The sequence below is a fragment of the Ceratotherium simum genome, chromosome 20 (genome assembly GCF_057802395.1).
Source record: "Ceratotherium simum simum isolate JZ-2026a chromosome 20, ASM5780239v1, whole genome shotgun sequence".
NCBI lineage: Eukaryota > Metazoa > Chordata > Mammalia > Perissodactyla > Rhinocerotidae > Ceratotherium > Ceratotherium simum.
Window position 1 is genome coordinate 51,996,317 of NC_141919.1, and position 288,358 is coordinate 52,284,674.

At 41.8% G+C, this 288,358-nt stretch overlaps 2 protein-coding genes and 1 long non-coding RNA gene across 9 annotated transcripts; 2 read left to right on the forward strand and 1 right to left on the reverse strand.

Moving 5' to 3' along the window:
• The first annotated feature begins 5,819 nt into the window (after positions 1 to 5,819).
• NFIL3 (nuclear factor, interleukin 3 regulated) lies at positions 5,820 to 18,945 on the forward strand. Of its 2 annotated transcripts, XM_087444766.1 has the most exons (3): positions 5,820 to 6,004; positions 13,002 to 13,149; positions 17,077 to 18,945. In XM_087444766.1, exon 3 carries the CDS (start codon positions 17,253 to 17,255, stop codon positions 18,642 to 18,644), a length of 1,392 nt encoding a protein of 463 aa, XP_087300892.1. In that variant the 5' UTR covers positions 5,820 to 6,004; positions 13,002 to 13,149; positions 17,077 to 17,252; the 3' UTR covers positions 18,645 to 18,945. The 2 variants fall into 2 exon arrangements, with proteins under 2 accessions (XP_087300892.1, XP_087300891.1); XM_087444765.1 differs by lacking the exon at positions 13,002 to 13,149.
• On the reverse strand, positions 13,332 to 66,016 carry LOC147914464 (uncharacterized). Its single transcript, XR_015555479.1, has 4 exons — positions 65,718 to 66,016; positions 54,321 to 54,392; positions 24,867 to 24,932; positions 13,332 to 14,787 (listed from the first exon to the last, which is right to left on the reverse strand). It is a non-coding gene; the product is annotated as an uncharacterized LOC147914464 (long non-coding RNA).
• Positions 65,275 to 229,847, forward strand: AUH (AU RNA binding methylglutaconyl-CoA hydratase). Of its 6 annotated transcripts, XR_015555478.1 has the most exons (11): positions 65,275 to 65,544; positions 78,260 to 78,327; positions 78,438 to 78,525; positions 109,322 to 109,408; positions 134,281 to 134,373; positions 136,043 to 136,099; positions 219,486 to 219,673; positions 223,334 to 223,384; positions 224,805 to 224,852; positions 228,420 to 228,514; positions 229,234 to 229,314. XR_015555478.1 is itself a non-coding variant. In XM_004428318.2 (10 exons), the coding sequence occupies exons 1-10, from the start codon at positions 65,289 to 65,291 to the stop codon at positions 229,309 to 229,311; spliced, it is 1,014 nt and encodes a 337-aa protein (XP_004428375.2). In that variant the 5' UTR covers positions 65,275 to 65,288; the 3' UTR covers positions 229,312 to 229,847. The 6 variants fall into 6 exon arrangements, 5 of the variants coding, with proteins under 5 accessions (XP_004428375.2, XP_087300893.1, XP_087300894.1 ...); XM_004428318.2 differs by lacking the exon at positions 228,420 to 228,514 and having other exon boundaries at positions 229,234 to 229,847; XM_087444767.1 differs by lacking the exons at positions 109,322 to 109,408; positions 228,420 to 228,514 and having other exon boundaries at positions 229,234 to 229,847.
• Positions 229,848 to 288,358: the final 58,511 nt, after the last annotated feature.

The window sequence follows — 288,358 nt, forward strand, 5'->3', positions numbered from 1 at the left end:
TCGACAGGACGCCAACACAGCAAAAGCCCCCACAGACGCGGGCGCCGTGCTTGAGATCATCACACAGCAGGAGCCGAACTAAAATCTTAAGCACTTCTGCTGAGTTGCTCAGAGACTATTAAACTGGAAGTTTCTCAGAAGACCAGAAATGTGGTCAAGCACCCAATTTCTGGTCTTAGTGCATTTACCAAACTGATAGCATTCCTTTTAATCTCTGGCTGAAACAAACCACACCTACAGAAGGCAACTTTGGTCTCTAAATCCCTCAGTGTGCATTTCACAGGGTAATTTCCTCTTGTGCATGTCACAGTTAGGCAGAGTGAAGAGTGTGGGTGAGCCAGCACTAACCCGGAGCTGCTTCTCTGAAAATGCCAAAGTGCAGCTTTCCCTCTCTGCACTGCGCCTTCCCAACTCGTGCTGCAGAGTCAGTGCATCGCAATGCCAGAAGGGATGCTGCAAAGTATCTGGTTCAACTCCGTCAGGTCTCAGATGAAGGGACGACATTCAGAGAGACAAAATGACTCCCTTGGTGAGTCTGGGGTAAGGAATGCACTAGAACCCCAGCCTCTTGAGTTGCAGCCATGGCTCTTTCCAGTGGACTACCCTGTGCATGACTGCGCAGAAAAGTTGAGATAAGGTTTGCCCCAGGGACTGGAGCCGCATTGCAATGTGGACGTGTCATCTCTTATTCTTAGTAAAATGACTTTTGTTAGAACACATTTCACAATTTTTTATTTCACACACTTGTAACCCTGCTAGCTGCGTCCCAGTCCCCAGCTAACCGCTCCCACAATGCTTGCTCCATCACTCAAGGTTTTGCAACAAACACAATTAGCTGCTTCCTAAGTCTTGCCCATTTTTAGTGTATTGCCCTGCTTCTCACCCACTTTTTTTGATAGTTTCCCTTATTTTGGCACCTTTACTCACATATATCATTTAATCTGAATGAACAAAAATGCTAACTGAGATACACGCCATCTGTGGTGGCTGAATTTAAAGACGTGTTTCAGCTTTTGTAATGGCGGACTTGCCACATTTTCTCTTCTTTTGCAAAATCACCTCTTTCTGGTCTTTTCCTGAATCTTTTGGAAATGCTTTGAAATGTAGTCAGACCATCAGCTGCTTTTGTCTGGGGAAATCATGTAGTCGGTGTACAGATCTAATTTCTTTCTTAGCTGGAGCAAAAGCAGTTTAATAGGAAACATTTTGACTTCCTACTCTTTAAAGCCCGTGCTTCTAAGGGGAGTGTTATTTGACCATCTTCTATTGCCCAATTTCTCACAAAAACTAGTTTTTGAAGAACAAGGCCAAACACGCTAATGGAACTCCTGCTCACGCATCCACGCGGCAGAAGCTGGGGAACTGAGTGGCTGAGGCTGGAAGACAGAGCAGAAATTTTACACCCTTGCATGTCTGGGTTGTGGCTGGGACAGGTAGGGGGCAAGAGAGAAGAGGAGGTGGAACCTGGGAGATGAAAGAATCCAAAGGAATGACGAGGATTTGATGACTGAGGAAAGGGTAAAGGAAAACAATAAGAAGGAATCAGATAAATCGAGAGAAAAAATACAAAAGAAGAATAAAGGCCAACAAAAGTGGGAGAAGGAAGAGAAGGCGCAGGGGAAGGAGCGGGGTGAGCCTGGTGATTCCAAATAGGATCAAGTGTGGACATAAAACAAAGTACACGAGTGAAAGAAAGAAATACCATTCCAGGAAGTTTCTGCCCAAATATTCAATGACTCATTAGGTAGAAGCCAAAATACCAGCATAAATCGCATACTAATGGGTGTGGGCAGGCCTCCCGTGGGAGACCAGCCTCGGCAATCACTGCCACATTAGCTCACACTTTACAGCCTCAACCTAAAAAAAAAACACCACCACCATAACCTATGGATTCCTAGAAACTGTCTTAACTTCTGTTCATAAAGTTTAAAAAAAGGATATGAGATCCTCGATAGGCACAGTGGCGTGGGAGGAGAATGGTCCTGGACACAGGAGCCCTGATGCTGCCTGTGGGGCACCAGTGGCTGCCAAAGGGTTTTTAGCTGTGGAAAGTTTTCTGCAAAGAAATCCAGAAGCCGCTCTCTAGAAAGGTAAGGTGGAGCTATCCAGTCTGGGTCGCCAGAGGGGGAGCCTGCCTTTCCCGGGGGGCATCTCTGCAGAACTCCCCTGTCAGAGGGCACAGGCTGCCCAGTCTCCAGCTCAGTAAGCCATGAGGTCTTTCTTTTTTTAACAAATTGCTTGCCAAACTGAAAAATCAAGATATTTTACCTAAAATGTCAACTTTCTTCTGAAAAACTGGAGCCTTGGGCCCCTGTAACTATGACCCGCAGTGCAACAATCCATGAGAGCTGAGGAGCATTTTCTCTCTCTGCCACAGTCCATGTGCAGCTAACCCGAATTCTCATTATGTATCCAAGTTTGCTACCTAAAGAGGCCCAGCGTGAAGACCTCTGGCTATGTGTGTCCTCTTAGGTATCTTCTAGCTACGAACATCCTGCAGCTGTAGGGTGATTCCACCTCAGGAAGGAGAGGCCACATTCTCAGTCTTTCTGCTCTCAAATTATATTTGCTTAATCAGAAAGCATGTCGGTAGTGTAACAAGATGAGACCGAATATGGTGGGCTGTCTTCTGCCAGTGGTTCTCCTCACGTCCCCGCCTCCTTCTCACTCACCCTCTCCCCCTTACCCCCCGCCCCCAGCACTGAGAGGGACTGAGAGTAAAGAAATTTTGACTTGGTTCTTCAACCAGAACCCCTCTTCCTCCTCCTACTCCCAGGCACCTGGTCAGGCTTGCACTGACGTCTTCCTGGAAGCCTCCCCACTCTCAATAATTAGCTTCCAATGTCTTTGGTTTTATGCTCCATTTACTCATGTTGATCTGAAAGTGCTTGCCTATTCTGTGAATGTTCTAGGATGTAATATTGGACACATCACCTCTTGGGTGATGGGGACAGATACTCTGGGTATTGTTCGATGGTTTTCTAATCACCAGGAGGAGCCCAAGAGTTATTTTCTGAGCTGGTATCACAGATATCTTTTATACATCATCTGATTTCCAAGTAAGATGGTAATAAAAAATGACACACAGGTATGCTCCAGGCACAATTTAGGATACCCCAAATAATTAGAGAAGCATCAGGTTTCAAAATTCAGCATAAAGAACAACTTTCCAGGTTCAGAGAATTCCTCCACTATCCTGGAGGGGGTGATTCCCAGCATGCTATCTACCTTTCCTAAATTTCACGTTATCGTTCTATAAAACCACTTACTACCCATTCTACAACAGCGTTGGAATTCTATGAAATTATTCAAAAAGCAGAACAATGTGGAGAACATGTTGTGGGGGGGCGACTATGCAGGGCGGCTCTGGATTTCTAGGAACTAGCTGCATTTCTAACCCTGAAAAGGTAACTGATATATAGATATGGTTTTAATTTTATCTGAGAGGTTTTTAAACTTATAATAAGCATTGTGAGGGTTTGGAGAAAAGGAAACGTATTAGTAAAAACGAGGAAAGCGGATATTGTAAACCAAAATCAGGATTCATTTTCATCAAGGTAGTCAACTCTTTGGAATAAATGTCTTGTGAAAACTAATAAAGGGAAATCTCATTAAAGTGGAGTCGGGAGACCAGAAGGGGGAGCTCTAGGGCAGTACCACTCCATGTCAATTAGAGGAAGAATTGTCAATTACAGACCCCAATAGAAGAATTGTCTACAGAAAAGAATCACCAATTACACGCACCAACAGAAAAAGATGTACACTGCATCTCCTACAAGAAATAGACTACCCCAGCAACACAGCCAATGAGAACCTTGCTCTCTCACTTTCCACCAATGAACTTTCCTTCAAAACAACCCCTCCCAACTTCCTCCTTTTTCTCTATAAAATAACGTTCCTCTGCTTCGCTTGCTGGACTTGCCTATAGCTTTTGCTGTAGCTTGCTTGTCCGGAATCACAAGTTTTCTGCTATTCCCGAGTAAACCCATCTTACTGGTAAAATAACTGTCTGTTTTTAAGGTTGACACGTCTAACGAAGGAGGCTGACTCAAAAGCCATACACAGATGTGCCTCTTGAATTGGTGAGCACCTGAGAAGGTTGGTTTGGGGAAGAAGTTAAAACCCGAATTGTCAGGGCCTTGTTGGTAATCTACACTCTACCAGATGCATTGTGAACAAGCGTGTGTTATGAACCACAACATTGTCTTTGGAGAAGAGTTTGAAATGTGATGCTTTCCAAAAACCCAACTGATATGTGATAAACATTTTTTAAACATTACTCCTCAGGTTCTTATAACTGTGTAATATGAGAATCGGGAAGGTAGAAAAGAGACAAACTTAGCAAGCAGATTTTCTATGGATGATGGATGCCGGTGATGGGAGCCGGGGGTTCACTCTTCACTTTGGTATCTGCCTCAAATTTTTCTTTTTAAAAACGTATTTTTATGATAGGAAAAAGAAGTGGAAAGCCATGGAAGGCATTCAGCCCAGCTCCTGCATACTCCAAAACAGAGCAGGAGGGCCTTTCCCACCTGCCACATTCCCTATTTGGGCAAGTCTGTGCGTCCCTATCAGGAACATGGCTCCTTCGCTAAAGCAAGCACTGCCCCTCTATCTATCATCTGTAAACGTGCCGGGGGTGTGTGCCACGTGCCTTTACAGCCTTGAGCGCGATGACTTAGGAACTCACTGCGAGATGCCCTTTCTCCCATTTCCTTACGTCTCTTACGTAACCCGGGAATTTGGGGCAGAAAACCGCATCCAATTAGGGGCAGAAATGACACTAACAAGCTTCTGGCTCCAAGATCACCGGAAGAGACCCCGCGCCGCCCTCTCAAGCCCCAGCAGCAAACGCCAGTGGCCGTACCAGCCGGGCGCACCCCGCCCGCCGACCCGCACCCGCAGTGGCCACTCTCTGCGTGGCCGGGGCGAGATGGACGTCGGCGAACCTCGTTTCCCGGTCGTGTTACGCAACAACTTTGCAGCCGTCATCTTCGCCCTAATTGTGCAGGGGGCGGTGTTTGTGCGTTGCGCTTTCTCTCTCCGCTCCGGGCCCTCGAGCGCTCCGGGGAGACGCGCGGGGGCATTGTGATCGCTGCCTACGCAGCACCGCGGGGCTCGGACCCATCGCCCGTCCCCCTCCCCACGGCTGCCCGCCCCCAGTGCTGGCAGCTCGCCAGCGCCCCCCCCCCCCGGGCCTCCCCTCTCGCCCACCCCAAGGAGGAGGGGTCCTCCCGGGAGTGTGCGGGGAGGGGGAGGCGGAGGTCCCTGCCACGCCCGGGTCGCCACAGCCCGCGGCCTTCGGTCGGCAACAGGTAGCCCCGGCCGGCTGCGCGCTCGGGGAGACAAAAAGCTCCTCCGCGAGGGAGCGAGGGTCGCGGGGCTCACAGCCGCACCACGGCGACCTGGAGGGCGAAGGCAGTGGTGGGTAGAGCGGGACGGCGAGAGTGGGGGTCTCGGGCCCGTCCCCAGACTCGCCCGGTCGAGGCGGCAGCGCCGGCCGTTGCGCAACCCTCGAGCCGGGCGCGGGGCGCAGGTCCTCCCGGCGCTCGGGCGGCGGCGTTGGCCGCGGCCGGGGAGGGACGCGGGCTGCTGGTGGCGCCGCCGCGGAGGGGAGCGGGCGGGGGGCGGGGCAGGGCGGGGCCGCGGAGAGCCCGCCCCCGCCGGCCACGGCCATTGGCGGCGGGCAGGGGGCGGGTGCCGGCGCGGCGATTGGGGCCACGGCCGCCCGTCACCGCGGGGCTGGCGGGCGGCGACGTAGCACGGCGCTCGGAACTGACCTACTAACACACATCTCCCGGCGCGGCCACGGCGCCCGCGGACCCGGCGCGCCGCCCGCCTCCCGCGCCGCGCCCTCGCCGCCGTCCGCCGTCCGCCGCCGCCTGCCGCCCCGAGGCCCGGCCGGAGCCGCAGCGCCCAGCGCCGAGCGCCCCGGGGCCCCACTCCCGGCGCCCCGCTCTTTCTCCCCGCCGCTCCGGCTCGCCAGCCCGAGAGCAGGAACACGGTAAGCGCTCCGCCCACCGCCGGCCCGGGCCCGGCGCCCCGTTCTCCGCCCGCTCCCGGGGCGCGCGGCCGGCGGGCGCGGGGCGCGGGGCGCGGGCCGGGCTGCGCGCGGGGCCGGCCGGCGGCGGCGAGTGTGTGCGGGGCATTCATTACATAAACTTTTGCTGCCTTGTCAGGAGGGGACTCGCCACCTTAAGGTGGCTGCTTTGATTGCAGCGCCCTCGCGCCGGCACGTAGTCCGGGCTGGTTTGCGCTCCCCCCGCTGCTGTTGCATAATGTCTCCTGATTTCAGGAAAATTGGTGTTTGGGGGAGGCTGAGCCATCTCGAGCGGGAAGGGCCACGCTCCTTTCTTTCTCGTCCCCTCTGCGGGGCTGGCGGCGGGGAGAGGAGGGGCTGAGTAGTGGGGAATCGTCTCGATTTTCTCGTTGAGAAAGAGCGTTGGTAGCGTGAACGGTGACGGCATTCGGAGAATGCCTGCGCCGCATTTGTTTGTGTCCGGGGCTGTGTCTGCACAGACGTTTTCCACCCTGTTTGTCGTCAGCGTGTTTTACTAGCGCTCGGGAAGGTTGTGGGATTCGTCCTTGCACACATTGCATGATATGCCCGCGGTGAAATATTGGCGAGGATTACGGGCTGATGTGGGAATGTGCGCGTACGTGTGCAATGATTTGGTAATTTTAGCGCAGCGTTGGATATTAGATCGTTATTTACATCTCTGCTACGTCCCAAATAAAAAGATATATTTTTAAACACTCCTACAAAAAATGAAAGGAAGAATTTCTCGGGTTGAATTCTGATCTTGGATACTACGAGGTTCGCCTCCTACGTGTTCTGAGCTCTTATTTTTAAATCTGGGACGAACCATTGTGACGTTTACCTCCCCACCTTCCTGATTTTAATGCATTCCATTCGATCAGCCCTGTTTCTCACCTTATTGTCATTTTTCAGACACGACAAGACAGATCACATAATAGTTTCCTGGAAATGTTGCATTATGTAACTGCCGAATATGCTGGCAGTGAGCATAGGAAGAGGGAGCTAATTACGTGATTTTATAATCTTGCTACAAAGAAAGTAGGGCAGTCTCAGCCTTTCAAATGTCACTGTAACAGTTTTTTTAAAAGGATATTTTAAACAGGAAAGTAGAAAACCGGGTAAGCGTTGAGTTTGCTCATGCTGCCGAATGTGTGTCTTTTGCCCTAAATGAAGTGTGCGTTCTTCTAAATTTAGCCCTAACTATCACATTTTAACAATTGTGGCCTCGCAGAGCTATTTCTGGTGTTTTCTCCAGGGCTGTGTGCAAATACAAGTTCAAGGCCATTTGCTGTAGTTTTAACTCCACGCCTTCGGAGACCTTTGATAAGATTGTATTTTTAGGAAGGCATTTCGCAGAGCCCGATGATTTGCTGGATGCTGACTGCCATTTATCTTTTTAAAGGACACTTTAGGAAAGTGCTTTTCTCTGAGAACAGCAGAAGATGGCCAAGCATCATCTTCTGGTCTTGGTTTTTGTAAATAACAACAGCGAGTGAGGTCACAAGTATTTATTTCACATCATGTTTTTTTGCTCCAGACCAGATATGATTTATGGGAAACAGATATAGGTTAGTAGATTGTATTTTTGTCTGGATACCCTAGTTTTATTCAAGTGAGGATATATGAATATATAATATACCCAGATTTTAAATTTTTCCCTGGACTCTTGTGTAATTATGTGTGGATATATGTATGTGATGGTGTGTATATGTCAGATTTTTTTTTTCGTAACGTAATATTTAAATAACGTGCTGAGTTGTGGGTTTTTTTCTTGGGGGGGCGTATTATAGAGATTCACCTCTGGAACAAATTATATTACCCCAAATAATTGCAGTCGCTTTCCAAGAAGCTAGTATTGCTCCAGGGCCCCCAGTGTCAGACCCCGACCTACTTTGGAGCTGGGGCTGGCAGCCCCGGGCCCGCAGGGGGCCGCGTTGCGCCACCTTCGGATCGCTACCTCCAGTGGCGCGCCGGTGCCGCCCGGCGCGCCCCTCCCTCCTGCGGCCCGTGAGGTCTGGGGGGCGTGGGGGTGGCGGGCGGGGGCCTCGGGTCGGCACCGGAGCGCCCTGGGCGGCGCTAGGACGGGGGCTGCGCGGTGGCCAGCGCTCCTCCTCGCCCCCTCCCCACATTCCTTTGTTCTGGCGCTGGGGGTCCTGGCGGCGCCGAGGCCCCGCTGCGCCGCCCACCCGGCGGGGGGCGGGTCCCGGGGAGGCGCGGCGCTGGGGGTACGGAGGGACCGCCTGGGGCCGGGGCGTCCGGGTGCGCTCTGGGTTCGCCGGGCGGAGGGAGGGAAGGGGAGTTGGAGGGGCGGGGGAATCTAGGGAGGAGCGGAAGGGAGCCGAGGAGGAGGGGACGGGAGCCAGGAGGAGCGGAGGGGAGCCGGGGAGGAGGGAAGGGACCAGGGCGAGGCCGCGCGGAGAGGGCAGCGCGGCGCCCTGAGCGTTCGCGTCGAGGCGGCCCGCCCTCCGACGGGCGGCTCGGGGGCCTGCCTCCTGGCTCCTGCCTCCTGCGCGGCGAGCTTCTGAGCACCGCGGACACCTTTGTTCCAGGAGGCTGCAGTGTATTTTGGAGGCAAGCGCTTCTTGGTTCTCGAAGTGAAAAAGACATAAGAAAATCTCCAGATGTCAACAGACCGCAGAAATTGGAGGTGGGGGCGCTCCAGCATTAACGGCGATGGAAAGGGGGCCCCAGCTTGACTGTGGCTAGTCGAGTCGACGTTTTTTTCCTGCTTTGAACCTTTAGTTGTGCGGTCACAGGCTAGAGTAGAGAGAACTCGATCCCCGGAGTTCAAAATAAAACAAAAATCAAAGCGCCCACGTAGCCGCCGCTGTCCTGTAAGACTACAGTGTTGTCTTCCTGGCGCAAGACTTCTGAGGTGGTGCTCCTGCAGCAATTCGCAGAGAATTCAGGGCGACATCTCAGATGTTTTCTGAAAGCGTATCGGCACAATGTGCTTTGTTGAAAAGTTGGCTTCTCTGGGGTTGTATCCTGCAGCCCCCTCCCTAATCAGTTTCTCTCCTGAGTGTCAGGCGCTGTCAGCAGTTAGAGGACATGCTTAGGGGACAGGCTCCAGGCTCGGAGGAGCTGGTCCAGGCCCCAGCCTGTGAGCTCGGCGCTGCCCTGATTGACCTGGGTCTGCAGGGTAAACTGAGGGAATCAAACCAGTCCCGCTGGGCAGTTTGAGGAGCCCAGCAAATGCTTCCTGTATCATTGACCAGGAACCAGATTTTTTTTCATACCAAGGTATTCCCCTTCATTTATCTCTAAGTCTCTGTGCAGTCATAGTAAAGATTGAAGTTTGAATTAAGCCTACAATTAAAGATCCTTCTTGAAATCTGTTTTGTTCTAATAATGGTTAATATTTTTTCGAAACTATTTGCCATTATGTTCAATGATAATTTAAGTTTGGAGAGAATTCTTGACAGGATTGCAGAATCTCACACTTCCCAAGTCATTGGGTTAATGTTTTGGAAAACTGTTTGAAGGAACAGAGAGGGGTGTGACGGTGGCAGGAATGATGTAAAAAGTGGCAAACAGCACGGCTTTTCCAAGTTCCCTTGACCTCTCTGTGACGATGTTCCTGCCTGGATACTCTGCACTGCACTTCTGTGGTCTGAGATCATCCAGGCTGGTCAGACCTCACAGATGAGTCCTCTGGGAGGGAGCATGTGCAGCAGCCTATGCTGCTGAAAACTAAGGACGGGGAAACGCTGATGGTCGGCCCTTTTGACTAATAGAGAAAATGTCTTTGGGTTACCCTTGCAATAGGGCAGTGCTTCACTAAGAATTTCAAGAGGCTAAAATGGCCTAGAACCATCATCATCCTCATTGCTGGGAACTGCTCATTCTTCAGAAGTGAGATTAAGAGCTAATATTTACTAAACACTTACCCTGCGTGTGCCAGGCACTGTGTTGAGTGTCGAGTTATCATCTCTGTTTTATAGATAAGGGAGTGGAGGTGGAGAGAAACTGATTAGCAGCCCAGACCAGGAGCCTGAAAAGGGGATGGGGGCCGTGCTGGGAACACCCCCCTCTGTCCCTCTCCCTTCCCTGTGTGTGAGTGCAGGCTCACTGTAGTTTTTGAAACAATTTCCTTTTCTGTGTTAAAGGCTTATCTTTGCAATTATAACATCACTGTGATGCAACAGCCTGAAAATTAAAACCCTTTGTGAGAGCCCTGTCCCATGTTGAGCAATGGGCCTGACTCACTCACCAAGTGGATATTTCTAGTTGACCTTGCCTTGGTCCGTGGAGTCAGTTCCGAGACGTGGATGTGATTGCAGCGGGGAATGGAAAAGGTGCAGTCATAGGGCCCCGGCTTTATTTTTACCCGAGCTAAACTCACACATACTTCATTATTTCCATTGTAATCCAGATGGCATTGGTGCTGTGAAAAGTTGTTTATTTTTAATACGTATTGAGGAATGAGGGCCCACTTGGGATTCAGTTCAAAATATGACAGAAACAATGTAATTGAAGTTTCCTTTAATATTCATTTCTTGTTTTGGTAAGGTATGCCTGTATTTCACAGAGTTAACACATTGTTTGATATCCTGTTATTTTTCTAAATTATGTTTGAGTTGATTTTTATCCAGATCGGACTCGTAGGAGAATGTCGAAAGAGTCTGACCTTTGATCACAGACATTACATAAGAGTTTTTCAGTTTCAAAATGAGTTTCTATTACTAACACCCCCAATTATCTCTCAAATTTCTTTGCAAATAACTTTCCTCTAGTGAAAAAAAAATACTGTTTCTCATCTGGTTTTAATTAGAGAGCACAGGCTTGTTTTCATGATAAAGTTCAGTGGGATTTACTAGATGCAGTTTGTAATCATCGGTGCTTTGAAGCCTCAGTTTCATTGGAATCAGAATGATGCTTGTAAACCTTTTAGTTATCAGAACATGGTGTCTTTTATTAATTAACTTTCCAGGGATCTTAAACTGCAATTAAGTAGTCTTCAAATAAACACTAAAACTAAACATTGAAAAAATCTGTCCTATTCATAAGGCACGTAGTAAAGTAAATGACATTTGTAATCATCCGCTCACAGGGAAAGAAAGTGAAATTAGAATGATTCTTCAGTATAATTAGGAACATTCAAGAACTTTTCCTACCAGACCCTCTCCCCCAGCCCCTGCACACGCAGCATTTTTGCCATCATTGTTCCCTGTTGTGTGGGTTCTGATATTACTTACCATGGCAAGATTTCCTATAACTGGGTTACTTGGTGATCATTGGTGTTCCTTAAGATTTCAGATGAGTTGCTAGACTGACAAATTCTCTTTTTGAAAGTTTCGAGAAAACTAATGGTCCCCATTTTGAAGTGACTGCCGATTTTTAAAAATGCATTTCCCCCCCAAATTCTCTCCCTCTTTAGTGAGGGCAGTTTTATCCTTTTGTATTTCTCAAGCCCACGATGGTTTGTATGCGTTAGCGTCTGTGCGCTTACTCTGCGCAGGGTTCAGGATATTTTCATTGTGCACCAGGTTGCAAACGCTGACCTCCTTAAAGAAAGCATGTTAAGTTATACTCTTTCACATTTCAGTTCCTTAAAGTGTATCAATGTGATAATAAAATGCAACATTGTCATATTTATTAAGTTTAAATCTAATTTTCAAGTAGTCCTTTGTTGAGGATGACAGAGCAAGAAACTTGAAATATTCTCGTTCGTCATAAACCCGATCAGGTTTTGACACATTTACTGATGCACCCAAGTAGAAAAAGTAGGTCAGTTTGTTGCTGTGATAGGATAGATTTTGGCAAAGTGTGAGAGTCTGTGTGTGTGTTGACATCTCGATCAAGTACACATTTCTCTCTGACTGTAAAGTCTGTGTTCCTAGAGACAGAATTATATTATTAGTGGGAGGCACTTAATTGGCACTTAGAGAGGTTTAACATAGTTTTCTTAATTTAAAAAACCTTCTGTTTTTCAGCCTGATTGGAAAATCCTTGTACAACTTCAGCGTTTCCTGAGTTTCTTCATCCCCACTCCCCTCTTGATTACACATGTGTATTTTCCTATTTTATCTCTGCTTTCAAGTACTGGATTTTATTTTTATCCATGAATAGAAGTAAAGCATTTTATTGAAACAATCATGTCATGGATTTTACCCACAGGAAGAAAATGTAGGTTAGCATTTTGCTAGTATTAATAGTTTAAAGAGCTGTGAATTGAGTAACTTTATTTTTTTTCACTAAAATGGCTCTTCTCTCAAAAACAAGCAAATGCCTTAGTGGAGGAAGAGGGTTTACAGTTTAACATAAAAGAATTTTTTCTCTTTAATGGTATCTATACTATACCTCTGAGGGAGTAAGAGCACATTCAGAGAATAGAGGAAAAATTAGATGGTTCTGTAAAAATGTTTCCAAATCATTGGCACATCAAACAGTATTTCATCTTGTATTGAGAGAATTTTAAAATCAAAATAGATAATAGAAACAATCTGCAGTAAAGCTTCCCCTTTAAAGAGAGAATTCACAACAGAATATTCTCATAGTAGATTCTAATGTCTAAACTATTAGTAAGACTTTAGACGCTTGAAACAAAATGTTTCTTCTTTTCTTGTTTTGTAAAGAGTTTGAATTGTCACCATTATTTCTCTGAGAGATGCGTTGGAGGCCAGAGAAGGTACAGATCTATCATTGTAAACATCAGTAATGAGGTTACTCCTCGAGGAGAAATTGGGTCTAGAATTTATGTTGTAAAGTTTTATTCTTTTAGAGAATTTTCTAAACCAAATTTTAACCTTAATTAAAAACAATATTTAGGTCATCTGACTTAAATAGACTTTAAAATTCCTGGCTTATGAAACATGACTCCTGCCTGTAGAAATAGTGCAATGTGCTATGAAAAAGCAATAATTAGCAGTGGCGCGTCCACATTAGGTATGGGAAAATATGTCGATTGGAATGTGATGACTCCTGCTCTTAAATTTCTCTTTCTATTTGTGTTTTTAAGAAGCAGCCATATTACCTAACGGGTGTAATGGAGCCACACTGAAGACGCCAACATCATAGAATCGGCATTTAGCGTCAGTTACCCACCCAAAATGGAACAAGCAGTGACTGACGTGGCGTTAGTGGTGATCTGAAAACATGAGGCAGAGGTGAAGGGACTGTCGAATTAATCATAGCAAAAACATTGGAGTTTGAAATAAACTCATTAGTTGAGCATGAATGCTGATGTTTTAGAAGGCATTGTAAACCATCTTTGCCATCTGCTTTAAGTTCATTGATGAGGAACATAAACAGATTCTAGGGCCCATCTCTGCCCTCAACTGCTGTGTGATCTTGGGAAATTCACTCAGTCTTTCTGTGTTTTAGTTGCCCCTGCCACCCTGTTGAAAATGGATACATTTTTGGTTTTGTTAAAAAAAAAAATCACAGTTGACAATGTCCGTAGCTGTAATTTTTCTTTTCCTCGATTTATTTTTGCATAAATAGGGCCAGGAGATTAAAATTTTAGCAGAGACATGAAAATTTAGAATGTTTTCTCAATTCATTAAATACTCTCAGGATATAAAATAATTCTGAGGAAGCTGGAGAAAACTTCCAGGTGGTATCTTTGTTGTCTGTTCTGGCAGCATCCAGTAGTGCTTTCCTGTCCCCAAAGTAACTGAGCAAGTGGGTTTATATTACTCAGAAGTGCGAAGAAATTCCACAGAAAAAGAATGTATGTGAATGAGATGTGTTCCACCGATACACACCAGAATGACCCTCTGCAAGTACAGGAGAGGGACTGAGAGGAGCTGGACTTCAGTCAAAGTTGGGCTGGAGTCTTAGCTCTGCCACTTATCCAGCTGTGTGACACTGGGCAAGTTGCCTAACTTCTCTGAGCCTTCGTTTTCTCATCTGAAAATGGTTATCATGAGGGTAATGAAATAATGGCAGGCCAAGGTCACAGTGCCTGTTGCGTAGTAAGTGTTCAGTAAATGGCACCTTTTATGACTGTTTTTGTTAACATCATGCCAAGAAAAAAGCAGTTCCGCTAGAAAGGACGTAGTATGTGTACCAGGGCCCCCGTTGGCATCACTCCTCACACAGCCCTCGCCTTCCACTGCCTTCGTGAGTCTGTCTCCCACCAAAGACTAGGCTAAGACCCTCGACTCTTGGGAGTTTGGTTTTTCCCTCCTTTATGTGCCCCCAGTCTGGCTAGTGCCCAGTACACAGTAGGTGCTCCATATATGTTGAATAAATCAATTAATAAGAGAAGCTCTCTGTTAATAAGTAAAATATCTTTTTTTTATAATTTACGTAATATTAAATTAGTATCAGAAAAGTTTTTTGGTTACCACTCTTATGGGAGGCCAATGAGCAACCATCAATCAGATGTCGAGCACTAGTCTGTTCACTTTGTTGCTGGGATACAAATGTCTCCCTCTGCGTCCTGAAGGGGTCTGCAGTATAGTTGGGCACACAGAACAAACAAGTGGGGAGATACACAGTGTGCAAAATCAGCACCTCCCTCTACAGTGGCTCACACTGCTGAAAAACCTTTTCAACACTGCAAGATTGTTTGATAAGTAAGATGAGAGAAAATATCCTAAGACAGTAGGTGCTGACTTGCTGATGGAGTCGTAGAGACAATTAACCCGTGCAGATGAGAGGGGAATCCCAGATTCTGGTACACGTAGTAAAATTCAAATAGGAAGAAGATTACCAAAAGGAAATGAGATTTTCTGCAGGTTTTGAATGTCCCAACAAAGTTGTAGAGATGATCAAGTGGACGTACAATCCTTACACACCTAGGAGAAAGAGGTTAAAGAGATTTTAAGACAAGTGGGATATTTTCATTAAGTGAACGTGGGATTGTTTTCTCAACGCGGTGTGGCGAGGGCTGCCTTCCCTACTCAAGCCAGACTCATGGTGCATGCAGCGTTTGGGCCATGAGGTTGAAAAAAGTCCCAGCTCACTCCATGTAGAAATGATGAAAATGGATACAAAATGATGAAATAATGAAAAGTTTAGGAAGAATAAGTAAAATAGCCAGAATGGTGGGGCATTTCAAAGCCTAACTGTAAGAACTCATAGGTGAGGCAAAATGTAAAAGAAATACAATTTCTTTTTAAAGGAAGGGACAAATTAAAAAATGCATGGAAGACAAAGATTCTCCAGTGGAGAAAATACCCAGAGTAATAGTGTGCACGGAACTGTAAGATGTTTAAAGCAACAGTCGTCCCTGAGGATGTAGTGAGGGTGTGAAAGGCACCTTGGAAGAGATCAGTGTAATTGCCCTCCTGCAGCTGGAATTTTTATTCTTTGCTTCAACACTCCTTTGACTTTAGGGGGGAGGACTTAACTGAATTAGGGAATACAAATCCTTAACAAGAGGAAAGAATCCATTCACGATGTGGAGGAAAAATGGGTTTTCACGTCAGAAGACAAACCCTAGAGAGAATATAGGAAGTGGTGTTGTTTTCCTAAGTGGTGACTGGAAAGATTCCCTTTCTGCACCATCCCTGCCTGCTGTGGCAGACTCTCTGCCTTCGTTTCCTATTGAAGTTGCGTTATCAAAAACAAACAGAAACTGGGTATTAATAATCACGAGTTTCACTAAGTTGCAACTCACTGTTTCCACATTGGCTCAGTTTGATGGACAAAAACATGGCATTAAACCTTACTCTTACTCAGGATCATAAATCCTGAAATCATTACATCATTCCTTCTGTTCCTTCTGGAAAAGACACAAGCTGGCAGGCTTTTCCAGCTGATAAAATTAAACTTCCTTTCATTAGTCATTATAAAACTATGCACGAGAAAGAGTGACGTGAAACAAGAACTTTAAGTGTCTTTAATGTGGCGGAGTAGAGCGCCGTGTGCACAGAGTGCTGAGTGAACGGTTGTCTTACCACACGCGTCTTTATGAAAGTATCACCTATTGGAAAATTGGGCAGAGAAGCCCTCTCTAGAAACACAGATCCAGAACCACCACGAAGAGATTGTTATTGAAACCTAATATGGATTTATTATCTCTTGTCAAGCCAGATTCAGATTTATAAATATTTCATCAGTGGAAAAGGAAGCTGGTTGATGGTTCTATTTTTGAGTTCTAAATTTTGTTTGAAACTAATTAGTAAAATGGAAAGAAATTCTTTCCATAATTACATTCTCTCGGTTTAAAATAACTTTGTTTCAAGAATGCACTGTACTTAAAAAAAAAAGTCCCTTTGAATAGTAACTTTATTTTAGTCCTAAGCTATTATATAAATGAAATCTATTATGACAATTTTCAGGACCAAAGAAGGCACTTTGGATGCTTTAGTCTTAAGTGAATGTTTGATGAATCAATTTGAACGTTTCTAACCTCGTAGCACAGATGCATCAAGAGGGATGGCTTTAGTGAGAAGAGCCCTCTGTGTTCAGTGGGCTGAGTCCCCTGGTGGGATGAGCTGGACATATGCCCACAGGCAGTCAGCGCTGTGATGGACAGGTTTGTGTCCGCGTAAGAGTCAGATGAAAACAACTACCACCTGGTTGTTTGTGTGGCATTTAGTTTTTGTGGAAATAAAAATTTAGCTCCATTTATATTCTCTTTCACGTAATTGCAGAATTTGTTTACTGGCATTAAAGGAGTTTGCTTGGAAAAGTTCCCCTTATGAGGTGCACTTGTCTGCTTTGCAGGGATATAAATGTTAACTCAAATTCTTCAGAAGCACCACAATGTGCAAGTACTATTTAAGAACTTACCAACCAGAGGCGATCTGTCATTTCCTTCCTGTAATGCCTCATCCCCATGTGCCCCGCCCCACCATTTCTTCTCCTGAAACACAGCCTCACTGTTTCTCCCCAGGCAGATGTGCTTTTTTCTCTCACTCCCCTGGGCCACAAGTGACTCTGCTGATAGGTCTCACCTCTCCAACTTCACATATAGGTATTTGGGTACTTATTTCCTTTTCAAGACTGCAAACTCTTTGAAGGAAAGAACTATGTCATGTTCAGACCTGTATATCCTAAATACTTAGTGTAGTTCTTGGTACATAATTGGTAATAAGTACTTAACCAAATGGATAACTGCTTCTTTTCACTTATTGCAGGTAACTGAGAAGACCCCCACTCCATTTAGGAAGGGCAGCCAGAGAGATTTGTCCCGGACAGTAGAACAAAAGGAAGAATCTTGATGGATTTTAACCCACAGTTTATCAAGCGTTTGAGAATCTTGGGAAAGTAATTTGTTCTCCTGCACTGCATATATAGGTTAAGGTTGTTTCTGATGCAGCTGAGAAAAATGCAGACCATCAAGAAGGAGCAGGCATCTCTTGAGACTGGTAGCAGTGTGGACAAGATGATGGTGCTTAATTCTGCTTTAAGTGAAGTCTCCGAAGACTTGACAACGGGAGAAGAGTTACTTCTAAATGAAGGCAGCATGGGGAAAAACAAGTCTGCATCGTGTCGGAGGAAACGGGAATTCATTCCCGACGAAAAGAAAGATGCCATGTATTGGGAAAAACGGCGAAAAAATAACGAAGCTGCCAAGAGGTCTCGTGAGAAGCGTCGGCTGAATGACCTGGTTTTAGAGAACAAACTAATTGCGCTGGGAGAAGAAAACGCCACTTTAAAAGCTGAACTGCTTTCCCTAAAATTGAAGTTTGGTTTAATTAGCTCTACAGCATATGCCCAAGAGATTCAGAAACTCAGTAATTCCACAGCTGTGTACTTCCAAGACTACCAGACTTCCAAAGCCGCCAGCATGAGCTCCTTTGTGGACGAGCATGAGCCCTCGATGGTGGCCAGCAGCTGCATCTCAGTCATTAAGCACTCTCCGCAGAGCTCCCTGTCTGATGTCTCGGAAGTGTCCTCGCTGGAACATTCGCAGGAGGGCCCTGCGCAGAGTGGCTGCAGAAGTCCTGACAGCAAGTTCCAGGTCATCAAGCAAGAGCCGATGGAACTGGAGAACTACGCGAGGGAGCCGAGAGATGACCGAGGCGCCTACCGAGCGTCCGTGTATCAGAACTACATGGGGAATCCTTTCCCTGGCTATTCACACTCTCCCCCTCTCCTGCAGGTCAACCGGTCCTCCAGTAACTCTCCGAGAACGTCGGAAACCGATGACGGGGTGGTAGGAAAGTCATCCGATGGGGAGGACGAGCAGCAGGTTCCCAAGGGCCCGATCCACTCTCCTGTGGAACTTCAACGCGTGCACGCCACCGTGGTTAAAGTTCCAGAGGTGAACTCCTCTGCCTTGCCACACAAGCTTCGGATTAAAGCCAGAGCCATGCAGATAAAAGTGGAAGCATTGGACAGCGAGTTCGATGCCACGCAAAAACTTTCCTCGCCGATTGACATGACATCGAAGAGACATTTCGAACTCGAGAAGCACAGTGCCCCAAATATGGTACATTCTTCCCTTACCCCTTTTTCAGTGCAAGTGACTAACATTCAAGATTGGTCTCTCAAATCGGAACACTGGCATCAAAAAGAACTTAATGGCAAAACTCAGAATAGTTTCAAAACTGGAGTGGTTGACATGAAAGACAATGGCTACAAAGTTTCTGACCCAGAGAATTTGTTTTTGAAGCAGGGGATAGCAAACTTATCTGCAGAGGTGGTTTCACTGAAGAGACTCATAGCCACGCACCAAATCTCTGCCTCGGACTCTGGGTGACGTACTACTGACCAGCTCTGGGCATCGAGGAAGATGTCATTTGCAATAGATGAGTACGTTTTGTATTAGGCTGAATTTTCACTGGACCTGTGATGTCATTTCACTGTAATGTTCACATGTCGTCTGTTGAGTGTCTTTTTGTGCACCAATTATGATGAAGATTACATAGTGTTATCACTCTGCCTTGTGTATAGTCCAATAGTCCATGCAAAAGCTGTATATATTGAACATTATTTTTGTTGTTCTATTATAAAGTGTGTAAGTTACCAGTTTCAATAAAGGATTGGTGACAAACACAGAACTTCTGCTGCATTGCACTTGATTTTATGGAAAAGAACAACCAATTTAAGTTACAAAAATAGATATTAAGATATTCTGCATTTTACTTATTTGGGGGAGTTTCCTCCCCTGAATAAGAGAGAACTGAAGTATAAGTTCAGCATATAATTTGTTTTTCTTCTCGTTTGGCCCAGGCTATAGTATGTTTGAAAACCTTCCAAAGAGAGGAAAAAAATAATTAATTTTCTTGCATTTGAGACCAATTTACTATATTACTCCTCATTATCTTTTTCTTTAAGGTTAGGTTTTCTCCATAATTTTTTTAAGTAGAAAAATCCAAGTTGTTTGTCATCAGCCTCTCTTCGATCATCTCTCTTTTTAGATATGACACATGGATGTGGATAGTTGAGTCATTGACCCACTTTATTAATTATCAGTACTTTTAAAAGCGTGGATAAAGACTGAGGATGAAATCATTTTTATGTTATTGTAAATCTTAACAGTTCTAGAGTATAACCGTCTAGAGAATTAAGCTAGTGAAATTGTTTTTATTTAGTTTCCATAATTTCAGAGAACACATCAGTTATCATATTCCAACATGTATAGTCTGAGTCTTTTTAATGACTTGTTTTTTTACCATTTGTTAATGATAGATATAAATAGTTCTAGTTTGGAAACTCTGTGTAATAGAGACGTCCGGAAGAAAGCAGCATTCTAAGGAAATTGATGCTGAGACCATTACTGATGATTGTCTGGGGTCCTCAGCTGCCCCGTAGAAGTAAGTGTCATCAGACACAGACCAGTGTCTTCTGTGGCAAGGTGGGCCTGGCAGCTGGGTGGGGTGCGAGGGGGCGGGTGGCTGTTGTCAAGCTCAGCTTTCTCCATCGCTGCTCTCCTCACCCAGACCCTCTCCAGAACCTCTCTTTCCACACTGACCTCTTGTCTATTCTAGAAGGGGGTGGAGGGACTCGAGGCGTCGTAGAACACATGCAGAGTGACTTGACCCTCACTCCGTTGCCAGTATCTCCTGGTGGCACCTAGGAAGAGCCTGACTGTAACATCCCATTTTAGGGATCTGCAGTCTTGGTGACTGCCTCATTTGAATAAAAGCCTGAATTTTGGTATCTTAAACTTCTTGCACTTTTATATTCCTAAAAGTAGTCTTTTGAATTAGTAATGCACACACATGCCATTTGCTTGGTCCTTTGGCCACAGTGACTCGTTTTCTCTCTGAAATCACCTGGTTCTTAGAGAAACGTGTTGTCGTCTCAGCCCGTGGCCTTCTCCCATCAGTATTTTATTGGTGACTGGTGAGGCCCAGAGGCAGACCCATCTCATTTTTGGATGTTACAAAGCAGAGGAGGGCTATTGGATGGCAGTCAGGATCCAAAAGCATCTGACAGCCTAGAATGGATGGAGTGACTCTAACCACATGAATTATGATAGGGCTACAATGTCAAGTCAGGTTCCTGTGTTAAACAAAAAATTTTTTTAAGAGGCTAAGTTCACAATTGGGAGAAAAACAATAAAATAACTATATATGGGGAAGAAAAGCTTTAGTTTCCTCTGCTCACTATGAGTCAGCTCCCAGTGGAGTGTTGGGTTGTGTCAACGCCAAGTGTGCAGACACGAGACAGCTGTCCTGCTGCACCAGTGCGTGTGCAGAGAGGTGCAGGAGTGCGCTTTCCTAAGGAGCCCAGCGGGGGTGGGAGGTCTCGTGGCCGTGAAAGAGGAGAAAATATTAAGAAAACAGTTGATAAATTGCCCCAAGAAGGGATGCACCTTATACTGAGTGGTACCGTAAGGGAGAATAAGAACACGTGGATAATAGCCAGAAAGGTTAATCTCCAGCTGTCCTGTGCACCTCTGGGAGCAGTGCAGAAGCAAAGGGCCCACCTGAATCACTGCACCTGCCAGGTTAACCACTAATATGAGCTGTCATGGTGAATACATCACATTTGGATGCCCTCTGCCTTAGTCATTTTGCTTGATAATTTCAAGGATCTAAAATGTGGTTGGGATGATGTTTAAAATGTTACTGCTTAAAAGGACGGCATAAACAAGCAGTTCCAGACTCACTAGGAACTAAAGAGATCAAGTCCAATTGCACTGTGACACTTCTGTTTCATGATGTGAACTGACGAAATGCCACTGCCTCTCCTTCCCACTCACAAAGATCCAGAAAATGATATCAAACCCGTTTAAAACCAAATCTATACCTGTACTCAAAAAGTAAGAAACAGAAGCCTCAGAGCACCAAAATTCTTAAGAATTCCTAGAAAGATGGCCATCAGGTAGGCCTCCATGGGGAGGAACCTCTAGCCAGGAAATCAGAGAGGCCCCACCCCGGCCACTGGACACGAGGAGAGGGAGGGGAGCCGAGTGGTCAGCAGTGGGGCGAATGGGGATGCAGCAGCAGGAACAGCCGCTCCTCCCTCCACCTGCCAGAATGGGGAGAGCACGAGCAGGAGTGCGGTGGGGCAGGTTCAGAAAGGCAGCGCATCGCCCGGGGCCAACAGTTCCCCGTAGAACATGTGTAGAACGCACGTCGCATGTGTGTCCCCCACGTAGCCTGCCCAGCAGCACATCCCTCCTTTGTCCTCACTATTATTATTATTGTTTTATTACCGTGTCCATTTTATAAAGGAGAATACTGAGACTATGAGAGGTGGACTTGCAGAAGCTCTCACAGCAGCCAGAACCCAGGCAGGGACCGGGAAGAGGCCGGCCAGCAAGGAATCATCCGGCACTTTAGTGCCTCCCCTGACATAACGGAGGGAAATGAGACTGGAGGGTCTTTTATCTGCCGGAGAAAAGGGGAGTCTGAGGTGGTGTCCAGGTTGTCAGTGCCTTTTCTCTGTAAATTAGTAAAACTGCTGTTTGAGCCTCTGCTTTTCGGCTGCACAACAGTTGTGTAATAACTATTTTTTTTGTATCTTCAAGGAGCAAATATTCCCAAATAAAAACAGGTAACATCTGTGTCAGTCTTCCATTCACGTGTAGCCATTTTTTTTTTTAAATCAAATTTCTTTTTTTTTTTTTTGTGCAGGAGATCAGCCCTGAGCTAACATCCGTGCTAATCCTCCTCTTTTTGCTGAGGAAGACCGGCTCTGAGCTCACATCTATTGCCAATCCTCCTCCTTTTTTTCTTCCCCAAAGCCCCAGTAGGTAGTTGTGTGTCATAGCTGCACATCCTTCTAGTTGCTGTACGTGGGATGTAGTCTCAGCATGGCTGGAGAAGCGGTGCGTCGGTGCACGCCCGAGATCCAAACCCGGGCCACCAGTAGCAGAGCGCACGCACTTAACCGCTAAGCCACCGGGCCGGCCCAAAACTGGTAGCTTTTAAACTCATTTTGAAAAATAGAAATTATCCCTCAAAAATGAGACTCGTTGGCCACACCCACTTGGTTTGGTTTGTGTGTGTGTTTTGTGGGGCGGGGGTTGGGGTTGTTAAGAAGAAGTACAGCTGTTAGCACGGTTTGTACAGTGTCTCACTACTAGTTGCACCAAAAAAATTTAAATAAGAAAAACCTATCAAGGATTTGAAATTACAGGATACTCAAGATACCAGTGAGGACAGAGAAATAAGAGAAAACTCAGATTATGAACTATAGTTTAATTAGAAGCTGGTGAACTAGAATGTCTTATGGAAAGGTCAGATAAAGTACGGCTGGTTTAAAGGCTTTGGCAGTAGTCAGTAGCTTATACCGATTCTAAAGGACATAAGGAAAAAAGTAGTGCAAGAACTAATGGAAATGAGATGTAGCAGTCCTGGCAATGGAAAACAGGTGACCTTAGAAGGTGACAAAGAGCACTACTGAAAAAGTCAGGAGGGCGTGCAGCTGTCACCACTGCGTCATCAGGCCAGGGACTGCCAAGGTGTTGAGCATTGACAAGTGGAAGGACTTTATAAGGGAAACCAAATAAGCGAGTCACCCAGACAGGTGTAACCGCCGTTTTCAACATCTCTGTCAATCTCGTCCACTTGAGAAGGAAAAGTCACTTGAATGAAGTGCTTGAATGAAGTCCAGGGTTCTGGAGGTAAGAATATGGCCCTTTTGAAAGCGCCTGTGGAAGAAATCATGAAGACAGGAAAGGAGAGGAAAGGAAGTCATTCAGCAACAATATACATGATTTAACAAAAGGGAGAGGAGGGACGAGAGAAACCTCAGGATGAACCACCTTGACATAAGCAGATATTTCAGTGTAATGAGGCTTGAAAAAAAAAGTGACTCTAGGGCTGGCCTGGTGGCCTAGTGGTTAAGTTCCTGAGCTCCGCTTCGGTGGCCCAGGGGGCGCCGGTTCGGATCCTGGGCATGGACCTACGCACCACTCATCAAGCCATGCTGTGGCGGCATCCCATATACAAAACAGAGGCAGATTGGCACAGATGTTAGCTCAGGGACAATCTTCCTCACCAAAAAAAAAAAAGTTATTCTAACAGCTGTGCTAGATTTCCCATGAAAGAGGGAACTTTCTTTTTGAAAAGATAACTGATGTGCTTCTGGGGTCCCAGGAAAACCCTAAAACCAATGATGTCATCAGGTAGGCTGCTTTGCAGAGAACGTGAGAGGAGATGGGGTGGTGGTGGTCTGTGCCTCTCAGGGCGTGGGGAGACTGGGGGCTACTTTTCACGGGAAGAGGGAAGGGAGAGAAGAGAAGGTAGGGAAGGGGACAGGAGGCCCAGGCAGGCCACTGCCGAGCATGTGCAAAAGCGTTCTTCCATGTCCTCCTCAATCGTCAGTAGTGCTCCTAGGCTCTCAGATGCTTTGTGTGCGTGGATTTCTGCTGGTTGCTGGGCTTTCTATCCGGATCAGCTTTCTGCAGAGCAAGGCAGCTCCCCTGGGAGCAGGCACCGAAGGCTGGGTGATGGTGAAGGCTGAGGCCTCGAGGAACCCGCAGAGCCGGAGGGGACTGGACCTTGACAACCCATGCAACTGAGGCTCCAGACCACCTTATCTGGATCTCAGGGCTTAGGGAGGCCCTGCTAATGATCAATAAATACAAATTGCCTGTGGATATGCAGTTTCGTGCTACGTGCTGTGGAGGAAACATAGCGAAAAGGCAGTATCTCCTTTTGAAGAGTTTTGAATTTGCTTGTGAAAGAAAGACCACAATACTGAAAGTGGTAGCAGCCAGCAGACATTACCGAGAGGTAGAATGTGTGGAGAGTATGCTGTGAGAGAAGCTCAGAGTCTGGGCTGCAGTCATGGCACGGACCTGAGGGACAGCTCAGCAAGAAAAGAACCGGGCTGGAGGGGGAATTAGAAGTCAGACCCGGGATGAGCGGAGAGCGGAGATCTTACCGCCATCCGGGGCAGCGGTGCAGGTATTCTGCATCCCTGGAGAAGTGAATTTATTTAGAGGATTGGTAAGGTATAAAATTCAAAAGTAAATGTACAACCAGTTGCCAAAGGATTTGGAATTCCAGGCTTAAGAGATTGCCCCTGAGTCACTTAGGAATGGCTGTAGGAAACAGTCTTGAAACCGCCTGCTGGAAGACGCAGATGGCAGTCAAGAGTGAGGTCAGGAGAGCAGAGGGCGAGGGTGAAGAGAAAGCTGGGGAAGGCCCGGGAAGAATGTGGGAGAAGGATTCCTGGCCAGGCTGTGATGGGTGAGAAGAAAAGAATGCTGTGGCTGGACACACAGCAGAGGTCTCAGAAGCTCTCGGGTGGGAGCCGGGCTGAAGCCATGCAGCGCTTGGGGTATGGGCTTGTCCCAATCGCTACACCACGAGGTCCCCCGGCCAGCTGTGAACGGACAGTGTGAGCCCTCCGTGTCCCAGGAAGAATGGCCAAGGTCATTGATCTCAGCTGCCGCTCTGAGCCGCCCTTGTGCCCCCGCAGGAAGAGGGGTTCAAAGTTACAGACCGCCTTTATGCATCCACGTCACAAGGTTAGAAATGTCCCAAAGTGCGCAGCAGAGCCACCAACTTCCACTCACCCCCGTCTGGACTCACAGCTTCTCCACTCCGTCCCCCTCGTCCTGTCCACGTGCGTGCTGATTTCTCTGGAGAAAAAGGATGGGGAAGAGTTAGGAAACCAGACAGGGCTGGGCGGGAGAAAGAGGAGTGGTGTAGGCGGGAAGACAGAGACGGGAGGAGCAGCGAGGCAGAGCGGAGGTTTCTCTGCCAGGCGGCAGTCAGGACCTGCCGAGAAGAGGTGCAATGGGGGGGCTCCTGGAGGGAGAAGGGGGCAGCCGTCCTGGGGGGACGAGGTGGCGGCCGTCATGCGGGACACAAGGCAGGCTCCGAGGTGCAGTCGGCGAGGGAGTCAGGCCAGGGACTGCGGTGGTTCTCCTCTTCTCAGAACTTACCTAGAACGCCTAAGCTCCACAGGACCAGCCTTTTCCTCCAAGCAGTTTCTGTCTCGACAGCTCTAAGATGACCCTGTTCTTGGGCCACATGTCAGGCCAAAGAGCTGAGCAGAAGTGAGCACGCACCCTCGCCTGCCCTCTGCGGCACACCCTCCGCTGCTTCTTCAATTGTCAGCAACGCGGGTCAAGCCATTCCGGACTTAGGACCACCACCAGCCGGCAGTCGCCAGATTGCTTCTTTTCCCGCCTGAAACCTTAAAACCACATGACTGTGTGGTTTGACAAATAGAAGTCTTTAAAATGTAGCTGAAAAGCTCTCACTTGCCCACGAACATCAGCATTTTCTGAACGCTTCACCAATAATGCATCGGCCAAGCCAGGATTACTGACGAGGGTGGGTTGCAATGAACCTAGCCGTGGTCTTCTACAAAGTACAAGTATAAAAATAACTTATTTTTTGCTTCTTTCATTTGTAGTTGCTTTTGTATTGTATGCCAAAGATCATATTTAAGATCATATCTACATCACTGCCCAATGAAATTATGATAATTATTTAGATAATTCAAGTGAAAGAATTCTGAATTTTTTGATATTGTAAATGACTGTCTTTTTAGAAACTCAAGATAATTGTATTCTCCACTTCTCTTGCTGTCAATATGCAAATTAGGCCTCAAGCTTGCAAAACACATGGAAACTCATTTTCCCCAGGTAGAAGGAATCAACCCAGCACCTCCTTGGAGTCACGTGATAAAGCAGAACTGAGGAAGGTGTCACTCTTCATGCTCATTGAGTTTGAAAGTCAATTAACCTCAGGCCAGAATGTTCTGTGATGGAGAAAAGTGTAATATAATAAATGATGAAAGCAATAAACACTGCTCAGCAGAAGAAAATACAAGAAATTACTAAAACCTACTGCTTTTTGTTTCTCACTGCCTAACGTTTTTGCCAAGGTCTCTGATGCCTAAATGCCATGAATAGAGTACCAAAATTGAACTCTGCCTTAAAAATACAGTAATATGTATTTACAATGGAAACATAATAAAGAATACCAGCAACAGTTCATCTTTTTCTGAGTATGCCTTTCTCAGAACTCAAGGGGTACTTCAAACATAGAAAATTATGGTGAGCGCCAGCCGAGAGCACCAGCAGCATTTCCTCTGCACCCTCCTTCCCCTCCCTTCTCTCCCACAACCAGGACTGGAGGACTAGGTGACAGGGAGACCAGGATGCAGTGACAGCAGATTCGGAAGCTGCATTCAGAGGAATTGCCTGCCTATACTGAGAGGAGTTGTTTTGCCTCAGGGAATGTGGCAGGCCACGGTTGAACTTTCCAATGAGCACACATGCATGAGGCTATGCAGTGCTCTGGGCTTCTGTATGGTGCCACAAACATTATCTTTACTTTGGGGAGCTCTGGCTGTGTCCATCATGGAAATGTGAAGTTACCCTGATGCGTTAGTCAGGGTTCTCCAGAGAAACAGAACCAATATTCTCCAGAGAAACAGAACCAATAGGATATAAGGATGTCTCTATCTCTGTCTGTCTATCTATCTGCCTATCTATCTATCAATCATCTATCTATCTATCTATCTATCTATCTATCTATCTATCTATCAGCTGTCTATCTATCATTTATCTATCTATCTATCTATCATATATCAATCAATCATCTATCTATCCATCTATAGATTGAGAGAGAGAGAAAGAGAGAGAGATTGAGATTTATTATGAGGAATTGGCTCATACTTGTATGAGGGCTGAGAAGTCCCACCATCTGCTGTCTGCAAGATGGAGACCCAGGAGAGCCAGTCCAGTTGTGTAACTCAGGCTGAAGGCCTGGGAGCCAATGGTGTAAATCCCAGTCCGAGGGCAGGAGAAGGTGAGAGGAGATGACCCAGCTCAAGCAATAAGGTGGAGAGAGGGAATTCCCCTTCTTCCATCTTTTTGTTCTATTCAGGCCCTCACCAGATTGGATGAGGCCCACCCACCTTGAGGAGGACAATCTGCTTTACTCAGTCCACCAACTCAGATGCTAACCTCATCCAGAAGCACCCTCACAGACACTCCCCAGTCATGTTTAATCTGGGCACCCGATGGCCAGTCAAATTGACCCATAAAATTAACCATCACACCTGCCCAAGCTCACAGAACTGGCAGATGGGGGAACCAGGATATGATTTAGGAGCCATTCCCCTAACCATGTGCACACTGCCTTATCCCTGAACTACTAGTGCTTTTAAAGGCAGAAATCAGAAAGAAAAAGAAGCACGATAATTATTGTACCCTCCTAGTTTAGGCCTAATCGCCTCATGTCTGTGGGCTACTGCAACATCTCTTCACTTCCAGCTTGTCTTTACCATGTACATCATCACGCCCACTGCTGCACATAGATCTCCCCCTGCCTTTTCAAAACCTCAGTAGGCCCTCTTGTGAATAAATAATAAAAGCCAAACTCCCTTATCTGGAATTTAAAGTCCTCAACATTTTGGCCAATCCTAATTTTTCCAGGCTTATCTCCTATTACCTGTGAATTCCAAACTGTGGGTTGCAATCATAATGGATTGTACCATTAATTTAAGAGAAACTAGCCAACTCTTCAAAGGAAGGAATAGATAACATAACAATGCATTATATGTGTAAGTGTAACTTGTGGTTTTGTGAAACACGTATTCTTATATGTTTCCGTGTCCGATATAAAATAGATCTCATTACAGGTCACAGTCAAAGCAGTGTGAAGCCACGACTTCATACCACTGATGTCAGCCGTTCTCCCTGGAGCCCTGGGACCCCATGAAGAGGCTTCAGGGGCCCATGGGAGGCAAGGGAAGTGGAGCAAGGCAGCAGCAGGCCCCTTTAATTAGCGCACTGCTTCTCTTTATCTTGGTATTGGGCTTCAGCTGATAAAAGGTTCTGCTCCTCCCTCCTCTGTGAAGATATTCTTCATCCCGCAAATCCTGCATGCTCTTCCTATGTCAGATTTCCATAGCACTTACCTGCCCTGGTGTCATTCTATGATGTCTTGTACTATTTATCTTTTCTCTAGCTGAAACAGGTGGCCACCATTCAAGTAGCATTATCCAAAATAAATTTGGATACAAGAAAATTAGAACCAAGTTTTCAAGATAATCATTTGATAGATTAGATAATATTGATTACGTACTACCAGTGTTACTGCCCTTTCCATCTAATAATTAGTTTTCATGTTGTACGTCTAAAACTAATACAACGTTCTGTGTCAATTATATCTCAATTAAAAAAATAAATTCTATTAAAAAAACATAAAAATTAGTTCTCTGAAATTGTACCCCTTAAGGACCACTTGAATAAATTATGCAACCTGACCAGGCTCTAAAAATGCAAAACAAATGTGTCCTAGTATTTTAGACCAGAGATTTCCAACTTTTACTTGTATATACCACAGTCCTAACTGTAAAAAAATATTGAGTACATCTATCTATCCATCCATCCATCCATCCATCCATCCATCCATCCAGAGAGACAGAGAGAAAATGCGTGTACTCCAAGTCAGTTAAAACATGAAATATTAGTAAGCTTAATGTATCTTATTTTTAGACAAATAAATATAAAAAGAAATTCCAGTATTCTCCTTGCATCACAGAGGATAATCTTGTAACCGTCCTGGGTGCCATGACCTCACATGCAGACCACTGCTCTGTGTGAGGGGCTCAGAGGAAGAGGGGGAATAGCTCTTCATATACTCGATGAACTAATTTGGGAGTTTCTTTTTAATTTTTTTTTAAAACTATGTTTTAGGACCTCAGTTCAAAGCTCTTAGATGTTTCTGAATTTTGAAGATATACACACATCCCTATTTATTCTTCCTGTTTCTTCTCACCAGCCTGGATTTTAGTAGGTAAGATAGTCTTATTGATATTTTCCAGTTCTGAACTATTTTTGACACATCGCCTGTATCTTGGGCTTGAGTCTGGGTTTGTTTCCTAAGGTGCCTGAGACTTGTCTGCCACTACAAGTTAGCAGGCAAGTCGTGGGCCTGCCGGAGTTCTTTCCAGTGGCCAGGGGAAAGGTGGCCCCACCGGGAGAAGCTGAATGAGGCAGTGGGAACTACATCAAGGTGGGCTTTGAATCCATCAGGAGTTGTGTTTATTCAAGGTTATGATACCCACTTATGGAACAGAAGGCCAAAGAATATAAACCCCCTTTAAAAGCTGTAAGTCCTGTGAGGGCTGGTGTTCAAATAGGCTTTGGGGGAAAGTAATCACCTATTAAAGTTTTTGTGGGGAACATCTCTGGATTAATCTTTTAAAGAAAACCATCTGGTCTCTGAACTTGGAGCTTCTTTAAAATTACAACTGACCCTGAAGTCATTCTATTTTGCTATTTTCTGCCTTGGGTTCCAGCAGCCTTCCCAATATTTGTAAGATATTTGTAAGATCCACCATCTGCTACTGCTTACTATGACTTAGGCTTCCGATGTAATAAAAATATTAATTATTTTAAATAGTACATTTTAAACTTCTTATCCCCTTTTAGGAATGTTTAATAATGAATCCTTATTAAGCCATTAAGGTAAGTATGCTAATTTATTATTACATATTAGTTTTTCTATAAAACGAGAACAGCTTGTCTATAATGGTAACAGAAGCTTCAAGAACATCTGCTTTGGAGTTAACTTCTAATAGGCCTCACATGGAACAATCTGTTCTCCATGTACGGGACTCAATCATTGCTCGAGTCTCCGAGAAAAGATGGCACCAAATCAACTACTGCTGGTTTGATTTACACGATTTTTAAGTCATTTTATTTTTGGCTGTAGATATTCTGTTCTTGGAACATACAACGTACTTATAAGAATTCCACAAAAATTCCATTTCTATATTAAGACTAAAGTATTAAATCAGGAGAAGACACATAGAGTAAATTCAAAAAATGCATTTATTGTGAATCTTTGAGGTATTCTTGCCATTTGAAGAATTCCTGCAATGAGTCAGAGGACCAGAGAGCTAAGTAAAAGTAATCTTTCACAACCCACAGGATGTATTTCTGCAGAACTCTTGTTGTACGATTAACTGCAGTAGAAATTTACTTACAACCAATTTTGCACGTGGCTGTCTGGTTAACTTCTCAAAACACAAATTCGATCAAGCCAATCTTCTGGTTTCTTACCATGTAAACTCAGCTTTGCTACTCAAAGTGTAGTGAGAACCTGACATAGAAGATTCTAGAACTACAGAATCTCAGGCCCCACCCAGAATTAGAATCTGCATTCTAATAAGATCTTCAGGTGATTCAAATATCCTCATTAAAGTTTGAGATGTAAGACCTACAAGAGCGGCCTCCAAATCTCTGTCTTGTTGAAATTAGTGAAAAATGGAGAATATAGTGATTTTTTCATAAAGCTAAATGTATTCAACTTTTTTTTAGGAGAAAATTATAACTCTCCTACATTCTTGGTGGTGTTCCTTGTATAAAATGGTGCTGAATTACAATGATAGTACTTTGGATTTTTACTTAGTAAAATAAAAATTCAACAATTTTATGTTAGCTTTCTATTAATTTTTTTTACCTGATAAAAGAAATGCAAAAGTCTGGGAGCCTCTGACCTATGGGGCAAAGGCCAAGCTCCCTCAAGTGCATGGACGGCTCTTTAGAATTGTCACCCCCCCCCCCCCCACATTGTCCTCCAGTCTGTTCTCCAGCCACCGTGTCCTGGTCCTCACCTTGCACAACTCTGGGCTCCACGTGTGAAGTTCCTTCCACTGGGAATCCCAATGTCTGACAATCTCCTTCACTTTCTTCAAGCCCAGTTCAAATTCTACCACTCCGGCGAAGTCCTTCTCAATGGTGTTTCTACGAAGCTTTACCCACACGATGATTATAGTGCTTTTTACATTGTATAAAATACTGCTTGTTTAGGTGTCTGTCAACACATCGAGACAGCTGCTCCTCAAAAGCAGACACCAGGTTCTCTCCATCACTGTCTCCTCAACTTCTAAGAAAGACTGACACACACACATGCTCAATATGTATTTGCTGAATGGATCTGACATATTTGGAAATAAGCACTGTCTAAGACAGTTGTCATTAAATACTCCATTTGATAGGATGAAATGGCCAATGGAAAGGCTACTGGTCTAGGAGACCAAGTCTCCAAATCTGGTCTTGGTTTGCCCCTCACTTGCTATGTGACTTTGGTCGAGTCACTGAATCCCTTTGTGCCTCAGTTTCCATATTTGTAAGGCAAGAATACCTGATTTACCTCACTTCACTGAATTATCCTGATGGTGAAAAGGAAAGAATTATGGAAGACCTTTTGAAAGTTAAAAGCTGAAACATTAAACAAATGGTTAGATATAAATATGAAGCAGTAATCTTTTTTTTTTAAACATCCCATTAGAATGCAGACATTCCAAAGTTGAACTCATAGAAACAGAGTAGAGTGGTGGTTGCCAGGGCTGGGGGTAGGGGAAATGGGGACAGGTTGGTAAAAGGAAACAAACTTTCAGTTATAAAATGAATAAGGTCTGAGGATCTAATGTATAACATGATGACTATAGTTGATAACACTGTATTGTATAATTGAAATTTGCTAAGGGAATAGAACTTAAGTATTCTCACACACACACAAAAAAGGTAAATATGTGAGTTGATGGATATGTTAAGTCAATGGTGGTAATCCTTTTACGATGTATACATATATCAAATCACACTGTACACTTTAAATGTATTACAATTTTGTCAATTATACCTCATTAAAGCTGGAGGGAAAAAAAGAATGAAGATATATCATATGAGAGTATTAGGTGACTGTATTAGTGTGCTAAGGATGCCATAAGAAAGTACCACTGACTGAATGGCTTAAACAACAGACATTTATTGTCTCACAGTTCTGCAGGCTGGACGTCTAAGATCAAGGTGTGGACAGGGTTGTTTTCTTCTGAGGTCTCTCTGCTTGGCTTGTAGACAGCTGTCTTCTCCCTGTGTCCTCACATGGTCCACTGTCTGTACGTGTCTGTGTCCTAATTTCTTTTTCATATAAGGACACCAATCATATTGGATTAGGGTCCACCCTAATGACCTCATTTTAACTTTATTATCTCTGTAAAGGCCCTGTCTCCGACATATTCTGAGATACTGAGGGTTAGGACTTCAACCTGTGAATTTTGAGGGGACACAATTCAGCCCATAAGTGACTTATTTAACTTTGCATAGTAAGTATCTGGGGGAATTTTAATAAAGCTAAGGTACCTCCTACATGTTTTATCCACTCCACAAATCCAGCCAATTGTTAGGGTTTCCAATTTTTTTCCAACAGTAGGTCATTTCAGAAATGCAGGCACCATTAAATTAACGACAGTGAACCAACGCAGTTCATCCCTGATAAGTGGGATTTGACTCCAACATGACTCAAATAGATAAAGAGATTTTTATAATATTCTTCAAGTTATAAAAATATGAAAGAAACATAGTATAGAAATATAGAAAGAAAATTTTAAGACTTCTCCTTCTCCAATCTGATCCTCCTAAGATGACCAGTGTTAAGTGGTTCAGTGTGTATTTTTCCATATTAAAAGTGCTTATATATGAAAACTTACACTAAAACATATGCACATATGGGGACTCCATATGGAAGCATTTTCACACCCATTTCACTTTTATCAGTAACCCATCATAATATCTCAGTCTCATGATGTAATTTCAGTGGAATTATACTTAACAGCTCAACACATAAAATCAACACATTTCAATGCGGGAGGGGCAAATCATGTGCCTCCCGCCTGCTGATAACAGCAGGACGCCCTGGTGCTCCAGTCCTCTCTCGTGCAGACTTTGCCAGTTGGTCACCTAACAACTATTTCCAGTACTCTCCCTCTTGCCATCCTCACAAGACAGAGGCAGGAACAAAGAGATGTTCACTTTCCTAGACTCCCTTGCAGCTTGGGGTGAGAGATGACCCGATTTGTCAGTGAAATGTAGGGGAAGTCAGCTGTGACTTCTGAGGAAGATGTGTTTCTCCTCCTAACAAAAGAAAGGTGCCTAAAAACACTCTTCTCTGTCATTAGATAAAGTCGTGTGAGGCCACCAGACCAGAGGGAGGGGACTGCAGGGGGGCTCTGACATCCAGAAGAAGAAGAATTCCCCAGGAATTGGGCTACATTGAAATTAAGAACTTCTGTTCATCAAAATACACTATTAGGAGAATGAATTATCAATCCATAGATGAGAGAAGATCTCTATCAGTGTATAGAGTGAACAAGAGAGTCATAGTGAGAATATATTAAAAATTCCTACAAATCCATAAGAAAAAGGACAGACTTCACAAAAGAGGATATCCAATTGGCTAATACGCATATGAAAAAGTGCCCAACATTCTTAGTTATCAGAGAAATGCAGATGAGACCAACCATAAAACCACCACAATGAGACTCACTAACTATGCATTCACCAGAATGGTTGAAATTAAAAAGCTGAAAATGCCAAGTGTGGACAAAGATATGGAGCAAGTGGAACTTTCCTATGTTGTTGGGAGAAATGTCAATCGGTACAATCACTTCAAAAACCATTTGTCAGTATCTCCTAAAGATGGACATAGGGATTCCTTATAACCCAGCAATTTTGCTTCTAGGTGCATCCCGCATAGAAATGAAGACATATGATGAAGACATAACGTCTCACAAAAACAGCTACATGAATGTTCATAGCAACATTATTCACAATAGCTAAAAACTGGAAATAACTCAAATATCCATTAACTGTGGAATACATCAATTCATCCTGGTCTATTCACACAGCGAAGTATGTACAACAATACATGAGCAGTGTGAAGAGATATGAACAACCTGGGTGAATCTTACAAACCTCATATTGCACAAAAGAAGCCAGACATAAAAGAATACATACTGTATAATTCCATTTACGTAAAGTTTTTTTAAAAGGGCAAAACTATTCCATGGTGTTAGAAGTTAGGAGAGTGGTGACCTTTGGGGAGGAGGGAGAGGGAGCACCTGAGAGAAAGGATGAGGAGGACTTCTGGGGTGCTGCAAGGCTCCATTGCCTGGCCTGGGCGGGTTCACTTTGTGAAGACTGATGGAGCCGTGCACTTACGATTCTGCACTTTTCTGTACGTGTGTTATACCTCAACTAACAAAGTTTATTGATAAAGAAACTACACTTAAGAACAGAGGAGGGGAAGTTTGTGCCCCAAGCAAAATATTTGAGCTTTCTCTGTACGAAGTGAGCTGGTGAAGATTTTTAGGCAGGAGAGTGATGGGATCCAGCTATAAGACCCCATGGAATTAACTGCAGCAGCAGTGAAGGGGAGGAGATTGGTAGGAAGTGCAGTTCGGAGGCTGTGGCAGCAGCAGAGCAGGAAAGAGGAAAAGAGGTGACAAGGTGGATGTGAAAATGGAGGGCAGAGAAGAGTTGAGCATGGAACTACGCTGTCCAAATAGATCAAGACACAGAGGATGGAGTTCACAAGGAAGACAAGTTGATTTGAGGCCTATTCCCACTACTCCAATCACTGTCACCCCAAACAGGTACTGTGGAGGTGACGGTGCTGTGGGCAGGAGCAGCAGCCCCCACATCGTCACCCCCCTTCCTCACCTCCACTGCCCCCCCATCATTTTCTCAGTGCTCCCCAGCCTGGCAGGAGGTGGCAAACAAGCTTCCGGGTGAGGAGACCTGGCCAGAGCCGCAGCCTCATGGCGAAGCTGGATTTGCTGCATCTCTGTCCCCTGATGGGACCCACTCTCTTGTTCTCTCTACATCCCAGTGTTTAACAACTAGAAATGTCTGTGTTTCTATCAAAGGAACGCCAATCTAGCAGCAACAAGAAAAAAGCAAATATAAAACTCTTGTAATCAAGTGATCAAACAGCAACACTCAGAGTGGGGCAGACTGAAATTACAAGCCTCCTCCTCACAGGAAGCGGGAGCAACACCCAGCTGACAGCGCCTGTGCAGTATTCTCCCGTAAATACGCACCCGCAGCCTGAGCCCGACCAGGAGGAAATAACGAGGAAACCTGGAATCCAAACTTTCTACAGGACAGCTGCCCTCTGGACTGTTTTTAAAAAGTCAATGTTAGGGCCCGGCCAGGTGGCATAGCAGTTGGGTTTGCACACTCTGCTTTGGCAGCTCGGGGTTCACAGGTTCGGATCCCGGGCACAGACTTACGCACTGCTCATCAGGCCATGCTGTGGCAGGCATCCCACATATAAAGTAGAGGAAGATGGGCACAGATGTTAGCCCAGGGCCAATCTTCCTCAGCAAAAAAGAGGAGGATTGGCAACAGATGTTAGCTCAGGGCTAATCTTTCTCACCAAAAAAAAGCAAAGTCAACGTTCTAGATTAGATGAGACTAAAGAGGCATGACCAAGTGCAATGTGTGAATTTTAAATAGAAATAACAAGGGATGGAGGGATGCATTTATATGGTGACTGATAAACAATAATGTACAACAAAAATTTCACAATAAAAAAAATCAGTTGGAAAAAAATTTTAAAAATAAAAAAATAAATAGAAATAGCTATGAATCAGCTAAGGAATAACTATGAATGAATGCTGGGAAATTCTAAATATAGATGGTGCTATGGAATTCAGGTGTGATAATGGATACAGGAGAATTTCCTCATTCTTAAGAACACTTGTTCAAACGTTTAGGGGTGAAGCATCACAATGTCGGCAGCTCATTTAGAACAACAGACGTGGACGACAGGTGAAAGTCACTTTTCCAGTTAACATACTGGCAAAAGGCGTACAGGTGTTTTCTGTACTCTTTTTTCAGCTTGCCTCTAAACTTAAAATTTTTTTAAAGAAAATTAGGAAGAAGAATATCTAAGTACCGTATAATTACAAATAAAGCTTAGTTTTAAAAATAAATTTGATTTAAAAACCATAGGGGCCATAACACCCTAGCCTAGAAATATTTCACGTGGCAAACTATCCGGCTTAGTTCTACGTTCTGATCAGTTAATGAAGAGAAACGTCAAGAAGTGGGTTACAAAGCTGCCAAGACCAGAGCAAGAAAGCCGTGGGAAGTAGATAGATGGAGACACAGGAGAGAGGATGAGAACAGTCCCAAATGCATGTAGAGATGCAGAGACCCTCAAGCTCCATGAGGAGACAGCACGGCCCTCTGGAAAACTGCAGCTAATGATGTTTCATAATTGGAAGCAGACTCCATCAGGAGCTCACACCCCAGCTCTGGCCCTCCCTAGCTATAGGACCTTGGGCAAGGTTTTCCCTTTTAATTTCCTCGGTTTCCATGTCTCAATCAAAAATGAGGATTAAAATACAAATATTCACAGGTTGCAGAGAGAGGGATGTTAAACCCTTAGCAGAGTATCTGGCACCATAAGTGCCTAAAGGTCATTGCTATTAGGATCGCAGACATATTTTACAAAGTTAAGCAGAAATGGGCATTCTGGAGTAATTCCTCCATCCAAGCTACATCAATGAGGGGGCAGCCCACCTGATGGGAGAGGCAGCCTGGGGAATCAGAATCGGGAGCAGGTAGTCGTGTGAAGCACGGCCTTGGTATCAAACTGACCTGGGATATAATCCGAGCCCCATAGCTTCTTATTTGTGTGTTCCTGGCTAATTTATTTCACCTTTCCAAGTCTCAGTTTTCTGGTAGGGTGCTGAAGAAGTCAAATTAACAAATGCACTGAGTAAATGGTAGCAATGTTTATTAAAATCTGAATGGATATATGTAAAACATTGTTCATGAAGTCATCTTGTTTAAAAAAAAGATTTACTAAACTGATTACATGAGAATTTTGCCTTCACATAGAAATAGCAAAGATGTTTTCTTTGTGGGGAAAAGGCATAGACAAGGTAGATGACCTCTGTCTCAAATTTTTATGTAAAATAAAAACTACCCAGCTCTTCACTAGATTTCAGATAGGAGAGATACTGAGAGGATGAAAATGCATCAGCGTGTTACTACATCCCTTTGACATCCTGATCACCTTTCTCTTCAGTTGGTTTTCTTTTCTTTTAGCCTTTTTCTCTTCAGTTCCATTGTATTTTAGATGAGGTGTGTGGTCGTTCAGGTGTGACTGTTCCATGGCATGATTATGTTTTGTTTCATGCCTAGTACCATCTTTTTCCAAAGAAGGAACTTAGCAGGTCAACGAGGGCACCCAGACAAAACACAGTAGAGACAGCCAGTGCAGAGACGAGCACACTGCTCCAGACACACTGCAGCCAACCTCAACGCTTTCCTCTGCCAGAGCTTCTGGAGGTCTCTCCCCGTACCGGGAAGCCATGTTAGGAGATGGTAACCCAAGAGGCTGAGAAGAGCTATTCAAATTATTGGATCAGGCTAAGTTTAACACAGAGTAGATATCTGGTCAGTTTTTTTCCTGCTAATAATCAGAAGGAAGCTTGAGAGAAACACTTGAGTGGTTATATCCAATTTAAGCGGGCTATGCTTGAATCTGAGCTGCAGAGTGAATTAGGTTTTGCAATGATACTACAGCATTTTCAACATGTTGAGGGTTGAGAGGCCAACGTATGAGCCCAGTGGTCGGGGATACTGAATGTGGTGGTTAATTTTACGTGGCAGCTTGACTGGGTCACAGGGAGCCTAGGTATTTGGCTAAACATTCTTTCTGGGTGTGTCTGCGAGGGTGTTTCCAGAGGAGATTAGCGTTTGGCTTGGTGGACCAAGTAGAGTGGATTGCCCTGCCCGTCGCGAGCGGGCCTCATTCCATCCGCTGACGGCCTAAATGGAACAAAAAGGCAGAGGAGGGAAAATTTGCTCTCTGCCTGTTTGAGCAGAGACTCCTATCCTCAGACTGAGACTTACACCATCAGCAACCCTGATTCTCAGACCTGTGGACTCAGACTAGAATTACACTGGCTCTCCAGCTTATAGACAGCAGATCGTGTGACTTCTCAGCCTCCATACTCTCTCTATATATATACATATATATAATGTATGTATATACATATGTATAGAGTACATATGTATATACATATATACATATATACATGTATGTATATGCATATACATACATGTATATCCTACTGGTTCTGTTTCTGTTTCTCCAGAGAACGCTAATACACCGTGACTTGTGACTCACCAGCGTATGGACTGCAGTTGAAGCCACAGATGTGGACACTGTCTTCCCAAGAGGGTACGTCAGGAGCAAAGATGATAGCACCTAGGACAGCACCCTGAAGTCCCCACTCAGGGTCAGGGAGATGGCTGTGTACAAGGCCCAGAAGGAGAAGTCGGAGGGGGAGGAGCAGAACCGAGAGGCCGTGGGTCACAAAAGCCAGAGCACAACCACACAGGAAAACTGGAAGGAGAGATATTTTAAATAGAATTTGGACTTTTCCCCTTGCTAAGACATGCAAACAGCCAATTTTCTGCATTGACTTGCTTAATTTTCACGGCTTCTCTATAGTTATTTGAAATGTCACTGCCTGGGAGAGTTGCAAATAGAAATGAATATTGCTTCTTAAAATGTTTTTCTTTGAGGCTTAGTGGGGAGGTGACATGGTGCCAAAATATCACTGCGCAGATTGCTTGTTGTTGGGAAGGGGAAACCCAGCCTCGGTGGAAGGACTTGGTGTGATGGGCATGAGCGTCCCAGAGAGGGGACAGTCAGACAGCGGCTCCTCGTGTGGAACAGTATGGACTCTGTGCTGTCACTTAGGAAGGGTCCTTGTCCAAAACAGCTACCTGACTGGAATGAAGGCTTTCTACCTGCCTTCCAGCTTGTGGATAAAAAGAGGGTAAAGGAACAAGTGAAGTAGATCCACAAGGAAACAAACGGATAAAAGCAGGAGGCAGGATATTCCACAGTCCAACTGTTTTCAGCATACAGTACAACTGTCCCTTCAAAAAGCCACGGTCATATGAAGAGGGGTTGGGGGCACAGGACAGGACTGTTTTACTAAGAGAGATTATACTGGACATAATAATGCAATGTATAGCCCTTAACTGGATCCTGGTGTGTACATAGAAAGGCAGGTTTTGAGATAATTGGAAAACTTAACTATGAACTGATATTGGAGATACTGGGGAATTGTTAATTTTATTAGGAATTAGAATGATCATGTGATTATAAAGCAAAAGTTTCTTTTTTTTAAAAAAAAAGAAATGCATACTGATGTATTTAGAGGTGAATTGTCATAATGCCTATAACTCAAATTGCAAATACTGCAGAAAAATGGGGGAATGTCCTTATTTTATAGAGATAACACAACAAAATATTTAGGGGTAAATGTCAAGTATATAGCTTATATTAAAATATTTCACTCCTCCCGCAAATTAACGAAGCAAATAGAGCAGAATTAGACATTACTAATGTTCACTGGCATCTGGTTCCCCCTACTTTCTGATGCCTGGAGAGTTACACTCCCTCACGTTCTTGAAGTTAGTACAGTAGTGGCCAGGTTATCAGATCTGGCCAATGGAATGTGGGCAGAAGTAATGAGGTCCCACAGGGGCAAGCATTTAATCACCTGTATTGACTCTCCAGACTGCTCTTAGCCTGAGCCACAGCAAACCCAGAAGCCTCTTGTTTTGATGTTGGCCTCATAACATTATGGCGCCTCTGTCAACCTGGGTCCCCAAGCAATGCTGAAATGAAGTACAGCCCCTCACCTTCCCACCAACCTATGGTGGACATATAGCAGTAAATTTTGTTGCTCTAAAGGCCACTGGAGTTGTTTATTACTGAAGTATAACATAGCCTTTCCCGACTGATACATTTAACAAGTACTAAAACTAGGTGATGGGTTGATTTTATTATTCTCTCTACTTTTCTGAAATTTTTTACAATAAAAAGTCTAAATGATGATTTTCTTTGAAGATGGGCGTCTATGTTGCTGACATTAGTTCAATGAGATTTTTGCTTATTAACACATTTTGTGATGCTGGAGACACTCAGTATTGTCAGAGTAAATATTTTAGTATAGTGGAACAAGTCAGGACCTAGTACTGCTTCTAAAATGTATTCTGATTGACAAAAACCAGATTCTTTGGATTAAAGTTTCCTTCTCTATAAAATGAAGAGTTTTGACAAGACAGCCTCTAAGGTGCTTTCTTTTTTTTTTTTTAAAGATTTTATTTATTCAGTTTTTCCCCCCAAAGCCCCAGTAGATAGTTGTACGTCATAGGTTCACATCCTTCTAGTTGCTGTACGTGGGACTCGGCCTTGCGTTGGACGGAGAAGTGGTGCCTCGGGGCGCTCCCGGGATCCGAACCCGGGCCGCCAGCATCAGAGCGCGCGCACTTAACCGCTAAGCCACGGGGCCGGCCCTAAGGTGCTTTCCATTTACAAAACGTAATGGTTAAATAATTTAGGTACTTAATACCAGTTATTTTTATTTATTTATTTACTTATTTTTGTGAGGAGGACCAGCCCTGAGCTAACATCCAATGCCAATCCTCTTCTTTTTTGCTGAGGAAGACTGGCCCTGGGCTAACATCCATGCCCATCTTCCTCTACTTTATATGGGACACCACCACAGCATGGCTTAACAAGCGGTGTGTTGGTGTGCGCCCGGGATCTGAACAAGTGAACCCCGGGCCGCTGCAGCTGAGCGTGCACACCTAATGGCTTGCGCCACCGGGCCGGCCCCAATACCAGTTATTTTTAAATGGATATAAACATATATACATGTATTATAAGCAGTTGATTTTAAATCTATTTCTTTTTTCTTTGCACTTATATTTTTTTCTTGATCATACTAACTTTGCTTCTTGTGTAGATACACCACTTAAGGAAAAAATTTTTAAGAAACTTTGGAGGTGGAAAGCAAGTAAATTCTGCTTTACCATCTCAGAGCATTAGCCAGAAATAACAGACCTTGAGGAACAAGTGCACACAGAGCACCATGCGAGGCAGCGCCCAAAGCAGGGGACCCAGCATGTGGACGGACACGTGTATCGAGACAAGGCGGTTTAACCTCCTACTCTTTAGAAGCAAGCTGGAGCTATTTTACATGTCAAAAATAAGGGTTTGGATGCTATTTGGAGGCAATAAATGCAACACTTAAACAGAAATAGCAATCCACAAAATGCCTCACTGGAATAATATACTTGAATAAGACTCCATGGTGACTAAGAGCAAGCGGTTGGAAGCAAACATTCCCGTCACCATCCTCTGGCCTCCACGTGGAGGGAGCTCACTGCAGGGACATTCCTGGCCTGCCCCCACCGGCTCTTTCTTTCCCCAGGGAAGAGAAGGGACTCCTGACTGGTCTTTGGGGAGAAGGAACTAAGGCTCTGTAGCATCACCCCTTCCTCTTCTTTCTCTCTTTGGGATGAACCTGTCTGCAGAGGCCTGCTTTGTCTGTTCCTCTTGTGCCTTGAGTCTTAGGGGACCAGGTCCCCCCAAAGATGGGGAGGCAAATAGTTATAACAGCTATAGTGGTTGTCCAGTTCTGCCAGTGACCAAGTAGGTCTGGTTCTGGAGCCAGTACTAGCAAGCCCATCTGGCTGCAGGTGGAAAGCCACATTTGCTGAGAGCCCTAACAGTGATCAGAGCAACAGAGGGAAACCCAAGACAACACAAATACGTATGTTGATGCCCCCCTCCCCCAGCCCCACTCCTCAGCAGGTTGGGGTGGGGGTAGTGTAATGTAACATGCATTTCTGTATTGTTTGTTAATATGCCACGATGCTATAGAAGATGAGAAAACAAATGGAAAGGAGGAAAGATGGAAGTACAGATAAATAGTTAGGAAGCATGTAGAGTGGAAGGCATTGGCAAAATTCCTAAGATATGTACATAAAGACGAGCAGTTCACAAGCAGAGCATGTGTGTGTCAAACACAGATCCAGAGGGAATGGAAAGACTACGACATCGCTAAAACGCATGGCTCTAAAGATACAGGAGGCACCGAGGCACTAAACATTCATGAGGTTTTCATTCATCCACGCTTTCTGACCCTAGTGTCCTCAGTCTGAGAAATGCAAATAAAACCCCTAGCTGCTCAGCAGGCTAGCTGGCCATCTGTAACGGGGCCAGATATCCTTGTCCCATCGGCCGTGGGCAACTTCTCTGCTCAAACCGCCATTCTGGTCCTCATAACATCACGACCAGGACGCTGATGCGGCAGAGACAGACAGGCAGGCAGGCGACGTGAACACCGCGTAAGCAGGATTCAGGCAGCGTGGCCCTCCCACCCTGCTTGCACCCTACCCTGAGTCCGTTGACTAACCCCATTCCTCTCCCTTTGCTTCTACCCGTGCGTTTTAAATTGACTTAATTTACTAAGTGTTTGGAGCAGTTACATTTGGCTGGTGAGACCTGTGTTGGGAGCCCTGGGACCGCTTGGCTGGTGGTGTCCAATGGCGATGAATATGGGACAAATCCCAACTACGTTAACAGGAAAACCAGGTCACACTGCAGAGATGCTCTCTGAAATTAAAGCAATATTTAAGAGGAAAACCTCCAACCTAGGAGGACTACAAACAACTGACTCATGGCCTCATGTAGAAGAGGCATTAAACAAGAGATTAAGAGATAAACCCAGGTCAAAACTCAGTGGAGGCCTGATCAAATCTACAGGAAAAAAAACCCTCAAATCCCAAAGCCAAAGGAGGTGACTTGGGTGTTAGTGGGAGCTGTGACTAGTGTGGATAAGCAGACGTGTATGGCAGAATCAAACTGAAGCAGCAACTGCCTGCCTCTGGGAGCTGCCCTGCAGAGCTCTTTGACATCAGACCTCCCAACTCTGCCTGGGGCGCATAAAGAGGAACATTATGACCCAGCAGAATAGCTTCTGCAAAACCCGAAAATACAGCTCATGGTCCTGTCAGCCATCACAAAAATGAGGAACTTATACCAGATCAGACCAATGAATAAAGAATTTCATCAAGGGCCAGCCCCAGTGGCCTAGTGGTTAAGTTCGGCGCATTCCACTTTGGCAGCCTGGGTTCAGTTCCCCTGCGCAGACCTACACCACTTGTCAGTAGCCATGGTATGGTGGCATCCCACATACAAAATAAAGATGGGTACAGATGTTAGGAAACATAATGAATTAGTGAGTGAAAGAAAAAAATTCTGCTCCAAGCCACTCCATCACTATAGTTTTGTCTTTTCGAGAATGTCTTATAAATGGAATCCCAACATATTTGACCTCTTGAACCTGGCTTCTTTCACTCAGCATAATGCCTTTACATTGAGCTCAGCTGCTGTGTGTATCCACCATGTGTTCCTTCTCATTGCTGAGCAGAATTCAGTGGTGTGGTTATACCACAGTCCATTTATCCGTTCATGCTTTGAAGGACAGTTCAGTTGTTTTGAGGTTTTGGCTATTTCAGGTAAAGTTTGTGTAAGTTTTTATGTGAAAAGACCTTTTTCTTTTTCTAGAGTAAAAACCTGTGAGTGGGATTGCTGGGTCATATGGGAAGTGTATGTTTAACTCTATGAGAAACTCTCAAGCCTTTTTCCCTGGCGGCTGCACCATTCCACATCCCCAGCAAAGTAAAAGGGTTCCAGTCGCTCTGTATCCTCCTCAGCACTTGCACTTGATGTTGTCAGTATTTTTTATTTAAATCATCCCAAGAGGTGTGTAGTGGTTCCTTCTTATTCTTTTTCCTCTCTCTGTCTTGGGAAACTCTGGGGATTAATTGATCATTAAAAAAAAACTCTGTCACTTATTACATACCTGGAAGAAAAAGAATGGAAAGTGCCTGAGGGGAAAAAAATCTAAACAACCAAAACAGCAATAAAATTTTCAGACATCATCAAAAGGGGTTTGGTACCAGATGTTATAATGGAAAAATAAAAATAATGGCTCTTCCTCTCTAACAAGAAGACCACACAAAGCCCATGGTACCTTCAAGTACTGGGGATATATATTTTAACCTCTGGCAACCCTCCTGTGAGGTTATGGGAAGATCCAGAACCTTGAATGAGGACCCTTACAGCAGCAAATGGCCTCTGAGCGCCCTAAGCAAGCCCTTCACTCTCACCTCCACTAGTCCCTTCCCTTCAGCTGGAAGTCGCTATTTTTGATAACCATGCTTTCTTGTCTCTATTTCACATTTAGCAAGTAGGCTTTGGGGCTGAAAATCTGTCCCCGTCTGAATTTAAATAGACACCAATTTCACACACACACACACACGTGGTCTGACAGTATATTGGGCATTACAACAAACTGAGATGATAACTGGAAACCAGCCAGAAACACTGACAACTACTAGTGCAATGGGGTAGATGTACCCCAGTCCAGACTTGGGGGGACACAGGCTCTCCACTTACATAAAATGAAGAGGTACATCACAGAGCAGGCCACACCAGAAGCTGGGGCACGCTGTTCCTGTGTGAAGCTGTGACCTCCCTGAAAGGGGGCTTGCTGGCGTCTGACAGAGCTTGGAGGGGGAGTGGGGAGGACCCTTGAGGGGAGGCCACTGGGCATCTGGGCCCTCCCTGGCCTGGCTTACTGACGGAAGTGCTGGTTGACACCCCACGGGGTTGCCTGGAAGGGCCCCTGATCTTCACCCACTGCCATAAGACTGCAATCAACCAAAGGTTGGGGAAATGTGTCAAGTTTGCTCAGTTACGAGCAAGAGTGGAAGACATAATTGACCATATATTTTACACTGATTCCTGAACAATGCCAAGTGCTATAACTATTTGGTCTGCAAATCACAGACGGCACACTGAGAAGTCGATGGCAATAGGATAGAGAAATACAACTGAAAATCACAACATTTCCAGGCGAGGGCAGGATGTGGCCCAATTCACATCAGGCTCACATCTGGAGCCATATAACAGGATGTAATGGGCGAAGTAACTCCGACAGTAAATACAGGAATCAGACAAGAACACAGTATCTCACAGAAAATACAAATTGGGTTCTCGGAGGCTGAGGACACTCAGGAACAAATTCTTTGATAACAAGGGCCGAACAAAGACACATTCCTTTAAACCAAGAAGCTGTTTTAACAGCTACCCAGTGCAGTAGGCCTTGCACCCGTAAAGGGAGAATTATCAGAGGAGGTAAACTGAGCCAGAGGTGGGAGAGGGTCACGGGCAGGTATTATACAGAGGGAGGAGGTACTGGCTCACCGCCACGGATACAAATTCTGGTGAGGAGTTGCTGTCCCACCAGCGCTGCAACGCCAGGGCCCCTCCTGCAGGTGCCCAGCCACCTCTCTCCAGCAACGGCAGCTGCTCACGCACAGAAAGTGACACACACACACCAGACAGCTAGGCTATCAAGTGCAGGAGGGGCAGGCGACTGGCTCGTGCACCTGCGGCGGCTTCTGCCTCCGCTCCTCTCTAAGCAGGAGGCACACAAAGTCCCTTTGGCTCGCTTGACCTATAGAGATTTAAGAAGCACCAATTAAAAATAGGTCAGAGCACAAAAACAAAAACTAGGGTGCGTAACTAAATAGACTTCTGGTTTTAAGAGTGCTGGTCTTTCAGGCCAGCCCTGTGGCGCACGCGGTTAAGTACTGGAGCTCCGCTGCGGTGGCCTGGGGTTCGCCGGTTCGGATCCCGGCACACAGCGACGCACCGCTTGGCAAGCCAGGCTGTGGCGGCGTCCCATATAAAATAGAGGAAGATGGGCACGGATGTTAGCCCAGGGCCAGTCTTCCTCAGCAAAAAGAGGAGAATTGGCAGATGTTAGCTCAGGGCTGATCTCCTCACACACACACACAAAAAAAGAGTGCTGGTCTTTCAAGATAAGCCTTTCTCTTACAAAAGTGGCCAAGAGTGCCTGCAACAAGGATTAAATTGCTCCATAACTGGATAAAGCAAAATGCAGTAAAAGTACTTTAAAAAGTCAATACTGAAGCTAAATAAACTCTCAAATTTGGCTAGTAAATGCAGAGGTTTATAAATTGTATTAAAACGTCATGAGTAATATTCCTATTTTACATGAATCGTTGGACAAATGATGTTAGTTTGGCAATTCTGGGTTCTAAAATAGATTTACATCTTCTCTCTAATCTCATTATTTTAAACTTTCTAAATTTCCTCTGTTGGTTTTATGGGTCAGATAAATTATTCTTTACACAAAATATGTTAAGGCATTAAAATATAAACATATGTATTAACTAAAGAATAACTGCTGTTTTATAAAAGAATTTGTTCTTGTAAACTCCAACTAATAGTACAAACCATTTAAACCTGGTTGTTTCACTTCTGCTATCTGCATGTGAGTTTTAAACATTATCTCTTTGATTTTTAAAATCAAGAATGATTGTATTACACTTTAAATATACTTTTTGAGATCTTTAACTGACTTTAAGACCTGTGACTAATATTAAGTTAATGAATAACATTGTCACCTGAAATCTTTGGTGATTAAAATGCATAAATAAAGACATTACAAAAATGATCGATTACTCTATACTATATATTTGCTTTTTGTAAAGCCCCAATTAAAATGATAAATTTATTTGAGATAATATTGCCTTTTACACTACAATGATAAGGTTAATTTATTTTAAAAAGCTGAAGTTAAAACTTTAAATTTTTATCTAACTACATATATGTATTTGTGTGTATTTAAACAAAAAGGCATATAAAACGTGTTAAACTGAAAAAGCTTATAAAGAATAAAGAGGAGAGTGAATAGTTCAGATAAAAATTATTTTGATCTTTGAATATACAGTCTGCTCTTTAAAGAAAAAGGAGACAGTTTTGTTCTTTTTCTCCACTGGAGAACAGAACCCCACAGTTAATTCTTGTCTCCTGAAGCGCGAACCTTCCAAGAGGTTGTCTATTTGTTGCTTTGCACTGATTTCTTGAATCATTTTAAACAAGCCTCTCATTTCTAAAAAGCTAAATTTACTTACTACTATACTTAATTTAAACCTCGTCTTTCTGGCTTTAATAATTTCTTGTCTTTAGAAAACTACAGCATATGTTCATATCCTCATGTGATTAAATGTTTGACAACTCTCTCCTGATATTTCCTTTCCCTAATCTAGGTCCACAGTTAAAACTGGCAGATCAAATAGAGAAACTAGATTAATTATGTAGCGATAAAATGTAATCAAGGTAAGCGTTTCAATAATTGTTAACTTTTTAGGTTGAACAGAACATACTTGGGTTCATATATAATGACTGAGGCAAATTGTGCAAGAATCGATGTTTGTTCTTAGAAAAACCCTTGTAATCTGGTGGCAACTAAAATACATATTTTATGAAAGAAGTCAAAGGCCCTGGACATTCTTCACTATCCTCACTGATCATAAGGTCCTCTCTCTGGATCATCATTGGCTAAATACACCGAAATAGGGGATTCCACCCTCTTGCATTCTGATTAAATACAGTTTAATCAGAGCTATTCAGTCTTACCACTCATAGGTGGTTTCCTAAACTATAGATCAGAAACTGAGTTTTCTAGAAGTGGCAAAAAAAGAGACCCTCAATAAAAAATGGTACCAGATACCAAACAGACATCCCAAGACAAATTAGGATTTCCAGGACCCTTTCTATGTAGAAGGAAATGACTCATTGACATGTCTCATGCTTTTTTTTTTCAAGCTTCCTAGGTAACTCTAACGTCCATCCAGGGCTGAGAACCACTGACATAAGGTATGAATTGCCCATCAGTTTTGCAAACTCACCCAATTCCTGAAAGAGGAAAACCATCCTTCATATTAATGATATAAGTGGCCTCTGATCTGCTTGGAGCTCCTGAATGTGGGGCCCATTGGTCCGGAGCCCTGTTCTCTCCTTACATACATAATGTTGAGACGATTCATTGTTGCGTATTAAAGCAACAAAGTTTTAGCAGAAATTTCTGAGCAACTCAATCTTATTATGAACAATTACATTATTAAATTAACACTAAATTACTTTCAGAAGAACATGATCATAATATTTAAGTTTGTCAGACATATTTATAGGTACAAAAATCTGTGACAATAAAACTAAAAAATTACATTAAAATAATCTTTTAACTGAAAAATACCTTAACATGGGAAGTTTGCCCACGCTTGCCTGCTCGAAATGGTGGTTTTCAGTTTATGAGACTCAGAGGAGTCCTTTAACTTTAAATATTGTCATTTAATTCATGGACTCCATTGAAGAATGAAATGTTAAAAATATATAACTAAAGTAAGGACTAATTAATTATTTATTCTATGAGGATAGAATGAACAGATGAATACTACCTACTCTACAATTCTAATTTAAAAGCCACATGCTGAATATTGAGAGACTTCTAAAATTAAGTAGTAATTTTTGGGAGGTTTGGTTCTGGCTCTGAGGGGCTTAATGGGAAGCCACAGACCTTATTTTTATTTTTCCAACAAGAAGAACAAATATTTTCAAGCATCTAATTTGTATCAGGCATTGTAGTGGACCTTGGGGTACCATGGCCAGGAAGATGTACAAGTGGCTGTTCTCCTGGATCTAACAATTTAGCAGTAATTAGGTGTGGACCCTGAGAATATACATAACAGCCACAGACATTCTTCAACATAATTCAGAAATCAATCCTGGCCTACCAACTTGAAAAAGAGCACTCAGCCCCATATATCAAAATTTGACATGTGGCTCTGGATTACATCTTCCCTAATTAAACTTCTGCACCAGTAGCACCTCAGTGATGTGCTTGTTAAAAACACATGTTATTACCCTCACATTTAATAGGAAATGACGTCTGCTTTCTCTCTGGGGCTGAAAATGCCTTTTGACTCCAAAGACCAGAAGATTCCAAGGCATTTGCTGGGTTATGATAGATTCACTGTCGAGGGGCTGACATCAACCACGAGGAGTTCCAGACTGTGCTCCCCTCCCTTGGGCTGTACATCCTAAAAGAGCTAATACTTGAAGGGGACATCTCAAGTGTTTAAAAAACAGTTTGTTTTATTTGTATGAAACTCTTGGGTTTTCGCCTTCTCTCTCTCCTCTCTTTCAATATGATTAATTTATTTCCCCAAAATTTTGATATCATCTCCCTTTTCTCCTGAACTAGGACCACTGTCTTTTTCTTAGAAACAAGTCAGAGGCTCCACTGTGGTGGGCACTCCGTGTCAACCTCCTGAGTGGTAGCCACTCCCAAATGTCACACATGACAAATATGTGGGGAAACCCAGAAGGGCCTGCACTGTTGCTGGGTACCAGGAATTGGAGGTCAAGAGTTCTTCCTTCCATGTTTCCCAAACCCCAATTTAACTTAACTAAGTTTTCTAATTTGGAGATACATAATTATCAAGTAACTTCAGATGAGATGACATAGTTTTTCTACAGTACACACCTATAGTAACGTTGCTGATGAAAATAAGGTCTGTCTCATTCCCTGAATTATTGATAAATTCAGTTCTTAATATAAACCAAGCATCCCACGCAACACACTGCTCTTGGGCTGCTGATTTGACAAAGGAGCCTTCATTGAGCACTGGGGTGTGGATAAATGCAGCATACTGGTTTTTTTGGCCCTAGTCCAAAATGGGAATATTCTTATCCTTCACTATAGGTTGGCAAACTTTGAATAATTGATGATTTGAAAATGTTTTGCGGCCGGCATGAAAGAAACTTTGTTTTGAGAATGAAAACACTATAAAAATATGCTTCTGGATCTTGATCAAATCTCTGAGCCAAGTCTCCAATTTTTTAAAAATCACATATACCATCAGGAATAGGATAAAAAAATTTTAAACATATAATTCTGTGTATGTATATATATATATACACACACATATATATGTGTATGCATGCATGTAAACAAGCACAAATAAAAGCTATAGGAAGAGGTAAAAATATAAGCAGAAGTCTTAATATCTTTTTTCCTACCCCAATGTACAGTGTCTTGGACATCATTGCCCAATGCTAAAGTTATTGCATCTTAAAAGTAATAATAATAGTAGCTAACATTTATGGGATGTTTATAATATGCTGTACTGTATTGAGAGCTTTACATATATTATCTCATTTAACCCTCAAACAACTGTAAAGATCAAATAATACTATTTTGCCCATTTTACAGATGACAGTCCATTGCTCAAGGACACACTGCTAGAAGGAGGCACCGCTGAGACTGAGATTTACATGGTTTGAATCCAGAGGCCATGCTCTTAATCATCATGCAGTCACTTGCAAAAGCAACCTTAGTTTCTGCAATATATTTTTAACTTCACTTCCTTTACATTTTAAAATTATCAAATAATAAATGAATATGGTTTAAAAATCCAAAGGGTAAAAAAATGTAAAAAAGGAACAGAAAAAGTCTCCCTTCCCTCCTAACTCTATTTTCTAAGTGACTTGCCAAAAGATCCTAGGCATTGTAATATCAAACACAGGAAGCACTTTTTTCTCAGAAGTACAACTCAGTTATTTTTTGGCCTCTTATTTGGAGTTCTGCTTCTGGTAATGGCAGAGCAGCTCATATTGGACCAAACCTCCTGCAGATAACAACTGTAATCTCAATTACAATTGAGATAACAATTTTTGTAATAATAATTTAAAAATCTATTTGAAGGCACTGGAGAGGGGAGAACAGGAAGAAACTAAAGAGTGGTTGACACTCAGAAGACAGTATGGTACTGGGTTATTCTACTTTTATGGCTTTTGCCTCAGTTGGTGCTATTCGTGGTGGGTAAAACTCAGAAACCTGCACATGTACTGGTTGAAGAAGTGGAGGAGAAACTTTGGGGCAACCACAAAAAGCTGGAAAATGAGGGGAGAAATCTCAGACAGGAGGTAGCTGCAGAGCAAGTCCCCAAATTATGTGCGTAAATGCTGCCCAAATCTCTGGCTGTTCCCTGGAAGATGTTTGAGCACAGCAGACTCCAAGCAGGACAGCTAAGGCTAAAAGAACTGAGGAGATCTCAGCCACTGCCCATGCGCGAGAGGCAGAGTGTGTGCTCAGATAAGCGAACCACCTGCTAAAACAAAACAATCAGTGCTATTCAGAGAAACAGAATCCATAGTCCCTACAAGCTATCTCACAATGCCCAGAATATAATCCTAAACTATTAGACATATGAAGAAACAGGAAAATGTAACCCATACTGAAAAGGGTGCTTCTCAAAATTTTTGGTCTGAAGATCTCTTTATACTTTTAAAAATTATCAAGGACCCCAAAAGGATTTTATTATGCATATTATATCTATTGATTATTATTAGAAATTAAAGTTGACAAAAGTTTACAATATTTATTCATTCTTTTAAAATAACAATAATAAACCCAGTACATGTCAACATAAATAACACATTTTCATGAAAAATAACTATATTTTCCCAAACAAAAGCAATTAATGAGAAGAGTAGCATTGTTTATATTTTTTCAAATCTCTTTGATGTCTGCCTGAATAGAAAGATAGCAAGAGTCTCATATGTGCTTCTGTGTTCAATCTATTGCAATATTTTGGTTTGGTTTAAATTATGAAGATAATCTGGCCTCACATAGTTGGAAAGATATGAATATTTTAATAGCCTTTAAAGATAATTGCAGATATTCTTCTTTAATACTATAGTAGAATTTGACAAATGGTAATTTCTTAAAGGTTTGTCTGGAATCTGAAACTATATCATAGCCTGTTACATTTCATATTCTATTACATTAAAATCCATTGTTCTATATTGTACCTTCAATGGATCTTTTATCCATGCATAATTTTATAACATTATATAAAATTTATAAAATACTAGTTATAGTATACTATATACCTTATCCTGTATAAAATACTCGTCCATTGAGTTATGAAGATCTTTCAACTGTTGACACATTTCATTGTTCAATATTAAAATTCACAGTCATTGATATCACTACTGATCTCATCAGGCAAGTCTCGAAAAACAGGAAACTCTTGTGCTCATGATGGTGGATACAAATTTTTCAAAATTCCAATTTTCACTTGAATATTAGAATTTTGTCCAAATTGTCCAAATATTGTCATTTTCTTTGAGTGACAAATTCATTTTTTAGAAAATATCTGCCAAATACTGAATTCTGAATAACCTGTGTGTCTACCTATTGTTCTTTCAATTTTTCAGTTTCATGAAAGAATCAGCTAGTTCTGCTCACAGCTTGACCAACCACACAGTACTTTTTCTATCTGCTCTATTATGCAGCAAAAGTGATTTATGCACTATTCGTCTTATTACATAGAATATTAAAAAGACGTATATTTAAAGGTTGAGATTAAAAGAAAGCAATAGTTATCTGGCATTATCAAGGAAATTCTTAGAAAGCTGGCCACTAGTACAGCTTAGTACAGCTGCCTTGATTCATGCTAAAATGCCAGCAGTTTTACTAACAACTGCTCTTTTACCATCATTGCAAATGTCAACATGAAACAGGCAAATAACATCTTAGGATTAATATGAAAATAGTTTTGACCTTTCAGACCCTGAGAAAGCATCTTGGGGAACCTCAGAAAGTACCTTGGGGAACCTCAGGAATCTGCAAACCACCCTGTAAAGAACTGTTGCCCAAAAGAAAATGTAAACAATGGAGACTGACCTCAAGATGACCTGGATGTTTTAATTAGCAGATGAGGAGTTTAAAGCAGCTATTATAAGTATGCTCAAAATTTTAAATGGAAATATTTTCAAAATGAATGACCAAATAAAAAATTCCAGCAATAGAAATTACTCAAAAGGACCAAATGGAAAATTATGGAACTGAAAGATACAATTCTGAAATTTAAAAAATTCACTGCATGGTCGTAACAGCAGATTGGAAAATAAATAAGAAAAAGTCAATAACTGGAACATAAATTCTTGGAAACTATCAAATCTAAAACATAGATAAAAAAGATGGGGAAAAAAAATGAACAGAGCCACAAGACTCTGGAACTAGGAGACAATACCAAAAGGTTTAACATAACTAGAATCAAAGAAAAAGAGAATGAGAAGGGGGCAGAGACATGTATTTGAAGAAAAAATAGCCCAAAGTCCAAAGATTAGGGACAGACAGAAATCTATAGATTCAAGTTGCTCAGAGAACTCCAAGTATAAATACAAAGAAAGCCACACCTAGGCATATGACAGTCAAACTGCTAAAGGCTAAAGAGAAAGAGAAAATCTTAAAAGCAGTGAGACAAATGACATACCATATACAGGGAACAATAAGAAATGATGATGAGTTTCTTATCTGAAACAATGGAGACTGGAAGATAGAGGAACCACATTTTTAATATGCTGAAGGGAAAAAAAAAATCTCAACTCAGAATTCTACATCCAGTGAAAATGTCCTTGAACAATGAAGGTGAAATAAAGACATTTTTGGATAAAGGAAAACAAAATATTTATTACCAGGAAATGTACAGTTTAAGAAATGCTAAAGTAAGTTCTTTAGGCCAAATGGAAATGATACCAGGTGAAAATTCTGATTTGCAGGAAGGAATGAAGAGTACCAGAAATAATAAGTATGTGGGAAAATATAAAAAACTATTTTCTTCCTGATTTCTTTAAAATACATATTACTGTATAAAGCAAAAATTATAACAATGTATTGTGGGTTTGTTTTGTATATATATGTAATATGTACGACAACTATAGCATAAAAGATGAATGAGAGTATACAGAAACTATATAGTTGTAAGTTTTTTACATTTTTTGTGAAGCAGTACAGCATTAACTCTAAATAGACTGCGTGCAGATTCATATGTATACGGTAATCTGTAGATCAGCCATTCAGGGGGGAAAAGAGATAATTAGGGAAACAGAGAAATTAAAATGGAATTCTAAAAAAATGCAATTAGCCAAAAGGAGGCAGGAAAGGAAGACCAGAGGAACAAAATTTAGATGCAACAAATGGAAAACAAATAGGAAAATGGGAGCCCTAAATTAAACTATATCAGTAATGACAATAAATGTAAATGGAGCAAACATTCTACTTGATGTCAGAGATTGCTACTGTAGATTAAAAAAAGCAAAACTCAACTATTTGCTGTCTACAAGAGACACATTTTAAGTATCTGTGTTTTGTCCATAACACTCGAAGATATAATTCACTTTCTAACAAGGGTAGGAAAATAATAACTCACTGGAGATTCCTTGTTCTGCAGCGAAATTCTGACAAACAGCAGGACTGGCTATAGTTAAAAATGAAGACCAAAGTGTGGTTTGCTTGCGGCATCTGTCCACCTCTATGTGAGTGCTCCCTTGACCCCCACCCCAACCAAAAGCCCACTTCCCATGTTTTGCCTTCTTACTTAACGCAGCCTATGTTCCATGCTGTGCTTCTGCCAGGCGTAGCTTTGTTCCATTCCAGTGCCTCCTGGTATCTGTGAATGACATAATTCGACAAAACAATTTAATCTAAAGTGTTCTTCATGAACAATACATTACGATTCCATGATGTGGCTGTAATAAGGACCTTAATCATAGTAACACATTTATTGAGCACTTAAAGAAGGACCATGCTTGGTGTTAAGCACTTCACCTATGCCATCCCATGTAGTCCTCCTCAAGAACTTTATGAGGCAGATGTGGTAATTATGAGCATTTCCCAATCAAGGAAACTTGGGAGGTGGGGGTCCCCCCCACAGTTACATGTTTACAGCTAAAGTGTTAAAGACAGGATTTAAACTCAGCGTATCTGATTCTAATATCAATCCCTTAAATCCAAGGAATAGTTCTGACCTAAACACAGGCATGAGAGAAGAGACAAAGGGACAAAGTAGCTTTTTTGTCCTTCAAAACTATTTAAGTAGCCCCCTCCCCTATCTACATACTGACCAGGTAACAAACATCTTTGTGGGGAGATAAAAGGCTCTGTGGAACGCCTGTAACACAAGTCCTTTACATACGCGATCTCATCTATTCTTGTCAACTCTGAAAGGCGGGCTCTTCTTATCCCCATATCACAAATGAGAAAATATGAATGTGTTAAAAGTTATAAAATGAGACATAATGATCCTTTCTTTCAATAAACTTATATAGTTTCATGAAAAGAGAAGGTAAAAACAAAAACAACAACACATATATCCGGTATGACTTTACTACTACAAACTTCTATTTGATTTGTCACTTCTCACAACAAGCTTGTATTCAGATATTACTAGCATAACGAAAATAACAAGAACAAATGTGATTCAAGAACATTTTCTGAGAGTAGAAAAATCTGCTTCTAACATACTGGAGACTTGGCCTCTGAAGAGCCTGACGGGTCCCCTGACCAATGGGACGCGCCAGAGTCACCACACAGTGTTCTGAACAGTGCTTGCCTTACAGCCTCTTTCTCTGTGACCCTGACACAACAGTATAAAAAGAATAGCACCACAAAGTCTTGAGAAGTAGAATCTGTTTTGCTGCTTTTAAAAAAATCTTGATTTCTGGATATTCACTAATCAGAGAGAGAGACGAACTGCACTGTCGTCTGCTGTCTTCCTCTGAGGCTGTGACAGCACTGATGACCGTGGCCTATACAATGCCTATTCTTTGAAAAGTGTTCAGCTATCAGTGCCTCCACTATCAGTGCCACCTGCCTAATTATGACGAAGACCTTAATGAGGACAACTAGGTGTCCTGGGGTAAAAAGAGAACTTGAATAGGGAGGTAGGAGATTATGACAAAATACTTTGTGCTGATTTGCACAGGATTCTGCAGCTTACTGGTTTTATGACCTTTGGCAAATGGCCTTATGAGCCAGTGTGCTTGTCTGAGAGTGTCAGGGTCTTCCTCTGAGCCTGCTCTGAGGAAGAGAGTAGGCATGGGTTGTTGGTACCCTAAGGGAGGAAAAACATCCCCCCTTTCTCTTACTTCAGTGACTGGGCGCCTGCAAATTAAACTGACAAAAGACAGATTAACAGAAGAAAAAAAGGTTTAAAGCAGCTAGCTTCCTAAATGGTTCAAGTTAGAGGCTTATAGACCTAACTTAATAGGGAAAGGGAGGAAGCTGAAAGGGCTTCCATGGGAAGAACAAATAGGTTTCTTTAGGAAGGACAAACAAGTTTTAAGGAAAGCAAACTGGAGATAAGACAGTTTGTGATGATGTTTGTTTAAGCAGGTGTGAGTGGTCTTGCCTTCCTCATGGCTGTGAAACTCCCCAAGGAGGGGATTTATAGCAGGTTTATCTTGGTCTCTCTCCAGGGAGTAGGCTTGCCCCAAAGAGGGGATTTATGACAGCCTCGTTTCTCAGAAGTTGCTGCTTTTAGTCAGATAAGGGAAGCTCTTTCCCCACAGCACTGTAATCACACAGGGAGGCTGGTGCGGATCTGGGGTTGGGGTGGTGTCAGTCAGCAGAGCTGGTTACAAGGAATGGAGGAAGAAGAATCCCTGTTATGGACTCAATTGTGTCTCCCCAAATTCATATGTTGAAGCCCTAACCCCTAATGGGACTGTATTTGGATATAGGGCCTTTAAAGGGGTAGTTAAAGTTAGCGACATCATAAAGGTGGGGCCCTAATCCAACAGGACTGGTGTCCTTAGAAGAAGAGACAGAGACACCAAGTGCACACAGAGGAGAGGCCGTGTAAGGATACAGCTAGAAGGCGGCTGTCTGCAAGCCAAGGAGAGAGGCCTCAGGAGAGACCAAACCCACCGACACCTCGACCTTGGCCCAGTCCGAGGTATTTGTTATGGCAGCCTGAGCTGATTAATACACCCTCTTTAGACTCCATTACTGATTTAGAGGAGAGAATGAAATTCCCACCCACTGGAAAAGTGTATAAGGGACAAGGTACAAGAACCCCAAGACCCATGGACAGGAGGGGCGAGAAGCACAGCTTTCCAGCTACACTATGACAGTAGGTCTGAAGGTAGGAGGCAGACACTAAAACTTTGAGGGCTAAGAGAGCAATGAGGTTGGCCTCCAAATCTTAGAAATTTATGGTTAGTTTTCATCCTAGACCTGCTCACAGCCAAGAAGAGACTTAGGGCCTGGGGGGAAGGCACCATTCAAGCTTTCTCTGGGTCTGCCTGGGGGACTTGATGCAGGAAGGGAACGTCAGAGAATCCGAGGGGCAGGGTAGGGTAAACCAGCGGCCCAGAGGAGGAGGCTGGGTGAGAGGCATGGGGGTCTTCCAGAAGGGTCAACGACAGCAGTTGACCAGGGCAAGCTTCCAGCTCAGTCCAGGGCAGCATCACTGCTATTAGCACAGCACCGACTCATGGGCTTGGAATTAGGGTCCAGGTGGACTGTTGCATGTATCTTTCGTTTCAATAATTTTTTTATTTTAGAACAGTTTTAGACTTACAGACAAATTGAGAAGATCGTATAGAGGGTTCCCATATACCTCACCACCAGTTTCTCCTATTAATATCCTACATTAGTATGGTACATCTGTTATAATTAATGAACCTATACTGACACATTATTATTAGCTAAAGTCCATACTTTATCTGAATTCCCTCAATTTATACCTAATGTCCATTTTCTGTTGCAGGATCCCACATTACACTTAGTTGTCATATCTCCTTAGGCTCTTCTTGGCTGTGACAGTTTCTCAGACTTGTTTTCGATGACCTTGACAGTTTTAAGAGGTACTAGTCAGGTATTTTGTAGGATGTCCTTCAATTGGGATTTGTCTGATTTTTTTTTTTTTTTATCATGATTAGACTGTGGGTATGGATTTTTGGGAGGAAGAGCACAGAGGGAAAGTGCTATTCTCATCACATCACATCAAGGGTGCCTACTATCAACATGGCTTATTGCTGTTGATGTTGACCTTGATCACTTGGCTGGGGTGGTGTTTGTCAGGCTTCTACACTGTAAAATTAGTCTTTCTATCCCCCTTTCCATGCTGTATCTTTGGAAGGAAGTCACTGCATGCAACCCACACTTAAAGTAGTGGAGAGTTATGTTCCCTGTCCTTGAAGGCAGAGTGCCTACATACATTATTTGGAATTCTTCTGCTTGGGAGACTTGTCTCTTCTCTTTCCTTTATTTATTCAATCATTTGTTTATATCAGTGTGGATTCGTGGATATTTATTTTATGCTTTGCATTATAATTCTACACCACTTTATTTATTTTTGTTCAACTTGTTCCAGATTTGGCCATTGGAAGCTCATTCATTTGGTTTCCCTGTCTCTTTGACATACTCTCATCATTGTGGGGTTGTTTTGAAAACTTTCTTACTTTCTGGCACTACAACACCCTTCAGGCTCATCTTGTATATTTCCTAGATTGCCCCAGTCCTGGAATCAGCCTTTCTCCAAGGAACACCTTTACTGAAGAGTGGTATTAGAAACCAAGATCTGGGCACTGTGTGCTCATTGCTACTGGAGTGTCACTGCTTCTAGGTCCTCTCAGCTGAGAAAGCAAGGAAATATATGTGTGCATACTAACCCATGTAGATAAACTTATCTAAATATTTCTATATGTCACCATCTGTATCTATACTAAGAAAAACATGAGTTTATACTGTCTCCAACTCTATTCTCTTATCACATGAATCATTCTAGCACTTCCCTTGGCTTATCCGTATTTTCCCACTCCAGCAGTGAGAAACTGGCTCCCACCATCTGCCATTCATTTACTTAATTGTTCATTGACTTAAAAAAATTCTCAATGTTAGTATCCATTACTGGCATTATTCCTTTTGAGGCTTCATTGGTCCTGGATTTGGCCAGTGGGATCCTTTTCAAGCTGTGCCCTTTCATATCTCCTCCAGTATTTGAGTACCCTATTGTTTTCTGGCACAAGAAGGTATTCTGGACTCACTTTGTATTTTCTCTGTAACTCTTGGATATAGAATCAGCCATATTGTCAGGGAGCCCTTATCCACTCCCTCCTTTTTTGAGATATAATTCACATACCATACAATTCACCCATTTAAAATGTACAATTCAATGGTTTTTAGTATATTCTCAGAGTTGTGCAACCATCACCACAGTCAACTTTAGAACACCTTCATCATCCCCCGAAGAAGCTACATATCCTTTAGCTATCATCCCCCAAGGTCTCCATTGCTCCCATCCCTAGACAATGAAGGCACGTATCTTCAGAGCCTGGTGGGTGTGTGCATGTGTGTTTGTGTGTATGAGTACATATGCAATTGGCAACTACGGGGTTGGCAGGGGGAAGAGGCAGTATCTGGGGAATCATGACCACACGGGATCTAATGCAGAGGATGAGGTTTCCAAACGAGAGGATAAGAGGGGACTGGTCAAATTCCCCACAGCTGGGAGTGGGGTGGGGGCTGGGTAGGGCAAAGCCCTGATGATCATTTGGGACAAGCAGAGAATACAAGGTAATAATTAAGAACTCAGAGTCTGGAGTTGAGTGTTTGAGTCTGAGCTCTGTAACATATAGCTAGGTAACTCTCAGTAATTTAAAGCCTCGGTTTCCTTGTTTGGGCAGCACCTTCTCTCTGCCTCATAGGTCACAGGAACTCACAGGCACACGTGGTTGTGGTCGGTGCCTATAAATGGGACCTACATAATTTTGGTGGAGGGTGGAGTGTCTGGTCAAGGAGGCCTCTTCAGAGCAGAGGGAAAGAGGATGTCCTCTCCCATACTTTTTCTGTGGGGACAATGTCCTCAGGTGAGGCTTATCAGAACTCTCCAAGACTCTGGGGATGGGGTTTTCTGGGTTTGCCATTGAATCCCTCCCTCTTGGAAACGAGTACTCAGATTAGGTGGGAAAGGGAGAACTTATGGAGAGCGTCCACTATGGATCCTTAGAGAATACCTGACAAAGAAGACATTTAAAAGCTTTAAAAAGAGATCCAAGGAAATTCAGGGGGGTTGTTGTTTTAATTTTTATTTTGGGACTAAAGCATGAGTAAAACTTTGCATCCCTCTTGAAATGTACTGTGGCCATTCTTTGTATCTTAAACTTAAGCTACAAATATTTAAAATGCCTCTTTAATACTTAAAGAGCCTTACAGAAAATTACACAAACTATCTCACCTTGAATACAATTATATATATATTCTTTTCTATCATCTTCTGATCATTGTCTATGTACATGCCTGGTTTTGAAATAGTTTCTCATAGTTTTATATCATAGAACATGTAGATTACAAGTGTTGCTATGTGTCACGTATATATAGATTCTCATAGATCTAATGTAGGTGTAATTGTATACACAATTTCATATACTTATTTTTTATATTATCCTTGAATTCTAAAGATATAATTAGCAATGACTCCCAGATAGCTCATGTAGAAAGACTTTGTAGTTCTTCACTTTGTAGTTCTAGATATTTCTTGTAAAATCTATCATACTTTAGGGCTATGAACCTTTATCATAGGATTAATGAAAGTTTTGTTTTAAAAGTAAAAAATCAAAAGATTCTGTGGCATATTGTGTTCTGGAGTATCTGTAATCCCCTTTGTACATAGTAACAGAATTGTAGCTGGGTATGTGGTTGCCCAGCACAAGGTTACAATTTTAGGCCCTCTTGCTGCCGGATGTGGCCTGTGGGAAGTAGTGGAAGGGACATGTGCCATTTCTAGGTCTTCCCCTTGATAGAACTGGGTACTCCCTTCATCTTTTATGTCTTGCTGGTAGCAGGGAGCAGCCACTTTAGACCCAGAGATGGAAGCCCCATGTTGAGGATGGCAGAGCCACGTTACCACGCCTGGACTGTTAACATTCTCTCTTGTTCAAGCCATCACACTCATGGGTGTCTCTGATACAGCGGCCCAATCTTTACACTAACACAGGAGTCCTCCCTTATCTGTTATTTCAGTTACACACGGTCAACCATGGTCCGAAAATATTAAATGGGTGAGAGACAGAGACCACATTCACATAACTTTTATTACAGTATAATGTTATAATTGTTCTATTACTAGTTACTGTCGCTAATCTCTTAATGTGCCTAATTTATAAATTAAACTTTATAATTTATATATTATATATAACACATAACGTATATATATACAGGAAATCATAGGTATGTATATACAGGAAAAAACATAGTATATATAGAGTTTAGTACAATGCACCGTTTCAGGCATCCATTGGGGGTCTTGGAATGTATCCCCTCTGTGGATAAGGGGGGACCACTGCATGCTACTTCCTCTTTGTTTCAGGCAAGACAGTTTTAAAATATACTCCCATTTTCAAAAAGTCCAGAGTTCTGCTTCATTTTTCACACCTTGTTTGCTAAGCTATTTTTGTTTTTCCACTTGTGGTTGGTAACATGTTGGTATTTCATTTTACCAGTGACACCTATGCCATCCTACATGTTCTGTGCAACAGAGCTGCATTCTAGGAGGGATGGCTTCTGCCATTCAGGGCTGGCTGTATTCCAGGAGCTCAGTGTTGGCCATCCTGTATTGCACACATTTAATATTACACAGAAGGAAGCATTAGAAAAACCTCAAGGGTGTAGCAGATCAAAAAAACTGTTAGCTGAGGGCTGGTTGGAGGCAAGGGCTGGCATTTCTGCAAAATGGAAACAGTAACACCAACTTCAAAGTTTTCTGAACACTAAATAACATATCTAAATGTCTGGAACAGACTAAGAAGGAAGTTGATAAATGGTAGCTAATGTCATCTAATTTGTTTCCATTTCCTGGTACCAAGTGCTTCACACATTTATCTCATCAACCTGATGAAATGGGCATAATCCTTCCTGTCTTATAGAAGAGATTGAAGTTCAAGAATTCGTGAGGTGAAATAGATATCATACTAGCTATTTTGCAAATGAAGAAACGGAAGCAGGGAATATTTAAATAGCTCATGGTTGTCTCAAAGTGAAGCAGTTATGGAGATGGGATCTAAAGCCATGTGTGTCCAACCTGGTATTTGGCAGTTCTCCATTAGTTGTCATGCCTGAGAGGTTGTAATGGTCATGGTGATGTTTATTATTTGCACTAACTTTTTTTTTGTTGTAGTTGAGGAAAATTCGCGCTGAGCTAACATCCTTGCCAATCTTCCTCTGTTTTGTATGTGGGTTGCCGCCACAGTATGGCTTGACGAGTGGTGTAGGTCTGCACCCGATATCCGAACCCGGAACCCTGTGCTGCCGAAGTGGAGTGTGAGAACTCAACCACTATGCCACCAGGCCAGCCTTTGCATTAACTTTCAAGAATCAACTTTCTTATTGGTCTTGTACCTTGCTTGCAACCTGGTACCTGACAGATAAGTAAGGAAGGTCACTCATCTGGTAGGTGCCTGGAACCTCAATATTTTGGGGAACCTCAAAAAAGAGAGGAATTCACCCAAATCTGCAGGTATTGCAGGCAAAGTCTGATGACAAAATCCTTGGCTTGGCTTTCCTGGCCTCAACATGCCTTTGAAGTTCAATCTGAGATTCCTTATAAAAAAGTTCCAGCACAGCAGATTTAAAAGAGCCTATATGATCAATTGCTATTCTTGATGTACTTATGTAAATAATTGGGCCAAATTTATTGAAACTAGACTTATTTTACAAATTAGTTTTAACTTGGCTATCTTTGATAAAAATGAGGGTGATTTTAGAAAGAAAAATTATTTCAGTGGAAACTATTTGTAGATAATAGATCCTAGTTTTATTAATTGTCTTTGAGGCTTTTGTTTTACATCTGTTGACTGGACTGGATCCTGAATTCTTCTAGTCTCCTGAAATATCTGGCTGCGAACCTCCAAACTAACGTTTTTGATTCTTTTCCCGTCATTTTCATTTGGAATCACTGAGAACTGAACCTGCCCTTTTTCCTGAAGCCTTACAAACTGAAGGACTTGATATAAACTTACAAGAGATTCATGCCTGTTGCTGTGTAAGCCACTCAAAAGGAAGCTGCAAAAGATGCGTTGAGACTGACATCTAGAAACCTTCTTAACTGGCTGTCCTCTGAACTCAGAAACTGGTTTATAATTTGCTCCAACCATTAACCTTGTTGTTCTTTTGTTTCCATAGAAATGCTTCTTATTAAATACCTGATTGCTTGCAGGTATTTAATATAGGCCTAACTTTGGGAGCCCACCCGCATCACAGCCTTCTAAAATGAACTTAACTGGACTGATCTATTATTAGGACTAAGAAATGTGTTCAATGAAATGGAACAATCCACCAACTCAGCTTCTGGACTGTGAAACTTCTTTAAGTTTCAAAAGGACTGTGAAACTTCTTAGTTTCAAAGGCAGGACTATGGGAGATCAAAATTGGCCATCTCAAAATATGTCTCTTTACCTTGATTATTTTCTCTGAAGGACATTTGACCTTCCCCTCCCAAACTGCCTAAAGAATTTAACATAGAAGGCCTGTTCCAGGAAGCAGCCACTACCATATGATAGCTATAGTATAATGTAAAATAGGTGTGATAAGAAAGGCACCAACAAGCCCATCTTATCAACAATTCTGTCTCTCCAGTCACATTCTGTATAGGTGGCCCTGTAAAGAGTTGTCTGACAAACATTTGCATTTCCATCTCCATGTGAACTGTCTTCTCCTCTGAAATCCCAAACCACTACCCCATGATCCTCCTTTGTCTATCTGAATATGCTATTTAAGGTGAAAACCTCTTCCATTTGTCGAGAAACTCAGTTTTCCTGGTTTCTCCCATGTACACATGTTATAAAGCTTTGATTTTCTCCTGGGGGGGGCGGGAAAGAAAGAATCAACTTTCTTAACAGACCGGGGTATCCTCGGGACTGCTTTCAATAAGGACCAGAGTCACCACTGTTAGGGAAGAGGCTGGTGTCTCTAGGTTGCATTTTCCCATCAGGCTCTATGCCCATCAAAACCACAGGCCGTCCTTCCTACTCTGATTTCTAGTATAACCCAAACAATCTGTGATTACCTTTCTGCAGTTGTCCTAATCAATCACAAGTATTTTCTGAGGCTATATTACCTTAAATAGCACTGTCAGGTGTTCTGTAACTCCTTTACTTGAATGTACAATCTATTGATGCACCAACATAAAGATATGAAAAAAATTAGCAACTAATACAAGTGAACGGTAATTAAATAGTTTCAATAATTGCAATAGTTGAGCTGTAAATAAATTCCTGAGTTTCCTAGCAAAGTGAACATGAGTATCAGAAAAAGAGAAAGATACAAGAGGAAGCAAAATTTTACCTTGTCCTAACCTTCATGAGAAATTGCACAAGTGACCCTTTACAGAAGATAGGATAAAAGGTGCCCTCAACCACATTCCCACAGCAGACACAGTGATGGAACACAATTGGCTTTTTTGTTTCCACTTTGGATAAAGCTGAGGGTATAACATTGAAGGAAGTTTTGCTTAGAACTCAAAAATGTAGTCAAGGTACAATAGCAGAAATTTGTGTGGCAGTGGGAGTATGCTCATAGCAGCATATTTTTCAAATAATATTCCCAAACACATCTTTTCTGGGTTAAGATCTGATAAAAACTGGTAGGAGAAAATTGTAGACAACGTGCTTTGATGAGCACCTACCACTAAGTCCACATTCTGCATTTCTTGTTGAGCGAAGAGCCACATGCTCTAAACCCACCTCAGCATATGGTTTGGCTGAGCCCCTTTTGTTAGGATGACAGCGCCTTACTGGGACTCTTGCCTCGGGAAGGGCCACCCCACCTGCTCGAGTTGGGCCGAGGACCCCTGTTATTGGCTGTTCTCACCCCTCCTGAACTCCATATAGTAAGCATCGCTGTAGGCACGTCTGACCGATAACCCGCGGCTCTTGCATACAAGAGTAACCGGAGCCCCATGCAGAGCTGCCACACCGGCAGCCCAACGTGAGACCAAACATTTTAGTCACCTTTGCAGTTAACACAGGACCCCAGGGCATAGCTCCAGGAGAGCGGGGAGGCGACTCCCTCTGGGGAGTTGTTACAGAACACGTTCCCTAAACTACTGCAAAGCCTCGGGGAACCACTTTCTCCCTGCTTTGCTGGACAAGCCCCTACAGCCGGTGCCCGGCCAGGGAGGCCCAGCACACAACCTGGAACGCTCAGTCACCCGGCCTGGGCGGGGCCTGGCGACGAGGGGCGGGGCGCACGCAAAGCCATGGGGGCGGGGCCCGGGCGGGGCGAAGCGGCGAGGGGCGGGGCCTTGCGCGAGAGCGAGGCTCCTGGGGCGGGGCCTGGCGCGAGAGCGAGGCTCCAGGGGCGGGGCCTGGCGCGAGAGCGAGGCTCCGGGGGCGGGGCCTGGCGCGAGAGCGAGGCTCCGGGGGCGGGGCCTGGCGCGAGAGCGAGGCTCCGGGGGCGGGGCCTGGCGCGAGAGCGAGGCTCCGGGGGCGGGGCCTGGGAGTGCGCGGCGGCGTGGTCGCGGCGGGGGCGGGGCAGCAGCCGCAGGCCCACGCTGTAAACAGACAACATGGCGGCGGCGGCGGCGCCTGGAGCGCTGGGCGCCTTGCAGGCCGGCCGCGCGGGCCTGGTGGCCGCCTGCTGTGCGCGGCTCGGCCCGGGGTCGAGGCGGCCCGACTCCCTGACGGGGCCGCGGGTCGGCCCGGCGACCTGGGCCCGGGGCTGGGCGCCCGCGGCCGGGGGGGCGGCCCCGTGGAGGGGCTACAGTTCTGAGGTGAAGACGGAGGACGAGCTGCGGGTGCGGTATCTGGAGGAGGAGAACCGAGGTGAGGGGCGCGGCGCGGCGGCCGCCGGTCCTAGGAAGGGGGCGCAAGGTCGACTGGCCGGGCTGACGTCAGTGTCCGCGGAGCGGGCGGTCCAGGCCCCTTCCCTCCCCCACCCCAGCATCGCGCGTCTTTAGTGCTTTCAGTGCCCAAAGGTGGGCTGCCGGGCGGCTTACCTGTCAAGGTGGCCCCTCTCGGCGCCGAAGACAGAATGCAGATCACGCCCTCGTCTCTAGACGAGCCAAGGTCAATAAACCCCGGATCGTGCTTCCAGGTTTCGTTCTTGCTCTGTAATTGCTTTCTGTCAACTCAGGTATCGGGGAGAGTTTTAGAACCTGCAGTGAGAATGCACTTGGTTATTCTGAAGAATCTTAAAGCTGTTCAGCTGGGGCAATTTTTCCTTTTGTCCATTTTATCTTAGAAAGTCAGTTTTGGGGGACTATTCTACTTCAGTTGAACAGTTTTGATCATTTTTTGGTCTTCCAGTTAACCAGGCTAATTTCTGGGGACGCAATTGTGCATGATATTGATCTTGCCCTTGAGTTACCTACAGTGGGAGGAGTCAGATGCGTTAGCAATACAGTACAGTGGGAGGAAGGGCTGTGAGAGGATAGTGCCCTGCGGAGGGATTCCTGAGGAAGCGATTTCTTTCACTGCTGTGTTGGGACAAGCCAAGGGGGTCATGAACGGTGGAATAGCAGTTTGCCAGAAGACCAGTCATTTAATTTTGACGTGCAGTTATTGAGCCCCTGTAATCTGTTACTCAGAATTGCAAATCGAGTTAAGTCCTGATTGCTGTCTTTAAGCTGCTCTTAGTGTAGTGAGGAAGATACTGGCGATTAAAAAGGCTATATTAATTTTAAAGGCTTGGTGAGAGCAAAGGACTATAATACCCGCAAGGGGCATATGATCAGTTATGTTTGGGGAGATTAGAACACCTGAGAGGGGAGAATCTGAGGGTCAAGTTACGGTTTTGCCAGATGAAACGAGTTTCAAGGCATTCCTTACTAGGCAATGGAATTTGACATTAGTGAGGGTTCTTAGGCAAACTTCTCTGTGCCTTAACTTTCTCGTGTGTAAAATAGGAAAAATAATATCAACTTTGTATGGCTGCTGTGAAGATTAGATGAGAACGTTAATATAAATCGCCCATTAAGTATCTAGCTCGTAGAGGGTGCTCTGGAGTGTGATGAGTTATTTCATTTGTTATTTGTTTATTATTTCCAGACAGAGACAAGAGCATGGTCAAAGGCATGGAATGTGAACATGTGTGGTGTTTTGGGGAAATGGCATAAGGCGAGTATGGCTGTAGTGTGGCATGACAGGCAGAATATTGAGAAATTCAGCTGGAAAGTAGATGGGCACTGCAGTGATTAGAGCCGTGAATGCCACCGTCTTTTGGGTAAGCTTAGTCTCGCTGGGGTTTCACTTAGGTTAGGTGTACCAGCAGTACATTAGATACAAAGGGATTGCAAGTACAGCTAGTAATATGCACCGTAGTCTCTGTTTTTTTGTCTTTATGACTTGAATGCAAATTGAAAGTAAATTTTCTTAAAATGTCTGGGAAGTCCTTAAATTAGGATCCATATGGATCAAAGGGAAGAAATGAGAGCATACAAAACAATTTAATAAATTCAGATGTTTTCAGTTACCTGAACTGTAAAAATCAGCTATCAGGAAATTATGGTTTCTTAAGAAAATTGACCCAGCGTCCTTTGAGGATCAGCAAGAATAACAACTTAGAGTTGGCTAATATATATGCTTTGCTTTGCCTTCCTGGTGAACCAGCAATAAGCAGTGCAAAGAAAAACATGAGATCAGGGATACTGCAGGTGAAGGCATCTTCTTGATGTCTTGGCTTCTCGTAGAGTGGAGTCCAAAATTTGGTGCTCTGAGCAGCCTGCAGGGAATATGAGAACTCTCTTGGGTCAGAGGAGCCCCAGACTGCTGTCTGCCCTGTCGGCCCCTTTAGGCTGGTGGAGGGGGGCGAGTGCACAATACATCAGCCCTCAGCTGCTGTCTGGGTTCCACATTTGTAATTGGTTGTGAGGCACAGTTTGTGGTGTGCCATTCTTAGTGGTTGTTTTCTTGCATTGTTGTCCAGCCTACTCAGAGTTTTAGAGCAGCAGTCTTGGTCATGGTTTACAAAGGTTTCTCCTGGTCTCCTGCAGTGGCCTCCTTTATACGTCAACGGGTCTCCAGTTATTCTCCTTCCCAGTTTATTCTTCACACCGGTGCTGGGGTTACCTTTTTTTTAAGGCCAAGCATCACTTCTCTGCTCAGTTAAAATCTTCTAGTGGCTGCCTGTTGCCTGCCCATCCTCACAGCTGGCAGCCTTCACAGTCCATGCATCTCCCTTCAGCTGTACCTAAGCTTTGCCTTTTCCTGCTCTTTTATGTGTCTGTGCTTCTGCACGGATCTCCTGGAATGAATGACCTCTCTGTCCCTCTTACCAGCCTTCTCCCGGTCTGGCAAGCTTCTACTCATAATTGTGACCCATTTCAAAGATCATCTTTGTGAACCATGTCAGAACAACTTCTGGCAGAAATAGAGCAAACAAGCAAATGGGTAATGCGAGGCATCCTTGATACCTTTACCTTCCTCATCGTTCACGACTCGGTTATCCTCCAGCCTTCCCCCAGTGGCCTTGAAATCTTCCTGCTTTTCTCCATGCTCTTCTTTACCAGCACCGCTCTTGTCCAGGGCAGCGCAATCTCTCAAGTGGACTGTTGCAGACGTCTGCCAGCTGGTCTGCCTACATCTGCTTGCTTTGCTGTTTTAACAGGTTGATTCCTTTCATATGTTTTTCTGATGTTTTAAGAAATGTATTTTTGTATATTTTATGGCATGTGAGTTACAGCTCGATAAAGATATATATTGAGATAGATGTATAGTTTTTAAAATCTTTATTGCGATATAATTCACATACCATAAATTTCAAAATGTACAATTGTTTTTAGTATATTTACAGAGTAGTGTGACCATTAGCACAATCCAGTTTCAGAACATTTTCATCAATCCAAAAAGAAACCCTGTTCTCTTTAGCGGTGACCCCCTGTTCTCATATTCCACCTTCCTCCCAGATAAGACCCGTTTATCAACTTTCTGTCTTAATAGATTTGTCTGCTCTGGACGTTTCATATTAAAAAATCATATAATATATGGTCTTTTGTGGCTTCTTTCACTTAGCATTATGTTTTCAAGGTTCATCCATGTTGTAGCATGTATCAGTACTTCATTTCTTCTTCTTTTTTTTTTTTTGGTGAGGAAGATTAGCCCTGAGCTAATATCTGTTGCCAATCCTCCTCTTTTTGCTGAGGAAGATTGGCCCTGGGCCAACATCCATGCCCATCTTCCTCTACTTTATATGTGGGATGCCGCCACAGCATGGCTTGATAAGTGGTGCGTAGGTCTGTGCCGAGGATGCAAACCTGCGAACCCCGGGCCGCCAAAGTGGAGGGCAAGAACTTAACCACTACGCCACCAGGCCGGCGCCTGGTACTTCATTTCTTTTTGTGGCTGAATAATATTCCATTGTATGGATAGACCACAGTTTGTTTATTCATCATCGATGTACACTTGGGTCATTTCCACTTTTTGGATATTGTGAACAATGCTGCTTAGAACATTCATGTATAAATTTTTGCAGACCCCTGTTGTCATTTCCACTTAGAAGTGGAATTGCAGGGTTGCTGGGTCATATTAACATTTTGGGGAACTACCAAATGTGTCCAGAGTGGCTACAGCACTTTACATTCCCACCAGCAACATATGAGGGCTCCCGTTTCTTCACATCCTGACCAATACTTGTTATTGTTTGTGTTTTTGATTGTAGCCTTCCTGGTGCATGTGAAGTGATATCATTGTGGGTTTGATGTGGGTTTCCCTAATGATTAGTGATGTTAAGTATCTTTTCCTGTGCATATTGGCCATGTGTATATCTTCTTTAGAGAAATGTTTTCTCAAATCCTTCACCCTTATTTTAATTTGGTTGTTTGTCTTTTTATTTAATTGTAAGAATTCTTTATATATTCTGTATATAAGTCCTTTATCAGATACATGACTTGCAAATATTTTCTCCTATTCTGTGGATTGTCTTTTCACTTTATGAATGGTGTATTTTGAAGTACCTAGGTTTTTAATTTTGGTGTATTCCAATTTGTTTGTTTCTTTTGTTGCTCTGCTTCTGGATCATATCTAAGAAACTGTTGCCTACCCCAAGCTCACAGAGATTTATACCTGTTTTCTTCTAAGAGTTTTATGGTTTTAGCTCTTATATTTGTGTCTATGATCCATTTTGAGTTAGTTTTTATATATGATTTGAGGTAAGAAGTTAACTTCCTTCTTTTACATGTGGATATTCAGTGTCCCAGCACTATTTGTTGGAAAGACTATTCTTTCACCACTGAATTGTGTTGGCACTATTGTTGAAAATTAATTGACCGTAAACATAAGAGTTTATTTCTGGACTTCTGTTCTATTCTGTTTGTCTACATGTCTATCTTTATGCCAGTACCATATTGTTTGAGTACTGTAGCTTTGTAGTAAAATTTTATTTGGGTGGCATGAGTCCTCCAGCTTCTGTTCTTTTTTAAGAGTGTTTTGTCCATTCTGGACTCTTGCATTACCACATGAATTTTAGAATCAGCTTGTGAATTTCTGCAAGAAAGTCAACTGAGATTTTTATAGGGATTACATTGAATAGGTAGATCAATTTGGGGAATATTGCCATCTTAACAATGTTAAGTTTTCCAAACTATAAACATGGAATATTTTTCCATTCAACAATGTTTTGTAGTTTTCAGTGTACAAGTCTTGCACTTCTGTTAAGTTTATTCCTATTGTCTTGACATGAGTACAGCCATGTTTGGCCGCTCCATTGACCTACAGCCACCAGCACAAAAAAGAAATACAAAGCTGCTTTCTGTGTGGTGGGAACTGGCCTTTTCCCGGGAACTGGCCTTTCTCCCACAGAGAGAGTTGCAAGTTGTAACATTTCAAGGCTCTTGGAGCGTCCTGGCCCGGAATGGACTGGCCATCTGTGCCGGGCTAAGACGATAACCAAAGAGAACAATGCACGTGCGCAACTACTGGGCTGGGTCGTTAGCCAGGGGGCTCAGTGCACGTATGCCACTGATAACCATTTTGTGCATGGAAACACTAAATGCTTGCTCTGCAAACTCTGTAATTGCTTACTCTGAAAGTTACTGATGGTATAAAAACTGCTGGAAACTGAGACCCGGGGAGAGTTCCACCTGTGGAAGGGACACCTTGCCCAGGACGTGTGATCCTTGCCCAGCCGCGTCGATTGACAGGGCTCTCCCGGCAGTGGGGCGTGGATGTTGTGAGTAACTGATTTGATGTGAAGTAATTGATTTGATATGAAGTAATTGATTTGATGTGTTCTCTTTTCGGTCAACCTGGTGTTTCTCTTTCCGGTTGATTTGTGTCATTTCTCTTCAGCTGATGTGGGTGTTTTCCCTTTCCAGTCGGGCTGATGTTTTTTTTCCCTCTTAATATTTGACCTATTTGGATCTGTTTGCAGACTGTTGCCTTTACTATCCTCTATATAATAAAATATACCTTCGGTCCATTTGTTTGGAGTGGAAAGTGTCTTTTACGTCTCCGATCGAATCCCCGAACCTCTTATAACACCTATATCATTCTTTTTGGATGCTATAGTAAATGGAATTATTTTCTTAATTTCATTTTCAGATTGTTCATTGCTCATGTATAGTAATACAATTGTTTTTGTATATTGATCTTGTATCACGCAACTTTGCTGAACTTGCTTATTCTTATAGTTTTTTAGTGGATTTCTTAATATTATCTATGTATAAGATCGTGTCGTCTGCAAATAGGGATGATTTTACTTCTTCTTTTCCAATCTGGATGCCTTTTATTTCTTTCTCTTGCCTAATCTCCCAGGTTGGAGCCTCCATTACACTATTGCATAAAAGTATCAAAAGCAGGCATCCTTGTCTTGTTCCTGATCTTGGAGGGGGAAGCATTCAGTCTTTTACTATTAAGTATGATGTTAGCTATGGGTTTTTTTTTGTATGTAGATACCCTTTATCAGGTTGGAGAGGCTTCCATCTATTCATAGTTTAAGTGTTTTTATCATGTTGAATTTTTTCAGATGCTTTTTCTGCATCTGTTGAGGTGATCAAATGATCTACCTTGTTTAGTCTGTTGATGTGGTGGATTACATTAACTGATTTTCAAATATTGAACCAGTCTTGCATACCTGGAATAAAGCCCACATGGTTGTGGTGTATAGTTCTTTTATACATTGCTGCGTTTGATTTGCTAATATTTTGTTGAAGATTTTTGCATCTATGTTGATGAGAGATAGTGGTGTTTAGTTTTTTGTTCTTGTGGTGTCTTTGTCTGGTTTTGGTATGTGGGTAATGCTGGCTTCATAGAAAGAGCTAGAAAGCGCTCCCTCTGCTTCTATTGTCTAGAAGAGATTGTAGAGAAATTATATCATTTTTTCTTTGAATGTTTTGATAGAATTCACCTGTGAAACCATCTGCATCTGATGCTTTCTGTTTTGGAAGCTTATTAATTATTGATTCAATTTTTTTAATAGGTGTAGGCCTAATCAGTTGATCTATTTCTTGTGTGAGTTCTGGTAGATTGTGTCTTTCAAGGAAGTGGTCCATTTCATCTAAGTTATCAAATTTGTGGGCATAGAGTTGTTTATAATACTCCTTTATTATGCTTGTGATATCACTGGGATTCAGTAGTGATGACCTTCTTTCATTTCTGATATTAGTAATTTGTTTTCTCTCTCTTTTTTTCATGGTTACTCTAGCTAGAGGCTAGGCTATAATTTGATACTGTATTGTCAGGCACATAGACATTATGGAGAAATGACCCTTTTAGCATTATGAAATGCCCCTTTTTTATCCCTGAGACTATTTCTTGTTCTGAAATATGCTTTCTCTGAAATTGTTATAGCTACTCCAGGTTTTCTTTTATTAAACGTTAGCATGGTTTTCTTTCTCCATCTCTTCACTTTTAGTCAGTCTGTGTCTTTATATTTAAAGTGGATTTCTCATACACAACATGTGGTTGGGTCTTGTTTTTTTATCCACTTTGACAGTCTCTGTCTTTTAATTAGTATATTTAGACCATTTATACTTAAAGTGATTATTGAAATAGTTGGATTATTATGTACCATATTTGTAAGTGTTTTCTATTCATTGCCCTTGTTCTTTGTTTATTTTTATATTCCGCTCTTTTTCTGCCTAATTTCTTCCCTCTCTTAATACATCAATTATAATTCTTAAAAAATTTTATTTTCTTATTTTATTTTTATATTTTTGCTGAGGAAGATTTGCTTTGAGCTAACATCTGTTGTCAATCTTTCTCTTTTTGCTTGAGGAAGATTCACCCTGAGAGAACAGCTGTACCAATCTTCCTCTATTTTGTATGTGGGTTGCTGTGTCAGCATGGCTGCCAATGAGTGGTGTAGGTCCACACCTGGGAACTGAACTCGGGCCGCTGAAGCAGAGCACGCTGAACTTAACCACTAGGCCACGGGGCTGGACCCCGAAAATTGTATTTTTTTTCTTTTTTTTTTTTTAATTTTTTGTTTATTGCAGTAACATTGGTTTATAACATTGTAAAAATTTCAGGCGTACATCATTATACTTCTATTTCTGCATAGATTACATCATGTTCACCACCAAAATACTAGTTACAACCCATCACCACACACATGTACCGAATTATCCCTTTCACCCTCCTCCCTCCCCACTTCCCCTCTGGTAACCACCAATCCAATCTCTGTCCCTATGTGTTTGTTTATTGTTGTTATTATCTACTACTTAATGAAGGAAATCATACGGTATTTGTCCTTCTCCCTCTGACTTATTTCACTTTACATTATACCCTCAATGTCCATCCATGTTGTCACAAATGGCTGGATTTCATCGTTATCTTATGGCTGAGTAGTATTCCATTGTGTATATATACCACAGCTTCTTTATCCATTCGTCCCTTGATGGGCACTTAGTTGCTTCCAAGTCTTGGCTATTGTGAATAAGGCTGCAATGAACACAGGGGTGCATGTACCTTTACAAATTGGTGTTTTCAAGTTCTTTGGATAAATACCCAGCAGTGGAATAGCTGGATCATATGGTAGTTGTATCCTTGATTTTTTTGAGGAATCTCCATACTGTTTTCCATAGTGGCTGCACCAGTTTGCACTCCCACCAGCAGTGTATGAGCGTTCCCTTCTCTCCACATCCTCTCCAACACTTGTTGTTTCCTGTCTTGTTAATTATAGCCATTCTGACGGGCGTGAGGTGCTATCTCATTGTAGTTTTGATTTGCATTTCCCTGATAGTTAGTGATTTTGAACATCTTTTCATGTGTCTGTTGGCCATCTGTATATCTTCTTTGGAGAAATGTCTGTTCAGGTCTTTTGCCCATTTTTTAATTGGGTTGGTAGTTTTTTTGTTGTTGAGATGCATGAGTTCTTTATATATTTTGGAGATCAATCCCTTATCAGATATATGGTTTGCAAATATCTTCTCCCAATTGTTAGGTTGTCTTTTCGTTTTGTTGATTCCTTTGCTGTGCAGAAGCTTTTTAGTTTGATGTAGTCCCATTTGTTTATTTTTTCTATTGTTTCTCTTGCCCGGTCAGACGTGATGTTTGAAAAGATGTTGCTAAGACCGATGTCGAAAAGCGTACTGCCTATGTTTTCTCCTAGAAGTTTCACAGTTTCAGGTCTTACATTCAAGTCTTTAATCCATTTGGAGTTAATTTTTGTGTATGGTGTAAGGTAAGGGTCTACTTTCATTTTTTTGCATGTGGCTATCCAGTTTTCCCAACACCATTTGTTGAAGAGACTTTCTTTTCCCCATTGTATGTTCTTGGCTCCTTTGTCAAAGATTAGCTGTCCATAGATGTGTGGGTTTATTTCTGGGCTTTCGATTCTATTCCATTGATCTGTGTGTCTGTTTTTGTGCCAGTACCATTCTGTTTTGGTTACTATAGCTTTGTAGTATATTTTGAAATTAGGGAGTGTGATACCTCCAGCTTTGTTCTTTTTTCTCGGGATTCCTTTAGCTATTTGGGGTCTTTTGTTGTTCCCTATAAATTTTAGGATTCTTTGTTCTATTTCTGTGAAAAAATGTTGTTGGAACTTTGATAGGGATTGCATTGAATCTATAGATGGCTTTAGGAAGTATGGACATCTTAACTATGTTAATTCTTCCAATCCAAGAGCACGGAATATCTTTCCATTTCTTTGTGTCTTCTTCAATTTCTTTCAGAAATGTTTTATACTTTTCGGTGTACAGATCTTTCACCTCTTTGGTTAAGTTTATTCCTAGGTATTTTATTCTTTTTGTTGCAATTGTAAATGGGATGGTATTCTTAATTTCTCTTTCTGCTACTTCGTTGTTAGTGTACAGAAATGCAACTGATTTTTGTATGTTGATTTTGTATCCTGCAACTTTACCATATTTGTTTATTAATTCTAAAAGTTTTCTGGTGGATTCTTTAGGGTTTTCTATATATAAAATCATGTCATCTGCAAATAGTGACAGTTTCACTTCTTCCTTTCCAATTTGGATCCCTTTTATTTCTTTTTCTTGCCTGATTGCTCTGGCTAGGACTTCCAGTACTATGTTAAATAGGAGCGGTGAGAGTGGGCATCCTTGTCTGGTTCCTGTTCTTAGAGGGATAGCTTTCAGTTTTTCACCATTGAGGAGGATGTTAGCTGTGGGTTTGTCATATATGGTCTTTATTATGTTGAGGTACTTTCCGTCTATACCCATTTTATTCAGAGTTTTTATCATAAATGGATGCTGGATCTTGTCAAATGCTTTCTCTGCATCTATTGAGATGATCATGTGATTTTTATTCTTCATTTTATTAATGTGGTGTATTATGTTGATTGATTTGCGAATGTTAAACCATCCCTGCATACCTGGAATAAATCCCACTTGATCATGGTGTATAATCTTTTCAATGTATTGTTGTATGTGATTTGCTAGTATTTTGTTGAGGATTTTTGCATTGATGTTCATCAGTGATATTGGCCTGTAATTTTCTTTTTTTTGTGTTGTCCTTGTCTGGTTTTGGTATCAGGGTAATGTCGGCTTCGTAGAATGAGTTAGGGAGCTTCCCCCCCTCCTCAATTTTTTGGAAGAGTTTGAGAAGGATAGGTATTAAGTCTTCTTATTTATTTTTATTTATTATATATTTATTATGTATTTTTATTGGTTGCCCTGGTGTTTGCAATATATATTTACACTAATCCAAGTCCACTTTCAAATAACACTATGCCACTTCATGATAGTAAAAGTATAAATGAGTATTCCTATTTCTTCCCTCCCCTCCCTTATAATGTTGCTGTCATTCATTTCCCTTTTCCATAAGTTACACTCACCCAAGATGTTGTTGCTATTATTATTTTGAACAAATTCTTATTTAGGTCAATCAAGAATTACAAGTGAAAAAGAATTTTGAAATTTATTTAGTAGGTCTGTTGTTAGCAGTGGTTGGGTGTAGTAATTGTGAATATAATTTGTTATTATTGTAGGATGGAGCAAATGAAAAAATATGTTGTTGTTCTTGGGAACCAGCCTTTTCATTATGGTAGAAGAGGAAAAGTACAGATACGGGTTGGGGAAGGTGAGGGAGAATCCTGTTACGTTGGATTTGAATTGGAGTTACGGGACGAATTTATGATTTCCAGTAAATCTAAAAACCATAAGTGTATTGTGATGTATATATATACATTTCCTCGCTGTGTCTGTGGAAACAGTCTAAAAGCAATGATATCAGAGTAGCAGTGAACATATCTAATGACCAGATCTTGGTCTCTAAATACTATTTCTCCACTAAAAGAAGCCAGGGTTCTTTGGAGAAATGGCTGATTTCAGGTCTGGAGCAGGGAAAGTGAAAGGTGAGCCTGGAATATCTTGGTGGGTCAAAGAGCAGGGCAGTGCTCAGATACTGAAAGGAACATGTCAGAAGGACATAGGCTTACAAGGGCACCCAATGGCCATATATAGGATAATTTGAACATTAAAAATGATGGTACTGGATTATAGCGCCTTGAATAAAGAATCTGAAACCATAGTGATACTCAAAATAGTGGGGTAGGGAGAACATGTTTTTATAGAAGAATGGTAGCAATGATAGAAAATCACCATTCTGGAACCACCAATGTAATAATAAAGGAATTATCATGGCAGCGTGAGATATGGACCCTTTATCTTTTTTCAAGTGGTTATCCAGTTATCCCAACCCCATTTATTCATTTTTACCCCACTGATCTGACATGCCATTTTTATCATAAACTCAGTTTCCTTCTGGACTTTGTGTTCTCTTTTAGGATCTCTGTACATGTTGCACTTCTGCGTTATTTTATGAGTAAAACTCTGTGTTGTCTTTTCATATATAGTTGGGCTAGGCATTCCCTCCTTCACCTTTGCTCTTCTTTTTTCTTTGTTTTCTTGGCTCTTCCTACGTGGTTATTTTTCTACACAAATTTTGGAATTTTCATGTCTAGTTTTGGAAAAAGGTTTTCGTATTTTTGTTGGGTTTGTGTTGGTTTTATAAATCAGGGAAATATTTATGATACTGTTTTTTCCTATCTAAAAACATGATATGCGTTTCAGTTTTTTCAATTCTGCTTTTTTTAAGGAGAGTTTTAAAAGTGCCTGTCAGTAGGATTTACACATATACGTTAAGTGTACCCCAGGTCATCCTGCCTGACTCCTTCTGGTTATTCATAAAAATGGGGTTTTTTCTCTCACCGTAGCTTGTAAGTGGTTGTCTTCTTTCTTTCTTTTCTTTTTTTTACGTGAAGGCTATTGTTTCTGGGTATGTTCATTTCATATCTTTTAAAGAATGCTCTTTTTTTATGCTAGTTTTTATTTGATTCTTTTGGGTTTTTTAGGTTTATAATCATCATTTGTTAATGAATTTCCAAGTTGTTTCTAAGATTTGGCTGTTATAAAAATTGCTGCAGTCCTTGTGCATATGTCCTTGTGTTCATGTGAAGGAGTTCTGGATCATTTCAGAATATTTTTAGTGTAGGTTTTTACTACTGTTGTAGCATTGTAAGGACTCTGAATTATAGGTGTGGTTTATCAAAAGTGTTCTTTCTGTCAGTGGTTTTCAGTACTTTGTGCCTTCAGTACTTTGTGTGATTTGTTAGTAATAATAGTTAAAATTTAATGAAATTTCTAAAGTAAAAATATTGTATATGCTCATGGTAAAATTGAAAAAAAAAAAAAAAAGCAGTGTTGAAGGGTGCCACCCCTTGACTTTCAGGCCCTTTCATCAAAAGTAAAGACTTTAAACATCTCTTGAGTCCTTGCTGTGAGTGATAATTTTATTCACTGTCTTTCTTATTTGTGTTACCTATATAATTATTTTGGTAGACAGTTTCTGGACTCCTTTTGATGTAAGATAAGAAGATGCTTGCTGTACTATTTCTTTCATCTTCTACCTTCCAATTTCTGGCACTAGATTGATTTTATAAATATGTTGCAAATACCACATTCTTTAAAAATATGCTTATCTTGAAAAGGAAGGTAAACACGAAAATAAGGATGAAGCTGTTGGAGTGACCCTCAAGGAGGTGGTGGATTCCCTGAGTCCCAAGTTAACTAGTGGTGTGTGTGGGAGCCTGGACCCTGAATACCTCACTAACTCAAGTGCTTGTGCTTTGTTTCTTAACTAGGAATTGTGGTGCTTGGAATAAACAGAGCTTATGCCAAAAATTCATTCAGTAAAAATCTTGTAAAAATGGTGAGTGTAAAGATTAAACTCTTTGCTTCTACTATTAAGATACAATGTTGACATCAATCTGAAAATGATTTTTCCCATTTTTCCTCCTTACTCTCCCTATTTCTGTTTAGCTCTCAAAAGCTGTGGATGCTTTAAAATCTGATAAGAAAGTGCGGACCATAATAGTCAGGAGTGAAGTCCCAGGGATATTCTGTGCTGGTATGTAAATCAATTTTATTATGAAATTAAGCGGCAGTCTAATTTTTCCTTAGCAGTAGCCTGTTTTCCATTATAAAGTGTTTTGTGGTTTGAATTTTATTACCAACAATTCCTCTTTGTCTCTTTTTTACTGTTTTATAAGAAAAGAAATGCTTTGTCAGTTTAGAGACTTTTGCAACATGTGGATTGTTTTGGAAGTTGAAAAAATAATTTGAACCATTAGAATATTTCTTTGTAATACATGAGTAATATTTATGAAAGTGCAGCTGGGAAGGAAAAATTGGGTTTCCTACCCACAACAGTATGCTTTGTGTTTATTAGTTGCTCAAAAAATTGTGTAATGGACTAGGAGTAGCTGCCCCCGTACAAAGTGTTAAGTATAGACATTTGCTTTGAAGGTTGGTGTTTGTAGTAGTGCCCACTTAAGTGTGTGTCCACAGATTGTATTTTTAAATTGGTATCTACAGTGGTGTAAGATGTATGTTTTTTTCTGTTTGTATTGTATTACCAAAATACAGTACTAAACTGTGAGATTGAATGAGTCTGTTTCAACTAGTAAAAAACGTAGATGATTAAAAAATGCTGATAACATGCAGAGTCATTGTAATATTTACTAATAAGCAAATGAAGGTAGAAATTGACTGAAGCATAAACAAATTTTTTTTCAGTAAAAATATGAATGGGATAATCCCCTTGAGGTAATGAAACATTTGAGGGAACGACATACAGTATTTTATTCATTAAACAAGTATTTATTGAGCATTCTGAGTAAATGCAGAACAATGCTGGAGAGCTGGGGGAGTATTTGTAGACAGAATGTTTTTAGAGGTGTCTTAGTCATGGCCAGTATTTCTTCAGTTTCATTCTTAAGGGTGCTCAGTTTTTCAAGCTTCGTACTCTGGCTTCCACCTTGAAATATTGCAGAATTTGACGATATTTAGGAACATTCAGTGTAAAGGAGTTATATTTTGGCTTTTGATGTAAGGTAGCATACCGAAAAGGATTAGTTTCACTCCATTTGGTAATCAGAGAGTAGGGTGACTGTCCTAGCTGCCTGGGTAATGACGTTCTGCGGTCCAGGCTTCTGCTTTTCCGTGAGTAATGCTGTCTGCCTGTAGGGTTGTTGGAGGCTTCCATGTGACAGGATATGTAAAGCACAGTGCAGTGTTTATAAATGATAGCTGCTAATAGTTTTATAAGGGCTTTATGTGTATTTTAATTTTTTTTCTTAAACAGTATGAAAAACTTATATTGAGAGAATTAGGATTCTCGTATCTGTGACTTGAGGACCAGGTGAAGATGTGTCCAGGTGACTTGAGTCTAACGCCATGTCTGGTGGCTGTGAGGTCACTGCACTCTGGTCCTCTGAGGGCCGCTGAGGGGCTTATTGGGAAGACGTGGAGCAGTTTGGGGGCCTTTAAGGAAGGCCCAATTGTACGAATCTTTGAGGAGTGATAGTGATATTGTGAAGGCAGAATAACACTTCAGAAATAAATGTTAATGATCATACCAGCGTTACTGTCTTTCTGTTATTAATAGGTTTTGTAATTATAACACTATAATTACTGGTAGAGTTCTTTTTATTTTACCTTTTCCTTTGCTGCCCATTCATTTGGCATCTCCACATTATTAATATTCTTTGAAAAAGGCTTTGATGCTTTAGTGCAGGTTACAGCTAACTTTTATAGGTTGCCTTTTTGGGTACTTACTAAATAATATACCAAATACTTTTTACCAAATTAACAAGTTAGTCTTGAATACTTTTTTCCAGCGGTTAGTTGAATCTGTCTTCTTTGCTCGGTGTGCTTTTAAACTTCTACATGATCAGGATAATCTTCTCCTGTATTTTTAGCTCGTAATATTTGTTATTGTATTTTGTCAAAAAAATCAATGTTTGGATTATAGAAAATTGGGGCAAATCATTTATTTTAGTAACTCAGTGTGTATAATGGAACCATTCTTTCAAATTTCTCTGAAAGGTTTTCTTTTCTTATATGTATTTGAAACAGGCAGTTTAGTAGGCCTGTCTTTATTAATATGTACACATTAAGTCCAGATAAATAAAATCTCTTTATGTAGTTAAAAAGAATATTTAAACTTATCATAGCCTATTTTAGTATAAAAATCTTAATTTTAATCAGGCCTCAGTTATTGTTGAAGAATACACAGTCTTTCAGATAATTAGAGCTTTAATTTCTATTCTGAACTAATATTCAAAAACAAAATCCTCAAAAACAGTGTACTCGTTTATTGATTATTCTCTTAACCCCTCCACGCCCCCTAAAGTTACTAATTTTCCCCCTTTGCTTTCTGCTCCCACAAAGGTTTCTCTTCTCCATACATCTATATTCCAGTGGCACCTTGTTTGTTTCCCAAAACCTTAAAGCTTATGAAATGGTCTTACCTCAAATTTCTTGAGAATGGGAACTTCTCTTTTTCTTCTTTGAAAATCATCTTTTGTGTTATCAGAACAGCACATAATGGGGACTCAGCATATATTTGCTGAAATTAATCAGCCTTTAAACTATGCTGTGATTCACTGGTGTTTTTCTCAGGGACTGCTGGGATGTGTTAAACTGTTTCTCTGAATCCGTCTCAGACCACCCTCCTATTCACTGATAGTATCTCTGGCTCCTGACTTTGGTTTATTTTTTCTGTGTCCTTTTTCTAATATGCTAGAAAAACATATAATTAAGCACTATTAAAGTGATCCCTGCAGGCACTGGAGGTTGGAGTGAGTGATTTCTGACTTCTATGTAAATCTGTTATTTAGAATCAATAACTATATTTCACTTATATTTAAATTTTTTAAATCAAATTTTAGTTTAAAAAACAATAGGTAGTAGGTCAAAATGTGTGAAATGTATAGAAAATGTATGAAAAAGTATACAAAGAGAGAAGTCCTGCTCTCACCCTGCTATGTCTCCTCCACTTTTACCCTAATAAAAATAGCAATGTTTATTATTTTCTTTTTTATCCTTCTAGTATTTCATTATACAGATATGTACAAATACACATAAATATTCAAATATACAAATGCACTCAGTAGAATGGTAAGGAACTATTTAAAGTGATAAGATGAAGATGCATTATAGTGTGGAAAACACGTTGTAAGAGAGAGCTGTACACGTTATAAGAGAGAGCTGTATATAAAATATTATGCCCATTAATAGCTGTGTAAACTGTGTCTGCAAATAAGATCGTGGATTAGGCGTGACATTGTGACATTTTCTTCGTCTTCAGACTTTCTGTAATAATAATTGTGTTATAGTAATAAATTGTATTAAGCAGATACATACAAAGTAAATAATTTAGAAAAAATTACCAAGTGTTAGTAAATTTTTTGGTTTTGGTGACTAAAATTGTGACATTAACTGAGTTTCTGAATTATTGTTACAGCATTTGAGAGGAAAAGTTTTAGAACAAAAAGACCTTATAGAACAATCCAGGTGCTTTCATTTTACAGAATCCCTGTGAGGTCAGGGGCCAGGTTGCAGTAGCTGGAACTACTTCTCTTGACTCCCAGGGCGGGGTTTTCTTTACTGTACCCGTGATTTCTGATCTTTCCGAATAGGAGGCCTCCTTTTTAAGTTCTTAAAATTACATGCACTCATACATCATAGTGGCCCTACGTTGATTGAGAAGATGTGTAATGTCAAAATGCCGCTTGGATTTAGTAATGTATTTAAATGAATTTTCTGTTATTAATGACAATGATATCTAGATAGAGAAAAAGAATCTATCACAGTTATAAATGGCTGTAGACAGTGTTTCCTATACGTGTGTGTTTTCAGATACCTTGCCACATCCTAGGTGTGACTCCAGGTTGGGAAGCCCTGTTGTGTACTCTTTCTTATAGGTTAGAGCACCCGCTTCTGGGTTCATGGCTTGCCTACACTTCTCTTAGAATACTGAGACACATCACTTTGATATTCAAAGGTCATCGTAAAGCACTGGCTAGAGAGGTTGTATAAGAGATTGGCCTGAATATGTGCCGGCTCTCCTGCATATTCTAGAAATTATTTATTATTCATTTAAAAAGTTAATCTTGTTTTTTACACACACAGAAACACACATACACGAAAGAAAACTAAAGTAATTCTGCTATTTCAAAATGTTCAGTTAGTCAAAATTTTAATATATTGCCTTCGATGAAATTATGAAAAAGTCCTTTTGGCGAGGGTACTGCATTGGATAAATGTGTAACTCTAGTCATTTGTTTATTTTTGTTCTTCTAGTGTTCTAATACTAAGGAGCAAAGTACATATGTGTTGTTTTTACCATAAAATATTTGAAAAGAAATTTTATGAGAAATTACTGAGACTGAGGATTTTTTTCCTTTGAAATTCCTGGAATAGATTATAAACAGTTCTTGGTAATTGATTCCTGTATGTAGAACTCTAAATTGAGTGTTTCACTGAATTATACTAGAGTGGGTTTTTTAAAAAAGTAAAGATAGTTTTGCTTCTGCTTTTGAATTCCACTAAATTGTGTTCTGACTAAAAACTTCTCCCTAAAATTGTCAACATGCTTTATTGAATGTTGTGTGTATTGTTCAAATGGATATAGATGTCATGACATGGTTAGATACGTGGGGGCCTCTGATGAAGTTATCTCTTCACTATTGTTTCAGAATCTCAGGTTAAGTTATATTTCTGTCAGTGACTGTTAGTCCCTTAGAGAGTTTGATAGGTAAAGTGCAAGGATAGATACTCACAAATTTATATTAGCTAAGCATAGGGTTCTTTTGTTGTATATCATTTTTTGAAATTACAAAAAATTTGCTTTATTGAGGTATGAATTACAATAAAATGTACCAATTTTAAGTATGTAATTGATGAGTTTTGACAGATGTTGAAACCATGATCACAGTTGTGATATAGAACATGTTCATCACTTAAAAAGCTTTCTTGTGCCCGTTTGTCGTTAGTCTCTTCCCCTACTCTGACCCCTTGAACCGCTGACCTCCTTGCTATTACTGTAGGTTTGCCTTTTCTAGGATGTCTTATAAATGGAATCCTACTGTAGGTGGTCTTTTTATCTGGCTTCCTTCACTTAGCATAGTGCTTTGAGGTTCACTTATGTTGTATGTTTCAGTAGTTTCGTCTTGTTGCTGAGTATGATTTTTATTTTATTGCTGAGTATTCATTTTATGTGCTGAGTAGTCCATTGTATGGATATACCGCAATTTGTTTACCTGCTTAGCAGTTGATGGTCATTTGAGTTTTTCCGGTATTTTGACTTTTGTAAATACTGCTTCTATAAACAGTCACATTAAGTCTTTTTGTGAACATGTTTTTATTTCTCTTGGGTAAATGCTTAGGGGTGAAATTACTGGGTTTTATTATTACTGTATAATTAGTTATATAAGAAACTGCCAGCTGTTTTCTAGAGTGGCTGTATTATTTTGCATTCCCACCAGCAATAAGTGAGAGTTCCAGGTGTCCCATATCCTTGTCAACACTTGATATTGTCAGTCTTTTTAATTTTAGACATCCTAATGGGTATGTAGTTATATGTCATTGTGGTTTTAGTTTGCATTTGTCTAATGAATAATGATTTTGAGCATGTTTTCTGGTGCTTTTTTTTGTCACCTGTATATCTGTTTTGGTGAAGAGTTTGTTCAGATCTTTTGCCCATGTTTTTATTAGGTTGTCTTATTGAGTTGCGGAGTTCTTTATATAGTCTTTTTTTTTTTTTTTTTTTAATAATTTTATTTATTTTTCCCCCAAAGCCCCAGTAGATAGTTGTATGTCATAGCTGCACATCCTTCTAGTTGCTGTATGTGGGACGCGGCCTCAGCATGGCCGGAAAAGCAGTGCGTTGGTGCGCGCCCAGGATCCGAACCCAGGCTGCCAGCAGCGGAGCGCGCACACTTAACTGCTAAGCCACGGGGCCGGCCCTTTGTATATTCTTGATACATGTTTTGCAAGTATTTCTCCCACTCTATGGCTTGCCTTTTTCTTGACAGTTTGTTTTGAAGAGCAAAAGTTTTTCAGTTGAAGTCTGACTTATCAATTTGTTTTCTTTTATGGTTTATACTTATTTTTTGAGCTGAGAAATGTTATCCTACTCCAAAGTCACAAAGATTTTCTCAAACTCTGTTTTCTTCTAGAAGTTTTTTAGTTTTTATGTTTGACATTTAGACCTATCATGCATTCTGAGTTAATTTTTATATATGTTGCAAGATGTGGATTTAGTTATTATGGTATAATAAAATATGTATTTGATCTTTCCCTGTGTTCCTGGCATGGAGCCCTTACAACCCTGGGAATTTCCTGAGTGAAAAAAGTGCCTTTTGTATGCTAATGAGATGTCTCAAGGCTTGGGCCCCTAGGTAGCTTTAGGATGAGGGCTGGTTGCCAGAAAAATCAACCCTGGGATTACAGGGTTAGAACTTTCAGCCCCGCTCCCCCAACCTTTGGAGAGGGGAGGGGGCCTGGAGATTGAGTTCTATCGCTAAAGGCCAATGATATAATCAATTGTGCCTATGTAATGAAAACTTCATAAAAACCCATAAACATTGAGGTTTGGAGAGTTTCTAGGTTGGTGAACACATCAGTGTGCTGCGAGGGTGGTGTACCCAGAGAGAGCCTGGAAGCTCTGTGGCCCTTCTCCCCATATCTTGCCCTATGTATCTCTTCCATTTGGCTGTTCCTGAGTTGTATCCTTTATAATAAACCAGTAAATGTAAGTACAGTCATGTGCCACATGATGACATTTTGGTCAGTGATGGACCATATGTATGATGGTGGTCCCAGAAGATTAGTACCATATAGCCTAGATGTGTAGTAGGCTGTACCATCTAGGTTTGTGTTTGCCCAACAATGAAATTGCCTAACGACACATATCTCAGAACGTATCCCTGTCATTGTGATGTATGACTGTAAAGTGTTTCCCTCAGTTCTGTAAGTCATTCTAGTGAATTATTGAACCTGAGGGGTTTATGGGAACTCTTGAATTTATAGCTAGCTGTTCAGATGTATGGGTGGCCTCTGGGCCTTGTGACTGGCATCTGAAGTGAAAGCAGTCTCATGGGACTGAGCCCTTAATCGGTAGGGTCTGTGCTGACTTTGGGAGTGAGCGTCAGAATTGAATTTAATTGTTCGATACCCAGTTGGTGTCAGAGAATTGGAGAATTAGTGTGGAAAACCTTCACACATTTGGTGTCAGGATAGGATTTGCTCTATTGACTCACTGAACTCAGTAAAGTGCTTTACTTACTGTTACTGGTTTATTATAAAGGATACAACCCAGGAACAGCAAAATGGTAGAACACATAGGGCAAGATTGGGGTGGGGGATGTTGCCGAGTTTCCATGTCCTCTTGGGCATGCCACCCTCCCAACACATGTGCTCAGCAACCTGGAAGCTCCCTGAACCCCATTGTTTATGATTTTTTATGGAGGTTTCATTACATAGCTGCCATTGACTAAATCATTGGCCATTGGTGATTGAACTCAGTCTCTGGCGCCTCTCCCCTCCCCAGAGCTTGAGGGGTGGGGCTGAAAGTTTCAACCCTCTAATCATGTCTTGGTCTTTCTGGTGACCAGCCTCCATCCTGAAGCTATTAAAGGGTTCTCCAGCCGTCTCCTCACTAACATAAACTCAGGTATGGTTGAGAGGGGCTCGTTATGAATAAAAATAGGAAACATTTCTATCACTCAGGAAATTCCAAGGGTTTTAAGAGCTCTGTTCCAGTATCCCATGACAAAGACAAAATATATTTTTTGTTATACCATAGGGCTTTTCTTGTTTTTTTTTGCTTATGCATATCCAATTCTTCCAGTATCATTTATTGAAAAGACTAACTTTTCCTCCATTGAATTATGTTTGGACCTTTCTAAAAAATCAATTGACCATATATGTGTGAGTTATACCCAGCATATATATATACCATATATATATATATGCTATTCACTGTCTCAATTACTGTGTACAAGTCTTGGACATATTTGGTTAAGTTTATTCCTGAGTATTTCGTATTTTTTGATGCTACTGTAAATGGCATTTCTTAATTTAGACTCCCAATTTTTTATTGCTAGCATGTGGAAATGTGATTGATTTTTTATATACTGACTTTGTATTCTGCAACCTTATTAAACTCACTTTTTAGTTCTAGGAATTCATTTTCATAGATTTCCTGGGATTTTCTGTATAGATAGTCAAGTCATCTGCTATAAAGACAGTTTTACTTCTTCCTTTCCAGTATGTTGGCCTTTTATTTTTTTCTTATCTTATTACATCAGTTAGGACCTTTGTTACAGTGTTGAATAAAAGTGGTGAGAATGTCCATCCTTGCCTTGTCTCAACCTTAGGGGAAGGCATTCAGTCGTTCTCCATTAAGTATAATGTTAGCTGTAGTTTTTTCGTAGATGTACTTTATCAGGTTGAAAACTTTCTATTCCTAGTTTGCTGAGGTGTTTTTGTTTTTTCCTTTTATCATAAATAGATGTTGAATTTTGTCAAATCTCTTTTTTTTTTTTTTTTGCATCTATTGAGATGATCATATAGTTTTCCTTTTTCAGTCCCTTAATATGGTGAGTTATTGATTATAAAATATTAAACAACCTTGTATTCCTGGAATGAATCCTTCTTGATCGTGATATATTAACGCTTTTATATATTGCCAGATTTGATTTGCTAAAATTTTGTTGAGGAATTTTGCAGCTATGTTCATAAGGGAAATTGGTTTGTAGTTTTCTTATAATGTCTGTGTCTGTTTTTGGTGTCAGGGTGTTGCTGGTCTTGAAAAATGAATTGGGAAGTGTTCCAACTTTGTTTCTTCTATTTTGCTGGAAGAGTTTGTATAAAATTGGTATGATTTCTTACTTAGTTGTTTGGTAAAATTCACCAACACAGCAATCTGATCTAGGAGTTTTCTCTTGTGGGAAGATTTTTAACTATGAATTTAATCTCTTTGGTAGTTATAGGGATATTCAAGTTATCCATTTCTTTTTAAGTTTTGGTAATTTGTGTCTTTTAAGGAAATTATCTGTTTTATCTAAGTTTCCAAATTTATTGGCATAAAGTTGTTCGTAATATTTTATTATCCTTTTAATATCTATTGAATCTATAGTGATGTCTCCTCTTTCATTTTTGATATTGATAATATGTGTGTTTTTTCTTAAAAATTCTCTCAAAACATTTATTACTTTCCTTGATCTTTTCAAAGAACTGGCTTTTGGTTTTATTGATTTTTTTTTTTTCTTTTTGATCGATTTCTTTATTATTTTCTTTCCTCTGTTTGCTTTAAGTTTAATTTACTCTTCATTTTCTGGCTTCTTAAGATGGAAGCTTAGATTATTGATTTCATGCCTTTCTTCTTTCCTAATAAAAACTTTTAATATTATAATTACTTTGATTTTAATTTCTTCATTTGAAAATGCCAGAGATGCCATTAAAAATGACTGAGTACTCATCTCCTTTCTGAGGAAATAATAATTATTGACTGTTGCTAATTCATTTCTGACCCTATTTCCATTTTTAAAAAATACTACCTAAGTAATATTTAATGCTCTGTAGATACTCTTTTTCTTTTCTTTTTTTGCTGAGGAAGATTCACCCTGAGCTAACATCTGTTGCCAATCTTCCTCTTTTGGCTTGAGGAAGATTCTGAGGTAACATCTGTGCCAGTCTTCCTCTATTTTGTATGTGGGTCGCTGCCATAGCATGGCCGCCGATGAGCGGTGTAGGTCCATGCCTGGAAACCAAATCCAGGCATCGGAAGCCGAGCGTGCCGAACTTAACCACTAGGCCGTGGGCCTGGCCCTGCTATTTTCTTTTTAGGAAATTGGAAGTGTATATTAGTAATAACGTACTGACTGATCTCTCTGCTTCCACTCTTGCCCCACTATAACACGTTCCCCACAGAGTGGCCCAGGTGATCTTAAAAAATGTGGATCACCTCACTCCTCTGCTGTGAATAATCATCAGAAATAAAATGTGTGGTTGGCTGAATTATGGTCGCCTAAAGACATCCATGTCCTAATCCCTGAAACCTATGAATATGTGATGTTTGTGGCAAAAAGGACATCACAGATATGAATAAGTTAAAGATCTTGAGATGGGGAACTCATCCTGGATTATCCAGTGGGCCCAATATAAAGACAAGGGTCTGTATAAGAGGGAGGCAAGAGGATTAGAATCTGAGAAGGAGAAATGGTGATGGGAAGGAGTCATGTAGCCAAGGAATGTGGATAGCTTCTAAAAGTTGGGAAAGGCAAGGAAACTCATTTTTCTGTAGTGCCTCCAGAACGCAGCCCTGCCAACTCATTTTAGATGGGGACCTGAACTGAAGGATAATTCCACTAAAGTTGTAGTTATTTGTAGGAAACTGATACCAAGTGTATAGGTCTTGCTACTCTGGCCACCTCACCTTCTCCTGCCCTGTCTTCCACCTTTCTCCCTCTTGTCCATTCTACTCTGTCCTGCAGCTCTTGTTCTCTGCTAGACAAAGCTCTTTCTCCTCTCAGATTCATTGTACAGTCACGTGTCACTTAATAATGGTGATATGTTCTGAGAACTGCATAAGGCGGTTTCATTGTTGTATGAACATCATAGAGTGTACTGAAGGGGAACAAAATTTGCCACCCCCAAATTTGTCTCTTTTAACAGGATTATTTTAGGCTGATTATTATTATTTTTTTTGGTGAGGAAGACTAGCCGAGCTAACATCCAATGCCAATTCTCCTCTTTTTGCTGAGGAAGATTGGCCCTGGGCTAATATCCATGCCCATCTTCCTCTACTTTATATGGGACGCTGCCACAGCATGGCTTGACAAGTGGTGCGTCGGTGCGCGCCCAGGATCCAAGCCTGTGAACCCCGGGGCACTGAAGCAGAGCGTGCACACTTAACTGCTGTGCCACTGGGCCACCAGCTCCCATATGCTGATTATTTTTAAGAAACAAAAGACTCAGCAAGTTTTTCTTGTTACCTGTCCCTTAACTGCCTAAAAGAATTCAGATTAAAATACCTGTCTTAGGAGGCGAACTATCACCTTAGCGTAGCGTGAACTAGGTTGTAGACAGGGAGGAACCTAGGAAAGCCTAGGTTCCTTGGCTTTCCTAGGTTCCTAGTCCAAAACCTTGGACTCCCCTCTGTGTTCTTCTGTTTCTATGTGGCCAAACACTTGTTTTCCAAACATTTGCTCCTTTTCACCTACCTGTGAATTGCCTTCCTTCCTTTTGAAGTTTCTGACTCTCACCACCCCCAACATCTTCTGTCTTTAGCTGAGACTGGTATTTAAGGTGAGGGCTTTGGTCATCTTGGTGAGTTATTTGGTCAAGTTAATTCTTAGACCAGCTGGAAGAACCTAGAAGAGAAGAGGAAAATTTATTCCTCCCCTACTGTACTTACACAAACCTAGATAGTATAGCTTACTATATACCTAGGCTATGTGGTACTTATCTTATGGGACCACCATCATTATCTGTGGTCCATTGTTGACTGAAACATCGATATGTGATGCATGACTGTACTCAGTGTTCCCTTTGCTTGGAAAGGCCTCTGCTCAAATGTCAGCTCCTTAGGGAGTTGTTCCCCTGTCATTTTAGCCAAAGCAGGCCTCTCTACTTCCCCCCACCCTCTGTCACATTTTCCTATTTTAGCTTCATCTTTGCACTTTTCAGTTCCTGAATTTATTTTTTACTTGTGTATTATCAATCTACTTCTCCTGCACATAAACTCATTACCTGGAATTAGGGCAGGGGCCCATTGCCAGAACAGTACCTGGCCCATTGAAGGTACTTAACAAAATGGTTCATGGGATGAAGAATTGAAAAATCTTGGTTGTTGAGAAAGTGACATTGCAGAGTGTCGTGGTTAAGTAAAACAAGCTTATATTTTGATACAGTACCTGTGAGGTGGCTTGTGGGCTGAAGAAGAGTGACTTGTTAAAGTTCTGCTCTCCTCCCTAACCCTTATTGAACTTACCTTTCTGCAGTAGGCATGCTTTGGAGGAGCAGAGCTGCCCTGTTGGGGTGAGCAGAGGATAGACCCATCTAAAGGGTGGGCAGCTCAGCCAGAGGTGGCTGGCCTGGGCTGTTCTCCCTGTCACCTCTCCAGGCCTGCCCAGTTAGGTCATGCTGCCTTTGGTGGCGGGGAGGGTACTGGGGGGCAGTGGAGGCAGAAGAGGTCCTCCATGTAGAAGGTTCCTCTTACATGAGGCAAGGGAGTGTAATTCAACCCGTGACCCTGGGTCAGATTCGGTAGAGCTCCAGCAGCTAGAGAGGCGGAGCTGAAAAAATTAGAAAAAAAAAAATGAATTTTTATCAGTCTGCTTCTGGCAATTGATATTTAGCAGCACAGTTAGCTTTCTGGGGGGTTTCCTTGGGAACCAGAGTTAGTCTGGATGAGGGTTCGGCAAACTTTTTCACTAAAGGGTCAGATTTTTTAGGCTTTGTGGGCTTCCGACATTCTTTGTTGTATATTCTTTTTTTTGGTTGTTTTTAATTTTTTAATTTTTACAATGCTTTAGAAGAAAGTGAAGACCATTTTTAGCTTGAGGGCCCTACAAAAACTGGGTGCAGACTGGCTTGCAGGCTGTACTATCCTTAACCTTGGTCCAGACTCGATTCTTTTCTCTCCTCTGCTTGTCCAAGTCCATTCCCTGGGACTTGGCCCTTACCGGCAGCTGGAGGAGGAAGGCTGAGTCCCACTGAGCTCCATAGGAAGACGCCAGATGCCTGGCCCGTGGAGGCTGGCTCTTAGCATACAGTGAAAGTGCTCTGTTTTCTTGTGTGACTGACCAAGATCCTGCAGACAGCTCCACAACTCACAGTTGTACCAGTATTTTGTTCAGTGATAGCGTCATTTGGGTGAATGCTAGATTTGAAGGCCACTACTAGTTAGGATAATCTTGAGGTTTAGGGTTCCTGAAAACCCCCTGATTAGAATTTCTATTTGAATACTTTAGAACTTCTGGGGTCAAAATAAGATTTGAGAGATGGAGATAGTATTTTCACATTCTCTAAAGTAAAAATAAAGGCAATATAATTAGTAAATTAAATACCAATCTGTAATAATATTGTATACTTTCACTTGTTATCTCTTCCTAACTATAAATTTTTGGTGATTTTCTTCTCTTGAATTATATGAGATATCTGTAAATTGGTTTTGTTTTTTGACATTAGGCCAACCCCTTTTGGGTGTCTTTTTTTTTTTTGGTGAGGAAGATTAGCCCTGAGCTAACATCTGTTGCCAATCCTCTTTTTGCTGAGGAAGATTGGCCCTAGGCTAACATCCGTGCCCATCTTCCTCTACTTTATATATGGGATGCCCGCCACAGCTTGGTGAGTGGCACGTAGGTCCATGCCCAGGATCTGAACCTGAGAACCCCGGGCTGCCAAAGCGGAGTGTGCGAACTTAACCATTATGCCACCTGGCCAGCCCCTGGGTGTCTTTTTTAAAGTGTTGTTTTGTTCCAGCTGGTGATTACTTTTCTGGAGGGTCTGCCTGACCCTTTTGAGCCTTGTTAAGGTTTTTGATATCTTTACTGAATGTTCGGGGTGTTCTGTATATTTTCTTGATTCCTGCTGGTTATAATGTGAACACCATGAGTTGTTTAGGCCACAGCTCCCTGTTGATATTCTTTCTCTGATAATTGCCTATGAATGGATGATTTCAACTTAAAGCTTACAGGAACTCCGTGCAGGTTATTGGAGCTCTTTCTCTGAGAGGCTCTCTCCTCTCCAGTTCCCTGTCCTGCAATTTCCAGCTACCCAGCCTCTGCGAACTCGCATCTCCACATATCAGGAAGACCGCTGTGCTTGGTCTATTTAGGTCTTCCTGCCTAACCCCCAGCCTGTAAAGTGCCTTCAGAAAGAAAGTTGGAACAGTCAGTGCTCCCAGATCAGTCTGTCACTACCTGTTGATTAACATCTGAAAGACATTTCATATATTTTGAGGGAAGAAGGGCTGGTCCAGTACCACTTATCCATCATAGTCAGGGGTGGATGTCTCCAGTTCCCTTTAGTGGGGAATGGTATTTCAGAACCCAGATCTGGATGCGAAATGTGCTCATTGTTCCTTGGGTGTCTTTGCTTCTAGGCTCTTTTACTGGACAGAGCTAAGAAGTATGTAGATAAATAAATTATATTACGTATACATACACACATATTTACATCAGTCTATTTATATATTGAAAACTGTGAGTTCATACTGATAACTCCATTTTGAATTCATCACCACAGCATTCATTCTCATCTCCTCTCATTATATATTTGTATTATCTGCAATATGTATTAGTCATTTGCTCAATCCTATAATATGTAGAAAACAGTTTCAGAATTGCTGATCCGTACCACTGTGATAAACACACTTTCTAACTAGAGTTTAATATTTACTTAGAGTATTTACATCTTTAGACTGAGGGTATAGAGTTAAAATACTGTGTTGAAAAGTTATTTACGTTATTTCTCCTTCAATGTAATTATGTTTTATTCGTATGAAATAAAGTTAGGTTTCCTCATTCCTGTTTATTTTACATTGAATATGTGAAATATCAACATGGTTTCAAAAGTCAAAACCATACATAGAAGTGTCTCTACCCACTTCCTCCCTCCAGTCCCTTCCATCTGATTCCCACCCTTGAGAGTGTTAATGAATCCGATTAAATAGTCTCTAATTTATCTGTCATATGTTTCTTTGTGCAAAATTAAGGATATACTTGTCTACCTATTTCCCATTCTTTCTTACACAAGTAGCATTCTATATATGTTCTTTTGCGCTTTACTTTTTTCAGTTAACAATATATTCTAGAAATCATTCCATGTTTGTAGAAATGTGATGGTAGCTGGAAACATATGAGGGGTTAATGAGACTTTCTGAAGATGGAGATATTACTGCAGTTTGCATGCTGATGGAGCTGATCTTCGTCCTGTTAGAGGAGAAATGACACGACTTTAGGAGAGAAGCCTTCAAGTAAGCCAGATGGCCTGGGATGCTGGACAGAATGGAGGTTTGGGGTTTTGGTTGGTGAAAGGGCACTTCTCTTTGAAGAAAACTGAGGCCCTGTTCAGTAGAGCCTTGAATTCTGATAAAATCCTGTGGCAGAGCAGTCCTTTTCATTAAATGGGGAGTCATTGTATATGATTTGGGGAAAATTTAGTATCTAATTTTTTAAAAATTTAAATACGTTATTTTCTTAGAGCAGTTTTAGGTTCACAGCAAAATTGAGGGAAAGGTGGAGATTTCCCATATACTCGCTGCCCCTACACATGAGTAGCCTCCCTCATTTTCAACATCCTCCACCAGAGTGGTACATTTGTTACAACTGATGAACCTACATTGACACATCATAATCACCCACAGTCCATAGTTTGCGTTAGGGTTCCCTCTTAGTGTTGTGCATTCTATGGGTTTGGACAAATGTATGACATGTATCTACCATTATAGTATCATATATAGTATTTTCATTGCCCTAAAAATCCTCTGTGCTCTGCCTATTCATCCCCGTACCCTCGCAACCACTGATCTTTTTACTAGCTCCATGGTTTTACCTTTTACAGAATGTCATATAGCTGGAATCATACAGTATGTTGCCTTTTCAGATTGGCTTCTTTCCCTTAGTAATATGCATTTAAGCTTCTTCCATGTCTTGATAGCTTATTTCTTTTTATTGCTGAATAATATTCCACTGTATAGATGTACCACAGTTCATTCATTCACCTACTGAAGGACGTTTTGGTTGCTTCTATCTGTTGGCTATTATTAATAAAGCTGCTATAAACATCTGTGTGCAGATTTTTGAGTGGGCATATGTTTTCATCTCCTTTGGGTAAATACAAAGGAGCACGATATCTAGATCATGTGATAAGAGTATGTTTAGTTTTATAAGAACACGTGATACTACCTTCTTTTTTATTTATTTATTTATTTATTTATTTATTTATTTATTTATTTATTTATTTTTCCCCCCCAAAGCCCCAGTAGATAGTTGTATGTCATAGCTGCACATTCTTCTAGTTGCTGTATGTGGGACGCGGCCTCAGCATGGCCAGAGAAGCGGTGTGTCGGTGCGCGCCCGGGATCCGAACCCGGGCCGCCAGCAGCAGAGCGCACGCACTTAACCGCTAAGCCACGGGGCCGGCCCCGATACTACCTTCTAAAGTGGCTGTATCATTTTGCATTCCCACCAGAAATGAATGAAAGTTTCTGTTGCTCTGCATCCTGCTCAGCATTTGGTGTTGTCAGTGTTCTACATTTTGGCCATTCCAATAGATGTGTGGTAGTATCTCATTGTTGTTTTAATTTGCATTTCCATGATGACATATGATGTGGAGCATCTTTTCATGTGCTTATTTGCCATCTGTATGGCACTTCTTTGCTGAGGTGTCTGATAAGATCTTTGGCCCATTTTTTTCATTGAATTGTTTGTTTACTTGTGTGGAGTTTTAAGGGTTCTTTGTATATTTTAGATAACAGTCCTTTATCAGATGTATCTTTTGAGAATATTTTGTTCCAGTCTGTGGTTTATCTTCTCATTCTCTTGGCATTGTCTTTTGCAGAGCAGAAGTCTTTCATTTTAGTGAAGTCCAGTGTAACCATTATTTCTTTCGTGAATTGTGCCTTTGTTGTTGTATCCATACGTTGAATCTGTAGATCAAACTGGGAAGAACTGACATCTTGACAATATTGAGTCTTCCTGTCCATGAACATGGGATATCTCTCCACTTATTTAGTTCTTTGATTTTGTTCATCAGTTTTGTAGTTATCCTCATATAGATCTTGTGTGTATTTTGTTAGATTTATACCTAAGTATTTCATGTTTTGGGATGGTAATGTAAGTGGTATTCTATTTTAATTTCAAATTCCACTTGTTCATTGTTGGTATATAGAAAAGCCATTAACTTTTGCATATTAACCCTGTATCCTGCAACCTCGGTATGATCACTTATTAGTTCCAGGATTTTTTTTGTTGATTCTTTTGGATTTTCTACGTAGTAGACAATGATGTCATCTGTGAACAATGACTTTTTTATGTCTTCCTTCCTGGTCTATATTACCTTTTATTTCCTTTTCTTGCCTTATTGCATTAATAAGTACTTGCAGTATGACATTGAAAGGGAGTGGTGAGAGGGGACATCCTTGCCTTTTTCCTGATCATATTGGGAAAACTTTGAGTTTCTTACCATTAATTGTGATGTTAATCTTAACTATATCTGTCAGTTTTATAGATATTCTTTATCAAGTTGAGGAAATTTTCCTCTATTTCTAGTTTATTGGGAGTGTATATCATGGATGGATATTGAATTTTTTCAAATGCTTTTTCTGCATCTATTAATATGATCACGTGCTATTTTTTCTTTTTTAGCCTGTTGATGTGATGGGTTATTTTAATTGATTTTTGAATGCTGAGCAGCTTTGCATACCTGGGATCAATTTCACCTAGTTGTGTTGTATAATTGTTTTTATACATTGTTGGATTTGATTTACTTATATTTTGTTGAGGATCTTTGCTTCTCTGTTCATGAGAGATACTGGTTTGTAGTTTTCTTGTGATGTCTTTGTCTGGTTTGGTGTTAGGGTGTTGCTGACCTTATAGAAGAGTTAGGAAGTATTCCCTCTGCTTCTGTCCTCTGAAAGAGATGATAGAGAATTGAAATAATTTCTTCCTAAAATGTTTGGTAGAATTTGTCAGTGAACCCCTCTGGGCCTGGTGCTTTCTGTTTTGGAAGGTTAATTATTGATTGAATTTCTTTAATAGACATAGGCATATTCAGATTGTCTGTTTCTTCTTGTGTGAGTTTGGGCAGTTTGTGTCTTTCAAGGAATTGGTCCATTTCCTTTAGGTTATCAAATTTGTGGACATAGAGTTGTTCATAGTATTCTTTTATTATCCTTTTAACGTCCATGGATCTATAGTGATGTTCCCTCTTTCATTTCTCATACTAGTCATTTATGTCCTCTCTCTTTTTTTCTTAGTTAGTATGGCTAGAGGCTTATCTATTTTATTGATCTTAAAGAACCAACTTTTTTCATTGATTTTCTCTGTTGATTTCCTGTTCTCAATTTTATTACTTTCTCCTCTATTTCTTACTATTTCTTTTCTTCTGCTTACCTTGGATTTAATTTGTTCTTCTTTTTTAGTTTACTAAGATAGAAACCCAGGTTATTGATTTTAGATATTTCTTTTTTCATAATATATCCATTCAGTGGTATAAATTTTCTTATAAGCACTGCTTTTTCTGTATACCACAAATTTTGATAAATTGTGTTTTCATTTTCATTTACTTCAAAATATTTTTGAATTTCTCTTGAGATTTCCTCTTTGACCCTTGTGTTATTTAGAAGTGTGTTGTTTAGTCTGTGTGTATTTTGGGATTTTCTAGTCATTTTTTTTGTTCTTGATATCTTGTTGAATTTCATTGTGGTCTGAGAGTAGACAGTGTATGATATTCTATTCTTTTAATTTGTTAAGGTGTGTTTTATGGCCCAGTATGTGGTCTATCTTGGTGAATGTTCCATGGGAGTATGAGAAGAAAGTATTTTCTGCTGTTGGATGAAGTAGACTATAGATGTCCATTATATCCAGTTGATTGATGGTGTTGGGTTCAACTGTGTTCTTACTGGTTTTCTGCCTACTTGATCTGTCAATTTCTGATAGAGATATATTGAAATCTTCAACTAGGATAGTGGATTCTTCTATTTCTCCTTGCAGTTTTATCAGTTTTTGCTTCAGGTAGGTTGATGCTCTGTTAGGTGCATATGTATTAAGGATTGTTACATGTTCTTCAAGAGTTGACCCCTTTATCACTGTAACCGAGCAAAAAGGGGCTTGTTCTGCTCGCTGCAACCCAGTGCCAATCAGTTGCAAACGAGTTGGTGGTTGAGAAAGGAAACTTTATATGATTAGCTAGCACAATCAGAAGATAGTGGACTAGTGTCCTAAAGAACCATCTTAAAGTCATACAGAATCTTGAGGCAGTTATATAGGCGAAATGGGCAGGGAAGGAGGGGTTTTAGGGATGTTGCTCATCCGGTGTGACGAACTTCAGGGCGCCTCGTTGTCTCTTTCTTCTGTCATTTGTGACAGGTACCAACACAGAGTTTTTCTTTCTGGAGGTCATCATGTTCCTGGGGAACTCAGAGAACAAAGTTATCCTTATCAGAGCTGGGAGATATACATAAGCAAGAGTCATAGAACTAGCAGATCATGTATTTTGCATAAGTGAGAGGTGCTTAATCATCTAGGCTACGTGCAGGCTAGAGTGCATTCTCAGAGACTAGTGAGTCAGGGTCATAGTTACAATATTGTTTCCTTTCCCTAAGATGGCTTCCCTCATGCTAATTTAAGATCTAGCTGTTACATCACTATGTAATGCTCTTCTTTACTGCTGATAACTTTCCTTACTTTGAAGTCTGCCATGTCTGCAATTAGTATAGCTACTCCTGCTTTCTTTTGATTAGTGTTAGCGTGGTACATTCTTCTCTATCCATTTACTTTTAATTTATATGTGTCTTTATATTTAACGTGGATTTCTTGTAGCCAAGACATCTTGGGGTTTTTTTTTTTTTTTTTTTTAATCAACTCTTACAGTCCCTGTCTATTTATTGGTGCGTTTAGATGTTGATGTTCAAAGTGATCATTGATGTAGTTGGATTAATAGCTACCATGTTAGTTACTGTTTTCTATTTGTTGCCCTTGTTGTTTATTCCACTCCTTTTCTGCCTTTGGTGTTTTTTTTTTTTTTTTTTGCTGGGGAAGATTAGCCTTGAGCTAACATCTGTTGCCAATCCTCCTCTTTTTGCTGAGGAAGATTGGCCCTGGGCTAACATCTGTGCCCATCTTCCTCTCCTTTATCTGTGGGACACCTGCCACAGCATGGCTTGATAAGCAGCGCGTAGGTCCACGCCTGGGATCCAAACCAGCCAACCCTGGGCTGCCAAAGTGGAGTGCGCAAACTTAACCACTGCGCCACTTGGCTGGCCTCTGCCTTTAGTGGTTTTAACTGAGCATTTCATATAATTCCATTTTCTCTCATTTTTTAGCATTATCAGTTATATTTCTTTTTTTACTCGTTTTTCATTGTTGACCTTGAGTTTGCAATATACATTTTTAATTAATCCAAGTCCACTTTCAAATAATACTGTACTGCTTTATGGGTAGTGTGAGTACTTTATAATAATAAGTAATCCTAATTCCTCCCTTTCATCTGTGTCATTGCTGTCATTTGTTTCATTGTATAAGCAAACATAAATTTATATATTTATAAACATATATATGCACATATACATAAGGTATATCCATAAGTGTACATAATCATTGTATGTATATGAGTACATTGTTTCTATTATTATTTTGAACAAATTGTTACCTGTTAGGTCCATTAAGAGTAAGAAAAGTAAAGTTTTTATTTTACTTGCACTTATTTCCTCTCTGATGCTCTTTCTTTCTTTATGTAGATATAAGTTTCTGACCTATATTATTTTCCTTCCCTTTAAAGAACTTTTTTTAAACATTTTTTGCAAGGCAGGTCTATTGGCAACACATTTCCTCAATTTTTGTTTGTCTGATAAAGTCTTTATTTCTCCTTCACCTTTGAAGGATAATTTTGCAGGGTACAGAATTCTAGGTTTGGTATTTTTTTCTCTCAACACTAAGTATTTCACTCCACTTTCTTCTTGCTTGCGTGATTTCTGAGGAAAAGTTGGATGTGATTCTTATCTTTGTTCCTCTGTAGATAAGATGTTTTTTCCATCTGGCTTCTGTAAGAATTTTTTTTTTATCTTTGATTTTCTGTTGTTCGAAAATAATATGCCTAGGTGTTTGGTGTTTTTTTGTTTTTTTAGCATTGGTGTTCTTGGTGTTCTCTGAGCTTTCTGGATCTATGGTTTGGTGTCTGACATTAAGTTGGGGAAATTCTCAGTCATTATTGTTTCAAATATTTTTTCTGTTCCTTTCTCTCTTCTGCTTTTGGTATTCCCATTATGCTTTTGTAGTTGTCCTTCAGCCTTTGGATATTCTATTTTTCTTTTTTTTCTAGTCTTTATTCCCTTTCTTTTCGGTTTTGAAAGTTTCTGTCCTCAAGCTCAGAGATTCTTTCTTCAGCTCAGTCCTGTCTACTAAGAAGCCCATGGAAGGCATTGTTCATTTTTGTTCCAATGTTTTTGATCTCTGTTATTTCTTTTTGGTTCTTTCTTAGGGTTTCCATCTCTCTGCTTGCATTGCCTGTCTGTTCTTGTGTGCTATCTACTTTATCCGTTAGAGCCCTTAGCATATTAATCATTGTTGTTTCAAATTTCTGGTCTGATGATTCCAACATCTCTGGTAAATCTGGTTCTTGGTCTGTGTCTTCAAACTGTGTTTTTGTGTTTTGGTATGTAGTATTTTATTGACAGCTGGACGTGATGTACTGGGTAAAGGACCTGCTGTAAACAGGCCTTTAGTAATGTGGTGGTGAGGAAGAGGGGAGGGGAAGCGTTCTATAGCCCTATGATTAGGTCTCAGGCTTTTAGTGAGCTTATGCCTCTGAACTTTGCACTTCTCAGGTGTTTCTCGGTTTTTTTCTTCCCCCTTCGGTGGGACTGGATGATTAGAGTGAGCTGGAGTTGGGTGTTTTTCTTCCCCAGGTCAGTTAGGCTCTGATAATACCCCAACCAGGTTAGGCTCTGGTTAACTAGTTTCCCCTGCAGGCAGGCCTTGTTAAGAACAGAGTGCTCTGGTATTTTCAAATGGTTACTTTTCCCCTCCCCCTGTGAGAAGCAGGAGGGTATTTTTCTCCAGTATTCACTTTGAGAAGCTGATTTGGCTCCTGGGGGTAAATCTCCCAAAATTGTTGCGTGCCCCTGGAGTTTTTAGCTCTCAGAGTTGTTCCTACTGAGCCTTCAGCAGTTTGTCAATAACAGTCCAGGTTTTCCTGTCCGACATTGGTTTTCACTGCTGGGGAGTCTGTGCTCTGGTATGTTGTGGTTCTCTATGTCTGCCTGTCTCTTCAGTCTGGGGGCAGTGGTTTGCCTGTGCCCTCACCTCTCATTCAGAGCCTCGAAGAGTTGTTGATTCAATCTGTTCAGCATTTTACTTGTTGTTAGGACAGAGTGGTGACTTCCAAGCCTCTTACATGTGGAACCAGAAACTGTAAGTCTCTGTAACTTTTTATAAATAGAAGTTATATATTTAACTGGAGTAAGAGGTAGTTTTAGATCCTGGATGAAAAAATCTAAGCTAAAAGTACTTAAGAATTAGTGTTGTTATGGAAGTTCTAGAAGCAGTGAGGGTAGTTATAACAAGATTATGTTCCCAAACTTTACTTGGTTCTCCTCTACTCTAAACCTTGGCTAGAAATTTTCCTATAATAATTAGGGCTAATCCTTATGCCTTCACCAATCAAGATCTCATCCCTTGAAAACAGATGTGGACTGAAGCAGGACCAATCTGTAGTCGTTTGTAATATATCATTTAGTAGATAATAAATATCAGTCAGGATGCTTTCAGCTTCATGTTATGGAAAAATAGATCGCAAATTGACAAACTGTAAGGCTGTTAGGATTGCTCTACTACAGTGATTCTGGATTTTTTATGAAATTCCTTTGGTTTCTCTCTCCTCTATATGCCAGCTTCATCCTCAGTACGGTAGCCTGAAGCTCAGTAGTTCTGCGCCTCCCATCCATGTATGACCATGTTTAAAGGAAGAGAAGAGAACACTTCTGCCCAAATCCAAGCTGGAACCCTCAGCTTGGTCTTGATGGCACTGGTCAGGGGAAGAGGCTATGCTGATTAGCTCAAGCCAGCCATGGCTCACCCCTAGATGTGAGAGTGGATTTAACTTCTTCCAAAGTACATGGAATGTGGGGAGTGGGTTGGAGGGCAGACACCAGAACAAAAATAAAGCTACTGTTAGAAAATGGAAAGAGGGCAGTAGATGCTAAGTAGGCAGCCAATATTCATGCATTTTTAAAACTGTCTTCATTAGGGCTCAGCTATAAAGAAAACACAGATTTCTTTCTTTGATTGATTGATTAAGTCATTCATTTATTCATCACCTTTTCTAGAGGCGACCCTGGGATCTGGGAATACAGCAGTAAATAAGACAGAAATCACCTGCTCTCCATAAGTGGAGGTTGGGGAGCAGTGAAAAAACAAATAATGTGTGTCAGATAAGTGCTCTGAATACAAATAAAACTCGGCAAGAATAGGACTTCTTGTGGTTTACATGGAGGGTTGCTGTTCTATGTATGGTGAAGAAGGAAGACCTCTCTGAGAAGGAATAAATGAGTAGAAACCTGAAAGAAGTGAGCTAGTGAGCCTCGTGGATATCTGGGGAAGACTATTTCAGGCAGAGAGGTAAGCACGTGTAGAGCCTGGAGGCAGCATCATACTTGGCGAGATAATGGAAGAGCAAGAAAGGTAGTGTCTCTGGAGCAGAGTGGACAAGAGAAGAGCGCTAGGAGGTGATGGCACAGAAGTTGCAGGAGTCCAAGTCACATAGAATTTTGGCTTATAATCCAGTGAGATGAGAATCGGGTGTTTTAAGCTAAGGAGTGACCTTATATGACTTAAGTTTTAAAAGGCTTGCTCTGGCCGTGTGCTGAGAATAGAGCGTTCCAGAACTTCTGTCTTTGATCTCCTTCAGTTAAGGTCGTACTTGGACCAGTGTAGTAGTGGTGGAGGTGGTGAAAAATTGTTGGATTCTACATATATTTTGAAGGTGGAGACAACAGGGTTTATTGATGAAAAGGAGGGTATGAGAAAGAGAAGTCAAGAAGGTTTACTCTGTTTTGATCTGAACATTGGAAGGATGGAGTTACCATTAACTGAAGAGTGGAAGAATGCAGGAGTCTGTTCTGGGGAGGAAATTGAATAGTTGGGGGAGGGGAGGGTTTATTGAGTTTGAGTTGCCTATTAGACGTCCAACCAGATATGTCTAGTAGGCAGTTGAATTTATGAGTCTGTAGTTCAGGGTAGAGGTCTGGGCTTGAGGTAAAAATTTGGACATCATTAGTATACAGGTGGTATTTAAACTTCTGAGTAAATGATTAAATAAGAAAAAGAAAAACAGTCAATCCAGAAGATGATTAAAAAACAGAGAGGGAGGTGAGGGGAGAAGAAAAAGAACTAATGGGATAGAAATTCAAATCCGTTACTGATCATAGTTAATGTAAGCATCCTAAATTCTTTAATTAGAAGACAAATAATAGCTGGGTTGAAAAAAGTTATCACTAAGCTGCTTATAAGAAATACCTAAAACATAAGGACATAGGGTGAAAGTTAAAGGGTAGAAAAAGATATACCAGTCTAATACTAAGTAAAAGGAATCTGATGTAACTATAATGATATCAAATGAAATAGACTTTCAAACAGATTTTTATTAGAGATAGTAATTACTAGAGATAAAGAGGGTCTCACTGTGTAATGATAAAAGGTTCAATTCCCCAGATTAAGTATATAATAATTCTCAACTTTTATGCTATTAGAAACAGCCTCAAGGTATATAGTGCAAAAGTTGACAATAATATAAGGAAAAATGGGCAAATTCACCATCGTAATGGAAATTTTTGTCACTTTTCTCAGTAATTAATAGATGAAACAAGAAAAGGTGAGTAAGTCTATAGAAGATTTGAATGGGTCACTTAACAAGTTTAACCTTTATATCATCAGATCCCCTAGATCCAGATTTAGTTTCTCAGTTTCTTTTTTGAACAGTTCTACTTGTATGGTTTGATTTTTCATGACTTTCTTTCTTCCTTAGAGGTCTGAAGAACATAAAATTTACTTTAAAAAAGATTGACTCATTTTCTCTTGCACTTACGATATGAGTCCATTGCACCTTTTTGTGAATCTAAGATGCATTGTAGGTTCTTACGTCATTATATTGGTAATTTTGTCATCCTAGGAATGATTTTATCATTACTCATCAGTTATTCCCAACTATTTTAAGAAAGACTAAAATAAGAAAATGGAAGAATGATGGGATTGCCTAGAAAGATGATGTAATATTCAAATCCTTGCTTTTGCATTATCTTTTTTTGTTACATTGCCTCAAGAATTGCATCATCTTTTAAGAAAATATAAATGAAGTTTGGAGGCACCATCTTTATAGTCTCCCTTTTAGCTTTCATTGAACACGGTGGAGAATTTAGAATTTTTGATTTTCTACCTGTAATGGCTAAGAGTAGAAAAGTTAACAGAAGACATTTCACAGTTATTAGATGGATAAAATAATGATCAAAAGCAACAGCAGGACTCTCTAATCGTTATGGTGAAGTTGATCATATGAGTGAAATCTTAGACTATGAGTCATCAGATGACAATATCCTTTATGAATTTTCTTGAACTCAAGAATTGATGAGTGAACAGTATATTTCTGTGGTTTATATAAAAGAAATATGGAATTCGCATCCAGTTAGTCATTTGGTAGGAAGGACTTCTTCATGCAGTATTTTGTGACAGGAACTTGGACCATCCCATTTTGCTAAAAGGATGTATGATGGTGTTCTTGCATTTCACATAGTATTTGTGCATGAACATTTACTTGATATAGCTTATAAGTGAAGTGTTGAAGGCAGATATGCCTACAGAGGTGATAGGAAGGGAATAGATGACATGGAAATGAAAACAAATCATTGGCTTGGTCATTCTGACTGATGTTTATAAATTAAAATGAAAATATTCTGTAATCAGGCAGCAAAGAACGTGGCTGTCCTGAGCAAAATTATGTCATCAAAATTTTCAAAAGCACTGCATTTCTATGATGCAAGTGCAAGAACCAGAAGTAATGATCATCTGTTAGAGGTATATTTGAAATCTGAAATCAGTTTTTATAAAACTGTATATTCCAGGTTCATGCATGTCAGTTGACGACCAGTTTCATTCAAATGATACAGCCCTTTTCACATGTGTTTCTGTGTGTGTGTATCTGTGAGTATATATACATATATATGTATGTATTTGTAGGTATGTGTGTGTGTATTCACATATATACACGTACCAGGAAGACATAAAATAAAAATACAGATTTGGTATATTTAAATTTTGACTAAAATTTCAAATAAATTTGCTTTTTCACTGTTCTATTTTCTGTAAATTATTTATAAAATGACCTAAATATTAAATAAAATACAAAGGGTCTATTGGCCCCAGCTGATAAAGGGTGTTGATTATTTTTCCCTGTCTGCTGAATCTTAGTGTCATGTACCTGTGTTGATCATTGTCCTCAGTGGTTGGGGACCATGCATTCCTTTCAAGCACACATGGAATATTCATGAAAATTAACCGTGTGCTTGGCTATAAAACCTCCACAGATTTCAAAGGCTGAGTTCTGTTGACTATAGACAGTTAAGGTAGAAGTCATTTACAAAAAGCTAATTAGAAAAAGTCTCCTACATTGGGAAATTTAAAATAACTTCTAAATAATTTACAGCTCAACAGAGGAATCTTAATGGAAATTAGAACATACTCAGAATTAAATTCTAACAAAATATTTTAAAAATTGCGTAGTATAGTTAAGATCGTGCTTCAGGAAAGAATAAAGGCTCAAAATGAATAAACTAAGACTTCAACTTAAGAAATGACAAAAATAACTACAGAATAAACCCAGATAGGGTAGAAGGAAGGAAATGAAAAGGAGCATAAACTTATGACATGAAAAACATGCAAGTAGTGAGGATAATAAAGCCCAAAAGCTGGTTCTTTGTAGAGTCAAATACAGTCATGCGTCGCTTAACGACAGGGGTATATTCTGAGAAATGCGTCGTTAGGCAGTTTGGTCGCTGTGTGAACATCATAGAGTGTACCTACAGAAACCTCGTGGAGTGTAGCCTACTACGCACCTAGGCTTTATGGTGCTAATCTGACGGGACCACCGTCAGATATGCGGTCCGTTGTTGACAAAAGCTTTGTTATGCGGCGCATGGCTATAGTCAGACTTCTGACAAGATTAATCAAGGGTGAGGGAACAAATAAACAATATTCAGATTGAAAAAGGAGACCATGGTATAAATTCCATGGAGATTGAACTGGTAGGATAATATTAAGATTAACTGATGCCAATAAATTTGAAATTTTAGCTGGAATAGATAAATTTTGTTGTTAGTGCCGTGGAGTCGATACTTCCTCCTAGGGACCCTATATACAGCAGAGCGGAATGCTGCCCAGTCTTTCTGTGCCATCCTCTCAGCTTCCTGCACTATGTCACACGATGCTCCACTGCTGTTCCTAGGGTTTTCATGGCCAGTTTTTTTGGAAGTGGGTGTCCAGGTCCTTCTTCCTAGTCTGTCTAGTCTGGAAGCTCTGCTGAAGCCTGTCCACCGTGGGTGACCTGGCTGGTATTTGAATCCTGGTGGCAGAGCTTTTAGCATCACAGCAACACGCAGCCACCACAGTATGACAACCAACAGACGGTGGTGTGGTGCCCTGACCAGGAAAGGAGCCTGGGCTGCGGCCCTGAGCGCTGAGTCTTAACCACTCGACCTGCAGGGCTGGCCTGTTCAGGAGGTACGGATAGTTTTGAAGGGATCTAGCTGATACACAACTCACAAATGTACCGTTGATAAAACTTTGCATGCTCGTCCTGAGGTTGCGGTTACTCTTCACTGTCTTCTCTTTCATAGTTGCCCTTGTTGCACCTCACAGCAGGCAGTCCTGATCTTACTTTGCTTTCTTGCTGCAGGGAGAGAAAAAAGCTGCTACATTGCCAAAAAAGGGGTCTTTTAAAATACTGATATTGAGAGTTTCAACTGGGATCCTATTCTTTTCTGGCAGTTTCCAATTCTTTGCTTTCAACATATTGTTTTTCCAGTTTTATTGAGCGATAATTGACATATATCACGTATAAGTTTAAGGTATACAGCATGATAGTTTGATTTACATATATTGTGAGATGATTACCACCGTAAGGCCACAGGCTGTGTGGTACTATCTTATGGAACCACTATGATATATGTGGTCCGTCACTGAAACGTCGTTGCGTGGCGCATGACTGTATTATAGCCTTACTGTAGCTGAGGGGAATGATTCTCTAAGGAGGGATACCATTGATGATGCTAGCCAGGAAGAGTGGCTTCCTGGAGTTGCTGGAGTGATGTCCCTGAGGAGATAAGAAGGGATGGAATCTAGTGCCCAAGAGGGACATTTGGCCTCGGTCATGAGTTAGTCTATCTGTAGTAACAGGAAGGGAGAGCAGAGTGTATGGGTTCAGATCCTGGTAGGCGGGTAGATTTGGTGGTGGGTGCTGGTGGGATTTCTCTTCTGAATACTTCTGTTTTCTTAGTAAGCTGGTATTGGATTGGGTAGGAGGTTTTGAGGTTTGAGGAGAGAGGGATGTTGTGAAATGGACTGTAAGATGAATAGGAGAGCTAATGGAGGAGGGAAATACAGTAGGATTGCCAGGCAGTGAAAGGGCTCACCTGAGGGGAATGGTCATGGACTTAGAGGATTTAAAAAGGTAAAAAGTATTTACTTTTTTGCTTTCTAAATAGTGAACTTAGACAATAAAAGGACTGGGGAATACTAGGCCTCGAATAAAACTTTGGATGCTGTCATATAAAAAATTCATGATCTCAGAAGGAATAGAGGTGAAACTTTATTTTTAGGTTCTATGTGTTCAAGGTTCCAGGGTATGTTTCCAAAGTAAAACAAAAAGGATATTAAAATTTTTAAAAAGTAGTCACAAGGTTATGAATGTTTAATATTCCATGGAGAAAGGTAATTATTTCTACAGTAAACCTTGAATCTTGAAGCGGTCTCACATGGTTGTGTGGATAAGGCTGCCCTCAATAACCAGAACATGTCTTTCACATCTCTCTGCTGGGACTGGTGTGCAGTGAATGGGCTACACCTGTCAAAAGCAAACCTGGATTCCTTTTAGCTCTTGACCTGGCTTCCAGCAGCCTAGTCTCTTTAACCTGAGTATGGTTTTCAGAGTATGCTGTGTGGTCACAGAGTCAGAATGTTGAGAAAGCCCCCCCGCATCAGAGCATTAGTTGGTGTGTTGGAGGGCTCCCTAATGGTATAACCCACTTTGAGGCCGGAGGACTTGATGGACCCCATGATGCAGTTACAGGGGACTCCTTCAGGACCACCTCATCTGGAGTCCCTATCTCTCCCATCATCTTTCTCCTCTTCATTGCTTTGCTCCTCTTTTGTCTATTCCTCTCCCTCATATTGCACATTTAGCTACTTTTATTAACCAATATGTATTAGCCAACATGCACTAAGCAACATTTTATATTCTCAATTTAAAATTATATTCTCAGTGTTAAATGACAGTGAGTTGAACCATTATTTCTTTTAACAAATACATCCTACTAGTTTAGAATTTTTTTTGGCCCTACTAACAGTTTTATTCCATGATAAATTTTAATTCTTCATGGCAAAAATTAATTATGAAGATGTATATTGAGGCATCCAAAAACATTTAAAGACTAATAGATTGAGTACCCACCATATAACTTAAGCAATACAATACTACAAATAAGATTAAAGTCCTCTGTGCCCATTGCCAATCACATCTCTCTCCCTCCCTCCAAAGGTCACCACCAATTGAATTTGGTATTTATAATTTCCATGCATGTTTTATATCCCTAAATAGCATTCTTGTATTAAAAACTTATGTAAATGGTTATTATCCTATGTATCTTTCTGTAGTTATATATAATTATAAATTACATGTATTATATTAACATATATATTAATATATAATTATATGTATTATATATCCTTCAACATTGTTAGATTTATCCATATTTATACTCTTAATTCCTTCATTTTTACGCTGTACGTATAACATTCTGTTGTATAAATATGTCCCAGTTTTATTAATAATCATTTTGATGGATATTTACTTCCAATTTTGTGTTATTTTTTGTATGTTGCATTGAATGTTAATGTACCTATTTCCTTGGGCTTATGTTTGAGAGATTTTCTAGGGTATATATACCTAAGAACTGATGAGTTGTGGGATATGCTGTCAACTGCAATTCTCACTCCACTGGAGGTGTGTGGGCTCAGAATGTCCCAGCGTCAGCTCCTACTAGATACTGTCTCTAGTCATGATCAGTTTATAATGAACTAATAAGAGAGGAAGTAGCTGAGTGTGCACCTTCTATGCTGTAATTTTACTTTGATTTTTGTCTGTTTATTTAAGTGGGGGCCTACCTTTTCTCGGATAGTTTAATTTTGTTTAAAAGGATGTCTTTGTTGAGCCACAGAGTAAATGATCCCTTAAGGAATCCTTATGTGTACTTTTCTCAGTTCCAGAGTTATTCTCTCATAAACTCATAATTATGAAATTGTCTGTTTGTTCATACTTTAAAGCCGGTGATTCTCAAACCAAGGCAGGCGTCCACGGAGTCAAAAGGATTTTCATAGCAGTAAGGCGTGATTTGCCCTTTTCGCTGGGTGGGCGTTTGCACTGATGGGGCAAAAGCAATGGTGGGTAAAACTGCCAGCCTCTTTGCAAGAACCAAGGAAGTGGCATCAATCTGTAGTCATTTATGTTAATATGAATGGGTTTATTTATGTTATTAAGTGAGTAAATAAATATTTCACAAATTTTGTAGTTTCAGATAGAGTAGCTAGTGATAGATGTAATCTAAACAAAGTCTCTTCTTCTAAGAGTGTAAAGGGGTCCTGAGACCACCAAGTTTGAGAACCACTACTTTAAGCACATGGTAGATGTATGAACAAGCAAATATTTAATTCTTCCTGATGCTGGTCTTTGAGAAGGAAAAGTTAACAGATTAACAGATAAATTCAGTGAATCTTCAAGTTATGTGTGAATCTTAAGTAAATTTTCAGTTCATTGCCTTAAAATTTTGTTTATAACTAGACTATATTTGTAAATAAAATACTTTACAGGTGCTGACCTTAAGGAAAGAGTCAAAATGAATTCCAGTGAAGTTGGTCCTTTTGTCTCCAAAATAAGAGCAGTGATTAATGAAATCGGTAAGCACAATTAAATTCTCCTTTTAGCATACTGAAGATGGCCTTAATGTCAGATTTAAAAAGTTGCGCACTGTCTTTATATAAACTTTGGCAAAAAAACTTAATATATAATTAGATAAGCATGACCTATATAGCTGGTTGCTGTAAACCGGCATGTAATGTATTTAATTTTAAAAATTGTGAAAAATATTTTATAATTAAAGATATCTCCTATGTATGATAACATGGCATATGAAGGTAGTTATTAGAAAACAAAGAGAATAATTTGGCATCAGCCTTTGATTTAAGTGTCTGTATCTCTTAAATAACTGCATACCCAAACATATTTATAGATTTGGAATTTTTTGGTTTTTACGTAAACTAGATCATGTTATTTCCTTAGAATCACAGACTTCTGTGTAATATTTATATCTCAGTACATATCAATCTGCTTTATTATTAATACTTTTTAATATATTGCTGCATAGTAATCCATGGCATAGTCTTATCCAGAATTTTAAATTATTTCTTAAATTTTAAATTATTAATGAACATTTAGGGCTTTTTGTTGTTGTTGTTGTTCAAAATAAAGCAGTGAATCTTTGTACCCAGTCTTTTAGAACGTTAGTATGTGTACTTATAGGATGAATTCTAAACATGGAATTGCAATTCTAAGTATCATGTGTTCATTTTACATTTTAAAAAATCCTACCAGATTATATTCCAGAGAGGTTGTAATAATTTATATTCCCATTAATTACATGACAGTAGCTGTTTCCTCATATTCCTGACAGCAGTTAATGTTGCTATTTTTTAAGTTTGCCAAGGTTAAAAAAAAAAGACATCTTAGCATTTTAATTTGCATTTCCTTGTGTGAATGCTTGTGTGATGTTTTATCTTTTCAAGTAGACTTGCATTTCCCCTTCTGTACATTGCCCTTTCACATCCTTCATCTTCTTTTCTAGGGCATAATTACTTATTAATTTAAAAGCCATTTTTATATTAATCTTTTGTTGTTAAATGTATCACAGATATTGTCTCCTAATGTGCCACCCTAATTCAATTCCAGTGGCTTTAAATGGAAAACTTTTAATGTCTAGAAGGTACTAAGTTCCCTTCACTGTTCTTTTTGTTTTTCCCTTAAAGATTTTCTTTGGTAATTCTCACACATTAGTTCTTTCAAATGAATTTAGAATTGTTAGTTTGTAAAGCAAAGAGAAAAAATACTCTCGTGGGACTGTGGGTGGAATTCCTCTCAATCTTATTTAGAAAGAATTGACATTTTTATGATATTGAATCTTTCCATCCATGATGTGCATGGCTCTCATTTTGAGGGGGGTCATTCATTTTTTAATGTCTTTCAAGAAAGTTTTCTTCACATTGGCCTTGGTCTTGTACCTTTTTTCTTCCTAAAATTTATTCATAGCTATTTTATAGCATTTATTTCTTTAAATGGGATCTTTTCCCTCCATTTCTGTTGAAGTCTGGTTATCATAGGTCTGTAGGAAAATTATTAAATTTTATGTGCTTATTTTATATCATGCCAATTTACTAATTACTTGTATTATTTATTATTTTTCAATTTTCTTGTGTTTTCCAGATAAAAAGTTCATTATCTATAAATAAGGCAATTTTAATCTTTTTCCCCCCAACATTTTAATCTTATATATTTTTCATATATTTTTGCATTGGCTAAGTCCCTTGGTACAATATTCACTTGTTGAAGTGGGCGTGTTCATCCTTATCTTTATTTGACTTTGACAAATACTTTTAATATTTTTCTAGTAATTATCAAGTTCAGGGAGTTTTCTTCTATTTCACCTTGTTAGGAGTTTGTTGCTGTTTTTAATCAGGAATCAGTATTAAAGTTTGTCAACTGCTTTTTTGATATATGTCAGGATTACAATTGGTGTATATTAGAATTTATCTCATTTAGCCTTTATATACTAAATCGTATTAGTAGACTTAATAATGCTGCACTGGCCTTCTATTACTAGAATAAACCCTACCTGGTCATTGTGGTTAGTGGTTATGGTGGTTTTTAATCTACACTGCTGGATTCAATTTTATATATTCTGATATAATAAATGAGACTGATCCAATTTTGTTTTTTGTGTTACCCTTTTCTGGTTTGGTATCAAGGTTGTACAACCTTCATAGAATGAGGTGAAAAGCTTTCCATCTTTTTCTGTGCTATACAGGAAAATCATCTGTTATTTGAAAGATTAGTAGAATTTGACTAGGTAACATCTTTTGGCGTCTTGTGTGGTTTTGCTATTGTTGTTCACTTATATATTTTTTAGAGCTAAGTTTTAGAATGTATGTGTTTTGATTCCTAGAATGGTGGTTGTTGACTTTCTACATTTTTTTATCCCGTGCTGGTGTTATCGGGGGCTCTCCTCTGCTTTTCTTCCCAGCTTCAACCTCATGGTCAGATGTCTCCTAAGGCAGAGCGTGGACATGGTTTCCATGTTGGTCAGAGAGGTTGATCTTGGAAGTAAAAGTTGATGCTGTCCGTAACTTTGTATATAGTCAAGCGATGCATAATGACATTTTGGTCAACTATGGACAGAATATACAATTGTGGGCCCATAAGATTAGTACTATATAGTCTAGGTGTGTTGTAAGCTATCCTGTCTAGGGTTGTATCAGTACACTCTATGATGTTCACACAATGACAAAATTGCCTGATGCATACATGACTGTATATGCTAGGAGGAGTGGCTAAGACGGGTCCAATTGTAAACATTACCTTGATGTTTCTTCCAAGCCTCTTTCTATTTTATTGATTCTGAAATTGGAATTTTTCTGGGACTTTTTAAATGAAGAACGCTTTCTGTTTTTGCAGTGGCGTTTTGTTTTCAGTGATTGTAGCTGTAGCATCTCTGTTCTGGATCCTGATCCAGTCTACTTTTTCCTCTTCCATGAGTTCCCCAATATTTGTTAATGATAATTTTTATTACATTACAATGGACATAAAATTTTTAAGTTGTCTTTTGTGATAACTTAATGAGAGTTTGAGAGGCGGGTAGAAACTGCGTCTCTTGATCTAATCACTCATTTAATATATTAAACGAGGGACAGGCAAGTTTTTCTTAAAGACAGATAGTAAATATTTTAGGCTTTGCGGGGCCATTATGGTCTCTGTTGCAGCTACACAACTTTTTTTTTAAAGACTTTATTTTTCTAGAGCAGTTTTAGGTTCACATCAAAATTGAGGGGAAGGTAGAGAGATTTCTCATATACCTCCTGCTGCCACATATGCATAGCCTCCCCCATTTATCAACATCCCCCACCAGAGTGGTACATTTGTTACAACTGATGAACCTACATTGAATCATCATAGTCACCCAAGTCTACAGTTTACATTAGGGTTCACTCCTGGTATTGTATATTTTATAGGTTTGAACAAATGTTAAATGACAAATATCCATCATTATAGTGTCATACAGAGTATTTTCACTGCCCTAAAAGTCCTCTGTGCTCGGCCTATTTGCCTCCTCTTCCCTCTCTAGCAACCACTTTTACTGTGTCCACAGTTTTGCATTTCCAGAATGTCATATGGTTGGAATCATACAGTATGTAGCCTTTTCAGATTGGCTTCTTTCCCTTAGTAATGAGCATTAAAGTTTTCTCCATGTCTTTTCATGCCTTGATATCTTATTTATTTTTGGCCCTGAATAATATTCCATTGTTGGGATGTACCACAGTTTATTGATCCATTCATCTACTGAAGGACATCTTGATTGCTTCCAGGTTTTGGCAGTTACAAGAAAGCTGCTATAAACATCTGTGTGTAGATTTTCGTGTGGACATAAGTTTTCACCTCCTTTGGGTAAATACCAAGGAGCACAGTTACTGGATTGTATGGTAAGAGTCTGTTTAGTTTTGTAAAAAACTGCCTGTCTTCCAAAGTGGCTGTAGGATTTTGCCTTCCTACCAGCAGTGAATGAGTTTCTGTTGCTCTGCATCCTCATTGGCATTTGGTATTGTCAGTGTTCCAGATTTTGGCCATTCTAATAGGTGTGTAGTGGTGTCTCGTTGTTTTAATTTGCATTTCTTTGATAACATATAATGTGGAGCATCTTTTCATATGCTTATTTGCCATCTATATGTCTTCCTTGGTTAAGAACTTTGGCCCAATTTTTAATCAAGTTGTTTGTTTTCTTATTGTTGAGTTTTAAGGGCTCGTTGTGTGTTTTAGGTAACAGTTCTTTATTAGATGTGTCTTTTGCAATTATTTTCTCCCCGTCTGTGGCTTGCCTTCTCATTCTCTTGACTTTACCTTTTGCATAGCAGAAGTTTTTCATTTTAATGGAGTCCAGTTTATCCATCATTTCTTTCATAGAAATGTGCCTTTGGTGTTGTATCTAAAAAGTTATTGCCATACTCAAGGTCATCTAGGTTTTATCCTATGTTATCTTCTAGGAGTTTTATATTTTTTTGCTTTACAGTTAGATCTGTGATCCATTTTGAGTTAATTTTTTTTTTTAATAATTTTATTTATTTATTTATTTTCTCCCAAAGCCCCAGTAGATAGTTGTATGGTCATAGCTGCACATCCTTCTAGTTGCTGTATGTGGGACGTGGCCTCAGCATGGCCGGAGAAGCGGTGCGTAAGTGTGCGCCCGGGATCGAACCCGGGCCGCCAGCAGCGGAGTGTGCGCACTTAACTGCTAAGCCATGGGGCTGGCACCCATTTTGAGTTAATTTTTGTGAAGGGGGTAAGGTCTGTGTCTTGACTCATGTTTTTGCATGTTGCTGTGGCACCATTTGTTGAAAAGACTATCTGTGTTCCATTGTATTGCCTTTGTCCCTTTGTCAGAGATCAGCTGACTGTATTTATGGGGTCTGTTTCTGGGCTCTCTGTTCTGTTCCTTGATCTATTTGTCTATTCTTTTGCCGGGAAACACACTGTCTTGATTACTGTAGCTTTATAATAAGTCTTGGCATTGGGTTGTGTCAGTCCTCCAGCTTTGTTCTTCTCCTTCAATATTGTGTTGGCTATTGTGGGTCTTTTGCTTCTGCATATAAACTTTAGAATCAGTTTGTTGATGTCCAGAAAATAACTTACTGAGATTTTGATTGGGATTGCATTGAATCTGTAGATCAAATTAGGAGGAACCAACATCTTGACAGTATTGTCTTCCTATCCATGAACATTGAATATCTCTCCATTTATTTAGTTCTTCTTTGATTTCATGCATAAGTTTCTTAGTTTTCCTCAAATAGATCTTGTATATATTTTGTTAGATTTGTATCTAACTATTTCATTTTGGGGGGTGTTAATGTAAGTGGTATTGTGTCTTTAATTTCAAATTCCACATGTTCATTGTTGGTATATAGAAAAGTGATTGACTTTTGTGTATTTACCATGTCCTGCAACCTTGGTAAAATTGCTTATTTGTTCCAGGAATTTTTTTTGTTTATTCTTTTGGATTTTCTGCATAGTAGACGATCATGTCATTTGTGAACAAAGTTTTTATGTCTTCCTTCCCAGTCTGTATTACCTTTTATTTCCTTTTCTTGTCTAATTACATTAGAAAGGACTTCTAGTGTGATGTGAAAAGGACTAGTGAGAGAAGACATCCTTGCATTGCACCTCCCACTCAGCTTTGACATATAGTGCTAAAGCTACACAGACTGTGTAAACAAATGTGTGTTTCTCTGTTCCAGTAAAACTTTATGCACAGTGAAATTTGAATTTCATATAATTTTCATGTATTATGAAATAGTATTTTTAATTGGATTTTTTTCAGCTATTAAGAATATTAAAAAAAACCTTGTTAGCTTACAGGTTGTACTAAAACAGGCACTGGGTCTAATTTCCTTCCTTCCTCTCTTTCTCCCTTTCTCTCTTCTTCCCTCCCATCCATCCATCCATCCATCCATCCATCCCAGGTGTCTTCTTTTTTTCCCTGTTTTTTGGAACTAATGCTAGTCTTTCACTCTTTTTGTTTATGTATTTTAAAAAATCTGTTGACTCCTAGTTCTAATTTGGACAACTTGCTTCATGTTTGGCTCAGGCCTTTTTATTGGTTTTTGCTTTTCGGAGATTTAAAGGTCTTAAGGCCTTTGTATCCTTTGATAGGGAGCTTAAGATGTTGTTCATGGAACAGGAATGGAGCGTAAGACTTACAAATGAGGTGGAGGGTGGAGGGAGTAGGAAGAAAAACAAAACAAAAACCAAAAGGAAGTTCATCAAGTCCTGAAAAAATGTAAAGAGGACAAAAGCATATTCTCAGGGCAAATTAAATAGTAAGATGTTGAAATAAGTCCAGTAATTACCATTAATGTCAGTTGATTAAACTTGCTGTTAAAAGACAGAGATGCTCAGATTTGATTAAAAAATTTAAATCAGCTGTGTATTGTTACTAGCTGCATCTGGTGTAGATTTTTTTATTCCAGGAGATTACTAATCAAAAGAACGAGTTAAGTAAGTATGCACTTTAAGATAAAAAGCTTTATTAGTAAGAGAGTCACTACATATGATAAAAGGTTAAATTTTTCAGGAAACATAACTCTAAACTCGTATGTACCTGAAAAGAAAGATCTCAAAATATATAAATAAAGCTATACTGGATATATATAGGATAAACTGGCAAATCCTCCATCATTATGGAAAATTTCAATCCATCTTTCCTAATTTATCATGAGGTCAGCAGACAAAAGTTAAAAATAAAGATATGAACAGCATGAATATCAAGTTTGATTTAATAGACTCTTAATCCCAAATTAGAGAATATGTATACTTCTCATGAATATGTGAAACATTTACAAAAATGTATCGTGTTCTGGACCCTAAAATCTCTGTTAAATTTCAGAAGATTAGTACATAGAGACCATGTTCTCTGTCCACAGTGCAGTTAAGTTAGAAACAAAACTATACCTAATATAGAGATTTAGAAACCATATATTTGTAAAATTAAAAAGAACTGTTAAATAACTCATGGGTCAAAGAAGAAATTATTATGGGAAAAAGTTCTAAGACTGAATGAATATAAAATCACTATATATCCAAATTTTTGAGATTTGTTTAAAGTGATAGTTTGAAGGGAATTCATATCCTTGAATGCATAGATTAGCAAGGGAAAACTACTGACAACAAATAGCTAAGCTTTACCTTAAAAAGTTATTTTAAAAAGTTGTAAATACAAAGAAAGCTAAAGGGATACAAGGATCAGAAATTAGTGAGATAGAAGCTGGAGATGCAGTGGAGATGACCCGCACAAGGCCATGCCTCTGAACAAAGGAGAGTAAACAGCTGAAAACAACCAAACTTTAATGACAGGAGAATGGATAAATGTTTTGGTGTATCTGTACAGTTGGATTGTAGACAACATTGCAAATAAATGAATAACTTACGCATATAACAATATGGATGAATCTTTGAAACATGTTGAATTAAAACAATATGATATAATTTTTTATAAAACTAAAAGAATGCAAAACAGTATATAGTTTAGAGATGTGTAAGTGTGTAATGAAATCACATACACGTGCACACAGGAAAAATATGCGGATGATACACACCGACTTCACGTTGGTGATTAATTTTGGGTTTGGGAATGCAGGTGGAAGCTTAGGTAAAGGACACGTGGGTGGTGGATAGGGTATTAGTTCTGACCTAGTTCTTACTTTGGTGATTTTAAGGGAGTTTGTTATTATTACGCTTCATTACACGTATATGCTACATATATTCTTTATATTTGCCAAGTTAGATCAAGCAGTTTTTAAAAGATTCATGTCTTGAGTTCTGCAAACATTTGTTATTTTTTGAATAATTTTCTATGTTCTTTTCCTTGTATTCTTATTTTTAAAAGAAGCCAGAATTCTAGACTTTTAGAATATATTTCCTAGTTTTAAGGTTTTTCAAAGGAGAAAAGGTTTTTCTTAATATCAAACAAAATTGGTTTATGGATCAGATTCTGCATATAGGCTTCCACCTTTCTCTTGGTTCTTATCCACTAGTTCTCCTCACATAGTTAGTTCATTTTCTGTAGAGAAGGCCTTCCTGGGGTAATTTTTCCTTCGGGAGGAAATGGCTGGTGGATGGTAATGGATGCTCGTGGAGGAGAATCCTGCATTGTACTCATGTGGCTTTTTCATATACAGATGTGCTGGCACCTGTTCACATGGACCCAAGAGGATTGTTAAGTTTTCAGGAATTTCGTGAGCTGGTTGTCACAACCATAGACATCTTGAAATTGGCCATTGTAGCAGCATCAGTAATGGTACAAATCAGGGTCCATCCTGCCTGTTTGATATCACTTTTCTCTTTTGCCCCATTATATTTGCATTTTCCACAACTGAGGATCTTTCTCTGGGGTCTGGAGGGCGAACGGACTTTCTTCTTGGCCATGGTGACTACTCTGCTCTGCTTGTTTTTAGTGAGAGAGAGTCTGTAAGGAACTTAAAGTTACTGGACTCATTTGAAAGCTGTTCTATTTTATCAAAATAGAGATCAGAAAGAAGTTCTATGTTTTATTCACTCACTAAATTCCTTAGTTTACTGTTCCTAGCTTCTTAGAAAGCCTCTTCTTAAAAAGTAAATTTAAAATCCTAGAACAAAATTTTGCTCTTTTTCAAAGGAAAAAAAAAGTCATATGGCTCTTTTTGAGATGTTTCATTCTAAAGAAATGGTGAATTCTCAGATTTCTAAAAGGTAAATCATTGTTAGAAGTCCCCTTCCCCCCTTCAACTGTGAGACATCTAGGTTGAAAGCAATAACTGATTATTTTGAAATATTTGTTTTTACGTGCCATCAAGTTGGCTCTGACTCCTGGCAACCCTGTGAATGAGTGATGTCCTTAATGTGCTGTCCTCAGCAGCCCTACTCAGCTCCTGTAGACTCATGCCTATGGCTTCCTTTATGGAGTCAATCCATCTCATACTTGGTCTTCCTCTTTTCCTGCTGCCTTCTACTTTTCCCAGCATTATTTTCTTTTCTAAATCCTGCCTTCTCATGATGTGCCCAAAGTAGGACGGCCTCAGTTTTATCGTTTTTGCCTCCAGCGATAGCTCAGGCTTAATTTCCTCTAGGACCCACTTGTTCGTCTTTCTGGCAGTCCAGGGTATCTGTAGAGCTCTCCTCCAACACCATATTTTCAAATGAATCAATTTTCTTCCTATCAGCCTTCTTTGCTGTCCAGGTTTCGCACCTGTACATAGTAATTGGGAATTCGAGGGTGTGGATAATCTTGGCCTTGGTCTCTAATGACACTTCCTTGCACTTGATCATCTTTCCTAGCTTTTTCATTGCTGCCCTTCCCATTCTCAGTCTTCTCTTGATTTCTTGGCTACAGTCTCCATTTAAATTAATGACTGAATCAAGGTAAACAAAATTTTTAACAATTTCAGTGTCTTCATTGTCTATGTTAAACTTGCATAGTTCTTCTGTAGTCATGATTTTTGTCTTCTTGATGTTCAAGTGTAGTCCTGCTTTAGCACTTTCTTCTTTCGCTTTCCTCAGAAGTTGTTTCCAGTCATTGCTGCTTTCTGCCAGTAAGAGGGTGTCATCTGCACATCTTAGATTGTTGATATTTCCTTCACCAATTTTCACTCCTCCTTCATCTGAATCTAGCCCAGTTTGTCGTATGATATGTTCTGCGTACAGATTAAACAGATAGGGAGACAAAATGCACCCTTGTCTGACACCTTTGCCTATGGGAAACCTTTCTGTCTCTCCATATTCTGTCCTGACAATGGCTTCTTGTCCACTGTACAGGTCACACATCAGGACAATCAAGTGCTGAGGCATGCCCATTTCTTTCAGAGCAGCCCATAGCTTTTCATGATCACAAAGTCAAAGGCTTAACTGTAGTCTATAAAACATAGACTAACCTTCTGAAATTCTTTGGAGCACTCCAGTAGCCAATGAATAATCGCAATTAGATCTCCTGTGCCTCTCCCTTTTCGAAATCCAGCTTGGACATCAGGCATTTCTTGCTCCATATAAGGTAAAAGCCTTTGTTGCAGCACCTTGAGCTTCACTTTACTTGCATGGACATTACAGCAATGGTCCTATATATAGTTACTGTATTCCTTGGCATCTCCTTTCTTGGGGATTGGGATGTCTATTGAGCATTTTCAGTCTGTAAGCCATTGTTTTGTTTTCCATGTTTGTTGGCATATTCTTGTCAGGATTTTGACAGATTCAGTCTCTATGGCTTGAAATAATTCTATCAATATCCCATCTATCCCTGGTGACTTATTTCTTCCCAGTACTTTCAGGACAACTTTCACTTCACTTTCTAGAATTACAGGTTCTTCCTCAAATGTTGTTTACGTTATATTTTGGCACTATGATTCTTTGAGTACTCTTGTTCAGCTTTACTCTGATATTTGATGTTAACAGTTCGTGGTCAGGACCACAGTCTGCCCTGGTCTTGTTTTGGCAGAGAGAATACAGCTTCTTCATCTCCTGTTTCCAATTACATAGTCTATTTGATTTCCTGGTGATGTCCATGTATACAGTCGTCTGTTCAGTTGCTTGAAATATTAGGCATCAGCAAGTCAGCATGGATGCCTAGATGTGAAATGATACGGGTCTAATAACAGCTGTTGTACCTTAACTTACCACCCCTTTGTGAGCTGCACAATGTGCACCTTCCTGCTGGTTTTTACTTGGGGCAGTGGGCACATCGTTATTAGGACCACCATTGTGCAAATTAGCGATACAGAATATGGGCAGAAGTGTTAATTACTTACTGATGGCCATGCTTGTCTAATTAGATGATATTTCATGAAGAGCTAGAAAACATTTTTAGAATTTTCTCTTAAGGAGAAACTCTGAGGGGGCAAGCCCAGTTCTCTCAAGTTGAGGCCTCAAAGAATTGCTTCCTACTGATAAAGAAATATTTAAAATAGGTTTTCACCAGAATTGTAAATTGTAGAATTTAGTGTGATGTGGATGGTATTTTTGTAAATGATTTTTCATAGTAATCTTTTCAAATGCCAGGCATTTCCAGCTTCCTTTTCCTTTTTTCTGATGAAATAAAATTGCAGAAGCTTTAATTTAGCTATGTAAATGCAGAGCTGAATTTGCATTGAAATACAGGTAATTATGTTAAAAGGGATGGATTACAAAATGCATCTATTTAATAAGCATCTTTTTTTCTTTAGATTTTGTTATACTATAAAGTTTTATAAAAGGAAATAATTTAATTTTGAAAGTTTTCAAATTCTCTGATTAGCTTTCCTTCATATGATTGAAAATCTACTGTTCATATGTATTTTTCTATCATAAAAAGCTCTCTCTCCAGTTCAAATACACAGAAAATATTTTTGTACACAATGACAGAATTCTGTATGAAAAGTCTTATGTAAATTTTATGAGATAAACCTCAAGTAGTGCTTCTCATTTATTTTACTTCCGTTAGTGTGTTTTTGAATTTTAGAATTGAGACACACTTGAATTTTAGAATTGAGAGACTTAAAGCAATACAAAATATGTCACTAATCATTTAAAAAAAAAGAAAAACCCACCACATATAATAGAAGCACACTCATGTCAGATTTTTATCTTGGCTGCCCTTCTGCAGAGGTTTGTTATTGGGATCAAACCCTTTCCTGCCTCGACCTAGCTGACTTTGTACAAGAGAGTATTCTTTAATGTTTTGGTAACCACATCGTCTTTCTTTGTGTTGTCTTTATCCTAACCTGGAAGTTACATTATATTTCATAATGTAAAGTTGCTCTTATGATATCAGAACATTGGCTCAACTTAACATTTTCTCAAAGACATTGCCATATTTATTTTGTTGTAGAAAAGTTATATGTTATATGTTACTAAAATGTGGTGAGCTTCTATGAATTGTTTTGCTGTATGTCTATTGAGGCATACCGTATGAAAATGTCTTGATCTGGAGGCAAAAGATGTGGATTCTAGTCCTCTCTCTACCATCTGCTACTTTTCCTATCTCCTCCCTGTTGTGAGAACACAGTGGGTTTTTTCTTCACCTGTTCCTAGTATCTAGCATAGTACCTGGCACGTGGTGGTGCCCCGATTGAAAGGGTAAATTGACTGGGATCCTCTTGGTGTAGACATTGAGCCAGGCTCTGCTGCTTTCCTCTCATCCTCAGATTGGATCCTTTCCTGGAATCCCTTTCTGTCTGCCTCTACCTAAAATTCCAAGAGTCATGCCTGCACTGGCCTGAGTTTGATCCTCTTTTCCACCCCAGTTCATGTTGCTCCTAGGCTGTGACTGAGGATGATAGAATGACTGCGGGTGGAACAGTTTGATATTTATTGTGATTCATAATTAGGATAGCTGCCCCTTTGCTAGATGGGAGTGGGAGGTGTAGCTCAGGAGCTCAAGTTTGAAATGTGAAGGTATTGATGCCTAGTAGACGTCTAAGTGGGGATGTCATTAGGCACCTAGATATGAGTTTGGAGTTTAGGGAAGTAATCCAGGCTAGATGTAAATTTGGGAGTCGTCAGAATGTTGATGCTGTGTGAAGCCTTGACACTGGGTGAGGCACCTGGAGAGTTACTGTAGAGAGGAGAAGGTCTGATGACCCTGAGGCATTACGTTTCAAGGCTGGGATGAAAAAGAAGAACCAGAAAGGAGACTAAGAAAGATCAGCCAGGGTAGGGAGGTAGAAAGAAAACAGTATTCTGAAAGCCAAGTAAAGAAAGTCTTTCATGAAGGTGGGTTTGATCAAATGCTGCTGACAGGCCAGGTAAGGTGAATGCTGAACAGTTGACTACTAGATTTTGCAACATGGTTGTTACTGGTGACTTTAACAAGTACCCTTTTGGATATGAGTGTTGGGGCTATGGATGCTGCTTCCTTGGCTGGCAAACCATGAAAAAGCTCCATTCCTTGGGCAATTTTGGGAGGCCACCTAGTCTGACTGTTGGGCTTATTGGTGTAGGTTCATTTGGAAAAAACTAGTGATCTGTAACTTATCCTGGTAATGGATAAATGCTTCCCATAATTTGATTTCTTATAAATAAACTATAAATGAGAATATTTGGAAAGTTTTTCCTCAAAAATATGTGTATACCTTTCTATGAAGCATAACATCTGATTTATCATGGTTATAATAGTCTCTAACATAAGATTCAGAATTTTTGAATATGAATAAAGTATGAATAATTTTTTACTGAAGTTTAAAGTGTTACATTTGTCACTTCATGCATTTAGTCATTATATTCTTTTTAATTACATAAAATGTTTAAGAAATGTGCTTGTAAAGGTAAAAATCCACATAAAACTCTTCCTAGTATTCCGTTTTAGGATTTAGAGATTCTTGAGTAATGAATACAGAAGAGCTTGCATATGTTCCAGGTATATCCCTTTTAAGCTTTCCATTTGATTTAGAGGCATCTGTTACTTATTCATAAAAAATCCAGAGGTGATTGACTTTTTTGAGTTTAGTAGTTTATCACCATTATACAATTCAAAGCTTTTTCAGATATTTCATTTTTGTTTTACTTTACCTGAAATAAAGCTTATTCTGAAAATACTTAATTAGTACCACAGTGACTACTATAATACAGTTTGAGAGATTATGTGCTTGATTTTCCTTGCTATTGCCTAAATGATTGTTTGACTTTATTTCAGATGTATTGTGTTAAGAATTGTTTAGTAAAGAACATTTTCAAAGTTTGCAGAATTGTTTGTGGGTCTGCCAAGTTGACCTGAAATGTTTATGTTCACTGTGCATTTTGTTTGTTTGTTTGATGGTCAAGGAGATTTTTTAAATAAGTAATTAATTTAATTAAACTGGATGCAATCCAGCATGTATTTTACTTTATGTATTTTACTTTTTTTCCCCCTAATTTGATGTAATAACTGGAAATTGGAAGTGCTGACTTAGGTATGTGGAAGATTGATTGATGGAACACTCTAGTTAACTGTCTTTATTAGTTTTCCATGAAATAACTTCCAGATCTCAGTTTTAGTTTTCTTTATCCCTTGCCAAGAATGATGGAAAACTGACACAAGTGTCTAGGAGTCAGTTGTTTTCCCTCATGAGTTGTTCTCATCCGCTGCCTGTTGAATCATAGTTTAAGATGGAGTTAGACTTCTATGGTATCGCTCCTTCCCTTTCTGAAATTTTATTGCCTTTGCTGACTTTCAGTGGGTGTTGATCACATTATAACTTTGGACAGTTTTGTGAAAATTATACTGCTTTACTAAATATAGCAGGAGCAATGGGCTTATCAACCAAGCTCAGTCACTTACTCCAAACTGTTACCCTGGAATATTCTAGAATTTGACAAGACCAAAGAAGGAAATCACTTTAATTCTTTTTTGGCTTTTCTGTGTTTGTTAGCTTTTCATTCCACAAGGAATATCTGAATATGTGTTTAACGTAAAAATTTAAAACTCTTTTCAGCAGCTTTCCCCCATTCCCTTTCTCCCCACATAGGTAATTAATGCTAATATGATAATTTAATATGTATATTTTTAGACTTTTTCTTGGCTTTTACATGAATATGTATTTGTTTACATACATTGATACATAGATTATGTACAAACATATATGTGAAAATAACCACATGAACTTAGGTTTTCTATTTCATTTTTGGAAATTTATAGTTTTCTAGGAATTTATCCATGTCATCTAGATTTTCAAATGCATTGATATGAAATCATTCATAATATTCTCTTATCTGTTTAATGTCTGAAGAGTCAGCAGTAATGTTCCATTTTCATTCCTGATACTGGTTATTGGTGTCCTCTCTTTCTTATTTTTCTTTGATCAGTCTCTCCAGAGGCTTACCAGTTTTATTATGCATTTCAAAAAATTTGTTTTGGGCTTTGTTAATCCTCTCTCTTGTTTCTGTTTTATTAATTCCTATCTAGATTTTTTATGAATTCCTTTCTTTTTTCTTCAGGTTTAATTTGCTGCTTTATTTTGAACTCATTTAGATGGATGTTTGTTTCATTTATTTTCTGCCAATTAGACATATATTAGACTTTCTTACTGTATCCTTTACTTCTCTTCTGTGTTTTCCATCTGTTTCTCCTTACCTCTCTCGGAATAGTTTCTTGTCACCTGTCCACCAGTTACTAATTTTCTCATAAGCTGCACCTGATTTGTTACAAACATTGAGTTTTTAATTTCATTTACAAAATACTTTTTGGATCTTTTTTTTTTTTTGTGAGGAAGATCAACCCTGAGCTAACATCCATGCTAATCCTCCTCTTTCTGCTGAGGAAGGCTGGCTCTGAGCTAACATCTATTGCCAATCCTCCTCTTTTTTTTTTTTCCCCAAAGCCCCAGTAGATAGTTGTACATCATAGTTGCACATCCTTCTAGTTGCTGTATGTGGGACATGGCCTCAGCGTGGCCGGAGAAGCGGTGCGTCGGTGCATGCCCGGGATCCAAACCTGGGCCGCCAGTAGCAGAGTGCGCGCACTTAACCGCTAAGCCACGGGGCCGGCCCTTTTTGGATCTTTTAAAGTTCTATTATGACACTTTTTATAGTTTACAGTTTACTGCTTGGCTTCATGTCTTTATTTGAGAGTGTTTGATGACTAAGGATCTCAATTTCTTATAGATCTTTTTCTTCTTGTTTTTCCTACTGGTTTTTACTATATCTTGTTTTCTTGGTTATCCTTTGGCTGTGCATTATACATTGTATTTGAAAAATTATTTCTGGGAAAAAATTTGGAGTCCACTTTTCTCCAATGTGGATTTTTTACCACTGAATTTAAAAAAATTATTTCCCAGTACTATTTGCTATGGATGTACCATAATGTATGTAGTTACTCCTTTATCGATGGGCATTTAGGTAGGTTTTAGTTTTTTACTATTATAAACAACTATGCAGGAAATACCATTATACATATTACTGGGTATCTGAGGGAGCCTTAATGAAAATCCTCCTCCTCTCTAAAGTTTGGAATAAACTGAAAAATAAAATAAAAAGTAGAAAAAAAGGCAAAATATTATCTTTATTACTCATATTAGCCATGTTGAAGGTTGTGGCTTTAGATCTGTTTTCGAGGAGATTTGCTCTTTTGGTTTTCTGGCGTTAGGCTGGCTTCCCCAGTCACAGCTACCCTGGTTTGGCACTGGCTGCCTCCTGCCGCAGTTGGCCCAGAGCCAGCGTTGCATAGTTCACAGGGCCCTCTTCACGTAGGCATGGAGGAGAACCTGTGTTCTTGGAGGGCAGAAGGAAGGTATAGCTGAGCCAAGGGTATGCCCATTTATTCATTTTTAAATTAACTATTTAGATAATAATTTGTTGGGGTAGAAGAAATTTGGGGGCCAAAGTTAGGAGAGTGGGACCCACCTCTGTAATGCGATGTATATTTAGCGTTTCAGGAAAGAAGAGAATATCTGTACAACCATGTACACTGGACGCTTTCTAGTTGGGAAGGCACCTCTGTAGGCTGGTGGCTAGAGCCTGCACTTCCTCTGAACTGATCATCACACGTAGAACCAGCTCTTTATTAAGCTACTAAAATGGGGAAGAAAATGTGCCTCCAGGTGATCCATATTTGTCTGTCCCCAATTAGCTAGAATTTTTGTTATTTTCTAGTTTACTTATTGTATATAGGTCAGAGAATGGCTGTGATGTTTGTACTGTTTTGAATTTATTGTGTTTTTGCTTTGTGGCTGCTGCTGCTCTGTTATTTGGTGCATTTTATCACTGCTAGATCTTCATCGTGGATTTCTCCTTTATTAAGCCTTGTAAAGTGCCTTTCTTTGGTCCATTACCCCAATGTTGCCCTTATTTATTAAGATTATGAGATGTTTTCTTGTATTTGACTCTGAGATACTGTACCCATCCTTCAAATTTTTAAAATTTTATTTTCTCTTTTGTTTCCGATGTTTCTCTAGTGTTCTGCTTTTAGTTGGGTTTTGCTTTGTGATCCAGTGGAGTCTTTTTTTGCTAGATGAATACAGCTCCTTTAAATATATTGATATATTTGGTGTTAGGTCTGTCATTATGATTTCCTGTGCCTTCTGATTGTGGTGACTTTACATTTTAAAAATCATCTTAAATATACTATGTGTTTTTCTGGTTTGTTCTGTTTGTAGGTTTATTCTCATAATTGTGAAGGGTTGTATTTTTGTACCACTTGATTATTATTATTATAACTTTATGGAGTGTACTTGATTATCTGTTTCTTTAGAAAGTTCTATTGACTTCTTAATGTGAGCAGTGACAGAATTGGTATATTTCTAGTTTTAAATTCTTCCCTCCCACCTTTCCCTTCTCTCATCATTTTTTCTTAGTGTTTTCTTTATAATTTTAAATTGACCTGTACCTGCGTTACTTGATTGATCAGTTTTAAATTATATTTCTCAATTGACCCCTGTTCATAAAAGATCAGGAAACTAGTGTACTTTCTTTTGTTGGGTTTATCATTTTCATTTTAATCAAGTCATAATTTTTAAAAACAAGTGTTGAGGTATAATTGACATACAATAAATCATACATATTACAGGGTACTGTGTGGTGACTTTGACTTGTGCAAACATCACCACAATCAAGTTGATGAATATATCCATCATCCCCAGAATTTTCCTTATGGCCCTTGTTAATCCCTTTGTCCTGCCCCTCCCTGTCCCCCACCTGGCCCCCAGACAACTACTGAACTGCTTTCTGTCACTTGAGACTAGCTTCCATTTTTTAGAATTTTTCATAAATGAAACATAGTATGTCTGTATTTTGTATGTCATCTTCCGGTCAGTGTATGTTTTTTGAGATTCATCGATGTTTAGCGTGAATCAGTAGTTGGTTCCTTTTTATTGCTGACTAGTGTTTCATTGTATGGATGTACCGCATGATGACATTTGGGTTGTGTCCAGTTTGGGGCAGTTACACATAAAGCTGCTGCAGATATCTGTGTGTAAGTCGTTACTACCTTTGTATTTACGAGTCTTACCCAAAGGGTTAAGGCTCCTCCTGCTTCCTCTGTCAGTGTAGTGGAGCAGCACGTTATCCCGTGGGATGGTGAGATTGTCAGGTTCCCTGGATTAGCTGAGGTGTCCAGAGCTTCACCTGGGCATCTTGTTAAAATGTAGATCCTGGTCCAGTAGGTCTGAGGTGGCGCCTGGGGTTCTGCACTTTTAACAAGCTTCCAGGTAATGCTGATGCTGCTGGTCCACAAACTGCGCTGTGAATAGCAGGGAGACAGAGCCTCAGAGTTAATGAAGCAAGGCAGGAGTGGCGTATTTTTTCCCTACCAGGTAAAAGTAAACTACTTCTAGTATTATGTTTTTATCAGAAACGGAAATAACTACATTTGCCAAGTCAAGAAGCGTTTAAAGTGCCAAGAGCTTTATTACATCTGGATCAGCAGTTGACAGTGGAAGTCATTACTCAGTTAAATTTATTATAATCTTCCAGATAAGGCTGCTGAGTGGGAGTGTGTGGGGGCTTAACCTCACCGGCGTCTCCTCTCTGCATTTCCACCAGGGAGGCTTTACGTGATTTGGAATTTTGGTAGGAAGGGGATGCTCTGGTGTTGGCCCTTCCTACTTTAAATGCCTATACAGTCATGTACTGGGGGTTCCCGGGGAAAACTCAAGTCAGCACTCTATTACAGTCAACTGACTGGCACCTTGCACCTGGTTTCCGAGGTTCCCCCATGTGGACCCAGTGAACTGTGGTGTTGCTCTAGGTCTCCAGGAATTAGCAGTGCACAGAGCCAGCACAGAGCCAGGTCTGGAGGCAGACCACCTGTGCTTGAATGTGGCTGCAGGAGGCAAGTAACAGCAACTCCTCTGCCCAGTGTCCCTATCTGTAAAGTAAAGGTCATAATAGTTCTGGTGTCATAAGGCTGGGAGGAGGTTTAAATATTTGTAAGGTGCTTATAGCAGTGGCCACACATGCTAAGCACCCTCTAGTGTTTGCTAGATCCATAGGTAGCTATACAGGTGGACAAGTGGTAGGCTTAGAAAACTCTAGCAGCTTTTCTCAGATTGCACAGTGGTCACTCTCCTGACTCCTGAGAACCGTCGCTCCTGTTTGCAGGCCTCCAGCCCACTGTGTGATGAGGTGAGTGTGTTTGTTGGCGTCCGGGCCGGCTCCTTTCTCAGCGGCCCTAGCTGGGCTGCAGGAGAGCCGGGACGCAGCCAGCCTGCAGGCTTTGGGCAGGAGTGGTTTTATTTTGTTTTTGTGGTTCCTTTGAAACTTGATGATGAGAATATGAGAGAGTATATGAAGCTGAAGGTGAAATTTTAGCTGAAATTAGGGATCAGTAAGCATTTATTATAATTTTCAGTTAATGTTGATTTTATTTCTGTTCTTCTTGAATGATTTCAGTAAAGTCAGACTTCCAGTATACTATATGGGCGTTTCTTTTGAAATATTTGATTTTGCTGTTTTGTATAAGAACAGTATTCTTTAAGAAAAACCAAATTTAAAAATCATGACTGCTGGTAGCATTTTTCCTTAATAATTGAATTGTTTATATTTTTCTAGAAATATCTGAGAACCTGCATTATGTGTTGTATCTATCTCACAGCTGGAAGTAGACCCTGACTTCCCTTGTCCCCACGTTCCTGGCCTTCTGACTGCAGTTATCCTCACAGTGGCATCCTCCTGCAGGACACTGAAGTGGACCGCAGTTTTCCCTTTAGCTCCTTTATTTTTCTCTTAAAATAGCAAAACTTTAATTGTTTGCTTTAGTTATATTTTTAGGAGCATTTCAAAGGATTATTATCTTCTTTGTCATACCTGGCTTGTTTCCTGGTACTAAACTCAAAATAGTATCTGATCCTGTTGGTTGTGTAACATACTGAGTCATCATTTCTTCCTATGGCTGTGGGAACAGCCATTGCTCCTGGCAGTTGCTGCCTCATTCAGTCGCACTCTTATACAATTGCCATTTTGATATTTCTCAGGTCTTTGAAACTGATAATCGGCCTTTTGAAAGGTGTGTTTCATTGAGTTTCCTCTAAGATTATTTAGTGCTCCCAAGTAGAGGAAATACTAGATTTAAAAACAAGCATATTAGGTAACTATCAAACTAGCATGTGCTTTGATATGACTCATATTTTCCTGAAAAAAATTTACTAAGAAAAACATCTTTCAGGGAGAAATTAGGATTGTGTAGAACTTCAGGATTTATAATATTGTAAAATGGTTGAAATTTAATTACTCATTGAATACTAATTAAGCGGTTTTACTTAAATAATTCTTTAGTAGGAAAAATTTTATAAACTGCTTTGTATAATGCTAATTTATATTAATATTTGAAAGTGGCAAGTAGTTTACCTATTTAATGACTCGAGGTTGTTAACATCCTATTTTCCTTGTTCTTTTTTGTATAAAGACCCCAGATTTCTTGTCATTTTGTGTTATATATTTCATATACGTTGTAATGTTAAAAACTTTTATCCTCTTGAGAAAACTTCTTTTTCTTTTTTTTAAAGATTTTATTTATTTATTTTTTTCCCCTTAAAGCCCCAATAGATAGTTGTAGGTCATAGCTGCACATCCTTCTAGTTGCTGTATGTGGGACACGGCCTCAGCATGGCCGGAGAAGCGGTGCGTTGGTGCACGCCCGGGATCCGAACCCGGACCACCTGCAGTGGAGCGCGCGCACTTAACCACTAAGCCACGGGGCCGGCCCGAGAAAACTTCTTAAGTTCTTAACCATCAAATTTAAAAATAATTTTCCTTACTTCCAAAAAGTCTAAGCATCTAGGGAAAAGTGTTATAATATCTAGGTTCAGAATTTAGAAAACTTGAGCGTGAGGTGATTATTTCAGCCCCTCCCCCGCCCCCTCATCTGCCGGGTTAGTATGTTTGCATTTGCTTATTTCTCCTCATTTCCTACCTCTGCGTTATATAAAGCCCATACTCCGAGTTGTATGGAACCGGAAACCTGCTACTGAACGTGCACCTCCCCCATCACTGTATCAACATAATGTTTGTTTATAGTACTTCTCACAATGAAGGGGAAGGGTATATATTCATTAATCAATTTGATTTGTGTTTTTTATGTGTATTAAATCTTTTTGTTTTAATGACATTTTATACTTCTGAAAAAGTGATACTTTTTAACTTTCTATTGGCTGTGTGATTTTTAAGTACAATATTTATTTCAGAATATTAACTAATAAAAATGTAGAGCAGAGCCTTGTCAGCTCTCTCTGAGGCCCTTGTTCCCTTTGTGTTGCGGTACAGCACTGAGAACGTTATAGGTGGCCAGGAGTTGTAATCTTCCTGTGTGCTTTCTGTTACGCTGCAGGGCTTATGAAGTTATGGAATATTACTTGTGTAATTTACAGTCAGTTTATTCCCTCGATATTTCTATTTAGTCTACATTTTCAATGCACAATTTGATGTGAAGAAAAACTCTCATTTCCATATACATGATGTAAGTTTGTTCCTATTTTTTAGGGAAAAAGCTAAGGAATATGAGACAACCTCTATTTATGATGGGTTGGAATTTTCAGAAACTAGAACTCAGTAGTACATGTATTTCAGGCCTGGGTTTGATTTTGGAGATCCTTTACCTTCACTTTCGTTATCTCTCTTTCTGAAGAGTCGGCTCTCCCTGTTGACCAGTGTTTCGCACAGCAAGGAGAGAATACCCCACTCTCTTCCTATTGCTCTCTCGGCTTGGGAACTCTCTGCAGTTTTTCTTTTCTGTAGCTCTATAGGGCTGCATATATTCATGTTATTTCTTTAAAGTATTAAGTGAAAGAAATTAATAACAAAAAGAAAAGTAGGAAGAATACTAGGTTTAATGTAACAGAGACAGAAGAGGCGGTGAAAATCCTTGAAGTTTGTTCCAGAGTGGTGTGAAGGATGCTGTTGACCAGCATCGATGCGATGTTAATCTTCATTTCAGAATGGGCAGTATGATGGTGATAGAAAGCATTACGGGGTGCCAGGGAATCATAATTGAAGGGACTTATGAGCAGTGCCTTGAAAGACAGTTAGGGGCCAGCTAGGCATTCCAGGCAAAGGGCAGCTTGTACACAAGAATGAATGGGAATAACTTCTAGAGCTGCTGTAAGTAGTTTAGGGATGGAACACAGAGTATGTGTCAGAGGTTGGAGAAGAGATTGGGAAGGTGGGCAGAACTTAGTTCATCGGGTGCCTGCTGTGCCGTGCCAAAAGTTTTCTCCATTTTTATTCTGAATGTGGAATAAATCCTTGTACAATTTTAAATAGGGGAATAGCATGATTATGTGTACATATTAGAAAGATTATCCTACAGGATATATGGAAGATGTATTGGAAGAGGCAAATTACAGGTGAAAGAAGTCAATTAGAGACTTCCCGCTGGTGTGAAATGAGGGGACCCAGAACTCTGGCTGTAGAAAAGGGAGGGGGACTGGCAGATTTGTGTGCTGTTAGGAGTTAGAAAACAATTGGATATAAGGGCATTGGAAAGGAGAACATCTGGGATGACTTCTTGGTGTCTGTCTTGGGTAACTTGGTGGGTGGAGGTCCTACCAAATGTGAAATAGAATCTAGAAGGATTGACAAGAAGTTGGTTTGAACATGATAAAGCAGTTAAGCGGAGATGCCCAACAGGCAGGAAGCTGTAGAGATACAGTTTAGAGAGAAGTTTGAGTTTTAGATAGAGATTTAGATATCATTATTATTATAGGTGGTAAAAGTTATGGATGGGAATGAGACCTCTTGGACAGAGCTTCTGTTGAGAATGAAGAAGTCTGAGAAATAACCAGAGGTAGAAAGAGACGCAGGAAAGATGAGGGAGGGACCCAGCAGGCAAATAAAGAGAGAAGTTCAAGGAGGAGGAGTGTCCAGGATTAGTGTGTCTGATCTTCAGAAGCAGCAAGTTCACTAGGGACCAGATAGTGCCCATTGGTTATGGGGCAACATCACAGCATCACTGGTAAGTGGAACAAGAACAGTCTCGGTGACATGGAGTGGGACTAGAGCTGTGAGGTGGAGGTGAGTGGGAGGGAGTGACATCGTTTACTCTGCTTCCTCCAGAAGCTTGTCTCAGATGGAGGTGAGCTGAGGCCATAGTGAGATCTAGGGAAGGTTTTGATGGGAGAGACTTGAGGTTGGGGAAGTAATAGATTGAAGGAGTCTAGGAACATGTAAGTAATTTCTATAGCTAGGTTCATAGAAAGAAAGGAAGATTGAGAGCTGGGTAACAAAGTAATTCCATTTTACTTGTAGTGGCTTGAGATGACCTTGGGAGCCACTCAGATTAACTTGCCGTTATATTACTTTATTGACTTTTCTTTCTTTCCTTTTGTCAGATAAAATTAACTAGATATTATTTTTTCATTAAACTCATCTCCTGACTGTAAACACTGACACAGCTGTCTGTTCATTTTTCACTAGGCGTGCTGTAAAGCACGTTACGTGGAGCGCCATTGCATTGGTCCTGCCGTTTCAAGCCCCCATTGCCCCCCGAAATGTGCAGCTAATAGTGAAATACGCCCCATTTCAAAGCCCCGTCTGTCCCTACTCTCTCGGGAACATTTTTGCTTCAGGTGGCAGCATCTGTATGTGCTCCATCCCAGCCTTTTCAGACTTTGCTTTTAGAATAAATCTGATAAGTTCCTTCATGTATAAATAAAACTCAGTGTACTTCAGCAAATTTGTATATTTTAAAGGAGGTCAAAGAAGGAACTTCTCTGCGGAATTTCACATATCGAAATACCTCTAGAAGAGAGAGATTTTTAGGAATGGTCCCTTTTTACTTTATTTATTTATTCATTTTTATTTTACTTGTTTTTTACAATTGAGATACAGTTGACATATAACATTGTATAAGTTTAAGATGTACAGCGTGTTGATTTGATACATTTACGTATTGCAGTATGATTACCACCGTAACACTAGCTGACACTTCTGTCACATCACACGATTATTAATTCTTTTTTGTGGTGAGAACAGTTAAGAGATGGTACCTTTTTAATATCCACATTCTATTTCTATATTAAGGTTGGCCAGCCTAGCTTCACATTCCCATAGTCAAAAATAAAATTAATGGGAAGGATTCTGCTTAACAGAATAATTAACCAGTTAGTGTTTGAACCAGTTATAAAAATGAAATCTGTATTTTGTAATTTCAGAAGTCTCATTGAAATACTATTCTGTTTCTGGACTCAAGAAAATTTGGTTTTGCATTCTGTGACTGGCTAACCGCTTCCCAGTCATGCTTTTGGGCAAGTTCTCTGAGTCCCTTCCCTCTGAAGTGTGGTATTTGATAGAGCCTGATCATTTTCTAGCTACTGTCGTTGTAGTCATTACTAAATGATAGAACTAGTGCGTTGAAGCCCCAGCAACCGCTTGGACTGCTTCTATCTTGTGTGAGTAGACGTATTACTTCCTTGAATGAGAGTCTGTCATTCTTAGCACCAAAGTAACCCGTAAAGGATCATGAATTTTGCAACTATACCCGTCATTTCAACTTGAGATTTGTATGAACCAATCATTTCATAAAAGACTTTAGACTCTAAGATTGCAAAGTCAGGACTGTGATTCTGTTAATTCAACAAAAAGTATTTATGAAAGTATTTCATAATATGGGAACATTTAAAGATCTTATTACACACTTATGATGGAACACTATACAGTCATGTGCCACAAAATGACGTTTTGGTCAATGACAGACCACATATATGATGGTGGTCCCGTAAGATTAGTACCATATAGCCTAGATGTGTAGTTGGCTACTCTATCTCGGTTTGTGTAAGTACACTCTATGATGTTTGCACAATGATGAAATTGCCTAACGACAAATTTCTCAGAATGTATCCCCATCGTTAAGCAACACACGACTGTGCAATCATTGCATGTTTTTGAAGAATAACGAAGGAAATGCTTATTTTGTTAAAGGCAAAAGGGATACAAAATTCTGTATACAATATCCCATTTAAAAATATGTTCACAGAAAAAAATCTAAAATAAATTACATAGTAAGGTAATGATCTGACTGAAGAAGCATAAAGTCTTTCTCTTTCTGTTTCAGCCAATCTTCCAGTGCCAACAATTGCAGCAATAGATGGGCTCGCTCTAGGTGGTGGTCTTGAACTGGCCTTAGCGTGTGATATAAGAGTAGCAGGTGAGAATTAATCCTATTACAAACATAAATTTTTAAAAATGAGGTTTGTGCTTAGTTTTCAGATGATTCCAAATATTTTATTCTTTTCCTGTTGTTGAGTAGAACGGTTAGGAAAAAGTCACCTGTTGGGCTTAATGAAGTATTTAAAATTCCTAGTTAAGAAAACAGTCTTTTATAGTCTCTTGTTCAGTCTTAGCAGTAGGAAAGGAGAACAGGAAATGGGTCAGACAGAACTGAATTTGAATCTTAGGTCTTGCCCTTTTTAGATCAGTTTCCTCCTCTGAAAGAGGGGAAATGACAGTGCTGTTGTGAAGATAAATGAGTTAATCTATGGCATGTGCCTAGTCCAAGCACTTAATTACTGTTAGTACAGTAATAATAACTTAATCTTTCTGAGATTCACTTTCTTCTTGCATGGTTTTCTGAGGATTGGATGAAGTGATTATGAAAATAATAATGAAAACAATTACTGCTAATCATGTGCTGAGTGTTGACCTGGTGCCCAGCGCTGTTCTAAGCACTTGACATGTATTAACTCACTTAATCTGCCTACCAGCCCCATGCGATGGGTACTTGGTGGTGTTCGAGGAGGCTAGGGCTGAGACAGGTGAAGTAACAAGCCCTAAATCAGTGACTGAGCCGAGATTTGAACCTACCCAGTCTGGCGTTGCAGCCCTCACTCCTGTTATCCTGCCAGAGCACTGCATGCTGCCGCTGCTGTCCTCGACACTATCTTCTGTGTGGTCACTGCGCTGTGTCCTTGCTCCCTCCTCGGGGTGACATGAAGGGGCTCTGGGACCAAGGACTGGGCAAAGCGGGTAGCAAATACTTTCAGTGTTCCTCCCCTGGTTCCCACTATCACTTCTCATGGAGCTGCCTGTTAAAAGTGGAGTCAATATAATTGTTTTTAATAATTTTATGGTGACTGTTTCTTGGGATTTGTTAGTCCATGTGTACTTTTTCCCCTTTCCACTTTATTTTAGATCTCTGTTCTCTTGTCTGAAATCACTGGGTTTTAAATTGAAAATCTAAGGTACATGTAATCCATTTATGAAAGAATGCAGATTCTGGGTATTAGGATATGGGAAGTAGTCCAAGTACATTTGGATATGCAAATAAAGAAATAATTAAGATGTTTTAAAGTAGCCATGAAAACAAACACGAGAAGAAGAACCCTGTCCAGCTGTCAGAACAGTAAAACCATTTGTCAAAAGTAACTAGAGATTTGGTCTTGAAAAGTTGCCATATCTGATATGATATATTAAGCTGTTTGATCTGGAGGACTATTCAGGCAGCTAAAGAATTCATACTTGTCAGACACAGCCTCTCTCCTCATCCTGAATAATTAATGGGATCTAAGCCTTCAAACATGACTTGGCAGTATCAGATCAAATTATGTAGTTACAACCCTGGTCTTTCTGCATCAAAAATTAATTCACTGCTGAGCAATTTTTAACAGAACATGTTGTGTGAATCTCTTAATATATATAATTTAGAATGTTTACATATTTCCATAACCAAATGCCTTCTGAAGTGATTTTTAAAAAGATTTGTGACAGATTTAATTAGTAAACAGAGTATTTGTAGCTTATTTTACTAACTTTTTCAAGTCATTATTATTTGAAATTGATGATATGGATGTTACTTAATTTTCTTCCTTCCTTTTTAGCTTCCTCTGCAAAAATGGGCCTGGTTGAAACAAAGTTGGCAATTATTCCTGGTGGAGGTATGAATTGTTCACACCCATCTTGATTTGTTCCGCCAAACCAGGGCATAAGATACAAAGATGTAATTGAAAAGGCAGCATTTTGGGTAAAGAGACTAATGCTGTATTGTTTGCTTCTCTAGGAAAGTCCATATTCCAAATATGCTGTTTTAGCTTATGTAGGTGTGTGAAGATGGCCGGTACGCTGGCTGTTGCTTTCTTTTTGTGCTGTCTTCTGTGCTTTTCTGTGTGATTTCTTAATTTTTAAATTATTGTACCAGTCACATTATTCTTGAAGGATTACACCAATGTTTTGAAACTTTTATGTGGGTGTATAAATGTGCATGCCCTCAGAGAGCTTCGTGCACACAGTCAGACCCAGCAGAGGAGTGGGCAGGGCTTCCCAGGCTTCCTGCCAGCTGTCTTGTGTTTCTGTGCGGCAGGACAAAGGTCGGGGTTAGTGGGTAGCCTGCATTTGGAGCAGAGATGGTGGTGTTTCTTGTGTCACTACAAAAAAGATAGATGAGCTGCTTCTTTTGGAAGACCCGTTTAAGAAGGCAGTTTTCCAACATTGGTAATGAAATCTTGCATCACCCAATAAATCTGAAATTTTTGTTCTTTTGTTTGATGTAGAGAATTTGGAGATAATTCCATTTTGTGAAGTCGTTCTTTCAAAAAGTTGACTTCGTTTGAGGGTGTGCATGTTGATAGCAAATTAGTGTATGAAGGAAATAACAGTAACATAAAGGCAGTGTTTGAACACTTCAGGTATGTTTGTACCTGAATAGGTTAAAATTGTATGTTTAACCTTGTCATAAGAGTATTTGTCCTGATTAGAGTGTATAGGTAGAAATTAAAACATTGTTCAGTGAAACTGAAGACCACTCAGATCAGTGTATAAGACTCACTAAGTTTTCTACTTTGGTAATCCATGAAAATGCTATTCTTGTAGGTAAAAGCATTTAATGTCTACCTGTTCTACCATGCCAACCTTTTTCACAGTGATTAATGAAAACACTAAAAGAAGGGTTTATAGGAAAATGGATGCAGTTGAAAAGAATTATCAGATAACTAATATGTGAAGTAAAACAAGGTTTGGGAAAAGGATATAACATGTTTTTGAAATTCTTGTAAGAAGTAATCATTTATTGGTAATTAGGATATAACTCATCCTGAAGGATAGTGACTGTAGTTGACTGGTGGCCCCCCAAAAGTTATGTCAATCTGGAACCTGTCAGTGTGACCTTATTTGGAAAAAGGGTCTTTGCAGATGTAATTAAGTTAAGGATCTTGAGATGAGATCATCCTGGATTATCTGAATGAACCTTAAATCCAATGACAAGTGTGCTTATAAGAAGAGAAGACTCAGACAGAAGAGGAGAAACAGCCAGGAAAAGGCCATGTGAAGATGAAGACAGAGATTGGAGAGCTGCGTTTACAAGTCAAGGAAGGCCTAGGATTGCCGTTAGCCACCAGAAACTAGGACATTCTTCCTCAGAGTCTCCAGCAGGAACCCAACCCTGCCACCATCTAGATTTTGGACTTCTGGCCTCCAGAACTATGGGAGAATAAATTTCTATTGTTTTAAGCCACCAAGTTTGTGGTAATTTATTACAGAAGCTATGGGAAACTAACACAGTGGTCTTTAATGTTGAAGTACTTTTTTTGGACAGAGAATTAGTAGGTGGCAGAGATAGGGGGTGGGAGGAAGGTGAACTTGGTAATTTGGGTATTCGCCATGTCTTGAATATGAGATATTTTGTATTAAAATCACCAGAAGGTAGAGTGATTGTATGAGAGTACTACTGGGTGTGGTTGGATGAAAAAGGCCTAACTGACTATACTGCAGAAGTGAGGGTGGCAGCTTGATTCAGCTGCTTCCGTCCTCTCTGTGTGCTGTCTGTGCCGAATGAGCTCTAGAAACCAGCATTTTCCTCCTAATGTACTTAAGTTCTTTCCGGTCCTCCTCCATACTGGATCCATTAATCAGAACCCACTTTCTAAATTTGATTGAATTTTGGCTATGTATTCTCATGAATACAATTATTTTAAAAATTTTTATTGAGTAAATTTGTCATAAAATTCAGAATGCTGTAACATTTTCCCATCTATTTATAAAGGATAGTTTTCTGTCTTTTTTCTTTTTTCCTAAGTGAGTCTGAAGGAATATATTTTAGTTGCTCCTTTAATATAATGAAGCTTTCAGGTTCACGACTCATAGTATGTACAGTTATGTAACATTGTATTTTTTATTGAAAATGAATCTAATTGCATTATGAAGTCACATATTCACTTTTAGATAAAAAGAAATGCACACAGAAGTTTTGGTTTGTTATAACATTAGTGTTATGGTTAGCCAAAGTAAAGCCTGAATTTTTTTTTTTAAAGCAGAACAGTTTAAATAAGATTTTTTCTGTATTATCTAAAGGAGCTATTTCTGAAATTTTTATGAAGAAAAATCCTCTTCTGTTCTATGCACAGAAGATTTTTTTTATCCACAGATATTTTCGCCATCTCCATCTCTCCCCTTCCCTTTCTCATAGATGATCCTCATATCAAAATACTGCTTTTTTTTTTCTTAAAGCTGTTTTTAAATTGGCAAATTTGCCATGCCTGAGATGATCTCTGAGATGTCCTCTCTGGCTGTAAACATTTCTGTTAGCTGTTACAAAGAGCTTTTCATAATAGACACAGTAGACTTCACTTAATTTTTTTCTCCCTCCTTAGTGGATCTCTTTTGGCTAAAAGAAGATGCTTACCCTGCCTCCTGTTGTAGATGCTTGTAGAGCAGCCAGGTGGGTCTCCCGTGTGGGCACAGCCCTTGCCAGTGAACCTTCCTTCACTGTCAGCAGCCTCAGCCTTTCATCTGTTTCAGACAGGAGCAGCTGTGGACAGCCAAAGATGGGTAGAAAATAAGTGGGGAGAATTCAAAAACAGCTTTGCTTTTCCTTTTTAATATGGATGAAATAAATATCTTAGGGTAAAATATATGAATTACAGCCAATATAGAAGATGTATGTGTTATAAGTCCGACAGATAATGCTCTTCTATATTACAGGCCCATGGTTCCATACTGGGCAGCATTTGAAAGGTAATCCACCTGAAATTGTACCTCCCCATTTGGGTTTACTGTATATTTGATAAACACAGAAGTTAACCTGATCCACCTGGTTTCATGTAATTATCATTTCTGCCCTTTGGTAATAACAGTTTACTGGGAAACAATTGATCAAAACCTAGCATTCATTTTCTTTTGTTATGTTTTTTTTTTTTACTTGAATTTGAGATTGAATAACAACATAATCATTTTTAAGGTATATTTTAGAAATTTTCTTAAAGCAAGTTAAATTATAAAATGATTGTTTTGAGGAGATAGTAATATTCCTAGTGAGCATGAATATTAATGGACCATTACTGTAATGCAATTTTTAGATTAGTTACTGAATTTCAGTTTTTACTAGCAAGGAGATTGTCTAGTGTTGAATGAATATTAAGTATATAGTTAATGAAAAGGAGGGTGTAAAGGAATATAGAAACATATTAAAACCAAATTGAACTTCTTTAAATAGTATTATATTAGATGTAATTAAAAAATGGAATGTAATTGTCTGTCATACACTTACACAAGTACTTTTATTTGCAATATATATATTTGATTATAGGCAAATATTATAAAATACAAAATACAATGTTAATGATTTAAAGCACTAGGCAATTTAAAAATAGCTAAAATTGTTACCCTAGGACCTTTCTACAATATTCTAGATTATATTGGGATTTTTGTATACTACGTGGCCCTATTCTGTTCTCCTCCAGTATTTTCAGTTTTAAGAAAGCAGCTTAACTTCCTGTCTTCTCCCCAAATGGGAGAATGTTCATAGTGTAAAATAAAATTCTCTTTTACAAATAGCACCTCAAACATTACCACCCTTTAACACATTTATAAGAACCAAATAAAGCAAGTTCAGAGGATTAGGAGTCTTTAAGTTGACAGTTTAGGGAATATCTTTGTTTGCACAGAAAATGGTGGCAGGTTTCTCCTTCCTGGCCTTAGTTTATTGCCTCTTCTACTGGAGAACTTGGGGTTTGTGTCAAGAAACTTTGTTATAACTAAGATAACTGTTAAGGCTTCCTGCTTGGTATATACAACTGTGAACAAGATATTTAGTATTTCCACTGCTCTGTGGTTCTCTTTTATTCTCTCCAGCTCTTTATTTTTGAAATATTCAAACTTTAAGAAATTGTAAAGGCAGTAAAATGAATCTCTTTGTACCGTTCACCAAGATCTGTCCCTCCCCCTGTCCTGCCACTGTCTGCCTCTGTCTCATATGCATATGCATATTTTCTTGCTGAACCATTTCAGAATAACAAGGTGAGCCTTGAAATGTTTCAGCATGCCTTTTCTAAGAATAAGAATGGACTCTTCTGTAGACACAACACTGTTATCACACCTAACAATATTAACTGTAATATTCAGATCTCCCTGGCTGTTTCAAAATGTTGTTTGTAGTTGTTTTTTTGTTTTGCTTTTCCAATTCAGGATCTAGTTAAATGTCACACATTGCATTTGATTAGATCTTTTTTTTTTTTTTCAATCTAGATAAGTCTTCCATCTCTCTTTTTTTTTTTAATAACACTAATTTTTTTTTTAAAGAATTCTGGTTTGCACATTCTGATTTGACTGAGTTCTTTCCTCATGTTTAGATGTAGGTTAAAAAATTTTGCCAAGAACACTGACAGGGCCATGCTCTGTATTTCATTTTCGTTTCATTGGATGGCACTTAATGTCAGATTATCTTACTATGGGTGACTATAACTTTGATTGCTTGGTTAAGGTGGACTAACTCATACACTTTTAGTGTTCTTTTCTTAGAAATTTTTCAGGGAAAGAGTCTTTAATAATTATTATTGACATGGGCTATTCCCTAAATTAAAGAAGAAAGGAGGAAAATGAGATCATTGAGGTTTCATGGGACCAGAACAAGGGTCCCCAGTTCTGTCTGCTTTCTTCTCCCTAGGGGGGGGATTTGGGGCATCACGTCTGTCTCGCTGCAGCCTGTGTTTAGCAGTAAGGCCGTCTCTTGGCGTGGTGGCCAGGAACTCTATTTAAGGTGTATCTGTGAAGTAATGGGGGATTTTTAAATCCTGTGTGTGTGTTGTCCTGAACACAGTAGTCATTTTGGAAAATTTTGTTTATAACCTTTGTTGAAATCCTCTTAGAATTTACATCAGAATCTGAGCTTATTCTTTTGAATAGCCTTAGCAGTGACTCATCTTTATCCTGGCAGGGTGAATTTGGTTTTCATAAATAGCAAAAGACCTTTCTGTGCCAAATCTGATTAATAAGGTCATACTATTTCGGGAAGAAGAAAGGTATAACAACAAAAATAAGGCTGCCTTTCTTAAGAGGCTTATATAATGTCAGACCATTCCCGGTGTTGTGAAGGGTGCACAGCAGACAGCACTGCGGCATTTAGTGGACTGCTTTCTCAGTGACCTCTCTACAGACCAGCACTCATTCCCCTCTCCGAAGTCTGCTACATTTATTAACACACCTCATACACTGCAGAGATTCACTTTCAAGTGTAGTTCATTGACCACTTCACTTCTTTATGTCTGATTAGGGTGTTTTGGAAGTTATTTGTCGACTTCCCACTGTCGACAGGCCATTTTGTTGGTTGCTGTGGAGGAAGCAGATAATATATATATGACTCAGCAATGCTCCCTTGGAATTGCTCGTCTGAAATCTGGTAGGAGAGATTAAACGTGTACAACTACCATAACTGCCCTATTATTATAAAGTGGTTGGAATCGAACAGGAATAAGGTAATTTATAAGTGGGACTCATGAGTTGGAGAAAATAGTGTGGATTCTGTCAGCTGTCAGCCTCAGTCTATAGGCCTGCAAGGTGGGGCCCCAACACGTCTCTGACCTCCTCTCCTGCTGCTGCTCCCGTTGCTTACACGCAGTGTCGCAGGCATTTTATTCACTTAACTGAGCAGTGTTTGTTGAGCTGAGTGGTATTGTTAAGCTATGCACTGGTGTAGCCCCTGGGCATACAGCTGTGAACAAACAGGAAAGATCACTGCTGCCGTGCAGCTGACATCCCAGCATAGGGCAGTAGACATGGCAAATGATGAATTGTGAATTATGACAGAAGTGCTGAGTGCCAGAGAAAAAGAGGAGGGGCAGGGGTGTGCACTTTTAAAGAGGGAAGTCAGGGGCCGGCCCCGTGGCGCAAGGGGTTATGTGCTCAGCTCCGCTGTGGCAGCCCGGGGTTCGCTGGTTCGGATCCCGGGCTCACACTGATGCACTGCTTGTCAAGCCATGCAGTGGTGGCGTCCCATATAAAGTAGAGGAAGATGGGCATGGATGTTAGCCCAGGGCCAGTCTTCCTCAGCAAAAAAAAGAGGAGGATCGGCAGATGTTAGCTCAGGGCTGAGCTTCCTCACAAAAATAAATAAATAAATAAATAGATAGATAGATAGATAGATAGATAGATAGATAGGGAGGTCAGAGGAAGCCTCATTGAGAAGGTAACTTGGGAGTTAAGACTGATAGGAATTGAGGAAATTAATCATACAGACAGGAGGAAGAGCATTTCAGACAAAGGAATACCCAGGATAAAGGGCTAAGTTGGAAGCATGCTAGAACATTCACCCTACCACTTCATTCGTAACTGACAGGAGGAGGAGAGGATAGGAGATACTGTCTTACATGCAGCAGGGGAGCCGGAGCAGAGAGGTGTTACAGCTTTTACCCTGAATGAGAGGGACCCACAGTAGGTTATCAGCAGAGATGCAGTGTGATCTTAGGCTTTTAAAGATTTGTCTGGTTGCCGTGCCAAGAGTAGACACCAGTAGGGCCAGGTTAGAGGCAGGAGCCCGTTCCTGCTAGGAGCGTGTTGCTTTAGTTCAGGTGGAGTGTGCTGGGGCCTGGACTGGGACAGTGGTGGTGAACGTGGTGGGACGCTGGAGAATCTCCTGACCAGTGGGGGACGTCAGAGAGAGAGGGATGTAAAGAATGACTCCGAGGATTCTGGCTGGAGTAACTTCAGTTGAAGGACTTTCCTTCAACTGAGATGTGGGAAGCTATGAAAAGAGCAGGATTGAAAGAGACACTGAGGAATATTATTTTGGATATGTTTGGTTAAAAATAATCATTAAACTTCCAAGTGAAGTATTAATCATGTAGACAGTTGTGCAGATCTGGAGTTTAGGAGAGTGGGCTGGGCTGAAAATAAAAATGTGGAATTAATTTTTTTCTTGGCATCCACTGGCCTGTTCTAAAAAAACCCAGAAATGGACATTGGCACAGACAGGGAGGACTCCAGGAGAATCCCTATAGTTCAGGCTCAAGAAACTGGGAAATGAAGTTCCTGATAGCAATAGCAGTGGTAGCCAGAACCCAAAACACCAAAAATGCTGAGGGAGGAGAACCTTTTTCAGGAGGGTGGGGGCAAGTCCCCACTGCCTCTCCTTTCTCTATCTGCCTGCCATTTGGCCTTGGACACAGGCGTAGTTGTTGGAAGTGCAAGACAGAGCAAGTTAAATGCAATCCTAGTGTTCTGGCTAGAGGACCACAAAGGGGGAGCCCCAGGAAACCAAAAAGTACTAGGGAGATGGTAAAGAGTGAGGAGCTCAAGTAGGGGATGCCGTAAAGTCGCTTGTGAACTCCTGAACTAGCTCCCAGGCTGTGCATGTGTGTCTCTGATGCTAAACAGCAGACCAAACACTTCACGAATTTGAACCACGAGATGGACCAATGGCCAGACCAGCCAGAGGCCTCGAAAACGTAACCAACACTGAAATCACAGTCCACAGAAAGCTGGTTGGAATGTGCAGCCTGAATACAACCAAGCTGATTGAATGCTAAAACAAAAACGTCCAGGTCAAAATTACTTGGCGTATAAAGAACCTGAAAATCTCAACTTGCCTTGGAGAAGACGATCACCAAATGCCAACCAAGATGACAGGTGTTAGAATTATCTGAGAAAGATTTAAAGCAGTTATTACCAAAAAGCTCCAAGAAGTAAGGGTGAACTGTTTCAGTTGCCTCCTCTTTACCTTGTTGTTGAGGGAGGAATGCCTGTCCTAGGTTTCTGGGGATGGCAAACACATAACACCTGACACTGGACAGATGTGATGGATAGTAGTTTCTTAGTCACTTACACTCACAGCCCAGTGGGGGAAGACACCCATGCCATGCAGGGCTGCATGGAGGTTGTGCTTGGGGACAGAGTGCAAAAACAGGCTGTGGAAGGTAGGCTTTATAGTGGTAAGACAATAGGGTGCCCCCTGGTCTCTTTGGGAGGATGCGAATAGCTTGTTTGAATAATTCCACGGTCTGGCAAGGAACTGGAACCCACTCCCCAGGGGTGAGTAGAAACTGTGCCTGGTCTCCTTGGTGAGGAGAGTTGTTTGTCTAGGGGACTATCCATGGGAGCAGAGTGGGAAGGGGAGCTTGTGATCAAGCTGTTTGTGGTTTACCTGGTTTCCCTAGATGTTAGGCAGCACATGATATTGAACCTTAATTTTAGGCCTTACATCATATGAACAATTGGAAATATAGAAAGTTTCAGAAAAGAAATAAAAGATATGAAATACTCATAACTAGAAATTTTAGGCCTGAAAAATACAATAGTCAAAATAAAAAACACAGTGGATGGACTGAATTGCAGAGTAGAGATGACAAGAGTGAGTGAGTGAACTTGAAGATGGATCAATAGGAATTATTCAGTCTGAATAACAGAGAAACAAAGACTGTGAATAAATGGACTGAACCTCAGGGACCTATGAGACAATACTGAAATGTTTAACATTTGTGTCACAAGAGTCCCAGAAGGAAAAGAGAAAGAGTATGGTTCAGAGAAAAAAATATTTGAAGAAATAATGGCTGAAGACTTTGCAAATTTGGTGAAAGACATAAACATAAGGATTTAAGAAGCTGAGTAAACCCAAACAAGATAAACCCAAAGAAATCCGTGACCAGACACATGATAAATTGCTTAAAACTGAAGACAAAAAAAAAAAAAAAATTGAAAGTCAAAGGAAAATAACACATTATTTATAGGGAAACAGTGATTTGAATGAATAGATTCCTCATCAGGAACAGTGGAATCCAGAAATAAGTGGAACCACATTTCTAAAGTGCTGAAAGGAAAGAGTTGTCAACCTGGAATTCTGTGTCAAGAGAAAATGTCCTTTAGGAATGAAGGGGAAATAAAGACATTCTCAGATTAAGGAAAACAAAGAGAATTTATTGCCTGCAGACCCAGTGTGGTATTGGTGAAAGGATAGATGCATTGATCAGTGGAACACAACAGAGTCCAGAAATAGACGCATACAGATGATGTGATGTTGTCATACGTCCAGGTGGTATCAGGCGATGGCCGGGTGATATGTCACAAAGGTACACAGCAGTTCAGTGGAGGAAGTATGGTGTTGGAAAAGTTGGACATCTATATGCAAAAAATAAAGTAACCAAAATCTCACAATTTGTATAAAAATTAACTCAAAGTCGTAAGTTTAAATATAAAATGTAAAACTATGCAAATCTTTGAAGCTTCATGAAGCCAGAGACTCTCTCTCTCATTCCCAGAATTTGAGACCACAGGGCAAATAGGCATTCAGTATGTGTGAATTATTACTCCTCGAGGAGATAAAATGAGATTAACTTCAAAGAATGGTTACACAGAGTAAATTGGAGAGTTACTATTAGAGGACTGTTTTATTCAACTGCATGTTTTTCTTCATTAAAATTCACTTTATTGCTTTATATGTCCAAATTATATAAGGGAATCAAATTCATCAGCGATTTTGACTCTAAGTACTTTAATTTCCTTATGACCTCAGATTGATGTTAGTGTCTATTGTTCTCATTTTTGTTTTATTTTTTCTTATTTTTTTAATAACTAGTAACTTGGTATTTTAAGAAACCAGATTATTCTTTTTGTGAGCAGCATGTTACTTTCCTGTTGTCCAGGCGTAATCAAGATAGCTTTATTTGCATTTGAATATTCTGTCATGTTTATTTCATGTCTCAAGTTAACTAGTTTTAAGAATCACTTGAAGCAGTATAGAAAGCAGATGTCTAAGAGCAATTAAATGAAATATGTACAAAGTTCATAAAGGAAGGTAAATTAATTCTGTCTGTGTAAATTAGGAAGAGTGGCAGTTCATTTCTCCCATCTTTTAAAAATAAAACTGAATTTGCTTTTTACAAATCACCCATTTTGGTGACTAGTTTTTGAATCTGTAATGCCTGTAATGTGCAAAACAAGGTGTGAACTGTTCAGACTTACCCTCAGTGCGTGCCCTGAGCATTTTATCTTACGGTGTACATGTCCAGTCTAATGATGACAGGAACGCTCATCTGTAGCAGTAGAATTAAGATTACACTCTTTTCACTTGTACACGCTAAATGTGCTTATCCACAAGGCGGCTGCGTTTGTGGCATTTGTGATTGAATGGCTGATAAGCAGCCTTCTCTACCTCTGGGCAGAGTGGTGGTTCATGGGAGGGGCTCCGGGCTGAGCCTCTCTGGACTTGAATCCCGCCTCCCTCACTGAACTATTTCATTAGGCAAGTTATTTCTGCACTTTATATTTCAGTTTCTTCTTTAGTAAAAGGAAGATAATAGTAATGTCCATACCACAGGGCCGTTGTGAAAATTGGTGAGGATAGTATGTGTGCTTATAATATTACTGGCACATTAGCAGGACAGACACTTAAATTTATTATTGTTTTTGTTGTAATTTCTTTTTACTGCTGAAGGGTATTGCATTGTATGGATATACCACAGTTTATCTGTTCACATGTGGATAGGCACTTGGCTTATTTCCAGTTTTGGAGTATTACGAGTAAAGCTCGTTTGTGTGTAAGCCTTGCCTATGGACATATGCTTTCAGTTATCTTGGGTAAATGCCTAAGACTGGAATGGCTTCATATGATAAGTGTATGTTTATGTTTTTAATAAACTACCAAACTGGTATCCAAAATGGTTGGACCAGCCGTCTGTGAGAGTTCCCACCAGCAGTAATGAGAATTCCAGTTTCTTTTGCATCCTCACCAATGCTTGGTTTGCTCACCAGTGCTTGGTGTGATTTTAGTCCTTCTCATGGGTGTGTGGTATCTCATTGTGGTTGTAATTTGCCTTTCCCTAATGTCTAATGATATTGAGCATCTTTTCATGTACTTACTTACCCTCTGTATTTCTTGTTTGATGATGTATCTGTTCAAATCCTTTACCCTGTTCTTTTTTTTTCTGAGGAAGATTCGCCCTGAGCTAATATCTGTTGCCAATCCTCCTCTCTCTCTCTCTTTTTTTTTTGCTTGAGGAAGATTCTCTCTGAGCTAACATCCATGCCAATCTTCCTCCACTTTGTATGTGGGTTGCCACCACAGCATGGCTGATGAGTGGTGTATGTCCGCACCTGGGATCTGAACCCACGCACCCAGGCCACTGAAGCAGAGCACGCTGAACTTAACCACTAGGCCACAGGGCCGGTCACCTCTATTCAATTTTTTTTTTTTTTTTTTTTTTTTGCTGAGGAAGATTTGCCCTGTGCCAACATCTATTGTCAATCTTCCTCTTTTTTTTTGCTTCAGGAAGACTAGCCCTAAGCTAAAATCTGTGCCAGCCTTCCTCTACTTTGTATATGGGATGCTGCCATAGTGTGGCTGGTGAGTGATGTAGGTCCGTGCCCAGGATCCGAACCCGGGCTACCAAAGTGGAACGTGTGGAACTTGAACCACTTGGCCATGGGTCTGGCCCCCGCCTTTACCCATCCTTAATTGGGTTGTTTTATTACTTAGTTTTGAGTTCTTATTACTGTGTTTTCTTATTATTGAGTATTATAGATACAAGTCCTTTTTCAGATATATGTTTTGCAAATATTTTCTTTCCGTCTCTGACTTGACTTTTCATTCTCTTAGCAATTCTTTCAAAGAGCAGAGGATTTTAATTTTGATGAAGTTCAGTTTATCAATTTGTTCTTTCATGGGTTATGATTTTGGTGTTGTATGTAAGAAATCTTTGCCTAAACCAAAGTCACAAATGTTTTTCTCCTATGTTTTAACCAGATTGTTTGTTTTTTTGCTATTGAGTTGTGTGAGTTCTTTATATATTTGGGATATTAACCCCTTATCAGACACATGATTTGCAGATATTTTCTTCTATTCCGTAGGTTGCCTTTTCATTTTGTTGGTGATTTCCTTTGCTGTGCAGAAGCTTTTTAGTTTGATGTAATTACACTTGTTTATTTTTTGCTTTTGTTACTTGTGCTTTTGTTGGAGCACAAAAAATCATCACCAAGAATGATGTCAAGGAGCTTACCGCCTATGTCTTCTTCTAGGAGTTTTATGTTTTTAGGTCTTACATATAAGTCTTTAATCCATTTACAGTTGATTTTTATGTATGGTGTAAGGTAGTGATCCAGTTTCATTCTTTTACATATGGCTATCCAGTTTTCCCACATGATTTATTGAAGAATGTCCTTTCCTCATTGTATGTTCTTGGCTCCTTTGGCATAAATTAATTGACCCTATATGCAAGAGTTTATTTCTGGGCTTTCTGTTCTGTTCGATTGATTTATGTGTCTGTTTTTATGCCAATATCATACTGTTTTGATTACTATAGTGTTGTAATATAATTTGAAATCAGGAAGCATGATGCCTCCAGCTTTGTTCTTTTTTCTCAGGATTGCTTTGGCTATTTGGGGTCTTTTGTGTTTCCATACAAATTTTTTAGGTTTGTTTATACTATTTCTGTGAAAAATGCCATTGAGATTTTGATAGCGATTGCATTGACTCTGTAGATTGCTTTGGGTAGTATGGACATTTTAACGATATTAATTCTTTCAGTCCATGAGCATGGAATATTTTTCATTGTGTCTTCTTCAGTTTCTTTCATCAGTGTCTTATAGTTTTCAATGTACAGGTCTTTCGCTTCCTTGGTTAAATTTATTCCTATTTTATTCTTTTTGATGCAGTTGTATATGGGATTGTTTTCTTAATTTATCTTTCTGATAGTTCACTATTAGTGTAGAAAAACGCAACTGATTTTTGTATATTGATTTTATATCCTGAAACTTTACTGAATTTGTTTATTAGTTCTAACAGTTTTTGGTGGAATCTTTAGAGTTTCTTTATATAAAATCATGTCATACACGTGAAAATAGTGACAGTTTTACTTTTTCCTTTCCTATTTGGATGCATTTTGTTTCTTTTTCTTACCTAATTGCTCTGGTTAGGACTTCCAATACTATATTTTATAAAAGTGGCAAGGGTGGACACATTTGTTTGTTCCTGATGATAGAGGAAAAGCTTTCAGCTTTTCACCTTCAGTGTGGTGTTAACTGTGGGCCTGTCATATATGGCCTTTCTTATGTTAAGGTATGTTCCCTCCATACTCGCTTTGTTGAGAGTTTTTGTTATGAATAGATGTTAAATTTTGTCTTGTGTTTTTTCTGCATCTGTTGAGATGTTCATATGATTTTTATCATTCATTTTGTTAATGTTGTGTATTGCATTGCTTGATTTGCAGATGTTGACCCATTCTTGCATCCCTGGAATAAATCCCAAGTGATCATGATGTATGATCCTTTTAATGTATTGTTGTATTCAATTTGCAAACATTTTGTTAGGGATTTTTGCACCTGTGTTCATCAGGGATATTGGCCTGTAGTTTTCTTTTCTTGTGGTGTCCTTGTGTGGTTTTCTTATCAGGGTAATGCTGGCCTCATAAAATGAGTTTGGAAGTGTACCCTCCTCTTCTATCTTTTAGAGGAATTTGAGAAGGATAGATATTAATTCTTCTTTAAATGTTTTGTAGAATTCAGCAGTGAAGCCATCTGGTCCTGGAATTTTGTTTGTTGGTAGGTTTTTGATTACTCATTCAATTTCCTTACTAGTAATCAGGGTGTTCAGATTGTCTGTTCTTCGTAATTCAGTCTTGGTAGGTTGTGTGTGTCTAGGATTTATTTGTTTCTTCTAGCTTGTCCAGTTTGTTGGTGTATAATTGTTTATAGTAATCTCTTATGATCTTTTGTATTTTTGTAGTAGCTGTTGTAATGTCTCCTCTTTCATTTCTGATTGTATTTGAGTCTTCTCTCTTTTTTTTCTTGGTGAATCTCAGTAAAAGTTTGTGTATTTTGTTTATCTTCTCAAAAAACCAGCTCTTAGTTTCATTGATCTTTTCTATTGTCTTTTTAGTCTTTGTTTTATTTATTTCCATTTTGATCTTTGTTATTTCCTTCCTTCTACTAACTTTGGGTTTCATTCGTTCTTTTTGTAATTCTTTGAGGTATAAAGTTAGGTTGATTATTTGACATTTTTCTTGTTTCTTGAGGTACACATTTATTGCTGTGAACTTCCCTCTTGTAACTGATTTTGCTGCATTCCATAAGTTTTGGTATGTTGTACTTCCATTTTCATTTGTCTTGAGATACTTTTAGATTTCCTTTTTGATTTCTTCTTTGACCCATTGTTCAGGAGCATGTTGCTTAATCTCCACGTATTTGTGAATTTTCCAGTTTTCTTCTTATAATTGATTTCTAGTTTCATACCATTTTGGTCAGAAAAGATACTTGATATGATTCATTCTTCTTAAGTTTCTTGACTTGTTTTGTGGTCTAACATGATTTATCCTGGAGAATGTTCCATATGCACTTGAGAAGAAAGTATATTCACTTGCTTTTGGATGGAATGTTTTGTATATGTCTGTTAAGTCCATCTGATCTAACGTATCATTTAAGGCCAGTGTTTTCTAATTGATTTTCTGTTTGGATGATCTATCCATTGATGAAAGTGGGGTATTAAATTGCCCTAATACTATTGTATTTCTGTGTCTCTCTCCCTTTAGGTCTGTGAATAATAATTGTTTTCTGGCTATTTTGTAATTCCTTTGTTTCTTCTTTTGCTCTCTTTGTGATTTGATGGTTTTTTGTAGTGCTGTGCTTAGATTCTCTCTATCTTTTGTGTATCTACTGTAGGTTTTTGCTTTGTGGGTTATATAAGCCATGAGGCTTATGTAAAACAACTTATATTTATAACATTCTGTTTTAAGTTGATAGCAACTTAAGTTTGAATGTGTTCTAAAGCTCTTCATTTTTACCCCCTCCGCGTTTTATGTGTTTGATGTCACATTGTACATCTTTTTATCTTGTGTATCCATTAAAAAATTATTGTAGTTATATTTTTACTACTTTTGTCCTGTAACATTTTTACTGCCTTTATAAGTGATTAACTCACCACCTTTACATTACGTTATTCTGAATTTTACTATATAATTTACCTTTACCAATGAGATTCATACTTTGGTAAGTTTTCTTGTTACTGATTAGTGCCCTTTTGTTTCAGCTTAATGCCTTTAACATTTTTTGTAAGGCTAGTCTAGTGGTGATGAACACCTTAACTTTTGCTTGTCTGGAGAACTCTTTATCTCTCCTTCAATTCTGAAGGACAGCTTTGCCCAGTGTTCTTGGTTGCAAGTTTCTTTTTTTCAGCATTTTGAATATATTGTGTTACTCCCTTCTGGCCTGCAAAGTTTCTGCTGAAAAATCTGCTCATAGTCTTATGAAGGGTTCCCTTGTACCTAACAAGCTGTTTTTACCTTGCTGCTTTGGAGAGTTGATCTTTGTCTTTAACTTTTTTGGGGGGGGGGGGAACACTTCTTTTTCTTTGAGGAAGATAAGCCTTGAGCTAACATCTGTTGCCACTCTTCCTCCTTTTTTCCTTTTTTTTTCCTCCCCAAAGCCCCAGTAGATAGTTGTATGTCATAGTTGTTGTCTTTAACTTTTGACACTTTGATTATAGTTATAATGTGTTGCGGTATGGGTCTCTTTGGGTTTATCTTGTTTGGAACTCTCTGGGCTTCCTGATCTTGATGTCTTTTTTATCCCCCAGGTTAGGGACGTTTTTCAGCCATTATTTCTTCAAATACATTTTCTACCCCTTTCTCCCTTGCTTCTCCTTCTGGGACCCCTATAATACGAATGTTGGTCCACTTGATATTGTCTCATAAGTTTTTTAAGCTTCCTTTACTCTTTTTCATTCTTTTTTCTTTTTGTTGCTTTGATTGGATGAGTTCCACTGCCCTGTGTTTGAGTTCATTGATCCTTTCTTCTGCTTTATGTAGTCTTTTGTTGAACCCCTCTATTGTATTTTTAAGTTATTGTATTCTTCAACTCTGTGACTTCTGTTTGGTACCTTCTTATATTTTCTGTCTCTGTTGAAATTCTTACTCAATTCATGCATTCTTCTGTTCTTAGTGAGCATTTTTTTGACCATTATTTTGTACTCTTTATCACGTAAATCAGTTATTTCTGTTTCATTAAGGTCTTTTTCTGAGGTTTTATCTTATTCTTTTGTTTGGAATATATTCCTATTTTACTTCATTTTCCTTGACTCTGTTTTAGTTTTTATGCATTAGATAAAACAGTCACCTCTCCCAGTCTTGGAGATCAACTGTATAGTTCAATCCTGCTCTAGCTCTTTGTTGTCTTCTCAAACTTTTGTGATTGTCCAAGCAGCCTGTTTATTCTCAGTGGCTCCCAGTAGTTGAGGGTGTGCCAAGACTTGTCAGTGCCCCAAGGATCTCAGTCAGCATCTGGATTCAAGCTGATTGGAAGCCAGCCCCTCAGGCAGCAGCTTTTAAAGTATCCCAGTATACCTCTTTCAGGGGAAGACTGGGAGATGGGCGTTTCTGTCAGTTCCCTCTGCACTGAGCCTTGGGGCGATAACCAGTTAAGAACTGTTTCTTTGTTTGCTGCTGTCCTATTGAACCCATTAATACAAGCCTTGCTGGCCAGCAGAGCCAGGCTATTGAGGAATGTGTCCTCTGGGCTGCAGCCACAAAAGCTGGGGCGCCAAACATGTGCCCAAGGTTTTTGCTCAGAGACACCAGCGACCTGGGGCAGGGCAGGTGGAGAGCATGAAGATGGTGCTTGCTGGCCTCCCTGTATCTGGAGAGGATTGTAGTTGCCCCTTGATGTGTGTTTAATTAAAAGCTGCCCCTCAGGCCACAGCTGTGAAGATAAACTAATAGGCCTCTTTCAGAGAAACACTGGACCCTTCAGTCTGCTGCCTCTCCATTGTGCCATGGGGTGTAGCCGGTTAAGAATTCTTTCTCTGTTTGCCATAGTCCTGTGGGACCATGAACATAAGCCCCATTGGCCACCAGAGCCAGGTGATCAAGGGGTGTCTCCTAGGTGGCAGCTGCAAAAATCAGGGTGTCAAACGTATGTATAAGCTCATTCCCAGGAGATACTGGTGGCCTGGAGCGAGACAGAGGGAGAGCGTAAAGATGGCTCCCACCAGCCTCCGAGGTCTTTGGAGAGTGTTTCAGTAGGCCTCTAGGTACATATTGAGTTTGATGCCTGCCCCTCAGGCTGAAGCTTTAAGATAAGCAGATAGGCCACTTTCACAGAAAGACTGGGAGCATTTCGGTCCCTGCCTGTGTGCTAGGCCCTGGAGGGCAGCTGCGTGAGTCTGTGCAAGCCCTTTAAGAACCGTTTGTCAGTTCACTATAGCCTTGTGGGTCTCGTGGACAGAAGCCCTGTCAACTTTCAAAGCTAGATGTTTTGGGGTTTCGTTTCTCAGGTGCAGGGCTTAAAAGTGGAGTCTCTGATGTGAGGTTCACACCCTTTGTTCCTCAGGGAGAAGCTGGGAGTTGGGAGTTCCCTCCAGATTTTGCGTCGCTGCGCTGGGGGTGGGATTTATGATGAGACTGTGTCTCAACCTCTCTCCTGTCTGTTTTGATGTGGAGTTTTTCTCATTCGGCCAGTGTGTGCGAGGCGCTCTGCTAGTTTGGGGGTTTCTTTCAGTGGAATTGTTCCATGTTTAACTGTAGATTTGGTGTGTACCTGGGAGGAGGTGATCCTCCTATGTCAACATCTTAAACCAGAACCCAGTTGCGTTATTTTTGTCAAATGACTGATAGTTTAATCAGAAAAGTGCTCTTAATATACATCCAGACTGTTGGTTGTTTTTCCATTTGCTGAAATCTCACCAAACTACTTCCAGGATCTATTACCCGCAAAGATGAAATCAAACTTAAGAGTACCAGTTTTAAAAGGCATTTGGCCTGTGTATTTGAAAGGACCACCTTTCCTTTGAAACAGATTCACCAGTTTTTACAGTTCTTTGTTACTCAGAGGTGAGCACAGTCTGTCAAGATTGTGGTAGACCTGAAAAATGTCCTGTTAACATTCAGATTTCTTGTCTTTTTATGTAAAATTGGCTTTAATTAAATAAGCTTTTTGCTGCATGTAGGATTACACTGCTAAACTAGAATGTGTTTTTAGTCTCATGTGTCACCTTTCCCTTTTGTTTATTTTTTATTGTACAGTGGCACTTTGTGAATATAATTTTGGACCCCTGTAATCACTAGTCATGGCAACCTTTTGTGGCGGCCCTATTGTAAGATCCTGTTGTGTGTAACCAGTTGCCAGCAGCCAGTTCTGTTCTTTTGCTACACTTTCTTCCTCTTGTCTTCTACTTTCTGCTCTTTCCTGATATCTCACCATTAGAAAATCACCTGCTCCCTCCACCCTGCCTCCTCCAGTGGGGACGGGTTGAGCCCATGTCCCCTTGGAGAAGTCTCCTGTAAGAGCTGTTGTAACCTCAGTTAATAAGGAAGTGACGGTATTCTTCTAAAATTTAACTCCTAGAGCACTCGAACACAAAAGTAATATTGCTATTAACACTAATAATATATAATTAGAAATACAAGTAATAATGAGAGATCGTTTTTGGGAATTTTGAAGTCTAATTTTTTAGTAATTGATAATTTCTTAAAAGCAGTTGCTTATGTTGTCTCATGTCACTTGATTTTAATTCAAACAATAAGGAAATATTAGTCCCAATAAGTAATTATTGTTAAGGGTTTGATGGCTATCATTTCAGATTATAAAATGTATCTATCAGTGTATTAATACAGACATACATAGATTTTTTTCCCTAAAAATATGATCATATTATATATTTTTTTCTGTGACTTGCTGTTTTTGATTTAATGGTGTATTTTAGATATCTGTACTTCTTGTCTTATTTATCTCTAGTAGAAAAACTTCTGGTGTTTCACCATAAAGCATTCTTTTGGCCTTTACTTTGAGATATAGGAAATATCTTGATATATTGATATTGTTGAATTTTTTGGTATCTGAATCATTTAGATATATTTTCTATTACTGAAAGATTCTGGCTTTCTTGGAATCGACTGCTCTGGTAATGGTATATTATTCTTTCATAATTACTAATACTTTTGGATTCCATATGCCTATATTGGAAAGGTATTTTTAAGTCCATTTTTATGGAGGAAATTAGTTTAAAGTTTTGTTTCACGTGTTGTCTTGTGAGATTTTGGTAGCAGTTAAATATTAGCATCTTAAAAAGTATTTGGAAACCTTATTATTTATCTGGTTTCTGGAATACTTGAAATAATACTGAAATTAACTCTTCCTTGATATTTTGTATTAATTTTACTTGTGTCCTGATATAATTTGACATTTTAAAATTCCCTTTTAATAATTGACATTTCTTGGGAAATATAGTTACCTAGATTTTCACGTGTGTTAACATAGACTTGTATATCACGTTTTCTTATAATTCTTTTAACTTCTTGTCATATTTGGGTGTTTCCCCTTACTAATTCCTTAATTTGTGTTTTTGTTTTCTTCCCTTTCTCCTGATTTGCGTTTTCACAGAACCAGCTCTTAGATTTATGTTTTTTTTCTTTTACTGTTTTTCTCTTTTCTATTTTATGACTTCCTGCTTTTATGATCATTAATTCTACCTTTTCTTTGCCTCAGTGCTTTCATTGCTCTTTTTTAACTTAACAATTCAAATATTTAATTAGTTTGTCTTCATTCTTAGTGGTGACAGGGTTTGTATTTTTAAGCTAATTTTAGCTGTTTGCCATTCATTTTCATATAGCAACTTTTATTATTATTTTCTAGATTTGCATTTTCATTCTTATTTAATTTTAACCTAAGACTTGCTTAGAGTTGGGTTTTTTTGTTTTTTGGTCTTTTGTTTCTAAGTTATTTTTGGTATTTTCTATTAATAATTTCTAGTTTCATTATAACATGTTCAGATAATGTTTTCTGTAGCAGTACTTTTAGGAAGTGATTGCAGTTTCATTTTGTGTAATAATTGCATTGGCCAGTTTTTGTAAATATAGTCCAAGGCCTTTGGAAAGAAAGTATCCTTTTTGTTTGTAAGGTTTAGACGTAGTTTTATATATTTTATTAATTATATTCTTTTTTATTTTAGTTTTTGTGTATTTGATCGGTCAAATTGCAGAGAGTTATGTTCAAGTATCCACTGCTTTTGTATTTCTGTCAATTTCTTGTTTTTCTATGAGGTTGTCTTGTATATATTTCAGTTCCATGTGTTTTGATGCCTAGAGAGGTCACACATATCTTCATTATGGTTTATACCACTTCATCAGTATGACACGCCCCTATTTTCCCATTAAATGTTTTGAGTTCTATCTTACCTGATTGTTCATCTGAGCATTATTTGCCTGATGTATCTCACCCAGCCTTTTATTTTCTACCTTTGGGTTGCTTTGTTATGTGTGTGTCTTGTACACATTATACAGTTTGTAGATGTTATACAATGAATTCTTCTAAGAGGTAATTTCATCCTATTTTTCACATTCTTTATTTCAGGAAGAAAACCCCATAGGAAATATGTTTCATAGGCCCAGTACCTTACAGACTTATTTCTTGCTCGAGCTCTTCTAAAAGTAATTATTCCTGATTCTTGCCAGTGTATATTGTGCCAGATTGTGTTTCTATGGTACTGTGTACAGGTTCAGTATTTCTCTGTATTTTTATGTATATGTAATATAAAGATAGTTTTTAAAAAGAAGTTTTGTTTTCTTTCTTGCATTTTTCTTTGGATATGGCATTGACAGACAGCCAGTTGTCTTTGGAGTTTCTCAAAAATAATCTTGGTCTATTAGATATTGAAAACAATTTCTTATTTAATTCTATTGAACCTTAATTTCTTCTAAATTTTGAAAATACAAATAACATTATGAGAGCTAGCATTAACTTATGGGGGTGCATAAAGGAAATTCATATTTGATATTGGCTCTGGCTATTATTTTTGCCTTTGCATAGAAAAATTATTTAAAACTTTTTAAAAGCATGAAGCTGTGCTTAGGAAGCTATTTTGATACTAGTCTCAAAGGACAGATTGCTATTCCTTTCCCACCCTAGTGAAATTAGGTCACTGGCTTTTGGCACATCTCCATGATGTGAGATTTATTTGATGTTCAAGTGCACTGTCTAGAGTAGTGATGCAGTGCCAGCAAGGCCACTTTCATTTCATGAACATGATTCCAGTACCCTGGAATTAATTTATTCCTTGACCTGTTAATAATTGCACTTGGACACCAGCATTTCAGAGGCAGAGGAAGCATCTGGAAATGGTCATAGTCACTCTGTAAGATGATAAGTTACGGGGTTTCCATTCAGCTTGGAGGTTTGACCTGTTGAAGTAGTTGATATCTTATGAAAGTCAAGGAGGGATTTATTAAGCCAGCTTTTACCTGATGCCAGGGTAGGATTCACTGGCTCAAGTGGTTGGGAATGCTTATTTAATATATGTGTTTTTGAATTCCGTTTTACTGTGGCTAACTTTAAATATGATCAGGCAAGTTTCCTGGTCTTTTCACCAGGCAGAAGCAAGTACTTGAAAAAGAGGGAATAACCATAGGACTCTTCTAAAATTAATTGGGTCCTAAATACCTGATATTTAAAATGAGCTGCTTTGAAATCAGTCATGTATCAGTTCACTGTTTCAGAAAGAGATTGAGAAAATATGAACTATTGTAAAACCACTAACTTTGCTGAGTGTGAGCCCTGGAGTGGGCTGAATCCTCGCTCTGTGGCCTTGGGAAAGTGCCTTGCCTCTCTGTGCTTTCTTCTCCTAACCCATAAAAGTGTGATAATAGTCATGAGTATTTTATAATGGCCTTGTGAGGGTGAAAGGAGTAAATGGATGTGCACTTTCAAAGGGTTCTGGTAGATAATAAGCACTCAGCACGTGTAGTGGCATAGTTTGTCATCATTGGTGTCATTGCTTAACGTGTTTGTATTTATAAGTGTCCTTTTTTCTCTTTTGCTTCCCCTACCCCTTCCTTGCCTAATAAATTATCACTCAATTCTGTGTGGTTAGGGTGCCTACTTCTGTTTAATTACTTTGAGAGGGCAAGTCTTGATAATGGCCTCATTTTGACCTGCTCAGGAAGTGTATTCTGTTAGGATAGGCTGTATAGCCTAGCGTCATTGAACAGGAGCTTTTCCAAACTGTAGAATTAGCGGGTAAAGGTTGGTAAGGCAGTTTCGTAGATTTGGGATATTTTGTATGCTTCAGTTTCAAGTATTTATCTGTTTACTAGATGTTTTTCTTCTCTGCGCTATCTAAAGTCCACTTTCATCTTATCATTATTGTTAATTTGCAAAGATTTATTTAATATGAATTAAGTTCTTTATTTTTCAGAAACATAAATTATGTTGAGTTGCTAATCTAATATTTACTTCATTCTCCCTTGGTTTTTATATACTCGACTTTGCAATTATAAAATTTTTAAAAATTTTTTATTTGTAAGTTTCACTACTATTGAGAATTCAGTAGAAAATAAGTATTTTAAAATCTGAAAGGATTTGGATTTTTTATTTAATGATATTAAGATCACGTCATTAGGTATTAAAATAAGAATTTTATATCATCCTGGTCTCTTCCACTTTGCAATTTGTTTTTTTTTTTCTTGCTGGGAACGATTTGCTCTGAGCTGACATCTGTTGCCAATCTTCCTCTTTTTTTTTCCCCCTCCCCAAAACCCGAGTACATAGTTGTAGTTCTAGTACATAGTTTCTAGTTCTTCTATGTGAGCCGCTGCTGTAGCATGGCTGCTAGTGGTGTGGTTCTGCGTCCAGGAAGTGAACCTCGGCTGCTGAAATGGAGGATGCCAAACTTTAACCACTAGGCTATCAGGGCTGGCTCTGTAATTTGTTAAAACATAAACTGAGGCATATTAAAAATTTAAGAGTTTATTTGAGCAAAAATCCATTTGAATCGGGCAGTGCCAAACCAGAAGTGGTTAGGAGTGTTCCACCAACAGGAGCTCAGAGACGGACTTTTATGGAGAAAAGGCAGAGTCAAAGTAAGGAAATTATTGATTGGCTGTAGCTTAAAGTCTAGTTGGCTGTTTATGATTAGTTGTCCTTAGTATTTTGATTTTGTAACCTTGAGGCATTTACATGCTTAGATTTTGGTTTGCTTATGTAGGCTGACAGGGCATTAGAGCCACATCAATCTAACGGCCTCCTTGTTTGATTAATTTAACAAATGACATCTCTTTGCTGGTGTGATTATGTTCTGCATGTGTCCCCAGCACTCTTGAGTGCTACCAGGGAGGGAACTGGTCCATTTTGTTGACTCTGGTGTCAGCAGCGTCTAGCCCAGTGTTTGTTAAATGATAGATGCTTAGTAAATGTTCCTTGAATGAAATCAATTGGCTTTCTCTAAATGTTGTACTTTCTGGGTTTTTTAGGAGGCATACCCAGAAATTCTGTTTACACGTTCTTTGGATTTGTTTCTGCTGGATAATAGTGTGTTTAGCACATTTGTATTCTGCTTCTGTTGCTTCCTTGTTGTAGTTTGTTTTTAGCTAGGCATGTTTCGGTGCTCTTTGGGGACAAATTCTTCAGATTCCAGGGACCATGTGAAAACTATTTCCCTGTTCTGAGTAATGCAGACCTTGAGAGGGCTTTGTGTGCCCATCATTTGAATCTAAGGAGGCTGAGAAAGAAAAGAACAGATTTTCTTAAACTCAAGCATACCTGGCCAGCCCTTTCTTAACTCTGAGAAGGGGGAAAAGAAAGTAGATTAAAATTGAGGAGTTATTTGTGTTTAGTGGCTGCATAGAATTAAAGCTGCAAAAAGAAGGAGAGTGTTAGTCAAAGAGCTCAGACCCTTTGTAATGCTAACAACTGAATTTTCATGAGTCAATGATTGCTCTGTAACTAGAGCAGTGACCCCTCCTAGTCCTTCTTATTTGGGTCACTGTATAATTATTTTTTGCTGATTTGCCTCATGAATGTACACACAAGCACGTTATTTTTGATGCCTTAAAAAAAAATTTCAGTTGAGTCATAGAGACGTAGAAGGTTTAAAATACTTAAGTTTGGTACCTTTATTTTGTGCAACCTTAAATAAGTGTAACATGTCTAATGCCAGTTGATATTGCAGAAATCTAAATTGTTCAAATCTGTGAAGTTGAGCATATTAATTTTAAACAATTCTCACATACGGTGCTAATGAGCAGCCACTTCACTAACACTTTCATACTAGTTAAGTATAGTAGAATCGTTTGTAACGCAGACATTAGGAGAGATATGCATTCCAGGGAGAGCTTCTTCTTTGATATTTATTGCAAGTGAAATGTGTTTTACACCACTGTTATGAAGAGCCTTTTTTTCTGTTTTTTGGCCTTCCCAGCATCTGGACCCCTCTTTACAAGTCTGTGAGTCCCAGCTGTATAGATTTGGGTGAGTGGCTGTCAGTGAGGTTTCTGCCCAGGATTTTGAGTTTGAAGCTTAACCTTCAGAAGTAGGGATGGTGGAGGTTTCCTTCTGGGGATGGTGGGGGCTTTGTCTGAGCCGCAGAGTCCTTACTAGAGGTGGACCTCTCTGGTGTGGTCTGGGGCTGCCATCGTGGTTCATGGAGACTCTTGGTTCCTGCCTGTTTTTTGTACATAGTTCTTCAACATTCCTGGTAATTCTTGGAGTCGCCCAGAAACCTTTCAGTAAATTCCTTTTCTGTGTAAATCAGCCAAAGTCGATTTCCATTGCCAGCAGCTAAGAAGTCTGATACAGCTAACCATTATTCTTTCTGTTAAAGAACAAAATTCAGCTGAGTAAATTTGAGGATCTAATTGGCTTTATTCAGTGATTCATGAATCAGGCAGCATCCTGTGTAGCAGATAGAAAGGACCTCCAAAGGGCTGCACAGAATGAAAGGGTTTTTATAGGTGGAAAGGGGGCCAGAAAAGTAAGTTTCTAGCAAACAGTGGATTGTGTTAGGCAAGGTCACTTTCCTTTAGGGGAAGGCAGGGGTCTATCCGGTAGATTACCTCACTAGTGTTGACCAGATAATTCCAGATTGATGGGTTAAAGGTTACATTCCTAAGAGAGGCTGAAACTGCAATTAGGTTAGGTATTAAGTCTTGGTTTGCTGACATGGGGCTTAGCACAAGTGACTCCATTTTGGGCCTGTCTCTTTTTTTGGGTTGTCTCTTTTTTTAACAATTCCTCCCCTTTGGTCAGACTCTCAGCTTAACTGAGAGATGTGATCAAAATTTAAGGCATTAAACCATTCTCAGTTACGGCTCTGTAGTTCTCGCAGCTTTTACTGTTCCTCTGTGTGATATTCATAGGCCATGACTTCAGGTTCACATTTTTTAAGTTGGTCATTCTGTTCATTTCTTTTCCAGCATTCCAGTTGTCGGGGAATAGGGAGAATCCCCCTCTGCCCTCTCCCTTAAGGTTCTTCTCACTGGCCAAATAATTAAAATGACAGGTTAGCAGGAGAAAATAATACCAAGTTTAAAAACATGTATATGTGGGAGAAACCAGGGAAACTGAGTTTTTCAACACAATAGCAGAGATTCTTGTCTTAAATACTATCTTCAGTTAAAGATAAAGGAGGATGTTGGGGATGGGGGGAGTCAGTTATGGGAGATTACCAGAAAAGCACAGTAAACAAGACTAAGGTTATTATGCAGATTTAAGGCCTCACCTTTCACATCGATAAGTTTTTAGAGATGAGGTCATCCCCCCTCTTCCCAGTAAAGAGAGGGAGATACCTTTACAAATGGAGAGTTCCCTTATAAATGTAAATGTTTGGCAACTCCTAGCAGGGCCACCTAGAGAATGTGGTGAGGAAGAGAAAGAATTTTTTTTTTTTTAAAGATTTTATTTATTTATTTATTCCCCCCCTCAAAGCCCCAGTAGATAGTTGTATGTCATAGCTGCACATCCTTCTAGTTGCTGTATGTGGGACGCGGCCTCAGCATGGTCGGAGAAGTGGTGCATCGGTGCGCGCCTGGGATCCGAACCCGGGCCGCCAGCAGTGGAGTGCACGCACCTAACCGCTAAGCCACGGGGCCAGCCCATGGAAGAGACAGAATTTTTGATAAGAGGGGCCCGTTCTTGCCTTTCCTATTGTAACATCTATTTTACATTATATTACAGCCATCCTATGATAGTAACTCCTTCCTGGAACAGGTCATCTATGTTAAATTCTTTAGGCAGTTTGGGGGAGGTCACATGTCTGTCAGAGAAAATAATCAAGGTAAAGAGATATATTTCAGGGTGGTCAATTTTGATCTCCCACACAGTCTTAGGGAAATCATTTGCTTGGTGATTAGCAGCTCTGACCATGCATTTAAAGCTTTGGAGAGAATACAGCATGACAGGGAAACTACTATGATTATTATAAGCAGCATAATTCCCAATGTCTGGAGTGCACTTCGGAGCCATGGTCCTCAAGACCCAAGCCAGTCAGAATCAAACAGGTCCAAGAAAGACCCCTTTGAAGGAGTCACTTTTTAAAGCCAAGTGGCTTGCTCAGTGATCTTATGTAACTGAGTTTCAACTTCCCCAGAAGTGTTGATCCAGGTGTAGCAGGTGGTGGTGGCCATATTACAGACACTTCCTTGTTCAGCTAAAAGATAATCAAGGGCTATCCTATTATCAAGAACACTTTGGCCAGAGAATCTAAGGATTTTTCTTGGGCACTATTGCCTACGCAGCAGATTCTGCAGTATCTTCAAGAGTTAAGGAGAGGTTCCTGATCATGACCTCCTTTATACGCACTCCTAACCAAAGAAGTAGAGACCTGCCAAAGGAAGTGAATTCTGAATCACGAATGCATCCTGATAGGTCTTTTCTAACTTGATGGTGTAAATTCAGGAGAGTTGACCAATGAGTTGTCTCAGTTTGTTTTTGAACAGTCGAGGGCACAGTTAGAGGCACTGCCCAGTTATGTGCCAGCTGTCTAGACATTAATAAGCCCAAGGAGGATGATAACCACCACTGACAAAGATAAATTCTGTTGGGGCAGAAACCACTTCCACTAAGGTGGCACTGCTAATGGATTCATTCACTAGGATTATTGGATTTGTCCATTCAAGCCAAGGAGTCAGTTAGGTTTTCTCTTAGCCTGAAATAAAAAGTTGTTCTAAATTCCAGAGGTTATCCCCCTTAGCAATGGCCTGGGACATATGGATGATGGCATTATCTTTCCAGGCCAGTGCCAAAGTAAAGGGAAAAAAAAGAGAAGAAAGGGTTTCATGTTTAGTTAAAGTATGAAGTCTTGATCCAGTGTCTTGGGAGGAAGCAATCTACATTGATGTCAGCTACTTCTCTGCATAGTCAGTTTGATTTGAAGGTTTTCAGCGTTTGTACAGGACCAGATGTCAGGGAGAACCTTCTTCAGCTGTGAGATTTATATCCAAGGTTTAAGTCCCTGAAGTTTGGGTGCCATCTGGGTAATGAGGAGGACCTTGTATAGTCCCTTTCAAGGAGATTCAAAGGCAGTCTTTGTTCTCAGTGAATTCAAATCAGAAGCATGGGAGAAAAATGGAAACATTAGTTTGGAGAATTGTAGCCAGATATTTTAGGAAACCAGAAAAATTCAGGGTCTAGTCCAGTATACAGATATATAACAAAACCTCAAAGACAGTTTACAGTACTAGAATCTAATATCTACAGAGCAAAGATAATATTTCTCTCTACAGTTATCCCCATTGTTACTGAAGATAATCACAGTAAAACCAACTTATTTGCGTTAAACTTGGCCTGATTATTTACCTAAGTGCATCAAGAATAGTTAGTGACCACATAAGCTCTTTACTGGAACCTTGTAAGCAAGGTACCAGGCTGATTTTTCCAAGGGGCTTTATTGGCTCCATAAAGTCAGCCTTAAAGCTGTCTGGTCATATTTGAGTTTAAGCATATCTCTCTCAAATATGACATTCCAGTTAAAGCCTTGGTAATATAACCAATGTTTCCAATTGTGTCCTGTTAGAAGGAGAACAGATTCTTATTGAACTTATGCAAATAACAAACTGTATTGCCATGAAAAGCATACTCTAGAACTTTGAATTGTGGGAGGATCAGATAAGGAGAAAAAATAAGTATTTCATCTTTGTTTACAAAGGTACTTTACTAAATTGCTGTAAGTCATAGCTTGAGAGAACCTTAAGTCAAAATTTTTTCCTTGAATTTCCTCAAAAATGACACACTTTTGCAGAAACAGTTTTGCACAGCATCAGGGTAAAACAATAACTGTCTATAAAGGGCAAAAGCTTTAAAATGCCATTGTTAAAGATCTGATGAGAATTCATGTTTATGGAATTGACAAGGAAATTTGGTTATTTCTTTTGACACTACATTTTAAGATGATAACTGGAATTATGATGATAACATTATACTAGGACATATCAGATTTCTAGGAGTTTCATACCATTTCCAGAACACTTATATTAATGATATATATCCGTACAAATATAACAATTATTATTTCTTATTTGACAGTGCGCCCTGTGTAATTCAACGTACCAAATAAGCCTAATTAGTTTAACATCTTCCTTTTTATAAGGAGAGAGAAAAAAATCTTTTGAGATATTTCAGGTGCCTTCTGGAAAACCCTAAAGTTAGTGTAAGGTCAAAAAGACTTCATTTATAATTTGATTTTTGGAAGTTGTCAAAAGTGTTAAAAGGTTTTAAAACACTTGATCAAAAAGGATCATAGGTCATTGTGGAACAATACTTATCCATTTAACCAAAGTGAAAAAGACTTCACAGGGAAATACAGAAAGTTATATAGTTGTAAAAAAAACTTTGCTATTTTAATAGAGAAGTCTCAATTTTCTTATGTAATCAAAGACCTGATAACGCACAGGAAATTGTTTTGGTAAAACATGAAATCTTTGCTTTCTGTGCAGATTACTTCAGAGGTAAAGAAACTTTTACAACTCTTATTAAAAGCAGACGAATATTCCATCAAAATGTCCTTTTAACAGAAAAAAACCCAAATTGTAATTTTACACCAGCTTACTTTTGATATTAAAACTCACTTGCTTAATTAAATTTATTCCGATCTTAGCCAGTCTTGACCATGCATAAAATTCATTTCCAGAGATTCCTTTTCCACAAACCTTATACAACTGTTTTTTACATTCAGATTTTGTCCTGTGTTTTTTCTCTTTCTCGTTCTGAAATAACCGCCCTCTCTTTGAGGCAAAATTACTTTGTTTTCCATCAATAAAAACACATTTCCATTCCTTATACCTTTTTTACTGAAAACACACATTCTACTCTCCTGGAGAGTATGGAAATATGGAGATATTTCCCTTATTATTTCTAGTAGTTTCATTTACATGTATTGGAATTTTTAACTCTTATAAATCTTTAATTTTCTAGGGAAAAACTAGAATAGTGAACTGTCTTTTACATTAGTGTTCTGTGGCTTGGCAAATTTATAAATGCTTTTTATAATTTCCAGAAACATATGTTTTCTCATAGTAAATTTTTCAGTGTGGCACAGGACCTGTTTACTAATAGACCCAAATATATTTAGTTCTTCTGTAAAAGGAAGCCAAAAGGAAGTAATTAATGTTTCTGCATTTTATCTTGTTTGGAATTGATTTAGAGATTTAATGAATTTCTGTCATTTAATTTACTTTAGCAAAACTCTAAGATTTCATATTACCAAAAAGATTTGAGAAAACTTTGCCTAAAAACTTTTATTCCATTATATCTGTTTAACTTACTTATTTTCAACAATTATGATATGAAAATTTTATCATACCAAGTTATTTTTCTTGCTGAAAAATTTTGTGAGAGATAACATGAACTTATTTGATTAATAAACTTAGGTAGAATAAAAGTCGTATGCCTGCCTTAGATTGTGTTGATAATTTTAAGGACGTGTCAATTTTAGTCAACCAACAAACTTATATTAGCTTTAATATCAAATATTTTCCCAGATCATGTGAACCTGAAAAACATTTGGGCTAGTTTCCATTATATTTCTGAGAATTTTATTAACACTTAACTTTATATAAGCACTTATTTTTAAGACGGTTATATAGAGCTCTTTTACAAGTTAATTTTGGCAATACCCTTTGGAGGTAGAAAAATACCATACATCTACAACATATATATAAAGTCACACTTAAACATATAGACAGATGCAAACAGAGACCTTATAGCTTCTGTTTTCAAAATTACTGCCATGAATTGAGTACAGTAATACAAAACTCACTAGTTATAAAAGAAGTTGAATCTAAGTTGTTTTTCTGGTAGTGAATAAGTTAAGGTTACCTGCTCAGATGGCTAAAGCTTTTTACTAATATTTGTGGAGAAGACACTTGAGATTTTTCATTCACCTAAGTTTCAAATGACCTTTCCCTCTTTTGTTTTCCTTCTAATAAGAATTAACTTCCCTGAAGTTTGCATTTCAAAGTGATGACCGAGATAAGAATTTTTGGAGAAGACTAAGTAGAACATTTACATCTCAAACTCACAGAGAAAGTATTGCAAGTTCCTCCAAGAAGGACTTTCTTCTCCTAAGGCCAGAATTTTTACAATACTTACAAGCCTTTTGAGATAAATAGAAGAAGGTTTTAGGATTGTTAAAAAGAATAGGTAGGCTTTGAACTGTTTCTAGAGAAGATAGGGTAGTTGCTTTTAATTCCTCAAAGAATTGAGTCACAGCCTAAATATATCAAGGGGCTCATCTGCCCATCTAACTACATTATCTTCAGTTTGCTTTTTTCCCCTCTGGGTACATAGTTTCCTTTTGGCTTAGTGGGGAAAGGCCTAAAAACTTAAAAGAAATCTTTTTTAATATTTTGTCAGCTTTTAGTCAGGACAAACAGTAAATATTTCTGGCAGTATTGAACAACCTCTTGGACTCAAGAAGCATCCCCGAAGAGGGTGCAAACGATATTTTATTTTCCCTTCTCTGCTGAGTACTACAGACAGAGATCTGGGAGAGCTGCCTCTGGTAAGAATTCTGACCCTTTGCTGGCTTCTGCCAGTTTTCCCAAGATCCCCTCTGCAGGCTCCAGTATCTACCAGAATTTGGCAAGGTTTTTCATTAATTTTAATTTTAGTTTCCCCTTGGCTGTTTAAGGGAATAACAGCAGTTTACCAGAAAAATCCCCCAGAGTCTCATCAACTCTGGGAGGGGGCCATACAGGGGTCCTCCTTTGAGGGTAGATATGGGGGCATTTGAGTTCATGTTGAAGAATTTGCATAAGGCCTTTGAGGACAGTGTCTTTTCTAGTGTCACACTTGATTACAACGAATACATTGGTCTTTGAGCCAGTGTTTTCATGATGTTCCCCTAGGAGGGTGCAATGCGGGAAGCCCAGGTGTTTCTAGGTCTCTGGCCTTGGAGCTGTTGTAGCTATAAGGCCAATAGCTTGGCAGACTTGTGTTTACAATCTTGTTCCAAAGTCTTTTCAGAGGACTCAGCTTATGATCATGAGTTCATTCAGACCGGTGGCCTCCTATCCTATTTTTTGCCTTTTTATCAGTCCGATAATCTGAGGAGATAATCCGTTTACAAACAGGGCAGCTAGAGCTGGTTGGGTGACCTCATTTATTGTATGGAACCCAGAATGCTATAAGAAGAGAGCTTCCAAACGGGCTTTAAAGTCTGCCAGATTCATCTTTCTTTTGTTTGCATGTTTGAATAATATACCCATCAGTGGAGGCAGGGAAGACTCTAGGAATGGCTTTCAAAAGATCATTTGCTATTTTGCAAGCCTTTTCTGGTCCGTGAGGAAACCATGTTGAAGATCAAGGATCTCAAATATCATCCTTGGGGTTGTGCTATTTTGCTTCCCACAGCCATTTGTGGACTTCACTAGGTCCTACCAGAGTGTGCACAAGCTGATAAAGGTCTAGCAGCCTGGGGTCGTGGGCCCTGATAATTACTCTACATTTTTCAAAAAACTTTTGGGGATCCTACCCTTCCTGGGTTTAGGAAGTTCTTTGGCCCTTAGTTTGGTCTTTGACCAAGGAGTGAAAGATACCTGAGAAGGATCACCTGTAACTTCGGATCATTGTATTTTAAAAGATAACTGTTTAATTGTCTCTTTAAAGTGGAAAGGCAGTTCAGATAGGGAATTAGCATAATGTGAGCACTCAGGTAAAGAAGGGTAGAGGGGAGCAGTAGATGTCACATAGGTCTTATTGTCTTTTGTTTTAGCTACCTCTGGTATCTTTAATTCATTAGCCTTTTGCAATGAATCTTTCAGTGAAGCTATTTTGGAATCCTGAAGTCTTTGGAAGCTTGTACATATCAATTAAAATAGGTATCCCGTTCTGTTTGTTTGATTTGAGGACTCTTGCTTTCAAGTGCACTTCTTAAACAATCTTGTCTAATTGGAACATTCCTCATAATGGCCATTGTAATTCTAGGTTGTTTTCAGTAATATTTTGCCATTTTTGTAGATATTTTTAGCTTCTGGGACTATAGTTCTTAGACAAATGATAAGCAGACGTGCTGGAAGGTAGCGTGTTCAACTCTTTGGATTGTAAGGATCCATTTGTCTTTGGCTAAACCTTTGGCTCTCTTGGAGCCAGACTCATACCTAAGAGGAATATGCCACTGGGTTGGGGATTGTGTGGTGTTTTACAGTGTATCTCATTGCATGAAAATTTTCTTGTTGGCAGGTGACCTAGTGTCAATCTAACCTGTTCTGTGACCAGCTTGTGCTAACACGAGAGTCTTAGGTGGCATACACTCTAACAGCTTCTAAGTGCTTGACCTTTGCCCACCAATTTTGTGGCTTTTTTTTTGCTTTTTTTGGCTTCCAAGATTCCCATTAGCAATAACCTTTACATAAGGCCTTGCACTGGTCCCAGTCCAGCTTAAGTCGGACCCAGTTCAACCCTAGACCCAGTCCATTTTTTGTTTTTTTTTAAAGTCAGACCCAGTTCATCCCTGTACCCAGTCCATTTTTTGTTTTTTTTTTTTAAGTTGGACCCAGTCCAACTCTGGCTGGTAACCACCAACAGTTCCCACCTTAGAATCTGGGGAGTGAGGAAAGGACTGAACCAGCAGGCCCCAAAGAATGGGGACTGCAGACTGATTCCAAACAAATGGGAAAACTGCAGCTGCCACCAGTAGTTCCCCGTGTGGAATCTAGGGAAGGATTCCAAACAAATGGGAAACTGCAGACTAAACCACCAGCAGTTCCCAATGTAGAATCTGGGACAGAACCAAGGACTGGGGTTTCCAGTCAAATGGGGAACTGACTGGAAAGCCAGTTAGAGGGAGCTTTATGCAAAGAGAGCACAGCTCAGACCTCAGAGGAACTTAGCCACGGCCCTTGGAAACAGTGAGGAAGATAGACAACTCTAAAGTGTTCAAGAGGTGCCCCGCCTGTGTTTCTCGTTGTCCCTGAAGCTGTTGGAAGTTCACTTTGGGTCCTGTCACTGCCGCCAAATCTGTTAAAAAACGAAATTCAACTGAGTAAATTTGAGGATCTAATTGGCTTTATTCAATGATTTATGAATCGGGCACCATCCGGTGTAGCAGATAGAAAGGAGCTCTGAAGAGCTGCACAAAATGGAAGGCTTTTATAGGCAGACAGGGGACAGGAAAAGTAAGTTTCTAGCAAACAGTGGATTGTTTCAGGCAAGGTCACCTTCCTTTGGGGGAAGGCAGGGGTCTGCTCCGCAGATTATCTCACTAGTGTTGACCAGATAATTCCAGATTGACTGGTTAAAGATTACATTCCTGGGAGAGGCTGAAACTGCAGTTAGGTTAGGTATTAAGTCTTGGTTTGCTGATGTGGGGCTTAGCACAAGTGACTCCATTTTGGGCCTATTGTCTCTTTTTTTAACATATCCATCTACCTCTGCATCAGTGAGATATAGTTGATGTTTAAGGGCACGTGTTATATACTTAGAATTTTGTTCTCATTTTTCTTTAGAGTATATTCTATGCCTAGTATGTCTGACCTGATTTTCCAGTAAAGTATTCTTTTTGATTTATAGTTCTATGAGATGTATTTATCTGTTTATAGAGTATTTTATTGAGTACTTATTTTGTACCAGACACTTGTAGTGGCTGGAAAAATATGGCAGTAAACAAAAGAGATCAAATCGCTGCCTTCATGGAACTTATGTTTGATGAGGCAGACTGATAAGTAAATAAAATATGTAGTTTTTTTAGATGGTGATAAATGTAACGATGACAAATTAATCGAGGGAGGAGAGAAGTGCTGAACTATTAGAATGGGAGTAAGGGGTGATATGGGAGGAAATAATGAGATGTCCTGGCCGTCTCACCACAGAGGTGGGGAGAGTGCTGGTGCCCAGCTTCATTTCTGGTGGGGCGATTCGGAGGCCCAGGAGGGAGCAAGGCTCACCCAGAGCACTCAGTTTCCGGACGCCTTTGATGCCTGAGATGTGGTGGTTGATCCAGGACAGTGACAGCTGATATTCAGAGGCAGCATTTTATTTTATTTTTTTGTGAGGAAGATCAGCCCTGAGCTAACATCCATGCTAATCCTCCTCTTTTTGCTGAGGAAGACGGGCTCTGAGCTAACATCTATTGCCAGTCCTCCTCCTTTTTTTCCCCCAAAGCCCCAGTAGATAGTTGTATGTCATAGGTGCACATCCTTCCAGTTGCTGTATGTGGGACGCGGCCTCAGCATGGCCGGAGAAGCAGTGCGTCGGTGCGCGCCCGGGATCCGAACCTGGGCCGCCAGCAGCGGAGTGCGCGCACTTAACTGCTAAGCCACGGGGCTGGCCCCCTTAGGTTGCTCTTTTAAAATGCTGCCTTTGGTGCCGGCCCCATGGCTTAGCGGTTAAGTGCGCGCACTCCGCTGCTGGCGGCCCAGGTTCGGATCCCGGGCGCGCACCGACGCACTGCTTCTCCGGCCATGCTGAGGCCGCGTCCCACATACAGCAACTGGAAGGATGTGCACCTATGACATACAACTATCTACTGGGGCTTTGGGGGAAAAAAAGGAGGAGGACTGGCAATAGATGTTAGCTCAGAGCCCGTCTTCCTCAGCAAAAAGAGGAGGATTAGCATGGATGTTAGCTCAGGGCTGATCTTCCTCACAAAAAAAAAAAAAAAAAAAGAGCGACCTAAATTCACTGCAGCAAGTACAGGTGTAATGAGATTAAATAATATCTTCATGCAGTTGTTGTGGAATGTGGTTTAAACAGTACATTAGGATGTGAGAGTGAATATTTTCAATACTTTACTATAAAAATTGAAGCACGTGGTCTATTAAATCTGGAACATATGCTCATTATCCTAATGTCTATTTTGGTTGTAGTACCAAACACAAAGATTGTGTAGGAGCACCAGCTTGTAGAATAGCCTAACCATGGGGAAGCTGCTGTGGTTTTTCTTATTGAACACACAAAAGAATTTCACATGCATACTTATACCTAGTACAATGTATGTCGAAAAGTCTAGGAATTGTAGAAAATGAGAAGCATAGTGAAGATTTTGTATTTCATTATGAAAGGAGTAATATATTTTATCATGCAGAATAGCTATAAATATATCATTTGTTGAAGTAAGTGTTATAGGAAAAATTCTACCAAACGTCAGGTCTTCTTTCCGCACTAAATGCCTTTTGATTGAATATTTATTTTTGTCAATGTGAAGATTAAAGAAAAGCTAAGCAGAAGCAATCTTAATATCTTGCTGATTACATTCCAGAATGAAAAAGAGATGGCAGAACATTAAGCCTGAGCACCATTTGCTATAATTACCCCGTGTGAAATCTAACTGGTCGCTGTCAGGCTTTGACTGAAGCTTACTGAAGGTTAGCACCAGCTGCACGCATTAATCGTCTCTGCGAGCAAATGCGCGTACCGCAGCCGCCATTTGGTAGCATACTCTTGTGTATTTAATTTGCTGTAAAGCATTTTATGATTGGGTTTGGATGAATGCTGCTGTAAGTTACTTTTTGCATCATTTCCAGCAAACAAAAAAAAAAAGTCCTTTCAGTTAAATCCTAAGTACCTCTATGTAAGTGGTATTTCCAAATTTTGTAATACTGAGTATTTGGGGGCGGAGAACTTACAAATATTATTATTTTAAAGAAGTGTTTTGAAACATGTTTCTAATAAAGATTTACATATATGCCGTTTTTGGACTGTTAAGATTTAACTCTTTCTAGATGTATAAATTCCAATTTATACCTTAGTATTTTTTTAGTAAGGTAGTATGATCATATTTGAACGTTTACTTTTACTTTTTCATTCTTTTTAGTTGGAAGGTAGCAACCTGCAATTGAATTTTTTATAAATAATAATATTTAATCTTCATAAAATTTAGATCTTTTAAAAAGTGATGAGACAAATCTGTTCTCTATATCAAAGTGACGAATACCAGTTTGTAAATTTATTTGGATTGTGTACAAGTGTATTTTCTTGGGTGAATAAGGGCAGTGTTTGATTTGACAGGTACCGCCTATGACACCGGATGGGCTGTGCCCGAGTCTGTCACAGATTGATTCTTTATTCCTACTGATCACAATTTGAATTGAACAAAACTTCTGGGTAGATCCCAAATAGAAGGTATTTTTTCCTTTATTGCCCTATAGGGAGCATCTTGTTTGAGTCCTCTGAGACCCATTACCGTGTGAATATGGCCTAAATTCATCAAATTACACAGAAATATTTCAGTATGGCTAGACTGTTGATGATCTGCAGTAGACATTTGTTGCGTTTTGGCTGCCTAGCATCCATGCCCCTTTCTGAAAACACCCCAGTGTCCATGAGGAGAACACTGGGCCTGTTCCCACTAGAGAGGGAGCCAGAGCTGCCCCCCTCCCGCACCCCTGTCCCCCACCTTGGGCATGGAACCTTGAGCTCCCCCAGGTGGGGGCTCTTCCACAAGACTCTCTGGGGGCTCCCATAGTATGACCTTGAGTGTGGCATTGCTGGGTGTCTTTCAGAGCTTCCCTTGATTCTCCAAGAGCCTTCCAGAAATCTCCCATTTCCTTTTGCTAATCTGAGTTGATTTTAGTTGCTTATCACCTTCACAAGAACTTTAATTGGCTAAAGAAGCATATCCGTTTCAAATCTAAAGTGAGATTTTAATTTTGGTGAAAGTGTCCTCCTGGCTCACATTATGCAGTTGGTGGGCATTTCACACTTGATTGCAGGGACATTCCTTACACTTGCGCTGGGGACCCTGCCAGCCAGTTGCTTTGTTTCTCTTTGCAGTTAGCGTTTGAAGACATAGTTTGTGCAGGTCTGGATAGCAGATCATGAACGATTTTGGCAGTGTTTTTTCTGGTTGCTGAATTATACGTAAAATTTTAGGAATGCTTCCCAGTGCCCTAGCGTTTAAAGCCAGTTAGTTACTGGATGGTGTGTTTCGTAAAGGGGCAGCCAAAATAAAATGTTTCTTCAGTAAATTTTTATATAATGTAATTTCTTTAAGCAAAATGAGTACTTAATTTTCCCTCTTGTAATTTTACTTTTAAAGTGACAGTTTTAGGGTTAGAAGTATAAAATGACTAAACTTGAAGCATTACATTTTAGAGTTCACTCATATAGAATAAAGTATACTTTTATAATTGAAGACATTTGTTTCCTATTAAAATTATTGCTGGAAGAATTATGTATTGAAAAGAAAGTAAATATTTTTTTCGATCATCATGAACTAGTGACGTGGAAAATTTGAGCGTTTACATTTAGATCTGTCACTACATGGTGTTTGTATTAGATCACTCTCTGACTCTATCACGTCTTTTTGCATTTGGCCTTCTGGACGGTGAAGCTTTTTAGTAGCTACTCCATCTCTTACCAGGGAGTTCAGAGGAACACGTTCTCAGACATTTGGGAAGGACTGATTATCTGAATCGTGTCAGCTCAACTGGATAAACCTGGTAGAAGAGTAGTCAAACCAGCATCGTGTTTTACATTCTTGTCTGTTAACTATGTGTGTCTGTTCTCTATGCTTAGATGTTATGCATAATATCTTTGAATGTAATTAGACTCATCGCAATTGAGTATGTATGGATTTACCTCAAAAGACCAGGGTTTAGCAATGCATGTGTTAGAAAGGTATCCCAGCTTTCAAAAGAAGACTGTGAAGTAGTTGCAACTGGCATATTAGCATAAAAATAGTTGCAACTGGCATATTAGCATGAAAAATTAGCATAAAAATCAGGGTTTTAAAAATATGTTTATGCAGTGTCATATTTTTCTCAGTGTAAATGTAGGTGTGTGTGTTCTTTGCACATTCACAGAGTTTGCAAACACTTTACATTTTGTGCCCTTCCCAACACAGGAGTGAGTCATATTGGAGTGAGTTTACTCTAACCTAGAGGATGTTCTCGTCATAGACATGTTACTTGGGATGAGGAGGCCTGTGAAATAGTGCCGAAGTCTAATTTAATCCAAAGTTCAGATGAACTACTTTTTGCTTTATCAAGTATAAAAAAAGAGAAAACTGTTCTGTGTGAGTAAATTTTTAATGGTAATGTTGAGAGGAGGTTGACTCCATGGATTTTTAGTCTTTATTTTACCTCCCTGGAGGCATCTTCCTGGATGCCATGAGGGCATCCTCAGAGTCATCTGGAGTTGATGTTTGAAGACCAGAGCGGTGTGTAGCTGAGGCTGGGAGTTAGTGGGACAGATCTGTGAGTCCAGGAGTAGGGATTCTGGGCAGGAGTGCAATATCTGTGGATGGAGGGCCTAGGACCAGCCAGACCACACTATTGTCCTTCTTCCAAGAACTACTATGGAAAAGGTGGTAGTAGCCATAGGGGAAGGAAAGCATTTACAGACTAGGGAAAAGAGAATAGGAAGGGGGAGATGATTTCTCTTCATCACCCCTCTGCCTGCCTGCCTGGGGGACCCAGGGCACCAGAGAAGAGGCAACCAGATGTCACCGATGCGAGACCCAGGCTCTCTGGAACCACTGACAGTAGGGGTGGAGCATGGCAGTTGAGTGTGCCGATCTCTTCAGTGGCAGCCACAACCAAGGGAGGAGAGTGTGTGTTCCCAGCAGTAGCTTCATGTCTGCTTTCCTCTTGTGGAGGAGGCCCAAAGGAATCGGAAAATGCAGGCAACTGAAAATGTACATCTGAAAACCTTGGGTTATTCTACTTGGCTATTATAGTCATTAAACAAGAACCAGACACCGTGAGAAGTGAGCAGCTGAATGGTCAAAGGGAAAGACAGGCCATGTCCTGCATTGTGAAGGTTTGGAGTTAACAAGACTGGGTTTAATTTACATTTACTAATTTTGTATGGCAGGTTACTTAGGTCTCTGAGCTTTTCTTTCTTTGTGAAATGAGAGTAACGATAATATCTATATTACAAAGCTGTTGTAAGGTTTATTATATTTTCTGTCTTTTTAAAACTGCTTTATAAACTATAAACTACCATGTAGATGCTAGTTATTCCATGGAGTTATACATTTGTAAGCTGGGGTACCTTTCTAGCACGTGCATTACTAAATCTAGGTCTTAGTGATGCATCAGTGGGTTAAGCTGACACTTCCTTTTCTGCTATCTGGACTGATAATCACGAGACCTGGATTATGGTGCTAGAGATCTGGTTTTGCTCCTAACTAGCTTTGTGCTTCTCACACTTCCCACCAAAGCACTCCTAAAAGGGAACACATGACAGGGTGCTCATATAGTCTGCCACATCCTCATAGTTTCTCTAAAATCTCATATTATTTTACAATGTTATGTAGAAAGTTTGCAGTCTAGCCTATACAATATTTATATTAAAGTAAACATACCTTTTAAGTTACCTATGAATAAGATGTTAAGAAGGGGGAGGGGGTTGTGCCTGTTCTGTTAATTGGTGGGCAAGATCAGGTTGCCCCAGCCTGTGACTTCACATGCCCCTAGACATAGGAGCACACAGACCCAACTCTTGAGCTCCTCTTACTTGGTAAAGAAGGAGATTGACTCTGTGGGGCCTGTGTCCCCTTCTGGGCAGTTATTCTGTGAAATTCCATGTAACAGATATTGCAAGGAACTCTTGACCTGATTACAGAATCAAATTATGTGACACTCATTCTTACAAAGTAGTTTCTAGATGTCGTGTAATTCTCATCCATATAGGCCAGTCACAGAAGACTTTGCTCAACAGAGTTTTTTATTGTAGAGGCTGCAAATTATCAGATTTTATTTGCTTAAAATATTCTTGAAAGTTATCAGTACATGACATTTCATTATGCCTTTCTCTCTAGTTTTGTGTGTGATTGTAACTTTCTACTATAAGCTTAAAAATCATAAAGGCTTCTGATCAAGACGGTAGACTAGGCACTGAGCACTGTCATTTGCCATCTGCCCATTTTAAGGCCTCACCAAAGTGAAAGCACGGACTGTGAAAGAAAAAAAGCATAATCGTTAACTAATAAATAGCAAAGCAAAGGGAAAGGAGTCGTCAACGAACAAGAGATATCAACAACTTTTTTGGAATGTAGGAGATGAGACGGGAAAAGCTCTAGCCTAGATGTACTACAAGGGGACCTCCAAAGAAGTGGGAGGCAGTCGTTAGGGGGTAATCCTGGAGGATCTCAGAGTCAGCAGCTGTTTTAGAGGTTATAACTTAGATATGAGGTTTCCGAAAACAGGGTATAATTGAAGGACTCTTTATAAAACTGGAGTAGAGGTCAGTCCCCTTGCCCCATCTCCCAGTGCACAGTGTACATGCACACATGCATGTACACCCACTCCTAAAGCAGAGGCAGCTGGCGTGCATTATCAGGCAAAACAGGCAAAAACTGAATCTTCTTTAGAAATGAGAGTAAATTCAGAAATCTAAGACTTTTCATGCAGATTTTGGTACCACAGTAAAGCTCTCCTCGGTCTTTGGGGTCTACTGCTCAACAGTCAGGTTTCTTTCTTTTCACATCAAATAAAGCCTGCCTATCCTGTTAAACACAGAGTTCAGAATTTCCCATTAGGGAAAAGACCTTCCTAAAAAATAGACCAGCTGACGCAGGAGCAGAGGAGAGCAGTTTTCATTCTCCTGTATTTCCATGTTAAATGAACAGACGACCAAGTATATGAGGAGAATTGACACCATGAAAGAAAATAACTGGGCCTTAAGGGAACAGCTAGTGCGGACACCATGATGTTACGAGAAAAGGCTATTAGATTTATTTAAAAAGTGGGGGTTGCTAAAATGAAAATGTAAGTAGAAATATGAGAAAATAGAGTTGAAGTAATCTTCCAAAATGTAGGGCAAAGACCAAAATCCTTCAAGAAGAGATACATGGGAAATTAATCTATGAGGCTCGACTCTTGACTTAATAGAAGTTAGAGAAAAGGAAAGAGAGGGGAGGAAATTATCAAAAAAGCAATGGAAGATAATTCCCAGAAGCAGAAAAGACACATATTTATATTGAAAGGACCCTCTGAGAACCAGCATAATTAATGAAGACGAGTCACCTATGGGTATATATTTGTGAAATTTCAGTGCTCCAAAGACTAAAAGAAGATTGTAAAAATTTTCAGAGAGGGAGAAAACAAGTCTCATACATGTGGGAGGAAAGGCCATGCTTTTAAGCAGTCAGTAAGAAAAGTAGGTCCATTGAATCTTAAAACTAGAATTTTTTATTTCTTGGAGTGGCCAAGAGGTCATGACATTGGATTTGTAAAAAATGAAATGTAATTTTAGCACCTCTCTTGGCCTGGCAGTAAATAATATTTATATATTACATAATACTATTTATATATTACATAATGTAGATGCTACTTGTTGATTTTCAACATTTAGAACCAGTCTGTGATAGAGAAGGTTTGGTTGCTGTTTACTTCAAGATATGAATGGTTACAGTCTTGATGTTGTTAAAGGAAAAGTGTAGCTGATCCAAGGTGAGTTGTAGAAGGGCAGAGGAAAAATGCATTATGGCTCCAATGTCAGTGAGGAATTGAGATACAGAGCTGGCTTAGTGGAAAAGAGATTTAATTATATTCTATATACTTATAATCACAGTTAATAGAAGGGCTAAAAATTGAGAGAGATGGGCCGGCTCTGTGGCCTAGTGGTTAAGTTTGGCGCACTCTGCTTTGGCAGCCCAGGTTTGTTTCCCAGGCGAGGGCCTACACCATTTGTTGGCGGCCATGCTGTGTATGTGGTGACCCACATACAAAATAGAGGAAGAGTGGCACAAATATTAGCTCAGGGCACATTTTCCTCAAGCAAAAAGGGGAAGATTGGCAATAGATGTTAGCTCAGAGTGAATCTTCCTCAGTAAAAAAAAAAAAAAAAAAAATTGAGCAAGACAGTTCAAGATTAGTGAAGATGAGCTAAATTCTAATTTTTAAATCTTGGAAAATCAATAGACATTATGTAAACTTAGTAAATTTAGAAACCTAAATATAAGTTTATTATTTAGAAGTATAAAGATAACTATCAGAGGAACAAAAAACAAGAATACTGAGAAATTTTATTCTGGAGAATGAGACTTGGGGTGGGCAGGAAGGGTAGAAACACATAAATTCTTTTGTGTTATTAGATTTGTTCTGTGTATGCATATTTTGAGAAAATAAAACATTTAAAAATATTTTCTAATCTGGTGTTTCACTAATCCAGACCTATAATGAAGTTTTACTAAAGAGAGTTAACAATTTAAGTAATTGTCTGAATTATTGTGATAATGACTTTAGGAAATAAAGTAATATGAAAACTTTTGCTCTGCTCTTGGCTTTTTAAACTGACTCGTCATGTTGAACAACAACAACAAAAAGTTGAATGAGCAACTCTTTTTCCCATTATTAAATCTGACTTTTTTTCTCCTGAAAACATTTGTCCTTTTATACTATCAGTTGTGTGGATAGAGTATAAGTGAATCCAGCTCACTTTTATTGTAATAGATTTGAAATTCAGCCCTGAATTGGGTAGACTAAAAAATACGTTGATGTCACAAATCATATCCTATGTGGTAAACCGTGTATTGGGTGAGCATAGGCTGTAGAATTTTTCCTAACACTGCATTCTAAACATCAAATAGATACTTGACTGGACATTTGAGGTTGACTCAAAAGTGAATATCTATTTGTGATCCTGGTGCTATTCATTTTCCACTCTGAAGATAAAACCGTGGTAGAGTGAACCATGAAGAACATGTAGATTACCTCAAAACACAAACACTATGCAATAATAACTTCAGCACAACCAAAAGGTCTCCAGCACTCAAGAAAGATACCTGTTGCCATGGCCACTCACTTCTTTTGTTCTTTTTAAGTGGGATTGGTGATTCCTATTTATCCCTCCCCAAGCAAATTTCTCATTGGCACCTTTCTACTATGTGACTGTTACCAAAAGTTCTGTTCTCTCCCATCCTGGCAGAAACAACTTCTTACTTACAAATCAGGCAGCTGACTCACAGGGCATAGTTTGCCGACCCCTGATGCAGTAATTAAGATCATGGACTCTGGAACTAGACCACCTAGATGTGTACCTTAGCTACCCCATTAATTGTGGGAGTTTTCTTATCTTTAATATGAAGATAATGGAAGTACCAATGCCACAGTGTTTTGTGAAGATTAAATGAGGTAAATACTGCTCTTTAAGTTTAGCTGTTATTGAAATGGGGTACAGGGAGCTTTTAAGTTTACTCTCATGTGCTGACTCACCATGGTGAGAGTATTGGAGGCTGTATTTATGTTCATTGGAAATAAGGCTAATTGGCTGTGTTTGAGGGGAGAGAAGAGACTGGCACTGAGCCAGGTCTTTGCTACCTTATAAATGATCCTACTATCCTCGGGTAACTTCTCCATGATTAGGAATATAATGCTACATTAATTAAAATGTTTCTATTAGTGAATAGATTCAAACCAAACTGTCTTGGGTTATACTAAATTTTATAGGAACATAACTAATGTAAATTTCAGGTTGACAAGTAATAAATATACTTTAAAGATGTTTCAGATAACTCTAATGTATTTTGATGACATTTTGCAAAAGTATGTTTAGAAAACTAAGCAGTTTGCTGAACGGTAAGAACTAAGTAGAATATAAACATGAAATGCTTTTATTTTTCTCCCATTACTGCCTTCAACTAAGCTTTTTAAAATGTCCGTTTCCATCTATTAATGAGTTCTTGATTGATCCAATAACTGTCTAGTCACTTTTGGTTATTTATGAGAGAAACCACCCCTCAATTTAGCCCAGTTTAAAGCTTCAATCTCATGTCCAATTCAGAAGTATGCCCTTGTTCTATTTCTAGCCATGTTGGAGTAACAGAGACTAAATTTTCCCTTCTACCATAAATAACTAGGAAATTGGGCAAGTATATGAAACAACTATTTTCAGATGCTGCATACAAATAGTACAGGTCCATGATCCTGAGAGAAAAGACTCAAACAAGGAAAGTCCTAAAATCACTTACAGCTTTCTGCCTAGAGGCGTTTTCTAGACAACAGGGCAAGCAAGAGGAAGCCAAGCAGCTTGAGATGGTCTCTGTTGGGAAGCTGAAATGGATTAAATATGTGGGATACCTAGAGGAGAGGAAGTAGCTACACAGAACAGTAGTTCTAGAAACTTGCACAGGGGTGGCCTTGAGTGTGTTGCTGAGTACTAAGATGTGCTTACATAGGGTAAAACTCGGAAAGACCAAGCAAAGAATGACCAGGTAACTGCAAGCAGAATGATTCCCAGACAAGAGAGACTGGAAAAGTTTCAAAAACTGAATAACAGAGTAGAGAACTTTTGTAGGACATGCTGTGAGTTAAGTGGATATTTAGAAGGATTATGCTCTAGTAGGGCTAACTAGCCTTAAAATGATGAGTTCTCTAAACCTACCCTAACAAAGCTTAAGAACAAGCCTCATAAGGATCCACTTGCTCTTCAAAGAACTTAACTGCCTATGGTACAAAGCCCAATGTGCTTTAAAGGAAAACAACAGAGTGCAGCACACAACATAAGCTAATAACGTCTAGCAATCCGTCAAAAATTAGTAGACACGATGAAGCAGAAAAATGTGATTCAGGATAAAAAGCAGTGAATAGAAACAAGTACAACAGAGATGATAGAATTTGCAGGAAAGAACTTCAAAACAGCTGTTTATATTTGTGCTCAATGATTTAAAAGAAAAATGAACATAATGAGGAGAGAAATAGAAGATGTAAAACAAGAGTGTGGAACTTGAGGGCTAAAAATTACAGTCTCTGAAAGGAAAGAATTGAGGTGGGATTAACAACAGATGAGATATTGCCGAAGAAAACTTTAGTGAATTTGAAGACATGGAAGTGGAAACTGTCAAAACCAAAGCACACAAAGGAGGGGGAAAAAAAAAAATGAACAGAGCCTCAGTGACCTATGGGGCAGTATCAAGTGGTCTAATATATTATAATTAGAGTCTCAATGCTAGCAGTGGAGGTGGGGGGAGAAAAAATATTTGGAAAAATAATGACCAAAATTTTTCCAAATTTGGTGGAAACTAAATTAAACCCTAATGTCTTAAGACATCTATTGTACATAATGAATTAACTTCTGTCCTATGTATCTAAAAGCTATGTAATGTCATTGGGAGATTTAAAAAATATTCATTCATATCATTTCCTGTTAGCTTTATTCTCTCATGTAACCCTACTTGAGAAAGACTACTTTAGATTAACCACTAAAAAGATTAAATATAGCTAATAAATCAGTAGTGAAGATAGAATGGAATACTAAAAAATGCTCAATCCCCAAGACAAGAAAGGGACAAGTAATAAAGGTCAGATGAGAAAAATGGAAAACAAATATCAAGATAGTAAATTTAAACCTAACCATATTGGTAATTATATTAAATGTAGATTTTTTATACAATGTAATTAAAAAGCAGAGATTGTCAGACTGGTTAAACAAGTAAGACAATTAAATTCTGTTTATAAGAAACACATTTTAACTATAAAGGTACAGATAGATTACAACTAAAAGATTAGAAGATACGCCATGCTAACAATAGATAAAAAAGCTGGAATAGCTTGTATTAATAGCGGAAACCTAGGACAAGGAAGCTTAATAGTGATAAAGAGGGACATTTTATAATAATAAAAGAGTGAATTCACCAAGACGACATAACAATCCCAAGTGTGCATGCAAGTGTAATAACAGAACTTCAAAATACACAAGGCAAAAATTCTCAGGAGAAATAAAGAAATCTACTATTTTTGCTAGAGATTACATAATTAATTGAGCAAATGGCAAGAAAATCAGTGAGGCTATAGAAAACTTGAACTGCACTATGAAACAGCTTGGTCTAATTGATCTTTTCGGAGTATTCCTCCCAGCAATAGAATTCACATTCTTTTGAAGTTGTGCATGGAATATTCATCAAAATAGATAGAAAGATGGACCATAAAATAAATCTCAGTAAATTTTAAGAGATTGAAGTAATACAAACTATATTTTCTCTGACCCCAATAGAATTAAATTAGAAATCAATAACTGAAAAATATATGAAAAATCCCTAGATAATTGGAAATTAAAGAATGCATTTCCAAGTACACCCATGGGTCAAAAAAGAAATCACAAGAGAAATTAGAAAATATTTTGAACTTAATAAAAATGAAAACAACATATTAAATTTTATGGGATGTAGCTAAAGCAATGCTTAAAGAGAAATTACAGCTTTGAAAGCTTAGATTAGAAAAAAAGATCTAGAATCAGTGAGCTAAAACTCTATTTTAGGAGCAGAAATTAGCAAAGAAAAACTATACATGAACAAACAAGGAGAATCAGTAAAACCAAAAGCCAATTCTTAGAAAATGTGTTAAAAAAAAAAAAAAAATGTGTAGCACTGCTGGCTAACCTGATCATCAAGAAACAAACAAAAAAGACACAAATGACCAATATCAGGATTAAAAGATAGGTCATCACTACAAATCCTACAGATATTAAAGGATAATAAGAGCATATTGTGAACAACTTTATGTCAGGAAATTTACCATCTTGAAAGACGACATATCATTACCAAAACTGACACTATAAGAAACAGAAAATCTGAGACGTTGAATTTGTAATTGAAATATTTCCCACAAGGAAAACTCTGGACCCAGATGGCTTCGCTGATGAAATCTATCAGCCATTTAAGGGAGAAATATTACCAATCCTACCTAAGTTCTTTAAGAAAATAGAGGAGAAGAGAACAGGGCCCAACTCATTTTATAAGGCCCTCATTACTTTCCTGCCAAACCAAACAAAGGTATTAAAGAAGAGAAACCTACAGACCAGTATCCTTCATGAAAATAGATGAAGATCATATCCTTTATAAAAATTGTTAATAAAATTTTAGCACATCTAACCCAATAATATATAAAAGGATAAGTTGGGTATGGGAGGTAAACTGATTACCTGTCTATTACACAAGCCCCTGGTGGATGCTCCATTCAGGAATGTTACTGTGAATACTGAGAAGAGGGACTATAGTGTTCTTGGGGCTGACTTTTGCTTCTCTGAGTCTATGTCTTCTCCTGTCTTTTGCTTTCTTGTGTCTGAAGTGCCAGGAGACTGGGGGTGGAGGTGAGGGAGTGGAGTGTTGTGACTTTCACTCTTGGGCAACCCTGATGTAATGCTACATGCTAGGAGCTTGAAGACCTCCTGCCCACCCTGCTCTGCCACTTCCTTGTTGTATAGACTCGGCTCCCTCAATTACCTACTCTGATTAAATCGTTTAACAGTATATTGAATTAAATGACAAGGGCTGTTCTAGGCACCGTGGATCCAGTCCTCAATCAATCAGCAGTCAATAAACATTTATAAAAAATAAAAAAAAAATTTTAAAAAGATAATGTATCGTAACTAAGTGGGATTTATCTCGCTTTATAAATCAATATAATTTATAAATCAAAATAATTCCCCATATTAACAGAATAAAAGAAAAATTGCTCGATCATCTCAGTATTTGCAGAAGAAGCATTTGACAGAATTCAACATTGATTCATGATTGAAAAAAAACTCTTGGTAAGTTAGAATAGCAGAGCACTTCCTCAGTCTGACCAAAGGCCTTTATAAAATAGCTGTAGTTGACATATTCCGTGATGAAAAACTGAATCCTTTCCCACTAATAATGGAAACAAGGCAAGAATGTCCACTCTCTTCACTTCTATTTGTACTGTAGATTCTAGCCAGTGCAGTAAGGCAAGAAGAAATAAAACACGTACAGATTGGAATGAAGAATTAAAATTCTCAATTCACAGGTGCTGTGATCATGTTCAGAGAGAATCTTAAGGAGTTTACCAAAAACAGTTTTAGAACTAGTAAGTGAACGGAGGAGAGTTTCTGAATGCAAGGTCAATATTTAAAAATCAGTTGTACTTCTGTATACTAGAGATGAACAATTACAAAATGAAATTTAAAAAAATCACTGCCCTTTACAATAGTATCAAAAAACGTGGTATATTTAGGAATAAATGTAACAAAATGTGTGCAAGACCTGTGTACTCAAAACTATCAAACATGGTGGAAAGAAATGAAAGAAGACTTAAATAAATGGAGAAACATAACATGTTCCTATATCAGAAGCAATATTATGAAGATGTCATTTCTCCCCAAATTTATCTATAGATTTAGTGCAGTCTTAGTGAAAATCCTAGCAGCCTGTTTTGTATAAAATGGCAAGGTGATTGTAAAATTTATATGGTGATACAAAGAACCAAGTTGGCTGAATTGCACTGCCTGATTTCAAGACTTACTATAGAGGTAAAGAGAACAAGACAGCATGATACTGCTGTGAGAACAGACATACAGAATAGAAATTCCAGAAATAGACTCACGCATATATGGTCAGGGAACAGTGGTGGGGAGGGGCAGAAATGGAAGTCCCACTTATCATCTCGTTGTGAGAAGTGTCAGAATTTCAGAATAATCTTGGTCATGGTTTTATTAGCAAATGTTATTTTAGGACAAATTTTATGCCACTAAATAAACCATAAGCTTAATTGCTGCATCTGTGTGGACGTGTATTTATTTTACAGTTTAAGCCTCACTAACTGATTTAATAGAGTAACCAAAAGCAATTTCAAAAACTTCCACATGTTGCAAATGATCAATCTCTGTTGTTTCTAAAATAAGATGAAACTGAACTAAAATGTTTATATGACATTATTTAAATTTAATTATATTTAATTTCTGTAAAATAGAAGATAAAATGCCAGGACATAGAACTTGTCCTTTATTTTTCAAATAGAGCTGCATAATTTATAGTGCCTCAATTCATGAGCAATTAGCTTGTTTTTGAAAAGTAAAAAAAGACATTTTCTAAGTTAATTCACATTATACGTTTAATTTTAAATAATAAAGATCATTTCTAAATGGTAGCTTTACTGTTTACCAAGTTAATTAATGTTTGATAGTTTAAAATAAAAAATGCAATTTTACTATTCTGTGAAGTTGTAAGGGGGCATTATAAATAGCTTTTATATAAAAAACATGTGCATATGCATGCACAGGCACATTTAATCATTAAAAATTGCTTGTCAGGACAGTCACGGAAATGTCCTCTGTAACAGTTTTTCTCAGATCTATTTCAGACTTAGGCATGTGTTACTATATTTATCTTTTATCTAATCAGCCCTTGTTGCGAGGTTTGGGTATTTTATTACAAGCAGCTGTGCAAAGCTTTTTCTTTTAAAAACTACATTCTTTTGTAGTGCTGCCATCACTCATATATTACACATTTGGGCAGCAAATTAAAAGCAAGTAAACTGTAGGACTAGATGAAATACATGACATCACTATATTTCACGATACCTTTGCAGAAAAACTACTCTTTCGGGACAATTTTAAATGAAGGTATTATAGTTTTTTCTATCATTACAAAAGATATAGTCAGTAAAATGGATTATCACTCTTAGGGTTTTTTTGAACATGAAACTTCTCATGCTGCGTTTAACTGACTGTATTTACTATCTTGAGGGTTAATAGCATGCCAGCATTTAATTAGTTTGCTCTGATGCTGAGAAATGTTTACATATTAGTGTATATATTTAGTGAGTTTATAAGACTGTGAGAAGTCTAGAATTCTAAACCTGTGGCCCAAATGGGAACTTTTGGAATATATAAACTTTTTTATTAGCCTAAAATTAAATCTCACTGCAACTTTTGTGTGACAGTTTGAAACATGTTTGGTTCCAGGCTATAAACATCAGAATCAGTTCACCTTTGAGTTTGGCTATATGCCAGGTTCTGGGATAGGCATTATCCCGTTGTCTCGTATTTCACTATCAAGCCTAGGAAGTAGATTACTCCCATATCATAGATGTGGAAACTGAGTCTTAGAGCCTTCTCCAGGGTCACATAGCTAATGAAGGATATTCGATCCTAGTAGATGTATTGATTGCCCCTTCTACCATTCAGGATTGTTGTTAGTTAAGCAAAGTGCTCTGATATTAGGAGAATAACCTTCACAGTGTAAACATATTGCACTGATAGCACATAAATGGTTGCCAGTGTAGAGAGTTCTGTACTTTTATGTATTAACTGAAGAGATATTTGGACAATTTGCTATTTTAGATTAGCCATCCCTTAAGTTAGAATTCATTTTTGTTTCAATTGCTATTCTGTTAATTTAGGCTTCCATTACCTGCCCCCTGAGCTAATCTAGCATTTTGTAATTAGTCTCTGGGATTCTGTCCTCTCCTCAGAGTATTTATGGCCGTGTGATGATTGCCAAATTAATTTTACTCCAAAACCTTCAATAGCTCACATTGCTTACCAAAGAAAGCGTAAACTCACTGTGGCATTGAAGACTTGAGTTGTACTTCCCAGTTTCCCCTCCCGTTGGAGGCCTTGAGCTCGGCCTAGGCTGGAAGCCCCTCCCTCGGCTCCACATCTCCGCACAGCCCTCAGCCCCTTTCTCTCCTCCTCCGGGAAGACTGCCCAGCTCCCTCTCTGGCGCTTGGTTTATACCTCTCACAGTATCTGATGGTTTCAGCCCCAAATCACAAAATCTAGCAAATTAAGGTGCTAAACAGGATAAGTTTGTGCACATCACCCAGAGATTAACTTCTTTACACTTTTGCGGTCTTTCTTATGTCTGGTTCCTGATGTAGGCCTGTGCCCTCAAGACAGTCCACATTTACTTTGTTACATTCTTCCCACTAATTTGTTTGTATGTGGGTCTTTTAAGTATGCCAAAAAGGACAGGAGTTTTCTTTCCGTTTTACTTAGTTGGCAGTGTAATTCTTTTCGCTCTTTACTTAGCTTACTTACTTGACTTCTTATGTTAATTTCTTCTTACATATTTATAATTTGTTTACTTGAATCGTATTGTATTTAATACCATTAAAACATGATCTATATGCAGGAGAATTACTTGTCTTAACACTTGAAGGAGTGGGAAGATTATCCACTGCGTAGTCATACATTTCGATAACCTTGGTGGACTAGTCTGAAAAGAGGTTCTGAGTGTTAATTCACAAGGAGCCTGCACGAGGATGGGGAAACTGCTTCAGAGAGCAGTTACAGAGCTGCAGCTGCCTGCAGTCCTCCGCTCTCCAGACACCGAGGTTTGGGATCACAGAAGAGCCACAAGCTGTCACAACGCTTGACAAGAACCTGGTTCAACTGAAGCAGAGAGATGCCTGTTCTGGGCGAGGGGGCAGCTGTGATGAGGCACGCAGGGCGCCTCCATCCCATTAATAATCTCGCAGGTTTCTCTCTTTGGGAGTCTTTCATCACAGCCCTGAATTTATTTTCCGCTTTCACAGAGGTTCTGAGGAATATAATACAAAGGAAGATACAATTTACTGGCTTAGTTTTTAGGGTATGTAGTGATTTATTGATAAGTGTGACTATCTGCAGTCAGAATATCTGATGATCCCCCGAGTTGTTTGCTCGATCACATGATACTGTGGAGGGAGCCCTAACCTGTACGTCCTACTCAAGACGAGAATGGTGTCTGCCGAATCAATTTTTCCAGATTTCCCCGAAGTAAGAAGTCACTTACATATAGTCTGAGGTTGAAATGTTTGTTAGGTATGGGCTTGCTTTTCATCTGTATTTCTGAAGGACCGTTGTAGAATCTTGGTAAACGTAATCATTTCAAGCAATGAAAGGACCTTGTTTAAGGAATTGTATGATGAATTATTTTCTGAAGAGTAATAAATAGACCATAGTGTACTTTTAAAAATTATTAAGTCATGGAGTTAAAGGAAAAGATAAAAATGTAAAAACACTAGTAATAACAACTGGTATAGAAACAAAAGTTTGCCTATTCTGATTAAATATTCGTCTATACCAATGTGATTGAATTATAGCCCAAGAGTAAAAATGTGAAAATTAAAAGATGGGTTTGGTACCACCATATGAAAAGGTCGATTTTAATGGCTTTATTTCTTTGCCTTTAGAGTTTCATGATACCTTTATTCTGGTTCAGTCAAAACAAGTATTATATCCACCTTTTGTGGGTCTCTGACTCTTAATAGTGTTGACTTCAAGTATACTTTTGCTTTTTATTTCCAGTATGTGACCTCTCTGGTAACCCAAGTGTCCCCTACCCTTTGTGCTCCCGCAGCCCATCAGAGTTAGGATTCATCAAGCATAGCCACACAGTCTCTGTGGTCCTCAGAGAGACAAGAAATAGTGAAGTAGTGACGCCTGTGAATGAACACCCAGCTCTGCTAGTGATTGCCTCTGGGGCCTAAAATGGAGCTTATGGCACCACCCCAGAGAGTTGGTATGAGAATTAAACGAGTTTATAAGGCATTTAGGACAGGGCCTGGTACATAATAAGCACTAGGTAAGTGTCCCCTGCTTGCTGTTTTACACTTTTTTCCAAGGTGCTGTTATTGCTGTGTAATAACGTAAAAGTTTGATCATATGTAAAAGTTTTAAAAAATGACTTCTGCTCCCCTCCCCCACTCAAAAAAAAATACGGAAAGGAAGAAAAGAAAAGAATGTGATTGGTAGATTGATAGGTTTCCTCAATAGCTTTTTGTGGCTCAGCTAGACATAAAGGACCATTTAAGGGCAGAGAGGACTTGGAAGGACCTGGAAGAATGAAAATATTTATGTAACCCCTTACTTACCACGTTATCATTATATAATCAGCACTTAGGGGCAATGTGAATTATTTTTTGCTTGATCAGTATAAGAATTTAACAAAAGATTTGCTGAGTGGGATGCTCCACGGCTAAAGGATTATCAGGTGTCGGGGTGGGGGAAAATCCCCTTTCTTCCCTTCTTGTGTTCTCATAGCAGGACTAATAATAAAATTGACGCGACTAGATTAACGAGAAAAACCCAGTTTAATACGTACATATTGGAGATTATAAAGAAATGATGCTCGCGGAGTAAACAAACCAGGCAGTATATATATATCTTTTACACAAAGAAACAATAAATTTGTGAGGAACGACAGCACAAAGAAACTTAGATTTGAGGTACGTAGTTACTGAGGAATTTAAGCAGAGTTTAGGGTTGAGGTAGTAAATTAGCCAGGGTTGTTTATGCAGGCTTCTTGGCCTTGAATTCCCCAGCTCTGGTGATAAGGATGCAGGGAGAGTGCCTTTCACATGGGAGATTTATTTCCTGCTTTCAGGGGGAACGGAGACCGGGGTCAGAATGCCCTTTTTGCTTTGCAAGTAATTTTAATTCAAAATAATCAGTATGCTGTTGTGGGATACTTTGGGGTGGCCTGCCCTGGGCTCCATCCCTACTACAGGGGTGAAGTAGACTGTTGAGGAGGAGCAGGAGCACAGGGGAAGCTTACTCTGTCCTGGCGGGCCGTCGACATTTGGCTCCCTTCTCCTTTTTCTTTCACAGGCTCATTGGGGACTTTTATCAGTGGAAACCAGAGCTTCTGGCTTTTGTAGTGAATACATGATCAGCCAGTGACTGACTTGTATTTCCCATTCTCCAGTGACTCCTCTCAGAAACCCAGCTACTTTGTAAGTAGTAAAGACCCAAAATGAGTCAGTCTATGAGTAGTCACACTTCCAAAACACACGGCACCTTGGCAGCCTCGCAGTGTGAAGGACCTGTGAGAGGAGGAGAAAGTTCTGTCCTGGAGATGGGTTGGTTTTGAATTAGAAGAGGACTCATTTTGGTGTTTCGGCGGAGAGCTCAGCACTTAGATGTGTATAGGTGCACCCCAGACTTGGGGAGGCCCTTCCTGTTGCTGAGGGGACTCAGAGCCCGCTGCTGCACTTAGAGGGACTGGCCAGGGGGCAACGTGGCTGATGTTGCAGGATATTTACAACGGCAGGGTCATCCGTCTTCCTCCCCTAATAGATGATGAAACTGAGATTCACAAAGGTGCAGTGTCATCCCTATGGGGACCCTCCAGCCCCAGGTCCCTGGACTCCTGGGACAGCACACTTTCTCTTAGGCCAGGCAGACAGGTCCATGGGCTCGTGGCTTCTGCATGTATTGAGGGAAGTCCCCATTTGGGTCACGAGTGATTTCTTCTCTTTATCAGGCACTTATTTGCCTTCACAATGCCCAGAGGGGCATGTTGATGTGTAATATTAGAAGTCCTCTGGAATAGAAATCTGTGTCCCTGTCTGAGCTGAGGGAAACAGAGCCCTTGAGTAGCGAGTCAGCACATCTGAGCAGTCCACAATCTGACAGAAGGCTCATCTCAGGGCTGGCTGGCTGTCTGCTGTCAGGAGGAAAATCAGCGATTCATTAGATATTGGAAACTTGAAATTTTCTCCTATTTAATGAGTTTAAAATTATGGGTGCTGCTTTCCAGAGAGAAGAAAACATAACAAATAATCTCCTCAACATTTTCTTTAGGTTTTTAGTTAGTGGCTTTAGCAGTAGAATAAGAAGAACGTTCAGATTACCAAGTTGCTACAAATATGTAGCAGTGGCAGAATAGACTCTAGTGATTTAGAATCAAATACTGGCTGAATATGCAACTTAAGCTAGTGGGTCAGGCATCTTGCAGCTCTCTTAGGGTACCGAAGGCTCAGCTACATCCGCATGGGGAAACTGAGGGGAAAGTTCTATTATTCCTGATCCTTACACTGGATCTGGCAGAGAATGAGAGGTTTAAAAAGGTAGCAGATGTTTGCTAAGTGATACAGTGGCCCTTACGGCCCTTTGCAGAATGATTTGCATGATTGTGGTATTAAAAGAATTTTTCAGAGGAATGAGAAAAACCTGCACACCATGACAAGCTGGAATGGGTGAGTCTTAAGGAGTGTGGGGGAGGCTGAATTTCACAGGATGCCCTGGGTCACTGTGTGGTGGGTGGCCACACACTGCCTACCTTCTCAGGGCGAGGCCTGTCCCTTCACAATTTCTCTGCCCTTCCACACTTGGCCTGGAGACAACTTTCTACTTCCCCAATTTTTTTCTTCTTTCTAGGAGAAGAGGTTAGGGGAGACTGCAACTTTCAAGGAACCTCTGAATTTTTTTATTTAAATAATGTTTAAAATTAAGAAAAACAGAGGTTGGTAAACATTTTGAACGTGGTCTGTAAGTATACTTTTATCTGTCACGTTCATAATCATAAGCAAAGGTGCAACAGATATTTGAGCGTCAAGTGTATTTTAATGCGTCTCTTACATTGCTAGTCTTATGCTTTTGCTAGGAAGAAAATCTACTGAACAAACAACTTTTGTGTAATCAGCTGAACGGACAGCCGCAGGGCTGAGGGAACAGGAAACGGGATTGACGCCGTGGTTGGTGAGATATTGTGTCCTGAGTTGTGTCGCAGAGCCGCTGTGGCTTTAGTATTCCACAGCCCCCAGAGCACCTACAGAGCTCTGGGCCAGTGTTCAGAAACATTGCGTTTGTTACTTATTTCTATTTTTTCTCTTTCATCATTTACTGGAGCTATCCACATAGACACAGAAGCTTTGTTACGCTATTGACCATGAGCAAAAAATGCTGTATAGTAGCCTGCTAATTGTGATGTGTGCACTTGTGTGACTGCATTTTAACATTAAACAGCAAGGACAAGAACTAGCCTTCTGTCAGTGAGAGGTTACCAGAGGATGAGGCTTACCTGCCAGCTCTAGAAAGTCCTGTGTCCCAGCCCACCGCCCTGACCGTGTCCTAGGCTGCGTGTCCACTAGCTTTGGAGCTGCTCTCACCGCCCACAGGCTTCTTTTGTATTATAGCTTTTAGGCTAGGTGTCCTTTGTCAAAAAGCCAACATTTTTTAAGAATTTATGCTTTTGGTTTTTCTTATTACTGCTTATTTAGACATTTTTAGGAAGAAGGTATGTACTTTATTTGGAGATATTCTCAATAGGCCCCTTAAAGACAAAGATAATAAATAATACAAATTTAAACATTTAAAAATAAGGCTTGGTGTAAAGGCAGTTCATTGGGGATAAGGATACTCTTTTCAACTATTGGTTGTCCGTATGCAAAAAAATTAACTTTGGTCCATATCTCTCACCGTATATAAAAATGAACTCAAAATGGATCATAGACCTAAATGTGAAACCTTTTTATATAAAACTACTACAACAAAATTTAGGAAAACAATCTTTGTGCTCTTGGGTCAGAAATCTAAGATTTCTTAGATAAGACACCAAAAGCACAATCCATTTGAAAAAAATGGAAATATTGACTTGATCAAAATTAAGAATATCTATTGTCAAAAGATGCTGTTAGGAGAATAGAAAAGTTTCCAGACTGGGAGAAAATATGTGTAAATCATATATCTAATAAAGGACCTGTATCTAAAATATGTAAAGAACTCTCAAAACTCAACTGTAAGAAAACAAAGCACCCTAATTAAAAAATAATCGAGATTTGAGAAGACACTTTACCAAAGATGTATGAATGGCAAATAAGCACATGAAAAGATGTTCAATGTTATTAGGGAAATGCAAATTAAAACCACAGTGGGATACCGCTAAACACCTATTAGAACGGCTAAAATTAAAAAGACTGACTGTACCAAGTGTTGGCAAGGATGTGGAGCATCTGGAACTCTTGTACACTGCATGTAGGAATGTAAAATGGTACAACCAATTTAGAAAATGGTTTGGTGTTTTCTTAAAAAGTTAAACATACACCTACCATATGGCCCATATGGTAAGCGTATGGTGAGACACGATAGTGTTTATATATTTCTAACACACTTATTTTTACAGCTGCTTAGATGTCTTCCTCATTTCTTTTTTTCCATTGTGTAGATGTGTTATAATCCATTCAGCCTGTCCCCTGTTGATAGACGTTTGGCTTGTTTTCATTCTTTTGTAATTACAAATCATGTCACAATGAAAAACCTTGTACATATGTCATGTCATTTCATGTTTTTACTACTCTGTCTTTGAGTAGAATCCTAGAAATGAGACAGCTGGGGCTAAGGGTAGGTATTCTTAGGTACTATAAACCTTTCTGCACAAGGTTATAACAGTTTGCACCCCAGCAGCCTTACCAACAGAATCCTCAATTTTGGGATATTTGCCAGTCTGACAAATAGGAAGGGCATCTTGGTGTTGTAAAACTTGCATTTCTCTCTGTAAGTAAAGTGGGTAGTTTTCATATGTTAAGGGCCTGTAGACACTTTTCCTCTGCCTTCCTGGGTTCTGTGGCTAGAGCCCTGGAAATTAAACTGACCAGAGACAGATTAACAAGAAAAAAAAAGTTTATTGACACATGCATGGTGCATACACGTGGGAGACACTCAGTGATGAGTAACTCAAGGAGGTGGTTAGAATTTGGGGGCTTATGTGCCATCTTAGGCTAAACAAAGGAAAAGGGTTTTGGGGTTTATGGTGGGGGGTAGGTTATGGAACGTGACCAGGAAATGTATGGTAAACAAGGGGTTGTTTAGCAAGGTTTGTAATGCAGATTTAAGTCTGTGCCTTCTCCACTGATAAGAGTTGGTAAGAGTTGTCCTCCTCTTCCTGGTACTGGAGAGGGAGACACTTTACAAATGGAAATTTCCTTTATAAATGTACATTTCCTGGGGCCGGCCCCGTGGTGTAGCGGTTAAGTGCGTGTGCTCCGCTGCTGGTGGCCCAGGTTCGGATCCTGGGCATGCACCGATGCACCCTTTGTCAGGCCATGCTGTGACGGCATCCTATATAAACTGGAGGAAAATGGGCACAGATGTTAGCTCAGGGCCAGTCTTCCTCAGGAAAAAGAGGAGGATTGGCATGGATGTTAGCTCAGGGCTGATCTTCTTCACCAAAAAAAATAAAGAAAGAAATAAAAAATAAATGTACATTTCCTTTACAAAAGGAAAACTTATGCTCTATTTTTAGAGCTTTTCCTAAGTCTGTTGTTCCTCAGTTGCCTTCAGCTCAAAAAAATCCTTATGCCAAGGTGGCATGTTTTGGAGTAGCCTGTTTTGGTCCCCTTCAGGCCATTCGAATTGTTAATTGTCTGCTTGTAGCTTTTGCCTTCTTCCCTTATTAGTAAATTGAGCTATCAGTGTCAATTTTTAGTAGTTTGTTATATATTAAGAATTAGTCATCTCAAGGGTGCCCACTCTCACCACCTTATTCCACCCAGTACTGGAGGTTCTGGCCAGAGCAATTAGGCAAGAAAAAGGAATAAAAGGAATCCAAATAGGCAACGAAGAAGTGAAACTCTCGCTGTTTGCAGATGACATGATCTTATATATAGAAAACCCTAAAGAATCCATTGGAAAACTATTAGAAATAATCAACAACTACAGCCAAGTGGCAGGCTACAAAATCAACTTACAGAAATCAGTTGCATTTCTATATACCAACAACGAACTAACAGAAAGAGAACTCAAGAAGACAATCCCATTTACAATTGCAACAAAAAGAATAAAATATCTAGGAGTAAATTTATCCAAGGAAGTGAAAGATCTATACAATGAAAACTATAAGACATTACTGAGTGAAATCAGTGATGACATAAAGAAATGGAAAAAGATTCCATGCACTTGGATTGGAAGAATAAACATTGTTAAAATGTCCATACTCCCTAAAGCAATCTACAGATTCAGTGCAATCCCAATCAGAATCCCAAGGACATTTTTCACAGAAATAGAACAAAGAATACTAGCATTCATATAGGGCAACAAAAGACCCCGTATAGCTAAAGCAATCCTGAAAAAGAAGAAGAAGGCTGGAGGAATCACAATCTGTGACTTCAAAACATACTACAAAGCGATAGTAATTAAAACAGCATGGTACTGGTGTTTTAGTACCATGTAAAACAGACACATAGATCAATGGAACAGAATTGAAAGTCCAGAAATAAAACCTCATATCTCTGGGCAGCTAATCTTTGACAAAGGAGCTAAGGACATACAGTGGAGAAAGGAAAGTCTCTTCAATAAATGGTGCTGGGAAAACTGGACAGCCACTTGCAAAAGAATGAAAGTAAACCATCTGCTTTCACCATACACAAAAATTAACTCAAAATGGATCAAAGACCTGAAGGTGAGACCTGAAACTATAAAACTCCTGGAGGAAAATATAGGTAGTACGCTATTCGTCATCAGCCATAAAGGGATCTTTTTGAATTCCGTGTCTACTCAGACAAGGGAAACAAAAGAAAAGGTAAACAAGTGGGACTTCATCAGATTAAAGAGCTTCTACAAGGCAAATGAAACCAGGATCAAAATGAACAGGGAACCCACCAGCTGGGAAAAAATATTTGCAAACCATATATCTGACAAGGGATTAATCTCCATAATATATAGAGAACTCACACAACTGAATAACAAAAAAACAAACAACCCAATCAAAAAATGGGCAGAGGAAATGAACAGACACTTCTCCAAAGAAGATATACAGATGGCCAATAAGGACATGAAAAGATGCTCAACATCACTAATCATCAGGGAGATGCAAATCAAAACCACACTAAGATATCATCTTACACCCATTAGAATGGCTGTAATCACCAAGACAAAAAGCAACAAATGCTGGAGAGGCTGTGGAGAAAGGGGAACCCTAATCCACTGCTGGTGGGAATGTGAACTGGTGCAGCCTCTATGGAAAACAGTGTGGAGATTCCTCAAAAAATTAAAAATAGAAATGCCTTATGATCCAGCTATCCCACTACTGGGTATCTACCCAACGAACCTGAAGTCAACAATCCAAAGAGGCTTATGCACCCCTATGTTCATCGCAGCATTATTCACTATAGCCAAGACATGGAAGCAACCCAAGTATCCCTCGACTGATGATTGGATAAAGAAGATGTGGTATATATATACCACGAAATACTACTCAGCCATAAAAAAAGACAAAATCGTCCCATTTGCAATAACATGGATGGACCTGGAGGGTATTATGTCAAGTGAAATAAGCTAGAAAGAGAAAGACAAACAGTGCATGATTTCACTCATATGTGGAAGATAAACCAACAGACGGACAGATAGAACTGTTTGGTGGTTACCAGGGGCTAGCAGGTTGGGGGGTGTGCACAAGGGGTGGAGGGTTGCACTTATATGGTGACTGATAAACAATAATGTACAACAAAAATTTCACAATAACAAAAACAAAAACAAAAAACAAAACAACGAAAAAAGAATTAGTCATCTGTGATTTTTTTTTTCTAATTGCAAATTTTTTTTTCCTGATTGCCATTTGTCTTTTAACTTTGCTTAGGATTTTTCTCTTTTCTTTTTTCTTTATAAAGTTTTTTTTAATGCATTAATCTTTTTTATTGCCTATGTAGATTTTGAGACATTGTTCTTGTTAACGTGCCATCATGTCAGCTCCAACTCCTGGCGACCCTGGGAATGAGTGATGTCCACAATGTCCTATCCTCAGCAGCCCTGCTCAGTTCCTATAGACTCATGCCTATGGCGTCCTTTATGGAGTCAATCCATCTCATCCTTGGTCTTCCTCTTTTCCTGCTGCCTTCTACTTTTCCCAGCATTGTTTTTTCCAGAAAATACTGCCTTCTCATGATATGCCCAAAGTAGGACAGCGTCAGTTTTATCATGTTTGCCTCCAGGTATAATTTAGGCTTAATTTCCTCTAAGATCCACTTGTTGGTCTTTCTGGCAGTTCAGGTTATCTGTAGAGCTTTCCTCCAACACCATATTTTAAAATGAATCAATTTTTTTCTGTCAGGCTTCTTCATTTTCCAGCTTTCACACCTGTACATAGTAATTGGGAATTCGAGGGTGTATAATCTTGGCCTTGGTCTCTAATGACACTTCCTTACACTCGATAATCCTCCTAATTCTTCCATTGCTGCCCTTCCAAGTCTCAATCTTCTCTTGATTTCTTGGCTACAGTCTCCATTTAAATTGATCACTGAACCATGGTAAACAAATCTTTAGCAATTTCAATGTCTTTTTTAAATTTTGAGACATAGACCCAGGCTATTAAGAATTCATCCCATTTTTTTTAGTCCTTGGATGGCTTTGTTTTTTACTTTTAGATCTCAATCTGTTTGGAATTTCACCTGATATGTGTTGCAAGAAATAGATGCAGTTTTATCTTTTTTCTCATGTTTTTGCCTTCATTCTTGAAGAATATGATCATTGGGTGTAGACTCCTAGATTGGCGTTTATTTTCTTTCAGCCTTATGAAGATATGCCACTCTCTTCGGGCTTCTATGCCAGAGAAGTCGGCTCTGGGCTGGCTTTTGTTCCTTTTGAAGATAATCTCTTCTTCTTTTTTTTTTTTTTTGACTAATTGCTGTAATTTTTTTTTTTGTTCATCTCTGACTTCCTGGAGTTCCATTTCATTTATTAAGATCTGGATTTCTTTTTTTATTTATCTTGCTTCTAATTCACTGGCACTTTTAATATGTGAATTGGTGTCCTTCAGTGTTTTGGAAGTACCCGTACAGCCAGTGTCTCTTGAAATACTATCTCTGCCTGTTTCTTCTTTCCTTTCTTCTCAGACTCTGATCACATTTATGCTAACCTGATCAGTTTTTTTTCTTTTCTGTATGCTGTACTTTGGATAATTCTTCAGATCTCTGTTTTCCAGTTTACTTATCCTTTGTTTTGCTGTGTTCAGTCTGCTGCCAAATATATCTGTCAAGTTTTTCATTTTAGTAACTGTGTTTTCCCTTTCTAGAAATTGTTTGGTTCATCTTAAAATCTGCTGTGCCATTCTTTCCAGTCTTCTGTTCCCTAGGAGTATTTTCAAGTCTGTCATTTGTTTGCATATGGTAAACACAGTTGTTTTAAGATAGGTATCTGATCGTTCAGTTTGTGGAGTCTGTGAATCCTTTCACTCCCATTATTGTTTCTATTGGTTCTTGTTCTTGTCTGTTTTCTTCTTGTGTCTGAGTATCTTTGACTGCTTCCTGGCCATTCCCTGTGAGAATCACTCCTGGGATCTCTGTCGTGGAGTGAACCTGCCCTCACCAGAGAGGTTTGCATCAAGTCTGCTGTTGGCCCGAGGGCAGTGCCACTTGGCTCCCTCCAATCACGTTCAGATCTTGGGGGTCCACGAGTGCCCGGGTTCTATGACACTGGTATGCAGATGCACACTGGCAGCTGTGTGGCCATAATGTCCCAGGAAGTTTTTCTCTCTTTCTTTCTCCCCTCCCTCTTGCTCTGTTCAGCACAAGGCAGCCTTTTATCTTTTACACAGTCCTGTGTGGTTGTGAGGGTGGAGATCTGGTTTCCCTTCGTCTTAGAACGGAGCCCTCTGAAGTCCCACCTTCACAGTGGGTAGGTCTCCTCTGGCCTCCCTGCCTTCATCAGGGTCTTGGCCCTGACTTCTCTTCCCCATCCCTGTGGCGCTGGAACCTGGGAACAAGAGCCTGAGTCTAATATCTGTAAGTTACCCCAGGACATACATGACTTAGGGGCTTTCATATTCTGCTTACTTCTGTGAGTCCTGGTTCTCATCCCTAAAATGGCCTGGGAGTTCCTTGCTGTTTTTTTGGATCTCCAGTGCTTTTAACTTGATATCTTTTTTTTAATCCCGAAGTTCAGTGTTTTTGTTTGTTTGTTTGTTTTCAGTTGAAGAATTGTCTGATTCAAATAACCTAGTCCCTGTCTCAAAACTGTAGTCAACTTGTTAAATTTATTTTTCATTAAATTTATAGATGCATTTTAGAAGGATTGAGATATTTACCATATTAGGTACTTTCTCATAAGTCAGTTGTTTATGAGTTTTGTCTGTCTGTTAACTGTTTTATTTAACATATTTACCTGTCATTTAACATATCTGTATGTTTTTAATTTTGAAACATAGAGGTCTTTGGAGTCTATTTTTATTTGATACCTGATCTTTGTCACTCTGCAAAGAGTGCAGACTATTATGAATTCCTTTGTCTTTGTTAAGATTTTCTCTGTGACCTAGCATATAGCTAGTTTTCATACATATTGCATATATATTTGAAAGTAATAGATGGGGTGCAGATTTCCTTAGACCAAACTTGTTGTTTGTATTTTTCCAATCTGTGTGTATCAGGGGTGGGGAAACTTTTTCTATAAAGGACCAGATGGTAAATTCCTCAGGCCTTGTGGGCCGTGCAGTTTCTGCCCCGACGGCTCATCATGGCTGCGTCCCACTAAGACTTCATGTATAATGCAGGTCGCAAGGCAGATCGGGCCTCTATGTCCTTACTAGTGTTTGGTCTGCTTCTGCTATTGGCTTTGGATAGGGATGATCAAAACTCCCCTTGCTTGCTGTGGATTTACCCTCTGTATTCTCAGGACATGTTTCAGGAAAAATTAATACCAGTTGTGCCTCTCTTTATTTCTCGTGGTTGTTCCCCCGGAGGGGGTTTGTCTGTGTTCCGGCTGTCTGTTGCACAAGAGTGCTGTGTAACAATCCACTCTGACGGTCAGTGGCTCCAAACAATAACCGTTTACTTAGTTCATGTACCTGTGGGCGAGCGATTTAGGCTGGGTCTCTCTGGCAGGTCTGGTCCTGCTGGGCCTGCTCACATGCCTCATAGCTGGCCCACTTGGACCCCCTGGACGACTCAGGTGACTCAGCCTTTCCCCTGTCCTTCATCCTCTCGAAGGCTGGTTCTAGCGTGTTCTGAGTATAGGCGGAGACCCGCAGGTGCTGGTGAAGCCCCTGCTTTCTGCAGCCCCAGCCTGTGTGATCACTGATTGCCCTGGGGTGGCGGGTGCGGCTCCTGGACTCCAGAGCCAGCCACGGCAGAGCTGCAGTCTGCTCTTTCACTTGGACACCGCTTATCAAAACTTCTTTTGCACCATTCTTGGTCTTAATCCAAAACTGATTCTTGTATTTCTTTGTTTTGAGGGAAAACTTTTCAGAATTATTTGAGAACTGTAAGTTAAAAAAAAAAAAAAACCCAGCTATTTTATAGTCAATACTTTGTTTCCCTGAAATAGATGCTTTTTTCAACCTGAGATATCTCATGTATCTTGTTATCATGAGAAATCATTCACTAAAATAAAAATAATAAAATGTGTAAATTTAGTTTTTATGAAATTAGCTTACTTAAATGTGTGATATTGCTGCCAAGTAAACAAGCAAAAATCATGCCTGAAATGCTGATTTGTGCCGTTGTAAGTGTTTGCCAGTTTTCCTGTAACCAAAGAACCAGTGACTCCTTTATCGTGGCAATGAAGGGAGCATGCTTACAGTCAGAGCAAGCAGACCAAGAAAGCAGGAGGGTCGATAACACAGAGAGAAGGATATCGACATGGTGACTCAAGGTCTCCGATCCTGGAGGAAATAGGGGGATTCGTTTTAAACTGGAGATGGAGCGCTTCCTTCTTCTGAGACCAGGTGTTGGTGGATGAGGAAAGGGGCAGGAGCAGATTGGATCCGTGGAGACAGGGAGGCTGGGAATTGAGGTATCGCATGCACGCACGTTTGAGGGCGAGACAGACGGCCAGACCAAGAGGGAGGGAGGAGATGGGAGAGATCCCGCCGAGTGTGTGTGTGTGACTGGAGAGAAGAGATGAGAGACTCTCTCCTGTGTTGAGAAGGGGGTAAGGGAGTGGGGCTGTGTGGGTCCACCTGTATAGGGACCAAGAGCATTAGCTGCCACCAGGGCTTCTGTTGACCAGGGTTGTTCCTGGCACTAGGGACTGAACTCTGAGTAGTCCCATTCCACAGATTTCGTGATTTCCTGCAGCAATGTACTGTCCAGATGTAGAATCAGGGAACGTGAAAGAGCAGTTTATTGCATGGTTGAGAGTTGCCACTTGGGTGCAATGAAAGATGAAGGGAATGGCACGATTAAGGAGAAGATTTAAGATTAACGATCTTGGCAGGAATGTGATTGAAGGCTTCGGGCAATGGGAAGAATGGGCTGCAAAGACGAAGTAAAAGCACACGGGGGCTGCAGGATTGGTGAGGGCCGGGTAATAGAACTCGGGTCACCTGGCTTACACCGGGGGCTTGGGTGTCTTTGTGTAAGAAGTCTGGGGGTTTGGTGGTTCAGTTTGTTTCCCTGAAATAGATGCTTTTTTCAACCTGAGGTATCTCATGTATCTTGTTATCATGAGAAATCATTCACTAAAATAAAAATAATAAAATGTGTAAATTTAGTTTTTATGAAATTAGCTTACTTAAATGTGTGATATTGCTGCCAAGTAAACAAGCAAAAATCATGCCTGAAATTTCCTGGGGCTTCCTTCAAACCCCTTTTCCTCCAGTGGGAGAGGGGCTGAGGTGGTATTAACCCAGTGAAACGCCCGGGGGACTTCTGGAGCTGGGATGTGGCTCAGAGTCTGCCATGCTGTGCCCACACTCGAGATGTGTCGTGTCATCCCTGGCCTCTGCTTTTCAACGAGGATGCCATAGGATTGTGCCCCTTCCTCCCTCTCATTGCTCTTCCGTCCCCCCCCCTTCCCTCCCGCGTTAGGTTTCCAACTAATTTTTGTTGCTTTTGAAAGAGAGAGTCTAGGAATTAGCTGTGAGCCAGCCAGATATCTACCTAGAAAAATCTGCAATATACGTTTTAAATTTGTAATCAATGCAAGTTATGTTTTTGGTGTTTAAAAGAGTTTCCACTTAAAATATTGACAATATGGCTTAATTTTAAAATTTGCATCTCAAACTTAATTTTTCAGAGGAGCACCTTTGTTAATCCATTGTTGCCATAAGACGTATTTTGTAGAGTGCTGGTAATAGGACATTCATTGTTCTTGCTAGGATGGCAATAATGAATACCTGTCGTGTCCAGAAGTTCCCTTCAGATGTTCTCCTGGCATGGGGAGAGTTCGAGGAACGCCTCCGTAGAGCTTCCCATGAGTGGGTGTGCAGTCCACAGGACTCTGGGAGAAGAGTGAGGGGAGGGCTAGGCTGTCTTATCCTGGCCATTTGCACATGTGTGTAAGAAGTGAGTTGTGAGTTGTGAGATGTGGGTGCGAAGGAAAAGAGGGTCAGCATTTAGACAAGTCAATTTCACGTACATTTGATGTCCAACTGTGCCTTAACGTAGTTTGAAATATGAAATTAACAAATATATAAAAACATGTTTATTAAACCTGCAGCTGAAGTTTCTATTCATTTATGGGCAAGCTGAGTAACTAGGAGCAAAATGAGTAACTGGGAAGTCTACGGGTGGCCAATGTTTGGGGTTTTTCCCCAGTATTTTGTTATGACAGTTTTGTTATTTTACTTGATATTCTATTAATACTATACAGTGAACATTTGAATAGTAGGTAGTGGATGATTTTTATAAATTAGCAAATTGAACAGGAAAGGGTGGTGGGTGTGGAGAGTATGTGTGTGTTGTTACCATATGTTGTGGGTAGTTTTTCTTGCTGGTTTAGAAGGGGATTTTAGTTTTATGGCATATATTTTATTTTGTTTCGGGTGGGGAGAGAAGCTTATTTGTTTTTGACAGGTTTTCTGTTTTTCTTGCGACATGACTTAGAGTTTTGAAAAACTGACTGGACATTGGATATATTTTACAAAAATAATTTGTTTCCAGTAAGTTAGAGTTGCTTCATCTTGCTTGGATATGCTCTGAAGAATGGCTTGTCCCATTTTCTTAATGTGAAACAGTTGTTGACTAGTTCCCTAAGTAACAAAATCATCTCATACTATCATTTCACAAAATGTTTGGTGGTTCTCCCAATAAGGAGTAATGCTGACTAGTTCATCTTTATCATTTCAGCCACTGTGAAATGTCATGCTTGTTTTGTTTTGCTCATTTTGTTGTTTGTTTTCTGTTGAAAGTTAAAAAAAAAAAAAAAAAAGTGGGCTGTCCCGCACAGGAGACCTCAGAGAGTGCCAGGGTGGAACATGGCCACACTGGCCCAGGCACCCTCCTCGCAGGTTTTCTGCTTTGTGGTCAGCTCCACATCTTTTATGTATCTGGCCTTTTCCTGCAGCACTAGCCCTAAAACCATAGGATAAGGTAGAGGTGGGCTAGCATCAGAGAGCAGAGAGTGAGGGAGAGGAAGATCTGGTGCCAAAACGGAAGGAAAGATGGCAGAAGAGTGTGTGCCTTCCATCCTGTGGACCTTGTGTTGTAATTCATTTCTCTCCAGCAACACTTTCCCAGTGGGAATCAACCACTGGGTGCTTTCGTTCTGAAGCTTTCTGCCATTGTTCACTGCCTCTGATACCAGACCCAGACCCGATGGGTAATAATTCATTTTTCCCTTTGGTCCACTTATCTACTTATGTTCTTAATGCTAAGGAACTCCCACCAAGCTTTGCCCTATCAAAGGATGACTATTTCAGCAGCTGTGCATCTGGTCTCTTCTAGGGGGACATAGCTAGCCATTAGGAAGAGCAGGTGGGCTGCAGAATCAGGCATCCCTAATTCACTCACTGGCTTACTAGTGGGCATGGGCTGGTTGCTTTACCTCTCTGAGCCTCTGATTTTCTGATTTGTCAAATAAGGATAATAATAGTAACAGCCTCCTAGGATTCTTGCAAAAATTCTAAGAAATAATGTGTTAAATTACATAGTACATAATAAGTTCTCACTAAATGGTGGTTTTTTATCTATTAATAATGGTGCTACTGTGCCGGAATCTTCCAATTTTTATCATGTGACCTGCTTTTGATAAGGAAAATCAAAAGTATTCAGATCTTCTTGTCCACTCCATTGTTTAGTCATTTAGTCAAATGACTTGTTTCATAATCATCAGTACTTTACTGTGTCTGTACTTATTCAGATGTTTTGTGTTATCTGGAGAGAAAACATCTGGATATTGAGGATTTTCCAGTTACGTCTTAAGCGCTTTATTAGACCCCTCATTTAATGAAAACATCAAGATCCAATTTTTATGAAATACAGGGTGTCTACTCTTTTTGTTGATTCAATTAAATCAATACATTTTAGAAAAGCTGGAAACATCATTGGTGTGTGGGTGTCACTTTCTCTGCTTCTGATTTTAGTTGGCAAAGACTGTGTTTCCTGGGATGAGCTTTCCAGAAGGAATGCCTTCCATACTATACTCTCCCCATTTTTCCCCTGTTATGTTTTAAGATAATGGTTAACATGTTCTGTTTATCTCCTCCTTGATTTTGAAAGAATAAAAGATGATTTTGAAATTTTGGGAAATACTCTGTGAATGTGCTCTGGGGAAAAACTGCTTTTTGGTAAAGGAAAGATGGGCAGCAGGAAAGATGACCTTAACAGTGTGTGTTGCTTAATCAATCTTAGTCCTTGTGGTAGGCAGCTTCTAAAATGCTCGCAGCTGTTGTGACCCACCCCGTCCAGGTGAAGGCTGGGCATACTGCCTTGCTTCTGTCTGATAGACTATGGCAGAAGTGGTGGGAGATCGCCTCTCAGGTGGGTTAGTAGACGGCTCTGGCTCCCATCTTGTGCATTCTCTCTCTGGAATTGCTCACCTTGGGGGGAGCCACCTGCTGTGTTAAGAGGCGGCTCTTGTGCGGAGGGACTGAGAGGGTCTGCCGACAGCCCTGTGAGGAAGCCTGGAATCAGAGGACTGCGGCCTCTCAAGGGACCCAGAGCCAGAAGATCCAGCCAAGCGATTTCTGGATTCTTGACCCACAGAAGCTATGGAAGAATAAATGTTTGCTGTTTAAGCCATGGAGTTGTGGGGTGACTTGCAATGCACATTAAATCATGAATATAGTCCTTCTTCATTAGAGATGATGAAACTATTCCTTCCTAAAGGACAGACTACATGGTTTATGCTTTACATATTCACCATCCATTTGATTAGGGAAGTGGTTTGTTTTCAGTGTTTCAGAGGTATTTTTTTTTTTAGGTACAAAGTGGTAACTACAACTCATAAAGGAGTGGAATATGTTGATATCTGTAGATATCAAGCTGTTAAATTTGATAACTCTTTTCAGTAATTATATGATTTATCCAGTGAGGTAAACATGAAACATTGTATTTGTAAATATCACTGTATTAAAATTAATCAAGAATTTTCTTTAAGGCTGTCATATATATACATATACACATACGTATCCATATTCATTTGACAACACAGTTATCTATATATATTTATAACTAATCTCAAAAGGGAAGAGATATCCCCCCTAGTCATATTCTTGTGGTATACTTTAGATACTAATGTGACTTTAAACCAATTATATTTATCATATGTAAGACATAAGACATAGATTATCTCTATAGGGATTAAAATGGAAAAGATGTAACACATGTATAAAACAGTCATACTTGTAGTGGTGTATAATGACATAAGATTTTTACTATAGGTAGGAAATTTCTGTTGCTGCAGCAATAGTATTTGCCTGATAAATGCATGCCACTAGATGGAAATCAGACTACAGCGAGTCCGTTGGATCACTTCTTTCTATTAGTTCTGTTTGCTCTGAGCAGTTACTGTATTTAACTTCAAGCAAACCTGGGATAGGTTTATGCTGGAGGCTGTTGAAAGATCTCCATTTCGATCCAGTTTGCTGACACCCACTTTTCTTGTGTATGGTGCAGCTGTATCGTAAGAACAGATGAATCATTGGTTTCTGGCTGTCTCCCGTCTCCTCATTTTGCCATGACAGAGGTTGCCTAGATATAGAACACACATCTGTCATTACGCGCGTGCTGCCTCTTTCCCCTTTGTGCTAAGCAGCATCCTCCTGCCAGACAGGTGGGCTGTGGGAAGTCGTGCAGACCTTGTGCCTCAGCTGCATCACTGACTCAGACGCTGTATGTGTTGAAATGTGCTATGGATTGTAGCAGAGTTTCTTTGGTTTTGCAACAGAAACATTGCAATCAAAAAGGAGCTCATGAAAGACTGAAGGGGCAGGAAACTGTAGACTTGGGCCGTCCGATACCATGTCTGCTGACCACATGTGCTGTTTAAATTTAAATTGATTAAAACAAACTAAAATTAAAACTTTAGCCACACTAGTCATGTTTCAAGTTTCATGTGTCGTGAAACTAGTCACGTTTCAAGTGCTCAGTAGCTACATGTGGCTAGTGACTCCCATATTGGACAGCCCAGACATGGGCCATTTCCACCATCACAGAAAGTTCTATCTGACAGTACAGCTTGAGACAGGTTTGCTTGGAAGCCTTCGCTCGAATTGATGAACCTAACCATTTCCTTCATTCTTCCATTGCTCCCCTCATGGTCCAAGTGGCAAGAGAGAATTTGATTGGTCTGGCTGAGGTCATTTGCCTCCCCCTAGGCTGTGGTGGGGCAGGAGAGGTTCTGCAGGAGGAGCCTCCAGAAGTCCTCGGAGCTACCAGCCCGGTCAGTTGAGTTCAGAGCCCCCAGGGCTGCAGAGAGTGGCAGAGGAGCATGCAGTGCTGGTGGTGGACACTGGGGGCCCCGAAATGGACAGATACGCACCACGGCAGTCTTTAAAATAGTCTTAAAAAGTAAGATTTTATGTTACATCTGGTGTATAACAATATATTTTTCAAAGGTAAAAATAAAGACACTGCTTCAAATATTTGTTATTAAAAGTGCACGTAAACATATTAAATGAATATAATTTTGTTCTTAATGAATGAAACTGGTTTATCTGTTTCTCTAACAGTGAATGGGGTAATAGTTTAAAAAGCCTTCTATAATAAATATTAATGAAAGCTATATCACAAAGGTTTTAATCTATTGCCAGTCAGCTTACTTTGCTCTGGAAAAAAATTTTATATCCAACCTTTCTTCTCTTGCCCCAATGCTTAAAAGTTTTTAAGCTTTTGCTAAATGCTCCTTTAGCAGAAGCCACGTAGAGCTCAAACTGATGTATTTCAGGTAGGTTCTGCTGAGGGTTAGCCAGTTATGTATTCTTATTTATTCCTGTCTTGTTTCTTTCAGAGCGTGTATATGTGTGTGTGTTTTCTCTCATCGCTTTACAACATGCTAAAAAACCTCAGGGAATAGCAAGTATTACAACACTTTGAACATTGGTCACAAATTGGAGGATAAATATTTTTATGGTTTTTGTGTGATTGTGACATGATCTTTTACGAGACGGTAAATATGCCATGTTTGTTCACATAGCGTGTTCATTCCTCTTTGACCCTGATGTTTCATTGTAAAAGTGGGAGGAAGTCAGTTTTGCGCCAGATTCATCAAAAAAGCGCTTGCCTGACCCTCTGACAGAGTTCCACAGTAATCAGTTGCAATGGGCATTATAATCCAAAGCTAACATTTTACTGCAATGTTTCCTCCACAATTCGAGGGAAAAATAACCTTAAGTGGGGCTTTCTATTTATGAGAGGGGATTTAGAAGTAATTCGAAAGTGATATTTACTTTTAGAAGTCAGAGGTCACTTCTGATTATATCAGTAGATTCCCTTAATGCTGTAACTACATAACTTAAAGTATTTATTATGTGTCCCCCTGTATTAAAATGGCTTCTTTCTTCATGAAGTCATAAGAGAAGGGAAAAGCTAAGGGCTAAAAAAGAAACCCAAAAAACAAAAACAAAAAGAAACTTGGCATTTTTACCTTGTAAGTGTCACTGAAACATAATTTATAATCCAAAACCATAAGTTATGTTGTTATTTACATACTACATTATAATTGTGAAATGTCAAATAAAGCTTGCTTTAAACTAAATACATGTAAATATAACAAAAGAAAAGTAGCATCTATAGTTGGTTTATTTCAGCCTTTCAGGTTAGGACTTTGGGAGGAGAAGGGCGGCAGTCCCAGATTGCTGCCGGCATCTCGTGTGGTAATGGAGGTCTGCATGCCTGCGAGGCAGCAGGAAATACGGAGGAGTTGGGGGAGATCACCAGATAGTTTGAAAGTTTTTATTTCTTGCCTTCTCTGGCAAAAACAAGCTTGCTGTGTTTAAGCCACTGCTGATTAGAGGTTGCTACTTTAAAATATGTTTTGTTTTAAGTGGTATAATCACAGGAGAGTATTATTTAGGGGAAAAAATTTCTTGATGCCTTCTCGAAATAATAAAGGATGGAAAAATTTTGAACAGGAATATGACATTTCAAATATATTTTCATTCTATCCAAATAATACATAAACATGAAAACACTTTGCTACATGGTTAAAACAGTTTTATACTTGTGGTAGTGACTGCTAGTTGCCTACCCATTTTCATTTTCCCTTAGTAATAGGGTCCATTTTCCCTTAGTAATAGGGTCCCAATTTTATTCTCCATGCTATGGCAAAACATTCAGCAAGAAGACGACCCTTCCTGCCTCCCACAACTACACATGACCAAGTTCTAGCCAGCGAGGTGGAAGCAGAAGTTGTTGGCTAAGGTTTAATCAATGACTGAAAACCGAGCACCTGCTTCTTTTCTTCCTTCCTGCTGTCTGATTTGCAAACATGATGGCAAGGCTTCAGCAGCCTTTTTGGACCATAAGATAACCTGGAGGATAGAAGATGCCGTCTGAGGATAGCAAAGGAGAAACAGAAGGAACGTAGGTTCTGGCTTTATACAGTACCCACTTGTGATCTTTATGCCGCCTTGAGAAAACTGGTCCCCAAATTTTGTGGTTGAATTCTAAGATTTCAAGGAAGTGGTTTAATCAAAGTAATAAAATTGTAGGTCTTGTGAAAGAGGCTGGATTTAATAAAGTGGACATGGAGAAGGTTGAGGATCTGGAAGCCTGACATAGCCAAGTCCCAACTGCCAAAGAACTTGCTTACTATTATCATTTGTTACCACTAATCCTCGATGCTCGTGATTTGTTTGAAGAAGAGGAACCTTGAAACTAAACCCAAAATCATTAAAAGAATATGCAGAACATGCATACGAAATTCATGGCTATTGTAAGTTTGATCATAATATGAGAAGTCTTAAATTTTTAAATTTAACAGCTCCACTGAAAGGAACCAGGGCTCTGGGGAAGTGGCCAATTCATGGTCTGGGGAGGAGAGGAGACGTATGAGGTGAGCTTGGAACATTTAGTGGTACCAGATAACAAGAAGTTATCAAAGACTATTAAGGTCGTGTCAGAAGGACTCTAGAGCCAATCTTAGCAAGTTCCCACTGGCAAAGATGGGGTAGTTTGAGCATCAATAAATAATGACAGTAGATTCTGATGCATCAAAGATGTTAAAATCTGTAAGTTTATGATGGTCTCAAAGATTAAAAACTTATGGTCACCTTTGGAGAATGCTAGGGAACCATCTTGTTATTTTGAAAATTAGTAAATAAAGGAAAACAATCAATCATTTAAAGTTACAACCATACTAAGTTACAAACTCATTTTTGTATTCCTGATAGATCACAAGCAAAAGAAACAAGGCAAACATCCATTTTGAGTGTTTTCATCCTGTTATTTTGTCTGTGGCTACAGAGAATGGTCCAGAGCTACCAGCTTCCCGAATTTGAGTGCCAGGAAGAGAGTTAGATTTGGACATGCACAAACCTCAGGTATTTGCAGTGCTGCTGCCTCCTTCACCAGCACGCTGTGGCCATTGCTGACCTCCGGCCTTCATCAGGGGCAGCAGGGACTCACTGCCCTCCCCCTCTAAAATCACCTAACTTTTCATTTGACCAGAAAGCAATTTTAAAATTTTTATTATTCTTTATTTGTTTATTTTCATTCCATTATATGTTTAATGCCATGTAGAAGGAAACATAATTCATACTTGATAGATTTGTTTTCTGCAAACAAACATGCCCTCTAATGGCTTTATTAAGTGTGAAATACTTATGTAATTGGTGTTTGAAATGCTAAATATTATGCAGAAATCGTGGTAGACTGTACATAGCAGTTTAAGAAGTTTCTCCTAGCTATATTATTGACGTTCGGGGAAGTTGGTTGGAGCTTTTGGATAGCCTAAGAATATATAATTATTTTCCCATTTAGAAGGATGGATTCCCAATATTCTAATACTTGCTATTCATCAGATTTTAAAACACAGAAAACCTGTTGCAGGAACTGTGATAAGCACTTTTTGTACGTTATCTCATGTTGTCTGCAGAACTGAATTTCAGCTCTGTATCCGTACCTTCAGGGGTCTTTTCCTCCTTCCCATCTTAGCCCAGTACCCCCATGGTTATACCCTAGACTTCATCTTCATCAGTAATGGCTCCCTTCTGAATCTAGATCTCCTGCATCTCACTCTGCAGCATACTAACCTTCCAATTCTTCTTGGACCTCATTGAATCATCAAGTCCGTGGACACTTTCCTTCTCAGCCACGTCTCCCCTGTCCTCACCCAGCTTAGATTTCATGGTCCTTTGTGATAATGACTTCCTTATAAATGACCTGAACTGCCTTCGCACCAACCTTATATGGGAATTGGAAGGATTAAATGAGTTAATTAATAGGAAGTGCTTAGGACAGTTTACATAGTATTATTATGTAGTGTCTGCCCAATAAGTTTCACTGTTTCTGTTACTTAGCGCCCCTTCTCTTCTTGTACTTGTCTAGTGAAGTTCCAGCTTATCTGCCTACTCAGTGCCTGCACTCAAATGGCTAGAGTTGCTGGAAAAAAATAGATAACCATGCCAACTCATCTCGTGACCACATGTCTCAAATGTGTAATTAATTTTGCCCAGTAATCCTACCATACTTCCCCAGTATGTTTGCTTTCCATTCTCCAAATGTGTGTTCAGATCTCTTTCCTCAATCCTACACTTACAGACGTTTTTGGTACGCGTAACAGGAAATCCTATTTCAGGTAGCTTAAACAGTAAGAAGATACCATGTAATATCACAAGAAGTCATAAAGTAAGGCAGTTTCAGGGATGGTAAGTTCAGCAGCTTAGTGACATCTTTCTGCTGTGTCAACTTTAGTTTGAAGATTCTGCCCTTGTTGGCTTCCATCATGGTCAAAAGGTGGCTGCCATTCCTCCAAGTGTCACATTAGACATGACAGCATCCCAGGAGAAGACCTGTTTATTCCTGGGTGTCTTTATTTCAGTGAAGAAAATTTTTCCTGGAAGACCCCTGCAGACTTAGTGTCCTTGGAAGAAGGCCAAGGTGAATGGTGGTCCGGTAGATGTCCAAAAGTGATTGGCTACAGCTGAGCTCACCTTCCTCCTGCATTTCTGCTACCTCACTCACTTCAGTGGGCACTTTTCAGGGTCTTGCTGACTCCCTCTCTGCTCCTTTCTGTCTAAACAGTCTCCCTAGGTGATGTCATGTGGGCCCCTGGCTTTGAATGCCATCTCTGTGATAGTGATCATTAATAAACATTACACTGCATATCCAATCACATGCTTGACTGCTCCACTTTTATACGTAAAAGACATCGTATACTTAACATGGCCAGAGCACACCCCCATCGCCTCCCATCTTCCCACTGTCAGTAAACAGCACCACCTTTTCTACTCATGCACTCAAGCCAGACATCTAGGAGTTAGATTGATTTCCCTTTGTCCACACATAGCAGTTTTGGACAACACTTAGTCCGTATCCCTCCCCCTATTCCTCCCCACTCTGCCCTAGTTCAGTCTAAGCCCTCATCCTGTTGTACTTAGAGGAGAGCTTCTTACTGGGCACCCTGCTTTGATCTTGCCCCTATAATCTGTTCTCTGCCAAGCTTACAAAGAACTTTTTTTTTTTTTACCCCCAAAGCCCCAGTAGATAGTTGTATGTCATAGTTGCACATCCTTCTAGTTGCTGTATGTGGGACGCGGCCTCAGCATGGCCGGAGAAGCGGTGCATCGGCGCGCACCCGGGATCCGAACCCGGGCCGCCAGCAGCGGAGTGCGTGCACTTAACCGCTAAGCCACGGGGCCGGCCCTACAAAGAACTTTTAAAACACAAATTGAATTATGTCACTTTCTGCTTAAAACCCTCCAGTATCTTTGCATCATAGGTAGAGTGAGATGTAAACCTACGTTGCATCTGTGTTATCTGAACCCTGCCTGTCCAACCTCACTTCTACCGTACCCCACATCCTTCTCCTGGGAGCTACAGTGGCCTCTTTCCTTTTCCTGGAACATGCTGAGCTCAGCTTCCCCTTAGAGCCTTCGCATGACTGATCTCTTCACCGGGTGTTCTTCTCCCTGATCCTCATGTGGCTGTCTTGTTAATATTCAGACATGGGCCTCACCTTTATCCAGCAGGCCCTCTCCAACCACCTAGTCTACATTAGCCATCTAGTCGTTTTCTCAGCACCTTTTCCCCTGCCTTAAATTCTCTCCGTAACGCTCATCACAGCCTCAGTTCTCTCTTGTCCATGTGCTCCTTTATTGTCCTTTTTCTTCCCTCTGCCTCTAAGATGTAAGCTTTGTAAGATTAGGGATGGTTATCTGGTTCACCATTGTTTGTTCAGCACCTGGGACAGCGGCTGGCACAAACAGTCATGCGCCACGTGACGACGTTTTGGTCAATGTTGGACCACATATACAACGGTGGTCCCGTAAGATTAGTACCATGTAGCCTAGGTGTGTAGTAGGCTATACCATCTAGGTTTGTGTAAGTACACTCTCATGTTCACAAACAATGAAATTGCCTAACGACACATTTCTTAGATAGTACCACCATTCTTAAGCGACATCTGACTCTATTAGATCACTCAACCGATTAGTGATTGAACAAATGGATTTTATTTGCAAAAACTAAAACAGATAAACTCCCATTCAGCTTCATCTAAGTATTTTTGAGAGAGAAAAATAAGATTACTAGTTATGTTATCATGTTGTTTATGATGTTGGAAGGCATGCGATAGAAATTGAATCTGGCTACCCTAAATGAAAAGCAAATTTATTGTAAGGTTCCCAGAATCAGTAGATGGCTAGGGAACAAGGCTTAGAGCACAAACTGGAGTCCTGGAACCAGACAGTCCACCGTGGCAGGGGTCACAATACAAGAATCGCCAAGTCTGCACATCGCTGCCCTGCATTGCCTGCAAGCTCAGAAAGTCTCCATGTTACAAGGTCACCCATTCAGGACTCCCAGTCCTGAGAAATAACATCCAATGGAGCAGTCCTAACTTGGATGCCTGCCCAGCTGTGCCAGGGCAGAGAGCAGGAGGATCTGGCCCCCTCAGCCTCCAGTGGAGGGATTCTCTGCTGTCCCAGTCTGCATACAAGTGGGGGTTCTCCCAAAGCAAGACCAGGATTTTAAAGGGGGCAGTTTTTAAGGAGGATATTGAGCAATCAAAACATGACAGACATTGAAAGCATTTAGGAACCTGTTTTGGAATTTCTCTTTGAGCCTGTTGGAGCCCTACCACAAATAGTGTGAACCATCTACCTACCTCCTTCATCTTCTTGGCTCATCAGGACCATAACCTGTCCTCAAACCCAAGTCTTCCCTAGAGAATGGTGATCCCACACCACTGTTTTCAGAAGATGCTCTTGGATGCTCAGTGGCTTCCTGTCACCTCGGAGTAAATCCTAGGTCCTTCTGGGCCCAGGGGACCCACAGGATCTGGCCCTCCCCCTCTTGGGCAGCACTTGCTGCTACATGCACCCGCTGCTCTGTGCTCCAGCCACTCTGGCCTCCCTATGCTCCTCTGAGAGTCATACTCGGTTCCTACAAGACCTGTGCACTGTGCGTGCCTCATTTTATCTGGTTTGGGCTCCAGTGTTATCTCCTCGGAGCCTGGCCATTCTGTCTAAACTGCGCATCCCACACCCTGACACTCTCTGCTCTCCTGCTGTCTGACAGTATGATTTGTTTGCCTATTGTGGGCTTCCCCATGGGAGTATCAGCTCCAGGGGGCAGGGCCTTTGTTTAGTTCACAGCTGTAGCCACATGCCTAGAAGAAGAAGCTGCAACAAATACTTGAATAATGAACAAATGTGTTGTCATCTTGGAAATTAGTTCCAAAAGAGGAATTCCAAAATGATCCTGAATAACAAGTACACAGCATTTGAGGTGACTATTCTGAAGTGGTAAATACTCATTAAGTTCTGTAAATTCTGTTGCTTTGTTAAAAAAGAATCATCTCCCACCTCATATTTGACATCAGTGCATCAGCAGATCCCACTGCCTCTTGGGCTGGATGTTGGAGCCTGTTAGAAATGCTGAGCCCTGGGTCCCACCTCAGACCTGCTGAATCAGAAGCTCCTGTTGACAGAGCCAAGGCAAAAAGCCTTAGAAAACAGCTGGCATTTTCTGAGCATTCTCACATTGGAGAGGGAAGGGCCAGTGGCCAAGATGCTTCCTTTTCTTCATAACATTGTAATGTGGCTTTGGAACTCAATTTCTGCTTGTTACTCTGATGTAGCTTCATGCAGATTCATAGAGCACCACAGCAGGCGCTTTTCTGGTAGGTGATGAAGTGACTCAGGAATAGTTTTTTGTGGAAGAAAATGTGCTGTAGATTTACTGTCCCTGGGAGTGGTTGAGGTACTTGTTCTAGCAGGAGCCTTGTGAGCTGTCAGGGAAATTCTCTGTTCACGTACACATTTCTCCCTGTATCTGATAGTACCATGGGGTACCTGCAGGAGTGTCCCGTGAGTGTTTTGTTTGCTGATACCATGATCCCTTAGTACTGCCACTACAGCCCAAGAGAGCTGAAGCCTGGAGAACTTCCTGGGAACATGGGCAGGAAGTGGCTTGGGATGCTTTTACTTAGTGGCTGGCTCTGTCTCTCTGTACTGTGGGCTTCAAAAATGGGGTAGCACTTTTATTCCTATTACAGTGTCGTATTACCTATATATTGCAGAACATTTTGGAAATACAGGAAGGCAAAATGAAAAACAATGAGCATTATATATCAGCTGACCCGACAGAGACAACTTAACTTTCTGGACACATTTGATATATGTATATGCCTGCTTACATTGTGTACCTACTTAGATGTACCCACATACACCCCTTTTATTTTATAAAATAAGCCAAAGCCATGAATTCATTTCATAAGTTGCACTTTACTTTCTTACCACAGATAAGAATCAGGCAGAGGTCAGTTTGAATCCTGTTTCTGCAACCTAACTCTGTGACTTGGGCAAGTTATTAAAACTCTCTGAGCCTCAGAGCAGGGCCTGACCGGGAGTCAGGGCTCTGTGTTGGAAGCGATTGGGATGGACAGTAGTGTGAGTTGAAGAGAGGCTTGTAGAGCTCCATGATCTTGAATGCTTTAGGGCTGCTGTCAGTGGAACAATTTTAATTCCACTGGAGACAACCCTGTTTTTAATTCCACTGTTTCATTTCATCAGTCCCCAAGACTGTCTCTAGAGATGGCACTTCAGTGATGCTGGACTCAGATCTCTGCGGGCACTGAGCCTGTTGTGTGATCTGGAGAAGTAAGCCTGGTGTGAGAAAATCAACTGGCAGAAATGTGACACACTGTCTTTGTTTTTACCTAACTCTAAGCTAATACTGGAATTTAGTATTGAGAATGAATAAAAGATGAACTGAGATGAGTTCTCTCTAGTACTCCTCTTTGCATTGGAACCTGAAATCTGGCGCCTTGTCTTCCACCCCAGGTCCCAGCAGCACGTCTTGTCTCTGAGGTCGTGGGATGTGGTGCTGCACTGAGCCTTGACTCCCCTGACCAGTGGTGGTGGTCAGTTTTGTTCAATTTCATAATAGAAAATAGCTGTTCATAAACAGAAGTACTTCCAAACTGGAGTAGGATGTTGGCATAAAAAGATTTTCTATTTAGGCCAACTGTGCCTGAGATATTTGTAGAAATCTGAGATTCATGTCAGTCATATGTAGTTTTTTGTATCATATTGCACTGCGGCTCAGTAACTCCCATTTGTACAGCTCTTTGCTCACACTATCAGTATTAATTGATAAAGGCAAACTGAACAGGTCATATCATTTTTATCATGTTCGAAATCACAAATTCTATATGCCTGGCAGTTACCTTCAGTTCCACAAATGTAAAAATATAGGTCAGACTATCAATCTTTGATTTCTGCAAACTGATTGCAGCATAGGAAAATGGGCCAGGTAATTTCTTACCAAACAGGTTTCCTAAAGATAAAATTTCAGTAAGAATGAGTGAATTAAATCATATATTTGTGTAACTATTTAAGAATGCCGCTTCCAACAAATGGTGCTGAGGAAACTAGATTTCCACCTGCAAAAAATGAAGTTGGACTCTTACCTTATACCACAGAGAAAAATTACCTGGAAATGGATCAGAAACCTTAATGTGAGAGTTGAAACTACAAAACTCTTAGAAAAAAATAGTGGAAAAACTTCTTGACGATGGATTTGGCAATGATTTCTTGGATATGACAGCAAAAGCACAGGCAACAAAAAAAAATAGGTAAATTGGATTTCATCAAAATTAAAAACTTTTGTGCATCAAAGGACACTGTCGACAGAGTGAAAAGGCAACCAATGGAAAGGGAGAAGATATTTGCAAGTCATGTATCTGATACGGGACTAGTATCCAGAATATATAAAGAACTCCTACAACTCAATAATAAAAAACCCAATTAAAAAATGGGCAAAGGACTTAAATAGACTTTCTCCAAAGACAATGTACAAATGGCCAATAAGCGCATGAAAAGATGCCCCAAATCACTAGTTGCTGGGCAAGTGCAAATCAAAAACCACAATGAGATACTACTTCACACCCATTAGGATGGCTACCATCAAAAAAAACAAAAACCATATAAGAAGTATTGGTGAGAATGTGGAGAAATTGGAACCCTTGTGCCCTATTGGTGGGAATGTAAAATGGGGTAAAATGGTGTAACTGCTATGGAAAACAGTATGGCTGTTCCTCAGAAAAATTAAACATAGATTTACTATATTATCCAGCAATTCTGCTTCTGGGTATCCACCCGAAAGAATTGAAAGCAGGGTCTCAAAGAGATATTTGCATACACATATTCATGACAGCATTATTCCTGATGGCCAAACGGTGGAAGCAATCCAAATGTCCATCAATGGATGAATGAATAAACAAAGCGTATATCCGTACAATGGAATATTATTCAGCCTTACAAAGGAATGAAATTCTGACATATGCTACGACATGGATGAACCTTGAAGACATTATGCTCAGTGAAATAAGCCAGTCACAAAAGGACAAAGACTGTATGATTTCACTTATTGAGGTTCCTATAGTAGATGGCTTGGGAGGTCAACCAGAAAGGCCAAATCTTGGATGCAGTGTCAGTTGGCGAGCCAGGGCGGGGACTCTCCTTGGGATCCTGTGATGCGTTATTTACGACAGAACAGAAAGCTCTCTGACACCAGGCCTCTCGCCCTCACATCACACCCTCCAGCTGACTGCTATGTCATGCATCCAGTTCATCAAGCAGAGTTCTGAGTTGTGTGCCAGTCAGCTCGAAGGAGTGGCTCTGTTTCATGGTGTTAGTTTCATGACTGTTCCTTTGTTAAATTTTTACAAAATCCTCATTTCTGGGGAATGATACTATAAAGGAAATGCTATAATGAATGGGCTTAAGCTTTATGGACTTGCAAAATACAGAGTTTCAGTTGAATAAAAAGTGCGACATTAACAATGACCATTGAGGGTCACATTTGTTAATTTTAACCAATCTACATTAAACTTTTCACAGAATACAGAAAAGAATCATTTCTTAAAGTTGTGCTTATCATGAATACTGGTTCTTCAGTCTCATGAAAATTCTCATCAGCTCCATGAGTAAATATAGCTATCTGGGTTGTGTTATTTATATATCTCTTCTAATCAGCTGCCATTGGAAACACCATAAATAACTTGTCTTTTCCATGCAGCTTGTCCCATAAGTTCTCAGACCTGTCTTTACTACACTGAGCAACATCATTATTTACAGTTAGATTGAAATTTGTCAATGCTTCATTTTTTCAGACACATTTTCTGCCATATTGAGTAAAACAGTTATAAACTCACCATCTCTAACTGCTTAGGCAGTGTAAAAACTTAATATATACCTGCATTTTACAGAAGCAACTCATTTATGTTCAAAAACAATCCCTATTGAAAATGTCAGTCCTTTTCCAATTCATTGAGGTTTGTTTTTGTTTCCTTTTTTTAGTCACTCATATTTTCTAAATATAGGTCATGGTTCTTAATATGGTGTCTTGATAATAGCATCATAAGCTGTATTCTTCCAATGCAGGTGTGGCTTTGTTTGTGAAACATATAGGAATATGCTTAATTACTGAAGGGATATATTTCTTGAAACTTGTGGTCTTTATTTTTCCTTTTTCCCACTTTTGATTGAGATGTGAATAAGAAAAGATTTTGCTTTCCTTTTAAAGTTGTTTAAAGGAAGCAGCACTTCCCAGTCTAAAGTACTGGAGTGACAGAGACTGTGGCAAACTGGAGGGCACTGCAGCCCAAAGGTGCGGCTGCAGGTGACTTCCAGGGAAATCGGTTTGTGTATGAAATCACCCACCCAGTTTTTAAATGTTAGTAACTAACACAGAAAAAAAAAGTTTAACCTTTGTAGGTCAAACGAAACGCAGTGAGCTTGTTTGCACAGCAGGCCATCAGTTTGCTTTATCTCCTGTGAAACCAGGCAGCCAGCCGCTGCTGTGCCGCCTGGCCATCTGGGCCACCTGGCCCCCCACCCAACCCTGGGCAGCCCTGCTGCCATTTTAAGGATAAGATGTAGACGAATCCTAATGTTGCAGCTGTTTTTGTGTTCTTAGTGGTAGGAATTGAGGCTGCCAGTAAGCATATTGACTGCTTTTGTCCCACTTTCTATTTCATGAGATCCTGGCCTCATCCCTAGAAGACACCGGAGTGAGTAGACAGATGGGTGTAATGGAGTAGTGTGTCAGGGGACGATTAGTACTTGCATGACAAAATAAGCACTACCAGGACAAGGCCTGTTTTCATGAGTTTTTTATGTGTTTTTATTCTTATTAGATTAAAATAGTTTGTAATTCATTTACCATAAATGGTTCTTTAAAAGCACATGAGTTGAATTTCTCAGAACTTGATAAGTCTTATCAGAACTGAAAGGAAAATGCCAAGTTTGGTGGACCTGTCGTTCCTCAGGTGAATGGACTAAGGGGCAGCATTGCCTGCCCATCGCTGACCATCTCATAGTTCCCGATGTGGTAATGATTGCGGGTTCGATTCAGAAAACACACCGGCCGTGTTGCTAGTAATAGTCAGTGTCAGAGTCACTTAATAATGATAGAAGGTTCTCAAGTGCTTTTTGGGTGTTGTTAATTTTATAAACTAGGAAATTAGATTCTGTTTTGAAGTAGTTTTCCAGTTACTGATTTGACATATAAACTTCTGGCCCTGGTTTATTTTTATAAATGAAAAAATGAAACATTGAAATGTTAAAACCAAAGGGTATCAAATCATTGCTTGCATTTTCTCTCTCATCCACCGCAGGGGGGACGCAGCGGCTGCCACGCACCATTGGAATGTCCCTGGCCAAAGAGCTCATCTTCTCTGCACGTGTGCTCGATGGCCAAGAAGCCAAAGCAGTGGGCTTGATCAGCCACGTTCTAGAACAGAACCAAGAGGGGGACGCTGCCTACAGAAAAGCCTTGGACCTAGCAAGAGAGTTTTTACCTCAGGTATTTCTAATTACATTTTCTTTTTTTCTCTTTTTCCATCACTTTACAGCAAATTGACGAAAACAACAGTCAACTCTAATACCTGTGATGGCCTTGGCTTGCTTTCCAAGTAGAGAAGGACGTGGTAGCTGTAAAACTAGAAATAGTATGCGTGATTTACATTAAGGGCCTTCAGATTTGAAGGTAGTCTGAGGCCCGTGCTTTAGCCATGCCTTGCTGATTATCACGTACGTGCATGTTGGTCACATGGGACAGAACTTCCAGCAACCTCAGTCGCTCATCAGCTGACCCTTCCGACCTGAGCTGTGCACGTAGAGAGAAACAGCGATGGATGGGCTGTCACACTGGGTCCCCCCAAGCTGAAACGCATTGAGGCACAAATATGTAAGGAGACCACAGGCGAGTATGCCTGGCGATAGGTCCCTTTGAGATGACCTGCTGAAACAGTGGCAGTTGTTTGTCTCATTGTGTTTGTTTTCATGGTGACATAGACATTGTTTTACCTGCTTTATACATGGTGTACTTCCTCACAATTACCCTTTCAAATCTGGAACGCACTGCGCGTTTACTCACAGATGACAGGCCTCGTGAGTAATATTTATAACAGTGCATTGAGGGTCCGGTTCTCAGGGTTTCTTTGTTCTCTCACTCTTCCAGGTGTATTTTGCAAATATTCCTTCCTTCTGAAGTCACAGATGAAAGGATTTTGCTGTGTAAACAGTTAATGGTTTGTCTTTATCCCTAATGGAGTTTCGAGTTGCATGACCCCCTAACCATTTCTGGAGTCACAGTGACTTCCTCTTCAACTCAGTCGTTTAACTCAAACAGTTTGTCACCTGTTTGGGGCCATGGACCCTTTTGGGAATCCCATGCAATTTCTATCCAGAAAAATGCATACACCCCCACATCTGTTTGCAGTTTTGCATCCAGTCTCAGAAGGTGTTCTTGGAGTTCTTTGTTGTCAGACGAAGGCCCAGGTCTGCTGTGACGCGCCTGTCCGCGGAGAGCTGTCAGACGGGGCCTCACGGTTGAGTTGGTTTCTGCAACCATACTGCCTAGTGTTGATACTAGTCCTTCTCAATTAACGTAGGCGCTGTAAGCTCTTTCGGGGCAGGGCCCTTATATAGTTTATTCCCCATATAAGGTAACAGAACCTTGCCCTCTGGATTGATGGAGAGGAGGGAGCAAATAGAAAAGATTTTTACTGCTTAAAGAATTAAAAAGTAAATCTTTCTATGTATTTATTTCTATTATTTCTATTTATTTTTCTATAAGAAGTAAAAAGAAAAAAAAAGCTCTCACCATAAGTTTGGTATTAATAGTTCCCTGAAATAATAGGGAAATGTCCACCTAAAGAGAAAGTAGAAGTACAAGTATCAGGAGAAGTGATAGGTTAACTAAATGTTGGTTTAGTGACTTCCTTTGGCTTAAAACTTGATGACCAATGCTCGTCTCAATTGAAGTACAGGGGTGTGTTTGAGAAAGGTTATGGCATAATTCCAGTTCTGATATTCCCAGCCTCTCCTGGGCTTTGGACCTGAGAGTTCAGCTCCCTGCTCCAGAGCTCCACCCAGGTGGCTCATTAGCCACTTGGCGTCTCTGCGGTTCAGATGCCTTATCTCATTCCTGGGAACGAGCTCTTTCTCCCGTGACTCTGTGGTTAATGCCATCACTGCCCACAACTCACCCTCCTGAGAGCCTCTTCCTCCGCTCCTCCACATCCAGCTGCACCCAACCTCACGGCAAACCAGGCTGTCCTCACCATCCCTTTCATCTGGAGGACATGCCTCTGAGAACATTAATTGCTAAAATTAGTGTTTCCCCAGATTGAGGGAGGTGTTGAATGGCTTCAGAATATGTGTAACTGTAAAACTATGCAAAAGTTGCAAAACGAAATTTGAGGTGGAATGATTTTTATTTTTACAGTCTCTGTCACTGAATGATTACTCTTCCAAATAATTAGAAAGCTTCTATAAAATTAGTATTTCTAGGTGATTTCTGTATTATATGTTACTTCCATTTTTCTGTCTGAGAAAAAAGATTTGTATAGAAGAAGAGGCATTGTTTTGTATTTTGAAAGAGAAGCTAATTAAATAAGCATTGTATCTAATAGCATTTTCATTTTCCTGTTTCCCAGTTTTCTAAACCTTACTACCCGGAGTGTGGCCTATGGACTAGCAGCCTGGGCATCCCCTGGGAGTGTGTGAGACATGCGGAGTCCCAGATCCACCCCAGACCCCTGAATGCACATGTCCATTATTATTTTTTGTGTGTGTGTGAGGAAGATCAGCCCTGAACTAACATCCATGCCGATCCTCCTCTTTTTGCTGAGGAAGACTGGCCCTGGGCTAACATCCGTGCCCATCTTCCTCCGCTTTACATGGGACGTTGCCACAGCATGGCCTGACAAGTGGTATGTCGGTGCGTGCCCGGGATCCAAACCCGGGCTGCCAGTAGCTGAGCGTGCGCACTTAACCTCTGTGCCACGGGGTTGGCTCCCACATCTCCATTTTAATAAGGGGCATATGGGAGTTTGATAAGCACCTTGTCTGGGTCAGCTGATGATAAAAGTGAATGGAAAAGATTCTCATTGAGAGGAGCACTCTGATTTAAAAAAAAATGAATTAATGACCTTAAAAAAATGGTACTGATATGTGTACTACACATGCAAATCACATTTGGAAGATTCTAACTAAGATACTTGTCTAAGCCTCAGAAAATTGTGGCCTCTGAAAAAGAGTTTTAAGCATGTGACTTAGGAAGAGAAGTTAGATAGGTTAAAGTTGATAATCAAAATGCCTAGATAGGAAAAAATGGCATTTTCCGTGCTGTCATGCATTTATCCATTCACTTATTAGAGTCCTTTGTTGTGCCTGTTGTTTAGCGCCTACCTTGCATTTTAATTCCAAAGACACTTAAAAATGTGCCGCTTACTTCTAACTCATCGCCCATAAATAATTTTTAGGAATATAATATATGATCAGATAACTAAATTCCATCTGGAGGATTGTGGTTTTCTAAGACAGAAGTAATGATCTCCTTCTCACAGAGGACACCCAGTGCTTTCCTCTGTAACCCTCACACATCCTTAAGGACTTAATGGACTTGAAGCTTCTGTGTGATGTGGGGGCGCTGCCTGGAAGACACATCTTGACTAATACGTCATCATCGTGGTTAGTTATCCGTGCCCGTGGAGGAAAGATGCAGAGCCAGTGTCTGAAACAGATGCTCTCTGAACCCCATGTCAGTCAACAGCGTCAGCCTCATCTTCAGCCCAAGCTTCTGTTGTACCAGTGGGTGTGGTATTGTGCCAGATAACTGTCTCCTCTTTTCACTACTTCACTTCTAGGGAGATTTGCTGAAGAATGGTAAGCCCTCTACTGGGCACACACCACCTGCTAACCTTTAAGTATATAGGATTTGCCTCGCCACAGCATGCTGGGGAATCTGCATAATCTGCTGATGCAATAGAGTTGTTACAACTGCTGTGTAATTAAGACCTTGCAAGGCTCCTAAAAGAAACTTCCCATGAACTGTCTTACAACCATTGTTGCTTCAGTGCTGTGGATCCAGTAATGGGAATTTCTCAATTTTACTGAGATGTACAATGTAATTTGCATAAATAATACTTAAAATCTGTTTCTTTAATTTAAATTTTAGGGACCTGTTGCAATGAGAGTGGCAAAATTAGCAATTAATCAAGGGATGGAGGTGAGTGCCTTAATGCTTGAGTTTGTTGCTAGAGTAGGTAGAGGAGATTTAATTTAAATAAACCAAGCTTAGATTTTACGTTATTTCTTTTTTTTTTGTGAGGAAGATCAGCCCTGAACTAACATCCATGCCAATCCTCCTCTTTTTGCTGAGGAAGACTGGCCCTGAGCTAATATCCGTGCCCATCTTCCTCCACTTTATGTGGGACACCACCACAGCATGGCCTGACAAGCCGTGCGTCGGTGCGGGCCGGGGATCTGAACCTGGGCTGCCAGCAGCGGAGTGCGCGCACTTAACCGCTACGCCACGGGGCCAGCCCCCTTACATTATTTCTTAATGTTCTAAAATATAGCTGTTTCCGTGCTACTATTCCTGAAAGCTACTGAGGTTCTTTTTGGCTACATCATTGATTTCATTCTGCTTATAGTTGCTGTTGTTTCAGCATCATAACCACGGAATTTTGTAATTTCACTGATGCCTTGCAGCTTATGACATGCTTGTTATTTTTGCCATTGAGTTAACAGACACATTTATTGGCTAGTCATTCATAGAAAACCAAAAGAACAGGGCATTCTGTGTATTCTCAGCACCAGTAAGTATTGTATTATTAAAAAAAACACTCCGAGGAGAGCTTCCTGGCTCAGGGCTGAGCCCAGCTCTCTCCACCGTTAATTCTGATGTGCTTTCTGCAGGGAGACACGTAAATAGGCAAGTCTGTAGAGTGTCCTGTGGTGACCCTGGGAGGTAGCTCCAAAGGAGTGGAGGCCCCAGACCAGAGAAGTAGGCAGGGCAAGGGAGCACTGCAGGCACCCATTGACATTGGCCTTTTCATGACAGCAGTTATATTTTGGTTAAATTATGGGCATTTTGAAGAAAGATACTTCTTCCTTGTAGACCCAGAAGCCACTGTATCTTCCTGTGCTTCATAGCAGTAAAAAGAGATTGAACTTGTTAGAAATAAATGCAGTTTTAAAAATTTACAGAGTATTTGGTTTTTAAAACTTCTATCATAAGAGTAACAATACTGATAGGAAACCCCTTATATGACACTTACTATGTGCCAGGCCATACATATATATCTTAGATGCTTTATAAAGGCTTCACCTAAACTAACTCATCTAATCCTCACAGTACCCCCATTTGGTAGGCTACAAATAGCCCCTTGTTCAGATGTTCTTCTCTAAGGCACAGAGAGCTTAGATAACTTACCCAAACTCAACAGCTTCGTCATAGTGGAGTCCTAATTTGCCCAAGCAGCCTGGTTCCAGAGTCTTGCATGCTGGTCATACTTCTGATTTGCTGTATTACATCAAAGAGTTCTGTTCTTTTGGAATAGGGTTATTAAATTTGAATTTATATTGAGCTTACCATTTTTTAAAAAGTAACTCCAGCTGAAAGTGAATTATGTTTTTATCTTCAGGTCGATTTAGTAACGGGGTTAGCCATAGAAGAAGCTTGTTATGCTCAGGTATGTAATACAATCACAAATTCAGTGAGGATACTCCCTACAAATTATGTTTACCTTCTGTATAAGTCAAATAAGCAAGATATACTCATGCCTATTCCAAAATCATACAGATGGGTTGAAATTAGTTGTTTCTGCTATTTGACTGTTACCAGCTCTTGTGACTGATTATGTCCCATATATTAATGACTCCTGTTTACATAATTTAGAAAACTCTTAGATTAATTAAGTTAGTACCATTTGTGCTTTAACTGTCTCTGTGGCTCATGTGGTATTTTGTGGGTGTGGACTTGAACGCTCAGTCAAGAGGGGGGAGGAGGGCAGTGGTGAGCATGTGCCTGCCGGGGAACATCAGTGTTTGAGACAAATTGGCTTTTCCTGACCTTCTGAGCCTTCACTCCTGCCCACTGAAAGTCCATTAATTCCATTTTACAGTTTTCTTTTTGGTACACAAATTAGTAGGGCTTTCTATAAAGGAACAAATCCATCCTCCCTCCCTCCCTTCCTTCCTTCCTTCCTTCCTTCCTTCCCTCCTTCCTTCCCTCCCTCCCTCCCCCCCTTCCCTCCCCTCCCCTCCTCCCCTCTTCTTTTTTTTTTCCCAAGAAAAAAGAATTTTGTTCTACCTTTCTTGAGAATTGGAAACTGCATCAGCTCTCGTTTAAGCATGGCAATGTCATGCATTAGGAGTGACAGCTGGAGTGTCACTCTGTGCCTGGTCTGTGTATATAAATCACTACCTATCATTGATGAGCTCATGCCATGAATGCAGTAAATTACAAACCTCTTACAAATGGACAGCCTCAGAGCCTAAAGAAAAATTTCAAAAGTGTATTTGGCCATAATCACACCTTATCAAATAGAAAAGAACAGAAATCATATGAAGTATTCTGTCAGACCACCATGGAAATAAACTAGCAATCAATAACAGAAAGATAAGATAAGTGGAAAACCCCACCTATTAATGGTCGGATTTAATCTTTTTAATGAAGGTTAAACAACACACTTCTCAATAACACATGTTGAAGAAGTCATCTCAAGAGGAATTTAAAAATATTTTGAACTAAATCATAATGAAAATACAACTTATCAGAATTTGTGGGAGTGTACTGAAAGCAACGCTTAGAGAGAAATTTATAGATTTTTAGAAAAGAGGAAAGATCTAAAATCAATAAGTTTCTACCTTAGGAAAGCAGAAAAATAGCTAATTAAATCCAAAGAAAGCAGAAAAAAAGAAAGAAACTTCAGAGCAAAAATTAATGAAATTGAAAATAGAAAAATATCAACAAAACCAAAAGTTGGGTCTTTGTAAAGATCTGTAAAATTGACAAATTTCAGGCCAGGCTAACCAAAGGAAAAAGACAAAAGATAAAAATGCACAATATCAGAAATGCAAGAAAGGCCATCACTACTGATCCCATGGACATTGAAAGGATAACGAAAGAATACTGTGAACAACTCTCTGTTTTTGAATAGATGAAATGGACCAGTTCCTTTAAAGACACAATATACTAAACTCACACAAGGAGAAATGGATAATCTGAATAGTCCTATGTTTGTTAAATAAATTAAATCAATAATTTATAAACTTCCAAAATAGGAAGCACCAGGCCCAGATGGTTTCACTGGTGAATTTTACCAAACATTTAAGGAAGAAATTATACCAGTTCTCTACAATCTTTTCCAGAAAATAGAAGCAGAAGGAACACTTTCTTAACTCATTCTGTGAGGCCTGGTACTAAAACCAAAGACATTACAAGAAAGGAAAACTACAGCCCATTGTCTGTCGTGAACATAGATGTAAAAATCCTCAACAAAATATTAGCAAATCAAAACTAACAATGTATAAAAGAATTAAATCCCATTTGCCACAGCCAAATGGGATTTTTTTCCAGATAACTCAAGGCTGGTTCAACACTCAAAAATCAGTTAATATAATCCATCACATGAGGCTAAATGGGAAAAATTATACGATCATGTCAGTAGATACAGAAAAAACATTTGACAAAATCCAACATCCATTCGTGATAAAAACTCTAAGTAAACTATAATTAGATGGAGCTTTCTCAACTTGATAAGACCTTCTACAAAAAACCTACAGCTAATGTCATACTTAATGATCAGAAACAAGGCAAGGCTGTCCCCCTTCATCACTCCTTTTCAACATCTACTAGAAGTCCTAGCTAATGCAGTAAGACAAGAAAAAGAAATAAAAGTTATACAGATTGGAAAGGAAGAAATAAAACTCTCTGTTCATAAATGACATGATTGTGTAGAAAAATCCCAAAGAATCAACAACAAAAAAACACTGTGACTAATAAGCAATTAGAGCAAGATTGCATGATATAAGGTTAATATGCAAAAGTCAATTGTTTCCCTATATACCAGCAGTGAAGAATTGGAATTTGAAGTTAAAAACACAACATCATTTATGATAGCATAAAAAAATTAAAATACTTAAGTACATATCTAACAAAATATACACAAGATCTATAGGAGGAAAACTACAAAATTCTGGTGAAAGAAATCAAAATCTAAATAAATGGAGAGATATTCCATGTTCATGGATAGTAAGACTCAATATTATTAAGATGTCAGTTCTTCTCAACTTGATCTATAGATTCAGTGCAATCTCAATAAAAATCTCAGCAACTTCCTTTGTTTGTATTGGCAAACTGATTCTAAAGTTTATATGGAAAGTCCAAAGACCCAGATTAGCCAACACAATATTGGAAGAAGACCAAAGTTGGAGGACTGATCCTACCCAACTTCAGGACTTACCATAGATCTACAGTAATCAAGAGTGTGTTAATGGCAAAGGAATAGACCTTTGGATCTATTGGAACAGAATAGGGAGCCCAGAAGTAGACTCATACAAATGTAGTCAACTGATCTTTGACAAAGGAGCAAAGGCAATTCAATGGAGAAAGAATAGTCTTGAAAACAAACAATGCTGAAGCAACTGGACACTGAAGTACAAAAAACATAGAATCTAGACACTGACCTTACACCCTTCACAAAAATTAACTCAAAATGGGTCGTAGACCTAAATGTAAAATGAAAAACTATAAAACTTCTTGAAGATAACAGAAAATCTAGATGACCTTGGGTTTGGCAATGACTTTTTAGATATAACACCAAAAGTATAATCCATGAAAGAAAGAATTGATGTTTGACTTTATTAAAATTAACGACTTCTTCTCTGCAAAAGATCTGTGAAGAGAATGAAAAGACAAGCCAGAGACTGGGAAAAAAATCTTTACAAAACATCTGTGTGATAAAGGACTTGTATCCAAAAACATGCAAAGAACTTTTAAAACTCAGCAATAAGGAAATAGCCCATTAAAAAGTGGGTAAAACATCTGAACAGACACCTCACCAAAGTAGGTGTACAGATGGCAAATAAGCATAGGAAAAACTGTTCCACATCGTATTTCATTAAGAAATGCAAATAAAAATGAGATACTATGATTTGGCCATTTCTTACAAAGCTAAACATAGTCTTACCACATAATCCGGCAGTCATGCTATTATATATTTACCTAAGTGAGTTGAAAACTTATGTTCACACAGAAGCCTGCACATGGATGTTTATAGAAGCTTTATTCATAATTGCCAAACTTGGAAGCAACCAAGATGTCCTTCAGTAGGTGGATGGATAAACTGTGGTATGTCCTACAGCGGAGTATTAATCGGCAATAAAAAGAAATGAGTTATCTTGCCAGAGAAAGACATTAAGGAACCTTAAATGCATAGAAAGACATTAAGGAACCTTAAATGCGTATTATTGAGTGAAGGATTTCTATATAAAAGGCTATATACTGTATGATTCCAACTATATGATGTTCTGGAAAAGGCAGCGGGGCAGGGATGAATAGGTGGAGCATAAGGGATGTTTAGGGCAGTGAAACTAGTCTGTATGATACTGTGATGGTGGATACGTCATGTTATACATTTTTCAAAATCCATGGAATATACGTCACAGTGCACCCTAATGTAAACTGTGGACCATAGTTAATAATAATGTATTGATATTAGTTCATCAGTTGTAACAAATGTCCAACAGTAATGCAGGATGTTAATAATAGGGGAAATAGTGGGGGGCTTGAGGGAGTATGTGGGAAAGCTGAACTTTCTGCTCAGTTTTTTTGTAAACTTAAAATTGTCTAAATAATAAAGTCTTAATTTTTCTAAAGTATATTTGGGAAAAAAGCGTATTTGGAGTTGGAGTGATAAATTTGGTCACATAATTAGAATTGTTGAAATGACTAGTAGATTTCAAAATTTTAGATTGTCTCCTAATCAGTTTTCTTAGATAAAACTTGTTTAATTTTTACGGCTGTTTTTACTTCATGGTATAGATAACGTAATGTTTTGTTCTTCTTAGACTATTCCAACAAAAGACAGACTGGAAGGTCTTCTTGCTTTTAAAGAGAAGAGGTCTCCTCGCTATAAAGGAGAGTAGGGGCAGCTCTTTGACATGCACGTGTAGTAAACGCACTTCTGGAGGCACCTTTCAGATCCACGTGTGCCTCAGCACCTGGAACCCCAACGACCAAAGTGAAGAGTTACCCGTGTGGTGAAGGAGGCCCCTGGAGTGGCCCCATATGTGTTATTTGTTCAAATGTGTGTCATGTCGTATCCATTCATATTTATAAGCTGGTAGTGTATATATACTGTCAGCAACTCAGATTCAAAATTAGGGATGCATTTTTAAATATTTCCTGCATATGAGGCTTTCTGTTCCTAGTTTTTTAATGTGAATTATTTATATATTGCACATCCTAGGAAATAATATTGATTGTATGTCTACTGAGCTGCAATATGAAAATAAAATTATTTCTATATACCAAAAAATGTGAAATTATACCAAATAAAGTTTCCAAGGGATTATACACACATGTGCACACACATGCATCTTAAACTGAAAAAGAAATTGATAGATATTCTGAGTGAAGATGACCAAATATAAATAAAATCAGTGAAAAGAAAACTTGAAAATTTTTCTCTTACCCCATTCTTTTTTGAGTTGATTAAATCATTGCCTGTTGGGTTTGGAAGAAACCCCCTTTCCATGCTGATTCTCTCCATCCTGTGAATGTACAGTCAGCCATGGAAGATGGTGTGTAATCCAGTCAGAGACTGGGGCCAAAGGCCTTGTTAGCCAGCCAGAGGCCTGGAACTGCTGTCCTTCCAAGACCTCCAAGCAAGTGGCCTGGCCCCCTGGCCTAACCCAGAAAGAAAATGGTGCAGCCAAGGTTGGTGCATCGAAATGGCTTGGGGGTCATGGATTAAGAGGGAAGTGGACCTGGCTCTCACTCCCTTCCCCCAGCTACTTGTCCCTGATTTCAGTAAAGAAAAGAGGTGAACATGACGACTCTTTTTCTCTTCTAACAGAAACATCATGCCTTTCTGCCCCTGGCCAGGCAAAGCGACTAGAAGTGGAGGCGCTCCGGGGCATGTCTGAGTTTAGGTAGCCTTGCCTGGGTGAGGGGGCACAGATAGGAAGTGTGGGGGGCAGAGGGAATTGTAGAATTCAGTGTGCAAAAGGGAGAAACTAATTTGAGCTAGCTTTCTTCTGTATTCATTTCATCAAACCAGATGCCTTCTGAGGCTGCACCCAGGGCTGAGTCTGGCGGCGCTGGAGGAGCCCCGCTTTCCTGGGCCTTGTGTCTTGTAATTTGCCGACCCCGACCCTGAAAGTGCCCCGTGTCCCCCGAATACTGCAGCTGTGCCTCGCTGCAGGAAGTCCGCCTGGGTGTGCAGGTGACCACCTGTTCCCAGCGTTCCCGCGCTCGGCGCCACGTGCTCTCAGCATGTGGACTGCGAAGTTTTAAAGCAGCTGGAACGTTTATTTTTTAATTTGGGAAATTGAGCTCTCCATCTCAATTCTAAAAATGTTGAAAGAGGCAAGCATGTGGGCGGCCCTCCTCACTGTGTGTACTCACACTGAGGTGAGTTCTTTATCACCTCCTGCTGACCCCGCAGAGTCACGACGATGCTCAGCTGATCGCGTCATATGAAAGGGGCTTAATAAAGTTCACGCTCGGCTCCCTGGAGGTGTTGGCTGCTGGGGTGCATGCTGGCTTGCTGATAAACACACTGTTCATTTCGTGCAGGGCAACTTCAAATAAAGTGCTGGTCCTGTTTTCATAGCCCTAAAAGCTTTCACGGCCGTTCTCCTGTCTGTGACGTGTTCAAATGCCACTTCCCTTTTAACTGAGCAGGAAATAATTATGTTAATGGGGAAAAAATATTCAGAACATGCTGAATGACTTGTCTCTCCTAACTTGGATTCATGGTCTTGCTGATTGAGCACCATTTCATTTACTAACGAGTTTCGATGACGGCACTGGAGTGTATCTGAAAGCGAAGACTCATCTTGTGGTGACTTCAGGTGTCACAGACTTCTACACGGTAGTGCGAGAGAAGTGTCTGCCCAGGGTCTGTATAGATGTTTGCCTTTCCCCGAGTTTTCTCTTCAGCAGAGCGGTCTTGCTGGGGCCTGGTCCCAATGCTCTGTGCAGGGCCAGGGCCAGCAGCTGGGTGCTGGGGGCCCTGCTCCTTGGGGAGGGACGCCTGCATGGGCGGCTCAGTGAGCAGCTCCTTTTGTTTTTCCCCAGCACGCAGAGTGTCTGCGTGTCCTTACACGAAACCTTGTTGCCACACCAAGCTGACGTGCGCTGGAACCGCACCGGGTGTGTCCCTGTGTTCAGATGAGGTCATCCAAGACTGAGAGCGCGGTGACTGAGCACAGGTACAGTTCAGGGGAGAACAGTCCACGTTATCTCAGAGCAGGAGACCCACTGGAAGTAACTGAGCGCTGGCTCATCTGTAACTTTTCTCTGCAAGAGGGAGGGCACTCCAGTGACAGTGGTTCTGAGGAGTTGTGATCATGGCCGAAATAAGACTCAGATTTCCGGGGACTCTTTTCTGTTATTTAAAGGATCATTTCAAGTTTGTGTTATTTTCAATAATAATAGTAATAAAAAGTAAACCTAGTTTGGGGCCGGCCCGGTGGCTTAGTTGTTAAGTTTGCGTGCTCTGCTTCGGCAGCCCAGGATTCGCAGGTTCGGATCCCAGGTGTGCAGCGACACACCCCTTGTCAAGCCATGCTGTGGCGGCGTCCCATATAAAGTAGAGGAAGATGGGCATGGATGTTGGCCCAGGGCCAATCTTCCTCAGCAAAAAGAGGAGGATTGGCATCGGATGTTAGCTCAGGGCTGATCTTCCTCACAAAAAAAGTCAACCTGGTTTTCCTGTCAGTCTAGTCCTTTTCTCTTCTGGCTGTCAAAAAGTTGCCTTGTCACCAAGTGTTTCTTTTCTGACAGACTTGGAGGAATGCTCTGTACATGGGCTGCAGTGGTGGTGTCACGTCACGGATGCCGTGCGTCCAGAGCGTGCTGCTTCACACGGACTCGTCGCTGGCGGCCTTTGACCCTTCTCCTCACTTGCCTCAACTCCCTCTTCTGGTGATGGGCCCTACACTTGCTCTGATTCGGGGTCCAAAAATCCTGGCCAGCAGACGTTTTTTCGTATTTAATTGTACTGTTATTATTTGTCTAGCCACCTGGTTAAATGTTAGCTCATGTGTATGTCAGCATTTATCGGGCCTTATCAAAACAGCAATAGGAATTATTTTCTTATATTAAAGAATAACTATACCTGTGTCACAAAAGAAAAAAAACAGCATATTTTCAAGTTATGTCATTGGTAATATTTTGGTGAAATGAGAGCTGCTTTTCTGCATAGATGAAGCAGGTGACAGATTGTAGTTGAGGGTATTTTGGGGGTAAAGGGATTGAATCCTCTGCTCAAAATATCTGGGTCCTGGGGCTGGCTCTGTGGCCTAGTGGTTAAGTTGGGTGCACTCCGCTTTGGTGGCCTCGGTTGGGTTCCTGGGCACTGACCTACACTACTCGTCAGGCCATGCTGAGGCGGTGACCATACAAAATAGAAGAAGATTGGCACAGATGTTAGCTCAGGGTGGATCTTCCTCAGCAAAAATAAATTAGAAATATCTGGCTCTCAGGCCCTAAGAACCTACTGTTTCTAGTGCCTTCCTTTGGGTTATCATAGTCCCTCTGTTTGGGAACTTCTCAAAATTCAGCACCCCTTGGAGGGATTGCCCCTGATCCTCAGCTTGGTGTGCAGTTTGTTTTTCAGACTGGTTCTCAGGACAGTGTGAGAGAACTGGGCACCTGACGGGGAGAATAAATGATGCAAGGACAGACCAGGACGCGAACCTCAGGCCTGGTCAGGGCTGGCCCTCGTGACACGCGTCCACGCAGCACGGACTTAAAGGAGGCGAGGCAGGAAGATGGCCCTTCCTCAGGGAGGTGATACTTCCCTGGGGGCAGCAAGGTGAGCTCATAGCCACCAGTGTGTCAGTCCCTTTTGAAAGTATAGAAAACAGTATTGCACGGTATGTTTTGATTCAAGAGAACATTTTGACAAGATTGCTGAAGATACTAATGGGAGTAAGATGAGAGAATTAGGGCTGAGGATTGTTGTGATTGGAATGATGACATTTATGAAGCCCTAAACACCCCCTGGTGTTCCCACGCCCCATGGCATTGACTCTTCATCGAACCCTGAAAGGAGAGGCACTGTCCTTCCTGGGGTCCCGAGCAGGGGGCTGGAGCGTAGCGTGATTGCAGGTGGTAGTGGAGTCAGGAGTTGAACCTGGGGCCCTTGGCCTGTCACCACTGTTCAGCCTGAAAACGGCCCAGCAACACAACCCACGGCTCCTGATTCATGAGTGTGTCAGCCTTTGCCCTGATTGGTTCAGCAGTTGGAAGCGTGTGTATCTGAGTGATGTGCTGCCAGCGGCCGGAGTGTGACGGGGACGGCAAGGCCTGCTCAGCACCTCCTCTACCGGGCACTCTATCTGCTTGTTCACACCAGGACTCAGAAACTGTAGGGAATGGGTTTGTCCATTTATAGGTTGAGAAACTGAGGTGGAGAGCTGGATTTGTGGCCGGCCTTGTGCATGCAGAGCCCCAATGTTGAATCACCACCCCCTAGAGTGTACGGAGCCAGTCTGGGCAGCTGTGATGGAGCCATCATGTCCCTAAAAGCAGCTAGCGGAGTGGGAGTTTGAGGATTCGTGGTTTGGTAGCGATACTCATCAAAAAGGAAGCAAGCAAGTGTGGGTCGAGGGCACCCCATGCTGCTTTGGGGGCAGCGTGATGAGTGTCTCACTCTATGCTTGCCTGGAGTCTTGTATTCAGTTCTCAACGTCACAGTTGCAGGTGGTCATAGGTTCACTCTGTGCTTTTCTGGAAAGCACACAGGAGCTCTTTGGACAAGTTTCAACTCTTCTGAAACCAGCGATGAGACTTCGGGCAAAGCATCTCAGAATCCCTCTGAGCCCGTTTCCTCATCTGGAAAGCAGTCAGCAGTTGTTCACGCTCACTGCGAAGACAGATTGGATGTGTCCGTGCACAAGGGCCGTCATCAGTAAAGGCATCTTCTACAGATGCGGTGGTGATGTTTTGTTTCATGTTTCAGAAGAGACCTCTTGGAACAGGGCAGTGGGTCTCACCAGCATGTCCAGTTCAGGAAATGTTCACGAGCCTAGGCATTCACCCTGGAAAGAGACGTCGGGGGAAAGCTGGCAGCTGTCTTCAGGCGAGCTGCAGTGTGAATCTGGGGCCTTGGAGGCAGCCGCGGGCTGAAGGAAGCCGCCCAGGCCCCGCCCCAACCACACTCTTCTGCTCAACGAAAGTCAATAGGGGAAGCTGCTAAACTCTCCCAGGTCCAAGTGCTGTTCCCTGGCCCTGAGGTTGAAGCAGGAAGTGGTTGGGGGACAGGGCCGTGGGACTGCGGGGACAAAGAGGACAGCTCTTCTCATTTGGCTGTGCCACATCCCTGAGGTCATCCATTTCATGCTCCGTCTGCTCTGACGCAGGCTGAGTAGATGTGAAATCCGTGGCTGCAGATGCTGCTCACCTGTGGGTCGGGTCAGAGGAGGACCAGAGGACAGGTACTCACCTCAGGTGGGTCTAGCTAATAACTACTTTAGCCCTTGGGATAATCCATAGTTTAAGCAGTAGTTCTTTTAATATTTTAAGAAAAATTATCCTCTTGTCCGAATGGCATGTTTATATTACTAACTTTGAAGGCTGGGGAGGGAGAATGGCCTTAAGAAAAGCAGCCCATTTTCTCATCACCTGTTGGCTTTCACGTGACTGCCTGGCGGCCTCCCCCGTCACAGGAGATGCTGGAGGACTGAGGTCCCCGCGGCGGGCGAGCCGAGGCCAGACCAGGAACAGTGTGGGCTTCCTGCACGAGCCCTTCTCCACATCTCACTGCCGAGACTCAGTCCTGATGCACTTTGAAAGACTGCTGGGTAAAATGCTCTCCAAACACAGTCTTGTGAACCCATTTCACAGGGCAGGACCTGAACACATCTGAAAGAGATGGTGTAATCACCATGGCATCAAGTGACAGCTCAGAGACCACGTTCCTTTAGTGGGGATGTTCACAGGCAAAGGTTTCAGAGGAATTTGAAGATGGGCAAGTGCACTTTCCTGACCTTTTCAAAAACAGTCTGAGTCAGTTTCACTTTCAGCCTCAGCTGGTGTTGAGTGAGTCCTGTGTGCAGTTTACAGAAAGTGCAGAGCGGCTGGCAAGCCAGAGAAGTCCAAACTCCTCACGGCCTCTCCTGCATTGAGTAACATTTCCTGTGAGGTATCTATTAACACTTTTCTGAAACACGCTTCTTTTGAAGCCTAGAACTTGCTCACAAGTGGCCATAATTTGAGCCCTTTGAAAATACAAGAAATGTGTGACATGCCATAAAGCACAGGGCATGACAGCCCACATCTGACTTGGTGGAAAGAAATTCTAGTTATCGGAGAGGTGTGATTGGTATATTTATTCTTCACACCTGTCAGTGGCTCTCTTGGATGCTTGCGGAACACCAGAGGTCTGCACGTTCCGCAGAGAGGTGCTTCCTCTGCCTCTGGTCCTTGTGGAGTGTCTGTGTGACTTGTGCAGAATGAGGCCACCTGGAGAAGAAAAAAGACCTCATCTTGTCTGTTAATCAAACCTGAGAACAGAGATCCCCAAGGCTGCCGGCACCTGGAAAAGGTATCTTCAGGATGCATTTCTGAGCTCCATTCCATAACTTCTCAGTCGATTCTGGGTTGGGAGCCCTGGAATCAGTATTGAGGAAAAAGCCACCTTGGTGATTTTTTTTTTTTTTTGAGATATAATTAACATATCGTAAAAGTTACTCTTTAAAGTGTACAATTCAGTGGTTTTAGCATATTCACAGAGTTGTACAACCATGACCACTACCTAATTCTAGAATATTTTCAGCACCCTAAAAAGAAGCTCTGTGCTCATTGTCAGTCACTCCCGATGGCCCCTCTCCACTGCCCCTGGCAACCACTAATCTGCTTTCTGTCTCTGGATTTGCCTTTAGACGTGTCATATGAATAGAATTATACAATATATAGCCTTTTATGTCTGACTCTTTTCACTCAGCATAACGTTTTCAAGGTTCATCCATGGGGAAGCGTGTACAGTACTTCATTGCTTTTTATGGCCAAAAATATTCCATTGTACGTACTTACCATATTTTATTTATTCATCAATTGATGAATATTTGGGTTGTTTCCACTTTTTGGCTATTATAAATAATGCTGCTATGAACATGTATGTACAAATATTTCTGTGTATATATGTGAAATGGTATCTCGTGCTTTTGATTTGCATTTCCCTAATGACTAGTGATGTTGAATATCTTTTCATGTTGCTGTTGCCCATTTGTATATCTTTGGAGAAATGTTCATTCAAACCCTTTGCCCATTTTTAATTGAGTTATTTGTCATTTTATTTTTGAATTGTAAGTGTTCTTTGTATATTCTGGATACAAATTCCTTATCGGATATATGATTTGTAAATCTTTTCTCCTGTGGGTTGCCTTTTCATTTTCTTGGTGGTGTCCTTTGAAGCACAAAAGTTTTACATTTTGTTGAAGTTCAGTTTATGTATTTTTCTTTTGCTGATTGTGCTTTTGGTGTCATGTCTTAAGAAACCATTGCCTAATTCAAGGTGATGAAGATTATGTTTTTGTCTAAGAGTTTTGTAGTTTTAGCTTTTACATTTAGATTTTTTATACATTTTGGTTCATTTTTGTAAATGGTGTGATATTTACACCATTTTTTTTGCATATTGATATCCAGTTGTTCCACCACCATTTGTTGAAAAGACTGTTCTTTCCTCCATTGTATTGTCTTGGTAACCTTGCCAAAAGTCAGTTAGCCATAATGTAAGGGTTTATTTCTAAACTCTCAATTCTGCTCCATTGTCTGTCCTTATGCTTGCATCTATTGATTTGATCATGTGATTGTTTTTTATTCTATTGATGTGGTTATTACATTGATTGGTTTTCAGATATTAAACCAACTGTGCATTCCTGGGATAAATCACGTACGTGGTCATGGTGTATACTCTTATTTTTATGTTGCTGGATGTGGCTTGCTAGAATTTTGTTTAGGATTTTTGGGTCTATGTTTATAAGGAATATTGTTGCATAGTTTTCTTTTCTTGTGATATCTTTATCTGGTTTGAGTATCAGGGTAATACTGGCTTCATAAAATGATTTAGGAAGTGTTCTCTTCTTTTTTAGAAGAGTTTGTGTAGGACTGGTGCTAATTCTCCTATAATCATTTGGTTGAATTCACCAGTGAAACCATCTAGACCTGACCTTTTTGTTGCAAATGCTTTGATTGCTAATTCAGTCTCTTGTAGCTCTACACAGATTTTCTATATCTTCTTGAGTCAGTTTCAATAGTTTGTGTCTCTTTAGGAATTTTTCTTTCATCTAACTTATTTAATTTGTTCGCATACAATTGTTTATAGTATTCCTTTATAATAATCCTCTTTATTTCTATATGGTCAGTAGCACTGTTCCCTCTTGCTTTCCTGATTTTGCTGTTCCAGTCTTCTTTCCTTTTTTTTGTTGGTCAGTCTAGCTAGGTTTGTCAATTTTGTTGATCTTTTCTAAGAGCCAACTTTTGGTTTTGTTGATTTTTCTCTATTTTTTTCTCTTCTCTATTTCATTTATTTCTATTCTAATCTTTGCTATATCCTTCCTTCTACTTGCTTTCAGTTTAGTTTACTCTTATTTTCCTAGTTTTTTTAAGATGGAAAGTTAGGTTATTGATTTGAGATCTTAATATGGGCATTTACTGCTATACACGACTCTCTAAGCATGCTTTAGTTGCATCTTATAAGTTGTGATATGTTGTTTGTGGAAAAGAATTAGCATAGCAGGTCTGAACTGCTATTCTTGGGAAGGCTTGATTGCAAGGTTGGCCCTTGGCCTGTGTTTGGGAACTTAGATTTTTGAAGGTTCCTACCATTTCTAGAAGTGATAAGAGTTATGCCTAAACTGTGTAAACAATATGGTTTATGCTGAACGCCTGCTTTCCTTTTTGGAATATGAAATTTGTGTATTGGCCAGACAGGGTATGCCTACATGGCTGGCCCCCAGCAAAAACCCTGGGCTCTGAGTCTCTAATGAAATGTTGGCAACACTTTGCACGTCTTGTCATAATTTGTTGCTGGAGGAATTAAATGCATCCTGTATGACTCCTCGGAAGGACATTTGGAAGCTTGTGACTGATCTCTCCCAATCTTCACTCCTACATCTTTTTCTTTGCTGCTTTTGCTTGGTATCATTTTGATTATGTAATATGCCATAGCCATGAATAGACTATGGGCTGAGTCCCCTGAGTCCTCCTAGTGAATTACCAAACCTGAAGGTGGTCTTGGGGACCCTGACACATATGGTTTTGTTATTATTCATCTCAAAGTATTTTTGAATTTCTCTTCTGACTTTTTCTTTGACCTTTTTACGTTTTTTTTAGGATTGTGTTCCTTAATTTCCACATACTTGTGAATTTCCCAAATTTCCTTTATTATTGATGTCAAGTTTAATTCCATTGTGATTGGCAAACATACTTCAATCTTGTCATTGTATAATTTCAGTCTTTGGCATTTTAATGAGACTTGTATAATGGCCTAACATATGGTCTATCCTGGAGAAGATTCCATGGGCACCTGAAAGGAATGTGTATTCTGCTGTTGTTGGATAGAGTGTTCTGATAGGTCTGGTTGGTTTATAGTGCTGTTTCATTCTTTTATTTCCTTATTGATCTTCTGTCTAGTTGTTCTATCCATTGTTGAAAGTGAGGTATTGAGATCTGCAACTATTATTGTTGAATGTATATTTCTCCCTTCAATTCTGTCAGGTTTTGCTTCATGTATTTTGGGGCTCTGCTATTAAATTTATAATTATGTCTTCTTGATGGATTAACCCTTTTATCATTGTAAAATGTGCCTCTTTGTCTATAGTAACCATTTTTCTCTTAAAGTCTATTTCGTCTGATATTAGTATAGCCACTCCAGCTCTCTTTTGGTTGCTTTTTGCATGGCATATTTTTTCTGTCCTTTTGCTTTCAACCTGTTTATGTCTTTTAACCTAAAGTGTATCTCTTGTAGACAACATAAAGTTGGGTCGTTTTTTTAATTCATTCCACCCATTCTGCCTTTTGATTGGAGTGTTTAACCATTTACATTTAATTTAGTTATTGATAAGGTAGGGTTTACATCTGTCATTTGTCATTTGTTTTCTACATGTCATGCTTTTTTGTTCCTCTCTTCTACCGTTACTGCTTTCTTTGTGTTTAATAAATATTTTTTAGCGTACCATTTTAATTTCCTTATTATTTCATGTGCAATATATTTTTTGACTTGTTTTCTTAATGGTTTTCTGAGAATTACAATTACTGTCTTGACTTATAAAATCTAATTTGGATTAATACCAACTTAATTCCAATTGTACATAAAAGCTTTGCTCCTATGTAGCTTTGTAGCCTTCCCCTTCTTCTGTGCTATTATTGTCATATAAATTAAATCTTTATGCATTATAAGTCCATGAGAACACCTTTATAATGATTGCTTTATGCAGTTGTCTTTTAATTCCAATTGGAGAAAAAAAGTTACAAATGAAAACTACCCTTATACTGTCTTTTGTATGTGTAGTTACCTTTACCAGTACACTTTATTTTTTTCATGTGGATTTGAGTTACTCTCTAGCGTCCTTTCATTTCAAAGCTAAACACTCCCTCTATAGTATTTCTTGTAGGGAAGTTCTGCTAGTGACAAATTCTCTCAATTTTTGTTTATCTCGGAATGTCTTAGTTTCTCCTTCATTTTGGGAGGATAATTTTGTTAGATAAAGGGTTTTGGTTGATACTGTTTCTTTCAGTACTTTCATTATGTCATCCCACTGCTTTCCGGCCTGTATGGTTTCCGATGAGAACTGGCTGTTAATCTTATTGAGAACTGCTTGTGAAGGACAAGTTGCTTCTCTCTTGTTGCTTTCAAGAGTCTCTGTTTGCCTTTGATTTTTGGCAATTTGGCTATACTATGTCTTGGTGCAGATCTCTTTGAGTTGATCCTGCTTGGATTTCATTGAGCTTTTTGGATGTTTAGTTGTATGCCTTTTGTCAAATTTGGAAAGTTTTTGGCCATTATCTCTTTAAATATTCTTTCTATGCCTTTCTCTCTTCTCTCTCTGGAACTCCCATTATGCATGTATTAGTACACCTGATGGTATCCCACAGGTCTCTGAGGCTCTGTTCATTTTCCTTTGATCTTTTTTCTCTCTGCTCTTCAGATTTGATGATTTCTATTAGCATGTCTTCAAATTTACTGATTCCTCTGCCATCTCAGATCTGCTCTTGAGACCATCTAGTGAATTTTTTGTTTTAGTTATTATATTTTCAACTTTAGAATTGTTCTTTGGTTCTTTTTTCACAATTTCTCTTTATTAATATTCCTTGTTTGATGAGACATTGTTCTCATACTTTTCCTTAGGTCTTTGAACATATTTAAAATAACTGATTTAAAGTATTTTCTAGTAAATTCTGCATCTTGGTTTTTTCAGGAACAGTTTCTATTGGTTGCTTCTTTTCCTTGTATGGGTCAAACTTTCTTGTTTCCTTGCATGTCTTATAATATTTTGTTGAATAATAGACATTTTAAATAATATAATTTGGCAACTCTGGAAATCAGATCCTGGCCTACCCCTGTGCTCCCCACAAGATTTGTGGTTGCTCTTTGTTATTGTTGCTCTGTGTTTATTTATTGGCTTGCCTGAACTAATTGTGTATTCTTTGTTGTGTGTGGTCACTGAAGTCTCTGCTCGGTTAGTTTAGTGTTCAGCTAATGACTGGACTGAGGTTCCCTTAAGTGCCTTGAACCAATAAGTCTCCAGCTCTTATGGAGGGGCATATGTGTGCATGTTGGGGCATGCCTTCAATGCTTTGTCAGGCAACTGGCAACCTTGCCTTAGCCTTCATTTCCCTTTTGTGCAGAGCTTTGAGGGTAGCCAGAGATGAGAGTTAGGGCCTTCTCAGGTCCTTCCTGAGTGTGCACACAGCCCTGCTCATGCACACTGCCTTCTAGATTCCTAGGAATATGTTAGAGCTTTTCATAGCCCCCTATGGACATCTCATGCCCCAGTTTCTCCTTTTAAGTTTATTGGTCAGCTTCTTGTTTGCACCAGCTATTATCACTGCTTCAGGTAACTTTGTCTCCAATTGTTTCCTGCAGATACCCTGTGGAAAAAGCTGTTCACAGTGAGAGAACTGAGTCAGGTCAAATAAAGACAAGCCCTGTGAGTAGGGGTTTTCCCCACTAACTGATTCTCCAGGGAACTGCCAGACAGGTCACATAATGACAAATTTCTGGGAATAGAAATTCAGAGTAGCTTTCTGACTTCTGGTATGTCAATAAACTGATATTTATTGGATAATAATAATATAACAATAATACTATATTAATCATTAGTTGTTAACATCAATAATAAAATTACACTATTTATTATTATTATTATTATTACTGCCCAAAATATTTAATATGCCTTACTTCCCAAATGTAAAGTTTATTTGTGGTCATATAAGCATAAGGTTGACTGTTGTGTTTGTCTTTTCAATGTGTGCTCTGAGGACAGGCTGGGGAAACGGATGTTTGCTGCCTCGGCTGAGTCTGCCCCTGCCCAGTCCTGAGGTTGGCTTGGTCTGTGGAGGATTCAGCCCCCAGTGGCTAAGCTAATAGCCACAAATCAAATCAACTCAATCCATAAATGCAGAATTCAAGTAGTAAAAATCAAAAGTTAACTATTGAAATCCCAGGATTTATAAGTGTTTTGTGTTTTAGGAAAGGTCTAAACTTTTCTTCCACGTTGTTAAATTCATGTTCCGCTGTTGGACGTTAAGACTATGATGACGAAACAGTTTATTAATTTGAACTTGTCAGATCTTGGACAGGATTTCAAGTACAGTAAGAGTTTGCTAGTGATGGAATCCAAGAATCTTTTTCTAAAAAAAAAAAAAGTAAAATGAAAATAGTCAAGGTGAAATTTGATGCTTTGTTATTTCTAATATATGCTAAGGAGCCAGATATATTCTAGCTGGTTAATAGAATGTATAGTTGGCCCTTGGTTAAGTTTCAGAAGAATTTTTCTGTTAAGGTGTTATTGAAAACAACAGGTAGAAGTTCCATGGTAGTCGTCACACCTCTGTCGGCACTGTAACTCTCAGAGCTCCTCAAACACAGCCACCATTGTTGTTTCCATGGTTAGTCACTGGTCTGCCCCACTAGAGCCTGTGTTGATGTTACGAAAACAGTTTATGCTACACAGGCTCTTTATTCATGTAATAATTACAACATATTTGTCGAGTGTTTCGCAAGTGTTCTCTTCGGATAATCCTGGCCAGATTAAGTAATAGTTTCTTGCTAACATGATTGCTCAAGAAAATCAAACATGATGGAATGAGATTTGACGTATTATGCGTATGTCTCTGGTTTGTAGTGTCTTTGACCTTTTGCTTTTCTTTTCTCACGTATAAAATCATCTTAGAGTGGGACTATGTCTATTCTCTCTAACGCAAATGCCGGGAACCACTTGAGCAAACTATCTGATTTCAATTCTAATGGGTAGTTTGTATAATGATGAAGAGTAACACATCCGAGCCAGCCACGACGCTGTGCCAGAAACCAGGGACTTCAAAGAGTCTTCTTTGTAGAACCCCAGAGGAACTGAAATTTCTGTTTCTGCATATCATCCAGCTTAATTATTGGCAATAAGTGACTGTTGGCAGGAGGCACGCGTCACGTGGTTCCAGTTCTGCTTCAGAAGAGGTCAGTCTGAGGCACAAACCCTGGCCTGCATTACGCAGCCTCGGGCTCTGATCCCCCGGCGCGTGCTTCAGAACGTGTTACGCAATGTTACGCTCACTGATTAATAGCTGCTTGCAAAAGAAGTTTTTCATTACCCCGAATGCAAGCATCCTGGGAATGATTAACTTTGTGACATAACTCTCATCACACAAATATGGAGGATTCAAACAGACCTTCAAGTAATGTGCTTTAGAAATAACCAAATGTGTTTTGGCTTCTTAATGTCTATGTGATTAACAACTGTTTTAAAGCCACTGAGTGAAACAGAGACAGCTATTGAGATCATTTTTCAGGAGTGGGAGTTTCGTGAGATTGGTTCGTGCATGAACACTCTTCCACCATATTTTAATTTCACCTTTATGTATTCTGATTTGCTGTGACAAACGTCAGCAAACAGTGCTCCATCTTACGAACTGAGTATTGAAGATACAGTTGCTTTTATTAAACACTTTTTGGGCCATGAAGGTATAACTCTCATACTCCCATGCATGATGGAGAGTCACTGTGATGGCTGTTATGGATTTCATATGACTAAAAAATTAAACTATAATTTTACATTTTGTTAAAGGTTTTCGAATCTTATCAGTTGAGTAGCTAGCCTTGGTGGTCTAATGGTTAAGATTCAGCGCTCTCACTGCCACGGCCAGGGTACCTTTCCTGGTCAGGGAACCACACCACCCGTCTGTTGGTTGTCATACCGTGGCAGCCATGTGTGGCTGTGATGCTGAAAACTCTGCCACCAGTGTTTCAAATACCAGCAGGGTCACCCACGGTGGACAGGTTCCAGCGGAGCTTCCAGACTAGACAGACTAGGAAGAGGGACCTGGCCACCCACTTACGAAAAAACTGGCCATGAAAACCCTGTGAATGGCAGCAGAGTATTGTCTGATATAGCACCGGAAGGTTAGAGGATGGAAAAACAGACCAGACAGGGTTGGCTAGGAGTTAGAATGGACTCAATGGCACTGATGACAATCGAGTGCAGGCTGAAATGCTGGACGTATTAGGACTCTTTGTTGTGAGTGGCAGGAAGTCAACCACAGTAGCCTAGGCAAAGAGCTTCGTGACTCTTGGCGTGGAGCTCTGGCGGGACAGGGGAGCAGCATCCGTGAAGACCACTGGAGCCGGGGTCTCAGGGCTGCAGGGGTACTCTTCATTCCTACCTCATGTAGTCTCTGATGTGCGGCCGCTGGGCCTGGTTCTATAGACTGGCTTCCCCCAGTGGCAGCTCCCAGCTGCCTTCTTCACTACCAGGGAGGAAGGGAAACTCTCTTCACTCAGCTCCAACTCAAAACCTCCCAAGAGAGGCCTCTGCTGGGACTGGTAATTCACATGTCCTCCCTGTGGCCCACGGGGGACCTCTCCAATGGAACAGGGGCTGCTGTTCTGGCCTGAAAGATCACAGCAGCCACCGAGGGCCAACCTTGACCCAACCAGGAGTCCTTTCCCCACAGTGTCCCCCACTCGCCTTAAAGCATCTCCTCCTTACACATCCACGACTCGCCTTAGAGCATTTCCTCCTTCATATCCACAACTCGCCTTAAAGCGTTTTCTCCTCCACATCCACAACTCACCTTAAAGCATTTCCTCCTCCATATCCACGACTCGCCTTAAAGCATTCACTCCTTACACAACCACAACTCGCCTTAAAGCATTTCCTCCTTCACATCCACAACTTGCCTTAACGCATTCACTCCTTACACAACCACAGCTCCCCTTAAAGCATTCCTACTTGTCCATCCACAGACGCAGATGTCCTGCTAAGAACCACCCCCCCGCCAGAGCTCTGAGCACTTGCCCTCAGCTCTAACTCCATACCTCTAGGTCACGTCCACTGCTCTCAAGGCCAGGTATGGCTCCGAAGAACCAGGTAGCCTGTGGCCTCTGTGCTGTTCAGCCATTTCTGCACACTGTACCCATTGAGGGAGGGAACCCGTTTACCAATGGGGACAAAGCACACGAGCTCTCTAGGCAACATGATATTCCCTGTCATCGGAAGGGACATTACAGGGCCAGGAGGGCCCAGACATCCATTTGTTGAGCCACTTCCTTCACAGTAGATCAAGTGCCTTAGCCAATCTCACCACCCGGTTCCTGCTGATAGGATTTTTCCCTGAAGGATCATTGGCGAGAACTTCGTGGGGGTCTTTACCCCTCGTTGCTTCACCTTTTTTGGTGCCATTGTAGAGGGTCCTGGAGGTTGTCATGGACTAATAAGCCCGTAAATCCGCATCTGGCTTTTCATAGATTTAATGAGGGGAGGCAGTGCATTGTTTAATAACCAATGACAAGATTCTTGTCAAATGACTAGTGTTGAATCTGGATTGGGTGGAATCTAAGGGCTTTGTCTCTTGGTGGTGTGCTTTATGGTTCTGTTCTCTAGACCTCAGCTTAATGGCACCTGCCTTAGAGCAACAGAAAACAGGGGGAGGGGGAGGGGGAGGGCTTATCAATGCTCCAGCATGTGGCCTACCAGCCAGGACCTAAATTAGCCAGCTAGGGGAGGAATGCAATCCATTACCAGGAAAGAGGGTCAGCCAATGGAGGGGGCGCAGTCAGCGTAAGACACCGAGGCCTGTGTGGGAACTCTTGGTGGCAAGTAACACAAACCCAACTTGAACTAAACTGGATAGGAACAGGGAATCCACTGACCAGCTAGTTTCAGGGACAAGTGGACCTGTGATCTCCATCTTCTCTCGTCTCTCCTCTCCCCTGCCAGCCGACTTCTCATGCAGGAGAGGGTGTGCCTCCTGGCCGTGCCCAGCTGGCGTCTTCCCTGCCTTCCCACCACAGAGCAGGTGATCTTACCCCCACTCCGCCTGGAGATACGTGGTGGGGGCAGCCCGCCTGAGGACTTCATGCTTGGACTCGAGGAGACAGCAGGAGACGCCCACCACTCTTGGTTTGTGTGACAGCAGATGGCCGCGTGGCATATGCTTGGGTGGGCCCGAGTGCCTGTGTCTCCGGGTGTTAGCACGTCTTCTGGCTCGCCTTCCCACCTGTACTATGGCTAGAACAGCCCGGAAACCACTTGGTTATTGCAAGGTTCTTCAAGTCCACGTTGCTACCAGCTGAGGAAACATGCTCGGCGCAGACATGCCAGCGCGTCCCCAGTGCTACGAGACCTGCGTCTAATGAAGGGCTGGTTCACCTCAGGTCACTCGGTCCTCGTTGCTTATCGTTTTATCTCTTTTCTCAGGGGATGATAAATGTCTAGCTGCTCTCACGTGGGGTTTGACGTTCACACTAAGAAACACAGGAGGCCCTGTCTTCTATTGCACGTGGAGCAGTTCTACAACTTTCTGCTGCAAGACGACCAGGCGACACCAGTGGACTTCTAAATAACGTGTCCTGTTCCCTGCGTAAACCTTCTAAAGAAGAGAACCCTTGGTCTTCTTTCTCCTGAAAGTTTACCCGACACTACGCCTGTCGTTTGATGAGAAACTTTGAAGTGATGTCACAATAGCGAGCCTGTGGCGCTGCCACCCATGCTGGTGAGAACAACGAGGAAGAGGATGGGGGGCAGGAATCAGCCACACACACACACACCCCCACCCCGTACGCTCTCTGCCAAGCCCTGGGAGCCTTGCTCTCCCAAGAATGGACCTGGCAGGGACACGTTCTCTTGGTACTTTGGCTTGCTACGTGAGGCAGCAGTTGCGGGGGCGGGGGTGTGTGTTGATGGAGACGTGGCCCGAGCCGCGTGAAATCCAGGCTCCGGCATCCTCTGACAGGACCTTCCTTCTCGGTCAGCCGGAGCCTGGCACGGTCGAGTCTTAGCTTCATCGCTGAGGGGAAGCGTCCAGGACCCGAGTGCGCTTTGGGAAGCTGCACCGAAAGCCAGCAAAGTGGGTAAACCTAGACTTTGGGGTCGTCCTACAGCCGGTGCAATGGCGCGGGAAGCGGGTCCCCAGGCTGCCTGATGCTGCCTACGTGCGGGCGGCTCTGGAAAGGGCAGTGACCAAGCGCAGCGCTGATCCCTGGAATAGGCACAGATAAGAGGCACGTGTTGGGCTCAAGTGTCAGAGGAACTCCAGCACGGGTTACAAAACCCTGTCACGACTTCACTTAGGATGTCTTAGTATTGGTTTCCCCAATAAGGGCTCGTGCGTGTGTGTGTATGTGTGTGTGTGTGTGTGTGAGCGGGTATGAGTTCCTTTTGGTAATTATTTTAGAAAACATTCACAGAGGCCAAAACAGTAAAACCAAGGAGATTCTGCTGATGTGCTCTGTGGGGGTCACAGGGTCTCTGTGTAGACAGACACCCCCCCAGGGCCGAGCACACAGGCAGTTCTGCTGAGAAACAGTGACGGCCACTGTGTGGTGGCCACGGGTTCCCCGAATCCCACGGGTCCATCCCTGTGCGGAGGGGCTCCCTGGGACCGTTTGCTGTCTTGGTTGTAACACCTTAACTGCCTGTCGCTGACCCCCTAGTCTCTGGTCTTCCTTGTAGAGTTCTTCTGACCTGTAGGAGAAAAGTGGTATTTAGATCTCCGTTATTCCAGAGGGTGGAGGGAGCTAAGTTTAGTGGTGGCTAAAAATAGCCAGAGCCCAGCGGGCCAGGCAGTCAGGCCTGCAGGCACAGGGACGCCTGCCTGTCACCCTGGCCCTCCCCGGGTGCCACATGGGGATACCGGTTCCAGAAGGTGCTCCAGTAACAGCAGCCCATTACTCATATGTCAGATTCCCACTCTCATTAATTATTTCATGCTCCAACTGCATTTCCGTAGAAAAGCGTGAGTCACCACCGAGTGGGGCCTCTCTCTCTCTGCAAGCTTCGAGAAGGATTGGGCTAAGGAGCGAGGGCGTGGCTATCATCCACCGGAAAACCGAGGGGGAGGGGTCTTCACAGCATTCTGTGTCGGCTCTTTTTCCAGAGGTTGATCTTTATCTTAGTAACCAAGATACGGTTGGGTGGCCTTTTTGTAAGAAATCTATTTAAATACAAGGGATTGTTTGAACTTCTTTTTAAAGCCAAGGGCATTTTTTTGTGGTGCTCAATATATAAATAAACTATATTAATAGTTGCCTGATGGACGTTTAACACGCCAACTGCCGGTGACTGTTGCTGGGGCTCCCTCCACCCCACTTGGGAGACACAAAACACCCCTTTGTTCTCGTACGTGGGGACAGGCCGTGTAATCGGCTGGGCGTGCCCACCCCAGACCCCGTGAGACGGGCTCGCTGCTCAGAACAGATGGTGATTTTCAAACTGAATGCTATTCTGGTGCACTTACTTAGGAAAAAGATCTAAAAATAGACTTGAATGAGCATAACCTGCAAAAATAAGTTGTCAGCTTCTTTTTACTCCTGCTGGGTTGAAAACAAAGCTGTCAGCAATTTCTCCGAGTTGAGGAATCTGTGTGCTTTCTTATTTTAGAGAAAGCTTTTTCAGTAGGACTGTAATTGAGTCCCCTTAAATCTCTCAGTGTCAACAAATTACCATCTGTTGTTCTAGAGTCTCTCAAATTGATGAGCCCTGCCCCAGCCGGTTAGCACCGAGCCCTGGGAGGGACTGCCTGTGCCTCGGGCTCAGATCTGGTCACAGGATCTCGGGGTCAGCCCAGACTCCCTGGGGCCAGATGCCAGGAGCAGTTGTCTCCTCCTGTGAAGACACAGGGCTTAGAGATGGGGTGGGGTGAGGTCCAGGCGGGGCGGGGCCTCATGCAGGTCTGGCACCTGTTGTGACCTGGGAAGCAGTGGCCGGAGCAATGGGCTTTAAAGGTACCTGGTGTGGTCCTGTGTGTGTCATGACGTGTGATGGGGACATAGAGGCAGCCTTCCCCTTGCCCATATGGCAGCACCGTTGTCTGTGAATGACCCCCACGCCAAGAGGGCGATGTAAAACCAAGAGAAGTGGGGTGGACGGAGACCTTGCTTGTCATGAAGAGGGGCTCGCTTGAATCTGAGAAACCAAACCAAAAAGCTTTGTTCTTCATCATCTTGCTCATCTTCCTTCTTGTGCTCAGATAGGTCACCATCCCTATCCCGGGAGAAATCACTCTTCTCCTCAGCACGTTGTGTGTATGTGTGTGTGTACGTGTATGTGTGTGTGTGATACAGTACGTGTGTGGTGTAGTGTGTGTGTGGTACAGTGTGTGTGTGTGATACAGTACGTGTGTGGTGTGGTGTGTGTGTGGTACAGTGTGTGTGGTGTAGTGTATGTGTGTGGTGTAGTGTGTGTGCTGTGTGGTGTTTGTGCATGCATGTGTTGTGTTGTGTGGGGGTATGTGTATATGTGGTGATGTACACACATGTGCAGACCTGTGTGTTGGATGTGTATGAGGTGGGACCTGGGAGCTCTTTCCATTATTTTGAGAAAGCGTGGGGGGGTTAAAATGCAGTGAGAACTGAGAAGGTTTCTTTTTTTTTTTTTTTTAAAGATTTTATTTATTCATTTTTTTCCCCCCAAAGCCCCAGCAGACAGTTGCATGTCATAGGTTCACATCCTTCCAGCCGCTGCACGTGGGACCCGGCCCCGCGCTGGACGGAGAAGTGGTGCCTTGGGGCGCGCCCGGGATCCGAACCCGGGCCGCCAGCATCAGAGCGCGCGCACCTAACCGCCAAGCCGCAGAGCCGGCCCACTGAGAAGGTTTCTAAGCAGCAGAGTCCCAAAGCCCATTGGCGGGCAGTCTGGATTTGGGGGAAATAGTTTAAGAAGCTGTTCATCGCTGGGGAGGGCCCGCTTAGTGAGCAGGCTGGGGTGTCTTTTGGGAGGCGGCCTGCTGGCCTTGGTGCTCGCTCGTTGGCCGGCACCTTGCAGGGACCCTGGCAGGCGCTCTGCACCAGATGAATGGTCCAGGGCAGCCTGCGCTCCTCCTAAAGGGTCATGGTTAAATGATGAAGCTGGAGGGCTCCACAGGCCTGAGTCTGGGGACTGCCCGCACAGTTCTCTGCCCGGAGATGTTGGGTTCCTCCCCGGCCCCGCCCACAGCGAGGACCCGTGATGCGTCGGCCACACTCAGGCCATCCAGGATAATCTCCCTGCGTTAAGGTCAACTGAGTAGCCGCCTTAACTTGAGCCGGATTTCCTTCATTTCATCTACTACCCTAATCCCCCTCTGTCACGTGACCTAACGTATTCACAGGTTCCGGGGATTAGGACACGGATCTGCTCACCGCAACCAGTTACATATACTTTATTGTAATTAGCCAAGAAGAGCCTGGAAAACCAGCTTTGAATTGGTTTTCCTTCCAGCTCTAAAGATTCACTTCCATATCTGTGACCATCATTCTGGTAGTTCTCAGCTTTAGTTCTGAATTTCCATTAATTCAGTCTCATCACTGCTCATTTCATATCCCAGCTTTTCCATTTCTGTGTTCTTGGTTGATCAGGCAGTTTCACTTTATTTGTGTTTTCCTGAAAGGTTCTATACTTCTTGAATCCTGACACCTTTGAAAATCTGTGTCTATTGCCTTCAACTAGAGTGATGACTTAACTGGGTCTAATTTGGGGCACACCTGTTTCCTCTCGTGTCACCTGCCGTGCTAGTGTGTTAACTTCTGCTGCTGAGATGTGAGAGCCCACACGAGGGGCTGTGGAGACCTCATCACGTGCCCCCGCCTGGGGCACCAGAAGACGGACGCGCCGTGTTGTGAGAGGTTCCCTCTGTCTACACCCGGTCCATGTCCTCCCGGCTTCAGGAATCCAGAGGCCCCCTCCTGAGACCTACCGGCCCTCGGGGGGTTTCTGGGCTGCACCCACTGTTCCCCGGCCTTTCCCAGCCCGAGAAGGGAGGGGCAGAGGAGCCACGCGGGGTTAGCCCAGACATCACTCTTCCGTGGTAGGAGGGCCCCTCAGGACCAGACGTTTGGCTTGTCCTTGTTCCCTGGGCCGTGTTTTCTCTTTTATCTTCTCCTTCGGTAAGGCCCTGTGTTGTGTTGTGTGTTGTAGGGAGTGTGTGTTGTGTTGTGTGTGTTTGGTATTCTGTGTGTGTTGTAGGTGTTGTCTTGTATGGTGTTCGTGTTGTGTTTTGTGTTGTGTGTGTTGTGAGGTGTGTGTGTGTCTGTGCGTTGTGGGGTCTGTTGTGTTGTGTCTGTGTGTGTGTTGCGTCTGTGTGTTGTGTATGTATGTATGTGTGTCTGTGTGAGTTGTGGGGTGTGGGGTGTGTGTAGGGGGAGGCTGGGGAGCCATGCACTGATTCCGGGACCTCCTGACTGGCTGTCTCTGAATTTATGCCGGGCAGTTGCTCCTTTCTTCCTTCCGTGTGGCTGGTGTTTTATTGTCTGTTGTTGCTCATCTGTGGCAGTTTATTCTGGGAGGTTTGGGGGAAGAAGGTGTTGTCAAGGTCCCTCTTTCCTGGGGGCTAACTCGCCTTGACAGCAGAGCCCGTGGGCTTTGCAGGGGCGGAGGTGGGTTCTGATCTGGGAGGCCTGCGGAGGCGCCGGGGCGCTGGGGCTGCGGCGCTGGCTGCCCCGGTGTGGGGGTGGGGGGCAGTTCCCTCTCCCCGACTCTCCGACTCTCCGGTAGCTCGTCTGCCAGCTCCATGGGCCTCTGCCCCCTGTCTCCTCCCACCTCCTCCAGTCCCGTGAGAGGAGACCTGTACTTCTCACACGTTGGAAGGAAGACTTAAGAATTATCTTCCCATCCCTCCAACCTCTAGGAACGAACTTCCCCTCAGGTAGTTACAACCCTGTTCCCCCGTTGTCGACAGTCCAGTGAGGGCCACTCTCTTTACAATCAAGTGAGCACCCCTGTGGCACAGCTTTTGGAACCAGACGGGTGGGAATTAAACCTCTATCGTTCACAGTGCATGGCTCAGTCAGTTTCTTCCTCTCTGATTCTCAATTTCTTTATTGTTATTTTTTTTAAAGATGTGATAATAACGTGACCTCACGGCTGCAGGGACAGCGTACTGCAGTGTGTGGGAACCCCTCACGCACATTGGATTCTGGGGACCCACACCTGTGAGGGGACGGGGAGGGGAGGGGTAGGGGAGGGCAGAGGAGGGGAGAAGAGAGGAGGGAGGAGTGGGCAGCGATGCAGGCACAGCAGTGGCCTCAGCTGACCCCAGGGCGCCCTACAGCCGATGACCCTTCAGAGGGTCCCCGAGTTTGGGTGGATCTGGAGCCTTTTCATCTCGAGCTGACCATCACTGGATGCAAGCTGCCGGGGGAGGGAAGGGGGAGACGACGACGTGGTCATGCGATGGGGACCTCTCCACACAGGGGAATAAACTCTGATAAACCCTGCCGTCCTGAAGGGGGTCTGGGCCGTGCACCATGGCTTCGTGGAGAAGCAGGAAGCTGCACCGCCTGAGTCCTCGACCCCCTCACTGTTCCCCGTGATGGCACCAGAGCAGGCCATCCACACCCTGAGGCCACACCCTCCAGCCTCCTGCTGGTCCACTCAGGGACCCAACCTGGCAGGGGCAGAGGGCATGGGAGCCCCACAGGGTCAGCCTCTGGGGACCCATGGCAGGACAGAAGATGGGTCCGGGGTGGGGCAATCAGGGACCTGCCCGATGTCCAGCGGGAAGTGTGGGCCGCTTCCCTTAGAGCCTGCCTGCCCTTGCCTGGGCCCTGCAGGTCCTCACCTGGGGGTGCTGCCTCGGATGGACACTCACCTCAGGCCAACAGACAGCTTTCACCAAAAGGCCATTCAGTGAACAAAGGCCCGGCCCCTGATTCGAGCACTTCCGTCTGAGATGGGACACTGGCCACAACCCCAGGTCGTCTTCTCGGCCAGAAGCCGCGTTTTCTCATTTCTCACCTCATCGACAGAACTCTGTTCCTTAAGGGTTGATTCCTCTGTGGGTGGGGGTGCAAGACTGCTCCTCAGTTCATTTCAAACTCTTACCGACAGCCCTGCCTCTATAGGGAAGGAACGACTTTTCTTTGGAGACACTCGGGCTTTGCGGACATTAGCTAAATACAGTCACTCATCGCTTAATGACAGGGATACGTTCTGAGAAATTTGTCATTAGGTGATTTTGCCATTGTGCGAACATCACAGAGTGCACTTACACAAACCTAGGTGGTACAGCCTCCTACACACAGAGGTTGTAGGTACTAATCGAATGAGACCACCGTCACATCAGTGGTCCATCATTGGCCAAAGTGTTGTTATTCGGTGCGTGATTATACAGAAGTACCCCCTTATCTGAGGTTTCGCTTTCTGTGGCTTCAGTTACCCAACACATTTAATGTTCGAAAATATTAAATGAAAGATTCAAGAAGTAAACGATTCATAAATTTTAAATTGCCCGCCGTTCTGAGTAGTGTGATGAAATCTCGTGCTGACCCGCCCGGGACGTGAATCATCCCCTTGTCCAGCGGATCCACGCTGTGTTTGCTACTGCCCTCTGGGTCATCAGATTGACTGTCGTGGTATTGCAGGGCTTGTGATTAAGTAACCCTTGTTTTACTTCATAACGGCCCCAAGCGCAAGAGGAGTGATGCCGGCAATTCGGGTATGCCAAAGAGAAGCCGTAAAGTGCTTCCTTTAAGTAAAAACGTGCAAGTTCTTGACTTAAGGAAACAGAAAAACTTGTATGCTGAGGTTGCTAAGATCTATGGTAAGACCGAATTTTCTGTGAAATTGTGAAGAAGAAAAAAGAAATTCATGCTAGTTTTGCTGTTGCACCTCAAACTGCAAAAGTTAGGGCCACAGTTCGTGGTGAGTGCTTAGTGTAGGAGCAACACAGCATATATAGGATTCAGTACTCTCCACGGCCTCAGGCGTCCGCTGGGGGTCTTGGAACATACCTTCCACGGATAAGGGAGGATGACTGTATACACGGAGGTACAGGGCCAGACGGAGGCTTTAAGCAAAGGAGCAAGGACCCTCTTCCTCCTGGCTTGCCAAGCGCGTGGCCATTTCTTTTCGTCACTGCAGAAGCCCAGACCTGGGCCCACCTGGGATGCGGCCTGAGGTGGCCCCTTGTCCGGGGCAGGTGCTCCATCCTTGATAGAAGGCCATCGACAGCATTGGTGCTAAATCCTCAGCCGCTCAGGGGTGACTCTGATGAGAGCAGCTTCGAGAGTGTCTGGATGCCTGCAAGACAGGACAGCAGGGAACCATTCGGAGATCACAGGACGGGGCCCTTGGCCATGGCCCGGGCTGATGTCATGGAACCTAGGCCATGTATACTTCTGAGAGAGCAGGTAATTCTGTATTTTAATGGTTTTATGGATCACTTTGTTGGGTTTGCTTTTTGTTGTGGAGTTTTTTGAATGGTGTATCTAACATAGAGCCCTCGGGGTTGTTCTCTTTCCTCCCCAGAGTTTAAGGAGTTGAGCGGTTTTCTTTTTTTCTTTTTTTGAGCTTCAACCAGTCCTGTTAAGGGGCCAAGTTTGTTTGCTATAATTTACTCTTGAAGGCGAGGCAGCCAGTCCCTCTGGAGTCATCCCTGGGCTGCTGTGTTGCGCCCATCTGTGGGGCTCTCTGGAACATCACCGGGGACCCCTCCCCTTGCCATCTCCTCGAGGGACGCATGTCTGTTTCCCTGGGCGCCCCGGTCAGCGGGGCCCCCAGAGTGCAGAGGAGCCTCAGTGTGGTTCAGCTGTTGTCGTGTCACAAACCATCCTAAAGTTTGGTGCGAAACGACACAACCATTTATTTCTTGCAGTTCTGTGGATCAGAATTTGGGCAGGGCTCAGCGGGGCAGTTCTGCTCCACTGGGGTCGCTCCCGGGGCTGCATCAGCCCGGGAGCTGATGGAGCTGGAATGTCCAGGACGGCCTCCCGTCTCCGGGGCCTCTCCTCGGGGCCTCTGATCAATCATGTGTCCAGCCTGCACCTCTTGGCAGCACAGGGGCCGGGCTCTACTCAGGAGAAAGATAATCAAACCCTCTTAAGGACTGGGCTTGAAAGTCTCAGACGGTCACTTCTACCACAATCTGTGGTCAGTGCAGCAGCCAGACGTGTTCAGTGACGAGCGAGGGGAGAGGAAGTAGGCTCTAGGCCTCATGGGTCAGAGCGGGGATTCAATGAGATCACATCTGGACAAAGCGCAGCACGTGCTGGCACTCAGGCAGTATTCCCCACACAGTTTTCATCCCTGTGACCCACTTTGGTCCTCAGCTGGTGTTTCCCAGAGGGGGAGCATGGTGGTGGCCCCCCTTGCCCGCCCTGTCCTAGGGAGCTTGCACGTGAGGCACTGACGAATGCAAAGCCAGGGCGTGCAGTTGGTGCAAGGCAGGCACGGCCAGATCTCTGTGGCACCTCTCGGTCACCTGACATCTAGAAACAACGGCCTGCAGCCCACACCCCACGCCCTGACAAAGGCCAGATCCTGCCTCCAAGTTCTGCAAATCTCTGAAGTTCTCCAGGGCCCCCAGACCCCTGATGTGGCTCAGTTTGTTTGGACCACCATCCTGGCAGGACGCCCTCCCAGGCCCCACCCACGCGGGTGTGCACAAGTGACCTTGCTCAGGTGTGCACCTCAAGGCTGAAGAAAGGCTGCCTCGTTGCACAGCTGCTGGGGCTACCTGCTCACGCCATGTCCCCTGGCTTCCTGGACTTAGGGGCACCACCTGGAGAACACAACGGGCCCAGAGCATCTGGAGTGGCAGTTGATATCATAGACCTGTGGACCTGTGGATGTCCTAGTTCTTAAAGGTTCTGAGGCCACACGGCCAACAGGGCTCCCCACGTGGGATGGAGCCTCCGTTCTCTTTACTCTCCCTCCCACACGCCCCCCATTTTCTGGGAAGGGTGGTTTGTCCTTCTGTTTATTGCCTGAAGACAGTCACCCACCACCCCTTTTCCCAAGCACTGCCTTCTATTTCTTGGGGTGCATCCAGGGGCTCCCCTGAATAGAGGCAGCTCCTCCCGAGGGTTTCGGGTGGCTGCTGGTAACACAAGAAGCTGTTCATCCTGGAACCAAGAGCCACGGGAGGGCGTGCCAGGGCTACCACCCCAGGATTGGGAGGCCGGGTGGCTGCATGGAGGAAGCACTGGTGCTCAGAGTGGAGGAAAGGGCCATGCAAAGGCCAGCTTCCAGGGACAGGGGTTTGTTCAGGGAGCTCATCATGAAGAAGCTCTCAACCTGACTGCGTACTGCAGTCTCCAGAGGAGGTTTTTAAAATTCCCAAGCCCCGCCCAGGCTGCTTAAACCAGGGTCTCCGGGGGTGGGACCCATGTTATTGTCATGGTGCAGCCGTGAATAAGAGTCACTGATTTAGTGAACGAAAGTGTGTTTGATTTTCAATCAGTGAGTGTTTTTTAAAAACCTAACTGCAGACAAGAAAGGTGCTGGGTACCGGAATGGGAAGGGGTCCGGGGTCCAGGGTGCAGCGCGAGCCTCCCTGAGCCCAAGACGTCTGTGTTTTCCACCAGCAAAGAAGCCAGGCTCCCTAGAGAAGCTGTTTCTCTTCATTCAGCACACGAGGTGAACAGCTCAGACTTCTCTAATTAATTAAGTCAACACAGAATTTGAGACTGGGAGGGTGGTCAGGAGGATGGCCTGGGTTTAACTTCAGACACTATTGGCTGGCTCGGGGGTGAGAGACGAAGCAGCTGTCTGTCCCCGCCTGTGCTTATGTTTGTGGCTGTGACACAAGTAGTAGCACTTGAACATTCATAGTCTGTCTTATGAATTATGCAGGATAGATTTGTATTTGCATTTTCGTAGCAGCACTGAAAATAGAAATCAGAAAGCCTGAAAGTTAGAGCGAGAAGAGACAAGAAGAAAAGGCGGCGAGGAGAGAAGCCAAATGGCATGCTTAGAGCTTCATATTCCAGGTGGAAAGTTGAAGTCATGGAACCAGACAGATCTCTCTTTCTTTCTCTAATTAATTATAGGTTGTAAAGTCAGGGTGTGGGCTGGGTGTATTCCTTTTATTTTTTAAAACCTCCTCTGACAGCTCTAGGCACCCAGGATTTCATCAGTGTCTCCAGGTGCATTGTAATTCATGTGACATGTACACCGATTGCATAACTCGTGTTATTACTGGTGTTTCTCCCTCCAGCCTACTTACATCATCTCAGGAGGGAGAGGAGAAATCCCACAGCACCATCTTACCTGTAAGGAAAAGCTGTCGCTTCTTTCATTTTTTAAAGGAATAACTTGGAATACAAAAATACTAAAAAAAAATACAGAAAAGAAAGTAAAAAAAATCCACACTCCTGCCACTTAACATGATCAGCAGTCCGCCTCGCCTTTCATATATTGGGCACGGCAGCTGGACAGTAGTGGTGGTCTGGATTTTGGAACTAGGTCACCTGCGTTCAGATTTGCCACCTACCGGCCGTGGAACCTTAGGTAGGTCACTTGGCTTCTCTCTGCCTCAGTTTCCTGATCTGTGAAATGGAGATAACAATAGTAAGCCCCCTGTAGGACTGTTATGAGGATTAAGTGCACGAATATATGTCAAGTGCCTAGAACAGTACCTGGCCCAGGGTCAAACTCAGCACCGTCAACCATGGTCATCATCGTGGTTACTCCTGACTGCTCCCTGTGCTTATAAAAGCAGAGACATGCACATGTGTGTGACACACTCGCATGTGCATACGTGCACACACACATGCACACTCATGCATACCTGCATGGGCACACACACAACCCTGTGAACACACACGCACTTTCCCCCACCAACGACAGCACCATACTCTCCCTTTGGGCCTGCAGCGTGCTCTTTCCCATCCCACAATAATCGTGAACGTTTTTCCCAGTCGGCAACCTCCACCTTCCTACTGGGCTGCCATTCCTGTTAGCTGCTCCTCTCCTGGTGGACATTCGGTTGTCCTGAGGTTTCGCTGCCCACACTTACTGCTGTGGGGCTGGCCCTGGGGTGGGGTTGCACAGTTTCGATTTTCTCAGATACCGTCAAGTGGCTCACCAAGATTTGTGCCAATTTGCATTCCTCCTGACAGTGGGGGGCCACTTTCTCCACTTCCCGATGGGAGTGGGCACGTAGCACTCTGCCAGCCTAATCCTTGAGAGATGTGCTGTCCTTGTGTTCATTTTCGTTTCTGTAGTTCTTGGTGTGACGGCTTCTCATTCATGGCTGCACTGTGCAAGCGCCGTTGTGAACCATGTCAGCACATTCGTTGGCCTTGTCGGTTTGTTTTATAGCTGATCCTCTTTTTTGCAAACAAAAAAAACATGTACAGACGATCCACAACTTACTCAAGCCTGTAATTTGCCAAATTAGCACATTTAGGTAAAGATGAGTTCTAAATTTGGAACCTTAATATTGTTTCCATTTGTGATATTTTTGAAGTGCTCATTCTACAAACCGTATAACTAAGCATTAAGTCATTCATTCAAAGACTGGTTTCTGAGACCCTGTCTGTGTGAGGGTCACCATGTTTTTAGGCTTTTGGGTGACTTAGTAAACAAATTTTTTTTAAAAACTGTGCCGTATGGAATTTATGGTCTGTCCTAAATCAAGTGGGAATTGAGATCAGGGCCATGTGGCAGAAGGTGGCCGCTCCAGGCTGGAGCCCTTGACAGCCTCTTGGCGTGGGGCCAGCGACATGCTTCCTGTCCCCCAGGCCTGGGGCTGTGACTGACGACGGGCAGGGCTGGTGGGCAGATATGGCCCACGGGCCTCCACTCCCAATGCCCCTGAACTCTTCTCTATCCAGGTGGGAAAATGAAGCCCAAAGGGGCTGCCCGGCCCCTGGGTGCACACCCACCCTTCCTGGCTTCCTCCTAGGGAAGCTCCGAAGAATGAGATGAGGTGTGCATGGCCGTGTGCCTACTCAGTGCATGCTTGTTTGAATCTGGACGCACACAGCGGGCATCTTTTGGCTGGCTGAGTTTGGCAAGGGCAGAAAAGCAAGCCAGGCCTCAGGGGGCACCTGGAGAACTGAGGGGACCAGCCCTCGGCCTGCGAAGACCCAGGGAGACGCCTGCCGTCTCCTGTGCCTGCCTCCTACACGGGTTATCGAGTTAGCGAGCGCTGGCCCTGTGCTCTCAGCTCCTGGATGAAATACACCAGGAAAGGACTTCAGTGGCTTGTCCTCAGCTGTGGCCAAGCGGGTGGCAGTTGTCACCGGGCTGGCCATCACTGATGGGGCCGTGTTTACACATGGCAGCTGGTGCTGAACCACAGTGTGGCTGGGGAAGGGAGCAATTCCTCACATCCTCAGGGCCTCCCTCTGAATATGGAACCAAGTCACAGGTGTCCGAAATGCCCAGCACTGCAGTGGCCATGGTGGGCTGTGGGGAGCCATGGGGCCACCAACACTTGTGTGTGGCAAGGCCCCATCCTTCTCTCATGGAAGCTGTGTGGTCAGGTGTTCTGCACACCTGCTGCACACAGGTGCAGGGAGGTCCCCGGGGAGGATGCTCAGCCTGTAGGACCAGGCAGGCCTCCCGAGAGGGTGATGGGCCGTGTGTTCGTGTCCCTGCTGTGTAACTGATGACCACTAACTCGGTGGCTTAAAACAACAGATTTATCCCCTTACTGTTGGAGAGGCCGGAAGTCTGAGATCAGCTTCTCTGAGCTGAAGTCAGTGTCATCAGGGCTGGATCCTTCTGGACGCCCTAGGGGGGAATCCATTCCATGTTTTTTCCAGGTTCTAGAGGCTGCCTGCGTTCCTTGGCTCTGGGCTCCTTCCTTCGTCTTCTAACGCATGGCTCCAATCTCTGCTCTCGTCCCCACACCACCCTCCCCTCTTCTGCAGTCAGCCTCCACCTTGAAGGACCCCTGGGATTACGTTGGGCCCACCCTGACAATCCTTAATCATATCCAAAGCCCCTTTTGTCATATGAGGTGACATTCACAGCTTCCAGGGTTAGGACGTGGAGTCTTCGGGGGCCCTATTCAGCGACCACAGGAGAAGCCCTTGGAGGGACACACTCTGATTCTCTGGGCAGTGGTGGTGGTGGGGCTCCCAGGCAAAGAGGGCAACACATCCCCCACGGCCCGTTCCTTGCCGCACGTCGAGCTCCTGACGTCCTGCCGACCTGGCCCAGCTCTGCACTGGCTAGTTCTGGAGTGCTGACTGCTCTCCAGACAGCACGGGTCCCGTGGGGATCTACCTACTGGCCAGGGTGGCGGGAGTGAGGGACGCCGGCTACAGTGCAGAGCGGTGGACGATTGACCTTGGGTGTCACCTTGGGTGTTCCCACCTGACCATGTGAGGGGCGAGCATGGGGTGCTGTGGGAGGTCCAGGACCAGAGAGACTGAGGAGGGATGCCTAGCGGGTGACCGCGAACTCAGGGCTGGCGGTGTGAACGGAAGAGACGGACATTGGGAGGATAAAAATCACTGGCCTGACCCTGGATCTGCTGGAAACTGGTCCACGTTGACTCCTCGGCCCTTATTCCCTCCTCGTGCTGTGACCACCTGTCGTGACAGTCCCCCTTTGAGCTCCTCAAGGACCACATCTAAATGAACTCATGTCTCTGTCGCCCGGCAGCTCCCCCAGCCCAGCACCACACTGCCAGAGGTGGACAGGCCAGCTGCCGGGGCCAGGGTGAGGGCCAGGGTCGCCCCCCCTGCAGAGGAACGCACAGCACGGCTGTCAGACAGCACCGGGGGCTCGGGGACACCCGGGACCCCGAGTGACCGCTTGTCCTCCCCTCGGCGGCTCATTCTGTTGGCAAAAATTTACATAAACGGTGCTGATTTCAGGGCAGCCCCCATACAACCCTAGGGGGGTCTCAGACAACAGTGAGCCCTGGCTGTGCCCAGTAACTCCCCTTTGTCACCAACAAGGCCCCCTATGGACTGACCTGCCGTCTGGCCCCTGCCCCGGGGAGCAGCAGGAACTCGCCTGTGTCCCCTGAAATGCCCCCAGGGCTGTGCACCACCCCGAGATCCCTGGCGGGTCTGAGAGGCCTGTGGGGTGAGGAAGGGGTAACAGGCAAATCCCGTGTCATGCGGGGTGCGTAGCAGGGGTGGGGACCCCACGGACACAGGCCTTCGTCGGCTGGCCTCCTGTACTCCTCTGCCCACACTGCACCCTGAGTAGCCCAGCTCTCTTTCCTTTGGAGGTGTTTGGCTCAGGGCTGATGGGATTGGGGGGCACTGAGGGCAGAGCCACGCAGCCAGGGCCTTGCCTGGGGAGCCGTGTGGGCGCGGTGTGCAGAGTCTTCTGGCTGGGCCCCGGGGCTGCCCACGCCGCTGTTGCTGGTGTGTTGCCGCTCTGAGCCCCGACCCCTCCCTCCTTGGCACCCTTTCCTATTCAGCTGGACCCTCTCATGGCCTAAGCTCTGTTTCCCCCTTTCCCAAATCCAACTGGCTCGGAACTTTCCCTGCCAAACCACAGCAATGATACACGGCTTGTTTCCTGGCAAACACGCCTTCCACAGCCAGCCTTCACTAGCCACAGATGGGTTCATGAGGAGATCAAGTATTACAGTGAAGCTCACAGGGGTTTTGGTTGTCCTTGAAAACGTGGTCAGCATGTTTCAGAGCAGTGTAAGCAGACTGCAGTCTGTTAACTTTGTAAAATAAAACCTCTGAGATGGGGAAAACTGAACCGATCACCTGTGGGTCTGTGATCCCAGGACACGGGCTCGCACTCGCTCACGTGGAGGTTGCAACAGAGAGAAGAGCTGCGTCATTTCCAGTTTGCGTCTGTAAGTAACCACATTTAAGTGACGCTTGGGGCTGACTCAGAAAGACAAAGGAGTTTCAAGCACTCTCCTAATATTGGAGGCAAGCCTGCCTTGAGCTCTCAGCATCCCGCTGAGGACACCACGGTAGTCCAGCCAACAGCCAGGGGGCCTCGATGCTGAGAGGAGCATCCGACTCCGCACGCAGCGCTCGGCACCCCCCCCAGGGTGTTGCAGGAGCTCCCCTGCTCCTTGTCACCGGCCAGAATCCTTCTCCCACTTTGTCACCTCTCCAGGAATGATCTCACACGCAGGTCACGCTGCCCAGGCACGCTGTGGACTTGGCATTTCCCGGCACACTGATGGAGACACCAGCCCCTCCTTTTCTCCCAGAAAGCAAAGGGGAAGGTGAGGGTGTGAAGGTAAGCAGGGGCCAACGTGGCAGTTATTAAAGTCTATTTTAAGCATCCACTGTGAAGTTTGACACCGTAAGTGTCATCAGGAACCTCCTTCATCCGTAGCTAATCGCCTGTGACTCCCCCCCAAGCCGATGACCATAAAAACCACACTTTCTAGCTGTGTTCTAGAACAGTGTGTGGCGTGAAATCTGCGGGGAAGGACCAGGTCTTTTTAGTATTTCCTCAATCTCTCTTGGGTTAGTACTTTTGTAAAACACAATAAACAGGAATTACTAAAAAACGGGCCCACACTTTGATGTTGCAGTAGTGACGAATTGCTGTGAAAGTTCTAAACCCTTACTCCCGCCCTCAGTGATCTTCTCACGGAGCAGGATGAGCAGTTGACAGACGGGCCTCAGGCTGTGGATCACACGGGGGTCGTGCTGGTAGCCCCACACCCCAGATTCTCTATTTGAGTTCCTATTTCAACCGTGAGCCAGCTTTTATTGTTATAAACCACCGGGCTGTCAAACTGCCAGCCACAACGTCCTCTTCCGACCATGGATCCTGAATTTTCCGTCAGAAGTGAGGGCACCATTGGTTTTCTCCAGCTGTTGTGTCTCTCTCTGGGGACTCCTAATGATGTGGGCGGTAGAGGCTGGGTGGTGTTGACTCTCAGGCGTCTTGTGGCCCCTGGGAGTGTTCACAAGGTCAGAGTCCCTTGTTGACCTGAGTTAGATTCTCCAGGTAACACTCGGCTTCTTAATAACTCGTTAAGGAAGTTCTGGTTTTTCACTATCGCAGGTCGTCTGAGCAGGAAGGTCACTGAACGACATGGTGGAAACCACAATAAGAACTTCTGCCAAAATAGAAATTGCAATGCTTTCCTCAAAGAGTTCACATTTACGCATGTATAAAATTCTGCACTCACAGGCCAGTTAAAAGGAGCATGGGCCCATTTTTCTCTTGGATTTTTCTGTATCATTCTACAAATCCCTTCCCAACATGCATAGTTTTCCCAGGGTCCTAGTTACTCTAGATTCTGCTAAACCAATAATTTGGTTTTCTGTGTCTCTTTGCCCAGAGTTCATCTTTTTTCTTTAAAAAAAATCATTTATTACCAAATATGGCAAACTCTTAAAAGACATCATAGAATGAAGTTTAATATGATGAGGTCGGGAATTGAAGTTAGCTCTCGGTGGCTGAAGTCAGTCATTTCTTTTACGATGGAGCTGACAGACTTTGAGACTCTCAGGAGAGTGTTAACTTGTTAATGTCAGTGCTTTAAAAAACAGTCCTTTTTTTTAGTAGCGTTTTGTAATCTTTTGGTGTTGATGGTGTGCTTGTCTCAGAAAACGTGTTGGAGCGTGCTCCTTCCTCCTCTGTTTCCTGGAAGAGTCTGTGTAGGGTTGGTGCTGTTGCTCTGAATATTTGCTTTGAATATTTGACAGCTTTCACTTATGAAACCCCGTGGGCCTGGAGTGTCCTTGGGGGGAAGGTTGATGATGACAAACCCAATTTCTTTAACAAATATAGGGCTCTTCCTGTTTTCCCTTTCATCTTGTGTAAATTTTGTTAAGTTTTTTTTTCAAGGAATTTGTCCATTTCATTAGGTTGCCAAATTGATTGGCATGTTCACAAAATTGGCTTTTTATCTGAAGTGATAACCAGTCTTTCATTCTTGATTTTTATGATTTGTGTTCTGATTTTTTCTTGATTAGTCTAGTTATGGGTTTATCTCTTTTGTCCTTTTTAAAATACTAGGATTTAACTATGCAGAAATAGAAGTATAATGATGTACACCTGAAATTTATACAATGTTATAAACCAATGTTACTGCAATAAAAAAAAAAGATAAATAAATAAAAAAATAAAATAAAAAAATAAAATAAAATACTGGGATTTAGCCTTGTAATTTCTTGGTAATATTTGTTGATTTCTGCTCTTTATTATTTCTTTCCTTCTACTTACTTTGCGTTTACTTTGCTCTCCTTTTTTCAGCCTCCCAAAGTGGAACGTTGGATCATGGATCTCAGACGTTTCCTCTTCTCTGACGTAAACATCTAAAGCTGTAAATTCCCTCTGACCACTGCTTTAGCTGTATCCCATACGTTTTGATAGGTTATATTTTCACTGTCATTGAAATATTATCTAAATTATTTGTGATTTCTTTTTTTGAAACATGCATTATTTAAAAGTGTGTAGTTTAATTTCCAAATATTGGAAGTTTTCTTGGATATCTTATTGATTTCTAATTTAATTCTGTTGCAGTCAGAGAAACTGCTTCATATATTTTCAGATCTTTTAAATTTTTTCAGACTTGTGTTATGTGCAATTTTCTAAGCACACTTGAAAAGAATATATAATGATATAGAAATAGCAATTAGATTAAGGTAAATGATGATCAGTTTCTTATGTGTCTTCTGATATTTTTTCTAATTGATCAATAAACTGCTAGGAGAAGAATGTTAAAATCTCTTACTGTGATTGTGCAATTGTTTCTTTCTACAGCAAACTCACCAAAGAAAGGGACTTCTTTCATCTGATAAAGGGCATCTGTGAAAAACCTAGAGGTAACACAATACTGTACATACTGTTGAAATGTTGAATACTTTCTCTCTAAGATCAGGAACAAGATAAGGAAGTGCGCCCTGTCTGTCACTTGTAGTCAACATTGCACTGACAACCTAGCTCTGGCAGGAAAACAAGAACAAGAAGTGAAAGGCATAAATTGGTGGGAAGAAGTAAAGCTGTCTCTATTTGAACAAGGCATGATTGTTCACATAGAAAGTCTCAAGGAATCTACAAAACCACTAGTAAAATTGCAGGATACAAGGTTAATATACAAAAATTAATTACATATGTATATACTAGCAGCAAACAATTGGAAAATGATGTTTTTAAAAAATTCCATTTATAACACCAAATAAAATACTTAAAAATACATTTAACAAAAGATGCACAAATCCTGTTCATGGAAAACTAAAGAACATTGCTGAGAGAGATATTTAGAGAAACCTGAATACGTGGAGAGATATACCATGTTCCTGAATTGGTGGACTCAATAGTACCAAGACATCAGTTCTCCTCAAGTTGATCCATAGATTCAATGCAATCCCAATCAAAAGTGCAGCAGGGCTTTGTGTAGAAATTTAAGAAGCTAATTCTAAAATTTACTTGAAAATACAAAGGACGTAGGATAGTCAAAGCAATTTTTAAAAAGTTGGAGGACCACTGGGACCTGCCCAGTGGCATAGTGGATAGTTTTGTGCACTCTGCTTTGGCAGCTCAGAGTTCACAGGTTCAAATCCTAGGCATGGACTTATGCACCACTCATGAAGCCATGCTCTGGTGGCGTCCCACATACAAAATAGAGGAAGATGGGCACAGATGTTAGCTCAGGGACAATCTTCCTCAAGCAAAAAGAGGAAGATTGGCAACAGATGTTAGCTCAGGGCCAATCTTCCTCACCAAAAAAAAAAAAAAGAAAGAAAGAAAAGAAAAGAAAAAAAAAGTTGGAAGACTGACACCTCTTGCGTTCCAGACTTCCTGTGAAGCTACAGTCACCAAGTAGGATGGAGCTGCTGCAGGGATGGACACGTAGATCAACTGGACATGAGAGAGACCCACACACAGACAGTCAATTGATTTTTAATAAAGACGCCCACTCAATTCAATAGGGAAAGGAAAGTTTTTTAAACAATTGGATATCCGTATGGGAAAAGAAACTAAACATCAACCCTTACTCTGCTCCATACACTAAGTTAACTTGAAACAATCACAGACATAAAACTCCTAGGAGAAAATCTTTGCAACCCCGAGGATGCAAATAGGTTTTTACATAGAACACAAAAAGCACAAACCATAGAAGTTGATAAACTGGATTTATCAAGATTAAAAACTTTTGCTCTTCAAAAGACACCATTAAGAAAATGAAAATGCAAGTCCCAGATGAGAGAAACTATTAGCAATACCTATATCTGACAAATGACTTGTAAACATATTATATAAATAGAACATAAACTCAATACTAAAAGGACAAACAACACAGTTCTAAATGGACAGATGATTTGAACAGACACTTCATCAAAGAGGATATATAAATGGCCAATAAACACACGGAAAGATGTTCAACGTCATGTGTCTGGGAAATGCAAACAAAACTGTGAGGAGATACCACTCTACGCCCACGAGGATGGCTAAAATTAAAGACTAACCACGTCGGCTCCATCTTGATGGGAATGTGAAGTAGTGTAAACACTGCTTGACAGTTTCCTACTACACCTGTCGTGTGATCCAGTTTTTCCACCTCTAGATATTTGCCTGACATAAATGAGAACACGTGTCCACACAAAGACACGTACGTGAGCGTTCAGGGCAGCTTCGTTCGCAACAGCAGATGTCTATCCGGAGCTGCGCGGATAACAGCGTTGCAGTCTACCCACACGACGGGGTGCTGCTCAGCAATAGAAGGGGACGAGCCAGTGATGTGCACCGCACCGTAAATGGATCTCACATCATCACGCCGAGTGGGAAAAGCCAGACGTGAAAGAGTACATACTTTATCATTCCTTTGCTATAAAAATGAAAAAATGCAAACAACCTCCAGTGACAAATATCAGATCAGTGGTGGTCTGGGGCCAAGGGTGGACGGAGGGGCTTCAGAGGAGCCCAAGGAATCTTCCGGGGGTGGTGCAGATGTCCTGCCTCCTGACTGTGGCAGTGGTTCGGAGAGCATATAAGTCAAAATTCCTCAGACTGGAAGCTTTAAATGCGTGCAGTTTATGGGATATAAATCATACCCTCAATAAAGCTTTGAAAAAGCTGTCCTACCTCAGGTGGGGGGAGGGGCTGACTAAAGACTGGCATGGAGAACTGACCTGGAAAAGCCGGTGGTGGTAACACGGGTATGGAGGTACAGATTCACCAAGCTGAACACCTAAGACTAGTGCATTTCACTCACTTTAATGTGTATCTTTCATACCTCAATAAAAAAAAGAAAAAGTCCTCATTAACTGTCGGGAATGGGACACACTAAGTAGTGTTTTAGGCCAAAGATAATTCCTAGAAGCTTTTGACAAAGAGATTTATTTTTCCTGTAAAGAAAAGTTATTTTCTTTTGTGTTAGGTTTCATGCATTGGATTTGCTCAAAATAGTACAAACCAATTAATAACGAATGTCTATGAAATCTGCATCTCTTTAAATTTTCAGTTGGTATCTCAGGGAATGTTGGCATTAAGCCACATCCAGGTTCGAAGGTAATTTTTGTCCTCTAGGGAGTTGGTGCTCACCTGTTGGTTTCCCAGATTTTGTTTTGGAAGTGGAAACTACTTAATAATTTTTTGATGTTGCTACTAACATAAAGTGTTTTCAGGAAACGGAAAGTGTGTCTACTTTTTTTTTGCCTGACCCAGTACCGTCTACGAATCACGCAGATTGACCCTGCTCTTTCCGTTTGGTTTGCTGAAGTGAGAGGCTTGACTTTTGTTGGCTTCTCTTCATAAATCCCGTTGAGTAGGAGATTATCTCGGGCCCTTTTCCGATCCTGTGATGAAAGATTGCCCACTTTCCTTTATTTTTGCATTCACATTGGATGGGCAGTTTTTGCCAAAGGCAAAGGTGAAGAATGCTAAGATGGTCCCATGGCCCCGGGTGTTACTCCTGGGTTATGTTACTTTGCACAGCAAAAGGGATTTTGCAGATATAATTAAACTTACTTATCAGTTGACCTAAAAATAGGGAGATTATTGGAGTGGGCCTAAATGAATCCGAAATCCTTTAAAAGCAGAGAGTTTTCTCTGGTTGGTCACAGAAGGGGAAGTCAGGTTTGTCACGAGAGTGGCTCTCTGTTGCTGGCTTTGATATGGCATGATAAGGGACAGGGACCCAAAAGCGACTTCTAGTTGCTGAGAGCCATGCCCTCTGACAGCCGGCCAGAAAGAGGCGAGTTCAGTCCCGCAGCTGCGAGGAGTGAATGAGTCTGGAAGTGGTTCTTCCCAGCGCCTCCCTGACTTCTCCCGCCTCGGGAGGCGCTAGGCAGGGAAGCTCGCCAGCCCGCCTGGACTTCTGACCCACGGAGCTGAGAGGTCATGAGTGGGTGTGGTCTGAAGCTGCTCAGTGTGTGGTCATTTGTTATGCAGTAATAGAGCGCTAACACACAGCTGCGACACGACAGCCTCAGTCATAAACCATTAGATCTGTTCCCAGTCTTACTGCTATTTCCTGGAATATTGAGTGTGATTCTATTTTTTTTTTTTTTTTTTTTTTGGTGGGAACAAGGCCTCCGTTTTCTAAACCGTTGCTAGCGTTCAGGTAAATTATGGTCCATCTTCTTGGCGAGTTCCTCTAAGCTGCTTGAAGGGTGGCCCCTGGGCCAGCAGCTTCATCGCCGTCACCTGGGAGCTTGTTAGGAACTCAGAGTCCTGGGCCCCGTTTCCGGCCTCCTGAGGCTGAATCTGCATTTCAGTTTGATCCCCAGGCGCGTTGGTGCTCCTTACAGTTGGAGAAGGGACACTCCAAGTGGCCCTGAGGGTGCGTAGTGTGGCTCTTCTGGATTCTAAACCCAAAAGGATGGCCTTTGTTGGCCAGATCTGGAACCTAGACCTTCTCCCCATGGCAGGGACGGAGCTGCTCCTGCTGCAGGGTCTGAATCTCTGGTCTCACACAGGAAACCGCCGTTCTAGTTAGCTTTCCTCTTGGCTTCCACACCTTCTCTAGGATCTACGCCTCAAGCCTGACACCTGGGCAGCCCCTGTCCCCTGAGGGGCGGTGTCCTCTCTGCTGGAGTGGGACCTGCGAGCTCCAGCTGCCCTCACTGCTCCTTCTCAGGGGACTGCAATGTCCCCCTCACCCAGTTATGTGTATCTAAGGAGCACCTCGGAAGAGTGGCGTGTGAGACTTGTCACCAGCTGCTACTGATACCTGTTGTCTCTGCAAGTCAGAGACAAGCCCACTCGCTGTGACTGCTCCAAGGCCATCGAGTGCGTTCTTCAGCGGTCCTCATAGAGAGCACTGGGGGATGGCACGGGCGGCTCCTTCAACTCTGTGCTGTGGTCAGCCCAGCGGAGGATTCTGAGGACTGTGTGTCAGAGCGTCCTGGTGTGAGCTCATCTCTGCTAATGTCTTCACCATCTTTCCTCTCCTCCCATAGACTACACGTCCCCAGGGAAATGGAACCCCCTTTCACCTCTAGCTCTTCACTTGGGCTGTTTTCTCTTCCTGAGAAATCCTTCTCATCTCACTACCTGAGATACTACTTCTTCCAGGAAGCCTTCCTGGAATTACCCCTCCTGACCTCCCAGTGAGGTGCCCCTGATATTCTCTTCCATGGTACTTTTCTCCCAATTCCTCAGGTCAAGAATTTGGGAAGGGCTTTGCTGGGTGCTTTCCCTTGGGGTCACCCATACAGATGCAGTCATCTGAAGGCTCAACTGAGCCGGCCATCCAAGATGGCGCCCTCACGCTGCTGGCTGGTGATGCTGGCTGGTGGCCGGGAGCTCAGGTGGGGCTTTGATCAGAGTGTCTACACCTGGCCCCTCTCCACGGCTGGTGCTCCCATGAGGCGTGGGGCCTAGGTTGTGTCTTGAGAGCAGGTGTTCTAAGAGACATAGGCAGAAGCCTCAAAGCATTTTATCACCTGCTCTAGAACTCCCGAAAGTCACATATGTTGTATTTCCATTGGTCAAACAGGTCATGCAAGCCAGCCCGGGTTCCAGGGGAGGGGACTTGGGCTCCACCTCTCAGTGGCAGGAGCTGCAACGAACGTGTGACCAGGTTTCCTCCCTCACACATGGCCACAGGCCCTCCCCATCATGGCCGTCTCCCCACCTTGGTTCTCCTCCACCAGGCAGCGCCATCTTCCCGCAGCCTGTCTCCAAACACAGTTTCCGGCACCTCCTCACACGTATCTGCCGACTGATGGAATGAGTCAAAATACAACTCAGCAACAGTAGGGGAGAGGCAGGATTGGAGACACACAGAAGCCCCCTGTGTATTCCGTGTATACAGAAGTGATGTGTATTTGTTGTGTGTGTGTAACAAGGCTTGGAGTAAATGCAGAGTCGTTCACCGGTCAGTCCCAGAGTGTGGGGCCAGACATCTGTAGGAGCTCTTGATTTAAAGAACTCGGAACTCTTCGGAGTGACAGCCTGTCACAAAAAGACTTCAGCCAGGATGCCAGGGTGTGGGTGGGCCAGTGGGGGCGCACTGCACGGACACGAGGAGGAACAGTGTCCGCCTGCTAGTCTACCCAGGGAGACGCTTCTCCAAGCTCTTCAGGCTCTGACAACACCCCTTACCAAAAAAGGCACCCAAGCCCGCAGCGTGAAGGGCGTCTTTGAAACGAGGGTCATACAGAGCTTGTTTTAGGAAAATAGCTCTCTTGCCAACATGCGGACAAAATAAGTTTCTGCAATCCTCGGCTTAAACTCCCTAGTTGGCAGAATTTTATTTACAGCAAAATGTTGATTTACCCACAAACATCCTGCTTTGCTAAATATATCAGCCTGCTCCTAGAACAGGGCTGCGGTTTTAGAGCGGGGGTTCTGCCCTCTCTTCTGAACGCTGGCGTGTCGCGTTCTGTTCTCTCGTCTGTGGTGGTCACACCCTGGGAGGCGAGAGGGGACTCAGCCTCGGTGTCTCTTCTCGCACAGCCGTCTTCCAACACGAGGGCTGCATGGACAGGCCTGGTCTGACGGCTCTCTGATGGGGGACTGTGCCACGGGGAGGAGGCTTGTGGGAGGTCTGGTGCCCACCACTGAGCACAGCCTGTTTGTGGAGTATCCCCCCTTCTTATAGGCTCAGGTGGTTGACGGGATCACCCGAGATGTGCTTGCACTGCCGGGTCTCAGTGACGAAAGGAAGGACTTGGAGGTGATTCAGTCAGAAGGGAAACCCTGCCCTAACACCACCACGGCTCCAGGAGCAGAGGCCTGGGGCCCCAGGCTGCTGCCGGCGAGAGCCTGGACTTCGGGAAGCGGCCATCGAGGGCCCTGTTGTCACTCTTGTAGAGAGAAACCCAGGGCTGGGCAGAAGAGCGGGATGGGCAAGTGAGGAGGGGAGGAGATCAGGTCCATGCTTGTGTCTCCTTAGACAGTAGCGGGGCGGGGGGCAGCTGGGAAGAAACAGACAGCTCCCAGGTCTGCTGGGAACCTGGGGCAGCCCTGGGGCCACCCTCCAGGAATCTTGAAGGAAAAGGGATTTTTTGTTGGTTTGGGGGGCACAGACAACTGGAGCAGAAGAAATATTGGATTCAAATGAGAAGAATGCCCTCCTGGCCCCTCTCCTCCATCAACGAGAGGTGTGGGCCTCGTGGGCTGCGGGCGGCGCTGGTCTGAGCCACCTCGGCCCCGAGAGGTCGTCCCGCAGAGCCTCGGTGTTCTCCTCCATAGAGTGGGAATTCTAACACCTGTCTTGCAGGGGTTTTTACAAGGATTAAATATGTAATGTTACATATAAAGCCTGTAGCACGGTGCCTGACGTGGAGTGTGTACTCGATACATAGCAGGTGGTATTTTTATTCTGTGATCCTTAGAACAAACATCAACATCAACAAGTGGTTCTGAGTCTCCCTCCACTTCCACCTGAAAATCAGTAAGCCCCCGCCACGTGGAGCCTCGTGGCTAACGTGCACAGCTTTCTCTCACGTGAGTCTCTTGACCCTCACAGGAACCCGAGATGAGTCACTGGGGCCATCTCTGCTCTCGGCATGAGTCCGTAAACACAACACTGGTGACCTTCCCAGAACCACGCTGTCTCTAAGACCTCAAGTTGTCTTTTATCTGAGTCCTCCACGGCCAGGATGCCAGATGACCGTTTATGGAGAATTCACAACTGGGAGAGAAAGAAGAGAACGCCTCTCTTTGCCTAAGAGTGATGACTGAGTCACAGGCCATGCAGGGTGACGGGTGACATACCTTCTTCTTATATTGTTTAGTGACATTCACTTTTGAGAAAAGTTAGTTTCCTGTATTTGAGGAAATCAACCCCAAAGAATTCTTTAACATCCAGTGAAAGTCTGTAAAGATGAGTTGTCCTGAGTGAGGTGTGGATGAATCAGTAACACGGGCGACACAGATCTTTCTTGATGTGCAGAACCGTCGGCCTCAAGCTCCTGAGAGGCAAGGGTTGAAAAGTGAGGAATTTTCCAGGTGGGGAGCTTGAGATCAGCCAAGGTGGGAATATTTACCCCAAGGAAATCAGCAAACACCACAAATTAGAGTTTTTCCCCCCTTCCTTTCTCAGAGAGCCATTTTCTAGCACAATCAAGAGTGTCAATAAACCCAATTTTTAAACAAGTGTTTTTTGGTGGCATGTGTCCTCCCAATTCCTGCTGAGAGTGCCGGTGTGGGGGCAGGTGTGGGGTGGACGGCAGCACCAGCCAGCTTCGGGGACACCCCGGCCCTCGGAGCCTGGGCAGAGGGCAGCTTTCCTGCCTTGCCTCTGCTCCCCATGCAGACGGAAAGCCAGGCGGCCACTGCCCAGCCACCAGCTCCGAGCACGTCTCACATCTCACGTCGCCCACCTGGCTGACATCACAGAACTACTCTGACGTTTTCCGTGGAACGTGTTGCCAAGAGGAGAGTTTTTGATTTCCTCTGCTGAGATAAAGAGATGTTTGAGGATAAGCTGCATTCACTTGAGTGCTGCCTCGGAGCGGGGACGGGATGGGCGCACGGCGCTGGCTTGGATGTTGGTGCCTCACAGAGCGACGTTCACAGAGTGGGTGGGATCTGAGTGAGGGTCAGAGGAGGCTTGGCATTGGCACAGTGCAGAGGCTGCATGTGTAATAAAGCGCAGGTGAGATTCGTCTGGTCCCCAACCAGTTGACCCCCAAAGAATCGAAAACGTGCTCCATGCAGGGCACCAGGCAGAGGACCTTGGGAAATTCCTGACGGAGGATGCTCCGGCCAGGCCCCCTGCGTCCCGTTACTGTTTCTGCCGTCCACTGGGCTTTGGTGCTTCTGCTTTCGTGGCCAGCACTTCCCAGGGGGGCTGCCCTTGAGCTGCCCTCGGACTGGCCTCGAGCGGCACTTGGGCTGCCCTTGAGCGGCAGGAGCTGTTTTGCTGGAGGCGCAGGGTGCAGGAAGGGCCCAGGGTTGTGGTCTCCACTCCCGGCCCCTGCACCCTTTGTGTGGGAGTACGAAAGCCAAGTCCAAACTCCAACGTGCCACTTCTGCTCAGGGTCCCTGAGGGTCAGGCTGAAATCCCCTCCCCCCGGGACTGACCTGAAATTGTCCCCTAGCTCAGTTCTTCTCCGTCTGTGCCCTGCTCTGCCCACCCTGTCACCGGCTCTCCTGGGAGTCCTTCACGAGTCTCTTACATGGACCCTCATCTCAGCACCTGCTTCTGGGGAACCTTGGGCAGCCCTGCTCCTGACTGATGAAGGGAGACCCAGCAGACCCTTGAAGAGCGGCTTTGGGCAGGTGGAGAGGATGGGGAGGGGGCACATCCCCAGGGAGGGCAGGACGCAAAGGCTCAGTGGCAGGAATGTGCACTGAGGACCCTGCAGGTGCAGTGAGGGGCGTGGGCTGAGCTTAGGAGGAACCCGGTGAGAGGAGACCGGGCACAGCGTGACCCGGCCCCGGGGGATGGGCCTTCTCAGGAGGGTGCTCAGGCTCTGGGGGATGGGCCTCCTCGGGAGGGGCTGCTCGGGCCCAGGGGGGCGGGCCGCCTCAGGAAGGTGTGTGTGTGGCGTGCCCTGGATCTGAGGCACAGGGTCCCTGGGCTGGAACAGGGGGGGGTCCCTGGGCTGGAACTGGGGAGCTCCCTGGGCAGGCAGGGTGGGAATGCCCAGAGGCCCACCAGGGCCTTCCCCAGGCCTCTTGGCTCCAGGGGAAACTTTGGCCGGTGCCCGAGGCTGTCAGATGCATTTCCTGATGTCGGAATCACTGTGGCTAAAGCCTCGCAAACGCTCTGCTGACTTTGGAAACAGGACAGCTGTCTTCTTGGGCTGGGACAGATCCGTCCTTCACTGCTGCCCCCAGGCTCTGGGTCTTTCATTCGTTCTCTCCTACCCTGGTAGCCCGATGGTCCTATAAACAGTGGTCGAGTGCTCACCCATCTTCCGGCTCACAGGGCTGGACACAGACCACACCATGGTCCCTGCACCCCCACACGGCTGGTCCAGTGGGAGATAGTGAGGAGCGGCACACGTTAATGCGTAGGTCATTACAGACTGTGAGACGCCACAGAAAGGGCAGGAGCAGGGCAGTGAAAGAGGAAAGGGGGTGCGGGGTTCAGCTGGGGACCTCTCTGAGGAAAGGAAAGTCAGACTGACACACTGAGTGGAAGTTTGCTGGTGAAGAGACTGGTAACAGAGGGGCAAAGTCGAAGCCGGAAATGTGACCAGGGAGTAAAGTAACCCTGGGGGAGCCAGGGTGGGGCTTGATGACATCAGTGAGGGAGGCAGGAGGGGGGACACTGTCCCTTATCCTGGGTGTGATGGACAGGCAGCTCACCAGGGAGTGGCGTGACTGAGGTCCCTTCGTGAGGAAGTCTCTGAGAATGTGGATCGGGGACAAGAGTGAAGCAGAGAGCCCAGCAGAGGGGGCTGCCTGTCAGAAGCAGCAAAAACAGACTTGGGGGTGGGGGTGGAGGGAGGAGGGTGAGGTCCAGGACAGCCACCAGCTACTGGGTGTGGGGGAGACCATTCCTTGAGACCAGGAGAGCAGGAGGGGTGCTCCTGGAGTTTACTTTGGGCCGGGCAAGTTTGAGATGCCGGAGTGAGAATCAGGGCTGGCTGCCCGTAGGTGGTTGGCCTCGTGAATCTGGAGGAACCGGCTGTCGTCTTCAGAGCAAGGGCCTGGTGGAGATGAGCCAGGAAGACTCACCAGTCGTGGGGGGACACCAGGGTCTAGTGGTTCTTTCTGTCTTCTGAGTATCACTTTTACACATCTTGCCACAGGTTTTAACACTGAACATTTTCTTCAAAAATAATGTTTAGACAGACCCTTAAAATAAACCTCAGCTTATCCTATGCAATTTTTTCTGTGAAATATCATGTTTGATATGCTGGAGATAGCCAAGCTGGAGGTACTACTAAGATTATTGAAATAAAGATGTCGGTGGGCCCATACCTAAATTATCTGGTGAACCTGCCCCTTGGGTCTGATCCCGGAAGGGAAATGGACAGACTTGGGTCCCAGGCACAGTCTGTTTCGAGCTGCAGCTTCTTAAAGGTGAACATTGGGTTCCTCCTCCATAAGATGGGGATTGCAGCCCTCCCTCACCCAGCTGTGGACTTCATTGAGATAACCATGAGTGATGGTTAATTTTATGTGTCAACTTGATTGGGCTACGGGGTGCCCAGTAAACAGGATTCTGGGTGGATCTGTGAGGGGGTTTCCAGATGAGGTTAGCATTTGAACCTGTGGACTGAGTAAAACAGATCTGCCCTCCCCCGTGTGGATGGGCCTCGTCTAATCGGCTGAGGATTAGAACCAAAGGTGGAGGAGGGAGAATTCGCCCTTCTCTCTGCCTGACTGCCTGAGCTGGGACATGGATCTCCTGCCTTTGGACTGGAACTTACCCCATCAGCCCTCTGGTTCTCAGAGCTGTACCACTCACCAGCATTCCTGAGTCTCCAGCTTGCAGAGAGTGGAACGTGGGACTCCCCAGCCTCCGTGACCATGTGAGCCAATCCCTCATAATAAATCGTATGTGTTTTGTTGGCGGTGTCGTTGAGTGGATTCTGACTCCTCAAGACCCTGTGCACAGCAGAGCAGAACCCTGCCCGGTCTTTTTGTGCCATCCTCTCACCTCCTGCACTATGTCAGACAGTGCTCCACTGCTGTTCCTAGGGTTTTCATGACCAATTTTTTCAGAAGTGGGTGCCCAGGTCCTTCTTCCTAGTCTGTCTTAGTCTATAAGCTCCACTGAAACCTGTCCACCGTGAGTGACCCTGCTGGTATTCGAAATACTGATAGCATAGCTTTCAGCATCACAGCCACACGCAGCCACCCTAGTGAGAAAACAAACAGATGGGGGGGTATGGTTCCCTGATCTGGAAATGAACCCGGGCCACAGCAGTGGGAACACCCAATCTTAACCACCAGACCCCCAGGGCTGGCCTAAATCATATGTGTGCATGTGTGTATATATGTATATTTTGGGCTCTGTTTCTCTGGAGAACCATGACAAATTCACGATGTAAAGAGCCTGGTGTAGGGTCTGCCACACAGACGGTCATAATCCCGTGTTCTGCCATTCTCTAAGCACGCACATGTTCTTCTCCTTTGTATGACATGGAGGAGACAGGACCTTACTGGGCTTTGTGTCAAACCCACATGACTTGATAATAAAGCACAACAACGGTATCAATGACCGTGGCTGGGTGTTCCCTGAGACATGACCCCAAGCATTTGTCTCATTTTGGGATAGGTACACAGTTTGCCCAGTCTTCTGCAGGAAGTTGTGTAAAAGTCGCACAGCCGTCTCATCTGGCCGGGTGGAATACAGCGCACTCTAGGCCCTCGCTACACAGTGTGGTCCCTGGACCAGCAGTATCAGCATCACCTGGGAGCTCGTCAGAAACGCAGAGTCTCAGCCTCACACTGGACTCTGCCAGCCGTTACCCCAGCCGCTGGCCATGCGTGGCTGTTGGGCCCTAGAAATGTGGCTAGTGCCACGTGATGAAATGATAATATTTCGGGTATATTAGGTTATATGATAAATAAAATATCCTATTAATATGCATTTTTGTCTGTTTCCTTTAACTTTTTTTTTTTTTTGTGAGGAAGATTGGCCCTGAGCTAACATGCATGCACATCTTCCTCTATTTTGTATGCATGCCACAGCATGGCTTGATGAGCAGTGTGTAGTTCCACGCCTGGGATCTGTACCCGCAAACCCCCGGCCACCGAAGCGGAGCATGGGAGCTTAACCACTACACCACTGGGCCAGCCCCCCTTTTAATTTTGTTAAAAAATGTTGCCACCAGGAAATTTGTAAATTTCACATGTGACTCATATTATCTTTCTACCGGACAGCAGCATACTCGTACCTGCTTGCTCAGAATCTTCATTTTAGTGAGCTCCCTCGGTGATCCGTAACCATTAAAGTTTAAGAAGCACTGCTCTAGGCCAGGGGTTGGCAAACTACGGCCCGTGGGCCAAATCTGGCCTGCCACTTGTTTTTGTGAGTAATGTTGTATCGGGACACGGCCATGCCCATTTATTACACATCGCCTGTGGCTCTTTCCATGCTGCCAGTGGTGGAGTTGAGCAGTTGTGATGGAGACCTTATGGCCCTCAACGCCGCAAATACTTACCGTCTGGCCCTTTACAGGTAGAGCTTCCCACCTCTGGTCTGGACCACTGATCCTGCCGGTATCCTATGGTGTGGTCTCTGCCCCTGTGTGCCTGTTCCGGCCTGTGTCAGGGAAGTCCCCTGGCATGGATGCCCACAGTGCAAAGTACCTCTGGAGGCCTGCCTCTTTCCTGGAAGTCGCAGAGGAGGCCAAAGATCCTTTGGCCACGTGATGGAAAAGATTAAAAGATGATTTAGGATCAAAAGTCCCAGTGACGTTGGAAAGGCCCTTTGAGGTCACCTGGCAGCTCTCTTGTTTGGTGACGGGCAAGCGAGGCGCCGTGAGAGGGCGTGGGCTGCTGGCCACCCAGCTGCTGGGTTCGAGCTGGTGGGAACCGTGGTGTTGTTTTTGCCCGAGGCTGTTTGCCCAGATCCGGGGTGTGGGGGGACCGCCCTGGGGGGCCACAGAAGTGTTATGCGAAAACGCGGCAGGGCTTCGTCCTCGCGCACTGACGGTTGGTTTTGGTGTAATACTTAATTTCCTGTGCAGTTTTCAAACATCATTAAAGGAAGACATGCCATTTTTATGTTAATCAGTGGGAGGCATAGAGTTGAAAAAATAAAGAAATAAGAGGGAAAAGGCAAGACTGAGAAACATCGCTGTATTTTCCTGCTACTCAAAGTGTGGTCCACAGACGGGCAGCAGCAGCAGCAGCGCCCGGGAGCTCTCATGCCCTGACCCCCCGGGTCAGAATCCGCATTTAACAGGATCCCAAGCGAGGCATAGGGGTGCGGCATTTGAAACCCACCGCTCTTCAGTTGTTCTTCGGTTTGGGTGCATCCTGAAATCAACTGGGGAGATTTTAAAATTCTGAAGCCCAGTCCTCGCCCTGGAGCTTGCGATGTCATGGTCTGGGGTGAGGCCTGGTCACGGAGACTTCTGAGGGTCTCCATGTGGTGTGAGTGCAGTGGGGGATGAGGCCCTTAGTCTATACTGGGCCATCTTTGTTGGGAATTTCACAACCAGAAACCCATGCTATATGGCCCGGGTGGGGTCATCAAGGAATTCAAGCTCCACCCACTCCCACACATGGAGTCGTGGGCCTCCCACTGGCTCCAGGTCTCAGGGCCTGTCATGACATGCCTCTTCCCTTTCCTCCATGGCAGACGGTGGGGGCTCATGCTGGGAGGAGCCCTCTGTCCCTCTCTGTCTTTGGGTGGCCATGATGGGGAAGACTCTGAGGCTGGGGGCCATTTGCCCCCTGGCAGACCCGGCCTGGCCTGATGATGGGCCTTGTTGGGTATTTGGGGGGTGGTGTAGCCTGGAAATTGGTGCCCCCACATGACCAGCATCATTCAAGGCCTGTCTGGCTGCGGCCCCCCAAGTCAGGGCAGACCCCAGGCTCTATTCTCTCCCAGCTCCCATTCAGACAACATTTGTCACTCATGCTCGGCCTCAGGGAGGTCGGAGTCCCCTCGGGTCTCCCCACTTCCTTCCTCCATGCTCATGCTAAGCGCCCCTCGCTGTCAGGCCCCTGGGCTGCCGCAGCCTCAGGCAGCCCTTCTGGCAAGGGCAGGGCAACCCGGAGCATCGGAGCCAGCTCTGCCTGGAGTCTGCTGGGTGCCCTGACTTTGGTTCGCTGGCAGGCACACAGCCCTGCAGGGCATCTGCCAAACAGACCTTCTTTGACAGCCACCATGGAGCAGGACCGTTGTCCAGAACTCCAAATGCGTCCCATGGGGAACGCCAGGAGTCGGCAGCACCCACGGTGGACGCCCGAGGCTCGGGAGAGCGGCCCGGGCCGGGGCCCTCGGTCGGTAAACTCCTGCCTCTGCCGCCCAGCTCTCTGCGGCTGGGCTGCCCGGAGCCCCAGAATGGGGAGATGGGAGGCAGCAGTGCTAAGACGTCCCGAGACAAAGAGCATCAAACAAATCTGAGCCTGCGGGTTGAGGCGAGGATGGGATGCATTTCCAGGCGCTACAACTTGAGGTGGTGAAGTGCTCTTTCTTGTCAGCACTTTATTGTGTGCATTGCACGTGCTAGTAAGCAAAATAATAGAGTTTTTTAAAACAGTAAAACCCAGAGTTACCTGCATCCATCAGCTGTGCACCCTCCAGACCCCTCCCCCCCCCCGCCTCAGTTTCCTCCCAGGGGACTCGGCAACCCCTCGAGGGGCCCTTGTGAGGATTAGAAATAATGCCCATACAACTCGGAGCTCAGTGCGGCCTGGGCGAGGCCTGGGTAAATGTTTGCAGACAGAAGACGGGAACAGCTGCCAGGGCGGCTCTTTCTGCGAGCAGGTTAGGGGGACAGAGCGCTCTCCGTCCCTGACGAGCTTTCCCCTGGGACGGGGGAAATGCTGACATGGCCTGTCTCCTGGCCTCTCGCTGTCCCCGCTCCATCTCCTGTCTACTCTCCCGGGCTCCAGTGGGAGGAGAGAGGGAGGAGGAGGCACTATGATGACCGGAGCCCAGTGAGGGGCTGGAAGGGGTGACGAGGGGCAGCTGGGTGTGTGGGCAGCTGGGGAGTGGGAGAGGACAGAGGCAACAGGTTGAGGAGTGTGGAAGGAGCTGGATCCCCTTTGTGTGGTTGGAGAGGAGCAGACGGGACCCAGTCATTCTGAAGTCCCTCTTACCCACAAAAAAGGGCCGATTTCCTCCAGCAATGGTGCAGCTACCACCCCACTGTCTGAGTGCTGAAACTTATACTCAGTGTGGGATGGAAACTTCTAGAATAAGGAACACCCTGGTGAGCAGGTGAACGTGGGCAGGCGAGGCCTCTGCGGGTGAGTGTGCAGTGAAAGGGAGGGCTGGCACTTTTTTTTTTTCCTAAAAGAACTAACTTATTCCCTAGAAACAGCCTCATGAAAACCAGAAACGACGGTGCTCACAGACTCACAATGATACTTTGGATTTCCCTGGAAGGAGGTGAAAATGTCACAGACAGCGTAGCTTTTCTTCAGCCCGGGGAAGGGGTGGGGAGACTGCACTTCCCAGCAGAAGAGCTGACCAAGCCTCGCCCGGCACGGTGGTCCTGGAGCCCGCAGCCCCATCCAGGTCTGCCGCGTCCGTTACTGGCTGTCAGCCGGAGCCTGTCTTGGCTCCTGAAGGTCTTCTGCTTGCCTTTTCTCATTGTCCCTGCGTCTGCAAACCAAGTCTGTTTCTGAAGCCACCTTCTGCCACATCTCTTCTTGCCTCTAGCCAGAGAGAGGTCTCTGCCCTCAAGGGCACATGTGACTAGATTGGACCCACCTGGACAGTCCAAGAGACTCTCCAGTTTAAAGTCCGTAACCTGAGTCCCGTCTGCGGAGTCCCTTTTGCCGTGCAATGCAACACACTGGCAGGTTCCAGCCTTAGGATGCACGTATCTTTGGCGGCCTCCTGGCGACTCCCCCCACCCCTGGCCTGGGGCAGGGACTAGCTTGCCTGGCAGGCAGCCCATCGACTGTGGCCTCTGCAGGGATTTCCTGCACTGCCAGCCGTAAGCCTGCCTTTGTCTTCCATAAGCTGTGGCTTCTTCTGCAAGGGGTCCGGGGCACGGAGGCTCCTCTCAGGATGCAGTGGAGGAACTGTGACGAGTACTCTGTGTTCTGATTTTCACTTTCCCTAAAGAACCCGTGTCACTGATGGATTTACGACAAGCAAACCATGAAAACCATGAGCGGGATTCACAGCGGCCTCCTCCCTTCAGAGCTCGAGGCATTTTGAAATGACAAGCTATTTGCTTTAAAAAGGCAGTCTAGAATTCAGTGCAAGGAGCCGTGCGTCTGCAAGAGCGGGCAAGTGGACGCTGTGTGGGAGGGCTGAGAAGTTCCCGTCCTGGGGGACCATTCGGTGCATTCGTAATGACAAGATACAGCTAAAAGACAAAAAGCCACAAACTCAAGTGTGGTCAAACTGTTACAGGGAGGACCAGTGACGTCCGAGGTGAGGGAAACAGAAGTCTGTGGTTTCAGAGCTGGTTTCGTGATGAGTTACGATATTTCTCCAGAAAAGCGCTTCTGTCAGTTACGTCTTGCTATTGGGCAGCTTCAGGAACTCATTCAGCGGTGGTTTCATGTCTGGTCTCGGTGGTACTCTGTCTTTTTCTTCCACCTTCACAGTCACAGCCCAATACTTTTCGGGGGGGAGGTTACAGGTATCAGTTGCTGTGTGATAAATCACCCAGACGCGGAGACCGGAAGTCGTCCTCCTCTTATCCCAGCTCCGCAGGTTCCTGGCGTCAGCGGCCCGTTCCTCTGCCTGCCTCCTTTGGAAGGTCCCGTACTGGCAGTCAGATGGCCGGATCCAGGAGAGCGACTGGGACCCGGAAGAGCTGGGCCTCTCTTTCTCCTCGTGGCCTCAGGGCCCCTCCAAGCAGGCTCTCCAGTGGATGGATGGACTTCTTAAATCAGGGTTTGGCAAACTTTTCTACCAAGGGCCAGATAGTGAAGATTTTAGGCTTTGTGGCCCTATGGCCTCTGTCACAAGTACTCAGCTCTACTGTTCCAGTGCAGAAGGAGCCACAGACAATTATAAACGCATGGGCTTGGCTGTGTTACAATAAAACTCTATTTACAAAAACAGGTGGCAGTGGCCAGAGTTGGCCACGGGTCACAGCTTGCTGGCCCCTCTCTCACGAGGTCGCCCAGGACTCCCAAGGGTGCAAAAGCAGACAGTGCCAGGCCTCCTAAGGTTTAGCCCTGGCACGGGCACCGCGTTGCCTCTCAGAGCGGGTCGCAGAATCAGCCCGACATGGTACGGTGCTGTAGAGGCTGGCTGGGGCAGGGCCCTGGGCATCTCAGAGACACACTCCCACCTCGGGGAGGGAGATGCCAGGGTCCACCTTGGTGACTGATTTTAAGGAAACATTAGGGTATGCAATCCTCATATTTAAACCAAGAAACAGATTTACCTTTAGAAATGAATATCTTGGAGGCCTGCAGTGTATGTAACTTGCTACGAGTCACTAGAATGAAAACTCTTGATTATTTCCTGTTAAGTTCCTCTGTGCCAAGATTAGCGAAAGGATCTTAGTTCACAGGATTTTGTGGTGAGGACGCTGTCTTCTCCACCAGCTTCCTCTCTGTGATTATTTTTGTACTTGGGTACGGGAAATAGAAACTCCACGTGACAGTTACTCTCGGAGGTAGTGGCCATGGGGGCCACTCGGACGTCGTGTTTTGCTGGGGTCCAGATGGACCTTGCCTGGGGTTCTGCCTTCTCCTGGTTCACCCTCTGTCACTCAGGTGCCCCAGGCTATCACAGTGATGAAAGGGTGTCCGTGGGATCGCTCTTAGATGACTGCGGATATCTAGGCGTGTGCGGGAACTCCAGTCCCTTGGGGGGGAGGCCCCCTAACTCTTGCCTGCACTGTTTCACAAGCCTCACCTGTCTCACCTCCAGCTGTCCCCCTACCGTGATGCCACCAAGGTGCTCAGCTTTATAGCGTACTGGACTGTGTTGCTCCCTTTTGGATAAACCTCTGCTGTTTACCACATGCAGACGGAGGCTTTGTCTTGGGGTGCTGCTGCAGCCCCTCTGTATCCCACCCTCCCAGAGAACACTGCCACGACCCTCGACTCTTCAGGATTCTCAAAGGATCCCAGAACCTCCGGCCTTCTCTTGTTCACTCCACGCCTGATACTTCTCCCATCTGAAGACAATTCTTCAAATCCCCACTTACATGCCCCTTCCTCCGGGGAGTCCTCCTGGGGTTCCCCTTAGTTAGATCAAATGCTCCTTCCTGAAAGAACCAAAGCAAGCAAGCAAGAGGGAGGGAGGGAGGGAGGAAGGAGTGAGAAGCAGATCCTAGGTATTTTGCTGAAACATATCCTGGATGCCCCATGAGTGCATTCAGGTGTAAGCTCATTAGAACACATTTTCCTTCACAGAATGCAAGAATGTATAACTGAAAATCGTAAGTGATCATTTCTGATGCTTAATGATTCATCTCTTGCCTGGTGAGCAATTTTGTGCCCGGCAGAAGAGCTTCTGAAGTGGTTCCCAAGTTGCTTGCTGTCATTTCCATGTAGGGTGTGTGTGGGTGTGCGGCGTGCGGTGTGTGGTGTGTGTGTGTGTGTGTGTGATCCATTAACCATCAAGCCTGCATCTAACTTCCATGCTTCTCTTCAGTTTACCCCAAACTTTCTTAAGGATCAGTGTTGAACTTAAAAAAAAAAAACCCAGAAAGGCAGATGGATCTTCTCTGTCCTGCAAGGGAGCAGTCACGCCTTCTCTGCAGCTATGAAATGTGTGGTAGGGAGGTGTCTTTGCTCAGGGTTAGGGGCACACAAGCTCCTGTTTGTTTTTCTTGTTTTTTTTTGCTGAGGAAGATTCAACCTGAGCTAACATCTGTGCCAATCTCCCTCTATTTTGTCTGTGGGTTGCTGCCACAGCATGGCTGCCAACAAGAGGTGTAGGTCTGCACCTGGGAACCGAACCTGGGCCACCAAAGTGGAGTGCACTAAACTTAACCACTAGGCCATGGAGCTGGCCCCCTGTTTTGTTTTTTATATGAGGAATTTTGGGCAAACTGCTGCCCCTCCAGCCCTGAGCCGGGCCCCAGTGGAGAAGGGAGTTGGCTCTGCCAGAGGGAGGTCCCAGCTGTCCAGGATTTGGAGTGAGGACAGGTTCTCAGGGTGACTGGGGGAAGGGGCTGGGCACACCGGGGGACACTGGTGCACATGGAACAGGACAATCTGGTGATCTCAGCTGGAACATCAGCGTGAAGGGGTCCCCAGACTTGGGGGTTAGTCTAGACACACACCCTTCCCTGGTCCCCCTCTCACCCCGAGGCACGGCCTCTCACTGCATCTTCCCTCCGTGTGCCCACCTGACCTATTTCTGCAGATTTACCTGCTCGGGAGGCTGGTGCTTAGGGAGACCTGTGGGCAGGGGGCAGGCTGTACATTGTTTGGGGACCTAGAACAGTGGCGTTTTCAAAACACGGTCAGAGATCCATCAATGGGCCATGAAATTAGCTTGTGGGTTGTGAATGACATTTAAAAAAAATGAAGTACAGAGCCAGCCTTGATGTTCTAGTGGTTAAAGTTCAGTGCTGTCACTGCTCTGGTGGCCCAGATTTGGTTCCCGGTCGCGGAACCACACCACTCTTCTGTCAGTAGCCATGCTGTGGTGGCTTACAACTAGGATATACAACCATGCACTGAGATTTTGGGGAGGAAAGAAAAAAAGAGGAAGATTGGCAACAGATGTTAGCTCAGAGGAAATCTTCGCTAGCAAAAAAAAAAAAAGTACAATAAATTAAAAAAATAGGTGGTATAATGGTAAGTTCTTTTGTCTTAAAAAAGTTCTACTTTCTCCACCACTGTACTTATCTTACTGGACCAAATTACATGTTTCAAAAGGACGCAGTCTTGAAGCTCCATGTATCTTGAGACACTCTTTTCTCTCCTTCTCTCCTGTCTCATTCCCTCCAGTGTCCTCCTTGTTCCTGGAACGAGCAGGTTTGGATTCTTACTCCCTCCTCCATGCTGGGCTCGCAGGGCCCCTTCCTGAGCTGTCTCCCCTTCCCAGCTCTGCTCTCTGCCTGCTGACCTGGCCAGTGAGCTGAGCCCCTGGAGGCCCCATCCCACCTTCCTTGGGCGTGCCAGCCCCGTGCGCCCAGCAGCCTCACACACGCCCCTCAGATGCCCCACAGGGACCTGAACTAAGCACCACCTCTTTCTGACCATCCTGCTTTGCCTCCCACCTTCTCCAGCTCGGCAAGGAGGTCTGCCATCTATCGAGTTTCCCACACCCAAATCTAGACTCCTCCATCCCCGCTAAGCCCTTGCCAGATTTGGTCATTTCTGCCTCTTTGGTGTCCCTCAGTACCATCCTCTCCTCTCCACCCCATCCCTGCCCCACTTGGACCAACATCACATCTCAGGTGGAAAACACTGGGCTGCCACACCAGCCTCCTTTCCTCCCATCTCATCCTCCGCCACACTGCAGAATGCTCGTCCTTGGTGCAAATCCGATCAGGGTTGTCAGTGGCTGCTAGAACCATTTGTGAAAGTGACGTGGATCGGATGGCCACTCAGGGCCAAAGATTCCCACCGACGATTGTTGTAACTTTCGAGGGTGTGCTCCTCCACGGTGCAGGGGGCGTGGGCCCCACCTTGTCCATGTGATCAAGTTAGCGGCACCATCATTGTGTGCCCTGGAGGGGAGTGACACAAAGGCCATGGTGTCATCTATGAAGTGATCTCCACAAAAATGTCTAATCTGAACCTCATGAAGGCTCCAGGTTAACTTTCAGTTTATTAGAAATACAGGGAATAAAGAAACAAACCAAATGGCACCACGAAAAAGACATCAGACAAATCCAGAACGTGGGACAGAATGTGAGGCATTCCTCAAAGTCCCAGTGACCTTGGCTCCTCAGAAGTCAGTGTATTGGGAGAAACAGTGTGGTTCTAGACGGCAAGGGACCATGGGGACCTGACCTCCAAATGCAGTGGGTGAACTCAGATGGCATCCTGGAAGCACATCCCCCAACTCTAAGGGTCACTCTGGAGATAGTGGGGTAATTTGGACGTGGACGGGGTGCTGGATGTCGACAGGGAATCGTGGTCCATTTTGTTGGGTGTGACAAGGGAGAAGGTCCTTCTTCTCCAGTGACAGATGCTGCGTGTTTAGGAGTCAATGGCCCTGGTGTCCGCTACTTACTTCCAAATAACTCAGTCAACAAACCAACAAACAGAACACCCCCAAATGAAAGCACCCCCAAAAACAGATGCTGGAAAGCGTAAGCAGCTGGTGAATCCAGGTTGACATGGTCTTTGGGTAGTTACTGTACTATTTTTTCAACTTTTCTGTGTATTTGAAATTTTATAATAATAAAATGTTGGGGGAAAAATGAAACGCAAACAAAGCCTGCTGCCCCCAGGACTGCAAAGCTTCGGAGGCCTCAGGGTCCTAACGCCCTGCTTACGGGCCGCTCCTCTGCCCCTCTGCCCCTCCCTCAGGCCCGGAAGCAGGCTGCTGCCGTTTCTCCCAGACCTTTGCCTGTGTTCTCTCTTCCTGCAAGGCCAGCCTTCAGTCACACTCCTGCACTGGGTGAGGTGCCCCTCACGTTGACCCCCACACATTCGCTTATCAGAACGTCTTAGACATTTAATCCAGTGGACCGCAGGGGGGGCGGGGCAACGTTATGTCCCCAGTGTCCACACATGCATGGCCGACACCAGCTGCTCCATGTACGTGCTGCAGGAATGAGACACTACTCTGCACTTGCTGTGGTCTGGGGAAATACATCAGTCAACAATCTGCATTCCTGGCCAGTCCGAAAAGCAGGGCCGGCTGTGACAGCAGTTAGGAGCTGCCAAAGCTTCTGGAGTTGGGATGAGCAATGAGTGTCTTCTGAAAGTGACTTAGGGCCCCAGTCTTCCTCTGCGTTGGGCAAACAAGTCTGGACTGGGGAGAACGATGGAAGGCTTTCAGATACCTCCAACCCGTCTGAGTTTGAGGGTGGAGACCACCTCAAGGTTTGGTGCGAATGTGACGTTGTATTTGTATTGCTGAGTAGAAGACAATTTTTATTTGATATGTCAACAATATAGACTATCAAGACAGTATTTTTATTGGCAATCAAGTAGGACAGCACTGGAACAGAAGGAAATGTGTGTGCATAGACGAGTGGATGGATGATGGATGAGTGGATATATATAGATATGGATATAGCTGCATACAGCTGTGTATATTAATGCTGGATATTTTCATTCCCATAAAATGAGAGAATATCTCACCTACTGACCTGCATTCTAGCCCGCCAAATGTTGAGGGCCTGAAAATCAACTCTAAATTCTTTGCCAGAAATAGTCACTCTGTGTTGGAGTCAGGGTTCAGACATGACCCGTGAGTCTTACGCCCGAGGCAAGTACACCAACTAAGTTTCCGGAGATAATTATTTTGCTCAGATACCATTGCATAATGGCATAAGTTCAGGCAGATCCCAAGAGTTCCCCTTTCGGGGCTTATGTGGCTCAACAATGAAGTCATTGTATTTGGGACTCAGTTTATTGTTGCTTTGGCTTCAGAATCCTTGCCTCTGAAGTGTGAGAGGTTTGGCTTGTGGGGAAGATCAAATTAGAGATCCTGGAATATCTCTGCTCACCACCCAAGGCTCACGCACGTGCACCGATAAATATCTGATGGCATGAGTCCAGCTGGAGGCCCAGGAGCAAGGAGGGGAGGCTGATTCCATAGTCTCCCTTGTGGTGGGGATGGAGCCCAGAGACACGTGACTACAGACTGAACAGCTGACTCAACCTGCTCCTGGGTGACTGGATGGGCACGACTGTGGCCGAAGACAATGGCAGGAGCAGGGATGCAGGAAGGGAGAGATCCAGGAGCAGAGCTCTCTCTATGAATGGAGGAGGGGGTATTAGTCACGTGGGGACAGCAAGAGAGGAGAGGGTGGTTCAGAAGGGAAGGGATGTCATGGACGTCCACAGAGCCGGGGTCTTAGGGAGTAAGCAGGAGAAGTGGTTTCAGGGACGTGTGGGTAGTTTCCTGGTCAACCTGGCTCTAGGCCCAGTTATTCAATCGCACATCAATCCAGGTGTTGCTGTAGGGGTACTTAGTAGTGGTAACCTCTACAGTCAGCTGGCTTGAAGTAAAGGAGATTACCCTTGATAGTATGAGTGGGCCTTGTCCAATCTGGTGAAGGCCTTAAGGGTAAAAAAACTGAGGTTTCCTGAAGAAGAAATTCTGTCTCAAGGCTGCAAGTCAACTCCTGTCTGAGTCTCCTGCCTGCCTGCCCGTCCTACAGACTGCGGGCTGCTGGCCCCATGAGCATGGGGGCCAGGTCCTTGAAGGGGAGCTCTTTATATAGTAAGGACATATGTGTTCTTAATTTATCTCTATCTATCTATCTCCTGTTGGTTCTGTTTCTCTGGAGAACCCTGACTGATCAGAGGGAAGGTGAAGATCAAGGAGGAGCCTCACTCCTGACTCCAGGGTGGTGCACAGAATACACTGAAGAGCAGTGTGAACCTGAGCAGTCTGTGCGGGGAGCCCATTCTCCCCCTGAACAGCACACCCTTCCTTGGCCCCAACCCTTCACACTGTCTCTCTCCTCTCTAGGATTTGCCTATCACGCCAACATCCATGCAGCAAACCTTGGGGGCACTTTCTACGGTAGGGGTGCCGTGC

Coding starts and splice junctions, on each gene's coding strand:
- NFIL3 (XM_087444766.1), top strand. CDS start 17,253: ATGCAGCTGAGAAAAATGCAGACCATCAAGAAGGAGCAGGCATCTCTT.
- AUH (XM_004428318.2), top strand. CDS start 65,289: ATGGCGGCGGCGGCGGCGCCTGGAGCGCTGGGCGCCTTGCAGGCCGGC. Junction 134,374..136,042: donor GTGTGATATAAGAGTAGCAG/GTGAGAATTAAT, acceptor CTTCCTTTTTAG/CTTCCTCTGCAAAAATGGGC. Junction 223,385..224,804: donor CAATTAATCAAGGGATGGAG/GTGAGTGCCTTA, acceptor TTTTATCTTCAG/GTCGATTTAGTAACGGGGTT.